The sequence below is a fragment of the Copidosoma floridanum genome, unplaced genomic scaffold (assembly GCF_036245765.1).
Source record: "Copidosoma floridanum isolate Cflo_tuat_1 unplaced genomic scaffold, Cflo_Japanese_pri ptg000004l, whole genome shotgun sequence".
Classification (NCBI taxonomy): Eukaryota; Metazoa; Arthropoda; class Insecta; order Hymenoptera; family Encyrtidae; genus Copidosoma; species Copidosoma floridanum.
In genome coordinates this window covers 20,816,837-21,097,019 of record NW_028321881.1, presented here as the reverse complement: position 1 = coordinate 21,097,019, position 280,183 = coordinate 20,816,837, and the positions used below count along the sequence as shown (strand labels likewise).

The 280,183-nt window shown below is 33.4% G+C and overlaps 2 protein-coding genes across 4 annotated transcripts; one reads left to right on the top strand and one right to left on the bottom strand.

Moving 5' to 3' along the window:
* Positions 1-48,106: 48,106 nt before the first annotated feature.
* Mcm6 (minichromosome maintenance 6) lies at positions 48,107-147,058 on the top strand. 3 transcript variants are annotated; one of them, XM_014349256.2, is made up of 10 exons: positions 48,108-48,441; positions 49,035-49,178; positions 49,352-49,616; positions 49,805-49,911; positions 49,985-50,183; positions 50,259-50,795; positions 50,866-51,171; positions 93,469-93,799; positions 129,661-129,792; positions 146,188-147,058. In XM_014349256.2, the coding sequence occupies exons 1-10, from the start codon at positions 48,347-48,349 to the stop codon at positions 146,421-146,423; spliced, it is 2,352 nt and encodes a 783-aa protein (XP_014204742.2). In that variant the 5' UTR covers positions 48,108-48,346; the 3' UTR covers positions 146,424-147,058. The 3 variants fall into 3 exon arrangements, with proteins under 3 accessions (XP_089454099.1, XP_014204742.2, XP_014204741.2); XM_014349255.2 differs by having other exon boundaries at positions 49,709-49,911; XM_089597973.1 differs by lacking the exon at positions 129,661-129,792 and having other exon boundaries at positions 48,107-48,441; positions 49,709-49,911.
* Positions 147,059-169,121: 22,063 nt separating this feature from the next.
* On the bottom strand, positions 169,122-260,027 carry LOC106645715 (myosin alkali light chain 1). Its single transcript, XM_089597681.1, has 6 exons — positions 259,959-260,027; positions 259,804-259,831; positions 199,569-199,877; positions 188,702-188,788; positions 169,662-169,715; positions 169,122-169,532 (listed from the first exon to the last, which is right to left on the bottom strand). The coding sequence occupies exons 1-5, from the start codon at positions 259,959-259,961 to the stop codon at positions 169,690-169,692; spliced, it is 453 nt and encodes a 150-aa protein (XP_089453807.1). The 5' UTR covers positions 259,962-260,027; the 3' UTR covers positions 169,122-169,532; positions 169,662-169,689.
* Positions 260,028-280,183: the final 20,156 nt, after the last annotated feature.

The following is a 280,183-nucleotide window of genomic DNA, read 5'->3' as shown; positions in this document are numbered from 1 at the left end:
CTGTAAGGCTCTGTTTGTTATTAAGTCTGTTAAGGTCACGTGATTATTTATCATAAGTGCGAGTGAAACGGTGACATCATACTGTCTCCCTCGCACTTATCGTAAATGATCACGTGATCTTAACAGACTACAAACGAAGCCTATGCAAACACAGCCCCAGTAACAAATTTACAAGTACTTAATTTTAAAAAATATTTATTAAATGGGTTTGCTCTAGATTGCATAGTCATCGAAAAATGTGTGTGTGTGTGTGTGTGTGTGTGTGTGTGTGTGTGTGTGTGTATTGACCCAAAAGCTGAATAACTCATAACTAATAATTAATAGATTAATTCTTACTAAAGTTTCTTATTCTGATAAAAATTTTGTAGAACCCGCTGTACGGAGGAAGCGACATGTACCGAACAACAGGAACGGAGCACTGGACCAAAAGTCACTAGACAAAAGTTACTAGATTCTCTCACTCAATTAAATTCATTATTTACAAACTTTGTGACATTTAATTACAATTATTCATATACCTCCGTAATCCGCAAATGAGGAGAAATCGAATCGTACAGGTAGAATTGGATTTAAACTCAATTTAGCACTTAAAACAAAGTTTTTTATACTTCAGCGCCGCGCCCATTTTTGACTTTTTATTTTGCAAATATCTCGCAAACTATTGATCCGCAAATAAAAATTTAAGTAGAGGATAAATCCGCAAGTGAGGAGGAATCCTTAAAGCCCTGAATGGGTGCAAAATATTAATTTTTAATATTTACGGGCACCAACTTCACAAGTCTAAGCAACCTCCTCACCATTGGCAAGGTGAAAGAGAGACAGATTTACACGTTCGATGTTATGACTTTTTCTACGTGTGCTTCGGCGCCGTGCATAAGAACAAGCAGTCTATATTTTTTGGCAGTGACTAGGTGCACACACGTCCACGGTACACGGATACTTACACGATAACAGGTTGAGCATCAGTGCTGGTTGTTGTACCGTCGACGGTCCACGGTCCCCGGTCCACGGTCGTGTGGTTGTTTTTGTTTGTTATACCGTGTGCCGTCGATCGTCGACCGTCGACCGTCGACGGTATAACCAGCATCGATGCTTGACACATTACCGTGGACCGTCAGAGATGAGTAGAGAGATTGCTAACGCCAATGCTACGGCGTGAGACAACTTTTTTCCACTGATCGGGGCGACCCGCCGTGGCCAGCCGTCGAACCAAGGCGCACATTTTTCGAGAGTGCGAGACTCGTATCGAAGAGCGTGCGCCTACAAGAAGAGAAGTGGATTCGCGTGGAAATGAGCATATAGGCGCACATTTTGGCGACACGTAGAAGGGGTATACCGAATGTGTGCCTACGAGGAGAGGAGTGGAAATGTTGACTATCGCTATATATCTGAGCGCACAGCCAAAGCAAGTGACGACATGAGTTTTTCTCTTTTGACTGCAACCGAGTATGTGCTATATATATTTAACTGACCCTTGCTCTCTCGTCTCTCGCTCTTGCTTGAATGTTATCTATCAATCTTACATTCGATTAAATCGTGAAACTAAATGCTCATAATTATATGCACAGAATTTGATATCAAAACATTTTTTTTTTCCGTACGTTAATACTTAATTTGAAATCTAGTATTATTTTGAAAAAGTGATCAGCTTAATTTTTTTAAAGATAACAGTTCAGCTATAACCACTGGTTAATTGTTTTTTCCTCATCACAATTGTTATGAACTGTAGGACAAGCCCCGGAGGTTATCGATGAACATATGTGACTTTAAGATCTTCTACCCTCGAAGTCTCGATAGCTAAGGTAGTAAGGGCTTATGCCACTATTGTTCTCGTTTTGCTATCTGAGGATCGATTCCAACTGTCGGCAAATTTTTTTTTTTTAACGTGATTCATCATTCTAGTTTGTTTTCTTTTTATTTATGTTTTATTGAAATTTATAAATAATATTAACAAACCCTTTTTTCCCTATACATCGAAATACATTTTTTTAATACTAATTATATTAAATAATTTTATAAGCTGATACTTATCGTTAGCATGGCCATTTCGGAATTTTATATAAATTCTTATAAATTATCGAAAATTATGTTCAACGTTAAACTTTTACTTTTTTTAAATTCATAATGTAAGTGACAAGTGGTTGTAACTACCAGGTAAAAATTTTAAGTAACGTAACAGTTAACTTGATATATAAGATCTGTTTTTCATTACTGTTCAGATTTTTGTTGCATAATTTATAAGGGTATTAAGTTTTGATATTTACATACGCTAATTAAAAGTTTGGTCTAGAACCAACATTATGTAATTGACATTGAAATTACATATTTAATCAACACAATAAGTATAGCTGCTATACCTAAAATTTTTGTACAACAAAAGACGGAAAATAAATGTTTAGGGAGTTTTATGTAAGTTTTCTTGTGCCTTCGAAGATTATGATTATTGTATAGATAGATAAAAATATCAATCAGAACAGCTTCATCATTTCTTAGAAAAAAAAAATTAAAATTAATGAAAATTATGTATAAGGATTTTTTGTCTCTTACTTTGGATGTTAATAATTTCTCGGAGTTTTAAATGTAAGAATTATACTCATATCCTTAGAAATTATTTTATTATTATGAAATTCCGAAATGGCCATGCTAACGATAAGTATCAGCTTATAAAATTATTTAATATAATTAGTATTAAAAAAATGTATTTCGATGTATAGGGAAAAAAGGGTTTGTTAATATTATTTATAAATTTCAATAAAACATAAATAAAAAGAAAACAAACTAGAATGATGAATCACGTTAAAAAAAAAAAATTTGCCGACAGTTGGAATCGATCCTCAGATAGCAAAACGAGAACAATAGTGGCATAAGCCCTTACTACCTTAGCTATCGAGACTTCGAGGGTAGAAGATCTTAAAGTCACATATGTTCATCGATAACCTCCGGGGCTTGTCCTACAGTTCATAACAATTGTGATGAGGAAAAAACAATTAACCAGTGGTTATAGCTGAACTGTTATCTTTAAAAAAATTAAGCTGATCACTTTTTCAAAATAATACTAGATTTCAAATTAAGTATTAACGTACGGAAAAAAAAAATGTTTTGATATCAAATTCTGTGCATATAATTATGAGCATTTAGTTTCACGATTTAATCGAATGTAAGATTGATAGATAACATTCAAGCAAGAGCGAGAGACGAGAGAGCAAGGGTCAGTTAAATATATATAGCACATACTCGGTTGCAGTCAAAAGAGAAAAACTCATGTCGTCACTTGCTTTGGCTGTGCGCTCAGATATATAGCGATAGTCAACATTTCCACTCCTCTCCTCGTAGGCACACATTCGGTATACCCCTTCTACGTGTCGCCAAAATGTGCGCCTATATGCTCATTTCCACGCGAATCCACTTCTCTTCTTGTAGGCGCACGCTCTTCGATACGAGTCTCGCACTCTCGAAAAATGTGCGCCTTGGTTCGACGGCTGGCCGCGGCGGGTCGCCCCGATCAGTGGAAAAAAGTTGTCTCACGCCGTAGCATTGGCGTTAGCAATCTCTCTACTCATCTCTGGGACCGTGCACAGTGTACCGTGTGCCGTGAACGGTACACTAATTTTTCCGTTTTTTTACGTGAACAGTTGACCGTGGGCCGTGCACAGTGTATCGTGTACGGGCCACGGCTTTATATTATTAATGAATCTTTACAATTACGACTATTATTATAACGTCACCGTCGAGTCTGTCGACTGTCCACGGGGGGCATGGACCATGGTTTAAAAAGTAAATGCGTTTTTTTACACGTGTGTATAACGCGGTCGCGAACACTGAACGGGAACGTAATACAAAAATACATAAGTACGTAAGGCATACAAAAAACACATATATATCAAAGCACGCCTATCCCACGTTCCCCACAAAACGCCCCTAAATGTAACGCGCTGAAAGCAGGAAATTACGAAATTAAAATTTCATTAGACCTCCGATACAAACGACATAAATAAGTTTGCTAGTAGATCTTTAAAGTAAGTATGAGTCATATTTAATTGTCTCATATATTTTATAAATTATTTATTTCAATAAATGTTACAAAGGAAATACATGAATACATGAATTATCAACACGTAAATAATACAGCACTTTATGAATTTGTACGCTGTTTTATAATATTTTAAGAACTCAAACCTTTTTTTACTAATTTAAACAAATTTATTTAATATTATCAATGAAATTACTTTCAAATTATAAATATAAAGCATTAAAGTTTTCTATTATTAGTAACACAGTAATAGCTTCTTATTACTAGTAATACAGTTTCTTATTACAATACAGATTTTTGTTATTAACATTGTTTAATATAATTAATAACGCTTTATAATAACGACTATTATATTGTCACCGTTGACTGTGTTCATAATTTTTTGTAAATTTTTCTCATAAGCTATAAATGTTATTTTTATCGGTGATAATCTTATTTTAAAAATAATATATTTTTTATGTCACAGTTGTATCTGAGTATATATTAATCTTTTTTATAAAATTCAAATTTAATTAGTCACTTTCAGGAGAAAAAGTAAGTATGTGTAATTATTGTATTATTATTATTATAAAATGCACTGATACAAAATAATAATGGCAAGTAAATAGAAGAAAATTGATTTGTTTTTTTTTTTTTTTTCTTTTAAGTAGGTTCAATTTTTACAATTCAACTACTTTTTTTTACTATTGGCATCGTTTTAAAAAATTCTGAAGGTCTGCCTTTAATTTTATTCATTTTTGGTGTTCTTATATCTTTCAATTGCATTTCTGTGGTCACTTGTAATTTTTCTAAATTTTTTTGTACTTCAGCAATACATTTCACTGTTAGTGCTTACAGGAGTTACTTCTACGTTTATATTTTCTTATCCATAAGTCGCAGAGCTTTTGTAAAACCTCGACTTTTTTGGTAAACTCGTCACCACAGCTGGTACTAACAACAGTAGCTGATTCATTCAGTATAGGCGTTAAATGCCGTCGCTTACTTGGAACTGTCTGAATTTTCTGTGGAGCCTTTTTTTTAGATATTATTAAAACGTTGTCTTTGCTATTTGATGTTGGATGAAGCGAGGTAGAATTTGCATGTTTGAAAATTCTATGATTTTTAGTAACGTATTTCTTTGTCCATCTGGAATCACACAAGGTGTCGTCATACAATGGATATGAAAAATATTTTCTAACTCCCAAAATATGATGACACGGTAGATTATAGTGCAAGTAAAATAAACATTGGCATGTATAAGGAGTTATAACCAACTGTGCGTTATTCGACATTAATTTGCAGGTTTCCGATTCTTGATTCATTGATGAAAATGTCAACGAGTTGCATCTGTCTAAATTTTCTCGAACTTTATTAAATGCAAGATCAACCAAAAAAATCGTTATACAAATTTAATGATAAATCATTATTAATTTCTTTTTTGAATGGCCTAGATGTGAAACATTTTGACATTTTATAGTCATTTTCTAAGCTATGTAACTCATTCTAATGAAAAAACTTTTTTTTTAATTCTAAGAGGCTGTTATTTTTTTTATTACGTCTTTCAGTTTTTGATTGATTGATTCTAATCTGTTATTTGTTAAATTACCAAAAATTTTTTGTGACATTCCAAACTCGGTCCGTTGAATTCTTATATCATGCCAATTCTGATTAAAATAATCCACTATACAGCGAGGAGCTGATTCACTTAACTCGTCATAAATGGTCATTTATTGTTCTTCTGTTGTACTGAAAGAGTTTTTCATTTCTTGTGTGAAAAACAGTAATCCCTCCAGTAAGCCTTCTTTTTCAAAAAATTCTACTGTTGCTTCTAAAAAAAAAAATTTTATTCAAATTTTAATAAACAAAACATGAAATAAAATAAATATAAAACCATAGCTTACTTCGATCATTTATCAGATACTCTACAGCTTCCCTTAAATCATCTCCGTTTGACGTCGTTGATAGAGATTTTAAATTGCTGAGGTCCTTTAACGTGCAAAATATTTTATCTTCCTTTAAATTGCTTTGGATCATTTTTTAATTTCCACACACCTCCAACATCTGTGCAATCTCTTTTTTTATCTCTTGTGTCACTTTCAGCCTGTTTTCCGGAAGCAAATGATAAACATCCTAAAAGTATATTAAATGATTAAATAACAATACAAAATAAAATTTTTTAAGTATTTGTAAGCTTTGAAAACTGTATATTGGTATGTGGATGATTGTTATGTTGCAAATTGCATTTTTTCATTTCCATTTTTTTTGTATCTTTCGACAATCCAAACTGTATAAATGCTTGGCATCCTAATCTACGTGTACTATGCAGAAAAAAATTAATATATATTATATAATACAGTTATCACACGGGAAGAGGGGACTACACAACTTTTACTGGACTCGAGTCACTAGACTCATGAGAAAAGGTGCGAAGACGAGAGCAGTGAAACAGTGATAGTCGAGTTGTTTTTAAGAAAGCAGATTAATTAATTAAAACTCAAAACTGGAAAAGCTAGCAAGGGACTCGAACGAAGGGGAGAGGGCAACATTCAAGTGTCAGCAATATCCGAATGCTGACTTTGACAAGCAACAACATACACTACCAGAGCGTCCAAGTGCTGCTCCACCCGTTCCCTATAGTCTCGCGCTTGCACTTCTCTTGGAATCCGAACTTAGCGTGGCCAATAAACACATTGTAACGAGCGCTGGACCGCCGGGCGCCGTTAAGCGTTAGAGTCGCGGGAACAATTCTCGAGGCTGGAGAGAGCGAGAGCCTGTTCGATAATCAGTATGTAATTGCGTCAAAGTTAGAGCGCTTGTAGAGGGAGACAATTGACAGGTAGCTTTTCGAGCTGCGGAGACAAGATGGATTAAGATAATTTACGACACGAACGAGTGCACTCGTGTCTCTTCGCGCCGTCTGCGTCGCGTAGTGCCATGCGTCTACGGCTGGAGCAGCCTATGTCCCCCAGGACGTTCCACCTGCGAACGAGCTCCCGGAGTAGCTGGCTGGAGACCTCGTCGATCCTCCATGAAGGCTGTTGTGAGCCCAGGATTCCAGGCCCCATGTGGCACGAGCATCTCTGCGTGCGAGCGAAGCTCTCTCCGTCTCTTTGATTAATTACATCGAACATAGTTTATTATTCAATCCTTTTCCGTTGATTTTGTGTTAATTTGAGTCGTCTCGTTGCCATTGACCGATCGATTTGTTGTTTTCCTCGTGGAAGGCGTTCCCCGGGTCGGCTTGCGTTAGCACCGGCCGCGCGACCGCCGGACCTCACCGTGGCGACAACGTCGCTAACGCGTGCATACACACACACACTCTATCGTTTGTATTTACCATTTCTATTTCATTGGAATAAACGCTTTATTAGGTTTGTATCTCGATCGCGTTCGTTTTTTGCTGATCTCTTTCCTCCAGCTCTTCCGGCTGATCGAGTCACCGAGCACCAAGCCGAGGAAAAGTGAGGCCGACTAATAGCGCTTACCCACTGCCTGCGAGATCGCACCCTTACCGTCGCACAAGCTCGAAGCTGAGTTACCGATTGCTCCACCGGTCGCGTGGCGCACGAGCCAACACCACCTCTTCAATGAAAGCGGGCTTTTGAGTAACTTCGGTGGCCTCACGGTTGACCAGGCAGGACGGTTTGGTCGCGCCCCAGTCCGCCCTACAGGGATCTCGCCATCCCGTTATAACATACACGGGGCGAAAATTCCACAGAAAGAGCAGCAAAAAGGCGGGTGAGAAAATTATTTATTCAATGATACAAACCTTGTTTCACGTTCTCCATGGCCTCTACTTCTTTCGTCATCACCAAATTTGCTTTTGTACAATAATCTTCTGTACATAAGGTTAATATTTACTTCTTCTTTACTTGAAGTTTCAGGAATGAGATTGCTGGATCTGATTCGGAATACTTCTCGTTCTTGGTTTGAATATTTTTCCAAAAAAAGATTTATATCTTGGAAAGACGAAAAACTAGTAGTTCCTTTAAGGATTCGTAAAACAGACATTTTGATCTTGTTTAACACATTTATAATTCCACTTTTACTTGTTACATCGATCAATAATAAAACTACAAACTATTATTACAATCCGTGCATTCGTAAATTCAGTAATATCATGTAAGTAAGATCACTTAATACTTTACTTAAAACATTTTTCCACTTTCTTTCTATTTTGATGCGACGTGTCGAGTTGATCTGTTAGCACGAGTACGTGTGTAATAATAGGTCCGTTCAAGCGCCTTTTGGTCCGGTCTGGTTCTCTTAACAAAATATACCTATACATAAAGGACCAAATCGAGCCGGGTTCTGTTTAGTTTTCTATATATAGGTATATTTTGTTAAGAGAACCAGACCGGACCAAAAGGCGCTTGAACGGACCCATAGAGGTATAAGAATAGAGGAGAAAAGGGGGCGTGATATGCGACAGCAGAATTCGCTACGTAACGAGGCATCTGTCTTTGTCTGGCAGTTATGTTATTGGTCGAGTCATACATGAGATTGAATCAACTGTAGGATTCAGGACGAAGAAGTAGCCAATAACGTGGCTTTGGCAACAAGGACAGATGCCCCGTTACACTTAGTTATGCTGTCGCTGCCGCTAATGGGCTAGTATAGCGCTTTTCCCCTCTATTCTTATACCTCTATGAACGGACCTCATGAGAAGGGTGAGGGGAGTGCCAAGATCGGCCAATGATCGTTCTCGAGAAGCGTGAACGATCAGGAGAGAGAAAGAGGAGGCAAGCGTAGGCTAGAACAGTGGGGGAGGGTTGGGAAACGATGTGGGTCTAACCGCGCGTGCAAACAGCGTAGTAAGTCACTTCGTTCTCGAAGTTACTCGTGTTAACATCGGTGCGATCACGGACGAATAAATCTTACGAGACGCGTGAGAGTAGTCGTGATCGTGCGTGTAAAGACGCCAAAGGGCAGTGAAAGGACGATACGTGAGGTATCAGCCGCCGCTTTATCCGAGCCATGTGGTCCGCCATGCAAAAACTAGGGAGCATACCACGACGTTTAAGTAGCTAGAACCGTTGCGCGGGATTAAGACTGCAGCCAGGTGAGAGACTTCGCGAAGTTGAGGTAAGTGATGAATCGGGTCGGGTAATCCGAATGAGAGTATGTGTGTTAGTGTGTTCATGAGAAAGAGAGAAAGAGTTGTGTAGGGAAGTTGAGATCCGCAGTACGAGTTCGAAGGATATGTTTTTTTTCATTACATTGTTGATTCGCCGTGTAGTCACTTGTCAATGTATTGTGTCCTTTTTTTTCACCACAATCTGTATTTTTTTTTTTTGCTTTTTCTCCTGCATTCACAAAGTATTACCGACAATTTCAAGCAAAATAAAATTACGCGTTTGTCCACGTTAAACTGCGGTTATCAAAGAAACGCAAATAAGCAAATGTATTGACTAGACCTTGCTTTGTTTTGCTTGCACGTCAAGGGCACGATGCGGACTCAAGGGGAGTTAAGGGAACTTGAAGTCGACATTTGACTAACAAATATGGAGAAAGGCAGAGAATTTGCCTCCTACCAAGAATTTATAGATGCTATAAGAGAAATTGAGTCGTCGCTGGGGGTAAAGTACATCATTAACAGAAGTACAGGAAAAAATGTGGATCCTAATTGGCCCTACCAATGGATAAACTACTCATGCGACCGATTTGGCATTTTCAAATCGCGAGGGAAGGGGCTAAAGCCGAGTATCACCAAGAAAGTCGTTCAAATAGTAACATTCAGTTTGCGATAGTGTAAGAAAAAATATACTTTTTAAATACATACGTGCACGTTCTGTGCTAGTATATTCACACGTACATGTGTGTACAAGTGTGTGTATATCAATGATCCTCAACAGATGGAAATTAGAATGTCAGACCCGTCCATCAGTAAGGTACAATTATTTTTTTAAAGTCTCAGGGAGAAAATTAATTATTATTTTTTTACTGATTTTGAATTGGGCCTGGCCACGTTACGTAGAAGGGGAGGATGACTATGCAAAACTGCGAGCCGACTAAGAAAGTTTCGATTTGATTGCTTCGGTCAGTAATTGACATCTAATTCGTTGAATAAGCGAAATAACAATCGATCGTAGCGCGCGCCTTGTTTCGGGAGTGACACTTGAATAATACCGCAATACGCGGTCAACTACTTATGTTATGCTCATAATCTCCCTGTGAATCACCACCGCGTCATAATACATCTATCAAACGAATAAGTGACAACAGTTATAATTACACAACAATTATTCGAATTTTGGTAAACATATATCATGGATTCTAAATGTTCTAATGTAAATTTCAAGATTTTTTACTTTTACGGTATTCATTTGTAAAATTAATAAAACTTTCAATTTTTTAAAAGTATTTATTGAATAATTACTTGAAATTTTATCCATCTTCTTTCTGTTTCTTTAAGGTCAAAAAAATGTGGATGCCTAGTTTTTTTCAATGCTAGTCTTCTCAACGGCAAGCTGAGAATCACTGATGCCGAAAATAAACATAATCTTTTAATAGTAAATTTATTATTATTATATACATCAACCAAAACATAAAATATAATCTAATTCAAAATCAAACTTTTGCAGAAAACAACAGACTAGGAACAACATGACGTAGCATCAGAAGTGCACGCTAAACCTTTTGATTTGGATTTCCCACTTGCAGATGAAACGGCACTCATTCCTGATGTTGTTATCAAGGTCAGTGCATTTAAATAAATCTCGTGATGTACAGTTATAAAAAAAAAAGTCTTTTAAATGAAAAGCGTAATGACTTCTAATATTTTTGATGAAGCTTGAAATTTTATCGATAATCAAAAGAGAGCGCAAAAGAGAGTAAAAAAGATCAAATATACATTTTTGAAGGAGGGCGAAAAATTGCAAGTACTTGTGCCTCGACTAAGATGATACACATAAATGTGTAATTGTGTCAACTCGCCAATGAAGCATTGTATAGTCAGTTTTCACTCGTATTGCCATGTTGTCAATCGCGCTACAGTTTTTTTCTATCCGACAAATTCTTAGCACGTGTTAAATGAATTTCTTGTCACATTTTTCCTGCCCGTAATTTTCCCCCACATTTTTCAAATTTTCGAGTTGTGCGTCGACACAAACTCCTAATATATTTATGGCTTTTAATTCCAGACGTGAGTTTTTGTCCAATAAATCCCCGAATCAATCAGCAATAGAATAAAATTGAAAAATAAAATCGGTTCGGTAGAGATCGAAAGCGCATTCGCGAAAACCATCAGGCAAACATTATAAATACGTTGGATTGAGCTTGGGATTATTCCCTAAATTTTCTGAAATCGGTTTTTATTCATACATATTTACACACTTGCACGATTTCTCAAAAAAAAGAAAATTAATTGCAGTAAAGTATACTGCCGCGTTACAATCTATTTTTTAAATTTGTCACCCCTACCAATTCATATAAACTTTTTGCAATAAATACTCGATAACTGGCATGAAAAAGTCACAATGTCACCACTACATGCGTGCAAACTAGCATCGACTCATCTCGTTAAATTTCGCGTTAACTTTGGCTGGAACAAGCTTGTATAGCTTTCCAAAGTCTCTGTTTTATAAATTTTTTGTGATTTATTTCTAAAAGGCTGAAACAGCAACGCAGAGATGTACGTCTAATAAAATTGGTGCATGGGCTGCCAAAAAATCGAATTGATACTCCATCATCATTTCACGATGCAAATGTAGTTATAGGTTGCCCGTAAATTCATCGCTACTATAACATGCATATTACTCGATTACCCTTTACACCTTACCCTTATCTCTCATCTCCAAGGGGGTAGGAAGCCGTTACACGCGATATCTTATACGTGATTGTCAATTGGTACCTATCATTCTGTACCTACTCTCGGCTTTTCAGCTCGGTTTCAGCGATTCTTTCTACTCTCCCGCAGTAATAATTCGTCGTGAATATCGAATCCCGTCAATGTGAAGGACTATACATATTATTTTGCCCTCAAACTTTTCGTTATAAAAGATAAAGCTTGAACACTCCATGTTGTGCATGCCACTGATTTTGTATGCAAGCAATACAACATAAAAAAAATTTATATGTTCACAGGAAAGTACAACTCCTTTGGGATCAAGTACTACAGCTAAACTGTTTGAAGAGAGTGTTTCGGCTAGTTTATTTTCCAAGGATATTTCAAAACAAAACAGAGTCGCTGAAGCTGTAATAAGTGAGGAAATTGAAGACAATGGGGCTATCCTTCATAAAGATAAGCTCCACCTGGATGAGATTCTTCCCTGTTCCACTGTAAATTGATGCTCCGGCTCCTTATCAGTGAGTAAATTATGTAACTGAAATAGTACTTATAAACTATAATAAAATAATGAACATCCCGAGTAAGCTTAACTTTCAGCTTCTTTGTGAGATTATTATAGTGTCATATATATTATCGCATATTTACAGTTATAAAATTAACAGTAATTTATCTCGTAATTTATTATAGTGTGCATAATACATTTTTTCGATGAGCATTGAAATAAAAAAAAAAACTAAGCACTCCGGGAGTGCAGGCAGAAGTGAAAACTTGAACTTATGGCGCGTTAGGCACTTTTTTGGGTGAGCATTTTTAGGTGCGCTCGCGAAATGAGAAATTGTACATAAAAAATTAAGTTTATCAAAGCAATGTGGGCACTTTTTGAATGGACATGAAGTTTAGTATAATAATATAGAAACTATATTCGATGGAAGTGATTTTATTTAAATGAGTAAATATTAGTAAATAGTAAATACAAAATTTATCATTTTTTTTTAACACAATACCATAGCAGCAACACAAGTCAAATGAAATATTTAAATAAATAAATTTTCCGTTTAATATTCATTTACAAAATAAATATAAAAAAACTCTCAATCTCGTCTGTCGCGAGGGCACGAACGAATGTCCATGCAAAGACTGCGTATCAGCGTTGGTCTGAGCATTATTTCACGCTCACAGTTCATGCTTGATCGCACATAGCGCCGCTGACTGGATCCCACTGAGAACTACTTCGCGCGAGAATTCGAATTCAAAATCGTATGATTTTTTCAACTGACAGTAGGCGCGGAAATTCAAATTCGAAAGAATTCTTGGTATACTATTTATGTATGTAATTATACAACATTATCCAATATTTTTGGGCATTATTTAGCCAATACATACAGAGATTTCTTTCGAATTGAAATTTCTGCGCCTACTGTCTGCTGAAAAAATCATACGATTTTGAATTTGAATTCTCGCGCCAAGTAGTTCGCGGTGAGATCCAGGCAGTAGCGCTATGTGCGATCAAGCATGAACTGTGAGCGTGGAATAATGCTCAGACCAACAGTGCGTATAGCATGCAGCTCTCTCGCATACTTATACACTCTGAGTACACATATAGGTATGTAATCTCGTCTGTCGCGAGAACACGAACGAATTCCCATGCAAAGAGCGCGTATAGTATACATATATTATAAGAATACACGCGGAGTGTATCTGTGTAAAATCTCGTCTGTCACGAGAACGGCTGAAAATGCTCACCCACAAAAGTGCCCAACGCGCCATAAGAAGTTTTCACTTCAAAAATAGAAAATAAAATTTACCTTTAGAATATTCCACTGCTGCGATTTAAAAGTCTGAGTTAGTTCTACCAAATGAAAAGGAAGAAGAACCAGTATTGCATGAGGTAGGTGTTTTCGCACTCGTTATAATTTTTAAAAATACTTGAATCATTTATTAATCATTTTTATCAATAGATTATTGAAAAATTAACGACTGACTTTCATAAAACCTTAATATCAACTACACATCCACCAACAAATGTAATAGCTATTGGTCGTGAAACACTTGCTTTTAAAAAAAAAAAGTTAAATTCAAATGAAACGAGATCAACAGAGCATAAAATAAAAGAAGATTATGTTAAACAACAGTCTTCCCGCTTGAAACAACCTCAGAACCTCAATCCAATTGGTAGATAAAAGGGTTGTGAAAAAAACGTCATTGGCTTGAATAAAAAAAAGTACCTAAAGTATTTATACAACGCAATGATCATGACAATAAGTATTCAATGTTGCGATGGCTGAATTTATCAGAAGGTGCAGAAAAAAACGTAATAGCAGGTGAATACTTGATAAGTGTATCTGACATTAAAAATGTCAAAGAGAATATTCAACATTTTTTGGACTCCATAGTTATAATGTAGAACTTATTAAAAATTTCGTGCAAAAAGAGGCTTTGAAAAATTTTCAAAAAATTATAAACGAGCACATTAAAAAAGATAATTATATTTGTGGCTCATGTAAAAAGCGTTTATGTGGAAAATCAATCATGTGCGACAATTGTGTACTTTGGTACCATTTTTCATGTGCGGAAATTCAGCATGACATTAATAATGATTGGTTTTGTCCTAACTGCATCAAGCTTTTTTCAAATAATACTAATAACTATGAATAAAAATCTGTATTGTACTAAGAAACTGTATTACTATTAATAGGAAACTTTAAGGTTTGATGTTTATAATTTAAAAGTAATTTCATTGATAATGTTAAATAAATTTGTTTAAATTAATAAAAAAAGGTTTGAGTTCTTGAAATATTATAAAACAGCGTACAAATTCATAAAGTGCTGTATTATTTACGTGTTAATCATTCATGTATTCATGTATTTCCTTTGTAACATTTATTGAAATAAATAAATTATAAAATATGTAAGACAATTAAATATAACTCATACTTACTTTAAAGATCTACTTATTTATGTCGTTTGTATCGGAGGTCTGATGAAATTTTAATTTCGGAATTTCCTGTTTTCAGCGCGTTACATTTAAGGGCGTTTTTGTGGGGAACGTGGGATAGGCGTGCTTTGATATATATGTATTTTTTGTATGCCTTACGGACTTTTGTATTTTTGTATTACGTTCCCGTTCAGTGTTCGCGACCGCGTTATACACGCGTGTAAAAAAACGCATTTACTTTTTAAACCATGGTCCATGCCCCCCGTGGACAGTCGACAGACTCGACGGTGACATTATAATAATAGTCGTAATTGTAAAGATTCATTAATAATATAAAGCCGTGGCCCGTACACGATACACTGTGCACGGCCCACGGTCAACTGTTCACGTAAAAAAACGGAAAAATTAGTGTACCGTTCACGGCACACGGTACACTGTGCACGGTCCACGGTAATGTGTCGAGCATCGATGCTGGTTATACCGTCGACGGTCGACGATCGACGGCACACAGTACAACAAACAAAAACAACCACACGACCGTGGACCGTGGACCGTGGACCGTCGACGGTACAACAACCAGCACTGATGCTCGACTTGTCATCGTGTAAGTATCCGTGTACCGTGGACGGTACAGGTACACGAGTGTGTGCACCTAGTTACTGCCATATTTTTTATACGCCTATGGTAGTGCCCTTACGAGAACAAGAAGCGGACAGAGAGCACTATAACATAAAAAAAAATTATCTACTACTACTATTAGTAATATTGATAGACGTATAAGAATAGAGGAGAAAAGGGGGTGTGATATGCGACAGCAGAATTCGCCACGTAACGGGACATCTGTCTTTGTCTGACAGGTATGTTATTGATCGAGTCCTACATGAGATTGAATCAACTGTAGGATTCAGGACGAAGAAGTAGCCAATAACGTGGCTTTGGCAACAAGGACAGATGCCCCGTAACACTTAATTATGCTATCGCTGCCTCAGATGGGCTAGTAGTAGTATAGCGCTTTTTCCCTCTATTCTCATGTCATCCGTAGGCCGAAACAGTGATGGGATATAGTTCCGGCTCCGGCCAGACTTGGGAATTCTCTAGGACCCAACCTCTCTAATGTGGGAAACCACTAGATCAAAAAAAAAATAGTACCGAACGTGAGGCGCAAAATTCAAATAAGGTCCAATAACACAAGCCCCTATCACCTTATGACCCGGAGTGCTTACTGGATACTATTAAATAATAAATTATCAATCAATTACAAGAGCGCCAATCAAAAAGATCTTTGTCGAACTAGACAATCAATTATAATTGTGATTTGTTTACACATGTTTTCAATCAACTTTTTATCATTCAGTAGTGTTGCCAATAAGTGTTCTGGATCATCAAAAAAAAGGTGCTTTACTTATTTATTGATAACTATTTATTTACTAGATTCGCAATAAGCGCCCCAGGTTATCAGGTGATCGGCGGTTGTTGCTATTGATAATTATTTATTCAACAGAGTGGCCAGTAAGCGCCTCGAGTCATAAGGTGATAGGCGCTTGTGTTATTAATAATTATTCATTTTACAGAGTGGATAGTAAGCACCATGGGTCAATCAGGTAATAGGTGCTTGTGTTATTGGACCTTTTTTGAATTTTTCACCTCATTTTCGGTACTATTTTTTTTTTCTCCGTGATTTCCCGCGCCAGAGAGGTTGGGTCCTAGAAAATTCCCAAGTCTGGCCGGAACTTTATCCTATCAGTGGTCTGCTTGCGTCTTAAGCACGAAGCTGCAGTCGCTGTAGCTGAGACGCCACATATTTACATACACACACACACACACACACACACTTTTAATAAATCTTACCTCAACCATAAATCTTACATGTTTTTATGCTTTTTTATTCGTTTCTTAAATATACATTAATCAAAATATTAGTGAACAAATTGAACGACTAAAAGAAAAAATTCTGAGAGCGCGCGAATTTTAAGAAAAAAAATTAAGCTTATTATAGCATAATTACTACGAACGCGAGTAAAACAAATAACCAACGTTAGACCAATTTTCAAGTAAATTATGATCAATGCGATGATTAGAACAGTATTTCTGAGTTTTTAGCTAGTGATGTAACAATTAAAAAACCTTAATTTGTAAAAATTCAATCATCATTGTCTTGTATAATCTAAAAAATTAAACAATGCATGTCCCTAAAAATAGTTTAAAAGCAGCGATAATACGTGTATATGATTTATCCTTATCATTTGCTAAAATTAATTATCGTGTTGTTGTGATCTAAAAGCGTTGAATATATATACTTACCGTAACCCCTACTATAGTTACTGTAAAGTAGATATATGTTATTATACATATATACATATACCCTGGCCAAGCCCTGATCACAGCCTGCAGTCAACCTCATCACACCGGGTAATAAAATCTATATTTAAGCCTACTCAGGCCCTGGAATCAATGTAAGGACTGCCTATAAAGGCCCCGGTCTTAGCCTTTGAATCCCATTTTTGTGAGGCATCAGTACTGTTGGTTAAACTTCCAACTTTAAATACCTGAAAGATTAAATACTAGCAAGGATGCTGGGATGTGTTAAGAAAGAACAAGTTCAAATACTTTTGAAATATATTTTCTAATTATTCAAGTGAGGACAATGGTGTTTAAGATTAAGTGAACGTCGCTTCACATATGCCCGAGCAACAACACACAATAACAGATTTCAACTTTATTGACTTAAAGGCACACGCTACGCTTGTACGAACAGTTAGGTTAGACAAATGCGTGCACATTTTACAAGGGAATCAAAACCCTAACTCGCACGTTAGACAGATATACAAGCTCTTGAAGCAACACTGAAAGTTTCGTTCCGATTCCACGAAACGACAGGCAATGTACAAACAGATACTTGTACGCAGATCACTGCAAGACCACACACAATGCCACACACACACATACAGCGGTGCAAACCGCTTTGCATGTCGCGACTCGCAATTGTTTATGTAAAACACTGATGTAATTACCGAAGCTCGTAAATTAGCGCACACGCTTAGGTCGTGGCACAATTCGCCTTGCGGCTCTAAATACCTGTAACGTCGTGGATCAGCCACTCCTGGTAAAAGTGGTAAAAGCTCGTGGTCGACTGGAGAACAGCTTGTGGTCGACTAGAGAACAGCTCGTGGTCGCCTGGAGAACAGCTCGTGATCGACTAGAGAACAGCTCGTGGTTGACTAGAAAACAGCTCGTCGTCGCCTGGAGAACAGCTCCGATAATAGGTGGGGACGAGAACAGCCCGTTCGCAAGGCAAGCGTAGTTGGAGGTCAGCTCCTTGTTAGCAGTAAGCCGTGAGGTTATGCGACCACGTTAGAGAGTAGCTCCGTGAACAGCACGTCGAGGTACTCTCTCACACTGATGTACAGTGACTCACTGACTGGCCAGCGCGCGCCGTTTTCTCGGCCTCTCCCCCCGTTCTCCCGTTCTCTCCCATTTCCCTTTCCCGCTTCCCTCTCGCCCTATAAAACTCCCCTTCCTTCCCATTAGGTTACTAACCAACTCCAACAAGTACCATGTACCATGTAGAATGGAAGCATACATTTTGTGAAATATTTGTGCTTCTTTTAAGATCCATCAGACAGCGCATGTCAGTAAAAAACCGTATGCAGCAGCAAGTATGCAGTTTGGGTATCGAGAACTCCCACAGTCAAACTACAGTCAGTAACATGAAAGTTACTACTACCACTAACATACCAATCTATATAATAATAATAGAGAAGCAAATAGGCAGAGAACGAGGGGGCATTACAGGGTACGACTTCCCTTTTTTTGAGTATAACCCCGGTTAATTGGTGGTGGTAACAATCGGCTAAGAATATTATCTGTACCGAGGAAACTCTAAGATTAGGAACCAACACACAAACAATAATTGTGTTTATATGTCGGAGGGCGGGTTCGTTGCCCTGTGTAAAAGAGCGAAATTGCTCAGATTGCCGATTATATACAATACTTAAAAAATAATTATTATTAAGTTTCAAAATTTATCTGTTGAATAATCAAATAATTCTTGCACCATATACAGCAATTGTTTATTGATTACTACTTTATTGAATTCTCCTGAATATTCCCTTAATTTATAACAGAGCTCCAATCACCAAACAACCCCAAGCGCTGAATGGTCGCTTTAATTATTTGTGAAAAAATGAAAACAATAACATAAGTGCCAATAACCACACAACCCAAGGCGCCTACTAGTCACTTACTATATTTAAAACTGAAGAAAATAATACATAAACGTAACTCACCACACACAACCCTGAGCGCCTACTGGTTGCTTACTTAATTAAAAAAAAAAAAAAATAATAACGTAAGCGCCAATCACCACAAAAACTAAGACTTTTACTGCCACTTACTAAATTAAGAAGTATACCAGGTAATAACATGAACGCCAATCACAACACAAGCTGGACTGCTTACTGGTCGCCTACTAAATTTGGAAATAAAGAAGATAACAACATAACTGCCCTTCACCACACAACCCTGGGCACCTACTGGTTGCTTACTGAATTAAGAAACAAATTAAAGAATAACATAAATCAACTATGCCAAAGTCACAAGAAGTCGAAATAGAAGGAAAACTTCAAATGCATCTTATGAATAAAATTTTAGGCATGAAGAAAATGACAAAAGAATTTATTAAGTAAGTGATCAGCTTTTCACTATAAACCTCATAGTAATCTCTTAAATATTTTAGATTTTTAAAAAGGTAAAATATGTATTTGTATTTTTGTTGCGATAAATAATGTAGAGATTAGGCTCTAGTACTTTGTTGCTCTAGTAATAAAGTTGAGAAAAGAGAAAAAAATTTTTTAATGATAAATTTTTTGTGAGCTTTGAATCTTTGCAGCTCTAAAAAATAGCCCTTTTCGTAAATTACACAGGAAAAACTGCAAATTAAGGGCCCTTATGGCCAATGATTATTTTACGGCTTAAAGAACGCACGGTACTTTTTAGCATAATTTTATATTTTTTTTTAATTTTTACAGCTTACTATGTGGTCAAAGAAACTGTATGGCTTCCGAACCAATACATTTTTAAGAAGGGTTTTTTGTGAGAAATGGCAAAATAGATGAATAATTTTTCACTGAAAACGTTTCACTTTACATCATGTCAACACACTACGGTGTTCCATTGAGTGAGTCTCGAGCGAAACCGAGACGGGGGTGCCGCTAGTTGAATGTATACAAGCATATAAGTTTATATATATATTCAGGAAAAAAATGGCGTCGCCTCTAGTCCTGGGTGCCCACGTTTTTTCTTGCTCCTGCTTCTAAGTCCATTATTGTGCTCCTGTTGCTGCTTTGCCAGTTGGGGTGTGCTGGGCTGGTGCAGTTGGTGTTTGTGCACATTAATTAACCCGAGTTTGGACTCCTGTGCTTTGATTTTTGTGCTTGTGAACGTTTTTTGACTGCCCCTTTTGGAGTTATGTTTTTTGCTGTGTAATTGTGCTCTCTGTCTCTCTCTTTTCCTGGTGTTCACCAGAAGTTGTTCTCCCGGCCTCCGGGAAGCACGTAGATGAAAGCAACAATGAAAGAGGTTAGCGTACCCTGTTGAATAGTTCCGATAAAACACGATAAAAAAAAATTATATCAGGATAGATGTGTACGTGTCTTTGCACCAAAACCTGATATATTGATCAGTGTTTTCGTATGAATATCCCAGGATAATTTTATATTAACTTTATAGGATCATACATGTTTTAAACAGTATATTGTAAAATATATAAATTTTTTCCCATTCAAACATACGACTTACAATTGTTTATAGGTTTTTTTTAGGAAGAGTAGAGAGCTGACACAAAATTGTATCATGTCGTACAAAATTAAGGTGGCTCCAGTGGCCTCAATGTTAAAATTATAAATAACCGAACCGAGGTTAATAAAATTGAATTATATTCTTTAAATTCCCATCTTTCTATTCGTATAAAAAAAAATTAAGGTTGACGATGAAAATTGTAAGAAATCATGCTTACAAAATCGTAGTTTTAAGACGGGTTAGATAGGAAATGCAAGCTAACGCGATATAAAACCTACTGCTGCACTTATATAAATAACTCGTAAGGTGTAAAAAATATACTATCTTGTATATATTATTACGCAGTTTTCGATGACATGAGAAAAGTGTCTTGTTATCGAACAAAATCTTTAAATAATCGGAGACTAAGTACACAGTTGCGAGTGCAAGTCTGCATTCTGTAGAGTACATATATATAGGTATAACTACTCTTAAACTGAGTAGCGTACCGTAACAGTTCATCAATTAGGGCACCATAAAACTTTTTTGTTTTTTTATATTAACTCACTAAAGTAACAGATAAAATGTAGAATATGGCTAACAACAGTCTCTACGATAATTTTATACCATATTGTAAAGAAAATAACGAAGGTGTATATCACAATTGTAGTTGTTCAGTAGGTAAACTATGGCGGTTCTGGCACCCCCCCAGCTCCCCCCCTGAGGTAGTGGTGGGGGGAGAGGCTCTAGCTATAGCTGTGGGTGGAGAAGAGGCGGTGGAGGAGAGGCGGTGGTGGGGGGAGAGGCTGATCGGGCGGTAGAGGAGAGGCGGTGGTGGGGGCTAATTGGGCGGTGGGAGGAGGGGCACGGGCGGTAGGGGCGGTGGGTGGTGCGGACTACTCGGATGGTAACGTCAGGGGAAGGGGGCCTCTTCCGAATGCTGTGATGTCGGATGATATTGACAGCTCCCTTCCTTTCCGACCGCGAATCAAGCTCCGACGTCATCAGGATGGGTTCGAAAGGTGTAGGTGTGACAAGCCCAACGTACAGCGCGAGAGGAAGATGATCAAGCATGAACGTGTATCAGTGGATGTAGCGGATCGCGTATCCCGTTTAGCTGCGACCAACGTTGGCTTACTCGACGCAGTACCTTGCCAAGGAATTCAGCCAGCTTATGAATTTAAGTTTAAGATTTTTAGGATAGTATGTAAATGGGTTTCAATAATAACAAAACTTTAATTTTAATACACATATATTTTGGTAGCTTCAAAAAAAAAATACACAAGAATTTCATGGTTATTGATTTTTTTTTTTCAATATATCATATCCATCTTTATTTGGATAAGAGCGAATATTTTCGGAATAATAATTTCCCTTCACTTTTGGTTGAGATGCCTCAACGTGCTTTTCTAAAAGAGGTTTTCGGCTATTTTTATCTTCCTCCTCCTCCTTCTTACTGAAGCTCTCATATTTTGGTTTGCTAAAGATCGGACCCATGTTGTTGATGTTGCCTGATCTATCGTCACAGGATAACTGAAGCAATACGCAAATTCTCATCAGCTTATAAGACGGCGCTAATTTCTTTGTACTACCACACGGCAAGATGTACTTTAATTTTTTGATCTTAAATTTTATGCTTACTTTACTCTTTTTTTTTTTTGCCTACACACAGTCATCGTTTTTGACACCAACATTAGTATCAGTTTCAGAGTCACTATCAGTATCAGTATCAATATCATTAGCATTAATTCCATCAACAGTATCCCAACTGGGAAGCGTTTTAGAAAATTTCTTCTTATAACTATTAAGCGCGTCTAAAAAACATTCTGTGTCTGGTTCAATGCTACTTTCCACCAAAGAGCAAAGCCACAATTTTATTTGATGAGCTTTACTAAGTGCGCAATATTGCTTTCTACGTAGACTTTTTTGTACATCATGAGTACCACACATTAACGCCTTTGTTGAATATCCCATATTAAGAATGTGACGCGATGGCGCCATATACTGCTGAATGTTAATCACAGTACACCCTATGGTGGAATCCAAATAAGTGGCTGTATTATCTTTATAAACGTAAATTCGATGTGCATTTTTTGCTACAATGTACGAATGTTGCTGTAACTTTCTAATGAAACAATCACCCTCAAACTAGCCAAGTCCATGCACTCGCTTCGACTGACTGAAAGTCGTTGTTTTGGTGCACATCCATAGGTAAGGTGGAAAAATTGCACGGGGGCCGCACAATCCAATGACTGATCGCTGGTCTCATAAGCGACACCACAGCCACTTCTTTTGGTAAAAACTGTCGAGAAGCGTCCAGAAAACCTTTAATCTCAATAACATAATCCTCGTAAAAATCCATTTTTATTTTGCAGCTCAAAAGCGTCGTACTAACTGCGATATAAACGCGTATCCGTTGCGTTTGATGCTGCGTGATGAACTAAGCAGCACTCTGCACCGAAATTAGTTTATATACACGTTAGTGTAGGCACTGCGCAAGTGTGTGTTTTATCAGAATGAATCATCGGTTCTTAATATTTTAATCTTAAACTAGTTTTGAGGGAAAGGCTACATAAATAATAACAACAATATAATTCAATACATTTATTTATGACATAATTTCAAAAAAAATACAGTTTCATTGAGTTTTTTATTATACATCTTCTTCAGAATCAGTAACATCTTCCCATTCCATATGAAAGTAGAATTTTTTCATTCGTTTGACATTGTGGGTGGCACACATAGATCTATACGCACCAATATGGTGAGGACATGCAGTAGCTAATGTTGGGAGTTCAAACTCTGGATAATCAACCATATCATTAACTTGACAATTAAACCTTTCGAGCCACCTTTTCTTCACTACTCCAATCACAAAAATCTTCTTAGCATCTTTGAGATTCTCCCGAAGAACATTACCAATTTCTGTGTAGTCGATAACGCCTAATTGCCAATCTAATCCATGATAGGATAGCTCAAGCCATAAATTTTCACGTTTGTATTTATCATTTAGTTTGCGCCAAGGAAATGGCGGCTTGAAGAGAAATACTTGAGGCTCATCATCTCCATGGAGTGGAAGAATCGCCAACTCTTTAAGCACATAATCGTTGCCAGGCTTCTTAAAGCCCTGCATGTCCACCATGTACTCCATCATGATAAAGACTGACTTCACTGATAGTATTTTTTTTTTTAATTTTATATACGTGCTTAAACAAGTTTTCTCACGTCACCACTAATGGGATTGTACTCTACGATGCGATCGTGTAGAATGAGACAGTAAGCAGATACGTTTTCCGGGAAATTCTCTCGTGCTTCAAACTCCAAGCGCTCGTCCACTGGCGCGCTTTTCAAAGCTTCATTCTGCTTAGAGCAGTCAATTACAATAAGAGGCATGTGTGTGATAAAATCTTTTTTATTCAGCATAGGTTCTGGTTCTTTCCTGTAATAGGCGGCTTGAAAATTCTTATACATATCATATAATGTTGAAAACTGATTTTTATTAATATCAAGATTAAGATTTCTATAAGGATAGTACTGTGAGTTTAAGAAAAGCTTTACATTGCTGATATTACAGTGATCAAAGAGACTGGCATTAAAAGCAGGATCATTTTTTCGCTTATTCTGAAAGCCCAAAATAACAAAACGAGGCTTTTCCAACTGATTGGAAGTTTTGACAGTCCACACATGTCTAGAAGTTTTTGGCAAAAGAGGATACTCATACAACTCCCAATTGCGGAAACTCATAGAAATAGTCTTGTCTTTTGCAATAACATCAAGCAAACGAATTTTTCGTCTGTCTGATGCAGTTATGTAAGGCACAAGCCACTCAATCTGAGTCAATTTAAGCTTATACTTTTCGAAAATTTGATTTTCAGGTACTTGTATAACGGCACTAACATCATCTCTTGATCTTGTGAGAATTAATTCATGTTTTGCATTAACCACAACTTTGCGATAGTCTTCAGCGAAACCAAATATCATACTCAAAGGTATTGACACTTCGAAATAAGAATGATCATTGATAATAGATTTTTTCTCTTCAATGTCTATCCAACCAGCATTTTCAAGCATTAAACTCTGACTGGGAGAGAAAGATATCCATCCTTTCATTAAAGTTGTCAATCCAACATTCTTACACCTATCAATTTCAATACCATTTAGTTCATATCGTATTTCTTCAAACAGATGGCAGATGGCGTTATTAACTAGTTTTGTTTTCTCAAGAGATTGATCATCTCCAGTTGTTATACGTCCAGAAATACGTAGGGAACTTTGAGAGAGTAAAAGACATAAATCTTGATGTTGAATTAAGATGCGAATTTCATCACTGCTATTAAATGCTGATGCAATGTGGGGTCGATGTGCATGAATTTCGTAGTGTGCAACCGACTCATCAAACACGACACCTGACTGAATCCCAAGAATCTCTTCCATCACAACTTTTTCTCGTTCGCAGGCAGCAAAAAAAAGCACAAGTTATTTGCCACCAAGAGCTCTTACTTTTAGGCCTAGGTTTTTTAAGAACTGGACGTTGTGACGTGTTAACGCTTTGAGCGTTCGTCGACGACTGATCCGTCTCATCCATTTTGGTTTATTCTTATAGCTTCGTCCAATTTTGTTGTCTCGTGGATGACTATTCGTCCTCACCCTCGTTAATTTTTTTTCATAGCCTCGTCCAACTTTACTATTGTTGTACACTATGCCCATTTCAGTTGAGTTGTTTCAAGTGTAGTCTTGTATTTATAACTTCTCCACGAAAATTAATTAAGTTACCTTCCTGATCAACAATGCGTACTTGAAGATGATCTATAATTTTAACAGCAACGGGTAAATAAATGATTTGCGATGGAACTTCGACAATCTTGTATCCCGGTGGTACAGCAGGGGAAAAACTCGTGGATGGTATGAACTTTTTCTCCGTTTATATAGGCTCCACTAGTGATATTACACTCAACTCTCAATGTGTTAACCTTGAGAATAGCAACAGGTAAATCTGAGATGTGAGTACTGGTATCTCTAAGAATTCGTTCAGTAAAGCCTAAAAGACGGCCTATAGAATCTTTTGGCCTGAAATCAATAGTATGACTACGCGTTATCACACTGCGAAGAGTATTATTATTTGGTTTGATGCTAATAGCTATATCGTCGGGTTGTAACACGTCGATCAGAAATGACTCAATATCTTGAATTTCGTAGCTGCCAGTTGGAAAAACAACCACTTGATCGCCTACGTAAAATTTATTATTACCTTCGTCGATATTTGGAATTGAATTGAAAGTTAGGAGTTCTACTAGACCAATAACGTAGTTATGTGCTGGTGACAACTCCATAGGTGGAAAATATTGTGCTTCAAGAATAGACGATATTCCTGATAAACTTAATGTCAATGATTCTTCCATGACGGTTTGTCAATAACTAATGTTACTTGCGTATTGGGATACATTTATATTGGCTGATAATTAAGTTTTTTACAAAGAAAGCATAAACAAAGATGGCCGCAGTTGTATGTACCAAAATCTTGGAACCTTTCATAATTATATTTGACACATCTAACACCAAGATATAGCAGTAGATCAATCGGTGGCTGTAGGTCACCAAAACTGTCGAAATACGTCACGTTATTGCCTCGCTTTCTATAGGCAACCCAGTGAGTACCAGGACCATCCTTATCATCGAGATTGACTATTGCTGATTCGGAAAAACGTGGGCCATCGGCTGGCAAAGCATTTCTCATGAAAACTCCACGGAAATGCGGTATTTTCAAAATTTTTGCATACTTGATGAGGTCATAGTCTGTGAGAGCTCGGTAAGGCAGTTTTACGTAGAAATTTTTTTTTTTTTTTCCATCTTTTAAGCCTTTTCCAAGCCTTAAATGTAGACCTAAGCCGTTCTTATATGGTTTTAAAAACAGCCCCTTTCCAAGTAAGAGTGCTTCCATTTCTTTATTATGCCTCTCACTCTCCTCTAGCTGTTTTCGAGCAACTTTAGCATCATTAATAGCCTTGACAACTCCAGTTACACCATTAGAGATAGTGCCTATAGCACTTAGGCCAGCAAATGCAGGAATAAGGTATGGTAGGAATCCTCCAGTTTTCTGCGGGATAGGCAATACTCGAGGTATTACAATATTTTTCCTACCACCAGCTTTTTTCACAGCATCCTGAGCTCCCTTTAACGCCGAACTTATAGCTTTTCGAGCACTACGATTAGGAATCATGGACTTTGAAGCACTTCGAATCAAGCTTTTCAAAGTAGTTTTCTTCGGCTTCATTTTGTTCTTACTCACTTTACTAGAATTCGTACTAGGGAATGCTCCCATGCCGAGTTTGGATTTCAATTTCATGGCACTGATAATAGTAAAAGCAGCAGCTTTTTCCCCTAAACTAGCGTCTGTGGCTTTGAATCTTTGCCACGCCTTTTCAGCGAGAATTTTGTCAGCGGTGTTTCTTGCTGTAATATTTTTTCGATCCTGCGAATAGGCTATATCGTGTTGCTTGCACGCCTGATCCAATGGATTGATACCCGGATCTCCGCGAGCTAATCTCTTGGTTAGTTTAGTGCCCGGTCCACAATATTGATATCCTGGTACGTGCAGCTCTATGGGCAGTTTATTGATAAGTGTGTTTATAATTCCACAGCCTTTGCGATGATGAATGATCATTACTTTCCAAGTGCTTAACGATGAATGAGCTTGAAAATATATGTAGAGCACTATTTATAGTTTCATATTTCAGCATGCAGTAACCACGAGCTCCGAGGAACAGAATATTTAACTTCCTGTCATAAATTTCAACAAACTGATAAGCAAGATTAGGAAATTCGATGACAGATGAGTTTCAAAATATATAGGCAAACCATTTACAGTATCATGTTTCAGTCTCAGTTGAGTCAGCATACAGTAAACATGAGCTTCATAGATCAGAATATAAAACTTCCTGTCGTGAATTTCGACGGAATCGTTAAGCAAGATAAGAAAATCCAACGCCATGGTGATTTGCTACCCGATACGATAAGAGCTGTTCTTTGTGGTCTGTTAAACTGTGGAAAAACAAACAGCTTGCTGGCTTTAATTACTCACCCCAACGGATTGAGATTTGAGAATGTTTATCTATACTCAAAGTCGCTGAATCAGCCAAAGTATAAGTTTCTAGAACAACTGTTGGAGCCCATAGATGGTGTAAAGTATTTTTCATATAGCGATCATGAATCAGTCATATCTCCTGATAAGGCACTACCCAACTCCATAATGATATTTGACGACATTGCCTGTGAAAAACAAGAAAATGTGAAAGCCTTTTTCTGCATGGGACGTTACAAAAGCGTTGACTGCTTCTATCTATGCCAATCCTATGCTCAAGTTCCAAAGCACTTAGTCAGAGATAATTTAAACCTTTTGGTCATATTTCGACAAGATGACATGAATTTGAAGCACATCTATAATGATCATGTTAATACTGATATGACGTACAATGAATTCAAAAAATTATGTGTAAACTGTTGGAGAGTTGGAAAACATGGATTTGTCGTAATAGACAAGGAAAGAGATGTTGATAATGGTAGATATAGGAGAGGATTTGATTCTTTTGCTATAAATATTACTCATGCTTATTAAGTGCGTATTAGTTTCTTGTTAACCATCAAGCGATCAACATGGACACTTTTCGTGAGGAAAAAGACGTTCTTCGGCAAGTTGAAAAAGCTAGAGAAGCTGTTCGACGTAAGCATCGATTGTTAAAGTCAGGAAGAGAAAATTTTGAAAAACAGATTGGAGAGACTTTCAAGCCTATTACTGATCCACTTCTTAAAATTATCGATGACACAAAGAAAGTCAAAAACGTGCCACTTAGCTCTGAATCTTTACTTAAAAAACGCTTCAAGCCTTTTAAGTCAAAAATTAATAATACCGACGCATCAATGTTCCAATCAGCTAATAGTAACAGTGATGATGAAGAAGATACTTTTTCGTCGAATGATACTATCAAAGACTATGATACCGTTGTTGAAAAAAGTGACGATGATGATTCAGCGCATGACATCGATAAAAATGAACCTATGAATCCATACTTACAAATACTTGATAGAAAAGAGTCAGAACTGGATCGAATTTATGGGATAAGAAAGGAAAAAAACGGACAGCATATACTTGGTGATTCGCCTATATATTTCAAAAATAATCAAATTCAAATAAAGGATCTAAGATATCCAATGACTGATGGATTAATGGAGTTACTTATAAAAAAGCATCCTGATAAAAAGCACATGACACCAGATAATTTAGTTAAATACAAACAAATCTTGGAAACGTCAAGTGCGCATAAAAGAAAATTTGACAAAAATGAGACGATTCGTCCATACAATAGTAATAAATTCAATCATGTTATTGCCCCATTATTTAATCTCACTCAAATTAAGAAGAAAGGCGGGTCCATACCTTCATTTAAAATTGCTAGGCTGAACATGCAAATGGACTACGTTTACTGGGACGATCCTAACGAGCTGGTCAATCGGCTAAGATTACTAGTGGCAGAAAAATCAGCCGGTAATCCTAGTCACACTAATGAAATGAATTCAATCATTGAGGAGCTTCGTGAAGCTAATATCATATATTGAGAATCGTTATCAATTCTACTTCAGTGTAAAAATGAGCATCGACGTGTTCGGACGTGGATCAGTTAAGTCGAAAGGTGGTAGTCGAGGTCCTCGAGGAATTGGATATAATCTCACCACAGATGGTCAATTTGACTTGGAAAATAAAAGGTTGTGTAATGTTGCACCAGCTATTCAACCTCACGATGCTGTAAATCTCACTACTTTACAGAAAGAAAAAAGTTTCATTTTGGATGAACAAGAGAAAATAAATCTACTATTGAGCAATTTAAGTGATGTATTCTCAGAAACAATACTAAATTTGCAGAGTGAAATAAATACACTGAAGGAGATTGTAGCACATATATCTAGTATAACTCCAGAAGACAGTTAAGAGAGATGGAAGCAGTAGTGGAAGAGCTTCATAAACCTGCGAGACGCAACTACCTTCGCCGAAAGTTTGATATTCGAGGCTTGGATGAAACATGGCAAGCTGATCTTGTGGAGATGATACCTTATGCTCATGGAAATAAAGGTTATAGGTATTTGCTTACAGTTATAGATGTATTCTCCAAGTATGCATGGGCTGTGCCCGTAAAGAATAAAACCGGTAAAGATGTGACTGCAGCTATGAAGTCGATATTAACAAAGGGAAGAGTTCCAACTAATTTGCAAACAGATCATGGCAAAGAGTTTTACAATGTGAATTTCCAAAGTCTCATGCAAAAGAACAAAATTAACTTGTACTTGACTTATAGTAACCTTAAAGCATCTATATGTGAGCGATTCAATCGTACATTAAAGCATGATATGTGGAAAAATTTCAGCTTGCGTGGCAGATATAAGTGGATTGACATCTTACCTAAGTTACTGACGGCCTATAATAATCGGAAACATCGGACAATAGCTATGAAACCAAAGGATGTGTCAGCTGCTGCTGAAAATGAAATTTTGAAAAAAATTTCATCAAGAACAATCGGGATGAGAAAACTACCGAAATTTAAAGTGGGAGACAAAGTGCGAATAAGTAATGCTAAGCAAGTATTTGAAAAAGGATACACACCTAACTGGTCGACTGAGGTATTCACTATAACACGAGTAGCTCTAACCAATCCACCAACTTACCATTTGAAAGATTACCAAAATCAGCCAATTTCTGGAGGCTTCTACGAGCAGGAACTGCAGAAAACCAAGTATCCTGATACTTATCTTGTTGAAAAAATTCTTCGTCGACGAGGAAATCAAATATTCGTCAAGTGGTTGGGCTTTGACAATACCCATAACAGTTGGATTGATAATAACAAAGAATAAAAGTGATATGTACTTTAAAAATTATTAAAATTCAGAAGTTGTAAAAAAATTTGTATAAAACTTGTTGTGGTCTTTTAATGTTATCAATTATGTGTGCAAATGAAATTTTTTCACAATACATGGTAACAGAGATGAGTAGAGAGATTGCTAACGCCAATGCTACGGCGTGAGACAACTTTTTTCCACTGATCGGGGCGACCCGCCGCGGCCAGCCGTCGAACCAAGGCGCACATTTTTCGAGAGTGCGAGACTCGTATCGAAGAGCGTGCGCCTACAAGAAGAGAAGTGGATTCGCGTGGAAATGAGCATATAGGCGCACATTTTGGCGACACGTAGAAGGGGTATACCGAATGTGTGCCTACGAGGAGAGGAGTGGAAATGTTGACTATAGCTATATATCTGAACGCACAGCCAAAGCAAGCGACGACACTAGTTTTTCTCTTTTGACTGCAACCGAGTATATGCTATATATATTTAACTGACTCTTGCTCTCTCGCTCTTGCTTGAATGTTATCTATCAATCTTACATTCGATTAATCGTGAAACTAAATGCTCATAATTATATGCACAGAATTTGATATCAAAACATTTTTTTTTTCCGTACGTTAATACTTAATTCGAAATCTAGTATTATTTTGAAAAAATGTTCAGCTAATTTTTTTAAGGATGACAGTTCAGCTATAATCACTGGTTAATTATTTTTTCTCATCACAATTGTTATGAACTGTAGGACAAGCCCCGAAGGTTATCGATGAACATATGTGACTTTAAGATCTCCTACCCTCGAAGTCTCGATAGCTAAGGTAGTAAGGGCTTATGCCACTACTATTCTCGTTTTGCTATCTGAGGATCGATTCCAACTGTCTGCAAATTTTTTTTTTTAACGTGATTCATCATTCTAGTTTATTTTCTTTTTATTTATGTTTTATTTATGTTTTATAAATAATATTAACAAACCCTTTTTTCCCTATACATCGAAATACATTTTTTTAATACAAATTATGTTAAATAATTTCATAAGCTGATACTTATCGTTAGCATGGCCATTTCAGAATTTCATATAAATTCTTATAAATTATCGAAAATTATGTTCAAGGTTAAACTTTTACTTTTTTGAAATTCATAATGTAAGTGACAAGTGTTTGTAACTACCAGGTAAAAATTTTAAGTAACGTAACAGTTAACTTGATATATAAGATCTGTTTTTCATTACTGTTCAGATTTTTGTTGCATAATTTTCAAAGGTATTAGGTTTTGATATTCACATACGCTAATTAAAAGTTTGGTCTAGAACCAACATTATGTAATTGACATTGAAATTACATATTTAATCAACACAATAAGTATAGCTGCTATACCTAAAATTTTTTTACAACAAAAGACGGAAAATAAATGTTTAGGGAGTTTTATGTAAGTTTTCTTGTGCCTTCGAAGATTATGATTATTGTATAGATAGATAAAAATATCAATCAGAACAGCTTAATCATTTCTTGGAAAAAAAAAATTAAAATTAATGAAAATTATGTATAAGGATTTTTTGTCTCTTACTTTGGATGTAAATAATTTCTTGGAGTTTTAAATGTAAGAATTATACTCATATTCTAAGAATTTATTTTATTATTGTGAAATTCCGAAATGGCCATGCTAACGATAAGTATCAGCTTATGAAATTATTTAATATAATTAGTATTAAAAAAATGTATTTCGATGTATAGGAAAAAAAGGGTTTGTTAATATTATTTATAAAACATAAATAAAACATAAATAAAAAGAAAATAAACTAGAATGATGAATCACGTTAAAAAAAAAAATTTGCAGACAGTTGGAATCGATCCTCAGATAGCAAAACGAGAATAGTAGTGGCATAAGCCCTTACTACCTTAGCTATCGAGACTTCGAGGGTAGGAGATCTTAAAGTCACATATGTTCATCGATAACCTTCGGGGCTTGTCCTACAGTTCATAACAATTGTGATGAGAAAAAATAATTAACCAGTGATTATAGCTGAACTGTCATCCTTAAAAAAATTAGCTGAACATTTTTTCAAAATAATACTAGATTTCGAATTAAGTATTAACGTACGGAAAAAAAAAATGTTTTGATATCAAATTCTGTGCATATAATTATGAGCATTTAGTTTCACGATTAATCGAATGTAAGATTGATAGATAACATTCAAGCAAGAGCGAGAGAGCAAGAGTCAGTTAAATATATATAGCATATACTCGGTTGCAGTCAAAAGAGAAAAACTAGTGTCGTCGCTTGCTTTGGCTGTGCGTTCAGATATATAGCTATAGTCAACATTTCCACTCCTCTCCTCGTAGGCACACATTCGGTATACCCCTTCTACGTGTCGCCAAAATGTGCGCCTATATGCTCATTTCCACGCGAATCCACTTCTCTTCTTGTAGGCGCACGCTCTTCGATACGAGTCTCGCACTCTCGAAAAATGTGCGCCTTGGTTCGACGGCTGGCCGCGGCGGGTCGCCCCGATCAGTGGAAAAAAGTTGTCTCACGCCGTAGCATTGGCGTTAGCAATCTCTCTACTCATCTCTGATGGTAATGTTATATCTTACATAAGATTCATTGAGATAAATAAAAACTCTAAACATGTAATAGATTGTATCATTTATTTTTTCTCACGTTAAACTAGTTTCACAAAAATAACTTTCTTTTTCTTGTATTTGTATAATTAAACATTTATTGGTTAAAAAATTCAACACTATCACCATTGTAGCAAACTGACAGCTTCTTTCTATCAATAGATTCCAACAAACTATTAAATGATAGTTCGTTACTCACAAGATACTCAGATACTTGATTAGGTAAAAATATTTGAAAGTGATCGTCTAGTTCAGCGATAGCTTTCGTGCCGAATTTAGTGTTAGCTTTTCTCAGCTTCGACACTACATGACTTTGCCCCTTGACCATTTCGTTGATCTTCTTTGTTGGAAGGAATCTTCCACAGGCCAGCTGATTAAGTGCTGCTAAATCAGCCATCTGAAACATAAGAAAATTATATGAGTTTTATAGATAGTAAAAAAAAAATATATGAATAAGAAAACACGTTACAAACCTTTATTTCTGAGCTTTGCTGTTCCAAACAGATCTGCTTATCTCTGTAGAAATTTTTCAACTCCAAACCTGTTCTTTTGAGAGCTTGTTGTTGTCCTGAGCTGCTTGCGTTGGATGATGAAGCGGTCAATACTTTTATCTGCTCACTACAGCTTTGACTGAGCTCTGCTGGTTGATGCTGCCGATGATATAGGGACTCTCCCACTACTGAAGAAATCTCCCCCTCTACATTGGCTGCTTTTTCATTGGCTGCTGGTCTGCTATGGTTTTCTACACACTCTCCAGTTCTTTGTTCTTCTATTATTTTAATCCTATAATGGCCCCAAGGCAGCGTATCTGTAGTGTTTGATAAAATATATCGTTTATCATCTCGGGAACTAAGAGCAATTTTATTTTGCCTCTCAGTGTATAGCTTATGATGACGTGATCTTATATTAATTTGCTCTCGAATAATGTTTATAATTTGGTCACGTAGGCACTCAGTATAGTCGTTGAAATCGATAGTTGCTTTTACGACGTTACTCTTAACACCCTTTGCTTTTTTAATCACATTTTCATTTTCAAGAAGAATACTATACATCTTACTTCTGAGCCCAACAAATTTCAATATAATATTTCCATTGCACTCATCTTTCATGAGCCCAACAATTTTTTTATTTTTTAACGGCATCGTAAATTTATTATTTTCTGGATAATCTGATGTGTCAAATTCATTAATATCCAATTTCATCATTTTATAAATATCATGGTTTGTTACCTCATATATCAGACTGTCTGTATCAGTGTATAAGAGTTTACAATCATTTTTGAGTTTGGAGAGCATATAATCGTAGTGAAAACGATACACAAGTGTCTTCGATAAATCTAAGACACTAAGCCCAATGTATATTGGCTTTTTCATCATCACTTCTGCACGTTGTAGCTGTATGGCTACAAAATTCTCATCAAAAATATTACAGCTGTGAAAATTTGGCTTTGCAATGTACGATGCCGCACCATAGCGTCCATCCTAATGGTTGAGAAGTTTGACATCGATACGCTTTCTCTCATTTTCCATCGTTTTTCTAAAAATAGCATTATTGAATAGTTTCAAAAGCATTTTTTCAAACTCATTCTTAGCCTTTTTTCTCTCAATGCTATTGAGATCAATATATTCTTTAAGCCATGCACTTTGCCAGAATTTTAAGGCTCGATATATTTTTGTCAGTCGTAATCCATGATTTGTGGCTTGCTTGAGGGCTTCATAATGAAGTACGTATTTATGCTTGTTACTTAATGTTGTCATTAATTTAGGCTGCTTCGAACCTGGTGCTGAAATGTGTTCGGAACAAAATGGCAAATCTTTATGAGAATCGTGGAGCTCCTCTGGATACTCCAAATCCACTTCTAAAATATATCCGTAAGCACTTTCATTTCCAATATTATAAAATTCATGAGGCTGTTGCTCAACATTTTCGACCCACTGAAATCCACCATAAGGAAGTTTTTTAGTCATTGCCCAACCATACAAATTATTTACGTCAAAATATGCTATATATCTTTCAGTTTCATCTTTTTTATAATTTTCCATATAGTGATTATTAGCTTCTGCATATCTGTTACAGCACTGGCTTATTCCACCTCGTATGCCTTTTTCAATGAACATAAACATATCTATATCAGTAATGAGTTCTAGTGAAATCTGAAAAAAATTCTCAATTGATAACTAAAGCACAATTGACATTATATTCTTATACATAATACTTACTTTCGTTTTTTTCAACATGGTATCCCAAGTGAAGCCTGGAGTAGTGAAATAGTGAGCAGGATCTAATTTATAAACCTTGAGGCAATTATTTCTAAAGTTTTCAAATACTTCTGTTAACAGAAGTACATCAGTTTTGAGGTAAAGATCTGAATACTGTCCAAGAGTTATAATATCAAAAGTTTTCCATACTGTTTCAGCATGTATATAATCTTCACTACTTATATGTGCATTATATAATTTACTATAAAAATCATCTTTAGATGGGAGCCCGATTTCTTCAAGTTTTTCGAATGATGCTACATAATCGTATGGAAATACACCCTTCCTCTTCAGCATATTGATTTGCTCGAAAGAGTATTTATCATCTTGACTGAAAACCTTTTCTAGAGTATCATACTGCTCTAAGTAAGATCCCAACTTATCAAGCGACGACGGCAAAAATCTATACGAGTCAATGAAGCCTAAGTTTATGCTTGTCCCTTTAACGTACTTCGTAAAAGAAATGTATTTTTCTTTAGTTTGAGCGATAACTTGCACTCTTCCAGGAAAGCAAGTTACAAGTTCTTGTATAAATAAGTGGGCATCATAATTGCTGAGGTTATGAAAAACTATTGGTACTGCTCGCGAGTCCTGATACTTGAGATTACATACATTGTGAGCTGGGCCTCGATATCTGAGTAAAAAAAAGCGAATTTTAGTTTAAAGGGAAAAATTTTCTCAATTACAAACTCATCAATATAATACTTACTCTCCAGTAAAATGGCAATGATTGTAAACTTTTTCATCATTTTTAATAGACTTCTGACATATGTGACATATGAAAAAATCAAAGTCCTCTTCTTCAGTTAATGATCTCATTGGCACTGGATTGTCGTACATTCTATGTAAATCTAAGGCAAGATCTTGCATTTCTTTCACAAACCAGGTAGCTGGATTCTCACTGCTTTCAGTTTTTTTTTTGTAGAAAATGTATCGTGATTTCGCGTTATCAAAACTGCACTTTACATAATATCCAACACTTAATGCTTCATGGTGTTGTATTGCTCGCTCACTATTATGCACAGGTTTTAATAAACATTCAAAGTCTGCGTATACTATAAATGGTACACGATTTTTATTTATGTGATTTTCAAATTTTAAAATTTTATTATCATACCTCGGCAAGCTTATTTTACACTTATTCACTTTAACGCACTCCACCGTATGTGTTTTTAACATTTCATCAGTTGTAAAGTAATGAAGACAGCGGTCGCAAATATATATTTTATGTTGATGTTTTGTTAAAGAACTTCTAACCAACCTAGATAAGTCTTTAATATATACGTAGTGGTATTTTATATCATTATCAGCACTATTATCACCATCTTGGATTCCTTCTAAATATTCTTCTCTATCTTCTTCTACCTCATCTTCATCCATTGCCTCAGCATTAACGAAATCATCACGTTCTCCGTCAATATTTTTTTGTTTCTTTGATTTTCCCTCACTATACGTGTCAATATAATAATTTTGTATAAGCAGCAAATTAATATGTTTATCCTTTTTTTCTGCTGTCAAGTGAAGGGGTAAAGTTTTATAACTATTTTTACTTTTCTCCAAAAAATACACGTTAATAGACACATTATTCTGTTTTTCAAATTTTGTAACTTGCTTAGGCTGCACTGGAAAGGTGATCCCCTCGAAACTATAACTGTTTTCGTATTGAGTATAATTTGACACTCGTTGTGCATTTTTATTCACTGGATGTAAAGACAAAATGGCCCATTTGAAGCATTGCTGATCTGCGTTCTGTACATTCACGCAAGCTTTTTTTTTCTCGATAGTAGTAGGGAGTTCTATGTAAGAACTACCAGTCATTGCATTGTACTTATTTACATTTACTACTAAATTTAAAATTGAGCGTAAAGTCCATCCAGAATCACGCTCCTGAAACTCTTCTATATCTGTAGAAATAGGCTTCTGGACATTCGTTTTAAACCATTCATGTAGGTCTGTCGTATCAAAAATGGAATCAGATTTAGTATTAAAATATTTAACTTCGACAGTCTCTGTATCATTTTTTACTGTCAAAAACTCTGCTGCTAATACTGTATTAATTTTTAAAGCATTTTAATCGTCGAGAATTTCTTGCACTTTTAAAATGAATATTTTTTCCGCAGACTTAAGAAATTTTATTATATCTAAATGCCTACTATTTGTTATAACAGCCGTTCTTATGCGATTTTTAAAAGCACTATTAAGATCTTTCCATGTCACAAAATTATAATCATCTTGATTGTCTAATTTTTCATCGAGCCCTGACCCTTGCACTTCTAGAATTTTATAAAATGCTGCTAAAAACGTTGATAAAAGACACTCAATATTCAACAACTTATTTTCCACTGGCGATGACAATTTTACAGACAGCTTATAGTCGGAAATACTTTTAAGCACTATTTCACTATTATCAATAAAATCTCGTATCTCGGTCATATTATCACTATGCGGCAAGCGTTGATATTCTATTCGCGCTATTTCACAGAAAATCCCGTAACGCTCCACGGCGTTGGCGTTAGCAAAATTCTCGCGGAGTTGCTCCATTATACTTACAGCTCGCGTTAACGTACTCAAATGAATGACAAGCAGCTTGAACTTTTCTTTTATACTGATTTACCTCTGCGAAAGCGATACGAGTGATAACTAGCGGTGACTAGCAGTTGTATATAAAGAGATGACACATCGATAGAGGGGTTAGTTAACTAATAATCTTCACAACGTTAAGATGACGAAGTACGTGGTTGATGTTCAAGGCTTTAAAACCATGCACAACGAATTTATTTTTAAAGAGGTCGCTATTATACCTCTACAAGAAAATGCTACACCGTCAGTTTTTGTCTTTAAGCCCCCATATTCTTGGGCACAGCTCTTACCTAAGAACAAATGTGAAAATCGATGGTTGGAGTTTAATTACCACGGTCTTCGTTGGAGCTCAGGAAAAGTTCCCTACGAGGATCTAGCTACAACCTTTCGAGCCATTATTAAAGAAGATGATGTTATTTACGTAAAAGGTCTTGAAAAAATCGAATGGTTGCGCCGTGTGCTATTTAATAGGTACATTACTCATAGTATGATTATACGCTTTACTAAATATTTGCATAATATAATTATTTTTATAGGTACATTTATGATATTAAGAAATGTCCAGCTTTAAAAAAAATTAGTATAGATGATATCGAATGCATGAATCACCAATTTAATTCAGCTCATTGTGCTGTGAAGAATGCTACAGCTTAAAAAAAATGGATTTTAAAAGAGCAGCAACGACAAAACGATATTTTTTAATCAATGTACACCTGATACACAATACTTATGCAATAAATTAGTTCTTCATGAATCTATGTCGATTTTTTTCATTCACGCCTCCTTATTACTGCGCCGATTAAAATTACTTTATCGTATTAACTGACTCTATTCGTTGGCGAGGTACTGCGGTGAAGAGGAGTAAGCCAAGCAATGTTGGGATACGCTTTCGGTTATGAAATGGTATACATGTTCTCTGGCAACACGCATCACTCGATACGCCCGCTCTTGAGAAAAAAATATGATGCTGGTACATTATACGCCTAAATAAGAAGCGAAGAGTTATCGGCCACGGCTTACCCATACGTGTATCCTAGCATGACTCGTTGCACCCGCTCTTGCTAAGAAAAAAATATTACACTGGAACATTATACGCCTATAAATAAGAAGCGAGAAGTCATCGGCCACGGCTAACACATCCGTATAGATAAGAAATAATAGCTCCGTTTACTTGGCAGGGTACTGCGTTGAGTAAGCCAACGTTGGTCGCAGCTGAACGGGATACGCGATCCGCTACATCCACTGATACACGTTCATGCTTGATCATCTTCCTCTCGCGCTGTACGTTGGGCTTGTCACACCTACACCTTTCGGACCCATCCTGATGACATCGGAGCTTGATTCGCGGTCGGAAAGGAAGGGAGCTGTCAATATCATCCGACATCACAGCATTCGGAAGAGGCCCCCTTCCCCTGACGTTACCATCCGAGTAGTCCGCACCACCCACCGCCCCTACCGCCCGTGCCCCTCCTCCCACCGCCCGATTAGCCCCCACCACCGCCTCTCCTCTACCGCCCGATCAGCCTCTCCCCCCACCACCGCCTCTCCTCCACCGCCTCTTCTCCACCCACAGCTATAGCTAGAGCCTCTCCCCCCACCACTACCTCAGGGGGGGAGCTGGGGGGGTGCCAGAACCGCCATAGTTTACCTACTTTGTTCGTTTAATATTTTCACAATATTTTGGCAAGCTCAGCTCCGTAGGCCTTAAGACAAGAAGTTTCATGTTGACATTTTCAGTCAAATCCGCATTGAATACCAAACCAGTAGAAATTAGACGAGAATCAAATAATAACATCACATGACACCATTTAAAGACTAAAATTATAAGAATGTATGTGTGTATTTGCACCTGACATATTTTATAAGACCTTATATACCGAGAAAACATCAAAATACTAAGAAAAAATTAATATACACGAAGTTAAACGTTTAAGATCCTTCATAGTTTATGCATAGTTATTTGCTTGTAAGACATGATACAAATGTATAAAGAATTTCCTTATACAAACTTATTAGAAGTGTATCAAAAAAAACCTATGTCATAAAGTTTGCGTCATTAAATAGGGATATTTAATTCTGGACGGGTAATACAAACAAGTCGAAAAATAAACAAGTTGTAAATAAAAATCAAAGTTCGCCGTACGCAACCATCAGAAAATAACCTATATAAAATAATATGTACAACTATTTTGTAAATCACTATATGTACTTGTTATCCACATATAGGTATATTTTGTTCCGGATCACGGTAAATATTTTTACATCATATACACCGATACATTGGGAAGACCAAAAATTTACTGATAAAATATTATACCTCGCAATTTTATGTCCGGTATACTAAAAGAAATTTATATCAGGTTTTATCATGTTGTACCAGAACCATTTAACAGGGCACCTCATGTAGCATCAAAACGAAGTTTACTGTCCTTGATATTAAAAGTAAATACCTTTCCTTCTTGTCTAACTCTCCTAACAATTCGGTTAAATTAATATGGGTTTCTTCTCATACGGGTATCACTGGTAATGAGTACGTTTACTCCCTTGCCAAATCTGCCTCCTTTCTGCCTGAACCTGTAATCCCTCGTTTTTTTTTTTTACTGATTTGTTCCCACTTTTCAAATCCTTCTGCTACAACCTGTCATACATCAAAAATGTTAGCGAGCAGGGCTCAGCAGGGTCGCATGAAAGGCAAAAATTATTTCGAATACTTCCACTCACCTCGGAAAAAATTTTGGTATAATAACAAGAAACTCCCGCGTTACGTTATTGTTACTGTAAATAGAATGCGTTTCAATCATCACAGCTTAGCTGAAAGTCTTTATCGTAAGAATGTTATAAGAGACCCTCTATGTAAATGCGGTGCTGAAGAAGAAAGTCTGAATCACGTTTTATGGAATTGTGATCTTTACTTATTCTGCGCAAAGACTGAATATGATAAAGAAATTGAATAAACTTAAAGTTTGCCTTCCACTTAACATTGAGTGCCTTATCGCCAAATAAAATATAGAGGCTTGCCTCATTGTTATAAATTTCCTTAAGTCTTGCAATTTACAGGTGTAAGGCTATTACTTATAAAGTTAATACAATAAAATAAAAAAAAATAAAAAATGTTCCTGTTCATATGAACCCCGTCACTATACTTAAAGTCTAAACTATTTATTTTCTATAAGCTTTTTGTCACAATGTTATGACAGTATACTTGTTTAATTATTTATGCTAGCATTAATGGTTGCAAACTATTTTTATGTCTTGTTGTTATCATTAAGTACATCAGTTTATTAAAATGTTCAGTATTTCATATTTATATCGCATATGTATTTACTTATGTATTTTTGTATTCTTTCTTCTATGTATTTTACTGTGTATGTTACTAGTTACTAAGAGTCGTAAATTCTATGTACTATACGCTTCTTACATGAAGTTAGCGTTCATACCTCAGCAAGGTCAGAACCTTTAAACAAAAAAAAATACATTTATCCATGTGTTGTGCGCGCGCGCATATCATACTATATTTGTATACTTATATACAGACGTATCTGTATTATACTGATCTGTAGACGAAAGTGGGCGATTACTGGGCGAGAGTCATGCCAAGTCAGGCCAAGCTGCTGCGTCCAAGTCAGCGCCGTATTACAAACCCACTGGAGGCCAAATCAGGTGCCAAGCTGCGGTCATGGTGGGTGGCGTAGTAGCCTAGCTTTTAGTTTCACCCACTTTCAATTTCTACTTGGGCTATTTCCTATTTAAATCCTGGCCACTATTAAATAATAAATTATCAATCAGTTACGAGAACGCAGATTAAAAAGATCTTTGTCATACTAGACAATCAATAAAAATTTTAAATTGTTTCATACGATATCAATTAACTTTTTATAATTTAATAGTGTGGCCAATAAGTGTCCTGGATGATTAAAAAATGGGTGCTTTACTTATTTATTGATAAATATGTACATACTAGATTCGCAATAGGCGCTCTAGGTTATACAGGTGATAGGCGTTTGTGTTATTAATAATTATTTATTTAACAGAGTAGCTAGTACGTACCCCAGGTCATCAAGTGAAAGGTGTTATTAATAATTATCTATTTGATAAAGTGGCCAGTAAGCGCGCCGGGTCATTGGGTGATACGTGCTTGTGTTATTGGTTATTGGATCTTATTGGAATTTCGCGTCTCACGTTCGATACTATTATTTTATTGATCTAGAGTTTTCCCACATCACAGAGGTTGGGTCCTAGAGAATTCCCAAGTCTGGCCGAAACTATATCCCAACACTGAGCAGACCATCGTCTCAACCCGATCGGAAAGTTAGCAGGGCTCCCACGCTAGTTAGCTGGGGCCTATGTGAGTTGCTTAGGTGGTTTACTAAGCTAGGAATGTAATGGGGCTCTGGGTGGGCGCTAATTGGGGACAAGAAAGTTATTGATATACCTAGCTTCTCCTTGTACGCATCGAAAGATTTGAGAGCAGGGGCCGTACCATATAACTTTTTTTTGCTTCACCGGCCTATGTTATAACATAGGCCAGTATACAGAAAAATAGTTATATGGTACGGACCCAGAGAGGTATATATATATATATATATATATATATATATATATATATATATATATATATCTTCTGGGACAGCTGTATAACTGTGTATATTGTAGATTAAATCCCACCAAAGAAAGACGGAATTCCATGTGTGATTACTTCTGTAATACCTTCAGGAAAGCCATGTGGCATTACATATAGTTTTACGTATGGCATTACATAAGGGGTTTTAGCTTGGTAATGCCATATGTAATTCCATTTGAAAAAACACATAGAATTACAAATTGGAAGAAGGAAAAAAATTTTGTCATCTAGAAATAACTACAGAATACTTTAATGCGTCATTTACTGTGAACAATTAATGTTACCATCAGGATAACTCCAAAACAAGGGGATTCAAGTTGTATTTCAGGAATAAAATAAAAAAATTGAAAAATTAAATTTTTTTATACAGAAGTAAAATCAGCTGAACCCCCTTGTTTTGGAGTTATTATCCGGATGGTAATACAAATTGATATCTGCAAATAACTTATTATGGTATTTTGCAGTTATTTGTAGATGATAGAAATTTTTTCTTTTTCCAAGTAGTAATTCCATGTGGAATTACATATGGCATCACCAAGCTAAAACCCTTTATGTAATGCTATATGTAAAATTATGTGTAATGCCATATGGCTTTCCTGAAAGTATTACGGAAGTAATTCTACATAGAATTCCGACATTTTGTCGTATACAGGGCGTTCTCATTTTAAGCCTGGAAAACTATATCACGAGATAAAGCTCATCAAAAGCTCTCGAAAAGCTCTTTACAAAATTTGGATTCGATTGATAATTAACGAGATATTGTTGATTTAATAATCGATCAATTCCTCCAATCACAGAGCAGTTAGCCTCAGGAGGCGGGGCCTAAGCATTGTGGAGGGGCGACTACGCATAAACTCTTTAACGGGGAAGGTAGTAATAGGTATGCCAGGAGACAAGGTTACCGACTGCAGAGATTTGATCAGTTACCGTACCAGCGCAAAATTCCAATAGCAAGGCCAGAGTATCTAAACCGGAGATCTGATTTTTAAGGAATGATTACGCACGTACTAGCTTATACAGTGCATATTTTTTTCTCAGTAAATTTCACAGAATAAATATTCAATGCAAATTTTTTTTAACATGCATCGCCTGATAAAAAAAACCATAATAAGAAAGGGTATCATGCGTGAGGCTCGAATACTCAGTAAAACTCTTGATCTTTTAACGTTGAACTACTTGGAAATAAAATTTTAATTTTTTAAATACTGTAAAAGAAGTTCATTTCACGCATTTACTTGGTCAAATTTTTTTATTTCAGCAAACTTTTTAGTCTGATTTACAAAAATAAAAAAATAAAAAACAATAAATAAAATCACAATGAAACGCGTCAAGTGCATTTATGCGGCACCCCTCTTTAACATGTAATATTTTACTAAAAAAGGATCAGCATTTGATCCATACAAAGCTCTATCAATCCAAAAATTAAAAGTATTTTAAAAAAGCAAGAAAATCTCACGCGTTGAGCGCGATGGCTCAGCGCGGATAATTATGCTTGTTTTTCAATCAGCATTTCGATAGGTCTTGAACCTCTTGGTCACTGTAGTACCACATGATGAATGAATGGAAAAAAAATTAAAAATACCGTGCATCGAACTTGTTTATTCATTGCAAAGCTCTTACGTTGATCGCATTATTATCTAAGATGACAACGTAATTATTCTAAATCCCTCCAACGTCCACAACATTAAAAGTTAAAGTAGGTGGTAAGGTTAAGCATGGTAAGCGTGTTAGATAGGCAGTAGAAGCCTTAGTTTTATTTTTATTTACCTTTTTTTTATCTATGAAGCAACATTCACTAAATTTTGGTACTGCTTTAAGATAAAAATAAAATTTTTAGAAAAGAGACGCGCATCTCATGCATTTATTTGGTCTAATTTATTTATCTCCTGAAACGTTATAGTTTTATTAAATTCAATAAATAAAAATTAACCAATAAAAACAAGATCAATCGCGTCAAGTGCATTTATGCGGCACCCCTCTTTAACGTGTAACATTTTACTGAAAAAGGATCAGCATTTGATCCATACAAAGCTCTATCAATCCAAAAATTAAAAGTATTTTAAAAAAGCAAGAAAATCTCACGCGTTGAGCGCGATGGCTCAGCGCGGATGAATATGCTTGTTTTTTAATCAGCGTTTCGATAGGTCTTAAACCTCTAGGTACCTGTTATTTTTTTAAGATTTTTTTTCCGTCACACTTTCTCCAGGCTTCGGACTGCAAGTATATTGTTGTATCTTTCTGGCGTGTTTAAAAAAAAATTAATCCCATTGCTGGTCCTACAAGACTCTTCGACTGCCTTATTTTTTTTCTACCCTTAAAGCTGCAACAGGTCGTAAAAAATCATTTTAATGGTCTGCAAAAAAGTTACAATAACATTATTAATTTTCTTATACCTTAACAACAGCTGTTCGATGTGTCCTTTATTGTCTTCGACAACCAAATTAGCTCTTCGAACAATATTGTTTACGGATCATTGGGCCATTCCTCTCTCTCGCACCTCATCGAATGCCTGGACTATTCTCTGTCTGCAATCCTTAGCATCTACAGGTTCAGTTTTGTACACTGATTTCTTGTTTTAGCCCCACAGAAAATAGTCCAGCGGGTTCTGGTCGGGGGAACGGGCTGGCCACGCTATTGGACCTCATCGACCTATCCACCTCTCTGGGAAGGTGTCGTTCAGGTACCTCGTGACATTACGTGTAAAATGGGCGGGGGCTCCATCATGCTGGTAGATGAGTCGCAGTCGTGTTGCAAGTGGGACGTCCTCCAAAAGCCTAGGCAACTGATTTTGTAAAAAATCGAGACACGCTGCACCGTTTAGCCGAGGAGGAAAATACGGGACCAATCTACAAATCGAGTGAATCGGTGAGTCGATATAAAAAAGTAAATTAATCCCAATCAGATTTTTTTACTTCTAAAAAAAATGAAGAAGTAAAACGGTTTTAACGGTTTTTTTATTTGTTAGTATAACAATACCAAAAAATCATGAAAAATTACCTCAAAATATTTCAAGTTGCAATTAAAAAAACATCAATCCGCAGAATTAAAATTTCTTTTGCACTTTACAAACAAATTTTTGACGGAAAACACTGCAAAAAAAAATTCAAGTACCTACGACGATATTTTCTATGGTTCCAACCCAAACATTTATGCTCCATCGATACTGAAAACTCGTCGCCCTCGTAAGGTGAGGATTTTCATGAGCCCAGAAATGATAATTATGTTGATTAAGTGAATGTACACTTATCAGTCCACAAAATCGTAGTAATAAAATGAGCATCAGCACGTGCTTGGGCCAAAAAACCGCTACAAAAATTTACACGGCTCTGGCGATCACGAAGCAGCAACTCTTGCACCCTTCGATAGTGGTACGGGTGCTTCCCGGTATCCGCTATTACAGCGTGGACTCTGCTAGGGGTAACATTCAGCTGGCGTCTGACAGCACGAACTGATGTTCGAGGGTCATTTTCGAACATGTCCTCAATCAACTCATCCATTTCTGGCACTAAAACCTCACGTGGGCGACCAGCATCCCCGCGAAATAGTAAAACGTTGCCGGTTTCTATAAAACGACGGTGACAAGCACCAATCGTTTCTGGATTCGGATGACGACGAAGAGGCCAACGAGCACGTTATTGGCGAGCAGCTTCTTCAAGATTTCCTCCGGCAAAATAAAAAAAATGAACCATCTGCGTGTAGTCCTCGATTGCGTAGTTTTGCACAGCACGATTCATCACGACACTCACAAACGAACACAACAGACCAAGGCAACCTTTTCGCGCGGAATGATAAATAAGAGGATGATCGTTTTTCCACGAAAAACAATGTTCTAATAAGCCTAGCGGATTCTTAAGAAAGTTATTTTTTGTAAGCAAGTCAGTCTGACCTGCACGAACATGAACGCCCGCTTAAAGGATAATTCGAATGCAGGCACTTCGTGTACCAAATAAAAAAAATTGACATCCGACGGATTCGACCATGAGATATAGAATTCCAGAGTTTTCGTCTTACCAATGTAGCTAAACCATGGTCTTTATTCAATTCCACAAAATACAATCATAACTAACTTCTTAATAACAAATTTGAAATAATAATTTATTTAAAACCTCCTCTTCCTTAGATAATAAAAAATCTTTTTTTTTCAAAGTAAAAAAAAAAAAAATTAAGGTTTTTGCTTATCTAACACGCTTACCATGCTGAACCTTACCGCCTACTTTATTTTTTAATGCTAAGGATGTTGGAGGAATTTAGAATAAGTACGTTGTCATCTCAGATAATAATGCGATCAACGTAAGAGCTTTGCGATGAATGAACAAGCTCGATGCACGGTATTTTTAATTTTTTTTCCATTCATTCGTCATGTGGTACTACAGTGACCAAGAGATTCAAGACCTATCGAAACGATGATTGAAAAACAAGCATAATCATCCGCGCTGAGCCATCGCGCTCAACGCGTGAGATTGTCTTGCTTTTTTAAAATACTTTTAATTTTTGGATTGATAGAACTTTGTATGGATTAAATGCTGATCCTTTTCCAGCAAAATCTTACACGTTAGAGAGGTTTGCCGCATAAACGCACTTGACGCGTTTAATCGTAATTTTATTTTTTATTTTTTATTTTTTTATTTTCGTAAATCAGACTAAAAAGTTTGACGAAATAAAAAAATTTGACCAAGTAAATGTGTGAAATGAGCTTCTCTTACAGTATTTGAAAAATTAAAATTTCATTTCCAAGTAGTTTAACGTTAAAAGATCAAGAGTTTTACTGAGTATTCGAGCCTTACGCATGAGACCCTTTCACATTATGGTTTTTTTTATCAGGCGATGCATGTTCAAGAAAATTTGAATTTAATATTTATTCTGTGAAATTTACTGAGAAAAAAATATGCACTGTATAAGCTAGGACGTGCGTAATCATTCCTTAAAAATCAGATCTCCGGTTAAGATACTCTGGCCTTGCTATTGGAATTTTGCGCTGGTACGGTAACTGATCAAATCTCTGCAGTCGGTAACCTTGTCTCCTGGCATACCTATTACCACCTTCCCCGTTAAAGAGTTTATGCTTAGTCGCCCCTCCACAATGCTTAGGCCCCGCCTCCTGAGGCTAACTGCTCTGTGATTGGAGGAATTGATCGATTATTAAATCAACAATATCTCGTTAATTATCCCTCGAATCCAAATTTCGTAAAGAGTTTTTCGAGAGCTTTTGATGAGCTTTATCTCGTGATATAGTTTTCCGGGCTCAAAATCAGAACTCCCTGTATATTAGTAAAGCAGTAATTACTCATATTAAGTATTAAATACGAAGATTTACTCAAGTTTCATTATTGTAATAAATTACCACGAGTGACAAAGAATAGCGTTTATTGTTGTTAAATTTAAAAAGAGTTTGTGAGTAAATAAAATTTTGAAGCGTGGAATAATCAATGAAGTGGGAGTTATAGGGCATAGTTCTCAAAAAATGGCTGTAAAATATTTAAAAAAAAATTGTAATGAGGTAATCGAAAGAGTATGGCCAGGCCCTGATGTACTACATACATAGGTGAACACGTTCGATGTTGTGTCTCCTTCTACTTGAGCTTCAGCGTCGTACCTACATAAGAACGAGCAGTACATTAATTCAACCAACGTTATTCTTGTGCATTGTGCTGTGCCTGTGCACATGCTTGTTTTTTTACTGCGTAGGCCTTTAATCTTTAGCGTGTTGCATCAGGGCAGAGATTAGTAGTAGCAGGGGGAGTTAAGGGTGAAGGGTGGAATAAATAGTATCGATATCTTCAGGATTCTAAACAAGGGAGTGATTGGGTTATACATATTTTTTTATCTTATCGCGCACTGGATTTCTTAGGAACCGTTTTATATACTTTCAAGCAATAAGCATGGATTACCTGGCTGACGTACCGTCTCAGCAAAAGCGTCTTCGGGATGAGGTTGGCGTTCATTGTCAAAAGCTGTTTATGGATTTTCTTGAAGAGTAAGTTTCTAAATCACAAAATTGTTTAAACACCTCAATTTGTTCATGATAAGGTGGCTCCCGTGTAGCATGTATGCTTGTCTAATCTGAATTGTATCGTGCCTGTAATTTGAGGTTATAGCAGTTGGCTGGTGGCAACCCAATTTAAAGCTCTGTGCAGTATTTCTGTTTTCACTCATGGCATTATTTAATTATTTATAAGATCATGTGCAATCACAATATTTTTTTATAGCATCTTAAAACATCACATTTCATCGAAGATAGAAACTATTAACATGAAGGTTTTTTAACTAGTATGAATAGTTTTATGTACGCTTGACAGTAGGTTATATTATTTGCTAGGTCTGAATTCTTTGTTGATCTGTACTGAAAATATAATTATGTATTAAGGAGCTATCACCATTTTCTTGAGTAAATGACCTTATTCTTGTTTGTTAGCAGTAAAAAGTTTGATTGTATGTAGAATATAATTTGCTTCAGCTTGTTTGGATTTTCAAAATCTTATCATGGAGGCTATATGAGTCACCAGGCTATGTGATGTTATTTGGTTTTACCCTGTATATTTGTCCCCTCCTAATGATTTTTTTGTTCAGATTTAAGGAAGATGGTGAAATCAAACATCTTGAAGCACTCAAAGATCTGGGTTGTCCAGAGCGCAGTACACTTGAAGTATCGTTTGAGGATGTCGAGAAATACAATCAAACCTTGTCCACTACCATTATTGAGGAGTATTATAGGTATACTATTCTTATAACTCTTGACTCAGATTTGCATTTGTAAATGTTACATGTACCAGTGCTTAGTACATATGAACTCACTCCTGTCTTGTTATCGTGAAGTCTTCTGATGCATTATTGATTTTTATAATTGAATACTTACATTATTGTATTTAAATAACATTTTTTTTTAGAGTTTACCCTTACCTCTGTCAAGCTGTATCCAATTTGGCTAAGGATCGAGGTGGTTTGATGAAAGAAAAGATATGCTATGTTAGTTTAGTGGATGTGCCAACTAGACATAAGCTTAGAGAGCTAACCACATCCAAAATTGGGACTTTGGTTCGTATTTCAGGACAAGTAGTACGAACGCACCCTTTTCATCCCGAATTGGTACTTGGCTCGTTTTTGTGTATGGACTGTAATATTGTCATAAAAAATGTTGAACAACAGTTCAAGGTATTCTCTGCACTAGTTGACTGTTTTTCTTGTTTTTATTTAGTATTTTTGATTTTACCACGTTAATAGTGAATGACCCGTTCGTTTTTCAGTTTACGAATCCTACAATTTGTTCTAATCCTGCATGCAGTAATAGAAGAAGATTTCTTTTAAATACTGATAAATCTGAATTTGTTGATTTTCAAAAGATTCGAATCCAAGAGCCACAAGAAGAGTTACCTCGTGGGAGTATACCCAGATCTCTTGAAATCATTTTAAGAGCTGAAAATGTTGAGACTGTACAGGCTGGTGACAGGTTCGTAAGAAATTTGAATAACGTTAATACAAGTTTGTTATTATTTATTCAAGCTTATGCTCAATAATTTTAGATACGATTTTACTGGAACTTTGATTGTTGTACCTGATGTTGGGGCTTTAGCTATGCCCGGTGTCAAAGCAGAACTTGGCTCTAGACATAAAAAAGGTGAACAGACTGAAGGTATAAGGGGTCTCAAATCTCTTGGTGTTCGAGATCTTAATTACAAAATGGCTTTCCTTTGCTGCAGTGTTGCACCCACGAGTTTGCGCGTAAGATTAATCATGTGTACATGCATTTAAGGCCTTACGTAATTGAAAATATTTATTGCTACTACATTTTTTTAGTTCGGTGGAATGAGCTTAGATATTGGTCTTGATGAATTATCTCCAGAGTTGATGAAGAAGCAGATGACTAATGAAGAATGGAACAAAATTTACTTGATGAGCAAAGATAAGAACCTCTATCAAAACTTAGTATCAAGTCTGTTTCCTTCGATTCATGGCAATGAGGAAGTAAAAAAGGGAGTGGTGCTTATGCTTTTTGGTGGAGTATCAAAGACCACAACCGAGGGTACAGCATTGCGTGGTGATATAAATGTCTGTATTGTTGGCGATCCAAGCACGGCAAAATCTCAATTGCTTAAGCAAGTTGCAGAAATATCTCCTAGAGCTGTTTACACTTCTGGAAAAGCCTCGAGCTCTGCTGGATTGACCGCAGCTGTTGTTAGGGACGAGGAATCAGGAGATTTTGTCATTGAAGCTGGAGCTCTCATGTTAGCTGATAATGGAATTTGCTGCATTGACGAATTTGATAAAATGGATCTCAAAGATCAAGTTGCTGTCCATGAAGCCATGGAGCAGCAAACTATTTCGATAGCAAAAGTAATTTTTGTCTTTCTTTATCGTATTAAAAGTGTAAAAAATGGTTTATAGAACTTATGTATTTTTTTAGGCTGGTGTAAGAGCAACACTAAATGCGCGTACTTCTATTCTCGCAGCTGCGAATCCCATTGGTGGACGCTATGATAGAGCTAGATCTTTACAACAAAATGTCATGCTGACGGCACCAATAATGTCGAGATTTGATTTGTTCTTTATTTTAATTGATGAATGCAATGAAATTATTGATAATGCAATTGCTAAGAAAATTGTTGATCTTCACTGCAATAATACAATTACCATTGAAACGGTTTACTCTCGAGCTGAAATATTACGATACATAAACTTTGCCAAACATTTCAAGCCAATTGTCAATGCAGTAAGTGTTAATTTCAGTATTTATTTATTTTAATTTTGATCGTTAGTTTTCATCGCAAAAATGATTAAGAACCATGTCTTGAAAATCTAGTCAAGAGTGGTGTTGGCTCAGTGCATAAAATATATATTATATATAATACTGGAAACAACTGTTAGTAACTTAAATATTGTGTACGGTACTTTAAAAAGCAAGAATCTGATTTTGTGAATGCTTCAGATTTTTGATGAGGTTTGGGAGTATTATTCACTATACCATCAAAGCGCATACGCAAAGAAAGTAAATTACTATGAAATTTTGTAAATTATTCTCGAAAATTGAACCAGCGATATTCTTCACTCTAGCCAAGTACCCTATACATACATTGTTACGAGCGATCCCGATCATTGGAGACCTCTTTCTCAATGTTATAGCATGGTTTATAACATATTTTTAATTTAAATATTTATTTATTTTATTTGGTTCGATCTTACAATATATCAATTAATTAATCATTTATTTATTTAAATAGTTTTTGTTTCGTATAATTAAATAATTTTTACCAAAACAAACATACAAATATTCGTAAATATCAGCTTTTCTGTATATTAATGAATAGTTATTTAATTTTTGAAATACCTAAAACATTCATACATTTTTTTCCTTTTTTTTCAGAAAAAAAAAAATTTCAAGCAGTTTTACATTTTTTTTTCTTATCAACGGTTATGTGTACAAGAACCTGTTACAACGTTCATTGATTTTTATTTTATTTTTATTCTATCGATTTATTTATTCGTGATTTTTTGCCTTAAAGAATTTCGTCACAAATAGTGGGGTAAAAGTACAGAGAGGTGAGAAGTGCAGCAAATATGCAGCAATGCTGGCTGTTATGTTGCTCACATGGACATACCTATGTATACACTTTTATGCATACGTGATTAATTCTTTCTTATTTTATTAAAAAACAACTTGTTGGTCTTTATAAAAATTTAATAGGTTTATCTCATAGTTATGTATAGTACAAAAATTGGGAAATTTATTCAGTTCATTTCCGTATAAGTACAGTTAGTAAATTTTCTATATGGTTACATGTTAAACAAATCCGTAATTTTTTGTGGGTATTTTTTTATAATACAACGAATATACATTAAACATTCCAATAATATGGCAAAAAATCTATGTGTGATGAACGTCCTGAAGTGACATTCACTGGCGTGTTGTACTACCCTATTGATGATAAGGTGTTACCACATGTTTTTTCTTACCCTTTTAGCTGTGTATATATTTTGGGTATTAAAACGCGATCCGAAATAAGTGTGTGACCGGATGTGACAGATGCGTTTTATGCCAAGTGTTTGGAACTAGCTGGGGAGCTATCCTGTTGCGAGAGTGAGACGGAGATAACGTATGGCCCCGCACTGTTCGCTTCTTCGAGTTAGTGGGGCGCGGACCAAAAGGAAAGACCGTTTGATAGACAATGGCTAAGCGACGGTAGCGTGCAAGAGAGACAGAGAGAAAAAGAAAACGCTCGAAGTATGCGCTGTCTAGCACGTGGTCGATTCTCGGAAGAGAAGAAAATGCCGCGTCGGGCTGATGCAGTGTTTTGTCGCGAGTGTGTATGGATGGCACTCGCGAGGCAGCGACGGATAAAGAGTAAAAATGTCTACGCACTCACACTGGCACCAATGTCACTGAAGGCTATTGCTGAGCCTCTTTCAACGCGCGCACTAGCTTACCTCGCGGCGTCTCCTTGTTCAAGAATATCATGTCGGGGTCACCGAATAGGAACTAGCTGGGGAGCTATCCTTAGTTGAGGAGGCCGGAGGAGTTTGCAGGGCGAAAAATGATGACTCGCCTGTGTAATTACAAGAATAGGAACCTTTATTAGTCTCAATGTACAAGCAACTATTGTGTTGCTGACTAGGAGCGCGTGTGTCTCGTGTAGAGGATTGTGCGTTACTAGCGAGACCACGCTAGTACGCCACACTTAGGTGGCTGAGAGAATCGTAGTAGTCGGAGTGAGCGGTGGTGGCAGCACTGCACGGTGGTGCTGCTGCGAAGACTTGACGTGGGACTAGCTGTTGTTTGCGTCGATTTCGTTTGTTCCCCGTGTCTTTGGACGGTGGGGCCACAAGTGTATGGGAGAGAACCGAGCATCGTCTGCTGTCAGCTGGTCTTTTCACACGGAGCGAGACGACTTTACAAAATTGCTTCTAGAATTCGTTAAACTGGAAATCATGATCTAAAACTTGGCCCAGCCCTTCTTAAGACTTCAAACTATAATGCTGTGCTAAAAAAAGTTTGTTTTTCGAAAATTCATAACACACTTGCGTAACCTTGTCTTCAATGGATTAGCGTAGCACAATACTAACCTAAAACGTGATTTTTAAAGGGATTTTAATCATTTTAATGTTGAAGTCTGTAAAAACTATTATAACATGGGTTAAAACTTCGCATGATTACTCTTTGAATAGTTTTTATCAGTCCTGTAAGTTTTGGTTACGTGTATCATTTGTATCATAATTTTTTATGCTAATTCGGCAGTCGCTCATGAGAGCGCTGTTTTTTATCATGTTATTTCTCAATATTTGATATTATAACACATGCTGGAAAAATATGAGTGAATTTTGAACAATCTTAATATTAGTATTCTCAATTTTCATGAGATTTTGTTATTATTTTACATAAATAAGCAAGGTCTTTAACTAGCAAAAAAATGCTACGTATTTCACGCTTTACAAATTGCTATAGTCAATGAGGATAATCAAAGTGTTTTTTATGTAAATATTTTTCAAAAAGATTAAAGTTTTATCCGTCTATTAAATAAATCATTTAATTTCTTTAATCTATAGCTGTTCTCTTTAAATTTTGAAAGGTTCTGAAAATTCTATGGAAAATTATTCTGTAAACTGTTCCTATATAGGTATATACAATTACTACATATATATGTAGACAAAATAGGATGTCTATGTATGGCCAAAATCGTCCCTTGGAACATCACACCATTATCTGACGCAACGCATTTGCCACAAGAAGACTAATGTGTGCTAGATAGGGTGCTTACGTAGAATATTCCGATTGGAGTTTTTCGATATTTTACTGGCTCATATGTTATCTTGAAAATTTGTACTTCGCCTGTTTTACTTTCGAGTTTCTTTTCTAATTTCAATTTTAAATTTTCGCGCCGTTTGGTGAAGCCGAGAGAAAGAAAGAGAAAAAGAGTGCGCGCGCGCCTGCTACCAGTGTACTATCAGTGTAGGGGAGACCGGGGAATGACAAGCTTACAAGGTAACTCTAGAACCTCAGTTTCTCCCGAATGATAAAACATTTTCAATTCAAACCTTGTGAATAACGATTCCTAATGTGATTACTTTTTCCTTATCCAAGTAAAACACTAAACAATGCAGCGTAAGTATAATGAAAAAAATGTAAAATTTTATCTAATAGAGTGCCTGCTCTCGCATTTTTAATCGCACACACTCGGTACAAACGAACCTGTTTTAAACTATCTTATGATGTCTATTTTGTAGATTAAACCTTGAGCTTCAACATGCTTTTTTTTAATTTGCTCTTGGAGGCATGGAAAAAAAGTTTTTTGAAAAATAATAACGTGTTCGATATGGGGAATGACCGGCACCTTAGGGCGGGGTGCTACTAGCACGGGAGTTCTCTATATTATCGATGATCTTCGACCGTAAACAGATTTCCTAACCTTATCCAGACATGTAAACATTGTGATATACAGTGATACACCGTGATACACAAGGTGATTTAGTTTTTAAGATGTTAATTGTTTAAGCCAATTTTACAAATGGTGCGCCACAAAAAAAAAGTAACCGAGGGAACTGGGATGAGAACTAAATGTCAATCAAAAATCAAAACTATAACTCCAAAGTTACAACTTCAATGTAATTTAAAATATTTGTAACATGTACACATGCTCTCGTCATTTTTTTATTTCAATTTTATGTGTACTCAATAAAAAAAACTTCTTTTTCAAAATTTATTTTACGAGTTACGCTAACAAATCATCGTGATTTATGAGGCTAGTGGTACCCCACCCCCTGCTAGAAGTACCTCATTATGGGGCACCACTAGCAGTTTTCAGAGGTTTGGTTTGTGCCGTTCTTAAAATAAAAGTTTTATTATTTTTATATAATTTGCTTGTATTGTGATAACTATATTCTCTTTTCTTTACAAATCGATTTTTTTGGTTAATCTTACTTTAAAGTTAAAGCTGTTAAAGTTAAATTAGCTGTTGAAGAAAAGGTGTCCGTCATTTCCCGGTCTCTCCTATATACTACTCTTGTTGTCGAGAGAGCATGCGGCACGGGGGGGAGGGGTGAATAGAAACGAAGGGTGCAAGAAAAAGTGTGACGCTTTCCCCTATTTTTGTCAAGTGAGGGCCCTACCTAAGAAGCTTTGCTCGAAAAAAAAAAAAAAAAAAAAAAAAAAAAAATCAATTTTTACCGATTTAATAACGATTTCTTTGACGAGATTGGACAACAGACGTAAGAAATTATATAACATTTTTATTCATAAATATTCAGGATTCGCTGTTGCACAGTTCAAAGGCTAATATTTTTTTACAAATTTGAAAAAAAAAATTTTACTGTAGGACCTTCTAGACCTAAAAAATTTTTTTTCTTCAAAAAATTCGTGACAGTGTATTTAACATTGTCAAGTTTACCGTGCGGTAGCCGAGCCCGCCGACAGGCATACAGCAGCGGCGTGGGAGAGAGACCAGTGCTCGAGTTTGGCTCTGCTGCTGAACTGAACTTTCACGCTTGAAATTGGATAAAATATTTATGCAAAAAAATCCGGTATATGCGAAGGATCTTCAATTCATATTAAATTAAAAGTACTTGAATGTTATACTCACTATAACTCAAGATTAACTTACAAAACAAAGTGGCTTTCGACATCCACAAAAATTGAGCCAATACATTTACTTTCCGTAATATCTGACTCATCAATATTGTTATCAATTTTGTTGTCTGACATATTTAAAATACGCTAAAAATCACTGTACATGTGATGCTATTGTCGTGTTTGACGGCTATCCTGATGACAGTAATTTATTAACATAAACCGCAGAGAGATTCAGAATTTTTATCCCTACTCCAAAACAATGGTATTAATGTTATAGGCCAGGTATCAATTTATATAATACAATCGATATTTATGCAACTGCCTCATTTAAATTGATATAAAAAATAAATTGCATATTCATGAAAATCTCGTCAAGCTACCCCAAATTCATTCCAAAAGGATTTTCATAGGTTGTACGAAAGGTAAGATACATTAGGTTTTACGAGCACGTTCGATTTGAAGTGTGAAAGTTCAATTATTCAAATACAACTATTAAACTTAAACCGCACCAAATTTTAGAAATCAACAACGTTAAATACGCTGTCATTAATTTTTTGAAAAAAAAAAAAAAATTTTCTCGGCTCCAGAAGGTCCTAGAGTATACATTTTTTTCAAATTCGTAAAAAAATATCAGCTTTTGAACTGTGCAAAAGCGAATCATCAACATTCTTAATTTAAAAAATTATATGATTTCTTACGTTTGTAGTAAACCAATATGGTCACAGTAATCGTTATAAAATCGGTAAACATTAATTTTATTTTCTTAACTTCAACAGGATAATAAATTTAAATAGTTTTTTTGAATTTTTAAGTCAGGTTTGATCAAAATTAGACGGTACCAAAAACTTTGACGCATTATGCAATTAAGCCCTTTCAAAAATTTTGATCGTTAATCATACAAAAAAGTTCAAAATTGATTGTTCTGAAATTTGGTATACTTACTTGTTTTAGTGATAGCAGTATATTCTGAATATTTCAAGTTCGTAGATACTTATATGTTCGAGATAGTCAATGTGGAAAAAAAAACTTTTTGAACTTTGAACGCAATTTATTAATGAACGAAAAAACGTTGTGACTTTCAACCATTTTGTCGGTTATTATATGGAGAACAAAGAATCTATGAGGCATATATGGCCAAAGACGCACTGGAGAGGAGATATTCTGCAAAAAGTAAAAAAGTCATTTATTTTTTAGGAATTGTTAAATTACAAAATGATGCCCCACCAACTCAAACTGTGGATAACTAAGTTCGTAATCAGCGAATTTTTTTACGATGTATTAAAAAATAAAAATTTGTCATAACGAAAAAATGAGGTCATCTTGCTTTCTTAACTGAGCTATATGTCCGTACTAGCATCGATATAAAGTACATGTGGGAACGTGTGCTGCTTATGACACACACAATAAAATCAATGGGTTTCCTGTAGACCACAGTGATTACCACAGATAACTAGTCGATTTAAAATTATGTGTACGTATCAATTTTAAACCCTTATAAATCAAGATATATGTTTCTTGAAATATTTACATGAGTGTAAATTTTAATTTGAAACTTGATAGGCGTGTATACCTACAAGTAATCTACCATCTCACCTAATCGACTAAAACGTTGTATACAATTACTTTTGAATATAGTAATTTTTTTGTAGTGAACAGCAACGCAGTGGAATTAGGAATTTTACCATATCACATAGTAAATTTTACTTTAGAATATGGTACAATTTAAAATGATTACAATAAAATTTACTATATTGTACAGTAAACATTATACTATAACGCTGTTAACCGTGCTAGACATAGTAATTTTTATTATGCTGTGCAATAGTTTTTGGAGTGCTGCTACATGATAAAAATTATTTAAAATATAATAAAAATTACTATAAACGTAATAATTTGCGTCATCAGGTGAATGTCTCAGCTTTCCTAAAAAATATAGTAATTTTTAGTACAGTTATAATAATTTTTTTAACACCACTGTTCTTAGTGAACGAGGTATGATGAAATAGTAAGGCGAATTTTTATATTTTGTCGACTGCTTACGTTTGATTGTAAATTTTTTATTATATAGTGTAGTGGTACACTTAAAGTGATAATATCTTTACATTTTCAACTCCATAGTGTGTTTGTTTGTAAAGAAAAAAAACAATTAAAAGTTGTGATGTGCTCAGCTATTTTCTTATGTCAAAAAAAATTGACCAAAGAGTTTTATGTAATAAATGAAAGTCAAGTGTCCTAAATTTCTTGAAATGTCATCAATGGCATACGATAAATTTACGCTGAGCAAGAAAAATATGTATGAGTGATATGAGCTGTTTAAGAAGGCCGAAAGGGTGTTGATGATGAACCTTGCCCTGGATGCCTCAGTAGCTAGCACGTCAATAACAAATGAAAACATTACAGAAGTAAAGAAAACATGTTGGAGAAGTAGCTAATGATCTCGGTATCCCTGATAATTTATGTCAAGCAATTTTACAGGATATTTTGGGTATAAGACGCGTGTCGGTGAAAAGTGTTGAATCACTATCTAGATTATTGCTCGTTCATAAATTTTTGGCAAAAAAACGCTGTGATGATACCATAGCCTTCATGTTCGCCAGATATGGAGGGGATGAAAACTAAATCGCTGAGAGTCTCAAGGACATACCATAAAGTGCTTTAAGGATTGGTAAACGTGTTGGCACAAGTGTATTATATCTAATGTGGGTTACTTCGAAGATGAAAATAAATATTGTTGAATAAATAAATATACTTTGACAACACTAAGAATTCACCTTGCTTTTTGATTACACCTCTTATATTTGTGCCTAAGTTGCAAACGATGTTTTTCTCTGCGAGGGCATGCAATTGCTCTTGGGAACACTTTGCGCCCATGGTAAGAAAAAGTACACAAGGAGTCCCTCGGGCCTTGTGCTTGTCTTCGCGACATGCGCCACCAGGTATGAAAACTACCATTCCCTACCTCGGGCGTTTTTGAAAGGCTTGTGTGCTCTCGGTAGGAAAAAAAAGGATTCGCCACATAAGCGCCATCGCACTGTGACTACTTACGTCTCTTAGGACCAGCTTTGCAGGTTCCTTGGGCCGCAAAATAGCCCTAGAGACGAAGGCACTTATTCGACAAAAACTGCTATTTTTACCATGCGCTATCAGTGCAACTATTGTTCTACGCCCTCGAGCCACACTTTATGCCCTTGTAATCACTTTAGGCGCACGAGCCAAAAATTTTTTGCGCCCTCCAGACTCAAAGTACTTTTCTGCCCTAAGGTTCAAAGTGATTACAAACGCACAAAATTTGGCCTGAGGGCGCAAAGCGGTAGTTGCACTTTGTGCAAGATAAGAAATGTACTAAATTGAGACCCTGAAGGCTCAAAGTATTTTTCCACTCTAGAACGCATAGTGTGCTCAAGGGCACAAATGGTACATTACATCACTAGAGCACAAAGTACAAACATGTACGCCCAAAGGGCGCACTTGTCCGAGTCGCGTATAATATTTTTCTTACCGAGGGCGCAAAAGGCAATTTTGCGTCCGTGGGCACACTTTCTACCCAGTAAATCGCTTTGGACCCTAGGGCACTAAAGTACCATGGGCCTGGAGGGCGCAAAAAACTTTTCTGCCTGCGGGTCCAAAGTGATTACAAGAGCGCAAAGTGTGACCCGAGAGCGCAAAGCAGCAGTTGCACTTCATGCCCATGGTAAGAAAAGTGCACTTTTTATCCTTGGTAAGAGAAAAAAAATACGTGACTCGTGTACAAATGTATAACAACCATGCCTTTCAAGTGCTCGAGTTTGTACTTTACTCCTAGTGATGTAAAATTTTATTTCCTACCTTGACCGGTTTTAAAGGTTGGGTGTGTCCTTCGTAAGACAAACAGCGTTTGGCACACAACTACCTTACATCTAGGGATACCTTGCGGTCAAAATAGCCCCGGAGGTGATGACACTTTTGTGACGAAAACTATCATTATACACGACAGGGCATAAAACGTTGGTTTATTTGATCAGGATCGAGGGTGTTTTACTACCTAAAGAAACATTGGAAAAGAATCCCCTTTAAAAGTTTCGTCCGAAAATCCCTCAAGCAGGAATGTAGATCCCTAATCCTTCGAGCCCATCAAAATTAAAGAGTATAAAGGATAGTGTAGCTTAAGTGTCCAAAAGTCACTGTGGCTGCGCTATTTTTGGAACTTGCTGTGAAAGTTTTATAGATTTTTCGAGGAAAAAAGTTGGAAACGCATGGATTAATAAGTCCAGACTAGAAAATTGGAGATAAATTTCAAAGGTGGGCTTATTTTTAAAGTTAAAGTTAAAGTTAAACGATAGCTACAAGAAATCTTCATTATGCACGTATCATCGATCGTGATTATCACTTTTTCATGCGTCAGACTGAAACATCGGCCCCTATTTATATGCACACAGAATCAGTATTGGCTCATGTTATACAAAAAAAATAATCTGCAGTAAAATTCCCTACCCTGTCCAGTATCATCAGACATCTTATCCAACTTAAGTTAACATGATCAATCATAGGTCATATTATACCTCGGTGGTAAAAAGAATGGACCAATCTAAAAAAATAAGTGGATGTTACTTGTGCCACCAACTTAACAAAATATTAATAATAAATTTTTCGCCTAAAAAGCACTAAAAAATTTGCTGTCAGTCTATCAAAAATCAAATTTCATGTCGCAATTCCAAATGTTACCTTCATTTTGGACAAAAACTACTGCTATTACATAAGAAATCAAGTTTCTTACGATCACATCTCCGATCATTCCAGCCCAAACGTTGATGTTCCAGCGATATTGAGTTGTCGCTCCTGTCAAATGAGGGTTTATCATCAGCCCAATAGTGGTGGTTATGCTGGTTGAGCATTTCATTTTTCGTGAACGTACACTCGTCTGACTACAGAATGGTGTACACGAAATAGGGATTAGCGCGCATTTGTGTTAACAAACCATCACAAAAGTTCATTCGTGGCTGTCGATCACGAAACAACAACTCCTGGACGCGACGGTAGTGATATGAGTGTTTACCAGTTTCTTGGATCACCGTTTGGACGCGGCCAACAGAATCGCCAATTTGTCGCGCAACCGCACAAATCGAGGTGGTCGGATCATCCTTAAACAGATCTTCAATCTGCTACTTCATGTTGGGAACCAAAACATCGCGCGGGCGTCCTGCATCCGCTCTTTCACACTGTATTGCATGCGAGCTCAAACTCGATTCATTGTGTACGCCACGTTATAAAGTCTGAGACCGTGACTAGATCTAACTACTTGCAAGGAAGAAAACATTCTCCCATGTGATTTTGACGTATTTTGAATACAAAGTTAAATACAGCCAAGACAAGTTCTGGCTTCAGAACTGCCGGAAAAAAGTAGTATTTTCTAATGTCGCAACCACTCGTGGAATTGACCACAAGCATTGAAAGGAAGCTAACAGGAAGGATTGTACTGAATAACCTCGGTATCAAAAAATTAGTTGCTACCAATTGAGCTACATTGAGTTATAACATACTTGAAAATTATTTCTCTACATACTTATGCTAATTCAGTAAACACCAATAGAAATAGCATAAATTGATTTATAAATCTATCAAGAATAGATGTAATCGTCAACCGCACGTCACATACCTGACTCCCTAGCATCAGCAAAATATTCGGTGGAAAAAAAATAAAGGTACTGTCAGCTTAGATAATATTTTCATTTTTTTTGTTTCTTTTAATCAAAGTTTAAGCAATAAAAACTGCTCCACTCGCAATTCTAGAAAAATTAAAATCGAAGCTGCTAAAAAAAAGTCAAGAGCGTATGGAATCACGATGTTTTTTGTATATTTAAAAAAGAATTAAATTTTTAAAGCAAATGTTAATTCACCACGTATTTGTTCCTTTGTAACGGTTAACTATGACTTAGTTTATCAGCTTCGTGTGCGCGTACTTGAATCACATCAAAAATGTCATGTTGATATTTTGTAACGAAATACGAATGTAGTGATCGCGCGCTTGGTCGCATAAAAATCAAAGATTATAAGAAAAAAAGGCAAGAGTGCATCGAATCTCAATGTTTTCAGAAAATAAAAAAAAAATTGAATCCCTCAAGCCAATACAATTTCACCACGTATTTTTTATTTTTCAACTGTAAATTATCACTTAGTAGCCCTGCTGCATACGTGCGTACATACTTACTTCGAAAAGCAGCAAAACATGCATCAAAGGAATGAAAACAAGTGTTCGCTTTAACTTCTAAATATTGTAAACTTGGTAGAATAAAGAAGGGGAACGTTTATTTATTATACTTGCTTGATGAAAAGTAAGATATTTTTTTACATTAAAAATAAAAATTAAATGTTTCGGTTGGACGCCGTTCCGCCGCGTAGACAACTTTTTTGCCACAAGTTAACTGCATTCTGTAGTCCAGCTTTTATTTAAGAAACTTGAAAGTCTTCGATCATGCTCGTTATTACGTGTGACCCATGTCGTAGTAGCGAAAAAAGCAGCAAACAAGTAAATAAAATGCCAGTTCAACCATTTGATTAGACATTAGATTTTGTGTAATTGGAATGGATTTTACGTAAAAAAAATAAAAAAAATAATTAAAAAACATTTCCCATGGTGGAACTTGGTGCCCGAACTTTGTGCCTAAGGGACCAAAAGTTTACGACCTGCCTACTGCGCTATCACGAGCTTATTATGGTTCAGATTTCACATATATTTAGAAGAAGCCCTTAAAGCTCAAGCTAACTGATACTAATCTTTTATTCGAAATAGGTTTAAGTTTACGAAGTAGAGTTTTGCATTTGTGGGACTTAAAGACTCACGCTAAACAAATGCGCTTCACTCGTGCAATCGTCCGGTGCTCACGTATTTGTATTTTACTTTTCCAGTAAAAAGAGCTTATCTTGCCATAATCATAAATTAATTTAAAACATGTTGGTATAAGTAAGGGAGACCGGGGTAATCGTGGCCACCTGGGTAAACAGGCCACTGGATATATTCAACCATTTAATTTAGATAAAAATGTAATATATTTTTTTTTTTATTGAAATATATCTCTACTTACATGCCGTCAATGAAATAAAACCAGAGAATGACTTTTTGTTAAATTTTTAAATAATTAAATTTGATGGTTAAAAAATTTGGAGGAACAGCTACATTATTAAACTTGCCTGAACCGAAAAATACATCAAATCGATTCAAAATTAACACAAATTGAAAGTTTGAACTTCAATCTACAATCTGTTTTTTTTTTATTTTACCAAATATTATTTAGAAATATAATTATAAATAATTTAAAATAGTCCTATTTTAGCGTGTGGTGGCCATCTCTCCGGAGTACAGTGGCCATCGAGTTTGTTGTTTACGTCAATACTGAGTCAGTCTGCTAATCTGCGGATCCTAACCTAAACTTTTTAATCGTACTTATAGCCAAAACAAAACAAACAGTGTCAGGTGAAAGTTATGTAGTACTTAAGTAATTAGTCATATTTTAAGTCAATTCGGTATTAAAGGTGCAATAAAAATAAGTCATGGTGCGTAAGTATAAGAGAAAAACTGTGGATAAAGGCTGGAATGAATTTCAATTGCAATTACCGAAAAATATATATTTCTCTTTATTCTATGTGTATACTGACAGAAAAATATTTATGTTGATATACATATTTATTTATCGATCGGTTATGTAAGCAATTATCAATTTGCATAAATTTTCAATTTTTAGATGTAAGTTTAGTAGCAACATTTAAAATAACCTTTTAAATCGATGGCCACTGTACCCCGGGGTATGGCCACCTCTACCCCGGCCCTGGGTAAAATGGCCAGTTTGAGACGCATTCACTTTTTCATATTTAAACTACATTTATTATAAATAAATAACTCAACAAATTGGATACTATTTCTACACATCCGGCCCCTTTTAGTTGCGTTTTTTAAATTATTCTACAATTAAGTAGTTGTTCATAATAACGTGATAAAGTTAGGGTGGCCAGAGTGCGTTGAATCCAAATAGTCATGTTGTTTTTACAAAAAAAAAAAAAAAAAGTAATTCTGCTTTTGGACGCTAATTGATCACGCGTCGGGTACATACCTACCTAAAGCAGCAGCGAAACACTGTGAAAACAACGAATCAAATATTTGTTCCAGCCCTAACTTATCACAAATTAACAGTAATAAATAAGAAAAAAAGATAATTTTGCTGTCATTACTGAAAAAAATACCTGAAAAGTACGCAAAATTCAACATGAAAAAGCGCATCGAATCAAAACTTTTTTTAAACTCAAAAAAGAATTAATTCCTTTAAACGAAGGCTGTTTTACGAAATGTTTTTTACTTTGCTACTGTTAACTGTCACTTAGCAGCCCCTCTGCATGCTCACGTACATATCTACTTCGAGTAGGAGCGAAACATGCATCGAAGGGATCGAAGCAAGTATCCCCTTTAACTTTTAAATATTGTCATTTTGTAAGAATAAAAAAGGGGTAAGTTTATTTATTATACTTGCATGGAAAGTAAGAAAGCAGGCAAAATGCATTGGAAGAAAACAGATCAAGCACGTTGATTCTCAATGTTTTTTTGTTGACAATTACGCGGGTGGGCAGAGTTTTGGGTGGGGCACACGCGAAGTAAATGTAAAACAAGGATATAAGAAATAACTTTGTTATTATTGAAATATATCTTCAAAGGTACCGAACAGTACAAGGAGCCGTAGACTTCAACAACGAGAGCGCGTCTATACAAATCGAGTGGTCGAATTAGAATAAGGCAGCGCTGAGCAAAAAAAGGCGCTGCAATTGTAGTATAGAGTTATACATATATATATATATATATATATATATATATATATATATATATATATATATATATATATATAGACGCGATATAATGCATGTGCGAGAAAGCCAGAACCACTAATACTCTAACACTCCCTCCCTTACGAGTACATGCCAACTTACTACAAAAGCACAGCCTTTATTAGTGAAATATTACATTCTATCAACAAACACATCCCGGGTAAACTTTTCCTTAATGATTTGTCGTGAGATGTGTTATTTTTTAAGATAATTCTAATCAGTCGAATATACGCTTCGAATACAATCACAATCGAATGTACTTGGATCACAGCAATTAAACATTACACAAAAATTTTATCAAAGTGACTTCAAAGTCAAATTAAAGTTTCTATTCATTGAAAACTAATAAAATTTAAAAACTAATGAATCTTTCAAAATTAAAAAACTAAATATCAAATCTTAGAAACATGAAATGTTGAATATTGGCTGTCGTCCGCATATCCACTGCTTTTGGCAGGATGAAAGGACCCTTGTATGCCTTGTTGACTAATCCCTTGTCTTCTTAAGGCTTCGAGCCTGCACAGACTAAAAATATGTAAATGTCATGTTGTACATATAAATAAAACAAATAGGAAATTATTTTTTGAATAAACTCAACAATAGATTTGTCAGGTTACGATGGACTTCGAATGATAACGGTTTCGTGAAAATATTAGCAATCTAAGCTTTAGAACTAATCCAAGCTATTTCCACAAGTGATCTAGTGAGACATTCCTTTACATAGTGCTCACGGACTTCAGTCATATATCTAAGCTTGCTGCTCCCTCCGGTTTTTGCGGCGACGATAGCTGCACTATTATCGCACCATAATTTTATCGGAGCCAGCAAATAGTTAAGTATTATTCGAATCAAATTGTTCAGTGCTACCAACTCTTGGCAGGCCTCACTCACTGAGACATATTTTACCTGACAGGTTGATAATGATACATAACTTTGTTTGTGTTTTCCAAGCAATCGAATCACCGAATAATCGAATTACATAGCCACTAGTTGTTAGAGAGCCTTGAAAATTTGCAAAACTAGCATCTGCATATGCTTCTAATTTGTTCCCTTTAGCTCGATAAGTAAATCCAAGATTCTTTATCCCTATTGAGTACCGAAAAACTCTTCCGACCATTTTATAATCTTGCTCAGTAGGGTTCAGCTGGTGTCTGCTTAAAACGTTGACTGCATAATTAATATCAGGACGAGTGGTGTTAGCCAAATAGAGCAAACTGCTGACAGCTTCTCTATACGGTACGTTGAGTTTTGTTTTCGAATTTTACAGCTCTTTTGATGTCACAGTTTCTTCTCTGTTTTTCAATTCTCGAATCAGCACTTGGTTTGTCACCGTAGAGGATCTTTGAGGATTAAGTTTAAAAAAAATCCAAATCTGGATAACATTTTATCCGTGTAATCTGGTTGTGACAAAGTCAAGATTTTGTCTTAGCGACTTCTATGGATGGAGATTCCTAGGAAGCTTTTGGCTTGACCTAGGTCAGTTATTTCGAATTCCTTTTGCAGTTGATATTTGATTTTATTTGAGTTTCGAATGTCATTTTCTGTGATAATCATGTCATCCACATACAATAGTAAGATAACGAATTTTTCTTTCTCTCGCTAAGTGAACAGACACAATTCAGTGGCGTGAGTGGTTAACCCAATTTTGACTGCTGCTTGTGTAAAACGCTCATTCCAGCGTTTTTGACTTATTTTCAGTCCATACAGTGAACGTTGTAGTTTGCACACTTTCGTTTTTCGATTGTTACTTGAATTTTTCATGCTTTCAGAGATTTCAATGAATATATCCTATTCAATTTTACCGTTCAAGAACGCAGTCTTGACATCCAATTAACAGGTTTCCAAGTCGAATTTGTTGGGTACGTACTGCTCTCACTAGGGCAAGTCTCGAAACCGGAGTGTAAGTGTTTTGCAGATCATATTGGTTTGTGTCTTTAAAACCTCGAATCACCAATCGAGCTTTGTACTTGACTTTACCGCCTTGGTCAGTTTTCTTCTTTATAATCCATTTAGAGTCGAGGATGTTCGGTCTTTTACTAGATTCCAATCTTACGGGACGATCCACTATTTTTCAAACTTGATTTTTCTTCATGGAATTCAACTCATTTTCAACAGCTTGTTTCTATAAATTTCTGTCATCAGAAACCATCGCTTCTATGTAAGTGGAAGGATCTTTATTGATCTTAGCCAGTAATACATGAAATAGTTCATTTGACAGAGGTATATTTAAATCAGACTTATTGTTGTTTATTACAATACTCGAATCTATTTTTGCCAATAAAGTCCTAGAGACTTTATCATTAGAGTTTAAAAAGTTCTCGTCTCCTTTGCCAGAGCCAAAATGAACTATCTTTCTGTTGTCACTGTTGGTTAGTACATCCGTAAAGCTGAGGTCATTCACATGGTTATTAGTCAAATTTGTAATTTTGCGAGGTCTTCCTCGCTTTCTTTTCACAATTTGAGTATCATTGTTTTCGTAATCAGAATTCAAATTTTCTTCTTCATCTTCGAATGTTTTGAAGAAATTTTCTTTATCCACAGCTTTAGTCAGATTTTCCCAATTCAAAATACTATTTTTCTTGTACAAGTTACCGTATACCAGCTTTTCATTAAAACAAACATATCTGCTTTCATAGTATTTTCCTTTTTCAGATTTCAACATTATATATCCAGTTCTGGTGTATCTAATCAAGAACACTCTTCTCCCAATGTACCCGAACTTGGGGCCAGTTTTTCTTTGAACAAGCATGTAGGCCGCACAACCAAACTATCGAATTCTATTTGTATCAAAACTATATTTTTTTTCGAATTTTTGCAATAGAGCCTGCATGTCATTTGACTTATGCGGTGTCCGGTTATATGTGTAGACAGCTGCTGCTAGAGCGACATCCCATATGTTTTCCGGAAGACCTGAGTTGTATAGAAGGTATCTCATCTTGACTTGGATGGTTTGGTTGAACCTTTATGCTTTACCGTTGTGTTTTGGTGTATCTGGGCACGCAAATTGTAGTTCTGCATTCAGTCTGTCCAGCACTTCATGAGTGTAACCGCCCGTAAATTCAGTACTCGATCCGATCTCAAATAGCACACTTTGGCGTCAAATCCTAGAATATTTCTAGTTGATTTTACAAATGATTCAAAAGAATTTCTGGCTCCACTTTTTGCTGGGGTATGTCATCGCAAGTCTTGAATAATTATCAACGAACACAGATATAAACCTTTATCTCTTCAGATGAGATGGCGGGTTGATAACACCCATGGTGTCAACATGGATAATCTGGAGAGGTTTTGAGGTTCTAGTTCGAATATTCTTGAAAGGCAGCTTGGTAGCCTTAGATATTTTACAAATTTTACAGTCCAAGATCGAATCTTTAAAGATAGCGTCATTTAGAGACTTGTTACTAGGAAAATGCTTTTGCAGGGCCTTTAGATAATCTACAGACACGTGACCAAAACGAACGATCCACATTATGGCCTTGTTATTTTTGAAGAACCAGTTGTTATTTCTTTTACCAGAGGAGTCGTCGATTACTGTACTTTCAGTTTCAGTTTCAACGGGATTACAAATTTTCCTCTCACAAATTGTTTGTTTAAAGTTTCATATTCTCGAGTCAGATAAATTTTCCTCTAAAAAATTTTCACTTAACTTGTTATTATTCGAATCCTGATTTATTTCTATTATCGATGATTCATTTACGCAAGGAGCGAAAGTTTCACCGGACAACAGATCCACTTCTATATGCTCATGGTTGGTGATTTTAGTTTGATTTATGTTAAATTTAACAGCAGTCCTTCGTGTCAAGTATCTGTGTTATTCATATTTCGAATTTCCGTTAATATAAGCCATGAGTTAATTCTTAGAAATATTTTTATTCAAGAGATTTACTTCCTCGAACCAATAAGGTTTGTAGTAAATGCCCGAGATAATTGACTCTCTGGACTTTTTGTCAAATATGTAATGTTGATTGTCGAAGTATATATATTAACCTTGATCAACAAACTTTTGAAGCGACAGCAGATTTTCACCCAGTTGTTCAGAGCAAATTACGTAATTCTTGATTTCTTTTAGTTTGTTTAATATTTCTACCGGATCTTTTATGCTAACCATTTTCGAATGATAATTTTTATCAATTTTGTGTATTCGAGTATCGTAGACATGAAATTTTTTTTTTTCGATCACCCCTTCATTTAATCCTACCACAGTCTAGAAATTTTGGTCTATCACATGCAGAATATCCATAGAACGAAGTTCAGAAGCAAAATTATCATAAAAGGAATCGAATTTTGTACTGACAGAGAGTTTGTAATTTCTCTTTATTGTATGTTTTCCAATCATGCCACATCAAGGACGAGCAGCCTCAGAACTTATCGAGGTGTTGTTTCGAATTTCAGATTGAATAAAACTTTGAATATGATCATCAGTCAAAGATTTGTTAAGCAAAGATGAATTTACCTGGCTTTTATTATTTCCGGCTCCATCAGCCATTGAGGGGTCACCGTTGGCTCGGAGTTAAGCAGACGACGACGGAGTCGCCGAAAGTCGAGTCGTATTGTCAGAGTTCCTGGCGTTTCTTTCTGCTCTCTTGCGATCCTGCTTGGCTTCCTTCATTTTATCAAGCAACAGCAGGTTTGTTTGTCGTGACATCAGAAGAGCTTCGTTTAATTTTTTCATAAAAATTAAGTCATCATAAATAAAAGATAAATAAAAATAATTATTACATTTAACTAACGGAGCAGTATCGATCGAGCAGGCTCGGTCGCAACCTGTTTACCTGTTTTTTTAAAGTTATTAAAGAAAAATGTAATATGAAGTCTGTGCTGACGATTCACGATTATTCATTTATTTATATTTAACTTAATGTAATAATTGTTAGCAGAGTGTCGAAACCAACTTGTAAGTTTTTCTATATTTATTGTAAAATCAAATAAAAATAATTAAGTAACTCAAGGCCTATGTCTTAAAGCCATTTATTCATCAGCACTTGAGTGAAAATAATAAAATTATTGAGCTCACTCAGTCAGGGCTCACTTACCACTGCATTATTAATTAATGTCGAAAATAAATACCAACATTTAAGGCAATTAGTGCTGATAAATAATTAACGGGCTTTGTAATTATAAATTAAAATCAAATAATAACATTTTTAACTTGGAGAGTAAAAAGGCTCGCTCGCAACCTCTTTTATTTTTCTGAAGCAACTGAAGAAAAACATAATAGGGATCAATTTATTGTTCAAGAGTAAATAGTAAAATGAATGACCTTACTGATCGCCTAGGCTTGCTTGCAGCTTATTAAAAAAGAACTCAAATAAATCAAATTTCTTATGAAAACAATAAAGTTTGCGAATGTCGATGTTAAATGGCCTTTCATTTACTTAGTTGTAACTAAAGGAAGAGCAATAAAATTAATAACGTTACTAAGTGCTTGGTTACATTTTTGTCAGTAATTATTTAACATACCAAAACAACAGAACGCTACTGATGATCGATACTTATTTGCCATTCATTAATAGCTTATAAAATAGAGAAAAAATAATTAAGTCATCTACCGCTGATGTTATGCAGTTATACTTCCCCAATTCCTTATCATCAGTTTATTAAATGAAAATAATAGTTATAAAAGTTATTTACCGCTCGCTAAATATCTGGTTTTTTATACTCAGTAAAAAAATTATTTTTTCAAATTAAGATTGTTAGCAATGAGTCTCAATCTCGTGCTTGTTAACGATTTATGATGTAATAAAAACTACTCAAATACTCAACATTGATGCTGGATTATTTACATATTAATAATTTATAAATTAGTTACAAAATACCACAAATGCGCCTGTTCACCGTGCTATCAAAAGTTTAGGAAGTAATAATGAATAACATTTCATTTGTGACAGGAAAATTTGTAATCCCGTTGAAACTGAAACTGAAAGTACAGTAATCGACGACTCCTCTGGTAAAAGAAATAACAACTGGTTCTTCAAAAATAACAAGGCCATAATGTGGATCGTTCGTTTTGGTCACGTGTCTGTAGATTATCTAAAGGCCCTGCAAAAGCATTTTCCTAGTAACAAGTCTCTAAATGACGCTATCTTTAAAGATTCGATCTTGGACTGTAAAATTTGTAAAATATCTAAGGCTACCAAGCTGCCTTTCAAGAATATTCGAACTAGAACCTCAAAACCTCTCCAGATTATCCATGTTGACACCATGGGTGTTATCAACCCGCCATCTCATCTGAAGAGATAAAGGTTTATATCTGTGTTCGTTGATAATTATTCAAGACTTGCGATGACATACCCCAGCAAAAAGTGGAGCCAGAAATTCTTTTGAATCATTTGTAAAATCAACTAGAAATATTCTAGGATTTGACGCCAAAGTGTGCTATTTGAGATCGGATCGAGTACTGAATTTACGGGCGGTTACACTCATGAAGTGCTGGACAGACTGAATGCAGAACTACAATTTGCGTGCCCAGATACACCAAAACACAACGGTAAAGCATAAAGGTTCAACCAAACCATCCAAGTCAAGATGAGATACCTTCTATACAACTCAGGTCTTCCGGAAAACATATGGGATGTCGCTCTAGCAGCAGCTGTCTACACATATAACCGGACACCGCATAAGTCAAATGACATGCAGGCTCTATTGCAAAAATTCGAAAAAAAATATAGTTTTGATACAAATAGAATTCGATAGTTTGGTTGTGCGGCCTACATGCTTGTTCAAAGAAAAACTGGCCCCAAGTTCGGGTACATTGGGAGAAGAGTGTTCTTGATTAGATACACCAGAACTGGATATATAATGTTGAAATCTGAAAAAGGAAAATACTATGAAAGCAGATATGTTTGTTTTAATGAAAAGCTGGTATACGGTAACTTGTACAAGAAAAATAGTATTTTGAATTGGGAAAATCTGACTAAAGCTGTGGATAAAGAAAATTTCTTCAAAACATTCGAAGATGAAGAAGAAAATTTGAATTCTGATTACGAAAACAATGATACTCAAATTGTGAAAAGAAAGCTAGGAAGACCTCGCAAAATTACAAATTTGACTAATAACCATGTGAATGACTTCAGCTTTACGGATGTACTAACCAACAGTGACAACAGAAAGATAGTTCATTTTGGCTCTGGCAAAGGAGACGAGAACTTTTTAAACTCTAATGATAAAGTCTCTAGGACTTTATTGGCAAAAATAGATTCGAGTTTTGTAATAAACAACAATAAGTCTGATTTAAATATACCTCTGTCAAATGAACTATTTCATGTATTACTGGCTAAGATCAATAAAGATCCTTCCACTTACAGAGAAGCGGTGGTTTCTGATGACAGAAATTTATAGAAACAAGCTGTTGAAAATGAGTTGAATTCCATGAAGAAAAATCAAGTTTGAAAAATAGTGGATCGTCCCGTAAGATTGGAATCTAGTAAAAGACCGAACATCCTCGACTCTAAATGGATTATAAAGAAGAAAACTGACCAAGGCGGTAAAGTCAAGTACAAAGCTCGACTGGTGATTCGAGATTTTAAAGACACAAACCAATATGATCTGCAAAACACTAACACTCCGGTTTCGAGACTTGCCCTAGTGGGAGCAGTACGTACCCAACAAATTCGACTTGGAAACCTGTTAATTGGATGTCAAGACTGCGTTCTTGAACGGTAAAATTGAATAGGATATATTCATTAAAATCTCTGAAAGCATGGAAAATTCAAGTAACAATCGAAAAACGAAAGTGTGCAAACTACAACGTTCACTGTATGGACTGAAAATAAGTCCAAAACGCTGGAATGAGCGTTTTACACAAGCAGCAGTCAAAATTGGGTTCACCACCCACGCTGCTTCCACCCACGCTGCTTCCATCAGAGTGCGTTTGTGCTGTTCCAAACTTGTACGTATAAAGGCTCATTCTAGTCTTCACAGTTTATAATTTGTATTAGCATTTTTCCTACCATATAATTACATAGAAATTGTATAAGAAATCAAAACTTTTACATCGAATATTTGATAAAGAAGACGTTTTTTTTTTAACTGAAAATTCATACCCATCATTTTTAAGAAATATTTACATATCCACATTATCAAATAAGTTTATGTTCACATCAAGTGTGATTGTTAGTAAAAAAAATTTATGTGAAAAAAAATTTTTTCTATTTATTTTACATATGATTTAAATCTATATACATATAAAATTTACGTATATAAGTGTATTCGATACGTATAATTTACACCCATGTCATGTCAAATATATGTTTTCACGTATAAAATTCACGTGTGTACGTATATCTTTTACGTATAATTTGTACCAAAAAACTACGTGTAATTTCACGTATAATTATACGTATATTTTCAGTAGGGACTATTTTTCACGGTAGTTGACAATTGGTGAGATTAGAGTAACGTAAAAAGAGGGACGCCATAGGAGGCCTATTACGAGAATAACTATACATCGTAACACACTGTATAGTGCAGTGGTAAAGGTACATGCCAGGTTAAGCAGCAGACAACGCACGAACCGCAGTTATTCTGACTCATAGATCGTGAAAGTCACGTGAAACATCCCATGTCATATACTTAATATTTATTACTCTAAAGCACAGAGTTTCACTTTTGAATTATAAAAAGCAAAACTCAGCGATCTTGAACCATTGAGCAGTACACCCGCTTCTGCATTCGCGTGACATATAACTTACTTCTTTTGAAATAAGCTACCGTCTCAAAGCTCTAAGTGTGCGTGCAGCCTCAAATAATCTTATAAAACGCTCCTTTTACAAAATCAATTCGCACAAATACACCAAATAATGTGATTAATCATCAATTTCAACATTCTCTACTGCGATGGACACAAGAAATATCTTAGACAATTTCGACAGCAACTTGTACTTGATGTAAAATCCGAGAGATCAGCAGTTTTAGCCATTTATTACTGTGAAATTATTGCACCACTACTGTGCTCGTGTCAGTCAAGGGTAATTAGGTTAAGCTCTGATTGGTCGTTCGGATCCCCAACTTGACGCGTCCTTAAACGTGAGAGTACAAAAACTCCTCGCACATAACAATATTCACCTTTTCTCTTTCATCAAGTGCTCCAAAGTAACTATAGAGGTTGGAGAGTGAGTTCGTTTGCATCTTTTAAGCGAATGTAAGACTTAGTTCGGTGATTAAGCTACGTGTTAAAAGCGTGCATTTTAAGCAAATGTAAGACTTAGTTCAGTGACTAAGCTGTGTGAGAAAAGCTCGAGCAAACCAAGCCACTGTAAGCTCGCCTCAAAAGTGAATCAAGGAGGAACAAAAAAGAAAGGACCGTTGACTTGGGTTCCGACTTGGGTTTGTAGGATTAGGAACATTGTTGCGATCAACCTTGTAAGATCTTGCGACTGCGTGCGCGCAAGCAGCGGCTAACCAACGATTATAGAAGTAAGTTAAGTTAAGGAAACTATAAATTGTATAACATTGTAAATGCGAATCTGAAACTTAATTATTTATACCATTTCTAAAATTAACTATTTCTGGCTTTTCTAAATTTATTAAATCATTAGATAAGACATAACTTGGTTGTTGATTAAATTAATTTTCTTAAATTAAAAACATCCCAATTATTAAATTATATGAAACAATTCAAGATCTTATAATTCTAATTGATCGATACATTATTCTTACCCTAATGAATAAATTGAATATCGAAGAAAAATAAAATAGACACTGTATGACAAAGGTCTTTACAAGGACGTGAGATAGAAAGACGAATAAAATATGCTATTACCGTATGACATAAGACATAAACTCTAGCAGTAAGTCAACGCCAGCTCAGCGTACACCACTCCATACATATCGCTCGGCGAAACCTAACACCACAACGCCGAGTCGACGATTTCAAAGAAAAGTATACGGTGGGTAAAAGCAATTAAGGCCTTTGGGCCGATGGCTGGTTCCTGACAAACAAAAATTAAATTTGTTTGTTTGTAGAACGAATCTATGAGCTCTGCCCTTCACTTATAGAAGTTTGGACGTAACACACGCTAGTAAATAACATAAAATCAGACACTTAAACATATCAGTAATTGACGTGCTGGTACGGTCATCGAGAAAAATGATAAATGCATCTACTTAGCCTTGCATTTTTTTTCAGTCACCACGGTAACACTGTCTAAGTTACAGTTTTCTCTTTTTCATGTACATGTGATTGTGTCTGCCAAAAGTTATCAGGCCTCTCTGGTACCATAATAATTAAAAAGTAAATCTTATTCTAGAGGTGCATTAATTAATATTTATATGTCTATAATACCAAGAGAACCTCTGTATTGATAATACAAATTACTCTTGGTTTTGGCATTAATACGAAAATACTCAAAATAAGAAAATTAAAACTTAAAATTTTTCCATTAATTAACTACAAAAAAAAATTTTCTACGACAATAAAGATCTCCCTTGTCCTTCTCAGGTCCCCTTACATTATAAGTAGCCCCCTTCCACCATCCTCTGGCCCCCTTCGATACAATTTATAAGAGTTGGTAAAATCAAACTATTGATCATAATTTGTGACTTATGATAAAAATACCAAACAATATACAGTAAAATTATCATTCAAGTGATCACTATTTATTTACATGATACATTTGTGTTAATTCTAGAAATTTAAATTGGTGTTACATTTCCCATACTATATTTTTAATGGTTGATTTATTTTTAAAATCATTTGTAAGCAATTTATAAAGTTGATAGTTAGGAAATAAGGGTCTTTTATAATGAAATCCTACTTTATTAATGCTTTGGCCTTGTGATTAATTTATCATCATGGAAAGAGCTAGAAACAAAGGAAAATTTTTTCTGTACAATGTAAACGTTAAAAATGATTTATTACCTGTACTTAATGTAATCCTCGGTATGAAAACTTCATCGCCTGATTTTTCTTCAGTTACAATTTTTGGTTCAATGTTGTCTTTAAATAATTTAGTTATGCAAACCATGAGTTGGTAAGGTGATGTAAGCCAAAGTTTATTTATTGCAGAGTCTTAGTGAACACAGCACCGAACTGAGTTAAGTAAGGGAGGAATTTTTCTTTGAACTAAATCACATGGATCAAAGTCTTTATGAGGTATGTATATTTTATTATTTTAGTACAGGTGGACTACAGCACTTATTTTCACAAAGTTGTAGATTGCGATAAATCCCAAATTTATTGTGAATTAGGGGCTTGCGTCCAATACAATATTTTTTTCTTATTTTATTAAACGATTTAAAATTTTTCTTTGTACGTATTTATTTTGATGATAAAAAATAAAAGATTAAATAAATAATTCAATCAATGAAAGATTTAAGTTTAAACTAATTTGATACAGTTACATAATTGTAACAGATTACCTAATGCATAGAGGTGGTGTACTTCGTACCAGATGTTTATGCTTTCACCGTAGTTCGAGCCAAAAATTTTCAGTTTTGTCTATATTATATAGGTATACATTACGTGGTATGTACAAACCTGACAAGAAATGACCGTTAGACAGCCGTAGCTCAACATCAGGCTCTGGTCAGTATTGTAATGAGATTATCAAAAGGGCATGGCTAGGCCCTGATGTTGAAATACATTTAAAGGTATACTATACAACCTTAAACCTTTGAGACGTGACACATACATGCACATACACACGTATATGTACACACACACACACACATCCGTTTAATTTTCTGTTTGTTTATGCTTGTTAATTCATTCTTTTTAAATACATTAAACGAAATATCAGTCAGAAAATTGAATGACTAAATGGAAAAATTCTGAGAACGCACAAATTTTGAGAAAGAAAATAACAAACCTGATATAGGACTACTACGAATACATTTAGTGAAACAAAAACCAAGATTAAACTGATTTTTAAGTGGTACGCTTTTATGTACATTATTGTGTACTTAAATTCAAAAATTTATGCCTATATTAGCATGTGTGCGATCGCTACCTTTAAATTTTGTATAATCTAAACTGTAATACATACATTTGATTTTATTAGTTAAACTTATTATCTTATTTCTTAAGCCTAAGATAATTTATTCTAAATTACTAAAATAACTTCGTTAAGGTCATTATTTACCATATGATCATAAATTTATTTACAAATGCCATCAATTTTCTATTCTTCAGGAATATCTAATCATTTTAGTAGCCAATAACTCAACAACCATTTTGTTGAATATAGTAAAAGTAAATTCAGTAAAATATTTTGGAAATTTTTTTGTACAAACACTTCGATAGCTGGTAAGTCAAGGACTATATAGAAATATTGTTGCTAATATCTGTAGTAGTGAATAATTTATTGTTAGGATATAAAGTTACAATAATGTGAGAATGGGCAAGACCTTTTTTCGAAATTCAATTGTGTAAAGGTACGAAATAACATCATCAAAAATATTTTTCTAGCTTATATTATTTCATATGCCTTTTTGTTTTGTATCAAATAATTTTCTATTTTGGATTACAGAAAAAAAATAATGAATAAATTAGGTTTTTCGAATTTCCGCAATCTTTTCATTGCATCTTGCTAATGTTTTTGCACATACCATGGACCCATAATGTATATTGAAAGTACAATAATAATGTGTTATTATTTTTAAAATTGTTTTAATTATTCGATGCACTACGTATAATATGATGTATTAGACCTCAATAACATATAATCATTAATATTATTTAATTATAACAAAAAATGTTAATACTATTGCTTTTCATCATTATATACGCATGTAAAAGAATTTTTTACGTTAATTTTATAACATTAAGTATGGAACTAAAAATTTTAGCATTTTTTCACTCACGAGATTTGCACTAAATGATAAAAAAGAGAAAAGATTGTTACAACTTCGAATAACATACCTAAAATCATCTCCGTTTAGCAATAGTTGCTTTAATTTATTATCATATAGACTTAAAGCAGGTAAATTTATTATTCCACGTTTACAGCAACAAAATATTTATCTTTAACTTTGGCTTAATTTTGTGGAACAAAAATTACATTCAACATTCATTTTACTAAAATAGTTTGGTTTTATTAGTTGTTATTTTTTTGTTTATATTTATATTTGTGTCTGTTTAATTTGTTGTCACTTTTTTCCTAAACTTTTTTTTATACTTACAATAATTTTTATTTATAATTTTCTTTGACTTTCTCATAAGTTTGACATTATTATAATGTAATAAGTCATAATTACCAAAAAAAATTTGTTAAATTTACATTACTTGAATCATTTCTAATACTATGAGTAAAATTAAAATTCTTATGTTCAATTGTTACAAAAATATCATAAATTTTATCAAAACTCTATAATTCAACTTCTGTTAATAAAATTTCATTTCTAAATAGTTGTTCCTTACACTATCCCGAATTGGAAGAATCATTAGTATAGAATTTATTCAAGATCCATGCATGGCGTATCAGATCCAAGATGGATCAAGTATACGAATCAACTTATAGATACTTCAACAATATTATCAAATCTTTTACAATAAATATAATACTTCGTATAGTATATAGTAATACAAAATATTTATATGCTATATACGCTACATTTGAGAGTATGAAATCACATGACTTATAATTAAAGACTAAAAATAAATTGATTCTATTAAATCACACAACTCCTATTGTAAGATAGGGTGGTGGGGGGTTATCACGCCAAGCGCGCAGGGGGGCGAAGCCCTACTAATGTATATGAGGATGTGCGTTATTCATGGAATACTATTTAATTATCTGCCATATAAAATCTCATCATTACCACACAAAATGAAATTCTGGCGGCACTAAATTTTTGAATTTAAGTACACAATAATGTACATAAAAGCGTACCACTTAAAAATCAGTTTAATCTTGGTTTTTGTTTCACTAAATGTATTCGTAGTAGTCCTATATCAGGTTTGTTATTTTCTTTCTCAAAATTTGTGCGTTCTCAGAATTTTTCCATTTAGTCATTCAATTTTCTGACTGATATTTCGTTTAATGTATTTAAAAAGAATGAATTAACAAGCATAAACAAACAGAAAATTAAACGGATGTGTGTGTGTGTGTGTACATATACGTGTGTATGTGCATGTATGTGTCACGTCTCAAAGGTTTAAGGTTGTATAGTATACCTTTAAATGTATTTCAACATCAGGGCCTAGCCATGCCCTTTTGATAATCTCATTACAATACTGACCAGAGCCTGATGTTGAGCTACGGCTGTCTAACGGTCATTTCTTGTCAGGTTTGTACATACCACGTAATGTATACCTATATAATATAGACAAAACTGAAAATTTTTGGCTCGAACTACGGTGAAAGCATAAACATCTGGTACGAAGTACACCACCTCTATGCATTAGGTAATCTGTTACAATTATGTAACTGTATCAAATTAGTTTAAACTTAAATCTTTCATTGATTGAATTATTTATTTAATCTTTTATTTTTTATCATCAAAATAAATACGTACAAAGAAAAATTTTAAATCGTTTAATAAAATAAGAAAAAAATATTGTATTGGACGCAAGCCCCTAATTCACAATAAATTTGGGATTTATCGCAATCTACAACTTTGTGAAAATAAGTGCTGTAGTCCACCTGTACTAAAATAATAAAATATACATACCTCATAAAGACTTTGATCCATGTGATTTAGTTCAAAGAAAAATTCCTCCCTTACTTAACTCAGTTCGGTGCTGTGTTCACTAAGACTCTGCAATAAATAAACTTTGGCTTACATCACCTTACCAACTCATGGTTTGCATAACTAAATTATTTAAAGACAACATTGAACCAAAAATTGTAACTGAAGAAAAATCAGGCGATGAAGTTTTCATACCGAGGATTACATTAAGTACAGGTAATAAATCATTTTTAACGTTTACATTGTACAGAAAAAATTTTCCTTTGTTTCTAGCTCTTTCCATGATGATAAATTAATCACAGGGCCAAAGCATTAATAAAGTAGGATTTCATTATAAAAGACCCTTATTTCCTAACTATCAACTTTATAAATTGCTTACAAATGATTTTAAAAATAAATCAACCATTAAAAATATAGTATGGGAAATGTAACACCAATTTAAATTTCTAGAATTAACACAAATGTATCATGTAAATAAATAGTGATCACTTGAATGATAATTTTACTGTATATTGTTTGGTATTTTTATCATAAGTCACAAATTATGATCAATAGTTTGATTTTACCAACTCTTATAAATTGTATCGAAGGGGGCCAGAGGATGGTGGAAGGGGGCTACTTATAATGTAAGGGGACCTGAGAAGGACAAGGGAGATCTTTATTGTCGTAGAAAATTTTTTTTTGTAGTTAATTAATGGAAAAATTTTAAGTTTTAATTTTCTTATTTTGAGTATTTTCGTATTAATGCCAAAACCAAGAGTAATTTGTATTATCAATACAGAGGTTCTCTTGGTATTATAGACATATAAATATTAATTAATGCACCTCTAGAATAAGATTTACTTTTTAATTATTATGGTACCAGAGAGGCCTGATAACTTTTGGCAGACACAATCACATGTACATGAAAAAGAGAAAACTGTAACTTAGACAGTGTTACCGTGGTGACTGAAAAAAAATGCAAGGCTAAGTAGATGCATTTATCATTTTTCTCGATGACCGTACCAGCACGTCAATTACTGATATGTTTAAGTGTCTGATTTTATGTTATTTACTAGCGTGTGTTACGTCCAAACTTCTATAAGTGAAGGGCAGAGCTCATAGATTCGTTCTACAAACAAACAAATTTAATTTTTGTTTGTCAGGAACCAGCCATCGGCCCAAAGGCCTTAATTGCTTTTACCCACCGTATACTTTTCTTTGAAATCGTCGACTCGGCGTTGTGGTGTTAGGTTTCGCCGAGCGATATGTATGGAGTGGTGTACGCTGAGCTGGCGTTGACTTACTGCTAGAGTTTATGTCTTATGTCATACGGTAATAGCATATTTTATTCGTCTTTCTATCTCACGTCCTTGTAAAGACCTTTGTCATACAGTGTCTATTTTATTTTTCTTCGATATTCAATTTATTCATTAGGGTAAGAATAATGTATCGATCAATTAGAATTATAAGATCTTGAATTGTTTCATATAATTTAATAATTGGGATGTTTTTAATTTAAGAAAATTAATTTAATCAACAACCAAGTTATGTCTTATCTAATGATTTAATAAATTTAGAAAAGCCAGAAATAGTTAATTTTAGAAATGGTATAAATAATTAAGTTTCAGATTCGCATTTACAATGTTATACAATTTATAGTTTCCTTAACTTAACTTACTTCTATAATCGTTGGTTAGCCGCTGCTTGCGCGCACGCAGTCGCAAGATCTTACAAGGTTGATCGCAACAATGTTCCTAATCCTACAAACCCAAGTCGGAACCCAAGTCAACGGTCCTTTCTTTTTTGTTCCTCCTTGATTCACTTTTGAGGCGAGCTTACAGTGGCTTGGTTTGCTCGAGCTTTTCTCACACAGCTTAGTCACTGAACTAAGTCTTACATTTGCTTAAAATGCACGCTTTTAACACGTAGCTTAATCACCGAACTAAGTCTTACATTCGCTTAAAAGATGCAAACGAACTCACTCTCCAACCTCTATAGTTACTTTGGAGCACTTGATGAAAGAGAAAAGGTGAATATTGTTATGTGCGAGGAGTTTTTGTACTCTCACGTTTAAGGACGCGTCAAGTTGGGGATCCGAACGACCAATCAGAGCTTAACCTAATTACCCTTGACTGACACGAGCACAGTAGTGGTGCAATAATTTCACAGTAATAAATGGCTAAAACTGCTGATCTCTCGGATTTTACATCAAGTACAAGTTGCTGTCGAAATTGTCTAAGATATTTCTTGTGTCCATCGCAGTAGAGAATGTTGAAATTGATGATTAATCACATTATTTGGTGTATTTGTGCGAATTGATTTTGTAAAAGGAGCGTTTTATAAGATTATTTGAGGCTGCACGCACACTTAGAGCTTTGAGACGGTAGCTTATTTCAAAAGAAGTAAGTTATATGTCACGCGAATGCAGAAGCGGGTGTACTGCTCAATGGTTCAAGATCGCTGAGTTTTGCTTTTTATAATTCAAAAGTGAAACTCTGTGCTTTAGAGTAATAAATATTAAGTATATGACATGGGATGTTTCACGTGACTTTCACGATCTATGAGTCAGAATAACTGCGGTTCGTGCGTTGTCTGCTGCTTAACCTGGCATGTACCTTTACCACTGCACTATACAGTGTGTTACGATGTATAGTTATTCTCGTAATAGGCCTCCTATGGCGTCCCTCTTTTTACGTTACTCTAATCTCACCAATTGTCAACTACCGTGAAAAATAGTCCCTACTGAAAATATACGTATAATTATACGTGAAATTACACGTAGTTTTTTGGTACAAATTATACGTAAAAGATATACGTACACACGTGAATTTTATACGTGAAAACATATATTTGACATGACATGGGTGTAAATTATACGTATCGAATACACTTATATACGTAAATTTTATATGTATATAGATTTAAATCATATGTAAAATAAATAGAAAAAATTTTTTTTCACATAAATTTTTTTTACTAACAATCACACTTGATGTGAACATAAACTTATTTGATAATGTGGATATGTAAATATTTCTTAAAAATGATGGGTATGAATTTTCAGTTAAAAAAAAAACGTCTTCTTTATCAAATATTCGATGTAAAAGTTTTGATTTCTTATACAATTTCTATGTAATTATATGGTAGGAAAAATGCTAATACAAATTATAAACTGTGAAGACTAGAATGAGCCTTTATACGTACAAGTTTGGAACAGCACAAACGCACTCTGATGGAAGCAGCGTGGGTGGAAGCAGCGTGGGTGGTGAACCCAATTTTGACTGCTGCTTGTGTAAAACGCTCATTCCAGCGTTTTGGACTTATTTTCAGTCCATACAGTGAACGTTGTAGTTTGCACACTTTCGTTTTTCGATTGTTACTTGAATTTTCCATGCTTTCAGAGATTTTAATGAATATATCCTATTCATTTATTTTAATTAAGTTAAGTGACTAGTAAGCGCTCTGGTTTGTGTGGGGATTAGCGCTCGTGTTATTTAATTTATTTTAATTAAATAAAGTGACCAGTAAGCGCTCTGGGTTGTGTGGGGATTGGCGCTTGTAGTAATTAATTTATTTTAATTAAGTTAAGTGACTAGTAAGTGCTTAGTAAAAATGATGGGTATGAATTTTCAGTTAAAAAAAAAAATATATTTTTTATTTATTAAACGTCTTCTTTACCAAACATTCTATGTAAAAGTTTTGATTTCTTATACAATTTCTATGTAATTATATGGTACGAAAAATGCTAATACAAATTATAAACTGTGAAGACTAGAATGAGCCTTTATACGTACAAGTTTGGAACAGCACAAACGCACTCTGATGGAAGCAGCGTGGGTGGAAGCAGCGTGGGTGGTGAACCTAATTTTGACTGCTGCTTGTGTAAAACGCTCATTTCAGCGTTTGGGACCTATTTTCAGTCCATACAGCGGACGTTGTAGTTTGCACACTTTTGTTTTTCGATTGTTACTTGAATTTTCCATGCTTTCAGAGATTTTAATGAATATATCCTATTTATTTATTTTAATTAAGTTAAGTGACTAGTAAGCGCTCTGGGTTGGTTGGGGATTAGCGCTTGTAGTAATTAATTTATTTTAATTAAGTTAAGTGACTAGTAAGTGCTTAGTAAAAATGATGGGTATGAATTTTTAGTTAAAAAAAAAAAATATTTTTTATTTATTAAACGTCTTCTTTACCAAATATTCGATGTAAAAGTTTTGATTTCTTATACAATTTCTATGTAATTATATGGTACGAAAAATGCTAATACAAATTATAAACTGTGAAGACTAGAATGAGCCTTTATACGTACAAGTTTGGAACAGCACAAACGCACTTTGATAGGAGCATCTCTGAGACGAGATGAACACACACCTTTTGAATACTATCAATATCAACAGCTGTTAATACTTGCGATACGCTGATTATTTGCTTCGAAGGATCATCAGTTTGATCCACTTTTTATGGATAACAAAGTGCGTACTCTTATGATTCATTCGTATCTACGAGAAATCATGTAAGTTTACCATAATCTTCATCTACTGTTAAACTGTAAGAATTATCTGATCGCAGTCTATTATTTTTCCATGAAGTATGTAAGTACCCTTGCTTAACTATTTTTCCTTAAAACTTTGTTCTTTGAAGTGTAACGAAGAATATTTAATGCTTCAAGTTAACACTGTACGAAAGGAGTTAAATGAAACATACAGTTTGTAAGAAGATTGTATTGAGATCAATAACGAATGGATGGAAGAACTGTAACAGTCAGATTCGCAAAATTGCAAAAAAAATGATCACCATCAGTCTATAAAATTGGTTAGAATAAGTTTACCAAGGAATGTTTTAAAAAGGCTTGACTTCAGCGAGACAAGTAATGCAAATCAAAGTACAATACGTTCTGTAATAAAAACAGGTTCAGCTACAAGTAATGGTTGTATTGTTTTATATACATACATATTGAATTTACCATGCATTGAATTATTGCATATTATTGCGTATTGTAATGTATAAAGCTACGTATTGATCTGTTGTATGTACCGTATTTAGTAGTTTTTTTTTTTTTTTTTTTTTTTAATTAAGTTTTTTCTTCTAGGTCATGTGAATGATATCCAAGACGTACGAAATTGTGTAGGAAAACTAAATGAGTGTCCTACTGTTATAACATATAGAGTGTATACACTCTCAACTCCTCAACGAAAAATAGTTGCAAAGACAAGTACGTAATTTAATCACATTTTTTATATACATACTTTTATTATATTGAAAAATTAATTCTGTACTGGCCTATTTTTGTAGGCAAAATCAGATTGATGGAAATAAAGAACTCATCAGCGCTACAGTCATCTTCCTTAAAATTACAGTCTATTAAATTTCATTGAAAAGATATACCAGCAAAAGAAATGAAGACTAAAAAATGTAAGTTTACTAAAGTACATGCTACTGATTATAATTTGAATGACTCTGATAAAGAGGAACGATGTAATGGACTAACAAATGATGGCAATGATCTCACCCCATATGATTCGAGAGACAGGAATGGAAAGAAAGTAAGGTTATTTAAAAAAAGTTAATGTATCATCATGTTAAAATTATTACGTTTTTAATTTGACAGATAAAAATGTTCCACGTATGCTATGGATATTCTATGAACTTCAGTGAATGGGTGGATCTACTTAAGCAGTCTACTGTGGCAAGAATGGCGAGATGGAGAACGGGATTTGGTGATTAGTGCAATGGAGGTGGATAAAGCTTGTGCGAGAAAAAACAAAAATACCCTAAAGAAAGCCATAACACTTAAGAGTTAGTAAAATAAGTGAAATTTCAGATTTTACATTTATAAAAATTAAAACGATTTTATAATCTGTAAATAAGATTTAGAAAGCTACTGGCGTTATGCGAAGGAAAAACGTTTAATTAAACAAAAGGATCTGTGAAAAGCAGAAAACGATCTTATGCTAGAAAAAGTACAAGCTATAAATGCATGGACTTCACACTTAAGCGGTAGCATTAATAAAATATAGAACAAAATAAAGACAGCACCAGGTAACATTAATAATTTATGTGACGTTTTTGTTGTTGAATAATGTATAAAGATTTATTTTTTCATTATGAATTCTTAACACGTCAGAAGAGACAATGCCAATCCGATGATGAATCTACAGAACAAAGTCAAAGTAACAAAAAATTTACAGCATCTGGACAAAAGGACACATCGTCAGATGAATCGAATTAAACTGCGTACTTCGTGCACATGCATATACACACTTATACTGCTAAATTATTTAAATAATTTGAAACAGTTTATAATGATTAAGATTACTTCAAATTAGATTGTTAATGTATACTAATGCAGTTCATAAACATACTAATGCAGTTTATAAAAATAGCAAGTTCGATTTTGAAACTCCAGGATAACAATAACAATGTTAATCTTGTCAAGACTTTGAAAGTATAGAAATTCGTAGACAAAATACGAACAAACTGAGAGAAAAGTCTCGCTTTACGCAGGCTCGTTTACGTGCCGCTTTCTCCCTAGTTTCCTACGCTTATTCAATCTTTTTTTTTTAACTGAAAAATCAGCTGCATTGTTGTCAACGGACTTTGTGTAACATAAAATTTAGAGGGTTAAGTTACTCTTTGTAATACATCATTATCGAGCATTACCTATAATCTTACATATTGACTTCTCTCTATTTTTAGTGTCTTTTGTCACGCGCATTTTTTTTTTTTACTTTACAGATTTCCATAGATTTGTTAAGAAACAAAAAAAAAACTATTATCCTTATAAGCATAAAGTTTCTATGTATGAAGTAAATACAGTATGTAATGTTTTTAAGGAATAAAAATTTTCCTTAAAAATAGAAGTAAGTTTGTTTCCAACAATATATTTATTCTTTGCAATTGGAACATATAATTTAAACTAAAGAAAATTTTTTTTTTTTTAATTTATTTGATACGTAGATTTAACACCCATGTACATATACATTATATGAACACACGTATAAAATATACGTATATACGTACATACGTATACTTTTACGTATAAATTTTACCAAACAATATATGTGTATTTTTATGTGTAAGTGTACATATATTTATATATATATATATATATATATCCATATATTTTCAGTTGGGAAAGTTATACCGTGCTGTCGTCTTACTTCACAATGCTGCTACGAACACCCTCTGTCTCAATACTCCTGGTGATCACAAGCCCACGTGCCTTGGCGCTCACTCACCTGTCGTGATCTATAACAGCTGCAGCAGAACAGCTCGCATAATATCTTCCGTAAAGACCCCTAGACTACAGACCTCTTCGTTGCTGTGTGTTTTATCGGTTTCACTTTTCTGCATCGCTGTTAGGCTCTTATATCGTGCTCTCGGACCAGTGGCTTGGCTAGTTTTAGCTGGATATTCTGAGTGTCGTGAAGTATCTTGACAGGTGCGGTGGAACGGATTGATGTTCAACGCATTAGTTGGTTACTTTGTATCATTCGGGCGCGCGAACTGGGCACGTGCATCCCTCATGATAACGTGAGCACATATACACCCACATGCTCCATACTCGTCTACTCAAGATTCTATGCTTTATTGTCATTATAATAATAATCTCTTTTATCGTTTGTCTCTTTATATCATCATGTTCCTATATCTTCTTCTCCTCTTTTTTTGTCTCATATAACTATACCTATTTTGAGGACTGGTGATAGCGCACAATTACTAATCCCAGCATTCCTTCTGCTTCTTCTCTATAACATTCAGCAAGCACATACTCATCTCTTGAGAAAACATTAAAAATAAATACGTAACTGAAAAAATTCTTTAAATCACTTTTGAAATTTCAGAAATTCGTCAAGTATGGGTGAAATACATATTATGGAATACCTTCGTGTATTTCGATGGCTGTAAAAGTGACTGTGATATTTTCCACCAAATTTTCGTACCATTTCTTAAATTTCCGTATATTTCCCGTATTTTTCTCAGCTCGATACAATTCCCGTATATTTCCTGGATTTTCCGTATCGATCGACACCCTACGCATGCCCCTGTCATGGTTCTCAAATAAAAAAAATCGTGCGCCTGGTTCGGCCTTTTGTAATAAGTCGCCTAAACCAGTGGAAAATAGCTGGCACACTTCGTAGCATTGCAGTCAACAATCTCTTGACTCATCTCTGGTAATGGTAGTAAGTACGAATTAACTTGAAAAATGTACGATTTTTTAATGAATACAAATTAAAAATAATTAATTACGGGTAGTCAAAAGATAATTAAAGTTATCTACATTAACAAATACCCTATTAACTTTTTAGCTATTTAACTTACATAATCAAATAAATAGCTATTTTATTAGAAAAGTAGTATTGCTGCTTAGTTTTATCATTTTGAATAGTTGAGCAAACCTGCATTCGGTGACGTAATTTGGGGGTTATGGAGAAAAGTGAAAAAAGAGATAGTTAACACATAACCTTATCTTTTATTTTTCTTACCGTGTGTTGTAAGTTTGATGCTTAATCATAAAATTTAGTGGTTTGAAGTAAAACAGAGGAATAAATCATGTCTTCGATGGATATAGTGTCAACGTAATCTGGTCGATAAGATAGGAAACTTATTCGTGATAAGAAAGTTATTTATGAATTGCTCTTGATAAAATAACTGTAGACCTGAACTTCATTGACCAGCAAAACCTTAGTGTTAAAGAACAAAACACTAATACAAAAATTATCAACAATACAAGTAACTTTTACATCGCTTCTAGGGGTTTCATAAGTGATAAATAGTAATGATTGATTGTTAAGATCATTACACTATTTAATCACTGTCATGTAAAATATTTGAACTTCGTTAATCTATAAAAAACTAAACGATCAAAACTAGTCGAATAAATTGTCATTTTTATAATTGTCATATTGAAGTATTTTCAATATACAGTACTAACTGTACTGAGATTCCAAAAGGTCACGTGACTCTCGAGGTATATATAGTCACTTGGGGGAAAAATAGTACAGGCTTTATAAGTGCAATTCTATTTTTATTTTTTTTACACGTTCAACGATTGTAATACGATAAAAGCCTTTCAATAACATATTTTTGAGGATATGACAATACCTTAGCTATTTTTTTCCAACTCAATTAGTTTTTTACAGTTGAAACTTTCCTTTCGAAGTGCAAAAACGCACATTTAACCTTACCAAAATCCCGCTTGTTTTCCTATATATAGTTAGAAACAGGAGAACGTTCGAATCCCGTCAAAAATCGTCGAGATTTTTTCTTGGTCTTTTTCGATGAGATAAGTACCCAGGATGCTTAAAAACCATTTATCCGATTTTTAAAACAAATAATCGATTTTTCTAGTGACGCCTGAACCTCTGGGGGCTTTCTTTTTGAAGAAAAGCCAACATCTGGCCAGCTCATCGGGTAAAGTCACTGTCGGTTATAAGGAGATTGATACAGCGAATTAGATGGTTTATTGGAAAAGATTCTTCCATTACACTTGATAATAGCTGGGGTGTGCTTGAGACAATAGCTGCGCCCCGTAAAAAGTACCCAGAAAGTATGGATGACCGAGTCGTCTGAGGAAAACTTTGCAAGGGACCCACACGAAAGACTCGTTCATCGTGCTGTTAGGGCAAAAAATTAAAAGTAAAAAGATCTCTGATATAGCAAAAGCCAAAAAGAGCCCTAGAAATAAAATATCATACTATATCATACCATAGTTCACCATAATTTCAAACTATTTCCACAAATTTTTTCGTAATGAATTCAGTGGGACTACGCGCTTTGTGCAACAGTTTGACATAGCACCACCTACAGGGGAAAAAGTGGCAATGCTTACTCATAAGACCACATTATAGCCTTGTACGAACCACGTCCTTTAATCCATTTTTTTGTACACTAGGTTTCTTCGACTAACGAGATAAATTTTGTTTAATGTTAAGTATTAGTTTTTACTTGAAAATTGACCTTTGTTAGCTTTTGATTTCACAACTTTCAAAGCTGACGATTCCTTACAAATGATACTATTCATTTTCTCTCTATAAAGGCTTTACAAATTCTTGTAAAAGTATAAGTTAAACACAATAAACTCACTTAACGTTTTATTTTTGTTAAGCGATAAGTTTTTCAGGTAAATATATCTTTATAGTTGTATGGAAGAAAGTGAATCGCAGCTCCCCCTGCTCCCCTCCACTCCTTCCCGCTTCCCATCAGCTCCTCAGCCTCCCTTCAATTTACATAGTTATTTGTTTATTTTTACGTGATTAGCTCTAATTAGATTTGAGCAAGTTTCCTCCTACCTCCCCCGCTCGATCCCCACACTCTCCTCTAAAGCTCTCCCTCCACCCCTCTTCTTGATCCATCTCCACCGTCTCAAAATTTTAAACTTGTTGAGAAGTGAACAGAATTTGAACATGGGGGGAGGGGTGTCATTCTAAACATGATTTTTTTTGTTTTTTGAGGTAAAGGGAATTTTTTTGTGCTTCGATAATTAATTCATGGTTCTAGCTTATTTCAAAAATCGTGGCGTAAAATTGTTTAAGTAGTACAGTTAATTATATAATATCCAAATACTGTGGCATTAAATACAACGAATTCTTATTTGTCGAAAGTAACTCTTGCTGACACCACCTCCATTACAACATTTATATGTTGAATCTACAAAAAGATCAAGTCTAATAGAATCAAAAATACTTAAATATATTTATCATAGTAAAAAGTTGATGAAAATCTTACGGTATAAGTATATCTTCAATACACAAAAAATTTGCATTTGATTTAAACCTTTTAAGACAACGATCTATTCAATTAAGGATTTGGTTTATTAAAAAAGAGAAGTCAATAATCTGACAAAATTTTTTTCAAGATCTATTCACTTCCTATTATTAATACTGTTTAATGACTTAAAAAGTGTATTGTTGGTAAACTATCGTTAATATATCATCTATTAATTTTTTTTCCCTCATTTCTTCAGAACTTACCATGTTAATTCAAAAGCATTTTGAGCAATAGATAGGGCGAAATCAGCAAACGACCGGAAAAATTAATTTGCCCGCAATTTTTTTGCACCATCTTGTTTAAAATGTACTACTGTATGCAAAAGTAAAGTTTGACAGGCGGAAATGTAGTCAGAAATTATATAAACAAATTTTTTTTAAACAAATTGTGAAAATAAATTTTTTCGAGAAACAATGTTTACTACACGCTGAGACACGAAACGTATATATAGGTGTACACTAACATGTGAGTACGCTCTAAAACGCCCTGAGCGTTTATTGTAAAAAACAATATTTCCACCCAACTTTTCAACATTTTCTTTTTTGGAGATTGTAGAGGAAGGTTGATAGTTAACGTTCGTGTGTTATAATATATGAAAATAAGTTTATTTAGCACTTTCGTGGAGTTCTGAAAATCGGAAAAAACGCATTTTTCAAAACTTTGGGAATTTTATTACTCAAAAACTGTGGGGTTAAGATACATACATTATTGATTATTTGTTCGAAATGGGCCAAAGAATAAGAAACTATTTTTTGTTTCTCGAAAAAACTTATTTTTATAATTTGTTTTAAAAAAATTTGTTGAAACAATTTCTGACCACATTTTCGCCTGGCAAACTTTACTTCCCCATACAGTAGCACATTTTAAACAAGACGGTGCAAAAAAATTGCGGGTGAATGAATTTTTCCGGTCGATTGCTGATTTCGCCTCGTCTACGAGGACCAACGGCAACGTGCCCAATGATAAACTATGATTCATGCACATGCACGTTGGCCTATGCTGACCGGAAATAGGAAAATAATATTATTCCATACACAAATAGCTAAAAACATTTTCAGAAAAAAACAACAAATGCAAAAGTTTAATTGGGGACAACTGCACTGAAATATAATGCTAGAATAACTTAGAGTTAACGAAAATAATATTTTATGCTAGAATTATGACACATTCGCTTCGTGCAGTAATTTGAAACAACGCCACCTACAGGGGAAAAGTTGTCGATGCTAACTAACAAGAATACACAGCATCTTATGGAAAATGATCTGTTACAAGCGTTTGCTTTAACAGTAACGAATATTTAACAACTGATGTAATTTTTTTTAGGTGCTGAGTATACTTTCTGGCCAAAGAATACCTATTGAATAGTGCCTTAACAAAAAAAATTTTTTTTCTCCTTTCACGGTTGTATTTTGTTAGTAAATATTGCGATTTTTCTCGAATATCAATTTATTTCGTGACGTACTTGAAATCAGCACCAAAAAAAGTAATATTCATTATGCCTACTCATACATTAAATTCATGCCATACTAGAAATTTATATTATTTTTATAAAATTAAAAAAAAAAGTATTATTAGCTATGAACATGCTACTTGGGATTAAAAAAAATTATTTTAGTTGTTAAATAATTATTATTGACTAGTTGAAACACAAAACAACCCATACATGCTTATCCTGTAGCAAGCAATTCTTAGGAAACATGTAGAAGTATTAAATACGGTTAACCTAGCAGACTTTCATTAACTTTCAAGGAATTCTCCGATTTTTACCGTTCATGTTCGCAGACACATAATTTACGGAGTAACTACTTTTTACAGCACTAATGATTTTATAAACCAACTGCAATAGCCTACTTTGTGATACAATTAAATTTTGTTACTCTTTCAATTGTAAAGGAAAACAGGAAGATCTTGGCTCTTTCCCCTTTTCTTGACTCAGATATATTGTGAGAAAGTCCGCATACCTGCCTCCAACACAGGTAATGGAACTTATTATTCCCCTAGGCACGTGTGCTGATTTCCCCTCCAACGAATATCAGCAAAAAACATGTCCAAAATTCTACCTCAAATTCTGAATTATTTTTGCATCATTATAATCAGTCAAAACCACCCATAAACCCAATTATGTTCACTCGCGACAGGTGCAGTACTATTTATCTTCATCATTCAGCATCGGACACCTCGCGCTGGTTCACCACGTGTACTCAATTTTTGACTCAGAAAAATGAAAGTAAGTTGTTAAAAATTATTTAGTTGCTTAAACCTTTCTTTTTGTTCTTTCGTTCTGACAATCGTTGCAGTATCGATACTCTCTGAACCACGGGAATAAATAAATCAGTTGTTCATACATAAGATCTAAGACAATTATCTTAACAAGTGACGGTATTGGTAGCTTCTGGATCGCGAAACGGGACACCTTCTATACACCGCTCCGGGTAGTACTGACAACCCCCAAGCGCGTCGCGAAGAAGTGTATTGCGATACAACACAACAGCTGCTTCAAGATATTACAACTTGATTCCTTTTGATTGAAAGCTTTTGTCCCTTATTTTCGGGTGTTTTACCACGTATTCTCAACTGTTCTCTATCCCTGCGTCCCACCTACACTTTCATTGTAAGTTCCGAGTTATCAAGCGCAAGCTTAGACTTGAGTAATTCGTTGTGCTGATGTTACAGAGATTATAAATATTTATTCAAAATTCACAGAAAAATTCAATATAAAAAATATTTTCAATGCGATAAATGTAACAGTGTCATCGTCGTCGTCGTCATCGTCATCACCATCTTCATTATCATTATTAATATCGTCATTATACAAGTTATTATCTTCATTATTATGATTTATATTGTTACTATACACGTTTTTGTTAATTAGCATACAAGGAAGATTTGGTACTTTGTATATTTCACTCATAAAAAATAATGTTTTTACAAATTAGACATAAAAAAGTTTTCATGAAACTTTAAAATCCTAAAAATTTTAAACAATTAACAGTCTGACAAGTATCAATTAAGTCCCTATGTTACGAGACTTATGTTATGTCATGACACAATGACTGATATCGATGTAGCTTATGACAAGTTATAAATGCTGAATGGCCCATATTGTATTATTTGAGGTTACATTTCTCTTCATTAACTGAGTCCATTCGATGTTTATGTTGGCATAATCATTCCAAGATATGTAGTATAAGTTGTATGTACTTTTTGATTTCTTCTTTCCAGACTGCTGGGAAATTATTAATTACAACTTATACTGATTTACGGCAAAGAGAAAGCCAAAATGGTAAAAAATCAACTTGGCGGGTGACTGTAAGACAACTGGAAAGCTTGGTTCGCTTATCAGAAGCACTAGCAAAAATCGAGTGTCAGGATGAAGTAATGGAAAAGCATGTAAAGGAGGCACGCCGTTTGTTAAGCAAAAGTATTGTTCGCGTAGAACGACCAGACATTGATCTTGAGGAGAACACTCATAACCATGGAGAAAGTAGTGGGTTCCCGCAAATAATAGATGATTCAAGCAAGCTAGATAGTGACATTCGTATTACAGATTCTGGTGAGTGCTACTTTACGATAATCGAGTACTTGTTATTTAATAACTTTTCTTTTCTCTAACTAAGTTCGTACTTAAAAAATATGATAATTTTGATGTCAAAATTATTACTTAAAAACATATCTTACTACAAATAAAAATATAAAGGGTTGTATTCAATGAATAGACAATATAAAGTATTTTTCTGACGAATATTTTAAAGAATCTTTAGCTTATATAAAAAATTATGTGGTAATCAACGACTGATCTCAAAAATTCAAAATGAGTTATTGGCCATCTCGTCAATCACTAGATTATGATTATGTGTACAACTAACTAATCATAGCCGATTAGCCTAGTCTTTTTGACTGTGGGCGTCATAGAAATTGTTAAATAATTATGATTAGTATTAATTATTTAACTTCATCATCCAGTAAAAACTGGATACTTGTAGACTGGGGTCTCACACTTCCTGATAGACCGTGGGACTAGCAGTACGTCCAGCTATTTGGTTATTTACTTGTTAAAAAAAATTAAAAAGAGTAAGACTGTGTGCGTAAAGAGGTATCAGGGATATAAAATTGGTTAACCATATTTTTCTTTCCTTCTTTTATTGTAGAGATTTATTTACCTTATTAATCCTTGTTTTCTTTTTATACCATCATTTAATTACTAATTTATAAGGTGCAATTTTTTTACTATTTAAAAGTATTCAACTTTCATTTTTTTGACCTTTATTTAGCCTTTATTACATTCTTTATCTTACTTACTTATCATCAGACTGGATCTTGCTGACTCGATAAGTTTGGGCTTCGTTGCTTACTTCGGTTGTCATTTAACACTTCCGAGAGTTACAAAGTACACAGTCAGCTTTATTCGTGGGCGACTTTCGATAATAATGACTCTGTAAAGTTTAAAAATTTTATCATTAGAAAAGAAAAAAAACACACTTACAAAAAAAATAATTAATGTTTTTATAAAAGTCATCTCCTAACAGCAATTATCTCAATTTATTTATCAATACTGTATATTAGCTAGTGTACTATTAATTTTGTTAAAGAAAAAGTCTGTTAGTTATACTATTTGTAAATATCTAAAAGTTTATTTTTATAAGTTGTATTTTTTTGTGTTAGTAATGACATTAATTAAATTGTGTCTTTAAAGTTATGTACTAATAATAGTAAACTATATCGAAAGTAAAAGAAGGAGCTGTATACCATAAAGTCTATAAAGAAGAGGAGCTCTATTAAATTACGAGAATTAAACGTCTAATTGTTAATTTCTTGTTTAAACTCCTAACTACTAATATTTTGTAATCGCTTTGAACTACTGTTGTTTGCAGCGTATATAAAAAATAATAATTAAGTTCCACCGCATCGTCTGTTATTAGCAAATCAGTCGTAAAAATACTATTTTTTTCAGGTTTTACTAAATATTAAGAAATTTGTAGGTTGTATTCTAAAAAGTTAAACGTAAAAGTTGTAGCCTGCTCAATTATCTACAATTTAAAATTGTATTAATAAATTGTTGTATTAAATAAGATATTAAATAAAAGTTGTTACAATTCCATAAGATGCTCCAAATTCTTCAAAATGTAGTTATGTCTTTCAATATTTATTGGAAGTTAAAATTAATCGGATTTTCACGACTTATTTTTTAGTCACAAACCACGTGGTCAGACTTCATTGTTACTTTTTGAATATGACATGTAAATCGCCATTTAAAAGCAGTTTCAGAAACAAATCAGGAGTTAAGTTATTAGGGGGTCGATTTTGACAGTTGTACTAGTCTATTATGCAGGGTACTAAACAAAAAGAAGGAGATAGCTAAGTGGATTGTTAAGTATAAAAAAAAAATTTCTTTTTATCATCAAATGGTAGCTTTATTGAAGCACTCTGGTAGTCTATCGTAGACCAGGCTCAATCAGTGACGAACCGGAAAAAATTATTCTTTGTTGTGCTTTCTTTTTCAGAATGTAGTACTCTACCAAAAATTCAGTTTGCCACTCAAAAATGTGGTCATTTATTGTTTAAACGATTTTTTCATAAAAAATTGCGTCGAAGTTGTTTTTTTTATCTGAAAAAAATATTTTCAGAATTTTTGGCACATTTAGAACAAAAAACTAAAAGAGATGTTGAAACCTCAGCTTCACAGTTTTCAAATAAAAAGTTTCCAAACTTTCGGAAAATGCAGTTTTCCGATTTTCAGAGCTCCACAAAAGTGCTAAACAAACACATTTTCATATGTTGTAACACACAAACATTGATAATCAACCTCACTCTATAATCTCCAACAAAGAAAATTTCAAAAAATTTGGTAGCAAGATCTTTTTTGCAATAAACAAATAATAATATGAGTAAACAAGCTCAAATTTTTGCAAAAATACTCTAGCTTTTGACTTAAGTTCAGTTGGGTTTACTAGATAGTGTCAAAGTAAAATCGGAGCCACCTGCTATCAAAGCAAGTGAGTCTGGTTATAATATCCCTGAGCAAATGGTCGATTTTGTTATTCTTTCACCAACAGTACATCATCAATAGAGATATTAGTCGTGCTTCTAGATCCTCCAGCAAGCTAACAGTAAAGGTATAAAAGAGAAATGAACTTGAGCAAACAGGACATTAGGCAAGCGTCACAAACCAATCTCCTTACTTCGGATTACCAAAACGACTGAGCACTGTGAAAAAAAGGTGCTTTGGATGCCAACGTCTCTGACGTAACACCAAGAGACATTGAAAAAAAGCCGTACAACTAGCTCCAACTTTTCAGAGAGTTGTTATTTTTTTTCTTGATCAGTCTAGTGCCACACTATTGGGCCAGAGAAGACCACCTTGAGGTATCTAAGCAGTCATGTTTGCCGAAAGAGCTTAGCTCACCGGTCCTTTTTAGATCCATCGAATGTGTACTACTTTGTCAACAAATATGTAACATTTTATCATAGTTGACAAAAAACAGCCCAGAGGGCTCATAAAATTTTGAATAATGCTTATGGTCGCAAAAGGGCAAACTGGAAGTAAAATTTCAAATGCTTTAAATTCATACAATTTGAGGCATCAAGAAACTGATGCAGAACATTTGTCGATATTGAAACAGCAGTGTCAAAATCGACGAATAAAGAAGTCATGAAGTGAGTAGCCCTTTTAATTTATCATAACGTAAGGAAGTACAAATCTATGGCTCTTTAGGGTCAACAACTATTTTATGGCGTAATGAACGCACGGTAATTTTCAGCCCCATTACATTTTTTCAAACTTCCTTACAGCTGATTATTTGACTACAACTGCATGGGTTCCAAACCAAAATTTTTTTAATTAGAATTACGTATCAACACATTATCATTCCACTCAGTGAATCTCTGAGAAAGCCGAGACGGGGGGGCTGCTAGCTGCGCGCGCTGAACCGCTCTGAAAGTTTGTTGCAAAATACAATCTTGCTACTCAATTTTTCGATATTTTCTTTTGTAGAGATTGTAGAGGAAGGTCAATAGTTAATGTTAATTTGGTGTGTCTCGTAAAAATTTTTGATGTGACACTTCTTATGGTGGGCAGTAAACAGTCGCGTGAGAAGAAATATGCAACAAATGGTCTGGTCTGCTCCTCCGTTGCTGTTCACCCCACCACTCCTCCATGGGCACTCCTCTCTACGTATACACGCGGTGGAACTTATATATCTACATATATGTATATATGGTAAATATAAGTATATTGTCGTTTATATGTAGTTTTTTTGTATTAAAGTATACTAACCGTATATATAGCCATATATAATTGAGCAATATGTATAGCATACATTGTACTTATAAAGCGTATGTACAAGAATAAAAGTGAACATGTATTAAATAGATATAAATGTTGAAAAAAAATTCAAACTTTACAGATCCCGAGAATCGAAACCCTATCCTTCGGATTGGTACTTGCGGATTTTATCGATCGTGCTAGGCAGATCTGATCTCTATTCTTATTACTTACGGATACGAACCGAAAAACTTCTGAAGTGAAAAATTGATCGATAATTGGGCGTTTTTTATATTATACGTAATTTAGCCCGCTGATTGCAAGTAAAATAGTTATAATTATTTTTAAGTGGTTAAAAAACGTTAGAATCGTATTTGAAAGTTCAGTTTGCTTATATCTTTTAATGGTTTGAGATACAGAAAAAATAAAAATACCAGCGTGTAGGACGAAAAATTTTCTATCAATAAGCACTTTTACTTTCATTTCGACAAGAGCAAAATGTTGAGAAAAAAAATGAAAAAGTTATTTTAGCAGTACCTGTAAAAGTGAGTGAGATAGAAAGAGCCATTGATCCTCTGCTGTCGCGCTGGCTCTCTCGATCGCACTCATGCAGGTAGGCCTTTTTTATTGCTTTTCTTAATATTTTGTGCTTGTGAAAAATGATGAATTAATATCAGAATTAGTATTAATTTTTCATCATTTTTACAAAATTTCTTCTTGGTACATAAAATTATTTTAAAATATAAAAATTTGACCAAAATTCAAAATTGTCCCAGTATCTTCCGATTGTGTTCACTCAAACTCCATGTTAACCCGCCTTTAGTAAAGAGATAAGAAAGCTCGTGCACGTGCGCAACTATGCACAGTTATCCAAAAAGAGATAGAGACACAGAGGAAGTAATGCATACGAACGTACTGTTAAACATAAGTATGTACCTATGTGTAGGTAGGTAGTACAGATACTCTTTGCCGTGTATTGTTCTTTTTCCACTCTTTTCATTTGACCACACTGCATGGATTCTAAACAAAATTTTTTTTTGTTCATATTTTTTTTCATTCTAAAAATAGTCAAAAATAAGTGCAAAATTTTGAAGTATCGATAAATTGAAAATATTTTACATGACTGGTTAACATACTAAGGTGCTTCACTCAGTAAATACTGGGTGAGGCTGAGGTGGGGCCGCTAGTTGTTAATAAATCTATCGGATAATTGCCGTGCCACATTCAATTCATTACTTATGTTTTACTAGTCATTGCAGGAATATCGCTAATCACTAAGCAATACAAGTCAGTAACTGAATTTATACATAATGTATGAAAACTTTCAGTTTTTTTGCTTATAAAAAGAGCTTATATATTTTGCCTTATAAAATAAATTTTTTTTTTAAGATAAATGTTAATTATTGCATTATAAAATATTTAAAAAATCTTATTCACCATAATTGAATTTTTTTACAGCTGTGTGTTTAGTGCCCAACGTTAGAGGTCAAAGGGTTATTCCGTTTACCCCTATGTGTCAAATTGAATACACATGTGCCATACAGCTGTTAATACACTTGAAATCATGTGAGAGGATTTTTGCACAAAAAGTTTTTTTTTTAATTCTCTGACTTTTTAAAAACACTCACATCTTTCCTGCTAAAGGTTTCAGAAAATTTCTTTATTTACAAGTTTTTTGTTGTAATCTTCTTTCAGAAAGTGGTTCGGGATGATCATTTAGAGAGAAGAAGAAGAGAAGGGTGGGAGAGGGGGTCCCACGTAGTTTGGTCTCTGTTACCGAACACTGCTTATACCTAATCTGACTATTATATAAAGAAACAGCGTTGGTTTGTATGTTCGCGAAAATTTCACTAAACGAATCGATCTCAAATTTCGACAGAAGTTCAATTTCAACTTTTAATGTGTCATAGGCTATTAAAATTAACGATAACTTTAATAGAAATGTTTTTATGCTACTTATAAAAACTAACTAAAAAAAAGTTCTGAAAAAGAGTTTTAACTTTTGACCGATAGAAGTTGAGCTGTTATTGTTTTCAATGTTTCTTTAAATTAACTGAGCCGCTCCCGTAATCGATTTTATGGAGTTACTTTAATAAGTAAAAGTTTGTAGTAGGCTTCAGTAACGTGTGATACGCACATCAGTACATGTCGATGTTGAGTGATAACACATCTCATGAAATTTTATATCTCATAAAATTTAGATCGTTTCTGAGCGTATATGGTGTGGAAAAAACCTTTAATCTTACTAATATATAACGCAAAAAGTCGCTAAAACCGTTGTAATCGGTAACCGCGAAAACTACTCAATTGATCTGGCTGAAATTTTGTATACTGATTCTTGACACTGGCTAGATGGTTTTAGTAAAGTTTTCATCTTGAAAGAATTAACAACAAAAGCTATAAATAAGCTCAAAGTCTTGCAAAAATACGCTATCTTTTTGTTTTAATTCGATAGTGCCCACTAGGTCTGTAAAAGTAAAATTGAAGCTACCTGCAATAGAAGTAAGATGGTAATGGCAAATAAATTTCATGGATTCCGAACATGAATATTTTTTAACAAGACGTTTTTTGTTCTCAAAAATATCAAGAATAGATGTTAAATTTTTAACTGAAAACGTTTTACATTACATGTCAACACACCACAGTGTTCCATTCAGTGAGTGTCAGTAGAAGCCGAGATGGGGAGCAGCTTGTAAACTTAATATTTTGCTTACTTTTAACGTTAGCATTGTTTAAAATGCATTATGAAATTATTTTAACTTGTACTAACTAAACCCTAGAACAACAATTTATTCGTACGCAAGTGCTTTTTCTGTATTTTTGTATTTTCTAGAAATCTTTGTCTATGAAAACGATAAAATTAAGGTCACATCTCATCAGAGCCTATGTCAATCATACAGTTGTCATTAGTATAATTCTTTTAAAAGTGAACTATTAAATATTTTAAAAATTCATGCAAGTTGAATACATTTTATATTATCAAGAGAAATCCGAATCATCGTGATCTCTGTATTTTATTATTGTTCTTGAATCTCCTTAGGAAATATATACCCGCAGGAATTGGAAGTAAGACCGTCAAACTTGATATGTAAAAAATTGCTAACATTAAAACCCTGATTTGTTCGATCTAAAAATTAGTTTTTGGAAATTGAACAAGTGCAAACGTTTTGTTTATTTTTTAGATTATATACCGCAAAAAAGGACGTCGAATTAAAAAAAATGCGATTGCTTTAAAAAAAAGTAGTGCTATGATATTTTTAAGCTGAGGTGTAGAGAATTAATGGTTCTCTTGCTTAAAGTGATGTATAGAATTCTTTCACTGTAAATTACTTCATTTTTTATAATTGTTAAGTGGATATAATGAGCAGCTTGCTGTTTTAGTACTTGGATCAATTATAAAATTTTCAAAAACTGAAAAAAAACGAATTAGTACAAAAGTTATTAAAAATTGAGTAGCAAAATCAAATATTATTGGTCAAGTGTGCTTATTATTTAAATTATTACTTACTTGCAGTTCAATCTTTATTAAATGCACGCTTTTTTAAAATTGAAAAATGTAAATTAGAAAATAAGTTTTAGCAAAATTAGTCAAACGATGTAGGGAATAGCTGTAGGCGTTCACTGCATCTAGTATTCTATTAAGTTTAAAGAATGGAAGAAGACCTGTAACTTATCTGACCTGACAAAATCCCTCCACTTACCCCTAATTCATAAATAAACTGTTTTTAAAACAACTAAATTCTTCATTCATTGTTTCAAAATAGTTATTGTAATATAATTGCTCAATAATAAACAATGATTAGAACATTTTTTTATTTGTTTTCTTTCTTGCAACAGTTGATTATATCAATTTTATATTGTAAAAAACATTGCTACATGAAGCCAACGCATGATAAATCAACCTCAAAAATCACGATATAAAACTACTAATGTGCTTGATTAGCTATCACCTTTATAGAACAAATACAAAACTTAACCATAGAAATAAATACGCAGTATTAGTTTGCTACAGTTAAAAAGTTTTATAAAAATATGCAATAATAATAACTTACTTTTTGTAACACCAAAACATACTTTTAGTGCAAGCACCAAAATAAGATTATAAGCACTAATACTTTCTTCTCCTTTCTAAACTGATTGTATTCATTTAGGTGTATTCTAATAATCTAAGTTAAAAACTCGACATTTCATATACACGTACAGAGTGCATTAAATGAAAAAATAATCTTTGTAAAGATGCATTTAGCAAATGGCTTGCTTTCTCTGCACTTCTGGCTATACAGGCAGATTCCCAAAGCTGGTGAAATAATTTATTTAAGTTCTTTTTATCATTCACTGAAATTTAAAAGAGTTATAACAATATAAATTAGCTGTGATATTACATTTTTAATGAAACTTTTTTAACTTATTAAGAGCAAGAATTAATTTATAACAATTTATCAATAGTGTACAATCAAAAGTAAGAAACATTTTTTTTAATATTGGAGATCATAATATTCAAAAAATTAAATGAAAGCCTAGTTAGCATTCTAACTTCTTTTGATCCATATTTTCCAATTTAAAAAAACTAAAACAAACATTGGATACAGTTTTTCAATTGGTTGGTGTGGTGATACTGTCTCATAGACCATTTCAGTAAAGAATCCAAGTGATAGGCAGTTTTTCTGCAAGAAATTCCCCCATCCCTTCACGAGGAGCATTGCGTGGTAAAAAAGCACATGTAAAAGCACACAGAGGTACTTGCTCGCAAGAGTCGTACTGGTCGGGAATTGAACCACGGTCTCTGACCGCGGCCTAGCGTGCAGACCCGCAACCTAGCCGACTGAACCACCGCGCAATATTTGGGCACTCTCAATCTCTTCAAGCGCTAAATTAAAAAACTTATTTTAATATCATTTATAAATACTATACTCTAAAAAAGCTAATCACTTGATTATTTTACAATCCAGTTCTTCAAGTTAAAAAAATCGAAAGAAATTGATTGATATTGAACAGTAGTAGCATTTGCAGCAAAACTTTTAAAGTAAAATGTTCATCTTTTTTTGTAACTGTTAAATCATGTAAGATAAGTCAAAAATAATAATGATAATAATAATAATAATAATAATAATAATAATAATAACAACAATAATCATGATAATGGTAATAATAATAATAATAATAATAATAATAATAATAATAATAATAACAATAATGAAAATAATAATAACAATAATGAAAATAATAATAATGACAATGATAATAAGAATAAAAATGATTATAATGATAATAATGATAATAATGATAATAATGACAATGAAAATGATAATGATAATAATGGAAATAATGATAATAATGATAATAATGATAATAATGATAATAATGACAATAATGATAATAATGATAATGATGACAACATACTACATGAGCGAGCAGTACAGGAACTATAAGCTGCCTATGTGGCTCAGCAACGCAACAAATATGTTGGCCATTTCAGTTCCTAGACCAGACAAAATCCGCCAAGATGCAAGCGGATCGAAAAGACGTTTCGTCTGGTTAAAAAGTGGAGGCATTACGTATGTAAGCTGCTACTTTTCACCAAACACTAGTATCGAGGAATACAGGAGAAGAATAAATTACCTCGAAGATACCGTCAGGGATGGCATGGAAGGCGACCTTATAGTTCCTGGAGACTTCAATGCAAGAGCAGTGGAATGGGGAATGCCTGCAACAAATTGCACGCAAAACAGGATGGAATGTTAAGAAGCTGGACACAGAACGACCAGGGGAAAAAGTTGAGAATGGCATCGCTGCTATTCAAAGTGATGAATGAAACCTGAACACAGTAGAAGGAGTACAGAAGTTTACCGAGGCAACCATGCGACTCCTAATAACCGTATTCGAGGCTTCCATGCTCAGAAAAAAAAGATGGAACGGCAAACGTGTCAAACACAGACGCCTCTATCAAAGGGCCAGAAACAGACCAAAGGCCGGACAAAAGCACTCCAAGTACCAGCTTACAAGAAAGATATGCGAGCTGTTATTAAGAACAGCAAAAAGCAGTGCTGGCAGACTCTTTGCCGGGAAGTAAATAACGACCTTGGGGCAGAGCGTACCAGATAGTGATAGGGAAACTGGGAAGACTGGCACCAACTGCAAACAAAGACGTGGATACCATGAGGCATATTGTGGATACGCTATTCCCGACGCATTCAGAACTCGAGGATCAAGCAGACTTGAAGCTTACAAAAAATGTACCTTTATTTACCCAAAAGGAACTGGAGCTAGCAGCCAGATTACTTAAAAACGGAAAAACTTCTGGACCAGATGGTATACTGGCAGAAGTCATTAGGGCAGTGGTGGCAAAACATCCACAGCTGCTCTTGAACCTACACAACGCATGTTTGCGGAAGGGGTTGTTCTAGATTCCCTGGAAAAACGCATGGCTGGTACTGATCGATAAAGGCAAGGGGGAGCCTAACTCCCTGTCATCACTCAGGCCGTTATGCATGTTGGGCTCGTCTGGAAAGTTATACGAAAAGCTGCTTAAGGCCCGTCTTCTACAGGCCATACAAAACGCGGTAGACTTATCCGACAGGCAGTACGGATTTACTAAAGAAAGGTCTACTATAGGAGCAGTAGAAGAAGTAGTAAAAGCAGTTCAGAGCACTAGAGACTTGTGCCATGGAGCAGGACCTCTCGTTCTTCTGGTGACCTTGGATGTAAAGAAAGCTTTCAACTCAGCAAAATGAAAAGACATGCTTCATGCTCTAAAACACACATTTAGAACACCAGACTATCTCTTGAAAGTATTGAGAGATTATCTCAAGGACTGCTCCTTGACCTATACGACAACAGAAGGTGAAACAAAGATGAAAATAACTACAGGGGAATTCCAGAGATCCATACTTGGACCGGATCTCTGGAACGTGTCATACGACGGACTGCTCCGCCAGGAAATGCCAGAGGAGACGTTCTTAGTGGGATACGCGGACGATGCTACTGTAGTGATCGTTAAACGCATGATGAAACTTGTCCAGATACGACTTAACTAGGTTATGTGGAGAGTAGATCCAGGGATGGAGATCCACGGGCTCAAAGTTGCAGAAGGGAAGACGGAGATGGCACTATTGACGAGGAAAGAGATAGATACCATCATTCCCCTCAATGGACTGTGTGAAAACACAGGGAAGTAGAATACTATCTGATCCAATCCCTCTCAAATCACGGGTATTTTTGCTCATACCGAAACAAGATTCGAAAAACATATACGGCTGCGTGCAAGTACTGTGACTACGACAAAGATGGCGCAGAACATTCGTTCTTTGACTGCACCAAGTAGCAAGCCGAACGAAACGTGTTGCAAGAAAGGATCAGAATTTGGAATCCCGACAACGTCATAGAGAAAAGGCTACTCAACGAAGAAAAATAGACTGCAGTAGCCCAATACGTACATACAGTTCTCCGGGCCAAAAAGGAGGACGGTTTTCTAGACGACTGAGTGGAGGTGTTGGGCACTCTGTGGTGCGCGCGTGGATCCGGTGCCATCGTAGGGGCGTTGGGTAGTGTTTTTGCTGCGGCGCTCGAGGTGTTCGGGGGGGGGGAGCGGTGGCGGGGCTTCGGGGGTGGGGCCGCCGGGGCGTGCCCGCAGGGCGATCGGTGTGCGGGATGGAGACCTGCGTGGGTGCTTAATTGCGTGCAGACTCCCCTAAACCGCTTCGCTCTATCACCTTGCTGCCGATGAGCAGCTGCGGCTTGGTGGCCCATGCTCTTGGCTGCTTCACTCCCGCTGCCCTACTTTTTTGTTTTTTGTTTTTTTTTTTTTTCTGGGGCTGGGCTTCTGAGGTGTGGCTGCGGGGCGGTTGGTGTTCCGTATGGGGGCTTGCGTGGGTGCTTGAATGCGGGCAGGCTTCTGTGGACCGCTTCGCTATATCACCTTCCTGCCGATGAGCGGCTGTACCTTGGTGGCCTAGATTTTCGCCGCGCGGGCTCTGCGGTGGGTGCGCTCCTTGAGCCTCTGTCGCGGTTGGCCGGGTCTGGACTCGTGCTAGAGTGTGTGCTCATTATTTTGCTCTTTTTCTCTAACGAAACAGAGAAGGGAAACTCGGATGTATGACGAAAACTAGAAAATAGCTTAGACGATGTATAAGTTACAAGACACGTTGGTAACGAAACACCCCTCTAAAAGGGTGATCTAGTAATAAATTTAGATAATAATGTTAAAAGAAAATATTCAAAAAGGGTATAATTACCAAAGTTTTGTGAAACGTGATGACAGTCAAGTACGTACTTCTAAAGTTTGAACTGCGAATGGTACATTAACGAGACCAGCGAGAAAACTTGTCAAGTATGCTTAAGTACACAATAAAGTTTTGTACGAGCAGAAGAAATGTAAAGAATGTAAGAATGAAAGAGAAAAAGAGAGTAGCTCGATTTTATAGTACTATGTGTTATCGATTGTTTGTACAAACCGCGCCCGTGAATCGTTAAGTTGATGTTTTGAAAAGTCGCGTGCACGGCTTTCGTTTGAAATGTCTGGGGCCGCATTTTCCTGTTTAAAAATAAAAATAGCACCAGGGCAAGGGAGGTAATGGCTCTTTCATGGATGGGAGGCTATAGCAGCAATTGTTTTATACAGCAGATCACATGGTAACCAGGCAAATTAACAAAGTGACTATGTTGTCAAGGAGAAGCAGCTCCCTCTTCACTTCTATCTGAAGACTCGAACCTCTCACACGTTTTCTCTTCCCTCGTTTTTCCGTTTATTTTGAAAAATAAACAGAATACCAGTTTACATGCTCTTATTTAAGAACTAAGTTTTTTAAAATAATAATAATAATAACAATAATAATAATAATAAAAATAATAATGATAATAATAATAACAATAATAATAACAATAGTACCAGCAGCAGCAGCATATGTGTATACATATTGTGTCGTTCGCAGTACATGTAAGCTTCACTTAGTTTATTGTTTTTGTTAACATTTTCTATCATATCTATCTTCATTATCTTCAGTCTCGAATCAGTCAATGATACAGCGTCCTGATCTTTAAAGTTCCTTAACTACTGTTGGAAATTCATCTGCTCCTGTTTACATGTATCAAATGGAAACAAGGTTTATGCTAGCAACACTACCATCAAGACTAAAGTTAATAAACTGAATGAAGGCATAAAAAATTTAGAGACTTTACCATCTTGTGTGTTAGGTGAAGGGTGGAGGCCTTGAAGCAATCTTCTCCTGCTGCTGAGAGTTTGAAAGATGTTCAAGACAGATTGGCCATAGTTGATAGCCGCTCTTTTCTTTCCAATGAGATAACTTTGGATAGCTTTGAAACGGGGATGGAAAACAAACTCAACATGTCTTCAAATATCATTCTGTATAATGTCCCTGAACCTCCAACTAGTTTTTGTCAAGGTACAGAGTGTGAGGTCACTGCTAAGAAGAAACTATTAAATATTGGAATTACTGATATTAACCAGATGGTTCGTCTGTAAAAATTTTTCTCTGCAGCCAAATCAAGCCCTTTTCTGGTCTCTCTCTCTCTTTAACAGGAAAGGTGTGATGCATTTGATCTCTCAACGCTCTAAATTATCTTGGAATGTCAGTGTTGCCTCTGATCAAACTAATGCACAACGAGCTCATCTTTCACAATTGGTGGATGAGGTAAAGAGGGAAAGTTCAACCAATCCAGGTATTAAGAAAAGAATCAAATACATTTAAGACACTGTGACTAATATTAATTGATAATCAACAGTCCTTTCATTTAGACGCAAATCCTAAAATAGTAGTAAGAGTGACAATATATTCGTATTCTATCAAAATGTCAGATCTCTATACAAGAAGCTCTCTTTAATAGAATCAATTTTACTTCCACCAACTACAACTCAAGGCATAATCTCCACTAAAATTTGGCTAAAACTACATACTTTTGACTCCGAGCTGCATCTACCCTACTGCAATAGCTATAGACAGGACAGGCATGTAGTTTAAGAAATTTATAGATGTGGTGGCGGTGTCTTGGTGGCAATAGACAAATACTATCTAATAGAACTTTGTTAGAAATGAACATTCAGTGCTTGGTTGTACATATGTGGGGGAATGCGTTGGACCTTATTTTAATAGTGGTCTACATTGCTTCGAGCTCTGCTCTAGCAGCCTACACTGAATTTTACAACTATGTTGAGTCACTCACGAACTTATATCTCTCCTGCAAATTTTTTATACGTAGTAACCTCAATCTAGCCAAATGTTCTTGAACTAATTATCTGCTTCTTCTGCATCTTACAGGCTACGTTCTACCGAACCCACTTCGAGCCGCTTCCAAAATTCTTAACGCCTGTAACACTCTGGACCTTCAAAAAATTTATAGTCCTATTTCTGGTCATGATTACACGTTGGATCTCCTGCTTGTACCTGGAAGTCACTAAAACAATGTTCCACGGTGCCAGCATCACAACTATTCCACGAGAGATCTATTGAGAATTGTATTCAGTTATTTTATAACATTTTATACGGCCTCATCTGCAATTTCGTTCCTATTTGTCGTGTCACACATTTCAGGTCGCCCGTATGGCTTAAGCAAGAACTGCTTGACTTGATCCATCATAAAAGACGTGCTTATTAGGTTTAGAAGTGCTTACCAATGTATTGATAGATTTTATTACATTTAAGAGACTGAAAGTTAAATGTCTAAGGCTTTCTCGAACATTACATAAAGAATTCATAGTGAAATCGTAATTCGGCCTAAGATATAATATACAGAAACTTTAGAAGTTCTCCGAGGCTTGCTTTCAACACAATCAATTTTCAGATGCACTACGTCTTAACACTCACTTAACACTCTTAAATCTCTGGCTGAAAACCTCCTCCCAAGTGCTTTAAAACCGGCATATATATTTTCTATCTACAAATCTAGAAACCTACAACTGATTAACAACTACAGATCTATCGTTTTTCCGAGTCTATACCAAAACTGCTTGATCACTTTGTACACACAAGCCTTTCTGCTTTTCTTTCACTATTTATCTCACAACAGTACGGGTTTACTGAGGGTGGTTTAACCATCAGAAACTTATCAACGCTTAGCCATTTTGTATTATCTGCATTCGAGTCAGGTGCGCAGATTGATATTATTTTCCTGGGTATGGTTTAAGTTTTTGATAGTGCTTCCTATGGCATACTTCTTCCTCGGGCTAACTCTTTTGGTGTTGGCAATACTTTATAAAGATGGCTGGCTTCGTTTCTTACAGGGAGAACTTTAAAAGTTGGCCTTCTTGGCGCTTTGTCGGATGAGTTTGTAGTCACCACTAGGATACTACAGGGCTCGTAATCCGCTATTATTTACATTTTTCATGAACAGCCTTTCTTTAGGCTCAATTTACGCAAACGACGTACAAATTTTTAAACGTATTTCTCTACATTCAGATTATCTACTTCTACAGTCTAATCTTTTAAATGCGGCCTTGTGGTGTTCCAAAAGCTGATTTTCGATTTATGAAGATAAGTACAAGGTTTTATCTGTTAATAAATGCCAAATTGCATCACACTATCATTAATCAATTAACGACAACGAATTCAAACGCGTTGATTCACTAACTGATCTGGGTATAACTCTCGACTCCTCAAGAACCTTTAAAGGCCACATCAGTAAAATCATTTCCAAATACTATAAGCTTGTGTGCTTTATAAAAAGAACCATGCATGATTTCTTATTAGTAGAGTCCATTATACACTTGTTTAAATCCTAAATACTTTCACAATAACTTATGCATCGATTATCTGGTCCCCATACGCTCATCAAATATTTTTCTCAACTTGACAATATACTTCACCGCACTCTTAAACTTGCCTTTTATAAAACAGAGTCTTCCATAGTACATGCTTACCACAATAATTCTCCTTATCTATCGAATTACTTACTCCTTACCAGTAAAAATTCACATATTTATCACGAAGCACTATTTATTTTTTGACTTACTTATAACTTCATCAAATGTCCTAATCTGCTTGCACTCTTCTCCGTTAAAAATACTTAACATGTCCACAGAATACCTGATACATGACAGAACAAACTTATACTACAAACTACCTTTTCCACTTTATACCTCGCCTCAGATGTTTATTCAATGCCACCATCCAAAATTTGCCTGAAATAGATAGCATACGTGTGTTCAAGAACAATCTCCGTCAAATCTTACTCTTAAAGCAATAGCCAGTTTCATCTTACCCTACCACTCACCCATTTTTTTATTTTTCTTGCTAATGTTGAGTTCATAGTATTAAATTAATTATTTCTTAGCCTACATCTTTTAACTAGTCAACTAGCTTACGCATTCAACAAAAACTACACTATTAATTAACAGTCACCTGATCTCTTTCTTTTCATGCTACTTCTGTTACAATTTATTTACATGCTTTAATACATTTTTTTACGTTATTTTAATACATATAAACATTTATATTTATATTTTACATCTTAATTTGTCTATAATTAATTTAAGCCTACACCCTTGTAAACATTGTTGTGCGGGCTGCGCTCGTTAACACTTTTTTGTTATTTAATTTATAGGTGAGCCTGTTAATTCTATAAATCAAAAATGAAACAAACAGATAAAACTAATAAAAATAGTAGTTATATCGATGATAATAATAGTAATACTACAACTAGTAGTAAAGTAGTAGAACTGATGAGTTATGGTGAGTAAACTCTTGAAATCAATAAATCAAGTTATATAGTACTTGATTCATTGAACTTCAGTTCTAAAATAGCCTTAAAAACTTGACATTTGTATAACAAAAAATCACGTTCGCAATAACTGGTGCACACGTGACCTCTTTCACTATTATGGTATTATTACGGGTACCCCGTTGATGTAGCATTGAAATTGACCACAATAATACGAGCACAATAGTTCACACAAGCCAGCAATAATACCAGCATTGGCAACTGAACTTTAAAACCTCTTTTTAAATCGATATTCATGAGTTTATACATTTATAAAAGTGCAATTTAGTAGTTTTTGAGTCCAACATTAATAAAAAAAAAAAAAAAAATCACAATGATTTAACGAACTGAATTTCTTAGACAAACGTTTAAAGCTAACCACTAAAAAAAACCGCAACAATATCCCGTTTACCTCTAAGTGAACTAAAAAATTAAAAAATTTAGCCGGACTAATAATTTATTCAAATTTTAAATGTATTCTATACACAAATTCACCCTTATTTATTATGTGCTTAAATTCGAAATTTATTGCACGAAGAGTATTTTCTACAGCTAATCGTTTCTACTTTAAATTCATATGAAAACTACATTTTTTGTTCTAAATCTTTGTTTGTAATTCATTTGTCATAGAAAATTTCTTTCCAAACTAAATTTTCTATTTCCAAATCGTTATCACATTCAATTAGTATAAACTTTTTTTTCGGATCTTGATATTGCTACATATAATTTTTTATGTGAAGATAAAGGTTTTTTCAAGTATTGTTAAGGGGGCTCCAGTGAGCACTGGTACCAACCCGAAAACTATTCGGTTAGTTGGTATCACTTCTGTGAGTATATATCTATATATACGTGTATATATAAGCGAGCACCATCATCTATATGTATGATGTGTCCGTACCTATGGTAAACAAACAGCAGCTTCTGTCACATACAGAGCGTTTTATTTAGAATTAGTTTTTTTGTGTTATAAAAAATAAAAGAAGTCACACATCGCTGTAAGAGTCATCAAGACTTTCAGGATGCTGAAATGATTTTGCAACAGCAAAAAAGAAATAAAAAAGTAATTGGTGATAACAAACAAAAATTAATTGTATTAAAATGTATTATTAATGATAAGATAATTTATAAAATGGCCAAAGAATCAATATCAATAGAAGTATTAGTAGATGCATATAAAAAAGATCCTACAAATGGCATCACCTCATTATTATCTATGAGTGTAAATAATAAAGTAAGAGTTATTTCAAATAAAAAAATTATTGACGCAATTTTTGATAAAATAAAAAGTAATTGCAGTTAAAATTTTTCAATGTTCTATTTTACTTAAAAAAAACAAGTGTAAGTAATCCATAGGAGAACACGATTAAAAAAGAGTTACAAATGACATGAAACTTATGTAAGTACATGCAGTGTAATTCTGAAATATTCAAAAGCGCGCGCCTTACAAACAACAAGATGGCATCCCGTCATGACCCTGCTAATTCAATGACTTGATCAATACTTTACAAAATATCTCAAATATTTCCAGGCTTACCTATATTTTTCAAGGTACCATCTGAAAGCTGAAATGTTTTTCTATAAAACAGTTACAGTCCTGATATGTAACTCCTCAATTATTGTTAGAAAATACCGATGTTTTCACGTTGCTCTATATGAGGCTATGTATAATGTACGAACTTTGAGAGCAAATATCTCAAAATTTTCCAGGGTTATAGGGGTAAATAAGGACACCGTTGGAATCAGCGTGTTTTTATCTATCAATTAAGCTACCTGTGACCTCCTAACTCCTCCCGCTGGAGCCCCCTTAAGTAAAGCTCCAAATATTGATAAAAAAATCATACGAAGAAATATTTTTAATGTAAACTTTGTCAAGTCGTAATGAAAAACCATAAATAATTTGTTCGTCATTTGACTCTTTAAACCCATTTGAATGGACTTGAAAAAAATCAAAACTCATTAGAAAAAAAATTGACTAAGAATGTGGTAAATGCTTCTCTAGAAATTATGTTTCAAAGAGGCACATTAGTAGGATACATTAAAAAAGTAAGTGTCCTTAGAAAATTTAATATTCATGAATGAAATATTATCTTTCATAAAAAATAATATTAAAATTTACATTTGAACTAGATCAACAACAATCATCTGCTGGTATATGTATTGCATAAAAATAAAAAATGTAACAAGTGTCTGCTAAATTTGTTTTACTCACTTAATAAATTTTATAATAATAAGATACAGATACAACTTTCACTTGTATTCACAATGATTTTCTTCTGTAATTCTTGGAAAAAAATAATAATTTTGTAATAATTGCATTTTTAACAAATATTTTTTTACCTCCCTAATGCACAATAACTGCCAGACTGATGGAAAAAATTTATTAAAAATTTTTCTGATTTTGATTTGCTACTTACTATTTAACAAATATAGGAAAATATTTCGAAATTTCAGGCCATATTCAATAGTTTTCTACAATTCTGATGGAGGATTTGTAATCAGCGACATCCAGAATCCCAAGTGAAATGTTGAAATATCATTAACTGAAGTGTTTCACACCTTGAAGAGGTTATGTTTACCATATTGAGTCCGCCATTTGGAAAATCGCGATTCTGAAACCAGATTCGTAATCATCGACCTCGAAAACCGTGAAAATAATAGGTGAATTAAGTTTGATGTGAAATATGGGATGTTTTATGCAAAGAGGTGGTGAATTAGGGGTAAAGGGGCTGAAATGTAGGAGATCCGAAATTAAATTCGCAATCAGCGACCTCAAAAACCCCTAAGTAGGAAATTTTATATCGATTACTTGATTTTTCGACTTTTGGCCAGCTTTTTTGGATTTGGTCCCACTGTGCGGTGGTGGCTTGCCGCGCCGCTGCATCCACGGAAAATAGCTGGTTACTGACATCAATTTTTTGCATGCTTCTGGAATATCAAACGGAACGAAGTTTTGGTAGGTTGTAGAGTAACTCTCTACGAGTACAATGCTGTTTGAAAAATGTCAATATGTTGAAAAACCAGCCACGTCCAACTTTTTTGTAGAGGCACCATTTTTTTCATTTTGCAGCAGTTGGCAAAAAGTTTACAACCGATCGTCTTAAAATTTAGTGTGGATGTTAAAGGACACAAAATATACCTTGTATACAGTTTTCAAGTCTTATTATTTAAAGTAACGTGAGTTAGAGATTTAAAAAAAAAAAAAACGGACCTACGTAGCACTTTATTGCAAATTGCGAAAAAACGGCTCGACTGATTTTATTCCACTAGACCTCATTGTTTTCGTGTTGAAATCGCTCATCTTTTTTACCGATTTGACTTTTTTGTCCGACTCTCCAGTTTTTTTCTAGACACAAAAAACCATTTTTGGCCACTATCACCATTTTTTGGGCCGTTAGCTGACACGATTTGGAGTCTAAAACTATTTAGGATTGTTCTGAAACCGTTTAACAACACCCAAATTTTTTTGGTGTTAATAATATACAATAAAGAATAGTGAGTGAGTGCTTAGGTACCCAAGTATGAAGTTAAACCTTCTGTGACAGACAATATATGAATGGACCTTCTATGAAATGATATTTTTAATAAAATCTATTGCTATGAGGATATTTGGCGATTTGGCGTAGTATCAATGAATGTTTCAATACTAAATGAATAAATAATTATAACAATGTAATATTTAGATAAGAAAAGTTCAAAGTACACCCATATTACGACGTGCCGCTAGTCTGCCCAGTACAAGGCCGTGCATTTTCTTCGAATTTTCCGATCATTTCAAAATAACTTCCTAACGCCTACACCAATCAAATATTTAGTGTCTTGCTCACATTTGTCACATTCGCTGACAGCTGATATACTTAATCTTAGTTGCGTATGTAATACCCACAGTATTTATCTAAAAGACTAAGAAAAAACATTCTGTAGTACCGCTTTATCTCGAATAGGGTAGTGCTGCATGTCAATGTAGTAGCTTAAGTCAAAAAATCACTGAATGAAATAAATAATTCATCAACGGATGTAATTTGTAATCAAAATCAATTAAATTAAGAAATAGTAAATAAATAAATATTGTATTACTAATTAGAGACGAACCACAGTTAAAGAAGATGTAAGAGGTTCTCCTATATCAAGATAGGTCGTGGTAGAGTGGGTAAAATACTTGGCTCGCTTGCGAAATTCTCGAGGGAAGTGTTTTTTTGTTAAAGAAAATTAGTTGCAGGATGAAAAATTGAAATTTAGTAAGAATCGAAATTTACTTTTTCTAAAAATGTGTTTTAGTGCCAAGTAAAGCGCAGCCGTGAAAAGCAGCTGCTAGCATGTACATAAATACACACTTAAAAGTTGATAAGAAAAATGAAAAAATGATCAGTTCTTAAAAAAATTCATTTTATTAGATTTCTGAAACTTATGTTAATTATCGCCATTATCACCATGATTAGTCATTGCTATCATCATCATCATCATGACAGTTATTAATACAGCATTTGTGAATCTCATCGGTATATACGGAAAGTTCTTAGTATGCTAATCATATTTCTTTCATTCTTAAAAGGAAATAATTCCGTTCTATTGCTAATAACTATTTTTAAAATAGTTGATAAAGTCTAGATTTAGATATAACTAATAAAACTTATTCTTCACAATTATGCGTAACAATTTATTATTACTAATACTCATTATTAGTTACTATTTTTTTGTTGGTGAGATTGATTGTTGCAAGAAGTATCCCAAAAGATAATTATTTTTTTATTTTTTTATATAATATTTCATATAATACAATAAAAATAATTTGCACCCTTAGTAGCTATCGCTTGAGTAGTTATAAGCTTTGTTAATATATGTAATTTACTTTTTTTTAAACTTATCCATGTTAATTGTATAGCTGCTGATAAATTATTGTATAAAAATACGTTTTGGAGGAGCGACTGCTGTTACATTAAGTTAAAATAAAAGACGTACATAATTATAGCGACATTTGACATACATATACATACATCTTCCTATAATATATAGTTGTAAGGGCGGGGCTTTTCACTTTCCCACAGCCCTCCGCCCCACACACACAACCTCCTTGTAAAATAAGGGAGAACTTGATTACTGTAAATAACATTTTAGTCGAATAACAAAATATTAGTTGAAGACCCACTGAGCCCCCCCCCCCGGCCCCCTGCACAATTTTCAAAGCCCCTTCATACCCCTCCGTAGCCCCCCCCCATGGCCCTCACAAAAAAAAGAAAAATTCCGGTCATTTTACCGTTATTTTGACCCATTAAAAATCTCCCTTATTTTTTGTAAGCCCCCCACGACCCCCCGCACATTTTTAAGTGCCCCCCGCCCCTCTACCACCCCTACGCGATCAAGCACCCCTTGCAATATAAAGGATAATTCTACAGATTTGTATCAGCTCAGTCTATAGTATATCGAGAAGCTATTGTATACACAAACTGTACATAAGCTGAAACTAACGGTAGCCAGCTATAGCAAGTGGCAGCTCCTACAACTTACGATAAACAAGCTCTCAGCTATATATAGTTAGCTGTTTTTTCTACACTGCCCAAAAGGCAAATTAATCAATTTAATACTTAGCAACAACGAGTACAAAAAATACCAAATACAGTTATTTCTTTATATAAACATTGATAAGTATAAAATCTAAAGCGTGTTGACTTTTTTTTTGTAGTATTTCTTTCTTACACTGAGTTTTGAATTAATACGTATAATCGTATGACATGATATGATTCCAAAATATTTATTGAAACTCAAGTAGTGAAAAAATGATAGAAACTATGGTAGTCATCGCCAGTAGCCTTATAGAACCACAAAGAGACAGAGCGCCCCGATGTTTGATTTAAAGGAAAAGAAATAACTATTAATAAATATAGTAATTAAATAATAATTTATTTATACTTTTATGCATTCGCTTGCAATTTTTTTTTTCAAGCCCGTCCCTCTTAAACCTACTACTTTTTATGTAACATGTTGAAAAAAAACTATATAATACGTGAAAGTTATTATTTAATACATGACTTTAATTCTCAAATTTTCATAAGATAAGATTTTTAGTACAGAATCTGAAATTTAATTTTTTTAAATTATTGTTTTGTAATACGTATACGAATTCATCACAAAAATTATTTACTTAATATTAATCATTAAAATTAATACTTAAATGATTTCTAATAAAATTGTAACATAAAAATGTCGTTTTAATTTATGTAATATCTTCCAATTCGTTAATTTTTTTTTCTTTCCATAAAGTGTACTTTCTCTAAATCGAAAATTTCTTTCCAAACAACATTTTCTTTTTCCGAATTATTTTTAAGTTCAATTTGTACAAATATTCCTTCTTTAGTTCTGCATCTTAATAATGAAATGTATAATTGTTCATAAGAAAATACAGGCTTTTTTGGTATATACCGACTTTATCGCAACTCTTCCCTTGAGAGTTGTTAATTGTCATAACGAATGTGAAGACTAAAGAAAATTGCTTGCTGTAAAGTATTAAAGGTAACGACGAGGTACTACATTACCTGTATTTAAAGTTATTGTTTTCAGTATAAATACTCTGTTTCCAAGTTTTTCTTCTGTAATAATTTCTGTTTCAATATTATACTTGATAATTTTCTAATATTTATTTGTGTGCCGTTGTACGAACTGTGTGCTAAAAAAAAAATTTTTATTTACATAACTATTGCTCCAACTTTCAAATTTAGTTCATGTGGCGGCAAATCTTCACAAATATGGTTTAATATTTTAATAGGAAAATTTATGTAAATGTTATCATCCGATTTACTGACGCCTTTGTACGTGGCATGATTCATGCTAAAATAAGTTATCACATTTCTTTTTATTAGACTTAAAATTTTGTTATCCAAAAAAATAGTGTATTCATTATGAAAAGTGGGAATAACACTATTTAATAAAGATTGTATATTCTTACTTAATATTTGAACAGACATCATTAACCTATCATTTTTCAGAAATAATCATTAATTTTAGTTTTTCCTGTCAAATATCTAAAAGCAATTTCGAAAAATTTTCATGAACCTAATGAATGTTTGTATTTAATTTCAAAACATAAATAGAACTTCAAAGAAATAATGACTTAATAGTTTCTAATGTAACCAAACTTGTATTACCATTTTTATAGCAGGAAGTGTTTGACGAAAATCTCCTTCTACAATTGTTAACTTATTTTTAAAATGTATGTGTGTATTGCACATATCACGCAAGGTTTTATCTACTTTCTCTAAAGCTTTTTTCGAAATCATAGAAGCCTCATCCTAAATCATCAAATTGATTTCACGTAATTTTTTTTCAGATTTAATTAAAAAACATGCAGGCTCAATATTATTTAAATCCAAAGGTAAGCGAAAAGTTTTATAACTGGTCATACCTTTTGGTAGTTGTACTGACGCAATGCCAGTCGATGCCGTTGACAATTTTTTTTTCTTTGTGATATGAAGTAATAAATTTAAGTTTTATATGAAAAGGTTTTTCTTTATCCTCCAGGACCATCTATAGAAAAAATCTTTTCAACGTTTTGACATACAGTTTAGAATATATTTTTTTGTTTATTGTTAAGCTGGGCATACATCAAATTGAACGTATGTTTACAGAATGCAACTCCTTTTGTGTCATTATTGTTTTGTAGGTCAATTTTAAATGGTACAGATGAATTAAATATCTTACACGATTTAACTTCAAGTTCAAAAATTTCGTTTATGTGCAGAAGAGCATAATTTTTTTTATTTTTAATGAAATCTTCGCAAACAAAGTATTTGTTCCTATTGAAAGTTTTATCACGTTGTATATTCTCTGATATTAAAAACCATGCAAAAAATTTTTTTAATTGATAAGGAACCATGCAACTACTAGCTTCTTATAAAATATTGTCGATCGGAGAATTATACCCGATTGAACCCATGGCAATCGCAGTATCTTTGAATGTTTTATTCTATATCTTCATACGTCTTAAAATCTTCTAATGAAGTTGCTCAATTTTTTTTTATTTAATATTAATTTAAAAAAGTGTAGCTTATGATCTTTTGATGATATTGTATTTAATCTACCTATTGCAGTATTTTTTTGTTACCCAAATTTTTAGTTGATTGTTAAAAATATAGTTTTCTAAGGTATTAAGATTCTTCAAAGATTTTGCAAAGTTATTAATTTTAACTCAAACCAAGCTGCTAGATGCGTTTGCCATTTCTTTATCATCTTTCTAAATTTGTTTTCTTCGAAAATTAATTTTTTTCATTCTCAAGGTGAACAGCAAGATTTATAACCTTGTGACTCCTACCACAAATTGAATATTCTTGTAATCTTCATGCTGCATCCATGGGACTGTAATATCTATCATCAACATAATTTTTAACTTTATCTAGAATTTTATTATCAGAATTACTTAATCTTAAATTTAATAAAAGCTCTATCACTGCGATTATGAAAGTAGTCGTATATGTACTTTATGCTTTGAATAGATATTTAATATTTAACGTTTATTTGGCATCTGTATTTCATTAACAAAATTTTACTACATGGTACCACCATTGTCAACTGTAATATTGTGACTGCCCCACACGAAACAACGATATACTAGAATAAGGTACACACAGCCACACATACACACACTCACACACACACGATCTCTTAAAAACGACATCCAAACAAATTACCTTCTAGACTTCTTATCTAATGAATAAATAATTCCAATCAGCGTCATCGATTGTACTTAAAAAATAGACATAAATTTATATATATACATAAATTAATATTATACACGAACCCCCACAGTCTCCCTACGAAAAAAAGTTGTTTATAAATGGCCCCCCCACAAAATAAGGTTAAATTTGTTCGTATTTACGTAATTTTGACGTAGCGGAAAAATTTGGTAATCCCACATTTAGTCCCCCCATGCCCCCCAACATCATTATAACGTGCCATGCATCGTTATCAGTTTATTTTTCCAGGCCGCCCATACGACAAATAGACACACTTTACACTTAAAAAATGTCAATGCAGCAAATTCTATCAGTTATTAGTTAAACGTATAAGTAATCTTAACTTATTAAATTGAATTCATATATGTAGAATATATACAAATATATTCACATTTATGAACTGTAAAACTTAACAGTTTATATTTAAGAAGTGTAAAGTATAGGCAACGTTATACTTTTTTTTCGTTTGTATTATTTTATTACTATGTAATTTTCAATGATCGAAACATATATTTTTATGACATAATAAAAATAAATGCATCATCTATAAACTTACGAAATAATAATAATAATTCAAACTGTGGAAGTTCGCCGAACAACTTTGTGATTTCTACCACAAATTAGAAATTCTTGCAATCTCCATGCAGCCTCCATTCGACTTAAATCTACCATCCACACATTTTTAAATTTTATCCAAGAATTTTCGTCAGAACTGCTTATTTTTTTGTAACTCAATAAAAGCTTGATCGCTGCCTTTATAAATTTCGTCATAAATATATTGTATGCTCTATATTTATGCACAATATTCGACATTTATATGACATTTATATTTCAACAAATATTTGTTAAATGGTGTAACCATTGAATTATCAACTCGAATTTTATTTTTTTTCTTGGATTTATAAATATGATTTTCACAAATATTATTTATTCTTTTATACTCTGGATCATTCTTTTTAAAATTTGTGAATTCACAAAATAGTTTTGGAAATTTTTTTGTATATTTATGATTAACATTATCTAAACACGGATTTGGCTTACGGTAAGGAGCATAGAGCATATGCTTAATGATTCATTTAGCAAGCTTTTGGTTATTCGAATCAATCTCATCTAAAATAATATTATATCTTTATCTTAAGGTGTTACTATTTTATTATCAGGATACAATATTATAAGGATTTGTGCATGCGGTAGTCCACGTTTCATAATCAATCAACCCCAAAGAAAACCACTAGGGGTTTTGTTAGGGTCTAAGCATTCTTATTTAAAAACGGGGGGTTGGCGCATGAAGCGTGCAGGGAGGGTGAAGTCCCACTAGTATCTATGTATTTTAGCCCACATAAATAAATGGCTCTAGGATGCCACAGTCGTACACGAAAAGAAGACTGGCACGGCCGTTCACCCTACAGAGATATTCTTTCACCCAAACACACTGCTAACAGCACACCTACTAATTAAGCGCACGTCCTGCCGCTTCAGGGCTCTCAGTGAACCCTGGCACCAGAGCGAGCTGACTGCCAAGTCACTGTGGCAGGTATGTAGTATGTATATATATCTTCCTATATTACATAGTCGTAAGAGTTAGAGCAAGGTTTTGCTCCCCTCCGCTCCCCCCACTCCCCCCACTCCCCTTCAGCTCCCCCCCAAATAAGGTAGTTATTCTTTCATTTTCTTGCACTTTTCGAGTAATCCTACTTTTTTGCTAGCATCGAACTTTTATCAATCGAACATATATTATTTTTTAAATAAAAAATAATAAACAAAGGCCAAAATTGAAAAATTTTATGGTTTCTTGAACAATAGTCATTTGGCTTTCGTTTTTTACTACTCAGAGAATTTGACGGAAGTTTCTACCTAAAATTATTATCTTATTTCCAAAAGGTTTATTACTACTAGATAAATCTTTTAAAGTCCTATCCACGATTTCTAACGATTTTTTCGGTATCATAGAAGCTTCATCCGAAATAATTACTTCTACATTACGTAATTTTTGTTTATCCGGCTCAAACTAGAAGAACGCACTTCCTATAGAAAGTCTGAAAGTTCTGTGAGTAGTCATTTCCTTTGGGAGCAGAATAGGAGCAATACCTGTCCAAGCCATTGTAAGAATTATTTTTAATTGATATGAAATAATAAATTAATGTTTTGTATAGAAAAGTTTTTCCAGATCCACCAGGACCATCGATGAAAGAAATTTTTTTTTCAAATTTTATTATTTCTTGAAAAATTCGACGTTGATCATGACTGAGTTGTAAAAAAATTCCATGGAATTTATGTTTACAAAATATTCTTTCATCATTGTCAGTATCGATATTTTTTTTATCGTTTCTGTTGGTTCTGGTAAATTGAAATCTTTACAAGACATATTTTCAGAATTAATAATTTCGTTTAAATGTGAAAGAGCTTTAGTTTGATCTTACAATCTTCAATGAAAAATTTTTTGTATTTGTTCAAAATAATATTACCAAAAAAAATTTCAGACATAATAAACCATGCGAAAAATTTTTGTAGTTGAAAAGGCAGCATAACGTTACACACTTCTTCAAAAATTATATCGTTTTGAAAATCGTGTTCTACTAATCCCATAGAAATAGCTGTTACTAGTCAGGGAAAATAAAAAGTGATTGTTAAAAATTCATGTAATTAATTATGATCAGTATCCATTTTTTACATCTATAAATTTTAAGTAACAATTAATATAATTTGGGTTTTTTTCCATACTTCGTAAATCTAATTTGCAATTACGGGGGTTGGTGTGCAAATCGCGCAGGGGGCATATATTGTTAAAAGAGCTTAGAAGTATCTATTGACACATACATGATAGACAGCTCATTTAAAAAAGGGAGCCACTAGAAGAAATAATAAAGCTCACCAATAAAAAGTCAAGGGCACATCTCTCTGTCTATATACCACTTTGATTTGAAATTAGCAGCTTGTTCTTTATATTTCCTTAAAAGCAGATCAGTAATCATTCCCCAGCTTAGAAAATTTATTCCCGAGTATTTTCGAAAAATGCCATAGTCTTCCGAATTCTGTAAAATATACTTCAACATATTATTTTCATACTAACAATTAATTTTATCATTTTTTAAGGCTTTAAAAAATATTAATACAAACCTTATTTTAAAAAAATTACATTTATAACACAATAAAAGGGGGGGTTGGGGCGCGGAGTGCGCAGAGGAGTGGAGCCCCACTAGTATATATATATCCCTATATTATATAGTTGTATTGACAAAAAAGAGTCTCAGCCTACAACGCCACCCCCCCCCCGCTCCCCCTCAGCTTCCCCTTGATTTACGTAGTTATTTGCTTGCTTTTACGTCATTTTTGATCAAATTGTATTTGAGTAAGCTCCCCCCCCCCGCTTCCCCTCCACTCCCCCCTCTACCTCCCCCAAAAAATACATATTTATAGAAGGTTTTACCATCATAATTGTTAAAAAATATACGTAATTTAGTACCCAAGTCATACCTCTTTTTTAGGGTTTTTTTAAGGCACTGATCATAGCTCTCCCTCTGTCTATTTGCTCCCCCTTACTCCTTATATGTCTTTGAAGTACCATTATTTGTTTAACTTGATTGAACTTTAACATTTCAAATTTCTTTCTGGTCCATGTTTACTTTATCCAAATATAAAATTCTTGATTACCTAAGGGCTTTATTAACAATGAGACAGAATTCAGGAGGAGGTATAATTAAATAGACAAACACAATTAAGCTTTTGAAACAATAATTCATTCTGTTAGTTTAATTTTGTGACATTTAATGTGTCGTTTTAACCCATCTGTTCTTTTAAAACCCTTTCCACATTTTTCACATATTTGTTTTTTATGGTTTTTATTAATTAACATACGTCTGTTTAAATGTGACAATCTTCAAAGGTACATATTTTTGAATTACTGAAAAATTTCTTGCTAAACAATATTTTTAATTTTTGATTTATTCTCGGATTTAATTTAAAAAAAATTTTTTTTTGGATTCTTACATCTTAATAAAGCAACGTATAATTGGCCGTAAGAGAATAAAGGTTTTTTAATATACAATTCTAAGGAATCAAAACTTTGTTACTGTGATTTGTTAATAAACATAGAATATGCTAATACAAAAGGAAACTGTTTTCTACAGAAGACAAAAGTAATAATGATGAGGTGCCAGTATTCAATTTTTTTCTAGGAATATAAACTTTGCTCCCTTTTTTTCTCCCGTTATTATTTCTGCTTCTATATTATACTTAAATAATTTTGTTTTTTTAATTTTGTGCCTCTACAGAGACCGTCTGATATACTTAAAGTTCTTATGAACACTACTGTAGCATTTATTTTTAATTTTAATATATTGCTGTTGTGATGACGAAACTTATCTTGTCGTAAAAAATTGTGCAGTGCAATTATATAAGTAAATAAAGAAACAGTGTAGTGCAGGAATTCCGTGCATTTTTGTGTAAGTTTTGTGGATAGACACAATAAGTGCTTCTCTTTTCTTGTGTTTTCATACGTGAACAACGGTTTTTGATTTTATTCTTTTTGAAGCTTACAGATGTACTCATTGATAATACTTTCATCGGATACGTCCTACGGTACTTCAGCAAGAAATATGATTTAATCCAACCATTATATTTTGATTGTGCCAGCTTGTATAATAAGTAAATGAATTCCTTTTTTGACCGATACAACTAAAATTACCTGCGTCCACTGTTAATTAGTAAGTAAATTGCAAAAACAACCGCAAAATCAGTTTTTTGGTATATTGATGTAATTACTTGGATCGATTTTGTCAACAAAAATTTTTTTACAATTCATCAAAGTGATTTATTATTTCCAATAAACAGTATGAACATCTTATGTTTATTTTGGTAAATTGTGAAACAGTAAATAGTGTCATAATTTTTCATGTTAAGCAAAGTTTATTCAAAAATTTTACACTATCTTTGACCGAAAGGTTTTTTATTAATGTAGAGAAAAGAGTTGACGCAATATTATTTATTTATTTAGTTGAGTCAGATATACTTGACATTTTACAAAATGACGATGGTGCAAAAAAATTTTTGTCAGACTATAACTCAGAGAAGAATGCATTATTTCCTCATCTATATGATGAGTAAAACAGCAATATGCCAACTATGTCGGATGCCCGTGAAGATCCTTGAGCAGAAGGTTGTTTTATTTTGATATTTTGATAAAGTTCGTTTAGAGTTTTAAAATTAAAAAAAAACTAATTGGTAATAAAAGACGTTTATGATAAAAATCAACCTCTTTTGTATTTTTTACCGATTGAATTGGCTTTTTCAATATTTATTGAAGTTTTTGAGCATTACGATATCGTTTTTAAGTAGCTCAAACTTGATGGTAAAAGATACCATTTCTATACCTTCTTTAGTTATGATTAACTGTATTAAAAATTTCTACGATACAAATATAAATATGTTGCAAGTGCATGTAATAGAAGAGTTAACCAGCATCTACTAAAATGTTTTTATAAATTGTAATTTACTGTCTAATTTGCTTTTGAAAAAAAATTCAAAAACTAATTATTTAGCTTACTATTTAATTTTTTTTCCATTAATAATTTCAAAATTCTGGATTTTAATTTCTATTCCAAGTATCAAAATTGATAAACTTTGTATGCAATGCCTTCGCTCTTATGCGACATTTTGACTTGATGATGTAGCTTTTTACGATGGCAACAGTATTTATCGTCTGTTAAATAGTAGGTTGAGTAGAAAAATCGTATTAAGCAAGTGTAAAGAGAAGAAGACATTAGATTACAACAGATTAAAGGACATCATTATCCTAGATAGATTTAAAGATAATATTTTCACGTAAGTTGCTTGATGGTTTTTTGGACAGTTCTTGATTGATTACAAATTAACGTAAGAGTGACAATTTTAATTACAATTTTATCCTGTATGACTTTAATTAAAATGGAAATTCTTCGAATAATGATACATGCACATTTAGGTTTCATTATTTAATTTACGTAACCATTTATGCAAAATAATGAAACGTTTTCAGAATAGATCTTACGGAATTCATCAAGGTCTCAAAAGAAGTAGTGAGTCTGTTTCCAACTGAAACATCAGGAGCTTTTTATACTTCCTCTTATCGAAATAAACACAAATAGCAAGTTTCCGCTGCTAGTGTATTCAGACGCATCACAAGCATCTGAGGGGTGAACTTCGTCTGGCTGACATTATCGTTACTCCTGAGGAGAAATCAGGAAAACGCTCGTCGACAACTAAATCAGATGGATGTTAGTAACACTATTACATTATCATTATTACATATCATCTACTTTTACATCTATATTGTAAAAGACTTGTAACGGGGTCTTCCTCTACTTGTATATGCGTACATATACCTATGTATATATATATTTTTTAGGCCTTTCGAAAAATCCTAATCTGAACGATCCCAAGGCATATTTTCCATTATCTTTCATAGTTGATGAATGGACAGAGACATTTACGTTGAGACGAGATTTTTTGTTGATCGGTAAAGGTTAAGATTGTATAGTATCTTTAAAACTGTACCTTGAAACGTATTCATGCATTCAACCACCTTTGGGAGTCTCGCTGGTAAGCTACAACTTTTATAATTAATATATGCTTATCTTTTATACAATAATTTATCTTTTGATCGCAGCTTCAGAATAATTATTCACAATTATTGGAAGACAAAAAAAGTGGTGTACTATCATCCTCAAGTTAAGAAGATCTTGAATCAAATTTAGTGAAACTTGGCTAACTATTGCGAAAAAGATGCTTTTTCACTGCAAAACTTCGGAGATCAAAGAAGTAAAAGATTATTTATAAAGAGCATAGAATTTTGATCAAAGAAAATATATAAGCTTTAATTTTTTGACTCTAGACTTATTAGTCAGCTGTATTTTAATTATACAACTAAAAAAAAAAATTTGTTGGCTTAGTCAAAAATAAAAACAGTTTTAAAGCAATAATAGTTCATTACGTCGCTGGAGCATAAAATAAAAGTAGCACGCCGGAAGGGCGTAGTTGAAATCCCCATGGGCACAAAACGCAGTGTTAGGATTGCTTCTACTACCTCTATGTCTGACTATTCTGAAGTATCTTAAAGTTGCTAACGTTAAATCGGAACAAATTTCAAAAGATTTCATTTCGATAAATTTTATGTTACACGTTAAGGTAAATAAGATTTTTGACTTTGACAAAACATATAAGATTTTTCATTGATTTCTTTTGAAAATGTGTAAAACGCTCTAAACAATATTGGTTAGTCCTCGAAGCCCAAACTGCGCAAAAAAATAAGTGTCCAGAAAAAATAAAATTTGATTTTATTAAGTTAAGATTTTTAAAAATATAAAGTGAAAATTCTTTGTAAGACCTTGACACCATTGATGATGAAATTCAAAGTGTTGTCAATTTTTTGTCAAAGTTTGATTTACCGCATTGTACATACATCATTCTTGGGGGAATGGTAAACAACATCAAGGAAGTATACGTCGTCATAAACAATCAGAAGTACTGCTTTACTGATCCGTTAAACGTGGTTAACGCTTGTTGTGAGTGCATTGTTGCTTTGGACATATGTCTTTACGTTTGTGATTATGTATGGTGCATCATTCAAACTCTCATTTATAGCATTGAACCATTCAAATTGTTCCAATAGTCGAAAAGTTTGTCGCTGCAATCTGAAAGTTGTGACAAAATAGTTTTACGAACCTTTTTTCTGTTACAAACTATCATTATAAGGTTGCGTTTTTTTTATAATTATAATGACTATTGATCTCCATTTGAAAGACTATTTAATAGTGTAATATACATCTCATATGTTGAATTGTAACGAGAACGAACAAGAAGAGTGGTTATAAAATTGTAATATTGTTCATTTATTTTTTAATATTTTGAAAAATGGATAATGAAAGTATATTTAATTGTATTCTTGTTTTTACACTGATGCTTTATGCAGATACAAGTTTACCGCGTAAAATAGTTTAAATAATAGTAAACTTCATTTTAAACTTTATCAATAATATATTTTTACCAAAGCTATTATATACTGTTTTTCAAATATTAAAAAAATATGAAGTATCTAAGAATGCTCTGAAAGAAGTATGCCGTTGCTTCATAGAACATGATTCTATTTTTAATCAATTTTATACGGAAGAAAAAAAAATTTCGATTTATGAGGAAAGGGGGCTTGTAGATTACGAAAAATTAAAAATTGGGGATGTCTATGAAAAAATTAAAAGGCAATAAATTTAGGATAGTTCTAGAACCACGTTATGGTATACATGTGCCCCTTCGTTAAACACTCAAAATATTTTGAGAACTAAACAATAATCTTGACGAAATAATCGAATTCATGAAAATTTTAAAACAAGTAAAGAATATTGCACCCAACATTATTCAAACTAAAAATTGGTCGCATTACTTTTCAGCTTGTACAGATAATCTTGTTTTATCTTTAATGCTGTTTTATGATAAACTAGAAACCCGAAACGCATTAGGCAGCTGATCTGGAATCAAAAAATTTGGAGCAACATATACTTCTATAGCGTGTCTTCCGTGTTCTTTAAAATCAAAATTAAGTCGTCTTTTATTTACGTTTCTTGTACGTTCAGTTGACTTTAAGAAATTGGGGAATGGTCGTATCTTTAATCCGATAATTAACGAATTGAATTTCTTACAAAGTGAAGGCATTAGTGTTAGGCATCAAAATAAATCAGTAAAAATTAAGTTTAAGCTAGTCTTGATTATGGGCGAAAATATCGGCCTTAATTTGATTTTTGGATTTGTGGAATCATTTAAGCAACTCACTTTTGCCGATTTTGTAAGTTAAATAACACGGAAACGCAGATGTGCACAATAGAGAATCCGGAAAAAATACGAACGAAAAAGAATTATGAAGAGGATTTGAATGCCCGTAATACAACCTTGACTGGAATTAAAAGTCAGTATTCATTTAACACTATTAATGATTTTCACATCATGCAGAACGTCAGTGTAATTACGTTTGCAATTTAAAATCTACTAAAAGTGTTTGGATGAAGTACCATCATCTAATAATTAATCAGCCCTGTTTATCAGTAGAAATAAATGAAAAACACTACATGTGTGCACATTATACTTTATGATTATAATAGCTGTAATAATAATGTATGACATGTAATGTACTTTTTTTTATTATGTCATTAAAGAATTGGTTCTAACGCGCATTGTTTTTTACTTAAGTTTGCCAAAAAATCCACTCATGCTATTTAATATGATGTGCATGTATATATATACGTTTGCTCCCGCTTGCCTCTTCAAGGCTCGCAGCGAGCCCTGAGTTTCGGCGAGAAACTGTACCATACTATAAGGTGCACTGTATACTCTCTTGCAGGAAAGTGGCCGTGCTAGTCTTTTTTAGCTGCCACTAACTTGCCATTAATGGACCAGACAAGCAGGCAATCGCAAGCCATAACTGGCCAGTCACTGGCAGCCACTAATGAACCTTTTACTTCTTACTGGCTCCCAGAAACTTTTTCTGATCAAGATATTTTCTCAAGGTCACAATTCTAAAATCCTTGGTTGACTCTATAGCGCAGAACGCTCGTATAAAAGTAAAACTTCAAAACCTATTGACATAACAATCATTTGTATAACTTATGCGAAAATTCATTTTAAAATGTGAAATATTATGACTCCAGAAGTTAGTGATTAATCTCTAATTAGTACACGTGTATCAATTTCGTAACAATAGTTTATTCTATAAAAACATGACTGATGACTTTGAAGATTTAAAAAAGACACATAAGTATATATTTACTTACAGATACTGCAAATGTGCCGTGTTAAGTACACACCGTTTGCTCAAAAGTGCCATCGCTTCTGGGGCTATTTCGCTGCCCGAGGATCCTGCGAAGCAGGTTCAAGGGACCATGAAGTAACCCCGGATGGATTGCACTTGTGTGCTGAACACCGGTTTTCCTACCGAGGGCACACCCAACCCTTAAATAGTAATTTACTAGACGCAAAGTGGGCCCACTGGCGCGAATTTACCCTTGCGTCCTTGGCAAAAAAATTAATATACGTGATTCGGATACAAACATACAACGGCACCCTTCGAGCGCTTATGTTTGCACTTGGTCTCCTAGTGACGTAATGTACCATTTTTATAAAAAACTGATTAATCAAATCATCAATAACAATCATATTATTGTTTATAAGTAGAAAGTCGTTCTGCTAGATTTATTAATAATATAGAAAAATACAAATTACATACTTATCGCACACTGACGTATTTCGTAATAAAAAACATAAACATTATGTAGGGTCATGAGAGGGTTGTAGAAATAAGGTAAGGTCTATAAGAAATTGTAAGTAAATTTAGTAGGAATTTTTTGGGTTAAGACAATAGAAAAATAAAAGCAATTTTCCTTTAATTTGTAGGAGGTGTTTCATTTATTGCCAACCCACCCACATAACAATATAATATAAGTAGATAAAAACATATCTATACTTAGTATATATACTAAATCTTACTTTTAGTCAAAAAGTATTTTCTGTTTCTTAATAGTATTCGTTAATTTAAATTTTCGTTGAGATGTAGGTAATATATTTTTAACAACTCACACTTTTATATATATATATATATATATATATGTACATATATGATAGTGAAAAATTAAAATTGACCTGTAACGTTCTTATGTGAATGTAAATATAAATAAAAAACGTAAAATGTGTTTAAATTTTTGGTTTTAGCAAAACTGAACAATCCTGATAATCATTTACTGTCAAAAAAAAAGCTGACTATGTCCTATGAAGAATACAAAAACTTAACCAACTTAATGGTACATTACATAAGAAGTGAAGAAAGTCGCATCGAAATAGAAGGTAAGTTTATTTGTAAAAAGTTTATTTTTACGAATTTTTCTGAAAAAAATTTTCTATCAAAAAAAAAAATTTTCGTAACCAGGTTGGTTTCTGACATAACTTATATCATAAATTCTACATGATTAAGAAAAATCTAGATCTTGATCTCGTCTTTTTTTTAAATCCATGACTAGTTGTACAATTAGATTTAACGAATAACATTAGAGACAAAGTCTAGTAGCGTGGAAGCTCTAATAAGTAAATTTAAGAAAGAGACAAAACCTTGGCAACCGTGCTACTATTGCAGATTCATACTCGAATTTTTAAATAGTCAAAAATAAGTATTTCTTCCGGTATGCCTGATGTATATTAGTTTAATTCAGTCTCTATACTCCAACAAAGTTATATAAATATGGCGCACACATGTAACCAATAAAAATAAGTTAAGGCTAAAACACAAACTAAATATATCTTAGAGGGAGCAGTGAACATAAAAAAAGATCCAATACCAGGGATGTAAAAGAGACGTGTAAAAATTGTGTCAAACTAACAATAATAATAATAGTCAATATAGAATTTTTAAAAGTGTTCTAAATATAATAACGTACAAAGAAGAACTATGATTTAATTTTTATTTAATCTTTGAAATTAGGAAATTCTTGTAAAAATTGTTAAGTTTTTGTGTATCTCATTGTCTATTAATGTTATTATTCATGAGTTTTATAAGAATCATTTCGGAAAATTTGCGCTTGTATTTATTTGGTTCTTGACCAACAATCACTACTTTCTCAAAATCGAAACCCTGCGGACACTGTACGGAATGGTTATACAAAGCCGACCTTTTGTCCCTGTTTTTAATGTGACGATCGTGCTCACGCAAATGTAGAAGTGTCTCTTACTTTAGTCAATGTAACATAATCTGCACCTGCATGAAATCTTTTAGACAATACCACTCGTATCTAACTTATTTATTGAGTCCTTTCCCAGCCTAATAATGTAAGTCAATTTCCCAGAGCCTGTGTAAACAATACGAATATTGTATTTGGATAAGACCCTGTGAAAACTCGTCTCCATCAACCGGAAGTAGGGAACAACAAAGAACACATAACTGTTCAGAACTGACGAATTTAATGAACGATAATCAACATTAGTATCGCATTCCTGAAGATTTAAAGTGCAAAATTCCTGGAAACCTTTTTTCCGTCTGTTAAGAAAACTAATTCTAGCTTTTATATATCTGTTAATAAAGAATGGAGGATAAACATTATTGGCAAGAATCTTATAAGCTGAAGGATCTGCAAGTTTAAAAGCTTTGTCAATCAAAAAATAAATAAAAGCAATCTTCTGGCATTTTGGGTTATACAAAAAAAAGTTAAATAATCTACCTACGACTAAGAAATTTTCATATAAACCTATTGTGCTAACAGAATTAGGAAAACGTGTAATATAAATATATAAAAAGGGAATTAAATTATTAACTTTATATTTAACTGTAAATTGTATAAAGGGGTTAAATTATTAAAAAGATTTAGAACATTATTTATTTGATCAGTTTTTACACCAATAGACAATCATCAACATATCTCAAGTACAGTCAGATGGAATCCCGGTATCCGTTCAAGAATGAACTGTCCAAAGATTCTAAAATGACTTCCGCTAACCAGGGAGATCAACAACCCCCCATGGGAATTTCACAGCATTGCCTGTAAACGTTGCCATTAAAAGAGAATTAGTTAGAGTTAATGAGAAAGTCAACTCTATCTAAAAACTTTGTTCTGTCAGTACCCAAGAGGCCGATAAAATTGTTAATTTTACGGGAAATACAGCTTTTAATTAGGAAAAAAGAAAAGTTAGTGTATACAATGGAAAAAAGGCTCCCCTATACTATTGGTGACACTGCGTGACTACTTTAGGTGCGCGGCAGGACTACACTAGACGCGCCGCGCGCCCACAACGTCTGGCGTGCTGGCTTCCGACAATGTTGATTAGCGGTAGCTCTATATAGTGGTATGCCTACGCGTCAAATTATTCGTGCTACAGTCGGCCTCACAGTCTGATCTGAGAATGCAGTATAGATGAGTATATCAATAAGGATTGTACCTATACATAAATTATTGAGTCACAACTTGTGTCCTATTTTTATTAAATAAAGTGGATGAGTTTTAATAATCAAACCGTAGTAAAAATCTGCAGTTGGTGCATTCGTAAATGCTAGGTATACCTATTTGTGCATGCAGCATCGTGACTAAAACTTCCAGAGCCATTCTTTGCTACTTAAGTATTTGATTAAAATAGTAACAGCTAGCAGCAATTGATGTCTGCGTCAGCTATCAGAAAATATTATACTATACACAGTTAGTAGATCCAATTTCATGATAAATGCATTTTTTTAAAGTATAATCATCGGGAAATACAGTCATTCTTGGTATGTTAGCATGGAAAATTTATTTATTGTCACTCCACATTATTTGTAAATCGTCAGTTTTAGCTCAAAACGTACATAAAAAATAATTAGATTTTTATTTACCCTCTCCACTGTTTATAGTTTACCAACATTAATTATTGAATTTTGCTGAAGCACTTATATAATACCACATTTTAAAAACATTTTTGAAACGAATATTTTACGACTATTGTGTAATTAGAATGAAAATGATGAACTACAAATTTTTTATAACTTACGGAAAAAATTTATAATTTATTTTGAGTTATAACTTGTTTAACGAGTAATGTGTGTCTTGTATGAGATGTATAAATTTCTGTTGCCATTAATTTATAGCTTAAAGTCAAAATTATGATTTAGTGTGTCAGTAATTTATAACTTTAATTAAAAATTGTGAATTCGTTCATCATTTGAAACCAATGTTAATTAATTATTTTGCAGTAAGTTTATTGATGACTAAATATTTGTTGTTTCAAACTTTTAGACTAGACAGGCTCATCCACTTTATTTAACAAAGTACAAAATCTGTTATTTAATAATTTACGTATATATTCTCACTGATATACTCATGAATACAGTATTATACAAACATACCACTATCTAAGGCTACCGCCAATCAACATTGTCGGAAGCCAGCACGCCAGGCGTTGTGGGCGCACGGCGCGCCCAGTGTAGTCCTGCCGCGCACCTAGAGTAGTTACGTGGGGTCACCAATAGTATAGGGGAGCTGCTGAGCTACTTTCGGTGGTGCTGCCTGCCCACTTTTATCTAGTCTAGAGATACTATATCGAAGGAAACAAAAGAATAAGTATACGGAATTATTAATTTTTCAATTTTCTCCCTAACTTCATAAGAATTATAAACAGAATATTTCAATTGGCTTAAGAATTTTGCGAAAAGGGCCGAAAACTATTTATCAAGTTTATAAATGGGGGAACCTATTGATGGTACACTTCATCTGGCTTGAAAATCATCTTTATGTGTCTTGATAATGCCACAATCTCTGGACAAATGACTACCATTTAAGTTTGAAATATCAGGTACAGGAATCAGCTCAGAGAGGATTCCTTTACTATCAGTAACATTAAATGTAATGTAATAGAAATCATTAGGCAGAATAGCATTGACTTCACACAAGTAATCTTCTTGATATAAAAATTTTTTCAAAAATTTCTTATTTCAAATTAAGGTAGTCTATCGCCCATTACTTTTTAACTTCGGTTACCTCGAAAAAAATGTATGTTATAGAATGGATTTTTTTTCAGAATAAATTATAAAAAAATGTTTCTACCACATTGGTTTTTGAGGTAATAAAGTTGCAAGTTTAAAATTTTAACACAAGTTACAATGGGACTCTTCGAATAAGGCAAAAAGAGCTACGTAAGTAACTAAGAAAATTCTGAGACATATACCGTTGAAAAATTTACAATTCCTACTATTTTTTACAATTTTAAAACTGTTGGGTCACCAGTGTAAATACAAATTAGTTGGAATTCTTAATAAATCGATTAGTTATCAGCACTATATTAAATGGTTGTTTAATAGCATTATTAAGTTGCTCATACCGTTTTTACGATGAACGTAGTTGTTAACGAATACTCCATAGGAAATTATTATTTTTTACACGAACAATTAGGTTCTTGTCACTATCCAGCTAATAGACCGCGTTCCTAAAAAAAAAAAAAAAAAAAAAGAAAAATAGCTTTTTGATTAGGAAAATGAGAATGCCACTTAATTTGATTGTTCCAAGTAATTAATTAATCCCACATTTGGTGACATAGTTACGGGCTTGGAAAAAAAAAAAAAGTTATTGACGATTACAATAATCTTTTTTTTTTTTTCGCTTTTCTCTCAGTGTGTCATTAGTTATTAGTCAGAGATGCAATCAAGAAATTTTATGATTATATTATCAGTAAAACAGCAACTTGTAAAAAATCATGTAACACAAGCACACGCGTCCACACGCGCTCATGCACACCTTCCTATATTATATATTAATTTAAGAAGGTCATTTCACGCAAGCCCCTGTCACATCCTCCTCAGCCACCTCTAAATAAGATAAAATTCTATTGATTTTTACCTTATTTTTATTGGGTTAACTTTTTGTTAAGATCCCTTCACCCCCCCTTAGACCCTTGCTCAATTTTGAAGAGCCGCCCCCCCCTCTCAGTGACCCTTTTAATGAGGTGAAATTCTATCGGTTTTTTACCGTATTCTTATGAGGTTAAATTTTCGTTTAGCCCCTCTATGCCCTTTATCCTCTACTCTTCTTCAACCACCTCCCACTGTTATACAACCCTCTTACCGAATAACCCCGTGAGCTTCCCTCACTATTTTAAATAATTTCCAGCAGCCGCCCTTCAAGTTCATCTCTAAATTAAGTGAAATTACCTGGGTTATCATGTCATTTTTAATTTAACTACTTTTTGTACCCCGCTCATACAACATAACAATTGAGGAGCTGGAAACGAAAAGGGCGCATAAGTTGAGAAACACGTAAAAGTATTGTCCAAGGAGTAAATTTTTCAAACTCACCATATCGATTTTTAAAAAATACTAGCTTGTATAGAATGAAAATCCACACCTTTTTTACATTTACAACTTTTTGAATCAAGTCGTACTTTTTGAGATAAGAAATAAAAACCGCATTTCTTGAAAACTCAAATTCAATCACTTTTAAAAACATAAATTGCTGTTTCTCAGTCAATTATGATCGAAATCGTTTGAAATTTAGTACGGGTACGTGGAATGCCTCAGCGCTGGCGATGAATTAATCAGATTTAGTTGAATTTTTTATAATTAATTAATATTTAATTAGAAGTAGGTAGTGCACGGATTACGAAGGTTGTCAACTTCAATGAAATAAATCGTGCGGGAAAGTTTCAGCTTGACAAAACTTTCAGCGACAAAGTTGTTCCTCAATATTCGAAGAAGTTTTCCTAAAAGTTTCAAATCGATTTATCAAAAAAAAGCCGAGATAGAGAACTTTGTATAAATAGAACTTGCACAGCTGACAATAACTGAGCCACGGCGGTCGCCCAGCTCAACAACACCATCAGGTTAGGCCGTCTGCTGCATGCCGGTGACAGCTTATTGCCTACCATCCGTGCACGTTGTTACAAAAAGTTCTCTATCTCGGCTGTTTTTTGATAAATCGATTTGAAACTTTTAGGAAAACTTCTTCGAATATTGAGGAACAACTTTGTCGCTGAAAGTTTTGTCAAGCTGAAACTTTCCCGCACAATTTATTTCATTGAAGTTGACAACCTTCGTAATCCGTGCACAACCTACTTCTAATTAAATATTAATTAATTATAAAAAATTCAACTAAATCTGATTAATTCATCGCCAGCGCTGAGGCATTCCACGTACCCGTACTAAATTTCAAACGATTTCGATCATAATTGACTGAGAAACAGCAATTTATGTTTTTAAAAGTGATTGAATTTGAGTTTTCAAGAAATGCGGTTTTTATTTCTTATCTCAAAAAGTACGACTTGATTCAAAAACTTGTAAATGTAAAAAAGGTGTGGATTTTCATTCTATACAAGCTAGTATTTTTTAAAAATCGATATGGTGAGTTTGAAAAATTTACTCCTTGGACAATACTTTTACGTGTTTCTCAACTTATGCGCCCTTTTCGTTTCCAGCTCCTCAATTGTTCCAATTTTCTAATGAAGTTCATACGGAGATAAGCTTTCACAAGTATTTTTTAGAAATTCATTGTAAATTTAGATAAATATAAGTATTAAACTTATCATCACCTTTATAAGTAGCATGATCTATGCTGTAATATGGTTTCATTACTTCTTTTATATGATAAATAATTATATTATTAAAAAGTAAGCATATTTGTAATGAGAAGTAAGTACGATATTACTTATTGAAAAGTTGATATTTTTACCATAAATATCAGAACCAACATCAGTTGTTTTCCATCTATTTGACATTTGCAATGGTTTAAGTTTTTCTTCTCCAATATCTAATAGTAATTTAAAAAAGGTTTCGGAACTTTTTAGAGTTTTGTTATGTTTAAGACGGCGCACTGTACTCCATAACGATAAACAAAGAGGTTGCTTAGTACGAAATCAGATATCTCAAGATAAAAAAATGCTAGAAGAATGAATTTTTTTTTTAAATTGTAGGTTATCTTATTGCCAATCTAAAAAAACTGTGGATGAGTTTAAATAATGATAACCTAACCTAAAAATAAATAATTTTCTGCCATTTTTTTCTTTATTCAATGAGACTGCTTGTTTTTAATTACTTCTTTGATAAAAAATACGTACATAAGAGAAAATAGTATCGTTTTTATATATTATTACACCGAAAAACGTGTTGTATGTTAACACATAATCTTAAATTGTTCTAAAACGATAGAAACACAGGTTATTTAACATGAAATCAAATATCCCAAGATAAAAAAATGCTAGAAAAATGAATATTTTAAAAAATTGTAGGTAATTGAATTGCCAATGCAGGACACAACTTACCGTTGATACTTGATTTAATTTTTTTTCAAATAAAAGCTAGTTGCTTGGCCGTCGGCATTTGCACTCGATTTTTTTTTTTTTTTTTTTTTTTTTTTTCTTCTACCACTGGCCTGGCCAGCAACATTCGGATGAAATTGCACGAAATAGTGGATTTTGGGTGGAAAATTATGGGTGAGGCGTCAAAATTAACTTTGAATATAAATATTACTTACTTTTATTTTTGTCTATAAAGTGTGTATCATATTTTCTCTCAAGGCAAGATCTGGGTGGTCGGATATAATTTAAGTCGAAACGAAAGGACCGGATTCTTCAGGTCACGTATATGCACTGACTGGGTTCTCCAGGTCGTGTGTTCTAGTCTGGCTACTGCTCTAGGTATATACTTAAGCTGGCCTGACCATTGTATCATTTCGTGGCAGAAAGAGGGAAAAATTTTCTATATATTTTCCGTCCCCCTTAACATGTATTGTTTTCGTTTCAGAGTAATGCTTACTTGCTAAAGAATATCGTATGGCAACGATACTTGTCCCAGTATTTGTTCGTCAAAAATAGGTTGCATTACAGCTCACGCCATATTTCGGCTTGGCGGCCCTTGATATTGTCACTGCTGAGGAAAGATGATAATAGAAGTGTAGCATGCCGCTATTAAATCTCATTGCACGAACGTTGGCCAACGTATAAACTAAACATCCTGGATTGAGCGTCGGCTTATTTAGTTACGTCACCATGTTTACAAATAGCTTAGGCAGAGAAGAAAAAGATAGAAAATAATTATTGAATTCCATCTGCTACACACACACAGGCGCAGGCACGCACGAGATACAATTCTGATTTAATATACCTTTCTTTTATTCATGGTATTGAGAACCTTGCATTATTAATGCATGCATATGTGTGTGTCGTCCGATTTAATAGTCCAGTGGTCCCAGTCCTATACCTGTTATTTAATATCTAACTACTCCACGTATCAGGGACATACGTGGCATTAAGTTATGAGCCAACAAAGCACCTGACATCCTGACTTTACAACAGTAAAATTAGGTAAGGTTTGCAGGTTGTTTGACCTGTATAGTATACGAGGAGGGCTGCCAAGGGTTCTCCTGCTTAATAAGCCCGATCAAAATTAAGTAAGGCAGGACATAAGTACACGTATTGTTCACGGCATTATTTTCCTCCACGAATCTCGTAAGACAGCGTAATGCTTAAGATATTCACCTAGTGCAAGATGCGATCTCTCTAGTTATCCATTTGATTGAGCGTGAAGAGCCGTTGTTCTTACCTTTTTAACTTTTGAGCGTATTGCAACTATTTTCATAAAATTGCTTTAAAAATTTCTCTCTTGATCTGTCAAAATGACCTTGGGCGCTCCAAAAATGTAGATAAAACTTCGTATGAACGCGTTGGCAATCGTGGGGGATGTTGCGTCTTTTAACGGTACTGCAATGCAAAATTTCGACAGCTGATCTTGCATCATTAAAATGTACTCATTTCCTTCATAGTTTTAGGTAGGCGTCCAAAAATACTGAGTGCAAACTCCTTAAATACGGTATCGGACATGTCTTTTATTGGCATTAGCTGCTTAGTTTGTAGTCTTATTAATTTTTTTTATTGGCATTCTAGGAATTGTTAAATACGTAGTTGTACATCATCCTTTAGTCCTTCCCAATAGTACTCTTGGCATCTGTGGCTTGACGTATTAGAGACACTTCTGTGTCCTCCGTTAGGTGATTTATAAAGCTTGTAAAAAGTTTTATCTCTATCTTTATCTTCTACATATTATTAAGAGAATTTTAACACACTATGATCTTGATAATATTATCATAATATTATTATCATTTTAAGCAAACCATACATTTCTGCCCAACCTAAATTACGTATGTTTACATTTTGAGATACCCTTCTGGTCATTAAGTTTCTCTCTGTCAAAAAAAATCGTAGTTTTCCGAAAAAATCTTGCATCTTTTTTTTTTTTTTTTTTTTTAATCATAATTTGCGATGATTGTTTTTCATCTGTTTTACAAAGAGCTAATTGTTGATTAATAACTTCTTCTTTATATCGATTGCTGTTTTACATGTTTCAGCTTCGCTTTTTCTTAATTTTTTCTTTTAGATTTTTTGTTTCGTATCATGTGGTAATTCTGGTGTAACCTAAGCCAAGCCCGTTGTAAGGCGATTTTGCTGCTTGGTAGCGTATGTTTTTTTAAACCGACTTAGGTTTAGCTTCTTAAATACCTTCGCTTTTTTCTAAAATTTTTTTTTCGAGATTTTGCACAGCTTTTTCTCGTCTTTTCATACATTTACCTGTTATGTTACCATCAGACTACGTGATAATGCATCTGAAGGCAGATTGACTCTACCTGGGCGGTCAATTATTTCGTAATCGTATTCGGATTATTTGAATCGCCAATTCTGCACTCGTGTATTAAGGTCTCCTGTTTAAAGCCATACAAGTAGTTAGTGATCCGTGACTATGGTAAACTTTTGACAGTACATAAATGGGCAAGAAGTTTGCACAGAGTGTAAAATTCTAGTATCTTTCCCAAACGTGTTACATATAAGCTCGGATCCTCTTAATGCGCAAGAAGTATACGCGATGGGTAAGTCGTTTCCGATTTTTTTTCGTAACAGAATACCACCTATAGTCGTTTTTGATTTTTTCTTGTGACAAAAATCCCCTTCATGCCTAAGGCATCTGTTGTTATGATAAATGGCTGATTTATGTCATAGAATTGTAAAAGTGGTGCCTGCCTAAAATTGTAAAAAAAAAAAAAAGTGTAACACTTTCTTTAGGTCCTGAAAGGCCTTTTCTCAATCATTTATTCAATGGAAATTTTAATTACGCGGGAGTAATTTATTTGAAAGTTTAGCCTTTTTGGTAAAATCTTCGATTAGACGCCAGTATTATCCATTAAATCCTACGAATTGCATTAGGTTTTTTATGTTGTAAGGACGAGGGTACAACCTTACTAATTCAACTATTTTCGGGTTAGGACTTAGCTTTATTTTAGTTGTTATATGCCCTAAATCATTTACCTCTACTTACATCAGCTGGCATCTACTAGGCTCTAGTTTTCAACTTGCTTTTTTTAATTATTCCATTACAAGATCGAATAATTGCTCTTGTTCATTAAGAGTTTTTGCGTAAATGACAATATCATCCATATACACAAAAGTTCCTTTGCCTATTAATTCGACGAGAGTTCGTGACATAGCCGACTGATACTGGGCAGTGGCATTTCTTAAGCTAAAAAACATTCTAATAAATTCGAAATGTTCATTTAGGATAAGAAACGCTGTTTTATGTATGTCATTTGGGTGTTCTACGAATTAATAAAAGCCTAATTTGCAATTTATGACTGTATTATATTTAGAGTTTTCTACTTGAACTGTAATATATCAGTCATGTTTAGGAGTGGAGAGCTTATCACTATTGTTTTTTATTTAAAGGCCTAAAATCGAAAACTACACGCCATTAGGCTTTTTATCGAAATCTTTTTCCGAAATGATCCAAAGAGTTTTATAACAGACGGATTGCAATCGCTGTATTTGAGTCCATTGTCACCATTTTCGAATAGCTCCTGTACTTAGTGCTCGACCTTATCCTTCAGCGCATATAGAATCTATTATTGCTTAGAAGTTACAGCAGGGTCGTCGATTGCTAAAATGCGATGTATAGCTAGATGAGTGACCGTGAACTTGTCTCCTTTAAAATAAAATCTTTCGATGTGTGCCTCAAGCAATTTATAGACTTGTTCTCTTTCTAGTTCGCTCAGATTACTTTGGCCCAATATTTTTATAAGCTTAGCTGTACTTGGCTAAAAGATAAAGTGTAAAGGTTTGCTGTTACCTTTTTGTATGAATAAAACATTCACAGGTTTGCTTTGTATATCAAATTTATAAAAAGTTTAATCTGTTGAGTTAATATACGTTTCTCTTTCACCAAGGCTAGACAATTTGTTGATTACAGCTCCGTTACTGGAAAGATCTTAAGTATTATCGTCCTTAGCTCTAAAAGTGATTGATTCGCCCGTATCAATCTCATCACTTTCTGACTACGTCAAAATGCTATATCCAAGCTCAGACTTTTGTTGGTATTTTAATTCTACTTGTGTACTTCTTACTGAAAAAAATTTTTTTTCCTTATTCATCACCATTATTTTATTTTTAAAATTTGGTCTAGATATAAATTTTGTAAAGAAATCTAAGATGAGAATCCCTTCGAATAGCAGTTAAGAGTCATTATTGGTTACTTAAAAGTCAAATTCATACCTATAGGTTTGAAGAGTACAAATTCTGGAAAAAAGTTAGGTGGACTGTCTGCTCAACCTTAGAATGTATAGCGCCTCCAGTGGTTCGTGTTTCTGCTCACCCAAGTTGAGTGAACTGCTCGACCAAAGCGGGCAAGCAGCAGCACCAAAAGTGTACTCAACCAAACTCTTCTCTATTGATGCTGCTGTTCGCCCGCTTTGGGTGAGCATTTCACCCAACTTAAGTGAGCAGTTCACTTACCATGGGTGAGCGAGAGCACCACCCACTGAGGGCGCTGTAAACAGTAAAGTTAAGCAGACGTTCTAACCAACTTTTTTCCAGTGTAGTAGATTAATAGCAGTCGAGCCGAATTTCATTGTGAATTTGTCCGATTCCCATTATAATTTTAGTGTTACATTATGTCAATTTTGCAACCAGATAAAAATAGTCGTTTTCTTATTTTGCTGATTTCTGATCCAGTGTCTATTAGTAATTGTTTTTTAGGTTTATAAATGTTAAACTATAAAAATTCTCCGCGAATCTCATTGATTTGCAAGTGACACGTAGAGGTTGGGTTACATCCAAAATTTTGTTTGAAACTGATAACTCGTCCTAGCAACTTCAAGAGTATGTGCTAAAAAATCAGTTCACATATCGTATCTTGTAATTATTTTATTTCCAAAATTCTGTCATGTGGTATTATGAATGACTTATCAACTACATAAAACAAAATACTATTCCTAAATTTTTTAAAATAGTTTCTTCAATTTATGAAATAGTTTCATTTATTATTTCATGAAATTCTACTGCGTCATTATTGTCAATATCAACTCTGTCAGAGAACTTCTAACTTTGATTAGGTTCTCATGAAGTCCACAATTTATCATGAGGCTTACCAGATTTAGACCAAAATGAAAATTCACATATTATTTCAGCAAGATAGCAGTTGTTGCTGTTATGCCCTTGCATAACTTATGCCCTCTGTTATGTTGCTATATTGCAAACATTGAAAAATAACGGCGTTCTAGCATTACACAATTGTCATACTGTTTAAGTGTTTTGATTACTAGTTCTAAAAGAATCTCTTGTCGTATGGCTTATCTTTCCGCGTATTTGGCAATTTAATTATTTAATTTTACATTGTTTTTCAGTGTGATTATTACGTTGACAAATTCTGCATTTTTTTGGTGTCTTGATTTATGGTGCTACATTTCTTTGCCATTTGACTTTTCTTTTTACACAGTTGGAAGATGACTAAGTACACGATCGTCTCCAATATGTTTGCCAAAATGGCATAAATTACAACGAAGAGTATATCTTTTTTTTTTTTCTATACGCGGTTCCTGTTTTTCCTTGATTGCGTTAAGCTCGTTGTACTTTAAGTATTTTCTCTAATTAAATAGCTCTTGTTAGTACGTCATTAATTACTTCGTTTGCAATAGTGCTTAGCTTGGTCTTGATTTTTGGTTTAAGTCTGTTTCTAAATCACTCTACTGTACTTTGGTAAAGAGCTGCAGTGAATCTGCTCCATCCTTTAACCTCTTAGCCCCTAAAATTCGCTTTTGTATATATCTCTGATTCTGTTTGCATATGTTATCACAGACTTATTATCTCTTTAGATTTCATTGCCCATTTCTCCTTGCAGTTGGTGTATGGTTTTATGCTGAAGCGTGAATAGTATTCACGTTATTTTTGAGGGCGTCGATATTTTCAAAGACTACATCATGTATAGCCGAATGTGCTTCTCCAACTAGCTTGCTTCTCAAAAGCTTGGTCAAATTGGCTTTGTCTGCAGCAGTTACTATTCCCTCAGCTTCGTCGCAGCCTTCAAAAAATACACTCATTGGTATATTTTCTCCATCTAATTCGAGTACCACCTTTAAGGCGTCTTTTAATACAACAGTTTGAGTTGCCGTATTTTTTAATAAGGGATTTGCAGGTCTAGGTACAGAAGGCTCAACTGGTAAGGGTCATACTCTTCCTTCTTTAACTTCCATAGCAGTATTACCAAGAGTGTCTTCGTTCTCTTCTCTAGCAGTACAGTGAAATATGTTAGCTTTACGAATCATTTCGTCTAATTTACTATTATCAATACCTATCGATTGGACGATTGAACTTCGATCAATAAGTAAATCTGAATTAAATAACATTTCGCTATCGCTGGTATTTAAATTTAAGTAACAAAGCTGATATTATGTGAATTTATCGACTTCGCCTTGAAACATTTTACTTTGCAATGCTTGTTACCGTGTAATACGTTTACCGCTCGTTACTATACACGGTAATGAGAGTGCGGATTATTAAGTGTAACGGATTATACTTTAAGCCTTAACTTTTTTTCCCAAGATGTTTTCAACTTCTCCATACGAATGTCGACTACCTTTAAGGAGGGAGTTTGATCGACAGTAAACATATGACAGTCTCTAAGTAGTTTGGCGTACTCTTGTAATAGATTATTTTTTAAAAAGTAAAAGGGATTTTTATACAAGGTTTCTGATTTACTCGCTACAAAGTCTGAAACGCCTTAAATGGAAACATAATAGCCAGAATCTAGATCAAATCAAAGAGAACTATTATTGTTTCATAGTAATGCAGTGATTTTTAAATTATATTTAATGTTTATAGACAAATCATAGAAAGTGACAAGGATAATGCTGATCGCGTCAATTTCGTAATATTTTTTATTGCGCTCTTTGTGTGGAATAGTTTTAAAAATTTTAGATCTACATCAATTGTTTCGGTAAAAATTTACTCTTATTTTTTACCCTATGATGTTAAATGCCTACGCTACATTAATGGCTGCTGGATGGTGCAAATTGAAAGCAGCCTTCTTAGATACTGTAAGACTGTTATTTACCCGTTACATAATTTAGACGTTTAAGTGTTATTTATTTCAGATGTAGTTGTTCAAATAAATTACTCAGTTCATCAAAGTTGCTATCCTTCTTGTCACTTAAATCTTTTGCTAATATCTAGTGTAAGAATTCGATATATTTTTGCAGAGCTTATGCTTGATCGCACAGTGAGGCGACAGTAGCCTAGTGGTCTTTGTCAAAGATGTCTAAAATATCTTATTTTTCTTCGAATTCAACAAGTTTGTCAGCGTGTATAAGAATTAACGCTGAATTTTCGCAAGTTTTTCGCTCTACCTTCTTAATTTCGATTTCCAATCAGATGATATAGTCAATTTCGAGCTCAACTATGTGACAAAAAAATTGGTAGAAGATAAGTATGAATTTTTTGTTTTGTGTGTAAAATAGCCGATTAACTTCGACAAGAGCTTTTGTTGTTTTCTCGCTCAGATTTCTTTTTGAAGGTTCTTTACCTATCATCTGGGCCTTGACGGTACTTGACCTTGAAATCGTAGTTTGGAACCTGTTGTATGATGTTTACTACTGTGACTCTAACATTATTAATCCCTGTGGAGCCTCTAAAAATTATTTTTGGAGAAAAAACGGTTACTACAAAGGAAAGTAACGTCAAACAGGACAAAAATTCTACTGCCGCCTTCATGTGCCATCAAGTATAGGCTCTGCAAAATTATATCAAAACGTTACACTGGTTATTAGCAAAAGGTTTAAGTGACAAAAAGGATAGCAACTTTGATGAACTGAATAATTTATTCGCACAGCTACATTTGAAATAAATAACACTCATTAGTCTAAATTATATAACGGGTAAATACCAGTCTCACAATTTTTGAGAAGGCTGCTTTCAATTTGCACTATCCAGCAGCTAACAAATTTCTTGAAGGCTGCGACGAAGCTAAAGAAAAAGTAACTGCCGCAGACAAAGCTAATCTGACCAAGCTTTTGAGAAGCTTTTTGAGAGATTATTTTAGAACTAGAAATCAAAACACTCAAGTAGTATGCCAATTGTGTAATGCTAGAACGCCGTTATTTTGCAATGTTTGCAATACGCAAGGGCAAAACAGCGACAACTGCTATCTTGCTGTAATAATTTGTCAATAGAATGACAAACCAGGCCACGTAGCTAAGAACTGTACGCAACTTTTAATACAAACTAAAAACTCGCTGCATTGTCAACTGTGCAATAAAAATGGCGATACTGCTGCTACCTACAAAGTATGCGCCCATTGCAAAAACACAGGCCACATAATACAAGAATGTACGTAGAAACAATATAATAAGCGTAAAAACAAGAAAATCAGGGAAACGATTTAACCCCTCAGATTATGAGCGAAACTTTAAGGGCGCCAAACAACCCAACGTGCTTAGTAGACCTGAAGTGCTTACTTGCCGAATTAATACCCTTGGTGTAATATGTAAAAATAAATACATACCTTACGTCGCGTTGGTAAGCCTCATGATAGATTCTGGACTTTGTGAGAACCTAACCAAAGTTAGAAGTTCCCTGATGGGGTTGACATAAACAGTAATGACGCATAAAATTTTATGAAATAATGAATGAAACTATTTTATAAATTAAAAAAACTATTTTAAAATTATTTCAGAAGAATATTTCGTTTTACATAGTTAATGAGTCATTCGTAATACCGCATGACAGAATTTTGAAAATAAAATAATTACAAGATACGAAGTGTGGACTGAACTTTTTAGCACATGCTCTTGAAACTGCTAGGACTAGTTATCGGTTTCAAACGAAATTTTGTATGTAACTTAACCCCTACGCATCACTTGAATATCAATGAGATTCATTCATTTTGAGAAAAAAAATTGTTTTACATTTACGTAACAGTTGGTAATGCCTTTTAACGTTACAACCGATTATAATACTTTAAGACTCAATCTTTTCAGAATCGTACAAACTTTAAAAAAGTTATTTGGTTTTCCTCAATCATGTAATAAAGCTATTTGCTGAAAAAGACGAAAAATTTCTTTTATAATAGCTTATGTTCTAATGTTGATGATTTTTACCTCAGTCGGAAGTAAAGAGTATGCATAAAAACTCATTAAAATTCTGAATTTTTGATATTTTAAAGTATAATTTGTTGCATTGTAGAAAAAGTTTTTACTATATTAAAGATCCAAGAACTATATTGCAAAAACAATCGTAAAAAATATACAACCCTAGAAGTGGATATCCCTATGTTATTAATAAAATATAAATTATCATTGAACATAATTGTTGATATTCTAAAAGGTAAACTCAACGTTGTTGAGAAAATAATTTAACTTTTTTCGATTTTTCATATTTATTCTCCTATTTATTTGTAATTTATCAGAGTGATAAGAATTATTGCTTTTTCAGATGAAGCTAAAGATGGTGTGAAGAAGTCTGAAGTTGTTGCCTGGTATCTCGATAAAATTCAAGACGAGATCGATTCTGAAGAAGAACTATTAGAACGAAAATCTTTAATAGAGAAAATCATCTTAAGACTTGTATATCATGATGAAATTCTTATAGAATTAAGAGATGGAAAAATAAAGGAAAATGAAGATCAGGATCCAGTATTAATTGTTCATCCAAATTATGTTGTGGAGTAAATTCTTTATTTTTATGATTTATAACTGAAAAAGTAAAATTTGGACTATGACTTTAGACTTAAGTAGTGATTCATACAATCATTATTTATTCTGAAATGCTTTAGCTCAATAAAGGCAGAAACAATTTATACTTTAAATATAACTTTTTTTTAATGTTTAGAGGCTTACCCATACATAAACTTATTCATAGGATTTTTAAAATGTGTTACATCAATAAATAAATTAAGGACAACGAATGGTTGTGTACTCCAGTGTTGACTAAGACACCAACTATGTAAATCAGAGCCGTTTTAAATCATTTATTGCTTCAAAGAAATCTTACTTATAAAAAAAAACTCAAGAATATATAAAAATGACTAAGACATTGTTTACCAAAACAAAAGTTGTAAGAGGAATATAACCGTTGTCTGTTTTAAAGTATTTTATTGTACATCATTTTAAGATTAATAAGTCAATTCAACTTTTAAAAAAACTAAATTTCAAAACAAATCTTAGTTATTAGTATCCTTGTAGCGATGTACCCTTACTCAATGGTTTATGTGTGACTTGCGAGTAAAGGGTGTGATTGTCAAATAAATTTTTTTCTAGAATTCGTAGTGTACTATGAAAATTGAACTTATAGAAAGAATAAAAAAAATTCGTGATTTTATAATATTGCGTTTGATTTTATAAACATTAGCAGATAACGAATTAATATGAAGATGATAATGATTCCCTACGATAAAATCATTTAAGTCTAGAAAAAATGTCAAAGTTTTAACGAAAAAACCATGTATTTTCTTTTAATTAATTTACTTAAAATACTTGTCTCATTCAGAAATACTAAATAATTTACTAATATTCTGTATACGGGTAATTCTTTTACAGATCGGACAGATTAAGAAAAAAGTTTAGTGACACACTTTTGATTTGGCTGAAATTTTTTTTACGGATCCCATATCGAAAAAAAAATGCACCTGTTCATAGATTTTTTTCCTCAATATTTTTTGAAGTATAAGGTGTTGAAAATTCAACATTTTGATGGTTTTTGGCTGGGAAACCTATTCAAAAAAATTCATAACTCTTTTGTTCGAGCTACAAACTTTTATTTTAATTTTAAATACTTAAATAATGATTAATGACAAATACACAGTGTTATAAGCAATTAAAACGTTGAAATCGATTTTACCCCTTGCCCCACCCTCGTAGTGAGTTTAAAATATTACCATCATATTCTACGTCAAATTTCCTATATCAAACGTTTTTTTAATACATGGAAAAATTGTTTTTACTATTAAAGGTAAATTAATTACTTTAGCGATATACGTTGTATCGGCGTGCGGGTTCCTTTGCACGCCATGCACATTCTCTAACCCCATATCTTAGCAATATTGATATTTGGTTTATACTTCTTATTTATTCAATAAATTAGTAATACTTGTCAACACATAAGATTGTATGAATAATTTAAAAAAAAATATTTTAGTGAATACAAAACATATTTGTTATAATTTATTATGATATTTTATTTAAAGATTATTGCAACTGTTTTATTGTCATCTGATAATAATTTCTTGGCTTTAATGTCTGAGGAGGGATCGGAATCGTACTATGTAACTATAAAGCAACTTTGATCGTTATAGCTTTTTGAGAACATGCTGATTACTTTTTCTCCTTCATGCTGATCATTTGTTGAACGACGAGATATTATATTAGGAAAATCTTCTGTTACCCAAGCAAATAATTCTTTCGAAGTACGAATAGGGTTATTTACCCTGTAAAGACTTGCTCTAGCAGTAAGTTGTTTCAAAGTCCCACCTATTCCATCACATGATCCCGTTCCATGAGACGTGGGAAAAATGCCTTTCAGTTGCTATTTAAAAATTTTCTAAATGATATGTGATGTTTATAAAAATTGTTTTATTCTTATTTGGCACGCTAAAATTACAAATAACAATGCATCTGTTTCTCATTAAATTTTTTTTTTTTTTTTTTTTAAATTGGCTTTCTTTTTTAACTAAAAAAAATTTAGTAATAGTTTTCCAAGTTATTACTTGAAGGTTGTAAAAACTCATCGTCAGCAGATATTAGGATTTGGCGTAAAGTTCTTTTTGTCATCACCCATCGTTTGTAACTTGAATTTTCGATTAATTTTGTTCATAATTTTGTTCCAATTGCTCAAATGCTCAATAACATTTTGTACACCAGGGTACTTTTTATATTATTCCATAAAACAATCAGTGGATTGCATATCACACATCATGCCAGTCAAACAATCACGATAATTCGTGATTAAGCGTCGAAAACCAGCTGTTATTAACTTTAAATTCGCTCCATCGATTAACAGTTTCACATTTTCGTGTATCAGAGAGACACAAACCGAGTGTGTGCTACTAGCTCCTGCTAATATATTACAGTGTTTTGGGTATAAGCTTGCAAACTTAAAAAAATGACATTTTATTGTTGAATAATTGTTTTTGAATACATAATACAATTCTTTTAAATTATTAAAAATTAGGAGTGCATCACAATTTCTACTCGTTCACTTTTATGGAGATGTAATCATGTATTCCTGGCATTAATTGGGTGCATTTATCAGACTGATCAACTATAGTATTAATATACTGTGTTTCCAAAGATCAATCGACTTGTATCACTAGATTAGCTTTAATAGTAAATTTTCTCTGATAGTAAAAATAGCTTCTCCATTATTTAAAAAGACGTTTTTTATAGGAGATTTAATGTAAAATATGATGGTAGCATCTAAAATATGCTATGAGGATGGGGCAAAAGTTAAAAACCAATTTTAAAATATATATATATATATATATATATATATATTTTTTTTACGAAACATAAATAAATGAAGACGAAATGATAAATTGAATAAAAAAAAAATAACAAAATATCTACCATGATGTGGATTTGAACCCTTAAGTGCAAAACAATCTACGAAGTGGCACAAGCCTTAACCATCTTAGCTATCCGAAGAACGGAAGATATCCCTTTCGAAGTCACATATGTTCATGGATATTCTCCGAAGCTTGCCCTACAGTTTACAGCAGTTAGGATGTGTGAAATTAATAAATTAGTGGTTAAAGCTGTACTGAAAACCTTAAAAAATAGTTGAAGCTATATATTTTTTGAGAACATAAATGAATTTGACAATGTTAAGAGTACGGGAGAGTTAAAAAATAATGTATTGAAATCAAAATTCTGCGTATATAATTAATGAGCGTTTAGTTCCACGATTTAATTAAATAAGAGATTTATAGATAACATTGAAGCCAGAGCGAGAGCAAGTCAGTTAAATATATACATAGCATGTACTTGGTTGCAGAGTCAAAAGACTCTCAAAAGAGAAAAACTCGTGTCGTCGCTCGTCGCTTTCTTTGGCTGTGCGCTCAAATATATACAGCTATATAGCCGAAATTTCCACTCCTCTCCTCGTAGGCGCACATTTAATATACCCTTTCCACGCGTCTCCAAAATGTGCGCCTATATAGACATTTCCACGCGAATCCACTCTTCTCATACCCCTACCGTGCTTTTCAAATAAAAAAAAAAATGTGCGCCTGGTTCAGCCGCTTGGCCGCGGCGGGGCGCTCGAACCACTGGAAAAAAGTGGGCACACTCCGTAGCATGGCAGTCAGCAATCTCTCTACTAATCTCTGCTTTAACACGTTAGCTAAAAAGACATCTAACACGTTAAAACATTTTGTTTCGAAAAAGTTTAGGATTTAATATAAAAAGCCTTTTGGAACCTTATTTATATATTCTTGTTTTGTTCTATACATCATGGAAGAAATTTTAAGCATCTAGTCTTCTGTCACCTCTGATGAATTTATAGCGAACAATGAGATTTATGCTTATCAGCCATACGTATCCCCAAGTTTCATTAACAGCGATGAAATCCGTATTTCGGGATGAAGAAGGATATACCGCTCGTTCTTATGTATGACCCTGAAACAAGAGTAGAAAGAGACACATCATTGAGCGTGGGTATCTGTCTCTCTCACAAATTGCCAACGGTGGGGAGGTCGCATCAGCCGGGTTTAGTTTACTGAACCCGCTAACGTTGGTAATGTGCAAGAGAGACAGATATTTACGTTCGATTTTGTATCTCTTTCTACTCGTACTTCAGTGCTGTACGTAAGAATGAGTGGTCTATGCTTCTTATATGTCTATGCATTTCACAGCTCGTTACATATTTATGTGTTAATTAGTAAAAGCAGATGAAAATACAACTACAAATACTGAATGGGCGAATAATGCCACCTGCCACTTATTTAAAAAAACGCTGTGTATATTCGCACCAAATTCGCACGTTAATATCCACGTATATGCATGCGCCTCGCTCGCTTCGCTCACTCGGAAAAAAAATAAACTTGGACCCTATAAGTACCGGACAGTAGAATTGCCGACCGCGCATGCGTATCCACTATATCCACGTATTTACGTGGATTTGGTGCGAATAGACACAGCGTTAAAAAAAATTGACAGCGTTGGCAGTGATGGTGAGAAGTTTGATGCCTGTTGCAAACTTCAGTGCGCATCTGAGTAATATTCATAGTGTTGTTAGTTTATGCCTCGATCTTTGGTGGCGCTAAAATCGGAATCTCCACCGAGATGTGCACTAAAGTTTGCGTTTGGCATCAAACTTTAGACCATCGCGACCAACGCTAGAATTAGGTATGAGATGAATACTACTAAGATAGATAAGTGTAAAAATTTGGATCTGGTAACCTTTATGAAACCTTGGTTAACACTCAGTCCTGATTTAGACGTATTGAGTCAGAATGCAGATTAGAATGGTACTCACAATAGCGAAGCATATCTGGACGGTCAAGAAGTCTAATTAGTTGCAGAGGCCATGTTACGTTAGTGGGCTTTCTAACAAACTAAAAGAATCAGCGAGCTACTAATGGTAGCAAGTTTGATTACTGTAACATGAAAAATGTGAGACTTTATTTGAATTCACAATATTATTCATACGCTGATCTTAATTTTAATTGATGAACAATCAGTATGCAATGTTGTATATGTATACTTATTTTTGAAATTCATATCATGGTATAAAGATCCTAAACCTTTGTTATACAGATATAACTTTATGATCGTTGCGCCCTTAGTTGTGATTGGTTGCTCCAAGCAAAATGAGTCATTGAAAAATGCTCTAGTAGATGCGCACTTAGAATTTTAATCTGACACTAATTTTGCCACTAATACATTAGTCTATTGATTAATTATACACAATCGTATTGTTCAGTACAGTCCAGTGAGCAGAGACGTTAAGAAACTAATGCAAAGTAGTGGTGGGTAAAGCAGTAAAGGCTGATCCATAGCTCTCTTAACATCATTTGTCTTTCTACCATCATAGAGAAAGGTCAGCAGAGCAAAGAAGGAGATGTTAAACGACGACAAAAAGAGTGGGTGAAATTTAAAAAGAGACACGTAGAGAGATGGGTGGTAAAAAATTTACGAAAAACCAGAAGATGGAAAGTATGAATTATTAAAAAAATTAACTTTTCATAAGACAATTATTGACATGTTACATAAACCAACCATTAGAAAATTCACCAGTGACGTGAAGTATTAGAAACTTTCTTCTAAGGATGATGAGAAGAAATCTTGACTTAAGAATTGAACAAAAAAGTTGTCAACTAATAAATCGTAATTTCCTCAACATAGAAGTTATAAAAAAATTGTAATTAATGGATTGCATAGTTGATGTGGGGTCGGGGATGGTGCTTCCACCACTTCCTTTATAAAAAGCAACAAGTCAGTTTTGACCATAAGCATATAGAAAGTTTTTACTACTTAATACATCAACTTAACTTAAAACTGATACTTTGTCTTTTTTCATGCATGTACTTACTTAATTCGTTCATAAATAAAACCATAATCTATTCGAATGCTACAATCAAGACTCTGATCATTGCTGAGCTCCTGATAAAATTTTTGGACAGTTACTATTACCATTATGATATTGTGGTAAGGGGTAACACTATAACAGTTGATGCATAACTCTGGTAACTTTTTTCATCTATCAATCATCATGGGACAAGATAAGAGCACAGAGAAAAAAGAATATGATAAAAAATACAAAGAGTGCAAAGTTCATTGACAAGTGTGTGAAGTAGACTTAACATAAGAAAAATGTATTAGAAAAAGTAATATAAAATAGTGACTTATTAGGGAGGAGAACAGCTAGTAAAAATATGATAGTGAGAAGGAGTTATCTGAAGCTTACTAGCAATTGTGATTAATGGATTACATAGTTGGTATGCAAGGCTTCAAACAGCCTGTTGACGATTTACTTCTTAAGAAATTAGCTATGCTATCACTCCAATTATATCTGATAGCACTGTAGGTGGCCTATGTGACTATCACGCTGGACACCAGAGTTCAAATCCGATTGAGGGCAAAAATAATATTATTATTTTAAAATTTATCTTACGAAAATAACAACAATTCCAAACAACATTTTTTAAAATGCTCGCTCATTTAAATCTGAGGGAATTAATTTTAAAAATACAGTTTGATGTAAAACGTTAAAATGGCCTGGATTAAGGTAGGAGTTGCTAGGAGCTGTACTGAAAGGAAATGGCCCTGTGTCTGCTATCAGTGGCTTTGAAGCTAGGGAGAGAGGAGGTGGTCCCGTATCCCCATCGCTCCAATGGCAGGGATGGTTTCGAAGCGACGCCAGGGGAAGGGGTGGCTTCGTACCTGCATAACTGGAGCCCCCTGTATGCATCAAAATCATGATTATATTTTAACAGGTGAGATGCATAATTTGATTTTTGTAAGCTGACAAAAGCCTTATAATGTTATTTTAAATGTTTAAAAAAAGGCCTGCCAGTTTGTCCTATGTGTACTTTGTCGCACAATCGACGTTGCAAGCTATAAAGGCCTAACTTTTCAGGCTTTAGTGTTTTATTTTCATTATTTTTTACTAATTTTTTAAAGTTTTTTTGTGTTTTAAATGAAATATTTAATCTAAACAAATTTCAGCTTTTTTGTCAAAACATAAGATATTTTTCAAAAAAATGTACAAACGTAAGCAATTTTTTTTATCTTTATTAACTATTGGATAAAAATATTAGTTTTCAAACTTAAAAAACTTTTTAAATTATTTTCTCATACTTGAAATTGCCTATTGAATCCTATCCTATTGAAAATTCAATATGTTTGTATGATTTATTAATAAAATTGAAAAATAACTAGAGTTGGCTCTGTGATCCTTTACAAATACAAAACACGTTATCTACATATACATAACAACACGTAAGATTTACACTTAACGGACTTGACTTAATTTTATTTTTCAAATAGTTTATTATAATATTGGCTAGTAAAGGGCCCCAAAAATCCACTTGTATTTTTCATTTCTGATTAACTCTCATAAAAAAAACTTTTAGAATGTAATTATTTATCACTGAGTTTTTAAGGACATATTGATACCTTATATCATGTAAACTATTATTATTATTATTATTATTATTATTATTATTATTATTATTATTATTATTACTATCATTATTCCATGAATAAATCTTCTTTCAAACTATTTTATCAGAAAAGTTGAAGAAATTATAAGAATTGTTTACAAAATTTAAAAAACTCCAACTATAAAAGGGATAAGCCATCATCGAACATACTTAGTCTCGTGTTCAAATAACTTTGAATTTATCACGGCTCAGTGGTTCGATTGGTAAAGATTGAGGGTTCAACTCCCCATGGATGGTTTTTTTCTTTTATTTTCTTTATAAGTTCACAAGTTTGCTGATAAATTATCATTAATTAGAAAAAAAATTGCCTTGTAAAATATTAATAAAAACTGTAATTCGGATTTCTATGTTTATCATTTTATGGTGCGAAAATTGTCAAGTAAGCACCGGGGTAGGCCGGTAAACATATGTACACTTGTTTTTGCGGAGAATCAGAGTATCGACAGCACCGCAAAACAATACTTGCTTTTGGGTGTAAAAATCGTGGGGTCGTGGGGTTGATAATTTTTATAGGAAAATGTGCACTTTTACCGCTTCTAATTTGTTGTAAAAAGTATAAACGTACGATTCTCTGCAGACATACATTATACATTTATTTATTTATACATTTAAATGTCACATGAAATGTAAACCAATTTTCCCTCAATGAAAGGTTGGTATGAATGTTGAAATCTTGTTTTACAAGAATACGAGCTTGTTGCACGCTGCACTCTACAATGTGATAGTTAAAATAATGAAATTTTTTTTAATGTTCGTTCTAAAGAAATAATTTTTAATTTAGTTATGATAAAAAATTACTTCATTAGCATAGTTGTCTGGTTGATAAATATATACACGTATAATGCATTTGAATAATGTTCAAATAACCAACTTTTAAATTAAGGGATTATGAATTTCAAAAACATTAGCCAAAAAAAGTTCCTACATAAGAAAACCGTGTAATAAAAAACAAAATTTTCAACAACAAAAAAAGTATGTACTACTGCTGCGATACAAACACTCCAGTGTGATTAAATTACATGACTTAATATTACTACCAGCTTACCAGCTTAAATAATTTATGTAGTCCTTTTTTCAAACTACTGATTACAAAAATAACAAAGGTTTTTTTATTACTTATATTTTTTTTTTCTACTGGGTTACCACGACAGCCTACTGGCCTAGTCGTGGGAGCCACCCACTCACCACCTATGTGTGGGGGTGTATTGCCACACCCATTTCCAAACCTTTTTCCTCATATCCTACCTTAATCCCTCGGCACAGTGTGAGTATCTCCGGTGGAACACACCTTGCCAGTTAAGCTGGCACTTTCTACACCAATGGTGCATCGGGTCCACTCGCCACTGTTAAGTCTTTCCCCGGAGAAGACTCCATTATTTCAGGACGTTCACTTCTTGCCGGTTAAGCCGGCGCTCTCTACCGCAGTATCGGATCCAGGCTCATTAGCATCCCCGGAGAAGCCCCGTGTTTCAGGGACCACTCCTCGCCGGTAAGGCCGGTGATCCCTGCCCTATAACCCAATAGCCCTAACACTGTTTCGCATTCACCCAGGCCCGAAAACCTGTGGGGCAAGGAAAAACCCTGGAATTACTCTGAGGGAAAATTCCACGGAAAAACCCGCCCTGAAACAGTCGGGGTTATACAGGAACTTTTCCCGATGAAAACAGTTTTTGAAAAAATCTGCATTCACCGGAAATCGAACCCACGACCCCTAGAACTGCGTTGTATCAGTAACAAGCACGCTTACCACTGAGCTAACGCCGCCCTTTTTATTACTTACATTAAATAATGTGTATACTAGAATGATAATACATTATAATCTATCAATTTTGACTAAGAATTATGTTAAAAAATAATATGCACATACACGTAGCAGTCCAGTATGCAGGTAGTAACAGTAGAAATATGTTTGGTTTTTATTTTACTTACCATCACATCAATAAAGTTTAAAAATCATTAATCGTAAATACATTTATCAAGCGTAATTATTTCATTTTTTCAAACTTTTTTTTAGAACAACGATAATAAAAATAATCATGATGATTCGTCAGCTAGGTAAGAAAACGTTTCGTCGCAAAACTGAACTTTGAAAATATCCCATCTCAAATACAAATTTGAAAATTGTCTCATCTCGACAGCGTCTAATCTTGAATAATAACGATGAACGCACCCATACATAATATTAAATTGTCTTGAAATAAAACAATTAGAAAAAAAAAATCTTAAAATGTAAATAAACTAAAGAATGTTAAAAAATAATAATTTTAAACAACAACTTTTTATTTTTTCTTTTCAAACTTTATAACAATTTGCACTTCTTCACCGTCATATATAAGTATTTAAATGATACTTTTTATACACTTTTAAAAATATAAAATTAAGTTCTTTCACAAATATAAAAAAATCTATTCTTGAACAAGAGTATATTTTTTGCTAGAGTTTTAAGTACTCGCAATTAAATATTGAAAAACTGAAAAATAAAAACAATTACTCTGAAACTTTAGAAAACAACGCCAAATTCAATAAAACAATCTAGTCAACGAATAAATAATCAGAAAAATTAATTGAATGATCAATGTTAAACAAAATTTTTTTTACTACCTTCAGTCAATTAAATGGGTTAGATGCATGTTTTAGAATTGTGTGTTATACATAATAATATTAATGTAATTATAAAAACATCGCATTCAATCTAAAACTATTGTCAAATAAACATGTTAGGTTCTATAATCATTGTATATTAGTTGTGACAATTTCTTATTTACTTGGTTTGAATTTTATATCTTGAACTGTCTTTCATAAGAATATTTCTACATTAAAACCATTCTTTACTTTTGTACGATAATAAAATTAATTCTTGGGTAAGCACGCATTGGTGGTAAGAATCCAGCAGACTGTTTTTTTAGTTTAATATAAATTAGACAACCCATGTCATATACTTAATATCTATTATTTCGACACATACAGTTGCATTTTTACCGTCGCAAAACTATGTGTACAACCTCAACCAATTTTATAAAACGCTCATCTTACAAAATCAATTCGTACGAGTACACCAAAGAATGTGATTAATTAACAGTTTCAACATTCTTCACTGCGTATGAACACAAGAAATATCATACACAATTTCGACAGCAACTTGTACTTAAGGGGGCTCCTTCACGAAAGTCCCCAAACAGAGATATATTATTTCTTGTAAATAAAAGTCTACTGAATTTAATGGTGGTCTAAATTATATTTCGAATGGGTCAAAATTTTGAGAAATCCGAGCTCAAAGTTGTAACTATTAGCACGTGTTCCTATGGGGCAGCGTGAAAAACAATTTGTTTTTGTTTATAATAAACCTAAATTAAATGTCCCAGCAGACTGAATACGTTTTGTAGATGAAGTCTTCCTCTGTAATATGCTGTATTAAAAATTGTGGATAAAGGACCATTTTAGCGAGATATTTGTGATGAAAATGAATAAATAGTGTCCGGGAGGTCAGGAGGTCACGTGGGTAGCAGACGTACTTGTTCACCTAATCGCGCGAGTTTTCAAAAAGTTGAGATTCGTATAGCTTGAAGTTTGTATGTACCTAGCATTATTTTTATCGAATAAGGAGTATGGAATTAAATAAATATAAACTTTTTGTAAATTTTAACGCTTCTAAATATTTTTATGTATTATTTTAACAATCCTGGAAAATATATATTTGCAATGGCTACCTGGTATAACCTCTTGAGTGCCTTTTTTTCTCATATTTTGTTACATACTTTTTTTTCATGAACTTGCCTTTCCTCCATCCTCTTGAGACTCTATGTGCGTGGTATTTTTTTTTTTTTAGATGGATTAGAAGGACCGTCATCCATTGTTTCTCAATTAAATGATGTTAATGACATGCAGATACTAAACACTATAGAGGTAGAGTAATAGCAGAAAGGCATGCAAACACGACATAATTTTATTATTTATACCACATACCTATATTTTACATCGCTATACTACACCAACACAGCTGGTGTACCACTGTACCCTCGTATGCACTAGACTGGTCAAAACAATAATTAATTTTTCGTACAAAGTTAAACTACACACATAAATATCATTTTTCCCACTTCATACGTTTTTAAAAATATAATAATTTTCAAACACATTTGTTTATTGAAAAACAAAACTTTATTTTTTGTTTGTCTTTGACCTCAGCAGTAGTCGTAGGAGCCCCCTTAATGTAAGATCCGAGAGATCATCAGTTTTAACCATTAATTACTGTAAAATTATTGCACCACGACTGTGCTCGTGTCAGTTGAGGGTAATTAGGTTAAGCTTTAATTTGTTGTTCGGATCTCCAACTTGAAATGTCCTTCTTAAACGTAAGAGTATAAAAACTTCTTGCACATAACAATTTTTGTCTTTTCTCTTTCATCGAGTGCTCCAAAGTAACTATAGAGGTTGGAGAGTGAGTTCTGTTGTGTCTTTTAAGCAAATGTAAGACTTAGTTCGGTTACTAAACTGTGTGAGAAAAGCTCGAGCAAACCAGACCACTGTAGACTCGCCGAAAAAGTGAATCAAGGAGGAACAAGAAAAAAAGGACCGCCGACTTGTACAAATCCCTCCCGCTGCTGCTTACATACATGTGTATAAACATGACTTTTGTACAGGTTAAATGTGCTTTTCTCACTTTCAAATTAAGGTTTTAAGCTTCATGTAACGATTGGGTTAGGAAAAAAATTAGTTACAATACTATTAGTCCCTCAAAAACGTGTTATTTGCCAGATTTTATAGGATTATAATCGTTTCAAGCGTAAAAAAATAAAAACAGGTTTTTCCCCGTAAGGCCTATGTTAATTTTCCCCGACTCGGCTATATATATCGCGAAAGTCACGTGACGTGTTGGGATCCCAATAGTTTATATAGGCACGAACCGACTTGACACAATGGCAAAGGCGGATAGCAGAAGGCACTGAAGAGGTGAAAAGATAATGTGCACACGCATATGCGTCTGACCGTCAAAAAAAAAATACAACTACAATACAACACTTGGCCACTACATATACACAGATGCAAATATTTGGCATAAATCTCATATATAGATAGATAATCAGTGTGCATTTAAGAGCACGGACCTCGTAGAAGCGCCCTGCTCAGTGGACGTAAAGAAATCCAGCGGCTGCACATTTGTCGCTTTACGTCTTACTATGCGGACGTAAACAACAAACTTTACCATCGGGGATGACGAAAAAGCAAATAAAGCCTTTAGGCCGACGGCTGATTTCTGACAAACAAAAATTAAATTTATTTGTTTGTAGAACGAATCTACGAGTTCCGCCCTTCACTTATAGAAGTTCAAACGTAACAATTTGGCATCCCTTGGAAAATTAAGGCTTTTGTTTTACTTAGAGTACGCTTTAACCAAATCAAAATTTTTTATTTTTTATTTTTTTTTTTTTCTTACCACTTTATTTCGTTCTCCTTTTTCTTTCTCTAAATTTCCTTATTGTCTTCCTCCATCTATTTTCAAAAATTTTTTCATAATAGATCAGACACTTGAGGATAAAAGCAAAGTAGTAGATGCAGCTACAAAGGTACAGTTACTCGAACAATACCATAGGGCGAGGAAAGCCGACAAATCACTTGAATTCTTTGAGTTATCATGTAACGTAGCCCTAAATAATTCGGCTTTACGTATCAATCAAGCTGCCTTACACATACCCATATGTAGTGGTCAAAATACACCACTCAGAGATTTCTTGCAAGATGTGACTACTTGCTTACTTCTGTATTCACTAAACGCATTAATAGGACCAATAAAAATAAATAAATGAACTATCTAAAATAACAAACACGATACAGAAAAAATAGTTATTTTAGTAGTGCCAAGCATAATTTCTAATCAAGTTAACTCAATTCTAGTCACATTATCTAGTTTTTTTTATTCAAGTATTGTCGAGGGAGTTTAATTTTTTCTTTAAAAAAAACGCATGGCAATACTTACTGCAAGGTGGTGTGGAAACAGTGTCATATTATCCGCTGTATACGTATGTAAATAAATGATAAAAACAAATTTTTTTAACTTAAAAAGCCAGTTGATTTAGAAGTAAAAAAATCATTATAAACTTCCTGTACCAAAACACTGATTCATGTTTATCATAACATTATTAAATAACAAATCAAATTTACAAATCGCTCAGAGATTTCATTTTTTAATTTAATAAAGCAAGTGGCTAATACTAAGTAACCTTGATAGCTTGAAGATTTTCTTTAATTATTAATTAAAGCAAGCACCGAATTTTAATCACCTGAGAGTGCTCAAAAATTTCAGATATTAATTAAATACAGAGATCGTCTAATTTCCAGTGACCAAGAGCGCTTGAGGGTCTTATTCACTATCCTACATGATGGGAGCACCTCATCCTTAATAATTAAACTTATAGCGATGCGCTGAAAATGAGAATAAATATTAATCTTTAAAAATATAAGATCTTTAGACTGTACTATAAAAAGAAAAAACTATTTTAATGAAATAAATAATGTTAATAAGGAAACATGAACCTAGAGATATTACCATAATGCAAAAGCCATGAATTGTATTTCCACACTTTCGGATGTTTTCTTCGTATTACTTCTCGCAAGTGACACATAACATCAAGATAATACTTGTTATTGGTCGTTAAAAACTCCTGATGCATAACGCCACGGTAATCGAAGAAAACAGTGAGCAAAACTTTGACATTTAATCGAACTTGGCATGCTTTTTGAAAAAAACTTCTTTAGGCACATCTTGTATAGAGAGCTTACCCGTTAAATAAGCTAGCGAGCCAACGCTGGCGTGTATATATCTGTAGATATTATCTCCGTACCAGCCACCACTGACTGCAGAGCAAAAGATCTGCTTGTCCGTCTCCCTTTTTCTCTCTCGCATGCGCACAATGGTTCGTCAAGCCGCAGTTACTATATATTTATTTTTATTCATCATCACCTTGGGCTCAGACATGGCATTCTTTTACACAAAAATAGTATTAATTAGCTATTGGTGCAAACCTGAGTTATGATCAGATGTTCATACGTATAGACAAGTATGAATACCAAGACCAACTTAATCACACCTATGATCACGTTGACGAAGCGTAAAAGACACAGTTAATCGATCCTCGAATATCAATAGCACAGGTAAAACTATGTATATATATATATACATATATTTGTATAATATAGCCTCTCTCTATACCTACTGCTGCATGGTGGAAATCGTAACGTGGCTGTAATAAAGGCTACGCTGTTCCTTTGTTGGCGTCAATGCCAGTGTGTAGAAACACGTAAGGTTAGGTACGAGCAGTACTTGACGCATTGGCAGTGACAGTCAACGTGAAATAGCTGATCACTGTCCAAGAACATCTTTCCGTTTGGTGTACGTAAGTAAACGTGCATAAAGTATTATATGCGTATGATTTAACGATCCAATAACCTTTGAAAACAAAAAAAAACGCTGTATCACTAAAAGGGAAGAAAAATTGGCTCAAAACAACAATTTTGATGGGTTCTTTAGGGAAACTACATGATTAAGGCACACAAATAGAGAGAGGTTGGAGTTAATTTTCTCGTTTTTTGACTGTATCTTGAAAAGAACTATTAAATAAAATAAATGTATTTCGTATGGCGTGTTCGATAAATTAATGTGGACCTTTTTCAAAGTCTTGGAGAAATTTTTATTACAATATAACTTCTCAAAATTAGACAAACACTGGTATCTTGAAAGGTAAGCCAGATAGGCCATAAATAATTTCACAAAGAGAAAATGAGTATTAAGGTGTAAAAATATGTGATACACGGATTCGCATAAATGATCGTTATAATTCTAAAAATAATAAAAGTGGTATCTTAAAAGAAAAGTTACATCCTACCTTTCCTACCTATAAATTGATTGATTTCATGTTCTCTACCAGGTGGTATAAGAATAATTTTCACATGACCAAAACCTACATTTTTGTTATCAATTTTGATATTAGTAGAAATAAAGCACGGGTGAATTTCAAAATTAAAATATAAATATTTATATAACGAATTAAATAAAAAATTACAACTTCACAACGAAAAATAGCTGTGTCTATTATTTTCCTCAATCTCAATCAGATAGAGTGGATTTCTTTACTTTTAAAGTAGCCAAAATTTAAAAAAAATTTAACTCGTCTGATACAAAGATTCCAAATAATAAATAATTGATTGTACACATATTTGATGTCATGTAAAATGCACGAAAAGAACAGTACCCACATGTAGGATGCGAAAGTAAAGTAAGTCTCAGATCTTATGCGAAGCTTAGGGTGACAATCAACGTGAGATCTCAGGCTTTTTTACTTAATTCTGTAGGGTGGATACTATTTTTTACCAATGCTGCACCGATGGACGAAATTTTTGTAATGAGATAAAAGTACCTTATTTCGGTATAGTGTGGTAAGATTTTTTGTTTCGTTCTATATTACATGACTAACAATTCGTACATGTATTTATACATATACTATAGCAAATATGGAAGTAATCAAAGTGCGCGAATTGCGTATAACACAAGTAGTATATTAAAGTATACATTGTATTTTCGCGCGCGTGCTCGAATACGTAATAGTACTAAAAATTTAACTTTTTTAATAACTCATTCTTGAAGACCAATTGAAATTAGGTATACTATAATTTTCTCAGTTTCTGTTACACCGAGTTGAATAACATACGAGTTGGAAGTTTTGCTTCTGCTGGGGGTGACGAGACCTACACCTGTGATTTGGTCTTGGCTCACCTAGGCTTTTCTGTTGGGACGATTGAGGTTTTAATATTGATATCATAACCATGTACTCATAATTTGTTACCAGTTATGACCCTTGTCAACAAATCAGGATCATCATTGATGTCTCTCAATATCTCATGAGCGATACTCATGCGATGGTTCATTTGGTCATAAGTAAGCAGTTTCTGAAAAATCTTCACTGACACTTGTCTTACACCCAAAACGTTCGAGAAAATTTCATGGCACTATCTAACCGATTGTTTTTCCACATGGAATCACATATAGAATTACCAATTCAAAACTCTATATGTAATGCCAAAGATGAAATCATATGTCATGTCACATGGCTCTCCCAACGTTCTTATAGAAGTAATCACACATAGAATTTCGTCTTACGTCTTTTTTCAAGTGGGATTTCACTCAATTTGATGTTTTTGTCGTGAGTACCATTTACAGTATTCACAAAAGATGTTTATCAGGGTGGTTAAATCAATAAGTTATGTTTTAATTTTATATATGAATTAATAATTAAAAATATCCATAAGCTTATGCATGAATAGGAGCTCATTTTATGCATGAATTTGGATATAGCTTTGTACAAAAGTTCTTGTATAAGTTTTTGCATAATTATATTAATTATATTCATAAAATTATGTTTAAAAATACATATAAATTTCTCGTTCGGGATGGATATAGTAATACATGGCATATGTTTCATGTTGTGGCTTTAGTAATGGTTTACGTATACGTGTAGATGGACTAGATCACACAGAAATGTCTTAATGTATTTGTCACTTGTTTAACATTATCTGTCCTCACTTTAAAATTAATAGAGATACTGTTTAAAGATAACACTTCTGACATGTATGAGTATGAATATGTCGTAATAAAAGTTATAACTACAAATTACAAGGTAGCCTTTAAAATGGTTTCTTATGTAACTATAATGTAACCATTTTAAAGACTGTCTTATAATTGTTGGCCATAACTTGTAGTTGAAGAATTAGAATGCCAACCAAGTAATTGAGTAAATCATAAAGAAGTAGAAAGCTTAATATTATAAATTGTGTGGATTCTGTTTCGTGAAAACCATCACTGTTTTAATAAAATTTCAGATACATTTATTTGTCTATAATTTGTCGCTTATGACATTTTAAAATTAAAATAATTTAGACAGTTTTGGTGTACTTTCTGCACTCTGCTATAATATTGTCTATTGATACATATTATAATGAGTAGTTTCTTAAATTCACAAGTAGTAAATACTGATCATTGAACTTCTTCCGCAGTAGTACGTCTATTTTAATTGTGCTCAAAAATACTATATCAGCAATTAACCTACATATTATAGCGTCATTGCCACTTTTATCAGTTGTGTTGGTATTAATCTTGTTGTTGTGTATTTGTATTTAGGAATTGAATAAGGTGTACACTGAGGATGTGACTTAATAATACATTTATTCAATGCTCCTAACTATATATGTGCACTGGTTTGCAGTTACACGCGGACTGCTCACTACTCGCTCGCTTTACATTCTCGCACTTGCTACCCGTTCACACTTCTATGCCCTACGTTCATAAACCTGCACAGACATAATCTTCGCGTTCGCTTATGTGCGTGTAAGCATCGACTCTCACCTAACACTTTTCCCGACGTAGAATGCCTACCTTCGTATCAGATAGTGTTTAATGTGTAATGTAATCCTTTAAAAGTGTTTGAATTTGCCGTTTTCTTACCGAATTTACGTGAATTGATCTTGCTGTATGAAATTCTTCGTTAGTCGCATCATTATTTTGTTGCGGCATATCTTTTTTTAGTCTTTTTCTCTGTCCTCTGGCTCGTCTAACAGATGGACTAATGTCTTTTCCTGACTCTGTAGAGACATTACTGTCTATAAACAAGGTTGACTCTGAAGATCTTGAAGTGTTAGGATTATTCGTTATTGCTTTTGGTTCTTTACGCGTCATTGCCATCTTTTCCTCCGGAACAAAAATTATGGAAAAATTTCTTTCTCTTGTACATTTCTAATACGTTGCAATTGATTTATGTGTCTCAACTAGACTCTCACGTCATGTAATTTAATTTCATAATGTAATTTACCTGTTCGATGCACTATTTTATCAGAAATCCATTTTTCTTTTTCTCCATACTTTCTTGCCGCCACGCTATCTCATACTTAAATTCCTCCATATTTTTTATTGTCATTAAATTCCGCTGCTTTTGTAATTTCACTTGGTTTAATTAAACCTAATCTACGTCTTATTTTTCTACCGAACATTAATTCTGTTGGCGGAGCCCCTGTAATTGCATTTGACGACATTGTGCTGGAATCAATTGCATATCTAATTTAAGATTTTCTTTAGGCTGTAATTTTCCTAGTGCTAATTTTATCGTTTGCACGTATCTTCTGGCTTGACCGTTCGTTGCTGGGTGAAATCGAGCTATTATTTTATGTACAATACCATTGGTCTTAAGAAATTCTTGGAACGTTGTGGAAGTGAAAGTCATACCATTATCAGATACTAAAATCTTTGGAATTCCAAATCGTCCAAAAATTTATGTACAAACAGTAATCGTCGATTCACTTAACATATCGTTTACGACATACACTTCTGGCCACTTCGAAAACGCATCTACTAAAATGAAAAAATATTTTCCAAGAAATGGTCCGGCAAAATCTATATGGACACGATCAAAAAGTGGTTTTGCTGCTTCCCAAACATGTATATCTGTTTTGACCGGATAATTTTTGTATTTTTGTCATTGTAAGCAGTCTTTTGCAATTTTTTCTATATTGTTACTTATATTTGGCCACCAGCAATGCCCTCGAGCTAGACCTTTTATTTTTACTCATCCAAAATGACCGTTATGTAATTCTTGTAAAATCGTATTCTAGTATGGTATTTGCATCAACCGATAAAGTCTCAAAAGTATTTATATAGAATAAATTGATGGTGTCGATGTTTTCTTCTGTAGTAATTACACGTAGTCTAGATAGTCCGTCTGTATTGCTATTATTCTCCAATTTTTGGTACTCAATAGTGTATTTAAAACCATGTAGAAATATTGCGTAATGTTGCATTCTCATTTCACTGTAACGTGGCAATTCTTTGTTTTTTGCAAAAATTGTTTAAGTGGCCTGTAATCCGTAATTAATGTAAATTTCTTCCCATAAAGGTATTGATAAAATTTTTTTATAACACGAACAATAGCATACGCTTCTTTATCTATCTGACTATATTTTCTCTGTGTTGTATTTAACGTTTGTGAAATGTATTGTATTGGCCTTTCGGTCCCATCAAGAAAACGATGGGATAATACTGACCCGACACCGTATGGGCTCGCATCCGTTGCCAGTACGAGAGGTAAGTTTGGGTCATAATACGTTAAATGTTGTTTACTAGTAAAAGCTTTCTTTGCTCTAAGAAATGCCTTTTTCTGGCGGTTTGACCACGTAAATTTATTTTGTGTACGTTAAAGTTCATACAAAGGTTCTAAAATTAAACTTACGTTTTTTATGAATCTACCGTAACAATTAACAAATCCAACAAAACCTTGTAATTCTAAAATATTTGTTGGTCTTTTAATTATTTTTATCGATTCTCATTTTTGTGTATCTTTGTGAAGTCTGTTTTTATCTATTACGTAATCGCAGTAGTGTATTCTTGAAGCAAAAAATTCACATTTTTCTCGACTTATTTTTATATTATATCCATCCAGTACTTTAAAAACTTCTTCTACCCTTAACATAAGCTCTGTAAAATCTTTAGTTGCTTTTTGAATATCGTCTAGGAAAACTTCAACGCCTTTAATACCACGAAGTATGCTTTCCATTTTCTCTTGCCAAATAGCTGGTGCTGGGGCTACACCGTACAATAACCGATTACATTTAAATAGTCCCCAATGTGTAATAATCATTAATAAGTTAGCACTCTTATCATCGACTTGTAATTGTAAATAAGCTAATTTAAAATCTAATTTTGCAAACGCAGTACAACTCGCCATTTCTGAGAAAAGTTCTTCTACTGTACGTAACGAAAATTTATTTATTTTTAACTATGAATTTATTGTAATGCTATAATTTCCACAAATTCTTACTTGGTTATTTTTCTTAAGCACAGGTACAATAGGAGTTGCGAAATCTGAAGTGTCATCTTTTTCTAAAACTCTTTCTTTAATGAGTAAGTCTAATTCTTTATCTGCTAAAGGAATCAATTTAAACGGTAAAGCCTTGGGCTTAAGAAAAACAGGTTTAACGTCTTCTTTAGTATCAATGACGCTTGAATTTCGTGTATTGTGCTTATATTTTCGTTTGGAATGTTTTTGTATTTATTTAATAATTTCATGGTTAACGTATTCTTTTGCGTTTCTGAAATATCTACTTGTAAAATTGAATCAAATAAGACATTTGTTCCGTTTTCTCTGATAATTTTTTTTATCCATTCGTGCCCCATCCATGGCAATCGTTCGATATTTGTAATGTATAATTTTCCTATACTATAAAAATTTTCGCACTTGAAATTTACTGTAATGTACCCTATAACATTTTTTTTTCGTTTACAGTACGTAATCAGCTGTAGATCTGTTCGTAGCACCAGTGTTCCTGGAAAAAGTTGTTTTGCCTGCTCTCTTTCCAAGAGCGTTTTCTGTTTCGACGCTTAGGACCTCAATGCAATCTGTATCCACTGCTGTCTCTTCTTCTTCCATTGCATGTGGCGAATTTTTTTTCTTCAAGCATACATTCGCTAAACGTTATTGTTTACTACAGAAATTGCACTTCATAGTCCCTGGTAACTTATACACTTATACGTATTGGCTTTATGATCGGCGCCACACCGATAACATTTCAAATTCTTCGAATTTGAATCACTACTTGTAGTATTATTGTTGCGAGTGTTAACTTGCTTGCCCTTTCAGTCATGACTTTGACTTGACTTTAGTTGTGATGCACGTTGCTTGTAATTGCGTGTACTTGTGTTGTTGTAGTTAACTTTTACCGTATTTTAATGTAATGTATTTGCTTCTTTCTTGGAAAGTTTCATTGCTAATTCTACTTGTAAAGCCTTTGTAAGGGTGACTTCTTTGGTTTCTAAAAGCCGGCCTTGAATCCGGTGATTTAAAATACTGTAAACAAACTGGTTTCGTAATGCGGTTTCTTGAAAACTTCCGAAATTGCATGTAAGACTCATCTCTGTAAGAGTATTTGCGTAGTTTTGAGTATCTTCTCCTGGAAACAGTCTTCTGCTTGTAAATTTGAAATTTTCTGCGATCTTGAGTACTGCTGGAGTGTTTAACTCCTTTAATTTTTCCTTCAGAGTGTCGTATGATTTTTCGTAATAATTTCCCGCTCCAATATTGTTGCACAAATTATTGAATGTGGTTTCGCCTATGTAATCTAGTAAGTGCGGAACATTTTCTTCTGGTGTTAGATTCATGATTGAGAAAACTCCTTCCAGTCTCTGTAGCCATCTACACCATTCTGAAGTTCCTGGGACGAAAGGCTCCACGTGTAATGATGGAGACTGCATGTACGTAATAGCAGTTGTAGTCGTATTTGTAGGTATTGTAAATTGCCCCGTTGTAGTCATTTAAGCTCACAAGACGAGAATTTTTAAGTTTAATTACACTGACTGAAATTAACAAGTCGTGCTACCCAAAGGCGCACGGCATGCTACAAAAGTTCACTGCACTATGTCAGCACTTCATGCTGCCACGATACTTTACTCGAGATCTTGTGCACTTCAAAAAATCCCATCCTCGTTGCCATTTGTTGTGTACTTATGTTTAGGGATTAAATAAGGAATACACTGAGGATGTTACTTAATATTCCATTTATTCAGTGCTCCTTACTACATGTGTGCACTGGTTCGCAGTTACACGCGGACTGCTCGCTGCTTGCTCGCTTTACATGCTTGCACTTGTAACCCGTTCACACTTCTATGCTCTACGTATAGTGGAGGCCGTTTTATTTGTTGAGCGGGAAGTATAAAACTTACCAATGAAAGAGGTTATATGACCGAATCAGCCAATGGGAATTAAATGTTTGAACTTCCCGCTCAACGAATTAAACGGCCTCCACTGTACGTAGACCCGCACACACATACTCTTCGCGTTCGCTCATGTGTGTGTAAGCATCAACTCTCACCTAACACTCGTTTTCTAAAAGTGAGTTATTTGATTTTTAGCTATAATGTTATTTATAATTATAAATTTCTATCAATGTTTCTAAAGTATTCCGTTATTTCAGGGGGAGTAGTAAAACAATCTTTGGAGACTTCATTAAGCCAATAAATGATAAATCTAGAACTTAAATCTTATCTGACGTTGTTAGTTGATTAATTAATGAGCTTTGCGAAAAACTAAATAGAAGGTTGTCTTTCTCTTTATCAGAAATGCTTTAAATAGGAGGGGTATTAAGTATGAATACATATTTTTAGAGTAAAAGACGTAACTTTTGAAATCTGCAATTTCATTTTTTATTAACTTCAAAGTACTCTAAACAATATCTCACTTACAATAAAACCACTTTAAATTTCATACTTACTACTTTTTTTTCGACATGCTATAGTTTAGAGTAGTTTATAGAAGGATTTGTTTAAATAAATTTTATTTAGCAACCAGTTACAAAATTAATGTGCAACTAATGACCAGTGAAAATTCCTCGACTAACAGGCATCTTTTTCCGTACTTCAAAAGTTTTTTGTCGTAGAAAAAATTACTTTGCTATTGATTATGTTAATTTCTTTATGCCTAAAAAGTATCAGCTGGGTTTCAGGAACATGTAAGCTTCTGCTAGAGTTTGTTCCAATTCAATTCTGATTTTTTTATGAATATTTTAACTCGAATAGCACTTGCATTTGGAACTGTAAATAAAAAGAAACTATTATTTTATTATAAATAATGAGAATACCATATTTTACTTTAATTTAGTTTAAGCGAGCAGCAAAATTCTACGTAAATTTTAAGGTTCAAGAATAAAAGTAGTAACTTACGATTGTATATGTGACAACAGTACTGACTCTAGGACATCAACTTTTTCACGAAAGCTGTAACATTAAAATAAAATAAATATTCTATGATTTATTTCAACTGTAGCTTATCATTATCAATTGTAAGTATTAAAAATTTATTATGATGAAGAAAAATTTTTCAATAGCTCAAAATAAATTTTTTCAAGTATATAAAAAATTTGGTTATTCTTTTAAAATAAAACAAGAATAAATAAACTAGCTTAAGAAAACTCTTTCACACCCTTTCAACACTAAAAGTCAGTGAAGGTGTTAACCAAGATCCTCCATACACACTTACAGCAACTCAAGGAGGTTTGATAGTTGTAATATTTATTTAATGGCAGAGGGTGCATAGGACCCCCCTTCGCCACAATGCAAGGAGCTTTGCTACATATCATCGACAATGGTTGACAGCTCTAATTTAGTTTTTGATTCATTCTATGTGTTCTAAAAATTAACGTACATTTGTGGGTCTTCTCAGCCATATAGTTATTAAGATGTTAAAAAATAAAAAATAAACTAGTTAGCACGGGCTGTTATGGGAAAATTTGTATGACTTAAAAATAACATACTTTAATAAAGGTTAAAGAAATCGAAAAAAAATACATTCCGATACTTTAAACTACGGATTCGTATAAACCTTTGATTTTTATCTGTATCCATACTAATTAGAGAGAAAATCAGGATTTATTAAAATAAAAATAAAAACTTTAGTAAGGTTTATACGATTTATGAATTTATGCCATAGGAATAAATTGTATTACGTTCTGTTGGTAATACCGTGAGCTTCCCACACTCCTGACCCAACTTCACCACCGCACTGGAAGATTGTATTGACCCTCTTAATGGCTGCGTATACACGCTACGAAAATTCACGCGAAGGAACTCTGGTGTTAGAGCTGTGTTATATACCCTTTTATTAATTTAGCTTTGAATCTTGAATTATTTAATAAACTAAATCAAACGATTTGAAGCTTTCAAAACACTATAATATTATATAAGAATAGCAGTCAAAGAAAGTATTACTAAATCCTACTTTATGTTGTTATGACATAAGCTTTAAGAAATTTCAACAGAATTAAGTTGGAAAATATTAATTTATGTAATTGATCCAAAACAAAAATAATCTTCAAATATTAATGGTAATATATAAAACAGTTCAAAGAAAAACAATAGTAAGGAAGATTATTGTGAACCACATTGATAATAACTATTTAATGCTAGTAGTGTATATGAAAAGGTAACAAAAAACGTTTACAAAAGACACAAAGATTGAAAATAGCGTGACTTATATGTCAGTGGGAAAGAGAAGCTTTATGAAGCTTATCAAAATATACATAATTATGAGTTGGAGGTGACAGAAATTTATGGCCAGTTTGATAACCCAATAAGAGAATATAAGCAACATGCTTCTCCAAAGTAACTTTTCAGACACATATAAAGAAACTGTCTACTTTATTGTAAGCTGATGGTAACAGGAATAAAACTACACAGTACTTTATTTCAAAAGTATGACAAAAGAAAAAATGTGTCAATAGAAATGAAAATCTTTTTATTACATCTGAAAGTTCAGAGGAAAAACCAATCCAAGAATCAAGAAAGATAAGGAAATAATGTCACCAGTGTGGTAAATAAAAATACTTAGAATACTTATATCATGTAACAAAAGAAAAGAAAAACTGTTTTATTTGCCATGAGATGCATGATAAAATGATACCTATATCTATTATAACAGATTCTGATAATCCTTTTTATAGTCAGTTATATATATATATCCCTATATTATATAGTTATTTATGTGCGGCACTCTACATATCCCCCCCACAGCCCCCCACATACCCTCCACAGCCCTCCCACAAATAAGCTGAAATTCGACGTTTTCATCAATAATTTGACATTTTCTAACTTTTTCTTTAGACCCCCCACAGCCCCCAACACAATTTTGCCTGTCCCTCCACAGACCCCCCACACCATTTTTCATACATCATGTCATGTATACTTATTAAATGATAAAACATCAATAAGTGACTTTCAATTATTACCCTAAATGTTGCTGATTTATCTAGAAAAATCATCAAGTAAAGTCTATAAATTATGTAAAAATCTCTTTCCAAACAATATTTTCTATTTCTGTATTTTTTTGACTTTCTACTTAAATGAATAAATTATTTTTATCTTAGCATTTTTATAAAGCCACATATCATTGACAATGAGAAGATAAGAGTCTTTTTAAACACAAACCTACATTATCGAAAATTTGACCTTGGAATTTGTTTATTGTCATAGCAAATGCCACAACGATTGGAAATTGTTTACGATACAAAATAAACGGTAATGTTAAGGAGTAATCTGTGTCTGACGTTATTCTTGGAATGAAGACCCTATTTCCAATTTTGTCTCCAGTTATTATTTCTCCTTCTATTTTATACTGTAATAATTTTGTGATTCGTAAACGTGTTCCATTACAGAGTCCATCTGATATACTTAAATTTCTCAGTAACATCACTATTGTACCAGCTTTTAGATTTAGTTCATAAGGTGGTAATCCTTCACAAATATTGTTCAACATTTGCTCCGGAAAATTCAATTAAATTTTATCGTCTGATTTATCAACCCCTTTATAAGTTGCGTTATCTATACTATAGTAAGTTTTAATTTCTTCATTTATTTTTATAGAATTTTATTATTCAAATGAGAGGTGTTCTCGTTATACGATGTAAGTATAAAACTATTCATCAAACAATTGTAGATATTAGAAAATATTTGAGAACATTCATCACTTGAGATCCAATTTTCAGAAATGTTAAAAGTTTTTATTTCCCTTTCCCAATTTTTAATAATAATTTTAAAATTCCTTTATTGTTAGAACAAGTATTGATTTCTAATTTTAAAATTTAGAATGAGTTCCATAAGAATGAAGATTTAATAGTTTGTTCAAGTATAATTTTTCTATTACCTTTTTTTATCACTGGGAGAATCTGACGAAAATCACCTCCTAAAATAATTCACATACTTCCAAAATATTTTTCACTATTACATAAATCTCTTAACGTTCTGTCTACTATTTCCAATGCTCTTTTTTGAATCATTAAGGCCTTATCCCAAATAATTAAATCAACTTCCCTTAATTTTTTTTTATCTGACTCGAATTCTAAAAATGCACTCTCTATATTATTAAGATCTAAAGAAAGTCCAAAAGTTTAATGACTGGTCATCCCCTTTGGAAGCAAAATTGATGCTATGCTAGTCTATGCCATTGACATAATTTTTTTATTTTGAGAAATAAAAAAAAAATTAACGTTTTATATTAATAAGTTTTTCCTGACCCTCGAGAACCATTTATAAAAAAGATGTTATTTTTTTGTTCGGAAATATGAAATATATTTTTCTGGTCATTATTCAAACTTTTATACATCAAGTTAAACGTTTCTTTGCTGAAACGTATTTCATCATCTATATCTTCTTTTTTACTCTCCATTTTTTTTGGTGAAGGTAAATTAAAGCATCCACGTTATTTATCTTCTGATTCTAAAATTTGGTTAATATGTAAAAGAGCTAAACTATCTTTATTATTAAGCAAACCCTTCTTAAAAAATTCTTTGTATTTATTCCATATTTTATCACCTTGAACGTTTGTGAAATTAAAAACCAAGCAATAAATTGTCCTAATTGATATGGAAACATAACAGCAGTTGCTTCTTCAAAAATATCATCGATTTTTTCATCATGGTCTATTAAACCCATTGCAATTGTAGTATCTTTAAAAGTTTCATAAGTTATTCCTTCATATGTTCTAATGTCTTTGAACAATGTCGAACCAGTTACTTTATTTAATAAAAGTTTTAAAAAAAATCTTTCATGATCTTTTGGAGATACAATGTTTAATCGACTAATTGCAATATTTTTTATTATATTTTTCCTTTAAGATTACTTTTTAGTGTAAGATTACTATTTAAATTTCCATATGTTTGAATATCGTTGTTCGAGAAATTAACTATATAGTAAACATGTAATAAATTTGAGAAGCTTTTAATTTTAATACTTGTACTATAAGTCTCATTTTTTGACATTATGTTAATATATTTATCACTACTTTTCACATTTTGATAATAATCGTTTCCTACTATAAATTTATAATAATTTTGCCATTTATTTACAACATTATTGATTACTAAAGAACGAGCTCTCAATTGAAAATCTTCGTCACTACACAGAAAATCAGAAAAAGTTCTGAATAAACAATTTCCGTCCCCTTTTACGCTAACTTTTATATTGTTCATTTTAAAAAATTTTAAAAATACTTAGTTTAATTTTAAATTAAATTTTAATAGTACAAAGTACAAACGATTGTTCCAATTCACAGTGTGAAACACTGTGAAGAAATTATTTTCATATTTGTCATCGAATCTGAAAATGAAAAATTCTTTCTAACCACTTACATTAATTAATAAAATATAGAATGCATAATAGTCACAAAAATAATATAAAGTATATGTTATATAAAATTTAAATAATTTATATGTGATTGAAGTGATTACGACTTTTCGTTGTTTAGAATTTAATCATTAAAAAAATAATGTATACCTTTTTTCTCTAAACATCACGGAGAGTTCTAAAAAAAACTCTTAACGCACCACAATAGTACCTTCTGGGTGGTGTGGAAATTTACTGATAAATATATAACTAATGTTTAACGATGTAGATCAAAAACTCTTCTTCCTCACGAAATTCTGGGCACCAACCTCTTCCCACTGGCAGATAAAATTTAAAGACTCTCCTTTTAAAATAGATTAGTAAGGGGTTGGCGCGCGGAGTGGGTAGGGGGGTGAAGCCATATTAGTATATGTATGATGACTTAACTTTTGGAGAAAAAGTTTGTAAAAATAGCTTGTTCTTATAAATTCTTTTTTTTAAGGATAATATTTTTATTTATATCCGTTTTATTTGTTGACACAATTTTTTCCAAACTATTATTTTTTTATCTTATTTTACTATTTGGGACACTACAGTTTTTTTTGTTTTTTATAAGAAATTGTTATATGAACATTATCTTTCAACTTTTTTTTAAAATTAAAATAACTTTTGTTCATACTTTTCTTTAGTTTTTCCTCAATTCTAACATTCTTATGTTACTATCAGTCATAACTTCTGCTATCAATATTACCAGAAAAAAGCGTTAAATTGATATTACTTAAATTACTTTCAATACCATCATTGAAATCAAAATTTTTGTATTTAATTGTCACAAAAACATCATAAATGTCAACAAAATTTCTTTATCGAATGTCTGTTACCAAACGTACATTGCTTTTCATGAAAATATTTATATGCAATATACGTTACTTTTTAAAGTATAAAATGTCATGCCTTATAATTTAAGACTAAAAATAAAGTAGTTATGATAAATCTTACAACTTTTATTTTGAGATAGAATTAAATTGAATTGAATTTATTATTAAGATAAAAAGCTCAAGGCCTTATATTGCGTATTATACAAAGTATTGGGGGATTGGTGTGCAATGCACGCAGGTGGCTGAAGCCCCACTGGGGTATGTGTGTATGGGCGAAATTAAATCATTGGAGTGTAAAATTTATTGTGTGCCATACGTTGGGATTCCGAGCAGAGGATATAGTAATGGATTCAAAAGGAGATGAACAGGGAATGGTTGAAACAACACTTAAACTTTTTTTACAAGTAAATTACAAATACTTTATAATGAAGCACTTAAATTTTACGTTACAACAGGTAATTACTCTCAATATTTACTCAACTCATTAGATTTTAATTATGTTGAGTATTGTAAATGATGTAAATACATAACTACGCACGGTAGTAACTCAAGACTATTAGGTTGTATGAGCGAGTGAAGTGGACTGACTTTAGCAACAGCGAGCTGCAAGAGCTTCACATCTATAGAGTATAGTGTGCTACTAAAGTGTATGGAGTACATGCGAGTGTGCTCACGATGAATGCAGTCAACTCGTGTCAATATAAGCCCTGAGATTAAAATTTAATTAGTCACTGTTAATTTTCAACAAACTCCTCAGATTAATTAAATAGAGGTTATTGTAGTGATGTGAAACAGTCACTATAAATTAAAAAAAATAAAAAACTCCGTTCTTCTTGGATTCATCTACTATAGTTTTAACGCAAGTAGATAAAACAAAATAAAGATATTGAATCTACTGTTTAGTTAAACGTGAACTGCATGTTCATTTACACCAATATTTATTAGTAATGCACAAAAAAAATTTTCTCTGAAACATCTTTTTCAAAAGGTTTGATGGGCCTGAGTTATAAGCTTTCAACGGTTTAGGGGTGGTATGTTTACTTATGCACTGGAACGAGATACGGAGGTCTTTATATCAAATAATGAGCAGAAGTCAAAGGACTTAAATCATCAGGGTCGTCGTAAAGATGAACTAATGGCCTAAAACTTAAGCAGGCTTCTATCCGACATAAAACAGTAGAAAATTCAAAGAATGTCAATATTTACTCACCTTTAACACGTTTCAAGTGAAAGTTTGTCGATTCTACCGTCACTTTCCACAACCCCTCAAAATGAAGGGTTGCAGGGGTTCAAGTGCCAACGAGTACCAAAATCTTTTATATCATGAAAGAAGGAAGACTAACTATCTCTGTCACGCCATGTTTTCCTTAGCTTATAGCTTGACCCAGCAAAGGTAGTACCTTGATCACTGTATACATCAGTGAATTGATCACGTCTGGAAAAAATCGTGTGAAAGACAGCAATAAAAGCTTCAGTGGAGGAATCTTTAATTAACTTTAAATAAATTATCCTGGTGACCAGACAAATAAAAACTGTCATATAACCTTCCAGAGTACCCTTTCCACGATGTTTGGTCATAAGTATCGGAAAGGGTCCCGTGTGGTCCACACCAGCTTTTTGAAAGGGTAGACAAGAGACATCGCATGAGCTAGGTAAATCGCTCACGAGTTGAGACTCAGTATTAGACATGTATTTTTTGCAAGGTAGAAAACGTGAAGTTACGGCACTAACAACTTGACGTCTGCGTAAGATCCAAAACTCATTGCGGATTGTGACTAGCGTCAATTAGACGCCCTCATGAAGCGTAAGCCTGTGATAATATTCAATTAGAAGAAAAGTCAAGTAATTTCTGTTAGACAAAATTATATGACGCTTAATGTCTAAGACTAGTAGTGCCCAACTAATACGAACACCAACTCTAATAATAAAATTTTGAAGAAATGGCCTTAGACTATGTAAACTAAAAGAGTGAGGAAGTGATAAGCTTTAACATGGTAGTAGGTCTTGGATTTCACTTAACGCTTGAGAATTGGTTGGTAAATAAGTCTGTTGATTCTGGTAAATATTAACAAACCAATAACATTTGTTAATTTCTGGTATAGTTCGATACAGAGTAGTAAGCGTCCATAAAAGACAGAGAGGCTTTTGAAGTAGATCACAGACAGACTTCAACTAAAAGAGTGTTTAACGATTCAGACTCTACCATTTTTTGCTTGACTAAGTTGAAGCATCGATACGAAAAGTAGAGGCCCAAAACTGGAATTCGCAACAGACGTTACCTTTAGCTGCGCTTCAAACGATCAAATGTTGATTATTTTTCAAAAATTGTTTTGTCTGTTTTATTTTTATTTTTTGTAACTTTTTTTTCTGTATATGATTCTTATTACGTATAGAAGACGACACTGTTGTACTAACAGTTTTTCTAATAGATTCTCTCGAATTTCCAGTTATTTATGAATTTTGTAAGTCAAATTCTAAATCTTTTGAAAGCTCAAAAATTCCTTTTACAAGAATCATTAATATAACAAAATTTATATTTGAAAATACGTTGTACACCTCCGACAATAAAATTTACCATCAGACATTTTGCACACCCATGGAGTCACCGGTCTGTCTTCTTTTTGCGAATTTTGTGCTCAACGATTCGGTTAATTTTTGTTGGGGAGTCTTACAAAACAAATACGGTATAGAGCCGCTTTTCTTTTTTACGTGTGTGGATGATTTTATAGCTAGTATATGAAAAGACACTATTAAAATTGTTCTTCATACCTTTAATAATTATGTTAAATATTTACTATTGACTAATAAAATAAAAACCAATTGCTGGATTGCATTTCTAGAATTCATATTATTTAAACAAAGTAATAGGTTAAAAATACTTTGGTTCCATAAAGAAACATGTGGAAACAGACTTTTAAATTTTACGTCAGCCAATACAATACAAGAGAAGATGAATATTATATACAACTTAGTAGACAGGGCTATAAAATTGTCAGAGCGTTTGTTCCATAGTAATTGTATTAAGACTATAAGACAGATGTTGCACGGAAACAAATATCCCACGCATTTCATCAATCAATACATAAAGAAAAGAATATTAATACTAAAGAATCTTTAAACCGTACATTTGAAACATGCCAAAATAACAATATTATAAGTTTGCTATATTTCCCTAACATTTTAGACGAAACCAACCAATATTTAAAACAATTCCAAAAAAGTACTATTCCCGAAATAACGAAAAAATTAAATTACATTGTACAATTAGGAAAGGTAACAAAAAAAATTTAGAAAGCACCAACATGGTGTATCGAATTTCATGCAACAACTGTCCGGCAAAATATACAGGTGAAACAAAAAAAGCATTTGAAGAGAGGAGAAGAGAACATAAAAATAACTGTAAAACCGATTCTGTGGTATCTGTATATCAAATCCCAAACAATCATACTTTCAAATAGGGTGACATTAGAATATTAAATAATAAGCCAAATTGTAAACAAACAATTTCTAAAATGGACCGTATAGTGATGACAATAATATAACTAAAAAAGAGGACTTATACACATTGAGTTACACTTATAAAAGTTTTTTCTATAATATACATTACTGACCACATCTATTAACTTCGATACATTGACCGCATCATGTAACTGTGTAAATATGTGTGCTGTGCTATAAATTGACAACTTCGTATAAAGTGGATGCTTTTGACTGTTTCACTTGTGTGCGAACGAATGTTGTTACGTTCAATAATTTCCTTCAGTGTCTGTAATCAATTTGATCTAAGAGCTTGCTTTTATGTCTATAATTTGTTGGCTTTTGTATTGATTTACTGTTAAATCTTACTAATAAATGAAGCAAAGTCACTAAAACCTTTGTAATCGCTCGCAAAAACTACTGAACCGATTTTGCTGAAATTTTGCACACTGATTCTTAATAATTCCGAGATGGTTTTTGCCTAGTTGTTTTCTTGAACAAGTTAATAACAATAGCTATAAATAAGCTAAAAGTTTTGCTAAAATAAGCCAGCTTTGCAGTTTAGTTCAGTAAGATCCACTAAGTTGCGTTGAGGTAAAATTGAAGTCACCCGCTATCAAAGATAGTGAAAAGTGGTTATAAGATATCCCATCGAATTGTCGATTATCGTAGTCGTTCATTGGCAATACACCAAGAACAGAGCTGTTAGCCGTGCAGCTGGGCATCCCGGCTACCGATGACACTCTTCTTTTATGGGCAAGCGAAATAAATCGGTTGTACCCCGGATCGCTAAGATAACCGAGTGTATTGGAAATGCGGAGACACGCAGCACAATCAGCCACAGCAACAGTGGGGATGAAAGACTAGCAAAAACGTGGCACGCAGGCAGATGATGGCTGTAAGATAAAGAGGCAGCAGCAGCAGTGATATACAGGACTATAATGGCTAGTACTACAGTCTTTCGTCGTGTCACGATACCCAATCAAAAAATAGCAAACGGCTACGAACTCGTGCGAGACGCAACGGCTTGCTAGCCAGCTCCAACGCCTCTTTACTACACCACCATACAGTTGTATAAATAGTAGAAAGAAAAAGCGCAGCCAATGGCTCAAAACAGCTGTGCTTGATAAGTATAGTTATACCTATGTAAACATGGACAGCACACCAGCATACTGTCTGATTCTGCCTGTTAGGTTCTTATAAATAAGCTGTTTTTTCAAATTACATAACTTTTATCAATTTAATGTTATTTCATTCAAAAAATACAAAATTTATTAATGCTCATTTGTTTTTTTATATTTATAAAAATTTATCACACGTACGTTTACCGTCTTGTTTTACAAAAAAAAAAAAATTTGTAATCTTAAATAACTTCAGAATAGTCTAATCTACCATAGTTTCAAGTAGTTTCGTTATTATTTGCATCAACAGGGCAATGTCTTTAATAACGTTGCCTAGTAAATTTGTTTTTTTGTAGGCAAACAACATTACAGATACCTTGAATAAAATAGGTGTACACAGCAGAATACTAACCTCATAAGTGATTTTTAAAAGGATTTTATACATATTGATGCTAAAATCTGTAAAAAGTATTGTAACATGGATTAAAACTTTGCACGATGACTCCTTCAATAGTTTGATATCAGTCATAATAAATGATTTAATTTGTTTAATCAATAGCTGTTTTCTTTAAATTTCGAAAAGTTCTGAAAATTCTATGGAAAATTTTTCTGTTAAGTGTACCTCTATAGGTATATACAATTACTATGTATACATATGTAGACAATCTAGGATTAGTGAGCTTCAAAGAAGTGAGCAGCAGAACCACCGCCATTTGTTGAAAAATCTACACAAGGTGTGTATATCTATACATATACTTTGCACCAAACAACGAATGGAATCCTGTATTAACCTTATGGGTCGTGACAGCCAATCAGCTATTGCCCCACATTTTGCTGCTCACTCCCTTGAAGCTCACTAACTAGAATGTCTAGATAGGGCCGAGCTCTTTTCCCATAATATCACGCCACCATCTAACGCAACGGATTGGCCACACGAGTACCAATGTATGCTAGCTAGAGTGCTTACGTAGAAAATTTCTGATCGGGGTTTTTCGATATTTTGCTGTTACATATGTTATCTTGAAAATTTGTACCTCAATTTTTTATTTTTGAGTTTCTTATCTAATTTTACTTTTAAATTTTCGCGCCATTTGGTGATGCTGAGAAAAAGAAAGAGAGGGAGAGCGCGCGCATGCCTGATACCGTATATTATATATTTATTACTTTCACTGTTGAGAGAGCATGCGTTGGTGGGGGGACGAACAGGAATGAAGGGGGCGAAAAAAAGTGTGACGCTTTCCCCTATCTCCGGTAAGTAAGGGCCCTACATAAGAAGCTTCGTCTTAAAAAAATAAAGGTTTAATAAAAGCCTTCGACACACAAATAAGATTGATAGATAGTATTATAGCAGGAGTCAGTTGAATATCATATACTTAGTTACAGTTAAAGTTTATAGAGAGAAAGGCTTGTGTCATCGCTTACTTTGGCTGTGTGATCAGCGATGTAGTTATAATTGACATTTCTACTCCCCTCTTCATAAGAGCACATTCGGTATACTCCTTCCACGTGTCTTTAAGTATGCGCCTGTATGCTTGTTTCTATGCAAATTCACTTCTTTTTTTGTAGGCACGCACTCTTCGATACGATAGACACCAATTTATTTTTTTCCTCACTACAATTGCTATGAACTCTAGGACAAGCTCGAAAGGTTAACAATAAACATATATGACTTAAAAATCTATCCTATCCGAAGTGACGATAGCTAAGGCAGTTAAGTCGTACGCTGGTTATGAATCGCTTTGAAATTTTGAGATGGATTGAGTCGGCAGATTTAAAAAAAAAATTCTTTTTTTTTAATGCAACCAATCATTCTGTTTAAGTTTTTTTTATGGTTCATTAAAATACGTATACTACGTTAGAAATACTTTACTCTGATGCGTTAAAATAAATATATTTTGAATACTAATTCTTCTGTAAATTTATAATAATAATAATAATATGATTTCTAAGGATATGAATGTCACATTCATACTTTTTTAAACTGCCAATAAATTATAAACATCTATCGGAAGGGAAAAAAAAATGAATGAAGGTACAAGAAAACGTACCTTTATTACAATAACATCAAACATGGGTGTTACCAGTAAAGTAGCACATTCATCCAATTACACATGAATATTTGTCTGCGTGCACATATTATATTTTTTGGCTTGTATTTACATTCCTGACTCATACCTTGTGGTTACATCTACTTGTAACTTACAGTATGGATTTAAAAAAAGGTAATGTTTTAAGCTCATACATAGTTTTTATTAATTTACAAAGGTTTTTTTTCTATTTTTAAGAAATAACTAAGTTATGTGTTTATTTAACTATACAATAATCATAATCTTTGGATTTTCAAATACATACTCGAGTTATCCATAAAAATCGTTTAAAATGCGTATTGATTAAAAATACCGCTCTTAATGAATCAGCTTAAAACTCTCTAAACATTGATTTTCCATATTTTGTCTTTCAAATTTATTAGATATAGCAGTTATACTTATTATATTGATTGGAAGTACTCTTTTAATTTTAATTACAAAATGTTGATTGTAGAATGAATAAAAGTAAGCTTTTATCGATTACTTACCTTATTTAAAAAAAAAAAATTTTATTGCTCTGCATCACCCTTATAAGTTATAAAGTTTTTTTTTTTTTTTTTATGAAAAAATTAATAAGATACTTTCAAAAATCCTTATGCCTTAGAAACTTGCCAAATGATCTTAAAAAACGATCTCCAGTTTAACTTGGGTCGGCTCGGATCGGCTTGGCTCTCTGTCTCTTTCTCAAAGCGCTTACTGCCGCCCCTCTCTCGTTTGTAAAGTGTAATAACCTTACATATAGCTATATAGAAGAGTATATAATAATGAAATATCATATATATATATATATATATATATATATATATGTATACATAACATATATAGTTACATATATACATATGACGTATGTGTGTGCTATATACATGTAGCACATACATGCGTCTACATATGTATTCTATGTAATATATATGTGTAAATAAAATTTTCAAATTTTATTGACTCTGAGAATCGAGCCCACATCCTTTGGATTCGTATTCAGGGATCTTACTGATTGCGCTACGCAGCACGCCGATCTGAATTCTGTTCTTGTCACATATGGATACCAACCGAGAAACTTCTGCATTAGAAAATTGATCGATAATTGGGCATTTTTTATATTATATATAATTCAGTCTGCTGATTTCAAAAAAAATAGTTATAATTATTTTTAAGTGGTCTATTTATGAGAAAATTGTGTAAAATTGAATTTTGAAGTTTGTTTTGCTTATATCTTTTAACGGTTTGATGTACAGAAAAAATAAAAATACCAGCATGTAGGGCGAAAAAGTTTCTATCAATAAGCAATTCTAATTTTATTTCGACAAGCGCAAAATAATGAGAAAAAAATGAAAAAGGCATTTTGGCCGTACTCCTATAACAGTAAGTGAGATAGAGAGAGCCATTGATCGTCTACTGTCGTACTCACCGCTTTCTCTCTCTCTTTCTCTCTCTATTGTACTCATACAGGTAGGCCTTTTTCATTGCTTTTTTTTAATATTTTGAGCTTGTAGAAAATGATGAACTTATATTAGACTAGTATCATTTTTTTATCATTTTTTGAAAATTTCGTCTTTGTGAACAGGATTATTTTAAACTATCAATACTTGACCAGAATGCAAAGTTTTCCCAGGGTCTTTTCATTGTGTTTATTTAAACTCCATCTTAACCCGTCTTTAGTAAAGAGCCAATAAAATTCGCGCACGTGCGCAAGTAAGCACAGTCAAAAGATATCTGAAAAGAGACAGAGTGACAAAGACTGTAATACACCACGAACGTTTGTTAAACTAATGTATGAACCTATGTGTAGGTAGATAGCAGTATACATACTCTTATATATTTTCTTCGCCGCGTATTATTGTTCTTTCTCGTTCTCGTTGTATATATGTAAAAAAAAAAAAAAAAGAAACATGATTTACTTTTTCCTAATCTGTAATATTCACTGATAAAAATACATATTCATAAATAAACTGTCTTTTTAATATAAAAATATAAAATGAAGATTATTTAGAGTAAAAAAAAAAATACTTTTTCTACCTCGCACGTTTTTAGAGAGACGATAGTGTGCGCTTGGTAGAAAAAATAGGATTCGTGACATAAGCGGCATTGCTCCGTGGCTGCTTTACGTCCCTCAGGCCCTGTTTCGCAGATCCCTCAGGCCACAAAATAGCCCTAGAGACGATGGCACTTATCTGACGAAAACTACTATTTTCATCACAGACAATCAAATACTACCGACTTCAATAACATATTCTTTAATGTTTTACATCTGTCAGGGGTCCTGAAACCCACACCTGTTTTTTTTATTTTCATATAAAAACTGAAAAATTCAGAAGTGCTCATTAGGCAGAAAAAAAAAAAAGTATGGTCGCAGAGCCACAGTCCAAGAGTTGATGATTAATTTTTTTAATACTAGTTAAAAAATATTTTGCTGTTACAGATAAATTAAAAAGAAAAATTTTCATCAGTTTTAATTCAATGGCTAGAGGCAAACCAAAACTTGTAGGATCTTGATGTAACCCCACCTTCACTGTGGTCCAGAGACAGCGTGTCAGAAAGGCTGCCATGTTTAGGACTGTTTATACAAAAAGTATATCTATGCAGATGGCTTCTTCACTTGTAAATTTTAGAAATACCTCAGACATGCAGTTCTAATTCAATGATTGGTTAACTAAACTTGGGCACGCGTCTTCTCTTCATATGGTGGAATTAGTTAGACGAAACTCTCACATTTGCTACACTGTCTTCCAGACCACTGGATAATATTTAAGAGCCATCAGTGTCAATGCCGAATTAAAAAATATTGTGTGGCTGGCAAAAAAGTATAATACTACTCTTATTTTGAGTAAATAAAATAATACATTATTAAAGTACTAGTGGCCCTCCGTCTTGGCTTCGCCCAAGACTCACTGAATTTAATATCGAAGTGTGTTGATATCTAATGGAAAACCTTTTCAGTTAAAAATTTTACATCTATTCTTGTTATTTCTTGGTATAAAAAACTTATTATTAAAAACACTTTTGTTCGGAATGCATGCAGTTTATTTGGTCAAATAATAAGCTGTAAAAAATAAAAAAAAAGGTAACGGTGCTAAACAGTAGTGTGCGTTCCTTATCCATGAAATAAAATAATTAATGATTCTGAATGGCCGTTTATTGGCACTTTCTCTGGTTACAATATATAAAAAAGGCTTTCTTGAGGTTTAGTGCATAAGCACACGATCAGTAAGAGCTAATTTAGAAGTGACAATAAAAACTCCAAAGTCAGGTGTTAGTTTGAGCAACGTTTCGTTGGTCTTAACGCCAACCTCATCAGGCTCAGTCTATATCGTTAAGACGATCGTTACAGACTCTGTCGTTAACGATCGTCTTAACAATATAGACTGAGCCTGATGAGGTTGGCGTTAAGACCAACGAAACGTTGCTCAAACTAACACCTGACTTTGGAGTTTTTATTGTCACTTCTAAATTAGCTCTTACTGATCGTGTGCTTATGCACTAAACCTCAAGAAATCATGGAAACAATTGGGAGCAGAACGGCACGTTCAACAAACACCGTAATGAAATAAAAAAGGCTATTGTCAAAACTGCAAGAGTTTAAAACTGACAAAAAACATGTAATTAAAAAATTGTTTTTCAAATTTTACAACTTTATGACCAGAGAAACAAAGTCCTGAAGCTTCCTGTTTCCATTTTTTATTGCTGCAATAAATACAAATGCTTATTGTTTTACCCATTTAAAAATCTAAAAAATTTAAGTAATTACTGTCAGAGTTATAGTGAAAAGCTAATCTTCTACTTAGCTGATTCTTTATTCTTAGGTGATTCCTGGTTGAATGCTTAAAGTCGAGAGGGTAATACAGGGTTGTCGGTAGTCGGGGTTGCAGCCTTGCAAGTAACAACTCCGCTCGTGACGTCTGCCAGTGTATGACTAAGTTGGTTTAAAAGTGGCTGGCTTTATGTAGCCTTTAAGTAAACGAATCGTTGTAGGAAATGATTGTAAAATATATTTGTTTGCAAGGTAGTCTAATGTTAGATAGCTCTAAAAAAATTTATGAGATTAATGGTTAACAAGGAAACTTAAATACTTATAATAGCCCTAAAAAAAGCCAGTGGTAATGCTTTCAGTCATTCAATATTATTATTCTCGATGATGAAGAGCCAGCTCCGGGTAGCTTGACTCTTACTTTGCGTACGGAGATCATGCTGTAGGAAGGTACGCCACCAGCAGAAGAATATCTCGTGTTCAGGTCGTTTCTAGGATAAACAGCCGTTTACCATTGGTTGGGAAAGTGGACCTGGAGAATGCCTTCTGAGTGAGTATGCCATAGAGACAAACTACTTAAGAGGAGGCTGAGGAAATTTTCAGCTGATAAGGCTGTCCGAACTCCTCAGGACTGTTTTCCCTGGTTTGCTGTTGAAGCAGAATCTGCTCTGGCAGCACCAGGTCAGTTGAAAGACTGACCATGAAACCCCAAATTGTTAGAACAGATTATGCTCTGGCTTGATGTCTCCTGGTATTACGCTGGAGGCGTAAGCGTTCAGAATGCCTCTTTTTGTGGCACTCATTTACCTTGGTGGTTCGGGATGGAATTAGATGTAAGTTGCTCGTCCATCGGAGGAGAGTGTTGTCGGTATCCCAGATGCTCAGCTGTGCGACAATCCTATTTTCGATGCGCTGTCAGTGAACGATTATGATGATTGACAATTTTCTCGAGGATGTTGTAACCAGACCCACTTATTTCTATTGCAGATAGCTTCGATTTTATTTATATGCCCTCTGGTGGATCCTACTAAGATAACGTGAAAAGCTACCGTATTTTTTAAAAACTCTGAGCTTATTTATTGCTATTGTTATTAATTTTTTTGGGATAAGAACTATACAGAAACCATCTAGAAAGTGTCATGAATCAGTATGCAAATTTTTAGCAGGAACAGTTGAAATAATTTTGGCAGCTAGCGATTGCAACGGTTTTTGTGACTTTGCTTTATATATCAGTAAGATTTGTGAATTTTTCAGTTTTGTAGTTTGTTTTCGCCTCCCCCCCCCCCGTAAGAGTGCCTGGGATAGTAGCACTGTTTGCACCTCTCTAGAGTCAGTCTTGGTTTTTAAAAAAGCTGTTATTTTTTTTGTATTTATGTGTACCATCGCTGTCATTAGATTCATTCAAAGAATTTTTGCTGTTTTTCTTGATTGTTTGTTTTTTAACGTAATTTTTGATTGCTTGTAGCAAATTCAGAATCTTACTTTTAAAGAAAACTATGACTAGATAAGGATTAGCTATCAGCTGTTTAGATCTATTCAATATAGCTCTTATTTCGAAAACGTACATGTTATGTCTTGTTAAAAATGTTTTAAAACGGAAGGCATCTTTCTAAGCAAATATATTTGAATATACTTAATTTGAAAGTTTGTATATCCAGAATTTTTTTGTACTTCAAAAAAGTAATTCAATTTTGTAAAAGTACAATACAAATGCGTACCTAGAACTACTCAGAATAATAAATTATGGAAGTGAAACTTCTTTAGGCGTGCCTTATATAGGAAGTTACCCTGTGACAAGAGCGATCGAGCGAGTGTTGCATGGTGAAAATCGCAACGTGGCTACTATTAGGTAAATAATATCTTACCCAAAACATCGTTTGATCTTTTGAAAGTCTTCAAAAAAACTTAGTAAAAATAGTTTTCCTTTGATATTTTTCCTTTCACATGTATATATGTACGTAAATAAACGCGCATAAGGTATTAAATATATATTATACGACAACCCAACCTCTGAAAACAAGAAAAAATGCTGTACATCGAAGGAAAAGTAAAAATAACAATATTTACGGGTGTCCTAAGGGGGAACTACATGATCAAGGCGCACAAATTTCGACTGTATCTTGAAAAGAACAAGTCAAAAAAAATTTATTTACCATGTCATGTTTGGAAAATTAATATGGACGTTTACAAAATCTTGGAGAAATTTTTTTACAGTATAACCTTTCGAAATTCGACAAACAGTCGTATCTTGAAAGGGAAGCCAAACAGGCCAAAAATAATGTCACTAGTAGACAATAAGTATTGAAGTGTAAAAATATACGTTGTACGGATATAAAAAATGGTAATATTTCTAAAAATAATAAGTGATATCTCGAAGGCAAAGCTACATCCTACTTTTCCTACCTTTAAACAGATTTATTTTCTATTCTCTATCATGTGATACAAACATAATTATCACGTGACTAAAACCTACATTCTTGATATTTATTTACAAATCAGTAGAAATTAGTTCAGCACGGATAAATTTTAACATTAAACTTTAAATAATTATAAAAAAACGAATTAAATGAAAAGTCATGTCTTCACAATAGAAAATAGCTGTGCTTATTTTTTTTCTCAATCTCAGTCAGATAGAGTTAATCATTATATAATTATGGTAGCAAAAATTTGAAAAAAATTTTTATTTGTCGGACACAAAGATTTCAACAAGAATTGATTGGACATACATGATGACATATCAAATGCAAGAATAGCAATATTAAATAAAAGGAATTTTTGTCCTGCACAACGGTACAAAAGTACCTTCTTTTGCCGCAGTATTGTAAAATTTTTCGTTTCATTTAGCATTAAATTTGACCAACAATAATTCGTACCCATGTATCAATACATATTTCATAGCAAATATCGAAGTTCTTACAATGAGCAAATCATATGTAACATAAGTACAGTTAACTAAACTATATGTATTCTATGCATGCACGTGCTCGGATACGTAATAATAATAAAATTTTCACTTTTTTAATATCAGATTCTTAAAGACCTATTAAAATTAAGTGTACTCCAATTTTCTCTTTTTTTTTATACTGAGCTTAACAACATTCGAGTGTTACTTGCTCTCCCAAAGGGGGTGATTGTTGTATGTTTGTGCATGAGGTGAGAACGAAATTTTTAGCATTGAGGGCGGAAAGTTCCAGAATGCTTCCTTCCGTCCGCAGGTGGAAAGTAATTAGTGGGCGGAAAGTGAGACCTAGGGTGCAAAGCAGTGTACTCGAGGGACGAAAAAATTATTGGTTTTAATACTTACGAGTATAAGGAATAAAGCCATCGTCATCTTCCTTATCCATGCAGTCTCTGAGAATCATTTCACATTCCTGATCCGTCAAACGTTCTCCTACAAGAAACATGTAAATTTATATTTATCTATGTTTTTTGATGTTGCAAAAAATGAGCAAATCTGATATTTTTATCATTATAACATTTTTTTTGTTAAATCCATTTAATTTAACAAGAATATAATTTATTAAATAAGAAGGGACAAAATTTGCAACATGGAAGTATATGGATTAAATGTCTTTGTAGATCATAAAATGAAACTTTTTTAAGTTGTTTGCTTCAAAGTCTTATAAAAAATAAGAATGGCAAATTTAGTAGATTAGCTTAAAATAATGAAGATTTTAATTGCGGGCTAATTCACTAGTGTAATATGCGTTATATAATGTGTTTTTAACATTACGATTTTACATCCCTTTCGTAAGAGTCAGAGATTTTTGTACCTGATAAGGGCCGGGACGTTGTCCAAACGGCCGAAACGTCGTTTTGTTTTTTAATAAATTCAAAATATGACAGTACCACCATTGGACGTTGTTTTTAATTATTTACCAACTGTCATTGGACGTTTTATTTGAATTTATCTTATAACAAAATTGCACTTAAAGAGTTTTCTATCTGATTGTTACTATTTTATTTAAATGAAGTATGTAATGGTATAATATACAATTTAAAATATTTATAAAGATAAGTTTCTGAAAATCAAATAACTGATTAAATTTTAGTTCCCTTTGTATCCAAAATTTCCTTCTAAACAATATTGTCTGCTGCTAAATTATAAACGTATAAGAGGCTATAGTTGAATAAGAAGATGAAAATTGTCCCCACCCAAAATTTTTTATCAATTTAGCCATTTGAAAAAACGTGCTTCAAAACACCTTCAGCTAAATTTTTAGCCTACTAGATAGTGCTAAGGTGCTCCTATCGTAAAATAACTGTTTTTTCAAAAAAAGCTTTTCCTGGTCTACAGTTTTCTACGAAAAATTAAAAAAAGTTTATGGTATTGAGTATTTTCGTGATAAATTAGCCTAATTTTTTTCAGATTTTTCGGATTGAAACTGGAACCAGGCAAATCATATTAATTTTTCGATGCGATTTTAGGTTATGTAGATTGCATTTGGCTAACTTCTAACTAAAATTTGTTTTTTTCCCCGTAATTTCAAACGGCAGTATCAATTTTACATTTTTTAGACCAAAACATACTTAAAAATCGAAAAAACTAGTTTAATAACTGTAATATAACCTCAAAATTTGATTGTTTGGGACGGGCCATAACACCAAAAAAGACTCTTGCATTCTTTTCTCAAAGTTTATAAAAGTTTTTGAACGATTATTACTTCGCTGCAGCATCAAAACACCATTTCCTGCCTCTTAAAGTTAGCTGACGTAAATCTTGTGTAAGACTTGTGCAGCAGTTAAGCGATAGAGATAAAGAATCATTAATTCTATGTCTGGATCTAAGTGTGGATCCTGATTTAATAGACTCAGTTAAAACAGATATACGGACACTTGTATCCAATAAATACGTACAAATTCTATATGTATACATTAAATCTAGAGGCACTAAAAACTGCCTTGTGGCTCACTTCTCCCAAATGCAGTCTTTAGCCTCACTAGACTCAATATCTGCTCAATATTGCTACGCGTATTTGTGACAGAGCAGATTGGAACAGGGGTCGTATTATGTAACAGACAGCTACTTCAGATCTTCAGAACCAATCAAAGAGCTCATTGAGGCCCAGGCTAGTAGACAAGCCAGGCAGGTGAGCTGCCTCAAGGTTACTAGGGATCTGCGATACTTGCAAAAGTATCGGTATTTATAAATAATCGATACTTTAAAAAGTATCAATATCAAAGTTTCGGTTTTTTTCTTAAATGTATTGAATAGTATCGACGTATCGTATGTACATTGTGACCTGGCACCCTGTAACAATATATGTATATATATATATATGTATATATACCACAAGTCGTAACTATTTGATATAAATATATGGCTGCGTTTTTTTGGTGTTTGGTAGGTCAGTCAGTTTGTTGATTGCTCGAGTAAGTATTGTCTACCACATATATATGTATAGATTTACTATATATATATATATATATATATATATATATATATATATATATACTGCTCGAGCAATCAGACCGAATGACCGACCGGCCGAACGTCAACGAAAACGCATCCCTTATGTACATACATAAGGTGAAAAAAAAAGTTATTGTTAAAATTCTAATATCGTTTTATTTATAAATGTACTTAATCGTATTTATTAACAACCAAACTATTATTCATCAGTAAAAAATGATACAAAAATTTTCTACGCCAACTTTGATACGTCAATGGTACTTTAAAAAAAAGTATCAGTATCGATTATTTTGATACTTTAAAGTATCCCGAACAGAAATCTAGGGAGGCTACCTCCTTAGTTAGTGAGGGCCTTCGTAGACTACCTACATAGGACCTATTGAGGCAGCGTGAGGGAGCAAATGGTAGGGCCTACGGTAGGCATCCTCTTTAATCTAACTATATTTCATACGTATACATGTCATGTTTTGATTTTGTATATATGTTCGGATAGTGACAGAAAGCAATGAAGTGTAGTTAAAACGTACTGTGCTAATGACAGAAGAAAATAAGTGTGAGCCTTGTTATGTAAAAATTTTAGACATAATTATTTATGCTGGTAGACTTAAGATTAGAAGTATTTTAAGATGTATGTAGAGTGTATTACATACAACGCGCAAAAATAATAGTATTTACGGAAAACTTAAGGTTCTAATGGAAAAAAATTGACTTTTATGTAATGTATGGCAAATTTACAGCAATTATTTATGTATTTACTGCGTATCAGCTGCAATATAAGCATCTCTTTTACGGTACAATGATACAATGCAGTATTCATTGACAACGTAATTCTGTCTCTTTCGCTTTCCTATGACTACTTGTCTCAACTTTGGTTAGGTATTTCCTTGTAGAGGCTGCCTACGTAGGGCCTACTGTTTGCCCCCTCATGCTGCCTCCATTGGCCCTCAATAATTAAGTGCGCCACCATACGATTTCTTCTCGGAATCGTAAAAAGTATCAATAACCAGTGAAAAGTATCAGGAAGGTATCGATGTATCGAATAGTATTGCAAATTCGTAAAAGGTACAAAATACGATCCCAGAGCGGAATAGTACGCGTGTTCTCGGAAGCAGGTCGGAGTGCACGAAGCAGATCTGTGGGGGTCGCAAAAAAAGTTTTTATTTGTTCGTTTATCGGCTGAACGAACAGTTTGCAAATTGTGATGTATAAGTGCCTCTTGATGTGTCTTATATATTACAATTCGTTAGTCGTTCGTTTTGGTACTGAATAAACGAATTGTAGAATTACTTTTTTAGGACACCTCTTTGATTCATCACCTTGGCCATATAAATGTACATAACTGTTTTTTTTTATACTAAAGTGAATTTTCCCCGGTAGCATGGTAGCAGTATGTAACATGTATAAGCCCTGAAGAAACTGTACTTGTGCTGTGATGTGTTTGAAATCAGTTATCATATAATCGTATTTTTTATTTTTAATACATAGATATAAAGATATTAAGCTCTAGCCAACTGATTTTTGCACAACTAGATACTTGATTTTGAGTAAAGAGCTAGCTAAGGCACTTGTGTTTATTTTGTATGTAGTAGGTTTTTTTAAAATAACAAATAATAGCATTACCTCTTTTTCGTCACATTCAAACACAGGAATACATTAGTTATTTTATACCATCATACACATTGCGTCTTTAAATAACCAGTGATCGAAAGTAATACAAAATAAGTTTTCAAATTAATTTATTTGTATGAATGTGGTTCTCTTTAAAAGCAAATTTTGTGAATTTATTATGTGAAAGCCGTATAAAATTATTCTTTGCTTCAACAATTTGAACTTGTAGAGTCTTCAAAACACTTTCTCATCAGAGTTATAAGAAATTTTTATCTCAAGCATCCTCCTGTTGTGATTTAATCTTCAAAAGAAGTGAGAAATAAGTTACATAATACTTCTGATAATATTAATTAGGGCAACTATCTTGAAAATGTACAGTGCGAATAATACTTAACTACGCTTTTACCTTTTTCTTTTAAAAATACTGTTTTCTTGAAAATAATATTTATAAATTCTTTGTGTACCATGTCAATATTATTGTCTCAATATATAGCTGATTTCGGGTACTTATCGACTAGGACAAGCCGTCTGTTATCTAGTAAAAATGTTGGATGATAACGACGATGTAAGTTTGAAATATATCATAACAAAATCTTATACCATTAAAGTATCAGTAAGATCCGGGCACATCAAAAGTAAGACGCACAGTTGGCTCATGCTCTTACATCGCAGCAGTTATTAATTATTTTAGTCATGCTAGGTACCAATAAAAAATTATAAGACCCACTCAAGTTCTTTCTATACTTTTTCTTAGTATAGAAGTTCATCTAACTGTAGATGAAGAGATTGATGAAAATTCAAATCGGGAATGTTATTCAATGTTACACCATTAATCATTCTAGATTATTTAAATCATCTATGATACAAATATGGTTGTATTATTACTTTTATCTCAAACCAAATATATTTCTTATGTTTCTATGTCCTTTAGTTCAATTTATATTAGAAATATATACAATTCCTTCCTCTAATCACAAAATAGCACCTTCACCGCTTGATTTTGTTCATCAGTTGAGTGAATAAAGTGGATAGTTGCTTTCTTATATAGAGAGTGTCGAAGGTGCATTCCAGAAACCCATCTACTCAATTGAATATCAAAGTAAGTTACGTCAGCTAACTTTAAAAGACGGGAAAAGAGTGTTTTGTGAGCGGAAAATCGTTTATGTTAAGTCTACGAGCCGCAATAGCACTCCAGAGCTTGAAATAACACTTTCATACCCCTCAATGGTTAATTTACTTTTTTTTCTAGCTTTTGTGCATCAGAACTTTACGAAACTTTTTCTCCAGTAATGTTGGGATAAAACATGAGATATGTGTCTCGCCGTTTGATTTTTTTCGCGAGATACATAAATAAATATTTTCACTTTTAACACTAGTAGCGAAGAAGTACACTATTTTAGGTAGTTAAAAATAAATTTATTGACTGTTAAAACATAGCTCTATTAATTAAAAAAAAAATTTGCTATATTTGGTGCCGCCAAACAAAAGTTATAAGGATTTTCTTTTCAACTATGAATTTTAGACAACAATCTACGCTACTTTATTTTTAGCGATTTTCATCGCTTGATTTTAAATAGCTATGTATACATTTCTAACGGAGGCACTAAATACAAAAAAATTTGTTTTATATCGACAGGATTGAATTTTAACTCTTACTTCATGTAAGTTAACTATACAAGCAGCTTAGCTACATGCTGTATGCATTTAACTTTTTTTGTGTTACTATCATTATAAGACGATTTAATATTTATCATTTATCACTTGTATTTATATCACACAGTATACTTACAAATACAAATAAAAACGTTACATAACTATTAGATGATATTACCCATGAAAGTATCACCTAATTTGCGGAGGGTGAGTTTATAACCTATTAAATCTAGTTACGTTATAACCACGCAGAAATAGAACTTCCCATTTCCAATTTTATATTAGAAAATTTATTATGATTTTGTAATTAAATGTTTATTTACTTTTGATATACATTATTAATTGTATATTTCACATACATCCTTATTTCAAGAACCCGTCTGTTTATTATCTTTTTCCTCAATGTATACGTGATATAAAATCGTTATTGATGTATATTAATTTTATAAACAACTAGCGCTCTCGTCTCGGCATCGCCTGGAACTCGCTGAATGGAAAACCGTAGTACGTTGACATTTCAAGTAAAACTTTTCAGTTAAAAATTTTACATATATTTCTGACACTTCTCAGAAAAAAACCATCTTATAAGAAACACTTTTGTTCAGAATTCATACAATTTATTTGTTCAACTGATAAGCTCTAAGAATAAAGAAAAATATAATAACGCTAAAAAGTACCGTGCGTTCCAAATGCCATAAAATAATTTTTGGCCCTAAAGGCCCGTTAATTTGCACTTTCTCATGTTATAATAAATAAGAGGAGCTATTTATCAAAACTGTACAGATTTAAAACTGACAAAAAACATATGATTAAGAAATTGTTTTTCAAACCTTGCAAATTTGTTACCAGAGCCACAGAGTTCTGGAGCTTACTCTTTCTATTTTTTTATTGCTACAATGTGTAAAAATACAAATTATTCTATATATTTAAAAATCTGAAAGATTTAAGTGATAACTGTCAGGGTTATGATGAAAAGCAGGTCTCTTACGTAATAAATTCTGTAATTGTAGATTCTGACGCTACTATTTCAATCACGATAACGGTTCTGCGTCAGTTTTTGAAGCCTAAAATTAGGTTCTTAGCTAGTAGCTATATCTTCTTTGGTCTGCTCTTGTAGCACCAGACTACAACGTTTGAAGCGTTAAATCTTGTTGCAAAGTTTTTTTCCAACGTTTGCTGGTATTATGCTGAAGACGTTAGTGTCTAAAGCACCTTTTTTTTGCAGAGCTCAGTCGTTTAGGTGATCTCAGGTGCAGAGATTGGTTTGTAGTTCTTGCCTGTTGGAGACTATCCTGTTTGCTTCAGTTTATTTTTCGATTATAGCTTCACTGCTAGGTTCGCCCAGCGCCAACCTTGGAGAGGATTGGTGATTCCTGGTCGAATGCTTAGAGTTAAAAGCGTGATGTAGGGTTGACGGTGGCTGGGGTTTCCAGCCTCGTGACCAACAACTGCGCCCATGACATCTGCTAGTGAACGACTGACTGGGTTTAGTAGTGGCTGATTTTATATAATCTTTTAGTGAATGAATCGTTGTTGAGAATATTTTTTGGCAAAGAAGTTTAACGTTAGATGACCTTAAATAGAACTGATGAGATTAATGGTAAATTAGGTAATGTATACTTGTAATGGCCCTAAAAAGGGCCAGTAGTGATACTTCTAATTATTCCTTATTATTACTCTCGATAAAAGAGAGCAGCTTACGGATAGCTTGACTCTCACCCTTGAAGTCTCTGTGTACGGAGACCGTGTTGGAGGAAGGTACGCCGCTGATCAAAGAATATCTCGTGTTCAGGTTGTTCCCCGGGTAACCATCTGTTCACCATTAGTTGGGAAAGTGGGCCTGGAGAATACGTTCTCTGTAAGTATACTGTTGGGACAAACCACTGAGGAAAAGACTGATGAAATTTTCAGTTGATGAGGCTGGCTGTACTCCTTGAGGTTGCTTTCTTTGGCTTGCTGTTGTAACAAAATCTGCTTTTGAAGCATCAGATAGGTTGGAAGAACAACCACAAAACCCCTTTTTATTAGAGCAGACTTTGCTCTAGCTAGACGTCTCCTAGTATTACGCCAGTTATGTTGGCGTCTAGAATGTCTTTTATTTGTGGCACTCGTTACTCTTGGTGGTTTAGAACGGAATTTGACGTAAGTCACTTGTCTAGTGGAGAATAGTGTTGTCGATAGCCGGGACATCCAGCTGCACAACTCACAACTCCTTTCTTGATGCACTGCCATGAACGACTATAGTATTCGGCATTTGGCTCGGGGATATTATAACCAGACCCCCTTAATTTAATTACAGGTAGCTTTGATTTTACTTCGATGCCACCTAGCAGATTCTACTGTACTGATGTGAAAAGCTTGCTTATTTTTGCAAAACTTTGAGTTCATTTATTGTTTTTGTTATTCATTTTTTTAAGATAAAAACTATACTTAAACTATCTAGGAAGTGTCCAGAATTAGTATGCAAAATTTCAGCAAAGTCGGTTGAGTAGTTTTCGTGGTTAGCGATTACAACAATTTTTGCGACTTTGCTTGATATATAAGTAAGATATCTCAAAATTTTATTTTACAGCTGTAATTTAAAACTTTGATAATTATAAAATTAACAAAGTGTTTCAAAAGTAATGCAGCAATAAATTTTTCATAACATACATCAATTTATATCTCATTTTTAGAAATTTTAGAAGTTTCTATTTTGGCTTTTCTAATTTTTTAATCGATGTTAAAAGCCCATTATCAAATATAGACTTCTTGTTTAAAAAATTTTACTGATGCCTCATCTAAAATCATTCAATCAACTCTTCTCATTTTTTTTTATCGGACTCGAATTCCAAAAAGGCACACTCTACATTTACTTTTTAGTCTTACATCAACGCTTTTAAAAAGTTTGTGTACTCTTTTTTGTGTGTCATGTTACATTTTTAGTCATGAACTCATTTTCCTTTTTTTACTGGTTTCTCATTATTCAATAGCTTAGACATAGATATTTTGGCATAACATAGTATTTCTAGTCATATAGTAGAGTAAATCGGGAGAAACTATATCGTTGATACTAAATAGTGGGAGTTGTCATTGGGTTATTAAAGAACCCAATCCAGGAAGAGATCCACCTGCAACCCGAAATAACTCATAAATTTGCCTGTGTGAGTGTAGTGAAAGTGTAATGCCTGTATCTAAGAAGAATATTATAACTACCGCTTACTTCTATGTACGATGGGGTGATGTGCCGTTGGTTTAAAGCCCCCTCACCCGACCTGGCTGCAAGCAATACGGTCTTCGACAACGTTACACATACCGTAGAGGGGGGGGGGTAGTGGTAGTAGTAGGTGTGGTAGTAGTAGAAGTAGTTTTTCTTTCTTTTGTGGAGGGAGGGGAAATACCTCAATGCACTCCTCAGGGACAGCGATAGTGTGGGACTTGGTGGTTTTTTAAATAATACCCACTAAACCCCCCTCCCCCATGCTGCGTGGCTTTAGTTCCACCGCGGAACCACCTTAGCATTACTTCAGGGTGGAGCCACTTAGGAGGTTGTCGTATCTTACAGCATTAGCAAGTAAGCAAGCTAGAGGTGCCAATTCTTTAGAGTCCTAAAAAGGGCGCAGGGTCCCTGAAGAATGGCACTTATGTCAAGCTCTTCTTTGTAGGCTACAGTATTTGCAAGCGCCACTAGATTTTTTATGCTTTTCTTAGCTGATAAGTAAGCATACCTAGTGCAGCACGGGTCCGCATTAATTTCACTACCTACTTTGTGCTTCATGTCTCCTATCTTACGAAAGGAACACCGTACTGGACTGCTGCAGTTTTTCTTGCGATGATTTGAGCTTCCGCATTGAAATCACAGCTTTGACATATCTTTATCTTTGCAGTCGTGGGATATATGTCCATACCCTAGACAACAGAGGCACCTTGTAACGGTAAGTATTTTTCTTACACGGCAGAAAACGAACATAATTCTGATTCTGTCCTCTTATTCTACTTGTTTGGCAGCAGCTTCATTAAGAGTTTATAACGCCGTTCTTTATTCTCTACCGTTTGCCTTAAGAAGTTGAACCTTCAGTTATTGATTTTGATATCCAATGATCTTTTCAACGAATTTCTCAACTTCACGTTCTTCTACAATACTGTATAAATCTTGGATCTAGAGCGTCACTTTTTGTAGTGTAATTAGCACCGATCCTTCGCCAACTACCAACTCTTCCACGTTTTGAGTTGAGTTATTGTTTTCAAACTTTTTTGTGAGACAATATTTTATAATGATAACATCTTTAATTTGCTTAATTAAAGGAGATATTCTGGAGTATCTTTTAATGTAATATAGCATTAGTAAAATACGTGTATCATGGTTTAATCATTGATATTTGTTTTGTAGTTGTTTCTATTTTACTAGAAAAAAGGTTTGATCACTTCATTGTAACTATGTCCATTAATCTCATTAGTCTTTCCTAATAAGAATTAGCTAAAAAACGTTACATTGAACTGAGCAAATATGTAGATAAAAATTGTATAATTTGAGTTCACAATTGATGAACATCATAAATTGGTAAAATGATTTAAGAAGCCTGTGAAAGTCTGTGTTAACTTAAAATGTGGTGCCGTTAACAATGTATCGTTGAAGATTAAAAACAACAATCAATACTGACATGATTTCTTTTCTCATTTTTATTGGAAATATACGTTTGCATTAACCTTTTACTCAGAACCATGTGAAAAATATGGGTAATCATTATGGAAGTGAAAAGTTTAAAATTTATTAACACAAGTTCTAAAAAATTATTTGGAAGAACAACAAAAATCATTATATTGTTGTGGTTGAATCTAAACGTGTCAAACTGTAATGATTTAAATTTCATATTTTCTTTCCCATTTTATTGGCTCTGCAACTTTGTTGGTATCACGAAGTTGAAATAACTAAAAAGTCAAAAACTAATATTTTTCGTTGTATCTAAAAAAATTACTATGTTAAAGTATTGTTGTGTACAATTGTCAACTGTATTACAGTACAGAAAATCCATAGCATGTTTAAAAAGCTCGTTAAAATTTTAAATGAGTATTGCAACAGTTTACTTTGATGAATGAATCATTTTAAATTTTTCGTACAACCACTATTATTACCAAGTATAATAAAAGTGAACTAAGATTAAGATTGTTTGTATTTTAAAATAAATTTCTCATTTGTCATTTTGATAACTTGAGTTACTAATTGATTTGTTGTGGCATTCACTATTCCGTTTTGTACAGTAATAAGTATCTAATAAGCATAATTTATTGTTATATTAAGAAGCCATTTGAAGCGTGAACGTGTCATAGTTTGAAAAAAGTTGGGAAGTTTTTAAAACCTGTTATAGTCATTGAAAAAAAAAAATAATATGATGTATTTCATGTTCTTTGAGTATTTAAATAGGAAAAAAAATTAGACTATTGATCCAATGGCACTGCTTAAGCGTACGTATTTTGAGATTTTTCTCGTAAGAAACGTTGTAAGTAGAAAAACTCTTACCTAAAGATAATAAGGTGTGAGATAATTCTGCCGCAAGCATGGTTCCATTTTCTTGCTTGTCGTATAACTTTAGGCATTCGATGAAATCTTCATAACAGCCTTGCTCTTTATCTTTTTTCACTTGACTGTAAATAGGTAAAAATTCTTCTAGAGTTAACGCTTTCTCTCCTTTTTTCTTTGTACCTCCAAGCTTTTCTATTGTTGCGTTGGTTGGGTTAGTATGTAAAGCTCGAAGAACATTTCCTAGATCCACAGCATCAATAACTCCAGAACCAACCTCATCATAGATAGAGAAAGCAAATTCGGCTTCTAAAGTATAAAACATTAAACTCTATAAATTTTTTAGAAATCAGATCATTTACAGTTATAAATGCGTTTTTTACTTAGAAGACTGCATCTACTATTGCTACATTTAATAACTGAAAAATGGTTGGTTATATTTGTAAGATACATTGAACCGTTAAGTACAATAACAATCAATACTTTGGAATTTAATCCAATTTAAAGCTTTTTTATGGTAGGAGTTTTCAGCAAAACGGTATTTTTTTCGGTATCAAGTCACGTGGAAGTAAGACGAAGTAAGTTTGATGTAGTAAAATACGTTTGAGAGTAAGTAATAATTGCTAGTAACTATAGACTTTTCTTACAAAAGTAAGAAAGCTTGTATTACTACTTAATTTTTTATCAGTTCTTTGACTACTAAGATAAACAAATTAAATTCTAATTTATGCATTTAATTTCAATGCGGATTATTGCAACCTACGCATTTTAACATTGTCTCTTAAGATTCTGAATAAGGCAGTTCTATTGTCACCATAAAAATGATAATCAAAATAATCGAAAAGTCAAGTCTTATCGTCTTCTTAATTACAACTTACAAACAATAAAAATGGGTCACTATAATCTTGAGTATATGTACGTTAAAGTTAATGTAGACGGATGGATTTTTTTGACTATATAATTTTTTTTAACCTTTTTTATACTGTTTAGTAAACAGTGTGCTAAAAATTTTTGCCATGTATTCAGTAGCAAATGATTTATTTTTTGAATATTGTATTGAAGTAAGGCAATGATCACATGGTGATATGGATATTTATAGTACTTCAGTATTTAAGTAACCTTACAATTCAAAAACAATCCTTTTTTATTGTATGCTTTAATAAATTAACTAAAAAGTAGAAAACAACTTTTTTGTTTATAATAGAGCTTTACAGAAAAATTTAAAGTTCTCAGGCAAAAGTATATTCACACTGTCTGTTTTTAGGGTTCGATTTAATTCAAAATTGAGGCCAGATGAATTTTATTAGGTCAGGGGCTCACTAGTACCCCAAGAACTCTATAGTTTAAGTTACATAATCTAGTAACAATAAATATGGTACCTTAACGTTATAACCTTCAAATATCATAGTTTTATAGCTCCTACCATCATAGCTGTATAATACCACAACTCTTTTCATATTGTAATGAAATAATTTTCGATGGGCAATATGTATTATTTGTAGTTGCCACGCAGGCTACGGATATCCTAATCGTGTAAATGTAAGGTAGTTCTTTCATAAAATAATTATGATCAGAATAACATGAAACTTTAAGGAATCATTTATTAAGTCTCAATACACTACCCCTCAAAATTTTAGTGAAAGCTGAAGAATATAAACGTAAGAAAATGATAAACGAAAAGTAAATTCTAAACATGTGCTCTTATGACAACTAAATATTTCTTTACTAAAAGTTGTAGCCTAGTTTTATTAACTTACTGATCATAGTTTGGTAAAAAACTGACACAATAAAGCATATGTAGTACTAAACATACTGTCATCTTGAAATACATATATTCACGGACTTTATCAAAAGATATTAAAATAAACACAGGCAAACATTTTCGTATCCTATGTTGACAACATAGGCAAGTATAATCAGCTGATATTTTTAGGTTAAACGCAAATTTTACATAATCATTCCTACAAACTTTTACATCGGATGACATGATGTAAATTTTTTAATTAGTACTTAATTATAAATATTACCCTATAATCCTATATCAAAGGGAATGAGCTATTTGGGTCTAATTTATATTATTATGAGTTGATAAATGAGTTAAAAACATCTTAAGCCCATTCAACTACACCATTGAACCCACAACACTATGTTCCCATAACTCCATATCTCCTTAACTGTTTATCAAAGAGAAATAGTTCATTAAATAATCTGTAGTAGACAAAAGTTTTGGGAAATTTTGAACCAGTAAAATCAATTCTTGAAGCCATTTAACACCATTCCCAAGAAAAATGTCACGTACTTGCATCTGCATTCAGAATATCTTCTTGCGGTGACACTGGAAAACACTGTTATTTAGTTTCTAGCTGAGGCCGTAGATCACGACTTTTATGTCATCATTGCAGGCGTACACAAGTGTCGTACAGTTCAAAGCAATCTTGGGCTCTCTGTATTGATATTTAGTGAGGGTGAGACCTCCGGTAGCATTATCCAGCAGCAGTTTCACATTAGTTAGTGATTTGGCTAACGTAGAATCTAATGCTCCACAAATACAACCCAAAAATATTATACAATTTTATAATTATTATGTAAATCATAACCATTTCTATACATTTTTTGAAAATTTAAACATTTATCTCTGCATAATCTAATTAATAAGTGTTCGTATGATTTTAATTATGAAATTTTGAATTTGAGGAACAAAAAGGCTGTTATTTAAATTGCACCTATAATTTGGAAATATGTCGAGATTGAAGTCTTCATAACGTTTGATAAAAATGAATTACCAATGAAATAAATTATATAAATGAGTGTGTAGACTTCTAAAAAAACGATGAAATAGAAAAAATCTTAATATTAATATTTGATTTTTTTGTTGTAGCCCAGTTACATCACGTATCGGGATCATATTCAATTCTTGCTGAATGAGTTCATGAAAGAAGATACCTGAGATGTTTGTTCGAGGGCTAATGAGATAAGTAGAGGGACCGTTAACAAAGCAATGCTGTAGAAATACAATCTACAAAAGGTAATTTTCTGCGATATGTTCAGCAACGAGAAAATCCAAAAATTTATTTAATACAAGCTGTATGGAGATATGTATATCCTCTATTATGTCATGCTTACTGCCTTTCAGGTGGATAAGAAATGCACAAGGAGGTTTTACAGAAATGTAGTAAGATACATTGTTTGAGGGAACACTAAAAGATCACATAAATGGGATCGTTCAAAACAGATCAGAAATCATGTAGAAAACGCTGAATTAGGTCATTGAACTCTGAACACTCTTTGATAGACAAAAAAGTACTGTCAAGGACGGCTAAGTGACCGTGAAGCATAGTGATGAAGTAGTATTAGCATTATATAAACTAATATACCAAATAACTAACTTCAGAATAGTCTTTGTGAGTAATACTTCTTTATTAATAGTTGGTCTATATTTTCTTTCTTATTTAGACATATGTTTATCCACATGTTAATTAATTTAATTGGCTGTCTGTGCTTGAGATTCTTGCGTGATATTAATAGGTCTGAAGAGGTTTCAAAAATAAGAGGCAAAATATAGACTAACTATGATTATAAAAGTATTGCTTGTAAAGACTGCTGTAAAATTAGCTATTCGGAATTCCTTTTACAAAATTTATCCTCAAAAAATTGAGCAAGTGGAGTAGATGCGAGAATATTGTCAAGCATTACATGTACTATAGGAACAACTAGGATAAGTTAACACTGGAAAAAGTTTCTTCCAAAATATACTGGAATAATCATTGAAAATAACTAAATGCTTACTTGTAGATTATTACTATATTTTCAAAAGGATCTTATGTTACCAACTAAATTTTTTTCTATTTTGGATAAGTTATCCTTATGAAACCCACGCCATGAAGATAAACACTATGTTTTAAATAGGGGACAGTGGGGCGACATCGGCACCCTCAATAAATATGATTATAGCCGTAAATGTATCTGGATTGAATTGTTTTTCTCTCAGTAAATGAATCAACTAATTAAAAATTTCTTACAAGTTTTGTAATTGACTAAAAAAAATCGAGATACAGAACATTAAAAACTGCTGGGCATGCTCTTCTATGAAGTAGGCTCTGACACCTAGTAGGGTGGGCCTGGTCCATAAAAGATGCAAGCACTTGACGCGGCATTCGTGGCAGCTCGGAATATGCTAATATATTAACACTAACAAAATAAACAATAGCCTAATCCTTTAAAACGAATTAGTTAAATAACTTTTCGCTCATTGTTAACAAAAATTTTATAATGTTATAATAAAAACAATTGATACAATAAAAATTTATTTTTATGTTATTAACAATTGAAAGTATAACAATCTGCTTGATGTAATAAAATTTTTAATACACTAGTTCTCTTCTAAATTTTCAAATTAAAATTATCTTTATTTAACGGCACTTTTAATACTTATAATCACATTTATTTACTTATCAATCTTCTTGTTCTTTGGTTGCTAAGCAGTTGTTAACCCAGTTGCTAGATCTCTTTGACTAAAAGTTTTGGTTTTTCTTTTACCAGGATTTTTTTCATTCTTAACTTTTTCTTTTTTACGTTTCTAGTTTTGTTTGACATTAGATTTTCCTTGTATTGACTATCTGTTATTACAACTGCCTTACAATTCTCTTTTAGTATTCTTATACTACTGGCGTAGAAGAATTTAAACTGTGTAAAATACTAAAATTGAGTAAATACAAAATTGAAGTATACAAATTAAAGAAGCATAATATTCATGACATGTTTATTAGTGCCTGTTCAGCGTCTGCTAATGTAATTCTGACATGTTTATCGGTCACATAAATTGTGTTAACCTGTATTAATGAATAATAATATTGGGAACAGCTTTGGGAGTTATTGCGATGTTTTTTAAGGAGGCTCCCTGATCTCAATTTTATTGTTATAACACTCCGTGCCGTAAATAAAATTTTTTTTCACGAGAAATGAAATGATCAAATAATGTTTTTTACAAAAACGTTCTTACTGACCCTCCTGGGCTATCAGCAAAACAATTTTATCTTTTTAATAATCCCATATAAATTTAAACATAATGATTTGATCTCTATTAAATTTATCATTCATTGAATTGAACATTTGAGTACGAAAAATAGTTTTCATTCTGGTACCATTTTTTTTATGTCAGTTTTTGTTGGTGTGGGTACATAGAAATTTTTCATAATTTGTCTTCTAATTGTAAAATTTTATGAATATGTAAAAGTGCACGATTTTTGCATTTATTTAATTTTACAAGGCAAACTAAAAGAATGAAGTATATAGGTGATGTTCCCAATTGAGGATTGGCGTGAAGGGGGGCAAAGCCTCACTAGTATATATATAGCGTCGTGGGAGATAGTGCTGGGGTCAGCCGAGAGACTTGCGTATATCTGTGTGCACTTCATCATATACATAGGTCTGGCGTGATTGAGAGCTCTACAAAGACTGTAGTCGTTGGTAAGCGGTTACACCACTTGACTAGTAAAGGAGTGGAGATGATCTCCTACATTTGTTCTCTCAAGAGTACCATCATCTTCAGTTGTTATACCTTAACTCTTGATGTGTTAACCTTGAGAACAGCAACAGATAAATCTAAGTTGTGAGTACTAGTATATTTAAGAATTTGTTGAGTAAAGCCTGAAATACGGCCTTAAAATAAGTAAGTAAATAAGGTTTTTAAATATTTTTGTTAGCAGAAGTACATCAGTTTTGAGGTAAAGATCTCAGTACTTTCTAAGAGTTTTAATATCAAAAGTTTTCCACACTGTTTGAGCATTTGTATAATCTTAAATATATAAAGTTATTCAATAAATAAGTGGGCATCATAATTGCTGAGATCATGGAAAACTATTGGTACTTCTCAAGAGTTTTGATACTTGACATTACATCTTTTGTGAGCTGGACCTTGATACTTAAATACAAACGAATTTTCGTTTGAAGAGAAAAATTTTGTCGAATAATAAATACGTGTAATACTTACTTTTCAGTAAAATGGCAATGATTGTAAACTTTTTCATCGTTTTTCATACACTTCTAACATGTATAACATATATCAGCATCGAAAAAATCTTTTTTTTGAGTTAATTATCTCACTGGCACTGGATTTTTGTGCATGATCTGTAAATCTAAGGCAAGATCTTGCATTTTTTTTAAAGACCAGATAGCTGGATTTTCACTGTTTTCAGTTTCTTGTCTGTAGCAAACGTATCGCGATTTCGCATTATCAAAACTGCACTTTATATAATATCCAACACTTGATAGTCTATGATTTTATATTTTTCACTCGCTATTATAAACAGGTTTATATAAACACTTAAATTCTGCATATACTATGGATAGTACACGATTTTTGTTAATGTAATTAAAAAACTTTAAAATTTTATCATCGTACCTCTGACAGCTTATTTTACACTTATTGACTTGAACGCACTTCACTGTATGCGTTTTTGAATTTTAATTACTACGAAAGTAATGAAGACAGCATCCTTAAAAATATATTTGCTATTTTTATGCATTGTTAAAGAACTTCTTACCTTTCTAGATTAGTCTTTCATTCATATGAAGTGGTATTTTATATAATTATTAATACTTTTATCACCATCTTGGATTTCTTCTAAATATTAATTTCTAGCTTTTTCAAACTAATCTGAATCTGTTTGTCCATATTCTTCTTAATCTTTTTCTTTATCTTTTTTTACCGTATCTTTATCCACTGCTTAGCATTAAAAAAATCAGCATGTTTTTAGTTACTATTTTTTTTGCTTTGATTTCCCTTTCTCTATATGTATCGATATAATAATTCTGTAAAAGCAAAAAATCGATGTATTAATCCTTATTATCTGCTGTTGAATAAAGACGTTAAGTCTTATAACTGTTTTTTACTTTTCTTAAAAAAGTGTACGCTATTAGACACATCGTTCTGTTTTTCAAATTTTTTAAATTGTTTAGACACTTACTGTGCATTTTTATTTTAGATATTTCTTCCAAACCATTAATGTAGGTCTATCATATGGAATATGGAATCTCACTTAGTATTAAAATATTTCACTGCTACAGTCTCTGTATTATTTTTTACCATCAAAAACTTTGTTGCTTATACTGTATTTATTTTTAAAGCATTCTGCTCGTCGATTATTTTTTGCACTATTTAAATAAATATTTACTTCTCAGACTTAAGGAATTTGACAGTATCTAAATGCCTACTATTTACTATAGTAGCCGTTCTTATGCGATTTTTAAAAGCCCTATCAAGATCATTCCATGTCACAGACTCATCATCATCTTGAGTTTCTAATGTCTTATCAAGTTCAGACCTTCGCACTTATAGCATTTTAAAAAATGCTACCAAAAACATTAAGAAAGGACACTTAGTATTTAAAAAAACCTAATTGGCAAAGTACAGCATCAAAAACGAGTAAGCAAGCGCAGAATAATTGAATAGAAGTCGTGATCTGTTTTTGGTAATAAAATGGTATACATGTTTTTTCTGATATCTTGCATCACTTAATGAGCCCGCTCTTAAGAAGAAAAAAATATCACGCTAGTATATTATACGCCTAAATAAGGAGCAAAAAGTCATTGGCCAAGTCTAATGCATCCACGTGGATATAAAATAAAAGCTCTATTACTTAGCAAGGTCTTGCGTAGAGTAAGCCAGTGTTGGTCAGTTAAAGAAGACATGTAATCCGCTTTTTGTAATAAAATAGCATATGTTTTCTCTCTGAAATCTCGTTATGTCCGCTCTCGAAAAAAAAAACAAAAAAAACACGCCAAGATGCCTCAATTATGAGCACAAGATAACAAATTGGCTGATAAGAAATTCTCGTTAATGCTTAATCATCTTCCCCTCACTGTACACTGAAGTTGTCAGTTGCCTGAACCTCTCAAGCCATCCTGATGAAAGAGCTGATGATCTGCAGTTTGAAAGGAAGGGAGTTGTCTTTGGGTACCATCCTAGTCATAGCTACCATAATCTGGAGCACAAGACCCCCTGACGTTACCACCCGAGTTTTCCTCACCACCCATCACCCCAGCCTCTCCACCCACCACACAAGCTCCCCTATCACTGGGTGGCTAGATTTTCTTTACCACCACCTTCTCCTCCACTCAGCGCCCAATAATGCTATAGTTCTAGTCTTTTCCCTACCACCCACTGACTTTCCCTCACCCATCACCCGATCGGTCTTCCCCCCACCACCACCCTAGGGCGAGCTGGAAGGAGGTTCTAGAATCACCATAGTTTAACTGCTGTTTTGCTAATTGTATCATTAAATAACCTTTCTAATGCTTATTTAACTTAGATATGAAGGACTAATCTATAATAAAAAAATAGAGCCTAGAAAGTTACTTCATGAGTACATAATAAAGTTATCACATATCGTTTAATTTATGATATATACTGTTTGGCAGTATGCTTACTTTAACTCGTAAGATTAACTTCCTCTTAGGCCTTATAATACAAGAACAATTGTTTGTGTTTATATTAATCACATTTATTTGCAGAAACAGTATTCTGTTAAAAAACAATAGTAGTAGTATAACTAATCTGTTGGAAAAAATAAAGTTTTTCCAATAGTTGTTGTATGTGAAACTACAACAATATCAGAAACTTAACGTTTTAAAATCAATACCAAATATTTGCAAGTCAGAAGTTACGTATCTTATAAAACGGTTTCCAGTTTTTCTTGTGTAATATTAAGAACTAATACAAAAACTTGTTGTCCAAAAAATAATAACCGACATCGTAATTTTGCATGCTGAAGGTGTTAACGGTTTGCGATTTATTTAATAATGTATTTGATATTATGATAAGTATTAATATAGAAGATTAGTTATGATTTTGCTTTAAAAGACAACGTGATAGTACAAAAAGAAAAATCGGATGATAGAAGAGAAAAACATTGTTTATTTTAATTTTATTTTTTGTAACATTGCAGTTACAAGTTTGTTATTGGTCATGACTAATCAAAATTTAAAGTACACATCATTTATTTGAGCATGTCGAACTTGCTTATTATTACACGTATGTGAAAATGTATAGTATGTGGGTGTACAATGACTTTTCAGATAAATACTATTTTCTTATGTTTAGTTAAAATAAGTGAAGTAATAAAACACTATAAATAGCTTACCAGGCGCGGTAGTAAAGTATTCATAAATTTATATACTTAGACATATAGGCATATGATACTAAATTTTATTAATAATAAGCTTAACTTTGATGAGAACTATCTTCTCAAACACTCATTGCGGATGCACGGAATACAGAGTTATGATACTATATTATTTGTATTTGAAATATTTAATTTTTATAAATACTTAAATTTTTTGCATAGTTTATTCTGTCTCAAACTGAAGAGTTTCACATTTCGGAATTCATTTAAAAAATACCTTATGAAAGACTTTAATGTGGATGAGAAAAAGAAAACTTCAAAAATATTTTGAAAATTAAATGACAGGTCTTGTAAAGATTTTGGTTTACCAGAAACAACATGTAACAGTTTTTAAATAAATTCTGAAATCAACAAGAAAACAATAAAACTTCATAAAAAAGAGTTTAATTCAATGTTTCTGACATTAAATAAAAATCAAAAAGAACTATTTGAAAGATTAATGACAAACAAAAAAACAACATACAACACTGATGGACAAGGAGATTCTGGAAAAACATATTTGTACTAGACAATAATTTACCATTTCACGTGACTAAAAAAAAGTTTTATCCATGGCTTGGACAGGTATAGCTTTAATATTATTAACAAGAGGAATGACGAGTCATAGAACGTTTAGATTGCCTTTAGATTTTAGTAGTATCAAATTTCCTTTCTAAATAAAAAACCTGATGAAATAAAATTATGTGAAGGAGTTGTAATAATTTGAGATGAAGCATCTGTTATTCTCAGAAAAGTTTGTACATTTGTTGAAATATATATTTGTTGAAATGGTAAAATTTTTACAAAATTTATGTGACAGTAAATTATCATTCGATGAAAAGATAATAATTTTTAGTGGTAATTTAAGACACATTCTTCTTGTTATTGAAAAAAGTTACAAGACAGCAATAATTTCAGAAAATATTAAATTTTAAGATTTTTGAACTTATTGCACAGTATTAGGATTGAAAATAAATGTACGGACTATAAATTATAATTTTATGGCTATTTTGGAGAAAAAATGTATTTTCTAATTTTTTTTTCTTAAAAACAAGATGTAATTCTTTCGATTATCTAACTCATTAAAAAATTTATGGCATGATAAGTATTTTTCATACAATCAAAACATATTGTAATATATAATGATAATTTTTATTATAAAATTAGTTTGTATTTTATGAAAGTATTAACATTCAGCATAGAACTTGAAGGACTGATTTTTTCAATTATATTTTAACTAGTGGCTTTGCCCAAAACTCACTAAATGGAACGCCGAGGTTTGTTGACATGTAATATGGAACGTTTTCAGTTAAAAATTTTACATCTATTCCTGGCACTTCTCAGAACACAAATCATCTTATTCAAAACATATTTGTTCGGAATCCATTTATTAAGTCAAATAATAAGCTAAAAAGATAGAACAAAATGTAACTATGCTGAAAAATACCGTGCTTTCCTTATGCCATAAAATAATCGTTGACCCTACAGGGCCGTTGATTTGAAGTTTCTCCCGTATAATCTATGATAAGGACTATTTTTTGTAGCTGAAAAAATGTAAAACTCACAAAAAATATATAATTGAAAAATTTTTTTTTATTATGAACAACTTTATAACCAGAGCAACAACGCCCTGAAGCTTAATCTCAACATGTTAAAAAAATTCATTTTTTAATGCCACAGAAATAGAAAATACACATTTTTCTACCTACTTAAAAACCTGAAAGATTTAAATGATAACTGTCAAGGTTATAATGGAAAGTTGATCTTTTCCTATATAAATTCTTTATTTGTCGATTTTGATGCTGCTGCTTCAATCTCGATGAATGTTCTGCGTCAGTTTCTTGGTGCCGAAAATTGTATAAATTAGATAACAATAACAATAACTATAAAAATGTATTTGTTAGCAAGGTAATTTAACGTTAGATGGTCCTAGCACTAATGAGATAGCTAATGAGGGAACGTAAATACTTATAATAGACCTTAAAAGGTCAGTAGTGAAACTTCTGGCTATTTCTTCTTATTATTCTTGATGATAAAGAGCTGGCTATAGGTAGCTTGACTGTTAACCTTGGAGTCTGTGTGTACGGAGACCATGATGGAGGAAAGTACGCCGCTGACCAAAGAATATCTCGTCTTCGGGTCTTCCCCAGAAAACCAACCGCTCATCGATAGTCGGGAAAGCCCGGAGAATACCTTTTGTGTGTGTATGCCGTTGGGACGATCACTTACAAGAAGGCTGTTGTGACTGACTGAACTCTTCAGGATTGTTTTCTTAGACTTGCTGTTGAAGCAAAATCAGCTTTGGTATCCCGAGGACGGTTAAAAAAATGGCCATAAAACCTCATAATGCTAGAGCAGATTGTGCTCTGGCTAGACACGTCTCCTGGGGGTTCACTGGAGACGTTAGCATTTAGAACACTTTTTTGTTGGTGGCACTCGTCAATCTTGGTGGCTCAGGATGGAGTTCGACGTAAGTCGCTTGTCCATTAGAGAGCAGCGTTGTCAGTAGCCGGGATACCCACCTGCACGACTCTCAGCTCTATGCTACATGCACTGCTAATGATCGACCGTGGTAATTGGTACTTTGCTCATGCACACAATAACCAGACTTACTAAATTATATTGCAGGTAGTCTCAACTTTACTTTTACACCACCTAGTAGATCCTACTGAACTGAAGTGATAAGCTAGCCTATTGTTACTTAACTTTGAGCTTATTTGTTGCTATTGTAATTAGTTTTTTCCAGATTAAAACTATACTTAAATTATCTAGGAAGTGTCAAGAATCAGTATGCAAATCTTTAGCAAGAACGGTCAAGTAGTTATCGCAGTTACTTTTCTTCTCTAAACATAGCAAAGAGTTTCAAAAAAAATTTTCAAGGTGCCGTCGTAGTGGTGCCCCTAGGTGGTGTGGAAATTTACCTCTAAATACATAACTGATGCATAACGATGTAGATCAAATATATAAAAAACTTCAATTCCTACTAAGACTCTACTTTCCCAACTCATAGATTAAATCTAAAGACTCTTTTAAGTTTACGTAGTAAGGGTTGGCGTGCGGAGTGTGTAAGGGGGATGAAGCCTACTTGTATACATATATACCTTTATTATATAGTTGTTTGTATGAAGCATTATACCCGAACCCCTAAAAACTCAACTCAGCCCCTAATGAATCGCTTACACACTCCCCCCACAGACCCTTGTGCAACCCTAATCACCCCTCCAAAAAAAGAAAAATTCTGTCGTTTTCTTCTTTATTTCTTCTCAGGTTACTTTTTGTTTAGACCTCCTACTACTCATACAACTCCTACAGCCCTGAAGTGCCTTCCACATACCTCTACTACACCACGTTCAACTTTTCTTAACCCCTAGTGTCTCTTCCCACATCTTACCACACCATTTTTGTGAAATTTTACCGATACGCTACTAATTTTTCAACCCTGACCTAAACTTATACTTATATTTGTATGCATATTATCTTTTTAACAAACTATGATAAGACATAAACTTAAAAAATAAACTAATAAATACATGTATAAATGTTAGTTAATATCATATGCTAGAAACACATGTATTAATCACATTGTACATATTTATATTTATTACATTTTCATTTATACACAAGTATAAAGTTTTTTGTGCACTAAGCTTTTTTTTGATGATATTGCTGATAGACTATAAATATAAGTAACTTAAATTCTAGAAAAACTGTAACCTTTAAAATATTATATTAAAACTTTAACAAAGATTAAAAAAAAAAATCCGATAGCTAAAAAATGAAAAATTTACTATGTTTTCATATTATGGACACAGACTGTCTTACAGATCAGATTACAAGAACTTTAGTCCATCATTATCAAGAAGAATAATGACCCAACAATTTTTTATACATTATTATATTGTTTTTAAATACATTTACTTCAAACATTTGAGTTATAATCGGAAATTTTTTAAAAATAAATTTCATTAATGGTGATAAGATGCAAATGCTAGTAGAGCATTTAATATTCTAGAAAATTGTAAAAGGAAGAGAAAAAATTATAAATTTCTTCGTCATACCATCTAAATACATCGGAAGGCCAAAATATATGCAGAAACACTATCAGGTTCAATGGGTCTAATGAAAAAATGTGGAAAAATTGTGATAGACCAGAATTTTTGAAAATGTAAAATATTATCATGAACGAAAAAAAATCAAATAATTTTTTATTTAAATTTCCAAAAATATACCACCTAATGGTATTGCAAATATTACAGTTAGCTTAATTCATTGTAAATTACTATCGATTTTAGATGATATTAGGAATTATATTTTTGGTAAAGTATTGTCATACGTTTATACAATAATTTACGGGAATGTGGTCACACGTCTTAATAACTCTACATCCTATTGAGAAAATACTATCCTTAAAGAAATTAATACACTTATTTCTGTGGAAATTTCTTCAGGTCATGTGGAACTTACAAAATTAGTCATTAAACACATGCTTAACGGTTCTCACAGAGAACACAGTCCTCGTTTGGTTTATTCTAATCAGAGGTTTACAAAAAATGTCAAAAACCTTCTATAAACGTACTATATTTCAAACTACATTCCGAACAAACGGTTACCTGCGATTTAAAAGAACAAATAACACACCTAGAAAGGATATTTACAAAATTTGGACAAAAGATAAAATTTTAGTAGATAATAGAATGATTTTTTCTAATAAAAAATTTTTATTGATAAAATATAAATGTTATATTAACGTTAAAAGTTGTGCATCAATCAAAAGCATAAAATATACAAGCGGCTTTGCCCGAGATTCACTGAATGTAACGCAGCAGTGTGTTGACAATTAATGTAAAACGTTTAGTTGAAAATTTTTTATCCATTCCTGACACTTCTCAGAACAAAAATCTTTTTACTGAAAACATTTTTGTTACAAATCTATGCAGTTTATTTGGTCAAATAATAAGCTGTAAAAAGTAAAAAAAATTTAGCTACATATAGTCTTTTAGTCGACGAATTGATGCCAGAAATGATAGTAAAAATGTATTTGTTGGCAAGGTAGTCTAACGTTAGATGACCCTAAATAAAACCAATGAGATTGATGGTTAATTAGGGAAAGTAAATACTTATGGTGACCTTGAAAAAGGCCAGTGATGATACTTCCAGCCATTTCTTATTATTATTCTTCATAGTGGAGAGCCAGCTGTGGGTAGTTTGAGTCTTACCCTCGAAGTCTCTGTGTACGGAGACTGTTCTAAAGAAAGGTACACCGCTGACCAAATAATATCTCGTCTTCAGTTCGTTCCCTGGATAACCAACCACTTATCGTTAGCCGGAAAAGTGGGCCTGGAGAATACGTTATGTGTGGGTGAGCGTTTGAAACAATTACTTAGAAGGAGGCTGTTGTGGCTACCTGGATACTCTTGAGGATTGTTTTCCCAGGCTTGCTGTTGAAGCAAAATCTGCTCTATTAGTCCCAGGATGTTTGGAAGAATGGCTATGAAACTCCAAAATGCTAGAGCAGATTGTGCTCTGGCTAGACAGGTCTCCTGGGATTTTACCAGAGACGTTGTTATTTCGAACACCATTTTATTGGTGGTACTCTTTAATCTTGATGGTTTGAGATGGAGTTTGACGTCAGTCACTTGTCCATTAGAGAATAGTGTTATCGTTAACCGGGATATCCAGCTGCACTACTCCCAGCTCTTTGCTTCATGCGATGCTGATGATTGACTCTTGTACTCGGCACTTGGCTCGGGGATATAGTAACCAGACTTACTTAATTACATTGCAGGTAGCCTCAACTTTACGTGCACACTACCTAGCGGATTCTACTGAACTAAAGTGAAAAGCTTACCTATTTTTTCAAAACTTTGAGCTTATTTATCACTAACGTTATTAATTTTTTCAAGATAAAAGTTGTACTTAAACTATCTAGGAAGTGAGAAGAATAAGTATGCAAAATTTTAGTAAGATCGGTTAAGCAGTTTAGTGGTTAGTGGTTACAAAAGTTTTTGTGACTTTGCTATATCGTAATTAGATTTATAAATACATTTATAGAGGTGGTAACAAAGCGTAGAATAAGATTAAAAAATTTAAAGATGAATGAAGAAAGAAATTCAAGTTAATAAGTCGTTATATTAATGCTAGATGCGTGGGTCTAAGGGAAGCATCTTGTGGACTACAATAATCTTCAATGTATGCTGGAAGTCATATAGTTATAAATTCAGCTGTCTACCTTGGAAACAAATAAAAATATATGTTTGATTAAAATAATTTTACAAATTGTATACAACTATCAAACACAACTAACAGCTTAGATGTATAAAAACACACTTGGTTATTTTGCAAAATCGATAAAGTATGTAAACAATAGAGAAAATTACATTTTCAATTATAAGTTAAATATTTGTGAAAAAGAAAATTTAATGAAAATATTGCAATAGATTGATTGAACTAAATTTCTCTAAAGAATTATAAGTGGTTCTTAAAAACTCATTTTGAACAGAATAAATGGTGCAGCATCTTTCAAAGACACTAAAATATGAGAAGAAATTAAATATTCGACGTTTAAAGATACTGCTACCACAATAGGTTTAATCGATCGTTATTCTTAAATCGAAGAAACTTTTAAAAAAACAAATACTATTTGGTTTCCTAATTAAATAAGACAAATTTTTGAGTGGTTTTCAACTCCGGAAAATATTCAGTCTCGATCACACCCCAGCTATTATCAAGTTTAATTGAAAGATATTTTCCGAACAACCATCTAACTCGCTTTACCGACCTTTTTATAACCAACAGTGACTTCACCCGATGAGCTGGCCAGGTGTTGGCTTTCTTTCAAAAAGAAAGCCCCGGGAGGTCCAGACATCACCAGAAAAATTTACTATTAGTTATAAAAATCTGATGAGTAGTTTTTTGCCGTTCTGGGCACTCATCCCATCGGAAAAGACCGAGAAAAAATCTCGATAATTTTTTACAGGATTCGAACCCACGAACCCTCGAGTAACTCCGACTAGGAGGTTGGCACGCTCTACACAAAACCATCATAACTCTCACACTTGTTTTTAAATAAACTTTATAAAGTTATTATTTAATTTATCAAGATTAGGAAAATTCATTTAAGGCTTCGACTGGCGTGGTCTTAGTATTAATTCCAAAAAGTATAACAATTGATTTTTTCGTCTTCCATTAGACTGAAACAATATAGAAACTGTATTTTTAGAATCCAAAAACAATAACAAAAAACCTTGAGAAAATGATTTGATCATTTAGGCTCGAGCTTTTTTAGTTATTGAAACAAAGCATTTTAAATGGTTTACAGAAATTTAAAAGATAAATGAAATACAGAAATATATTTCAGAAATAAAAAAATTATTGTAAGAGGGAATTTTCGTCAAATTCATTTATTAAAAAAAATAGTTATAAATGTATCATTACTGAAGAAAATCTTAAATTATTATTTTAATGGATATTTGAAATTCTAAAATTACAAATTAGTATTTGTTTATATAAAGTTGCATCATCATTTAGTCGGATTCCGCCGTTACTTTTCGCTGTGTTACGCTCTATTTGCACGATGAACTTTTTTTCCAGTGGAAACGGAAAGCGTGGCTCATTAAAATAGTGATGGGGGGACTCTTTTTTTTTCTGCTGTGACGTTCCACTGTCTATTTCCGTCCCACGTAACCGTGGCTTCATAATGAAAAATAAATATCAACTAATGTATGTTCTAAAATTTTTAGTGGTTAACATAGTTTTTAAGTTTATAATGTTATTCTTACATCACATAATGGGTGTACTAGTTTCTTAAATGAAAGAATTCTTTTAAAATCATCTGGAAAAATTGAAACTTGTTACAGCAAAGTAACGCAACGTATAAAGGGATTGATACGTGAAACAATAATATTTAAATCGATTTTCCAATGGACATGTTGAATAGTGTCTATGAAGGTTTATCTTTTTATGAACTCAGTTTAAAAATAAGTAAAATAGTAATTGGAAAATAATTCTAATGATTGTTGGTAAGTTAGAAATTTCAATATGAGTCTAAGAAGTTTACAAGCAACATTGAAACATTTATTATCATATCAATTGACAAATATGTAGATGGTGGCACTTTTGTATAAGCACTCTTAAAACCACGTATGCCTTTTTGATAGAAAATTTACTAAAGATTCATAATCAAAAATCTACATTTTCTAATTAAAAAAAATTTTTTGAAAAATAAATTAGAATGAGGAAAATATCCTCCTTGGGTGCAGATCGAACACAACCTCCTGTTTACCAGACAGTTTCTCTACCACTTAAGAAATTTTCTTAAAATAGGAAATATGTGAATTTTGATTCTGAATCTTTAATATATTTTTTTTGAAAAGGGCATGGTATTAAAAGTGCTGATGTAAAAGCGCTGCCATCTACATACAAGCCGATTGATACGATGATAAATGTACCAACATTGTTTGTATACCTCTTAGAGTCATATTAAAATTCATACAATAGTGATGCTTATTAGAAATTTAAGTACATCAGACGGTTTATGTAATGGTACTTGATTAGGAATTACTAAATTATTAAAATACAACGTAGAAGAAGCAATAATGACTGGAGAAAAAATTGAGCATAAAGTTTTAATCTCAAGAATAACTTTCAATACTAGGAACACCTCTTCACTAGCTTTTATTTTATATCGTAAGCAATTGTCTATAGTTGCAATATTGGTAATGACAATCAATAACTATTAAGGTCAAAGTTCATACTGTTAGTTTATATTTGAGAAAGCCAGTATTGTCATACGGCTAGTTATACGTAGCTTCATTAAGTTTAAAAAATTAAACTAATACATTAATTAAAGTTGAAATATATAGTTTGTTGATCATTAATATTGTTTAGAACTAAATTTAAAAAAATAAATGTACTTTAACTAAAAATTCTAATATACTTATTTAGACATGACTTTCCACATTTATTTAGAAGTTTTTCCATTAACTATTATTCTATTATTTATTAATGATACATGATATGAATTTTTCTTACGCTACAATAAATTTTTTTGTTAAAAAAAAGTTCCTCTTAAACCATTATATTATATCTGTAAGGACTTAAATTTGTTGAAAAAAGTTTAAACGTACCAATCTTATCATGGTATTCTATTGTTTGGAGATTTACAGTATTAAAATTAAAATAGTTAGAAACTAACTTTAGTTGTACAATCTATTTTTCATACATAATTGATTTATAATACTTATACGTCCAAGGATCGTGTAACATAAGAAATATTTATTTTTGAGATTTTGAAAGAACTATTTTACTATGTAGAAAAAATAGTTAATCAAATGAATAATCTAATTATTAATATGATATATAATTAAACCGTAATAATTAATAAACAGTAAATGAATATCAAAATTATCGATAAGTTACTAATCACATTAAACAAAAATATGGGAAAGTTAAAGGGTACACACAACTTTTAAGTCATGTGCTAAGGTTAGTGGACAGCTAGACTATTGGTTTTAAACCTGTTTGTACTAGGTTTCATAATTTTTTGGTTTCTTGAAGAGAGAGTTTTGTATCCGTAAGAAAAAATGTTTTCCTAAAAATATGTAAGAAATGTTTTAAATAGTGTCAGAAAAAAAAAACACCATTTTTAGAAAAAGTTTCTGTGCGTGTGTGTATATGAGCGTGTGTGTATATGTGCGTGTGCGTGTGCCTATGTATGTGTGTGTAATAAGTCATATCTTAAGATCCAAACTACCAATTTTAAAGATCGAGGGCTTAAAATTAAATGTATTGTTTCATTCAATAAATATTATTATACGTAGAAAATAAAATAACAAATATTGCATGCCTTTTATGATTTATTAAGGAAACAGAAAATAACAAATAAGAAGAAAAATGCTTAATATTACTTATTTTTTCAAAAATAAGTTAGTTTAATTCATTGTAAGTTTTGAAGCAAAGCATCAAATTATTTAAAATTTTGTTATTTTGTTTTGCAAAGTTAACTGTTAATATATTGTTTTGAAATATAAGTATAACTCTTGGTGTGTCCCTTATTGTTACTGGAGAAAAATGATAATAATTTAAGGTGGTGTAACTTTATTTTTGAAAAAAATATAAAAATGCAAAATAATGTACGCTTGTAGATTACCACATTTTGTAAAAAACTCATAAAAAACATTGTTCAATACTAAATTGTTATTACGATAAGTAAATAAATAGATTAACAAAGAGAACAATAAAATTACTAATTTATATTCAAATTAAGAGATCAAATAAACAGTTTTCTTTTTAAAGCAAATAAAAGTGTTGGAAATAGAAAATGCAAACTTTTTTTCTTTAACGACTTCGTATAGCTCTCAAAGAAATTTATGAATAACGACAAGAATAAGTTTATTTGTTTCTATACTTTTCATCAAGACTTCAATAAATCAAAAGAAGATATTACAAAATTTGGTTGTAATCATATTAAAAAATGAGCGTATAAAATAAAGTGTTGATTTTATGAAAAATCATGAGCACAACTTCCAGATTATTAAACAACTATGGTGAAAAATAGAATGAAATAGTGAACGTTGTGGGTTCTTAAAAATTTTTCAAATTTCTTAAGCGATTGTTACCAAATGAAAAAAAAATTAGTTCTTAAATAGTTAACTTACCATTAAAAAAAATATATTATGTTGAAGGAATGTAAAAAACATTAGAATCTCTAACATTTTTTCAAAATTAAAAACAGAATAATACTGTTTGAAGAAGCTTTTTGATAATTAATTGGCAGTGGTTATTCTAACGAACTGACTTATTTAATTGCTAACGTCTATTGCTGGAGACATTTTATAAATAAATACTAGACCGCCGCATCTTATTTAATAATGCATGATTGCTCAAAAAGGTATATATTGCATTTATATGGGTGATTTTGCCGTAAGTAGCTCTAAATATCCTACAGAATCGATTTAAAAAAAGTTGGTTGAAAATTTTTATTCATAGTAGTTGTACCTCAAATACCATCTGTAGTAAATATCTGAAGCAAGTCTACTACAAAGTTTTTAGGTCAAAAGATATACGGTATTTTCAATGAGTCAATTTGAGTAAATTTTCGAAAAAAATATGTCTGCTTCTTATGCATGTTACTAAGCTGTTTGTATAGTTAAAGTGTTCTAACCCAAATAAAATAAAAGCTAGGATTAAAATCCATTGATTGAAAAAATTCGTGAATTAAAAAAAAATTACTATTATGTTTGATTGGTGGCACCAAATTCAATAAATTTTGTTGTAATCGATAAAATTTTGGTTCGGTGGTTATTTTAGCTTATTTTTGACCACCTAGAATAGTGTACTCCTTCGCTGCTAGAGTTGAAAGTGGAATCGATATTCATCGATATATCTTGCGAAAAAAGGCCAATTAGACTAAATGCTGAGACACATGTCTCATATTTTATCCCAACAATACTAGAAATGATGGGTACGGAAGTGACATTACGAGCTTTGGAGTACTGTTGCGGCTCGTAGACTTAACAGTTTTCCGCGTACAAGACATTAAGTACTTGATAAAAACTCTTGCTTATGAATTAAAAATCATGGTCCCAGAAATTTCAGAGCAAACATAAGTCCTGGTCCTAACTGATTTGTTCTATGGAAACGACATCGCCTTCCTTGTAATTTCTTGCTGGAATACGTCGTTTGTTATAATTTTTTTCATTTTCGTGTTGAATTTTTTCTATCTGTAATTTTTCTTCTATTCAGGCTCTATCTTAATCCTGTTTAAACTGTTCCCGAAGCTCTTCTTTGATCATTTCTCTAAAACGAGTATCTCCACTAGTTTTCATTTTTTAACGAACAGCAATTCAAATGGACTTCATCCGATGACCCGTGATAAGTACTATTAATCACCTGCTTCACTTTTCTAGCATGTTTATACCATTTCTTTGAATCCTCCTTTGCCAACTTGACAATCAATACGGATATTATTTCATTGACTCGTTCTACTTGCCAATTTCCTCTTGGTATGCCAGTATTGATAAATAGATGCTGTACATGTTCATCGTTGCAATACTTCTTGAACTCATTTGATGTAAATGCTGTCCCTCGGTCGGTTACAATTCGTTTCGGATTTCCGAAGATTTCTTGTATGACTCGCATTTTGCTCAAAACTTCTGTAGTATTTGTGCTCTTAACATGAAAAATCCATACAAATTTTGTGAACGTATCAACTGTAACAAATAAGTGTTTGTTTTGTATCGTTTCACCGTTGACTTCAATGTTCCTACGTGGTCCATATGGAACGTGTGCAATGGTAAATCTTCTTTTGGAATAGGATTGACATATCCTTCTTCCATACCTTGTTTTTAGGCACCTAAAATACAAGTAATGCAATTAATAATACAATAATCGATCTTCGAATAGAGCTTATCGATCCAGTATTCCTTCGATATTTTTTCTATTATCTTGTATTTCGCAATGTGCGTATCTTTGTGTATTTTATGGATTATTCCAAATTGCAATCCTTGGGGAACAATTAATTTATTCTGTCTTTCTTCACCTTTGTATAATAATCCATTTTCATTAGAACAATCCTCATAACTTTCTCGTTCAAGAATTCTCGCAATTGCTCGGCATCGATCGTCTTGATGCTGGGCTCACTTGATCCTTTTGACTAATCCATCCTTGATAACGTTGATACTAGTCATCTGACTGAGAGTATTTACGTGTCTTATGTGAGTTTCAGATCCGTGCTCTGTAGTAAACTCGAACTCGGCTAAAAGCATTACCCATCTGGCTATCTTCCGGGCAAGCTCTTCTTTCTTCAGCGTTTTCTGGAATGCAGCACAATCAATAAAAATCTTAAAAGGCTTATGTAATAAATAAACTCTACATTTTTTTAAAACTTTCATCACAGCCAACATCTTGAGCTCGTAACTGTGATATTTTTCTATAGTTGAAGTCATCCTGCGATTAAAGAAATACACTGGGTGAAACTTTCCATCTCCTTCGTGTCACTGCAATAAAACAGCTCCAAATTTATCTTTTGATGCATCTGTAAGCAGTTCTATTTCTCTATCTTTTTAGTACAGTTGCAGCACAGGCTTTGTTATCATAAAATTATGTAGAGTTGTGAAGGCACGCTACTGATCTGGACCGAAACAAAAAAACTGCGTCCTTCTTTAGGAGATCACTCAGAGGCTTTGCAATTTTCGCACAATCATGAATAAACTAACAGAAGTACTTAGAGAAACTCAGAAATCCTTGCAATTGCTTACTGGTTTTGGGCTTGGTGTAGTTGACCAGCACTTCAGTTTTTCTTGGCAAAGGTTTAATCGCTCCATCTTCGCTAATGTGACATAAGAACTCTATACTTCTCAGCTGCTGACATTTTCCCAAGATTATTCGTAAACTGTACTCCGAGGCAATAAATAACATGTCTTCGAGGAACTATAAGGCATCTTCTTTATTTTGAGCTAAAATTACAAAATCATCATAATAAATAATTATTTCTTTACTTCTGATATGCTTCTCATAAGTCATCGTTACAAAACGTTGAAATACGGTTGGTGAAATGCATAAGCCTTTTCACTTGCAGAATTCATACTGTCCAGTGAGAATCATGAATGCGAAATATTTTCTGCCCCTTTTCTCTACATTTAAGTGAAAAAACTCATTCTTCATATCAATAGTGCAGAATATTCTTACTCCTGCCATACAATCAAGCACATTTTTGATAAGAGAGATGGTAAAATGCTCTCTGACAACGACCTTATTCAGAACAGCAAAATCAACACAAATACGAATCGAACCATCTTTCTTGCGTACAGGAATAATTAGGGCCGCAAATACCATTGTACTGCGTCTCGCAATACCTGCTTTAATCCATGCGTCAACTATCGTTTTGACTTTGCATAGATCCGCTGCAGACAGCCTTCTCGGGTTGCGACAAATCGGCGTTTTATGTTTTAGCCTTACTCGCATCTGAACGGAAGCTTTTTTAAGGAACAGCGGCTTATAGATGGACACTAACTTCCTCACTTCCTCTGCATGCACTTCTTTTAAACTATTGTACAGCTCTGAATACTTTTCTTGCTCCATTTTGATCATGTTGATGTACTCGCCGGTCGGAATTACGTAAGTGTTATCACGTAGCAAAAGTATATCAGCATCCACTCTAAGCTCATTACCAACAATAAGCCTATCCGAAATACAATAAACTGGCATGACTCTATAATTCAAAGGATAACAAACACCATTAGTTCACGTCAGAGCGTCCGTTGTATCGATAGAGTTAAACTTCTTGCCACTAGCACCCGCAAACGCTTCCAATATTCCAATCAGTTTCAGAGTTTTTAACTCTTCAAAAAGATCTTGCCTTAAAAAATTATACTTTAAGCCACTATCTATCAACTCGTTAACATCATAACCTTCAACTTTCATCTTCTTTATGCAAACATATACCTTGCTTGGAATCTAATTAATTATTGGATTATCCTTTCCACCAATTTTCTTCATCTTCACTCGATTTTTATCGGCTTTATTTACATTAGGACAATTCGATGTGATGTGGCTAAACTGCATGCATTTAAAACACTTCTTTGACGTGTGTGTACAGTCTTTACTTTTATGTCCACTTTCATCATGACTAAAACAATCACGAGTAGACTTTGGGCTATCTTTTTTCGTTGGTGCTTGCTTCGGCTTAGTAGTCTGCGCATGACACGTTGTTTATTTTTTTGCGTTTTTGTACACCGCAACAGTTCTTTCAGCTTAGCTATCGTCTTTGCATTCTATAATATAACCTTGTTCGATGCATCATCAGGAATACCATCGACTATGTATTCGGCTATTATGCCCTTGCTCAGCTGTGCGCGCAGTCCGATAGTCACCATGCTTTGAACATATCCAAACATAGTCTCATTAGGTGCCTTGTTCTTTTTCGCGAGCATATCATGTATATTACGTCTGTTACTTGTCACAACAAAATCTTCTCGAAGGCTACTTCTTAAATCGTTCCTCGTTACTATGCTACTCTTACGTTCTAATTAAATTTAGGCAGCACCATCTAGGCACTTTTTCGTGTCAACCAAAGTCTTAACTGGGGACCACACGTAAATAACGGCAAGCTGATTCATTTCCTAAGACCACGAATTGATGCGATATGCAGCATTTTCATTGGAATATCACGACAACGTCCCCTCTACGTCTCTCAAGCTAATTTTTGAGTGACCATGATTCAGACCAGAAAGCAGATTTTTTTGAGAGGCTAACGTTAACTCCCTCTTTATTATATCAATCTCTCTCTTAAGTAGCTCATTTTCTCTCTGTATCATAGCTACATCCGATGAACTCGTAGCATTCCGAGCCTCAGTCAACTGTCTTTGCATTCGCTCAAGTTCAAGCTTCAATTTCTGCATTGTAGCTTCATGCTCCGTTTCCAACAATCTCGGAGTTTTATCATTGGACATTTTCATTTTGCTTGAACGACTTCTCTCCTTCTGTTAATGAATGACACTCGTCTTCTTTTTTGCCTCTCTAGGCGATTGAAATCGTATTGCTTGAGTGCGAAAGCCACTCTGCTCCCGATGAGCACTGCTTTGCTCCTCCATCTCACTCAATTCGTCCAACCAACGCATCTTTATATCGGCACTGTATCATCTATTGCTAACTATACACAGTGCAATAGCAATATCTACTCGCAGTGTCTTCGGTACTCTCACGGTGTTTTCTGCGAACTTCTTTTCTGTGCCTTCTTGTTGGAAACAAGCTATTGCCAATTCGTATCTGGTGCTCTTAAAATCGGCCAGCGTCAATTCAACTAACCACTTTTGAGAACCGTCTGTTCTCGACCAGCAGCTAACGGCTAATTTTTTCAAAATGTCTTTTTAAAAAACAGCACTTTTTTAGCGTGCCGTCTTCGCAGAGCCTCTGGTTACATTTTGCGTCTACTCATCCTTCTACCGGCGGACGTTCGAGGACTTGACTTTTCCTGTTTAAACGGCTCAATCCAAACGTTTTTTTAACGTTGAAAGAAAGGTTTGTTACATCTATAGCTCTCGAGTTGTACACTCTACAACTAAACGCATTACAAACTATCACTTTAACCAAATACCTCAGCTACTCTTACAAATCAACCGCAAACTCTAAACTTGATACATCACTAACAAATCCGCACCCCAGACGAGTCCCCCAAGATTCATGTGAATTGTAGGAATTTTATAAGGTCAAGACGGATGATATAAATATAAAAGTAACTTTAATGCTTAGCCATGTTACATTTCAGGATAGTCACAAGTGGAGAGCTCTTGTCTCGACTAACGCCACAAGCGAACTAACTACTTTCACGCCACATGTTGCACCCAATACTAACTCTCATTCCTAAATAGATACTCTTGCCTGTTCCATCATATTATGGAAGGGAAACTTCTTATGTTGATTCGTGAGCAACCGTGTGAGGGAAAATTCGTTACGAAAAAACGTAGCCACCCACCCTGTGGTCCAAGCCTTCTCCTCAATTTTCTGTCTTACATACTCTCTTCCAGTCCGTCTCTTTCGCATGTACAGTGGAGGCCGTTTAATTTGTTGAGCGGGAGATATAAAATTGACCAATGAAAGAGGTTATGTGATCGAATGAGCCAATGGGAATTAAATGTTTGAATTTTCCGCTCAACGAATTAAATGGCCTCCACTGTACGCCACGCACTCCCTTCCCTCACGCTGCTACTATACCTACATATACATGTACGTATATTACAGGTATGTAGTATGTATGTTTTTATGCTATGACTAAACCAATGCGCTTGCTCAAGCTGAGGTATACGTATGGAGAAAAGATAAAGAAAGAGAAAAACAGCTGTACATACCTATACTAGAGGCAAAGTATACGTATGTATATTATATACATATATACGTATTTCATGTCCCGGCCATGACAAACATGTTCATACACTTACATGTATATGAAAAAACGTGCATAAATTATTTAATACGTATAATACAACAATCTAACCTTTGAAAACAAGAAAAAACCGCTGCATCTTAAAAGGGAAGAAAAATTGGCCAAAAATAACCATTTGTACGAGTCTCCTAAAGGGGGACTATATAATTGAGGTGCACAAATATAGAGGAATTAGACTATGCACGAACACAATCTTAATTCTTTACTTTTTCGACTGTATTTTGAAAAGAACGAGGAAAAAAAATTTTTTTTTTCATGCCGTGTTAGAAAAGTTAATATGCACATGTACAAAATCTTCGTAAAATTTTTGTCACAACATAACCTCTCAAAATTCTCAAAACAGTCGTATCTTGAAAACGAAGCTAAATAGACCCGAAATAACAATTTTTACGAGTTTTCTGAAGGAGAACTACATGATCAACGCACACAAATAGAAAGGAATTGTACTGTGTAATAATATAACGTTAATTTCCTTGTTTTTCGACTGCATCGTCAAAAGTACAAGTCAAAACAAATTTTTTTGTTCAGTATGGCATGTTTAAAACATTAATCCAGATGTTAACAAAATCTTCGGAGAATTTTTGTTACAACATAACCTCCGAAAGTTAAAAAAAACACGTTACTGAGGTATTTAGGCAGTCACGTTTGCTAGAAACTTCAGTCAACAAAGGTTTCAGCTCACCAGTCTTTTGTAGGACCATTGGACGTCGAACTTTCTTGCCAAAAAATGTATGGCAACTTAACTAAGTTAACAAAAAATAGCCTGTAGGGCTTACAAAGGTTTTAACCGTCCCGGTAGTCGCAAAAGGGTGAACTGAAAGGAAAATCTTAAATACTTTAAATGTATACAGTTTTAGCCGTCAGGAAACTGATGCAGAACATTTATCGAGATTAAAACAGCAGCATCAAAATCGAAAAGTGAAAAATCTATTACGTGAGAGATCAGCTTTTCACTATAACCCTTCATCATTACTTAAATCCGTCATTACCTAAATCTTCCAGATTTTCAAATAGGTAGAATAATGTGTATTTGTATTCATTTTGGCAATAAAAAATGGAGATATTAAGCTCCAGGACTTTGTTGCTGGAGTAACTAAGTTGTAAGATTAGAAAAAACAATTGTTGAGTCATGTGTTTTTTGTCAGTTTTAAATCGTTACAGTTTTAACAAATAGCTTTTCTATTTATTATAACATGAGAAAATAGAAATGAACGGCCCTTTAGGGCCAAAAATTATTGTTCTGAGAAGTGTCAGGAACAGATGTAAAACTTTCAACTAAAAACGTTTTTCATTACTCGTTAACACAGTTCGGTGTTCCATATAGTGCTACTTGGGCAAACGTGATGGGGGAAGGGACACTAGTAGGAGATAAGGGGTATTGAACGACAAAGATACAGATTGTTTTATGACCTAAATACATTTCTATATGCAATTTTATCAATTAAAAAAGGCAACATACTAGAAGTGTTAAGAATAACCAGAACAAAGTAAAATAATAGAGAGAAAGAATCGTATATGAATTACAAACATATACACACATACACAGAGAGAGAGAGAGATGAGACCTTAAGATGTTCAAATTGATAGAATGAATAACTACCTTCTGATTTGCTGATTAGATTATCAATGCGGGAGTAAGAGTTAATCATTAATCAAAAATTACATTAATTTGCTTCGTGCAACACTTTGAAACAGCGCCACCAACGGAAAAAATTGTTCATACTTACTCTCTAAAGAACATATATTTTTTATGCAAAAATTTTTTTTTCATCATGAAGCAGTAAAAAAATTTCTGTTGGTTCGAAACTTGTTCACAATATTCAAAAAATCAACCTAGTTGTAAGAGATCCGTTAATGCTACAAAAAAAAATATATGAGGCGTCATGGCCCATAAGAGGCAACGTTATTCTTATGAGTAAGTATCGACGTTTTTACCTATTCAGGCGGTGCTGTTTCAGATTGCTGCACGGAGCGAATAGCCATTTGAACAAAGTATTTCCTAAATATGATAAACATTTTTAAGAATTATTATTAAATAACAAGCATTACTTTATAAAAACAACATTATTAAAAGATTTTAAAATACACAGCAATAATTAGTATAAAGCGTTTAACAGATACTCTATTTGTTATGGGTTTAATTAGAGGTAATACTGAAATCGATAAAACTTTTAATTAACCAGCATTGTAACGCTTCCTTTACAATAAGGAGAATTTTTTGCGTTGCTGTTTTATTTTAAAAAAAATTTATGGTGATGATTTATGAAATCATTTCAAAATTATTTTTGAGAAGACTTTGCTTATAGGAAAAGTCGTGCTTTTCTATACGTAAGAATTTTTAAATCTTAAAATAAATCATGCTTATCGTTCAAATGATCCATCTCCTCCAAAAATTTACGTAAACTTAAATGATAACACCAATTACTTTGCATTATGTAAACACACGATCAATTTGATGTATCTTCATTAAATATTGATTAGGAAAACTAACATTTTTGATTGAGTCGATTGAGTGAAATACGGGGGGCCACCAGGGCATTAAATGCACGCAGTTTGTAAATATCTTTAAATATCTGAAAAATTAAGCATTTAATGGTGATGCTTTAGCATGAAACATATAGTGAATTGAATTATTAGCGAGTGCTTTTTTATCCCATGTCAGTCAGTGCTGGCTGATATATATATATATAGCAACACTGAGAGAAAAACACCGAGCAGACGCCACAGTAAGGCCGATTGCCAAAAAGCCGGCCAAAACTCGAAAAATAAAAGTTTCTAGATAGGGTTTTTTAAGCATGCAGGTGGCTAAAAGGGCCCTAAAAGAATATAAAATCGTTCAGAAAAACGTTCTATACCCCAAGTATTTTCTTAACCCTCAGTTCGAGTTAAGCATTGTTATAAACGCAATGTAATGTTGTAGATGTACGTAAAAAAGTGTAAACGTGTTAAAGTGCTGGCAGCAAAGGAATCCTAAGAAAACCAAATGGAATCTACGCCTAAAAGTTAGTGAAATGTGTAAAAAAATTCGTAAACATTAGTTTGGTGACAGATAATTTTATGAATACAGGTACTTTTTTTCAAAAAAATTTGGGGTTTCAAATAAAATAATAATTAAACGCTGTTGGATGCTGTCTTCAAACTTTTTAGAGGTTACTTGGAAATGTATAAGCTATCAATTGAAATAATTTAGCTGCAATTATCTGCTACTTGAGTTGTAATGGATTTTTTCTGTAATAAACTAGAGCACGTGACAACTAAGTTACAATACATTATCTGAATTACAAGAAATAGGATCGCTAAGCATAAGCTCAGAACACACACATTTAATACACGAATAAGATTGAGAAAGAGGGGGAAGGGGCATACACAGTAAATAGGGATCTACCTATGCAGGAAGGTAACTTTCTGTACATTATTGATGGACTTGGGTGTATGCAATGTTCGTGCGGGTAATTTGAAACCTCAAATTTAATAGGTTTTCTCAGTTAGATTTCTGTAAGAGTATACAAATGTAATGTACAAAATACTAATCATGTAGTAAGATTTTTTCTATTTTTCTTTGGAAGTGTTAATTTGGAAAAAGGTGAGAACAAAAATCCAAAAAATATTCGTTTGCAACTAGAGAATATTGAAAAGGATTGCAAAGTAGGTCATCCAAAACGGAGTTTTTCAGAATCATCAGAACTAACAAAGCGTAGAAAACCCGAATATCTATGAGCTACTGTTTCGACTGATGAACTCTTATACTTCACAAGAAGTTAATTACGATCAAAAGGTAAAACAGATTTTGCAACAGTAGTGCGAGATATCGGAAGGGACCTGGGACGTGGGGCGCTTACTGGCCACTTTAATAGATAATATTGCATGCGATTATCATCAGATAAACCGGATCGCTAACTGGCCACTCTAATAAATAATTAGACTGTTTAATAATAACACAAGTGCCTATCACCTGACAACCCGGGGCGCTTACTGGCTACTCTAATAAGTAATAAAATGATGAATAATAACGCAAGCCCTTATCACCCAATGACCGGGGCCGCTTCCCAGCCACTCTAATGTATACTATTGCAAGAGACTATCACCCGATAATCCAGGGTGCTTACTGGCCACTCTAATAAATAATTAAATCTTAAATAATAACGCAAGCGCCTATCACCCCATGATCTGGTGCGCTCGACACTGGCCACTCTCATAAGTAATAAATTGTTAAATAGTAACGCAAGTGACTATCATTCGATGACCCGGGTCGCTTACTGGCCACTCTAAGTAATAATTAAAATGAGTAAAAACAGTACAAATGCCAATCACCTGACAACCCGGAGTGCTTATTGGCTACTCTAATAGGTAATAAAGATGGAAGTCCAACTAAAGCTAAAAAATACAGAAAATCATTGGAGGATACAAATTCAATACGAAATTGTACCATTCACGAACGACGAGGCCTTGTCACTTTTTATTGGAATTGGGCTATCTCAAGGCAAATATCAGCTGTTGCGTAATGCACATCTACAAAAAAAATCAAAAATACTGACATCTTACAAAAATATTCAAAAACCAAAATTACAATGCTATCTGGCTGTAGGTCTTTGTTTTAGTAAATATGAAGCATCAGTTACATTGCAGCCATTATTGGATCATACAACTGATCGTATTATTTTGGATCAAATGAAAGTTGTTCAATGTTTATCTAAAAAAATACAAGAAAATTTAACCTTGATCGTTACGTCCCTACCTTACATCCCCTATGTAATGGTAGTTCTGGACACACTGAATACAAGCACAAGGCAGATCATGAAATCGAAGTGAGTGACGAAAATTTTTTTTCGTTTCCCTCGTTTCCCTACAGCTTTTATACAGAAACTCTGAGACAAAGAAAACAACAGTAGTTTGGATAAATTCTAGGCCATCTTCGCCAAGATTTTGTCGCCCGATCACAACTCGACGCGCAAAAGAGTAACTGGTGTTGACTAAAAAAACAGTCGATGATGCAGAGGAGCAGATAAAGAATTTAACGCCATTTAAAACTACTGTTAATGGACAACTCTTGAGTATAAACTATGATCTTACTTTATCGATGATGGATACAAAAGTGTGCAATTCATTAACTGACACAATGTTTGCAGTGCGTTATTATCTATGCAACTGTACTTCAAAGACGTTTAATAATATAGATGAAATGCTAAAAAAGAAGGTAACTACAGAGAACTTAAAATTTGGCTTATCATCTTTACATTGCTAGCTTGGAGGTTTCAAATTTTCATTGCTCTTATCTTATAAATTACAAATTAAAAAATGTCAAGCACGAAGTGTAGAGGAAAAAGAGTTGGTTGTGAAAAGGAAACAAAGCAATAAAAGGTAAAGAAGGTGAGTTTTTGTACATTTAACATGAAATTTGTAATCAGCGACCCCGAAAACCCGTAAAGTTCGGTTTTGGAGCGATTTACTCAAATTTTAAAAATTACTCAGGATTTTCATACTTTCAACGGCTATAATATGGAAGCGCCTGCTTTGATTTACATGTGATAAAAAGGTACCTACTTATGATTGAATTTCCTACATTTTTTACGTGTCATGTCTTATCGTAAAATGCTTAAATTTCAAGATATTCAAAGATATCTATGAACTATGTGGATTTGATGCCACTGGCATCCCCCGTGGTACAAGCACTGGTCACGAGCTGAGAGCACCACTTGCTATTCTTACAGCGATTATTCCAGTCATGAAGACAAAAGCATGTTTAAGAACGTTTATTACAGTTAGCTAGGGGAAATTTTGGTGATGAATAATATAACGAATATCGGTTCAAAGTTTTAACAGTATCCATTAGTAAAACCAATGTATGATGAAAGTCTTAAAAATATTTCATTGTTACGGTAGTAAACTTCTGAAACTCGCTATCAGCTGATTATGATTTTAAATGTGTATAAGGCTTAAACTTTTCAGTGCACTATCAATTCACATATTTAAATAATGATTTTACATACAATTATATATGAGTAACATTGCTACTGAATTTTGTTAATCCTGTAGATGAAAAATTTTTTTGTGTCTTGAAAAATGTAAGTGTTTGTGTTTTCATACGGATCTACTAACCCTCAGCGCAAACACTTTTAATTAAAATGAAATTTCTTTTGCTGTGTATAGGTATAATTTATTACTGAGCTTAAGTAAGTACATTACGTACGTTATCCAGAACCTAATTGTCGATGCTGAGATTGCTGAGATTGATGTTTGCTGAGGTTGTAGGCAAACTGAAAGATGCCGTAATGAGGGGCAAAATCTGAGTGCAGTCAGCGTAGGGAAATATCAGAAATTTCCGCAATAAATTTTCTCTCTTACAGTAGCTAGGAGCCCTATGCAAGAAGTTTTACTTCAAAATTAATGTGAAAGGAGAAGCTATTTAAACGTCAAAAATTTTTATTAAATTATATTCAATAAATGTATTAAAAGAGGTTATTTATCTGAAATATATTGTATTTATATACGTAAGTAGATCTTGCAAATTTACTAACCATCAGCTGTTATTAAGTAAACTTAAAAATTGTTAGGTACGGAAAATAACACTAAAACGTTTTGAAAGCCATCTTTAATATCGGCATACGAGAATTTGAAGTGTCTAGTTACTACAATTTTCTAATAAAATATGAAAAACAATTTTTAAAAGTATTTTAAAACCTTAAGAATTAATTGATGTACTCAAATATTAATTTCAAGTAATAAAGTTGATATGAATACCATTACTAAATCTGCATGTTAACAATCAGTAGTCCTTGAAAAAAGTCTGATCATCTTAATTTATAGATGAACCACAAGGGCAAGTTTTTCAAACACTCTTATAATATCGTACAACGGTAATCCTGTGATAATTTGTCATTACGTAAATTTTTACTGTAGATGTTCATGAATTTTTACTGTAGTTTACAGTAATTTTTATCGTAACTGTAAAATTTATCCAAAACTCACTATAATTTTTACTGTACGGCAACGGTAAAATTTCCCCTAAAAGCCCATATAGCTATAGGCTGCAGGGTAACGTGGGCTGTAGGAAAGGGCTGACCAGATGTCTACTGTAGTGGGCTATAAAACCTGTATGAGAAAACGAGATAGACGTAACATTTGTACTACGGAAATCAACGTATAGATGAAAGTACGGGTATCTTTTATGGATGGCTATAAGCGAAGGAGTACTGCATCATGTGCCCAACAATTCGTTAAGTACCAATGTTTGAATTATTCTTTATTAGAACGTCGAGTAAATACAAGATTGGCAGATCAGCCGTAACAGATATTTTATAGTAGGCAGATCGACGTGGAGGTCTGGTTTGAGAGTCCCCAGCGAAGCAAGAGGTCGAGGCGTGCACACACGTTGGCTCCACTAGATCAAGCTGTACGCTCGCGCCGGCAGAGACCAAGCGAGCAGCAGCTCCCTCTTCTTTGAGCAGAAAGAGGGGAAGGGGAGGGCATGGGCGCGCAAGACAAATCTTGCACAACCCGCCCGCCTCGTTCCGTGAACGATCTTAGTCTCCGCCCGCCGTACCTGGGTCAAATTCGGCCACAGGGTCTTTAGAGGTGGCGTCGCCGACACTTGGCGATCGGACAGGCAGTAGAGAGAGCTTGCTGATGGGACGGGTGGATTCACTAGTGGCGGTCTGGATGGTGGCGGCGCGAACGAGCCCGTCGGGTCCGGGATGAACCGAGATGATGCGACCGAGCGGCCACGTGCCGCTAGACTGGAGGAGCGTGGTGTCCACCACGGTGACGACGTCATCAACCTGGAGATTACGACGTGGGACCTTCCACTTGGGTCGTTGTTGGAGCGTGTCCGAGTACTCGCGGCTCCAGCGGCTCCAGAACTGGTCTCGGATTCCCCGGACCAGCTTCCAGTGAATTAGGCGATCGAGCTTCTCGGGCGGGGTGCTGGCCTCAAGCACATAATTCAGCGGGCCACCGACGAGGAAGTGTCCAGGGGGTAAGGATGTCCAGATCATCTAAGCCTCCGGTGAATGGAGTGAGAGGGCGGCTATTGAGGACCGCCTCGATGCTGGCCAAAACGGTGGAAAACTCCTCGTAGGTGAGGTTGCGCAGTCCAAGGGCACGACAGAGATGATGTTTTATTGCTTTGACACCGGCCTCCCATAGTCCGCCGAAGTGGGGCGCCCGTGGAGAAATGAAGTGCCACGTGACGCCTTGTTTAGCCAGTGAGCCAGCAACACGCTTCCACTTTATTTCGGCATCCTGGAGAGCCTCGCGCATTTCACGGTCTGCGGCGCGGAAGCAGGTGGCGTTATCATTCCAGATATCTAAGGGCCGACCGCGCCTGGCGCAGAATCTTGTGAGCGCTCTAATGAATGACTCAGTGGAGAGATCACCAACGGGCTCAAGCTGTGACGCCTTGGTGGTCATGCAGACGAAGATCGCGACGTAGCCCTTGCTTGTGCGGATGCTTCGGCCCTTAACAGATAAAATGTTGAATGGGCCAGCGTAGTCAACTCCAGTGCGAGAGAAAGCTCGAGCAGGAGTAACCCGTGCGGCCGGTAGAGGTGCCATGTGTTGAGTGGCAGGCCGCGCCTGCAGTCAGTTGCAGACCACGCATCCCTGGAGAATGCTTTTGATTCGCCGCCGCCCGCCAACAATCCAGGCCTTGCGAGCCACATAGGCGCTGGTGACTCTGACTCCTCCGTGAAGAGCACGAGCATGAGCCCACTGGATAATGTGCCGAGCGAGGCTGCATCGGCTGTCGAGGATTGGCGTATGCTGCTCGTCGAAAGTGAGCGCAGAATGTTGGAAACGACCGCCAACTCTAAGGACGTCATCGGAGAAGATCGGGTCTAGAGACAGCAGTGGATTTTTCGCAGGGACACGGCCGCCCTTTTGCAAGCTCGCAATCTCTAGGGCGAAGAATTGTCGCTGGCTAAGGCGGACGCAGGCGAGGTAGGCATCGCGCAGCTCAATCGTCGTCAGTAGGGCGAAAGGCGAGGGAGCGGGATCTCGACGTAGCCGACGACGGATCCAGCGACGCCGTCGAGAGTCCGATGATGGCTGGTTGTAACGGTCCGGAGGGGGTGCGGAGTCCCATTTGGGGCAAGCAGTGCGCAGTCAGCCGCAACGTCCAGGTTGAGTTCCGGGTTTGGAGCTGCAAACTTGCAATCGTTGGAGAGCGCATAAAGACAGCGCCTCTGACGCCAGAGATGCTCGTGACGGCTGGCTCGGGACTGGCACCAAGCTTTCGAGCAAGTGCAGTGGACGTGATTGAAATCTCCGAACAAGCGTCGACGAGTGCTCTTGCTGTGACTGTCCGCCCCCCGGGGCCCATGAGCTAAACCTTGAGCGTGGGCCAGACGGCTAGTCACAACGATGAAGCAGCTGCCGCGTCGATCCCGTCCTTTGAGTCCGAGGTGAAGAGGCACTGCTTTGCCTCAGCTGGTGCTGGGTCGGGCGTGGCCCTGCGCTTGCGACCGCCATCATGGATGAGGCTGTGATGCCGCGCCTTGCAATATTGGCATACACCTTGGGAAGGGCAGACAGTTGCCATGTGACCCGGCTTCAGGCAGTTAAAGCACAGCTTGTGCTAAGTGACGAAATTCCTTCGCCCAAGCGCGTCCAGTTCCAGGAAACGGCTGCAGTGACCTACGTAGTGCGGCGCGTGGCAAGCAGGGCAGTCATCGTTGACTGCGTGGGTGGCTAAAGATCAGTGGTTGCGGCTGAGTGGCGTCGGCGCGGGAGGGCGACTGCTGGTCTAGCGTACAGGATCGTTCGTCGATCGGGGAGGGCGCGAGGCTTCCATTGAAGTCAGTGAGCGGCCGCGCCTCCGCAGAAAGCTGGACAAAGTGGCGAAGGAGGCCGCTTTCCCTTGTGCAGAGCTGGCTGCCTCCAACTTCTCGAGCTCGTCTTCCCAGGCTCTCCGAGTCAAGGGGTCCATGGCGGTCGAGGCAAAAGAGACCATCCACACATCCCAATGTTCCACCGGCTGATTGAGCGCTCGCAGTTGATCACGGTGCTTTTCTAAGGCATCGAGCAAGCCCTGCAGACCAGCAGCGGACTCCTCGCGCAGAGGCTTGAGTGTTTGGAGTGCCATGACGTGGTCCTGCACAAGGAGGCCGCGATGCTCGAACTACGAGACAAGAAGACTCCAGGCCGTGGAATAATTGGAGCCAACGAGCTGCAAGGTGTCCAGAACTGCTTTTGCCTCACCCTGCACGTTTGCCTTTAGGTAGTAAAGCCTGTCGACGTCGGTGAGCCGAGCATCCTGGTGAATGAGCGTCTGGAACAGGTCGCGGAAAGACTGCCAATCCTCGCGACGGCCAGAAAAGAGCGGAATATTGATGCTCGGCAGGCGAGGATCCGAGTGCCGTCCAGGGAGCGGTCCGGGAAGTGGTAACTGGCCACCACCTCCTGGCATGGTCGGGAACAGCCGACTCCTAGCGTCATACAGGCACGCCTTAGCGTCGAGGTAGTATCCCTCTGCGGACCTGTACAGGGCTATCAAGGAGGCAACTTTGTCCACAGGTGCGCCCTGAATCAGATCCTTATGATTGGCTTGGAAGTCATTCCAATAATCAGCGAGTAGCTCAAACCTGGCGTCGACGAGACCCATGCTCCATACTTCGACGCTCTTGGCGGATTGAGTGAATTCCGCGAGAACCTCTAGCAGGGCTTGCTGCGTTTCCAGCAACGAGGGCCAGCCTTCGTTATCCCTATAAATTAGTCACGCGCTGAGCTCGACGCTTGTCTCTCAAACGGCGCCTTGTTACTTGTGGTGCAATCGTGCGTGCCAAATGAGTCTACGTAGAATATTGAGAAAAAGGGGGTGAGGAATCGCGAATGAATCTATCAACCCGACCAGCCGCGGGATGACGTTAACTAGTAAATCCCGCGGTTTAAACATGAAGCAGCCTGCAATCTGCAACCTAAAACCTCTCGACAGCCTCACTGACTGAGTAATCGCGGTCGCACGCAAGGTCCACGACGCGGACTGCACGGCAGTCGCGGTGGGGCGTCTCTCGCCTGTCACATCTTTTTAAGGCTATCATAACCTCAAATCGCTCTACCACGTGGCGCGGCTCTGCACGATTGCATCACTTGCAACAGAGGCCCAATGTCTCGATACGTTCTCGGACGTAGAGAATGTATTTTCGCATGATCGCATCTCACATCGTCCTACTTACATTGCTTCGCGTAGTACCGTAGTCCTGGCTGTCTTGGGCTCGATGAGGTCCCAGTCACGCTATCCGGCTCGAAGGACCAATGTTTGAATTATTCTTTATTAGAACGTCGAGTAAATACAAGATTGGCAGATCAGCCGTAACAGATATTTTATAGTAGGCAGATCGACGTGGAGGTCTGGTTTGAGAGTCCCCAGCGAAGCAAGAGGTCGAGGCGTGCACACACGTTGGCTCCACTAGATCAAGCTGTACGCTCGCGCCGGCAGAGACCAAGCGAGCAGCAGCTCCCTCTTCTTTGAGCAGAAAGAGGGGAAGGGGAGGGCATGGGCGCGCAAGACAAATCTTGCACAACCAATTCTATTAATGCAAAAATCAATAAAATTAAAAAAAAAAGTTTGACACATGCTCACATTGTAGTAGCGCTTCATCCAAACAAATTGCATACTCCTGAAAACGTAGATCAGTACATTTCTGCTGAAATACCAACGCATGACGAAATTTTGAAAAAACTTGCGATTAAACATATGTTTCATGGTCCTTGTTTTAAAAAAAATTCCGATAATTGTAAAAAAAGCTGTCCAAAATTATTTAATGATAATACTCTATTTGCGGTTAGTGGTTATCTACATTACAAAAGACGAAATAATAGTTCAGATAAAATTTTGTACAAAATTATAAATTGCCATACCAAAATTCCAGTTGACAGTTTCACTGAATGAAAAATTTTCTTCATTTTTGTAAGGTATAGGAGAAAGTAAAATTGATTCGTTTACAATATCATATGAACGAAAAAACAAAGACATCTGCAGTAAAATTATTGATAAACAAAATATTTTTTTCATAAATCGAGTTACTTCAACATCTCATTACGAATACACTCTTATTAAACAACAAAATACTAAGCAGTGTGGAAGGAACAGCCATGTTATACTACAGTATTAATTATGCAACAGTAAAATGAACAGATGAATCTGATGAAAATACTAAATCAAATGAGATGTTTTAAATGCAATTTATGAAGTCCTAGAAAAACTAAGAAATTTAAGTATAATAGACGGATTATTTAATGGAACTCGTTTACGCAAACAAAATTATTTAAGTATAATATTAAAGCTAAAATCATTACAGGTGAAAACAAAGGACAAACAGTATTTATTTCTAGAATAATTTTTAATGCCGGGGATTATTGTTTTTTTACGTTTATTTTACATCGAAAACAATTTCCATTGATTGTGGCTTTTTCTATGTTAATAAATAAATCACAGGGCCAAAGTTTCAATTGTGTAGGATTATATTGTAAAGAACCTTTATTTTCCCATGGCCAATAATATGTAGCTTTATCCTGATGCACAAATCTAAAAAATATTTTCACTCAAAATGATTCTGAAGATACATTGAAAATAAAAATGTTGTCTAGAAAGAAATTTTTAAAATCTAAGAATATATTCGTGATATACTCCAATGTCGTAATAATATCTCCGCATCAAACATTAATGGATTTAAAAAAGTATTACTGACATAAAAATATGTATTATAGCTTTAAAATGTTTAAAACTATTTTATTTTCAAAAATCGAGATTTTAAACGTAATTATTCCATGTTGAGATTTAAAGATTACTCTTTAGTAACCAAACATATAAAAATTCATACAAAAGAAAGTTATATATGCCACCATTGCGTTTAACAGACGAAATGGTTATCAACAAAAATATTTGTTGACAATGTGGGAGAGGATTTTTAAGAAATGATGCTTTACAAAGAAATTTGAAATCACACAAAATTAAATAAGTAATCAATTTGATAAATGCATTAAACTGTTTTGAAATATCAACATACATGTATCATTAAAAAATCTTGTTTACTTATAGACTGTTTCATTTTCAGATAACATGGTCCTAATTTCAAAGTCATTTTGAAATAAAAGAAAATTTATAACGTGTTACAAAAAGTTTTGTTATTCATACGTGTAATGTATTAAAGGTTAAAGAGGTGGAGAAGGGATTTGACAAGGGAAAAAGGGTGAGGCAGCGTGGAAAAGGGATGGGGCAGCTTGGGGAAAGGATGGGGCAGCGTAGCGAAGGATAGGGCAGCGTGGGGAAGTTTCTAACTGTCAGATTAAGGTTAAAAATAAAAGAAAAATAACATAAATCGTGGGGCAGCGTGAGGAAGAGTGGGGCAGCGGGGGAAAGAGTGCGGCAGCGGGGGAAAGGGTGGGGCAGGGTGGGAAAGCAAATCTTAGAAAACAGTGAGAATAACTATATATAATAGGAAGATATATACAGGTCGTTTTACGAAAATCGGCATATTTCAAGGACTAGAATAGACAAACGCTTAAAACGGATTTCTATTTGTATGATAAAATTTTCCGTATAGTCCATGACCACAATAAATAAGAATTTTTGTAGGCCCTGCTGGATCTGTACGAGAAAAATTTTTACGATGACTTTCGTATTATGTTTAAAAAGAAAAGGGTATTATTAAATCTTATTATAATCGAAGTAACGGGTCTGTTAATGAAAATATGACTTTGTTCTTACATTTATATCGAGTACTTACTGTTAATATTCGTACAAGTTACTAATCCTACACTATCCAAGTCGATAATCCAACATTAAGTAAAGATACAATGCGTTTTGAATCGTTATGGGCTAGATTTACAGGTTCTTAGCAAAAAAAGGAGCATTACGGGCCTTTTACAAAAATCGCTTTAATATTGTGACGCAATAAATGGAAACTAAACTTTGCTCTTGCACTCATATCATATAAAAAACAGCTGTTTGTTAATCCATCAACTTCTGAGTCGATAATCTAACAGTTCAAAAATATACCCGACGTTCTTTAGCGTTACGGGGTTTTGCAAAACGAGCGTTAAGAGCCTTACGCAAGCGTCGAAAATTTAAGATTGTAATGCACCCAATTCAAATTAAACGTTGCTCTGCACTTGCATCATATTAGAACGGCTATACTTTAACCAACCACTTTCAAAGTCGATGATCCAACTCCTTCAAAAGTAACATGATATTCTATAGCGTTAGGGACTCTGAGTTTTTATTTTGGGAGACACAATTTACGAATTTGCGAGCCTGTAGCACTGACTTACCAGGATGGAAAAAACAAAAAAAATTTCTGCAACGTCCTCAACCTCCATTTTATACAATACGTCTTAATTGGAACGCCTTAATTTAATTGTGTACATTTGTGAGCACAATTTTCGTTGAAATTTTAATTTATCAGATTTCGGTTCCGCAACTTTAACAACATCCAAGTCTTGCATACAGTTATTTAAGTTGTCTACAATGCGTAAAAATGTTAATTGCATTAATAAATTTGGAATTCCCTGCCACAGAAAAATTAAAAAATCCGTATTTTGATTGCGGGCTTGTCAAAACTGTAAATTTACGAGTGAGGCATTAGCCCATAACGTTAATTAAGTCTCTTTTTTTCATCTGAATAAAAGCGATACTTTTTTTATTTAAATTCTCTTGAGCTTTTAGAAGTAAACATCCCTTAAATATTTTAAAATTTTTTTGATTAATATCTCCTTTTACAACGTTGTAATCGACCGTTGCATGAAATATACCATTTTCGGTAGAGTAATCCATATACATTACATGTTCAGTTGATGAAAAAAGTTAATATCTTAAATTGTAATTGTTTACTAAGCAACGGAGTCATAGATTGACTTTATCTAACTGTGTCCAAAGCATTCCGATTCTACAACTCCGCTTAACCTAGCATTCAAACCTAAACACACTTATTGCATTTCTTTTTAGGATTTATTTAATCTCATGTTTACCGAATCACGTTAAATAATAGTTTTTAAAGTTTAAAACGTAACTGCACTTAAGAGATAATATCCAACGAGGAAAGCGACAATGGGTATAGAAAAGAAAAACAAGCACCCTCGATTTTAATACGAAATAGAAAATGGTGCTTGGGCACTGGATAAAATTTAGCAAGGTTAGCCTGTAGTCAGTACGTCAAGAAAGTGTAAAATACTGGACTCAATAATGAGAGTAAAGCTATGTATCCAATTTGCAGGCAAACAGCCGGGTTCTTCTGTTTAGATGCACCAAACGCATAATTGGTAATAACTAGGTCACCATTATTAGAAGTCTCGTAACTAAATCGGTCGTAGTGATAAAATTGTTCTTGCAGTGTCTTGTGTTAGTTACAATTTCAAAATAACTGATGTCTCTTTTTTTTTTTTTTTTTTTTTTTTACACAATACAGACTTTCCATGTTTTCAATCGACGGCTCCTACGAAAAATCGTACTCCAGAGGTTCCTACGAAGAAACGTACTCCCCGAGCCTTTCAACGAAGAATAGTATACGTCGGTATATTCCAGCGAAGTATCGTACGCGCAGATATATTCCGACGAAGAATCGTACGCGCAAATATTTTCCGACGAAGAATCGTACGCGCAGATATTTTCCGACGAAGAATCGTACACGCAGACATATTCCGACGAAGAATCGTACGCGCAGATATATTCCGACGAAGAATCGTACGCGCAGATATATTCCGACGAAGAGTCGTACGTGCAGATATATTCCGACGAAGAATCGTACAGGCCACTTCTTTCCGACGAAGAATCGTACGTGCACCAATATACTGACGAATAATCGTACAGGCCGCTACAATAACATTTACATAAAAAATACAATGAGAATAACTATGGTACCATTATCGTTATTAAGTCACATATTACCCAATTATATCACCCAATAACACAAGCGCCAATCCCCACACAACTAAGTGCACTTACTGGTCCCTTTATTTATTTAACATAAATTAAATAACACAAGTGCTAGTCCCCCCACAACCCGGGAAATTTACTGGTCCATTCACTTATTTAAAACACATTAAATAACACAAGCGCCAATCCCCACACAACCCGGAGAGCTTACTGGTCCCTTTTTTTATTTAAAATAAGTATAATAATAAGACAAGGGCCAATCCCTACACAACCCGGAGCATTCACTGGTCCATTCATTTATTCAAAATAAATTAAATAACACAAGCTCCAATCCCCACACATCCTGGAACGTTAACTGGCCACTTTGATTATTAATTAAATAAATTAAATAACACAAGTGCCAATCCCCATACAACTCAGTGCGCTTACTAGTCCCTTTATTTATTTAAAATAAATTAAACAACACTAGCGCCAATCCCCACACAACTAAGTGCGCTTACTGGTTCCTTTATTTATTTAACATAAATTAAATAACACAAGCGCCAATCCCCACACAACCAGGAGCGCTTACTGGTCCCCTCGCTGGTCCCTCTATTTATTTAAAATAAATATAATGATAAAACAAGTGCCAATCCCCACACAACCAGGAGCGCTTACTGGTCCATTCATTTATTTAAAATAAATTAAATAACACAAGCGCCAATCCCCACACAACCCAGAGTGCTTCCTGGTCACTGTAATAATCGATAAAATTTATTAAGTAACAACGCGAGTACTTATCACCTGACTATCCAGAATTGTTATTCAATGCTTTTTAATAATAATTAATGCTACTAGTAAGCGCCCTGGCTTATGTAGTGATTATCGCTTGCCTTATTACTTTATTGATTGTAAAATAAGTATGCGACACGTAAGCGCTCTGGGTTGTGTGGTGATTGGCGCTTGTGTAATTTAATTTATTTTAAATGAATTAATGGACCAGTTAATGCTCCGGGTTGTGTGGGGATTGGCGCTTGTCTTATTATTATATTTATTTTAAATAAAAAAAGGGACTAGTGAGCGCTCCGGATTGTGTGGGGATTGGCACTTTTGTTATTTAATTTAATTAATTAATAAACGAAGTGTCCAGTAAACGGTCCGGGTTGTGTGGGAATTGGCGCTTGTGTTATTTAATTTATTTTAAATAAATACAGGGACCAGTAAGCGCATTTAATTGGGTGGGGATTGGCGCTAGTGTTGTTTAATTTATTTTAAATCAATAAAGGGACTAGTAAGCGCTCTGGGTTGTGTGGGGATTGGCGCTTCTGTTATTTAATTCATGTTAAATAAATAAAGGGACCAGTAAGCGCACTGAGTTGTGTTTGGATTGGCGCTTGTGTTATTGAATTTATTTAAATAATGAACAAAGTGGCCAGTTAACGGTCCAGGATGTGTGGGGATTGAAGCTTGTATTATTTAATTTATTTTGAATAAATGAATGAACCAGTGAATGCTCCGGGTTGTGTGGAGATTGGCGCTTGTCTTATCATTATATTTATTTTAAATAAAAAAAGGGACCAGTAAGCGCTCTGGGTTGTGTGGGAATTGGCGCTTGTGTTATTTGATTTATTTTAAATAAATAAAGGGACTGTTAAGCGCACTTGTTGTGATGGCATTGGCGTTTGTGTTATTTAATTTGTTTTAAATAAATGAATGGACCAGTAAACGGTCCGGATTGTGTGGGGATTGGCGCTTGTGTTATTTAATTGGTTTTAAATAAATGAATGGACCAGTAAATACCCCGGGTTGTGTGGGGATTGGCACTTGTGTTATTTAATTAATGTTAAATAAATAAAGGGACCAGTAAGCGCACTGAGTTGTGTGGGGATTGGCACTTGTGTTATTTAATTCATTTTAAATAAATAAAGGGACCAGTTAGCGCACTTAGTTGTGTGGGGATTGGCACTTGTGTTATTGGGTGATATAATTGGGTAATATGTGACTAAATAACGATAATGGCACCATAGTTATTCTTATTGTATTTTTTATGTAAATGTTATTGTAGCGGCCTGTACGATTATTCGTTAGTATATTGGTGCACGTACGATTCTTTGTCGGAAAGGAGTGGCCTGTACGATTCTTCGTCGGAATATATCTGCAAGTACGATTCTTCGTCAGAGTATATCTGCGCGTACGATTCTTCGTCGGAATATATCTGCGTGTATGATTCTTCGTCGGAAAGAAGTGGCCTGTACAATTCTTCGTCGGAAGTCGGAAAGATGCGGACTGTACGATTATTCGTCAGTATATAGGTGCGCGTACGATTCTTCGTCGAAAAGAAGTGGCCTGTACGATTCTTCGCTGGAATATATCTGTGCGTACGATTCTTCGTTGGATATTTTGTGGAGTACGATTCTTCGTAGGAGCCGTCGTAATCATACTTTTTTTGACAAACTAAGTACATACTGTCCGTAAAAATCACAAGCAACAGTCTTTTTTACTCTTACTTTTTGTACTTTTTTATGGACATTAAAATAAAGCTCATAGTCAGGTTCTTCATTCTATACTCGGTCCAGTGTTAAGTTACATAAATTCATTGCTCATACCAGTAAAAGGTGTTATTTCTTTTTTTTTACTGAATGGCTGTACTCTGCAGTTCAAATTCTTAGACTTATTTACAAGAAAGATTTAGAAATGAAGTTAACATATTATTTTATTGGTTCTATATGCATAAATTAGCCAATATAATGATCTCGTGCTTCTCTTTTATAGTTAACAGCCGTATAATTAGTATACATAATGAAAATTAGCTTGGATCTAAATTGGGTTTTTTTGACATAGTCACATCAATAACATGATGAAAAACAATAAATCTTTGCTATAATATTTATTAAAATTTTTGATGAACTTCCATAAAATCTTGAAATTTAAAGCAATGTACAATGAAAAAAAAAAAAAAAAAAAAAAAAAAAAGAAACAGTTTTGGAAGACTAGTGCAAAAAATTATAAAATAGAATAAGTAAGACCATTTGTTAAACTATCGTCTTTGTATCTTTGCATCTCTGATTTAAAATAATAATCCCTTTCTGTCTTTTATTAGACTTTTTTTTCAGTTTTTCTTAGTCCTCAGTTAGTTTTTTAGTTTCAAGTACACCACTCCAGTGAAGAGGCATTTCTATGGAAATTTTATGCTGGATTGTGTTACTAGTTTTAAATTTTTTATTGTTGAGCAATTTTTAGTTTCATGTAAAAAAATAATAAATATCGTAAAGTCGTATACTATTATTATATTATGTGTATTTTAAGGGAACTAAATAAACAAATTATTAAATAATTGAGATAGTACCCTTTTAAACACGTGGCTAAATTTATGCAAAAAAGCAGTTTTACATAATATAATTTACAAGGCACGACTGATATGAGAAAGTATTTTACTGTTATAACCACACTACGTTGAAAGTAAGTAAATTTTATTGTAGGAGAAGCAAGTCTCAGAGCACAATGATTATCGCCCTGAGCTTCGTCCCGAAGATATTCGTTTCTGTTCTAAACAAGCTATTATTTTATCATTTTTTGTGATTTATGGCGTTAATTTCAACTTACACACAAAAGTTTTTAATCCAAAAAATCATACATATGAAAGATCTCAGAGTTTTACATTAACTTTATGACCTAAAATATAAAGCGAGTAGGTAAGATAGAAAAGAACGATAACTTAGCGATTTTTCGGCAATTTTTTGCGGCTTAGAGCGCCAATTTGACGTTATAAGTAAGTATGTTAAATAAAAAAAATCATCTCTTGACGAGGTCTACAACTCTTACGTTCAATTTTTCATTTAAAATACAAAAAAAAAGTTAAGATAGAGGAAAACGACGTTTTAATAATTTTACGAGCACTTTCTGCCAATTGGCTCATGGAAAGTGTGGGTTGTATCTAACTTCAAAATGTTTTAGGCGAAGAAGTTGCACTTTAATGGGTTCTACAACTTTCATATTTAATTTGATAATCCCAAACGTAAAAGTTAGATAAGGATGAACCATATTTTTGAAATTTTTCAGCACTTTTTTTTCACTGAAAGTAGCATCTGAAAGTGACTGCCTTTTTTTCTGTAACAAGAAACCTTGCCGATTTTAAATCGTCACTTTAAAAATTAAATACAAAGCTCTCTGTCAAATTTCCGCCCAATTCAACAAAAACTGCATGAGTTAGTCAAAAAACTTGATTATGCCCATACATACATACTGTCTCGGACGTGGCTTGGCTCAGTCAAGTCAGCGCCCGTGTGTTGGCACACCGGCGTACAACTGACGACAAAATAGTGCATCTAAGAGTGCAATTAATATAGCCGCTTCTGGGGAAGGCAGTGGATAAGCAATCAGCGTACAGTTTCGCAAATCCTTAGTCGATCATGTTCGAGCCCAGCTCCGCCTTTTCGGTGGAGGTACTTACTACAATATTTCGGACACTATAATCCATTTATTTTTATAGATCAGAATTACCTGCTCCCCATCTACACGAAAATCTCTGAAGCTTGTTTCGTAACAATTAATACACCCTTGCGCGAAGATCCAGGATCGCAATTTTTCTTTTACTAAATTTTTTTTTACACAAAAACAAATAGGTTTCAAAGTAATTTACGTTTTTTGCTCTGGCAAAAATGCAGTGCACTCCTAAGTATCAGTCTTGCCTAATGAAATGCTTTAATAAACATCATCAAACAGCTACCGCAAGACTTTTTCTATTTAAAAAGATTGTTGAAATGTTTAGAAGATAACAAGTAGTCAATATAATTATCCAACAGCTTAAGATGTATTGTAAAATACAATGTCGTTTGATCTTATGTATACACATAAGTTGAACATCTTTTTTTATTCTATATATTTATCATCATATAAATATATGGATTTTTCATGCACAGTGAATATACTATAATGTATATACACGTATTTATAAAATAGTTTTCCACGTTCAGTGAGGATTTTACTTTCACCACTCACCTTGTATGGATTTGGGTGCACCGTAAAACAACGTGTTATTTCACCAATACATTAGCCTTTGAAGGAGCCAGCAAATATAAGCAAGCTACTATGAAGGGTCATTATAAATGCCTAGACCAGTAGAATTAGACGTTGGGACGTTCGCTCTGACCAAGAAGTACCAACTCTTTTTTTTTTTATCTCTTCGTAATGTTGTTTTAAATAACATATGTCATTTGAAACAAAAACAGCTGAAAGTTTCATTATTTATGAGCAATGAAGTATCTGAAATCGGACTTTTTTTCGGCATTTATTAAATACGCAAAAAAATATGGGTTGCACAAAAAAATGTTCTACATGAAAGTTGTAGCCTACTTAATTATCTACAACTGGAGAAAAAGGATATACTACGACCAATAATTAAGTTGCAGATTTAAGAAAAACCACTAAAATCTTAAAAATCTTTGTTATTAAATAACTATTGTTACAAGTTAGTTAGGATGTCCAAACTTTACAGAAATGTTGCTGAAGACACGTAGAAACAGTATTCCAAAAATTAAATCGATCAGCCCAATAGTTTGTGAGCAATTCACTTTGCAATTAAAAAAAGTCGAAAAGTTCGGTTGTTTATAAAAATTTTCTGGGGGATCTTCAATTAGCGTCCTCAATTTCACACGCTCAGATGATCGTTGAATTTAATATTAAAAGAAAAATTACGATTTTTAAATAATCAGTGGCTATTTTTCCATACATACGGTTTTAGGTTTAATTAATAAGTAAATAAATTTTTTAATTTTCAAAACTGAGTAGTGATTGTTTGGTATTGCTAGAATTTTTTTGTAAATTAAAAAAAAAGTTTTCTACGACCAATAAAAAGGGAGTTTCGGTTTATTTTTTTTAAAACCGCTGTGGCTTTGCTAATTGACATTCAAACTAGAAATTTTAGCGTAATGAAGTAGAAACGTTTTACTTAATGATGATTATACTTGAAATACCGTACGACCTCCTTTTTTGATGTTGCAATGAAGTTAAGTACAGCATTATTCCGTACCATGCCCATTGGCGGTGCGGGGGGGGGGGGCTGGAGCCAGCCTGTCGATGGTGGCTCGGCTATACTTGCCAGAGCTGCCGAGAGTACTTTTTGTGCACATTTCTTTAAATTGGAGACAGCGGAAAACCTTGCAGTATCTCGGCTTCTACTGCACCAAGACAATTTTTTTTTTAATGTGGGGTAGCTCTTTAAAATATCAACAATGGCAGTTAGTACATTCTTATCGGAGCACCCTTATAATTTTTATTTTGCCCGTATATTTTGTCGTATAAACTTATACTTTTTTATGGGAAAATAATAAATTGTGTATATGTATGAATTTCGATTGCCCTTATCTTCACTTAAATTTTCAGACATACTTTCTGTTTATGTAACATCTGTTTTGTAAGCTGTTTCTCTACTCTTACACAACTGTCCTCGACAAGATAAACATATATCAGAACATTTTAGACTATACTTTCTGCAGCTACAAACCGAAGAACGAAATCCTTTTTGACACCTACAAAATATAAATTCCAGCAAATTTTTTGGAAACATTGGTTCGACATTACAAAGTGGATGTAATCCTCTATCAGTAAGCTTTTATCCCCACTTTTAAGCCTACATTGTATACCCAACCACTGTTGTACCTGATGATAAACTCTGAAGCCATGTTGAAAAACAATTACATCTGTTGGTTGGTTTTTCTAATTTAAAACTTTTTTCGGTTGTTAATTTCTGAAACAGGTAATATTTCAGATAGTGTAATGTTGGTTTATGCTGCAAGCCATACAATTTGAATACTATTGTTTTAGTATTATCTGCTACAATAGTTAAGGATGTGGAATTTTCGTAAAAATGTAATACAAGGTTTTGTAATGCAAAATAACTTTAAGAAGTTGTTACTTTTTGTTGTTACCAACTGTGAAAAATGTCTAGTTCGGAAACATCGCACCAACAGTAGGTAGAACTCAAACTACACACGATACACTAACGCACAATTTGCTATGTATATGTTGTAAACAGTTTAAGATAAATAGACATTTTGAAAAAATAATATAAATATAATTTGTAATTTTCCCATAAAAAAAGTACAAGTATATATTTATACGACCAAATATACGGGCAAAATGAAAATTATAAGGGTGCTCCGAAAAGTAGGTACTTACCGCCATTGTTAATATTTCAAAGAGCTACCTCTCATTAAAAAAAAGTGTCTCCGATTTAAAGATATGTGCACAAAAAGTACTCTCGGCAGCTCTGGCAAGTAGCCGAGCCACCATCAACAGGCTGGCTCCCCCCCCCCCAACCGTTAATGGGCATGGTACGGAATAATGCTGTACTTTATTGCAACAACAAAAGAAGAGGTCGTACGGTTTCGTTTGAACCACATAGTCTCATTTTCTTGAAAAAGAAACTATGTGGTTTAGTGTTATGAGTCTTAAGTATATTGAATATTGAAAAAAAGGCATGTGTAGAGGATATAGTGTGCTTGTATTGAAAGTGCCGCCATCTATGCATATGCACCTCTTGATACAATGATTTAGATGTGTTAACATTCGCTTGTATACTATTGGTCGTATTAATTTTTAAATAATATAAAATTGTAAGGAAGTAAAATATTTGTAAGAGTGCCAGAGCTGAAACGAAATTATAAACGGGATCAAAAGGCAGAAGTAGGAATATTAGTAGGGTATGAAAGTGTTGGTTATAGAATACTTATTAATAATAAAATTATAATTGCTAGACATGTTGATATTGTAGAGGAGGATGTTAAATTGTAATGGTGAAGAAAATGAAAATTTTTACAGTAAAGAAAATGATAATAATGATAGTAGCGATAATAATTTGGTTTTTGATGAAAACATTAAAACTGTAAAGACTAATGAAACTACAAATAAAAATAATAGTATAGTAAGAAGGTCTAGTAGAACGCGTAAAGAAAGGTATAAACCAGAAAATTGTGCAACATGTATTTACGTAAATTATTTTAGTGCAAAGATTCCACAAAATTACAATGAAGCAATAAATAATGAAGAGTGTGTAAATTAGAAAGAAGATATGGATAAGGAAATAAATTGCATTATTAAAAATAAAACTTATGAATTAGTAGATAAACCAGAAAATAAGAAGATTGTTGATTTAAAATGGGTGTATACCGAGAAATCAGACAATAGATATAAAGCTAGATTAGTTGTACGAGGTTTTGAACAAAAAGAAAATTGATGACATATATTTACCTGTAGCAAAAACACAAACTCTAAAAATTTTATTGGCTTATTGTTTACAAAATAATTTAATTATTAATCGAATGGATGTGAAATCAGCTTTTTTGAATGGAAATGTAAAATCTGAAGTGTATGTTAAACAACCAAAAGGTTATAATGATGAAACAGGCAGAATATGCTGGTTAAAAAAAGCACTATATGGTTTGAGAGAGCCCTAAACCGTGGTATGAGTGTTTGGATACATATTTAAAAAGTTTGGATTTTTAAAGAAACGAGAATGATTATTGCTTGTATTATAAACATGATGGATATGATTCAATTTATGTAATTATCTTTATGGGTGATTTATTACTATGCAGTAAAAGCCAAATCAAACTTAACGAAACTAAAAGGGTATTAACAAATAAATTTAAGATGAAAGACATTGGTTGTGTCAATACATATCTTGGTATAAACATTGATTACGGTCGTAAAAGTGGTATAATGATATTAGGTCAGGAAAGATGTATAAAAGTATCATGTAATAAACGCAAAATTATATGAAACTCTAATGGAGCAAAACTTAAAATGTGAGCCCGCATGGTCAGCATCTGAATTTACAAACTACAGAAATTTGATAGGAGCAGTTCTATGTATAAGCTCAAGAACAAGACCAGATATCAGTTATAGCATAAACTATTTAAGTAGATTTGAAAACAGTTCAAATCAAACTCATTACAAATATGCAATAAGAATTTTAAAATATTTGTATTTAACAAAAGATATTAAGTTAATGTGTGAAAGAAATTTCAAAGTAGAAATCTTGACTTTTTCTGTGGATGCAGACTGGGCAGGTGATGTATTTGATAGAAAATTAACTACTGGTTATGTTATAAAGCTGTTTAATAATGTAATATATTGGAAATCTAAGAAACAAGAAAGCGTAACAAAATCTTTGATAGCAGCTGAGTATGTGGCCTTTTGTCTGAAAGTGTAAGTGAAATCTTGTGGATAAGAGAAATATTAAAAGACTTCTTTATTTTTTTTAATGAACCAATAAATGTTTTTGAACGTAACTCTGGTGCGATTAGTATTGCTAAATTTGGAAATTCTACGAAAAACTCGAAATATATCAAAACACATTCTTACTTTGCAAAAGAGAATCGTTCAAAGGATACAATTGTTATAGTTAAAGTAAACTCAGAAGATAATGAAGCAGACATTTTTACTAAGGCATTAGGAAAAATTAAATTTGTTAAGTTTAGAAAGGATTTAAGATTGATTTGAAATAAAAACATGATTAATTTAAATTTCTAACACGATAAAATTTTAAATTTAAGGAGGCGTATTAGGGTGCCTGTACATGGGCGTCTTAATGTCTTAAGACTGTAAGCCAAACCTATGGCGGGTGATTCAATTCAAAGTGACGTTAACTGAATATTGATGTAGTTTGTTTTAAACAAGATAATAGGCATCCTGTTCATAACAAAACTATGTTACGTGATTGCATTATAATATTGGAAAGATATTTAGCCACCAAAACTAAAAAAAATTTTGTTAACGCTGAGTCGTTAAAAAGAGAGGTTATGTTGAAAAAATTATTGTATTAACATGAATTGTAGAAACTTTTCATTTGATGCCTTAAAAAACGTTCTAACGTTATAATGTAATCAGGTTACATAGTTTTATGATGAATAAAGTGTCTATTTTCTTCTTTAAAACAAGTTATATCGGTATTCAGTTAACATCAGTTTGAATGAATCACCCGCCATAGGTGTGGCTTACAGTCTTAAGACATTAAGACGCCCATGTACAGGCACCCTTAGAATATAAGTAAATTTGAAATTACGCGCGCGGCACTGGGATGCTAAGGCATTGAGCATGCGTAGAAGCTCTCGAGTTCTGTGATTGGTACATGTTTGATGACGATACGTATATTCATAGTGTATAGACAACCGTTGCTGACGAAAGATGCCTGATGTAATACATGGAGTATTAATATTTATAAATTCAAGTCTGTTATAAAAGATGTTGTGAAGTATTTATTTTCCCAGGCTCATTTTATTTTTAACAGATTTCACTAAATGAGGAGCTGGAAACGAAAAGGGCGCATAAGTTGAGAAACACGTAAAAGTATTGTCCAAGGAGTAAATTTTTCAAACTCACCATATCGATTTTTAAAAAATACTAGCTTGTATAGAATGAAAATTCACACCTTTTTTACATTTACAACTTTTTGAATCAAGTCGTACTTTTTGAGATAAGAAATAAAAACCGCATTTCTTGAAAACTCAAATTCAATCACTTTTAAAAACATAAATTGCTGTTTCTCAGTCAATTATGATCGAAATCGTTCGAAATTTAGTACGGGTACGTGGAATGCCTCAGCGCTGGCGATGAATTAATCAGATTTAGTTGAATTTTTTATAATTAATTATTATTTAATTAGAAGTAGGTAGTGCACGGATTACGAAGGTTGTCAACTTCAATGAAATAAATTGTGCGGGAAAGTTTCAGCTTGACAAAACTTTCAGCGACAAAGTTGTTCCTCAATATTCGAAGAAGTTTTCCTAAAAGTTTCAAATCGATTTATCAAAAAACAGCCGAGATAGAGAAATTTTTGTAACAACGTGCACGGATGGTAGGCAATAAGCTGTCACCGGCATGCAGCAGACGGCCTAACCTATGATGGTGTTGTTGAGCTGGGCGACCGCCGTGGCTCAGTTATTGTCAGCTGTGCACGTTCTATTTATACAAAGTTCTCTATCTCGGCTAGTAACACAGAAATATAGAGCCGTTATATGCACAAGTCGTCAGAATAGTTGCAAAATAAATGTAAAAAAATGCGATATAATGGTAACTGCTTCCTCTGACGAAACGCTACCTGCCTCATGGAGTACTAGACCAACTACATATGACTTGCAGTTGAAAACAATAAATAGCCTGACTTAGTTTTCTATACTTAACAATATATATATATATATATATATATATATATATATATATATATATATATATATATATATATATATACATTCTACGTTCTTTATTCTTATCAAATGGACCGATTTACAATCAAAGCTCTGTACACCCTGTACCTACGTCTTAAGTCTTTTTTAATTTAAAAGTGGTAAACTAGTGCACCAATAACACCAATAAATGTTTCGCTATGAGGCTCTTTTACAGTCAAGCTTAAATCAGATGGCGCCAGGGTACGTCGCGGCTGTCATGGCCGTCTCACTCACACAACATTACTTTTCAGTATTGTATGTATACAGGAAATTAAAGTGTAGTGGTAAAGCGCAATATTTAAAATTTTGAAATGAATAAGGAAGACAAGAAAGAATATTATGGGAGCTTAAAAGTTTCAGAATTGAAGAAGCTTTTAAAAGGGAAAGGAGCAAGAGTCAGTGGAAGAAAAGTAGAACTCGTGGACAGGTAAATGTACATTTTAGGTTATATTTACAAGGCTATTTATGTATTTGTTTACTAATGATTGGTCTCCCAATTGCTTCGAGCCACTTTTTTTTATCACACTATCAGAAGGAAATTTACATTTCACTTTCTTATCGCAGGATATTACACTGCACTTCATTTTTCCTACTATCTTTAAACGTAAATGCAAACAACAGCAATCATTTACAAAGGTTATGTCTTCTGCTTTGCTCATCACACAGATAGGCTCACGGACACAATACACAACTGTAAATTTGACGTTGTGTAAGTGCGACGGCCATGACAGCCGCGACGTGCCCTGGCGCCATCTGATTCAAGCTTGACTGTAAAAGAGCCTCATAGAAATAATGTGCAATTTTTAGCCATGAATAAAAAATAATAAAAGCTACAACTACCTATAATGTAGCTGCTACTTTGTGTAAAAAATATCTATAAATTACAGGTATCTTTACCGTTGGAAATCAAAAGAAATATTATAACATAAATCTGGGTTGCTAAAGTATTATTGGCAAAAGAAAAAAATTTTTATCAAAAAAGTAAGTTATACTTATTTTTTACCAATGCTTATAACGATGTTATAGATAATTATAGCTGTCATTATTTATTATTGTAGCTATTATTAAACCTGCTCTTTGAGGCCAAAAATTTTTTACTGAGGTTCCCGTTACTACTTAATATGTGATACATGTTGAAAAATACCTAATAAAGACTGTGTACACTAATTAAAAACTTTGTGTAAGACGATTTAGTTAGCAAGCGTAGAATACGCTGGGTAACCAGCGCTGACAATGCCAGCTGTTGGAAGTCAATTTGAAATGCGGTGTTGCACAAGCGAGTACGCTTATGCATAGCCACGCTAAATAGACCGTTTTATTTTTAAGTTTGGTAATAAATTAGGTATTTCGGTAATAAAGTAAAGAATGTATTTTTTATACAAAAGTAGAAGCTTAGGTAGGGGGACTACAGATTTTAAGGAGAAAAATCTAGTTTTAACTATTTGAATGTACTATTGTTTCGTACACTGTTTCCGCTATTCCTCGTGAAAAAAAGTGCCAAAGAGAAAAGTCTGTCGTTTGCATCACAAATAATTCTGCTGTTGTTACAGCTTTAAAATATCGATGGATGCAATGTTTTACAACAAAACAAAAAGATCAGATAAAAGATCGTTACTGTTGTGTGTTGTTGGTTATACAAATTTAAAAACAAGAATTTCTCTTTTCAAACAGGTTTTTTAATTTACAGCCTTTCTAATATTGCTGTAATTGTTGATCTGATGGCCTATTCTAAATCATTGGCTCTCTAGTTTTTGAATGACTACTTTCTAAATTTACCCTAATGCATATTGCTGCTAAATGTTTTTACAGACTCAATCCTGCTTTACAATTGCATAAAGAATTTTTTTTAGTCCGGTCTTCATGTAGCTAGCAAAGTATGATAATGTAAAATTAAATGCTTATTGAAACAACTATTAAGACATACTTTATACGTTTATGAGAAAAATTGTACAAACAATTTTTTATTTTTTTGACAAAAAAAATTTATGTAAACAAAATATTTATATAACCTAGTTTTGTATACCTCTATTTAAACGTTACAATCATTAGTATTCGACTTTTCGCTTGCAGCTCCAGGGGTTTCTTTTCAAATCCGTCCTTTCAAACAACGAGTCTGATCGTCTCAAATTTTCTCTAAAGTGTTACTAACATACGAAAACTGTCAGCAAGTTTACGATCTTTGGAGAGGCTTTCTTCGCGAAAAACGTTGGTTTCTACTTTTTGAATACCTGATTTTAAAATAACAACCATATTTTTATCTCTAAAATTTATATTTTATTTTTAATTTACAAATAAAAAACGTTATTTTCTATTGGCTTTGCTATGACACATACGTTTCGACGACACCGCTATTCAAATGAAAAATCCAGGAGATGGCGTTACTAGTTCGCGCCAAAGATAATTACCTAGCGTATAGAGAAAAATCGTCTCAATTAGGATCAATACGAAGCAGACAAATTGTAAAGACAATGGCTCTATGGGGGAGGTATACTCATAGATCTGTTCATGAAAATTGAAACTGGAGAAACTGTAATTCGAGGATGTTAATTAATTGTTTATAATCTCAATTGTTAAATTATTTAATAATCAAAGTAAATTTTTATTTGAATGTTGGCTTGTCATGGACAATTAAATGTTTAAAAACTATGTACTAACTTAAATTAAGAGATATTTTTTGTGATTTAAACGTTTTAGCTTTACAATAAATGAGTAATTTGAGTGAATAGAAGTGTGATTGCCAAGGCTTTCTCTATTTTTAATCTTATCAGTAACATACTTATAAAACTTGATCTAGTTACTGCTAAAATTTTGTTTTCTACTTAAGGACGTTCGGTAGAGATAGAACCCTGTGATGAATCTTTTTGAAATTTTAACCAGACGTTCTTATTGTTGTTACAATGAAGCTGTTAAAATTTCGAGAGGTTTGTCTGTTTCGTTTCCAAGATATTGAATTTCAAAGTTCAGTCATTTTAACACGATCGCTTATGGGGAAACTTATAAAAACTCAGTTTTTAAAAAATTGGCTTGATGAATGTCTCCAATTTTTTTATACTTCACAGATAATGTTATTAAGTATATGTACACAAAGTTTCGCGACGATCGTCTAATTAGTTTATAAATAAAAAAATTAAATAATAGTTCGACAAAAACGCAAGGGCAACGTCGCAAGAAGCGGGAGATTCAAAATATTCCAGGACGTAAATCAGTAAATATTTGAATATTATGGTAGATATTTATGTATTTCTGTATAAAACATAAGCTTATATATGAGTGTGAGTGTATTTACATAGGTTTCACCCGTACCCATAACAAAACAATGTATTAAAATAACACATACTTATTTTTCTTAACAAAATTTTTAATTTTTAATTTTTATAAAATACAATTTTTTACACAAGATAACAAAATCACATGCTTGTAGTAATCGCAGAGACTAGAGTCTGTCCTAATTATTTAACATATCACTTTCAATGAGACTTTTCAAGTCACATAAAAATTCAAGAATTTTATGTACGAGTACATTAGCTTTTTTTTTGATAAAAGGATTTTGTTCATTTAATAAAAACGATCTTAAACTAGCGTCACCTTCCATAAATTTATTAACAATTACGTTAAAATCTACTCTACGAATGAGAGCTGCGAATATAATTGTATGTACCTACATCTGTCACAAGTCTTTTTAATTATTTACTGATTTTCATTACATTGTTATAACGAATAAAAATCAATTACTTACATTTTTAGCACGAATGCGTTCCAAATATACACATACGCTGCCGTAACTGACGCAGCAGACGAGCAGACAGTGCAGACACTGCAGTGTGCACAACACCTGATGTGTGTATATATGTGTGTACATGAACACTCACACATTGGTGACCCATGCGGCGATGCCAAGTCTTCACTCATCGCTACTTCCCCCTTGCCCCGAAAGTGGTTCCCCCCCCCCGCTATCTCTACCGATCGTCCTTAAAAACCTTTATTTATGGTTTACATAAAGATAAATCTAATATTGAAATTAACATTGTTAATATTAAAACCGTAAAATTGATCATCGATGCTTGGATATGCTTTAAAACTGTTCGTATTAACAATAACATAAATTTCTCAGCTCTTATTTTCCTGTACATTCATAGAATCTTACCATGTCACTGTTTTTGAAAGATTGCTTGGGTAGTGTAAAAGCTCCATGTTGCTTTCACATATTTACTCTATAGGTATACTGATGTATACATTTTTATACGTAGTAGTTAAGCTTAACTCTCGTATGGTATTGAACTTTAGTAGCTAAAAAACGAGGTGTAAATGTTCATTATCGTTTAATTAAATCGTCAAATTCTTAAATTCTATAGAATTTGTTGACTTTTGTTTATAATATGAGAAAGTATATATTTTTTCCCAAACAAAATACTGTAAATGATTTTTTTCAAGTCTTGTTTACAAAATCTATAAATATTTCATAGACAGTTTGTAAACATTAAAAATTTTTTCAGCTTTTTTCATTGAATGATTTTCCGATTTACGAAGCATGAAAACTAAAAACTGCAACACAAGGTCTTACGACAAGCTTTATTTTTCTGTACTTATTTGCAAGAAAAAACACTTACAACAGAAAACTACAATAACGAAAGAATGCTTATCCAATTCTGAGCAGACTAGTATTCTGTAGAATATTATCATAAACTAATAATATCAAGTATGAATCAAAATTTGAATAGATGATTTATCCACATACGCTGAATGTACGTAAAAAATGGCATCTTTTGCTGTTTAAATATGTCAAGCCTATACGACAGAATCCATTTTTATAAAATTTATTACATAAAGTTTTCTACTTAATATTTTTATTAAAAATTTTGCCAACGCATGTATAAGTTATACAAAAAAATATTAAAAATTAAGTAAACCAGAATTATTGACATTTTTCACAAATTTTTATCCTCTTAAGTTTCCAACTTTAGATTTTAAAACTTTACTAATAAATTTCTGTGCAAAAATGACTTGCAAGAAGATTGCACTATTATAAACAGTTTATACATAGCTTGTTTCACAGATAAAAATTTTGACCAGTCAAAAAAAAAAATTTTTATTTTAGCTTTGATGAGCTAGTACTCACTTAATGTAGCAATTCAATAAATTATTAAAGTTTTTATGGAAAAGAAACAGTATTTGCAATAGTGTGTCAAAGTAAAAAAAATAAAAAGCATTAAACAACATTCATGAAGTAAAATCCTTTTTTGACTGGAAATCAACAGAAAGTAGTAGATATACGTATTTATTGTATATTCCTTCGCAAGTGACATCATTTTGTTCATAGAGTTGTACCATAGCACAATTTCGTGATATAAATTTAAATATGAGAATTTTTAAGGAAATCTAAGAATACATTTATCGTGGTACCGCTCCTCTTTTAGGCATGCCTCCTACACGCTCTCTTAGTCTTAAAATATCTTAGTGGCAATCGCATACATTTTTGTGTAAGGTTTTCCAAGAAAATACTATATTTGGGAACCATAAAAATAAGCTTTTACTATTAATAAATTGTTTATATTTTATTTTTCTAAATTTATTTATTGTCAAATCATGTTCAACTTTTTCCAACAAGCTTTTTGCTGACTAATGGCTAAAATATAACTTATTAACATTGAAAGTATTTTTCTTGATAGAAAAGTCAAAATATGTTTAGCTATACTATGTTTTAGTCTTCTTTTTATTACAAACGCAAGTATAAATAAAAGAAGTCATTGAGCAAAGTTCTTATTCGAGATTTCAGTAATTAGCCGAAATAAGTTAGTAGATACAAGATCTTAACGACTAAAAAGACAAATCGTAAGATTAATTAGAACTATGGAATAATTGAGGTCATATTAATGTTTTCTGTTGCATAGAATTTTTAAATAAAAATTTAATGAAGACTTAAGTAAAGATATTAAAAGGTGGTTTGCATCATCTTTATTTTTCTTCTAATGGAAACAATGAATCTTTAATTTGAGAGAAGATGGGACCAAAAAAACTTATTTTTAGCATCTTTTAGGCTCATTAATACAAAAGAATTAATGTACTGGGTCACATTTATTTTATTAGTTTCCATGTCTCGCAGACAAATATATTTCTAACAGTAAAATATTACTTTCATTTTCTCACATATCTTATTTTGTTGCATAAGGTGCTAATAGTAAGAAATTAATAGAAAATGTTTATGAAGAACTTGAAGAATAGAACATTACTTGAAAAACGGAACTCATTTTTAACGATAATAAATATTTAAATTATCTAATTGCTTTTCCTTGGTAACCTTGCAGCTCTGTAAAATTATTTTCAGTATTTTTCAAAATAAAATTATTGGTCAATCAGTGAATCAGAAAAATTCGTAAACATATTTTACATGTCACATATTGCAAACGTACATCGTGCATTAAATGGAAATTTCTATTCAAAAAATACGAAAAAACTTTTTAATACCTAATATATAATATATTACACTGACAAATTAATTTTATTGTTCCTTAATAAATGGGAGATCAGAAAAAAAAATAAAATTGAAATGCCGAAAAAAAAAACTAATTATGTATTTAGTTTCACTGAAAACTGATAAAGGTGATTAAAACTACTACGAAACATTGGTCCACTATATAAAGTAAAAGTTTGAAGGAACTATAATGACATTTCTCATCTTCCACTAAATTTTTCAATATTCATATTAAGGTCAGTAAACTGTGACTGGTATACTAATTTTAAAATTACATGTTATACTTTTTGTCTATGTATACATTATTCATTTAGCTTGTAATGAAATCAAAGCTACAAAATGAGGGCATTATGGAAATGCAGGTACAAGATGATTATTTAATAGATCTTACGTTATTTTGTTATTTATATAAGCTATTACTGTTTGGAATTTTTTTCGAACATTCAACTTATTTTCATTGTACATAAAGCTCCAGTTTGTATTGAAAAATGTTTTACTTTTTTGTTGTCTAACATTATAGCAATAGATACTTTATGAATAGCAATAATCAAACTAAAATTAAATAAATGAGTATAAGAAGACAAAAAATGTACTTACTCTCAAGATCTTTAGAAGACAAGTCAGCCTGAAAAAAATGATTTATCGGATTATTTAGTTATAATCAAGTAATAGTACATCACATTTATGATTGATCAATGTTATCCTGTAATATGTACATCTTATACATTGTAACAAACATTTTAAGGACATACCATTGTTATACTTTTTTGTCTCTAGATGTTCCCGAAACTATACTAAATTCAAAACTGCGAGTTAGACGCGAGTCGCATATTCATTTTATAGTAACGATGACGCAATGAACGAGGCACTGTCTGAAATATTTAAGAGTCATGACCGGGACAGAGTTATAGTCGGTCGGAAATGGAATTTGTTTTTGTTATTAGAATTATTATTTCGTGATGATTTTTTTTATGACTTTCAATCTTAGATTATTTATATTTTAATTAATCCTTTAACCGTACAACTTCTACTAAAAGATTTAAGTCCATCAGATTTTTCTACAAGATAAAAATAATTCTTAAGTTTGAAAACATTAAATTTTATACATTGTTTTTAAGATTTTTTATTTATTTCAGATTTTTTTAAATTTTAATTTGAATAAGTAAAAGATGGTAAATAATTATAAGTATCCGAGGTTCTTGTAATGTACACTAGTTAATACAGTAATTTGATAAAGAGTTTTGCATAAAATATGTGTACATCAATGTACGCATTTAATAATATTATCACAAAGTTCTATGGAATTCAATACTTTTTGAAATGAGTTGCAACTATATTAAGAGTCAATAATTATTTCAGAATGTCAACATAATTTACGAAAATATTTACCTCTTGTTGAAATAGCATCATTGTACTACACATTTGCTTACAAAGTAAAAATATAAGTTTCACACGCTACGATTATTTATGAAAAATTGTGTATATGTTCTTTTAATAATTCATTCAAAATTTTTTCTAATACTACTAAAGTTAAGTTCCGATTCTCCAATAAATATATTTTCACAATATTGCACACCTAGGTAGCAAAAGTAAATGCATCTTAAATCTTATGTTTTTATTTAGACTTAAAATTTCAACTGAACGTGCCAAACATGTGAACTATGGTTTTCTGCGTGCTTGATCTCGTAATATGTATCCTATTTTGTGTAAGTTTAGATTAAGTGCTATGAGCTTTTTGTAAATGAAGTAGACATAAATATAGAACTAACTATTGTAAGAATGATTGGGCGAATAATTTAATAAAGAAGATCATTTGATAACTTCAAAGGTGTACGAAAAACTATGAGGTTTAACCAATTTTTTAAAACTAAGTTTAATAGAGACTAAAATGGGAAAGAAATTTTTTTAAATATTAAGGAACTCCGAGACAAAGGTATGTATATTAAAAAATCCCTAAATGTTTAGAAGAAAAAAAAAACTAGCTTGTAGAAAAAAAATCATATTGTTCTTATTAAAAAATGTTTGATCTGGTATTTATTTTTCAGGATAATAAGACCGTAATTGAACCTTATTGTTACAATTTTAATATCAGTACAAAAAGCTTATAAATTATTAGTAATTTATAACACTATAATTATCAAACAATTAATAACAAATTGATACTGCACAGACTAAGAAACTTATAAGCCTTAACAAAAGAAGATATGTGAGGACATTATAGTTCGACAAATTTTTCTTAATCAAAGTTGTTTTTTAGAACTTGAAAAAGTTATTCTACAAATTTATTGGACTGATCAGAAGGGTATGTACAAAAGTAATTGAAGTGGCTAAAGATGAAACTAATACTCTGGGCGTTTTTGCAGAGGTTTTGGCGAGATAAAACAGAGTTTTTTTGTTAAATTCGGTCTGAAAAGACATCCCCAACAATACTTATGGAGTGCGCAAAAATATGACTGGCTTAAGTATAATACTCTCACTGAAAATCGTCCAGTTTGAATGTTTTTATAAAAAATTAACTGAAAAATTAAAAAAAATATTTTAATTGAAGCTCTGTCACAGTAAAAATTATACTATTATGCATATTGGTTGAAGGTAATTCAGACATAATTGAAGTTGCCTGCCTTATCTATAAGGTCAATTTAATTTTATAGCTTTAAACCACTTTTTTTTCATGACTAGCTATTTTATCGAAAAAAGAAGAATATGTGCATGTTCTTGATATTTCAAAGCATAAATCAAGCTTAAACTTGGTGAGATTGATAGAGAATTCAAGGTGATAAATGACAAATTAGATTTCAGATTAATGAGGTGTGATATGATTTTTCTATTTTCTTCTCTAATTTAACGTTAATCTCTTCGAAATTAGACTTTGCATATTCTTTCTCGATTTACTTATGTGCTGAACTTTTTTTTGTTTTTTTTTTTTTTTTGTTTTTTTTTTCCAAATGTTATATAGCATCATCTAAGGAAAATTAACGTGGAAGAAAAACAGTAAACGCAGAATTCTTACTTCCTAAAGAATAAGTAGAGAATTAATTTAACAAAATTCATTGTATTATGAACAAGAAAAATGAAAAATTAGATTACACGTTATTAGTCTTGCATCTAATTTTTTACTTTTTGCCTTGAATTCTCAATCCATCTTGTTGAGCTTGGGCTTGATTTCTTATTTGAAATATCAATTTCTGTGCTTCTATTTGTTATATAATAGGTGATTATTATATGTATAGGATTATAAAGCTGTTATATTTACTTGAACATATCGATAACATTAAATAACTCTGTTACAACTGTTTTCTTGAGTTTGAAGCCTAAACTTTAATTGGTTGTATTTTTTAAGAAATAAATATTTTAAACTTATCAGTACTCAAATAAAACTTTATTTTTTTAAACACATCAGGAGTATCTTTAACTATATTGAGATACCTAATGTGGAAAAAATTCTAATTGAAAGTGTGGTGTCTTTCAAGAGTTAGAAAAATCGTGAAACTTAAACATGTGTACATATGTTTTGTCATTCCAGGCATACTACCAAAACTCTTACTGATTTAAATACACTGAAAGAAGGATTGACGGTGATGGATAGCTTGACAGTGGGCGTCCCAGATGCTGAACGTTCGAACTGTGGAAGTTTAAAGTTTTTCGAAGGCTCTCAGTCTTCCTTCAAATACGTTTGATTTACGTATTTACAATGCATATTATGCATACAAATATCCAAATTGTGTGTGTGTGTGTGCGTGTGCGTGTGTGTATGTATACATATAAAGGTAAAATAAAAAGTATACTTTTACACACGACATACGTATATACACTGCAGCACACGCATCTATTCGCTGTGTACAGTAATCAAAAACAGCACCACTTGCACGGCAAGAAAGAGGCGATGCTGGATAACATGATTACATAGCCTGTTATGGGCAGTAAACTTTGTTAATGGTTTTTTGTAATTTTAAACGCATTATGGTACTTAAAGTGTGAATTTTAAGTTTTAAGAGTTGGTATCAAACAAAAAACAATTTTTTGTTACATTATTTATTATTTTTAACTATAAAATAATAGTTGTAATCTATTCAAAACAAATTCTTGACACTGAAAATCAATACTTTAAGTATCAAAAATGTATTGAAACTACAAAAAATAATTAACAAAGTTTGCAGCCCAACGGGCGACGTAATCGTGTTATCCAGCATTGCATCCTTCTTGCCGTGCAGGTGGCGCTCTTTGAGATTACTGCGCTTAGCGAATATACTCAACTATGTTCGAAGGAAAAACAGAGAGTGTTCGAAAAATCTTGAACTTCTACAGTTCAAACGTTCGGCATCTGGGACGCCCACCGATGAGCTAGAGCGCTTCGAGCTTCGGAGTATCGTAGTCAGTGCTGCTTCGAAGTCAGATACTTCCCAGTTAGAGTTGTAGGACTTCTGTATTCAATGAAATGCAGTTCGAATATTGTTGAACATGAATGTTTAAAAAATTTTGAAGAATATTGGTTCAAATCTTTTTTCAGTATACTTACGGGTAAAGCTTTACCTTTAGTGGGATCGAATTATCTGAACTGTCGGTAATTTTTCAAGAAATTCAGACTAACTCGAAAAAAATTTATTATAGAGAGTTTAATAAAATCAATCGATTGTTATAAAATCGAAAAAAAAAAATTTTCCTTTAATGCCTAAAAAAAATGTCAAAAATAGTAAAACATGGTTGTTAGTGTCTGGAAAAAACGGTAAGCCATATATATATACTAGTGGGGCTCCGTCCCCCTGCGCGTAACGCGTGCCAACCCCCCCTTTTATTGTGTCATAAGTGTAATTTTTTCAAAATAAGGTTTGTATTAATATTTTTTAAAGCTTAAAAAAATGATAAAATTAATTGTTAGTATGAAAATAATATGGTGAAGTATATTTTACAGAATTCGGAAGACTATGGCATTTTTCGAAAACACTCGGGAATGAATTTTCGACGTTGGGGAATAATTACTGGTCTGCTTTTAAGGAAATATGAAGAACAAGCTGCTAATTTCAAATAAAAGTGGTAAAGTTAATATAAACAGAAAGATGTGCCCCTTGACTTTTTGTTGGTGAGCTTCATTATTTCTTCTAGTGGCTCTCTTTTTTAAATGAGCTGTCTATCCTGTACGTGTCAATAGATATTTCTAAGCTCTTATAAATATATATGCCCCCTGCGCACTCTGCGCACCAACCCCCGTAATTGCAAATTGGATTTACGAAGTATGGAAAAAAATCCGAATTATATTAATTGTTACTTAAAGTTTATGTTTGTAAAAATTAGTTTATTTGTTTCTATGGGATTAGTAGAACACGATTTTCAAAACGATATAATTTTTGAAGAAGCATGTAACGTTATGCTGCCTTTTCAACTACGAAAATTTTGCGCATGGTTTATTATGTCTGAAAATTTTTTTGGTAATATTATTTGGAACAAATACCAAAAATTTTTCATTGAAGATTGTAAAAATCATCAAAATCAAGATCTTTTACATCCAAACGAAATTTTTAATTCTAAAAATATGTCATATAAAGATTTCAGTTTACCAGAACCAACAGAAACGATAAAAAAAAATATCAATACTGACAATGATGAAAAAATATTTTGTAAACATAAATTTCATGAAAGGTTTTCACAACTCAGTCATGATCAACGTCGAATTTTTCAAGAAATAATAAAATTTGAAAAAAAAATTTTTTTCATCGATGGTCCTGGTGGATCTGGAAAAACTTTTCTATACAAAACATTAGTTTATTATTACATATCAATTAAAAAAAATTCTTACAATGGCTTGGACAGGTATTGCTTCTATTCTGCTCCCAAAGGGAATGACCACTTTGAGAACTTTCAGACTTCCTTTAGACTTAAGCACTATAGAAAGTGCATTCTTCCAGTTTGAGCCAGATAAACAAAAATTACGTTATGTAGAAGTAATTATTTGGGATGAAGCTTTTATGATGCCAAAAAAAGCGTTAGAAATCGTTGATGGGACTTTAAAAGATTTATCTAGTAGTAATAAACCTTTTGGAAACAAAATAATAACTTTAGGTGGAGACTTTCGTCAAATTCTCCCAATAGTTAAAAACGGAAGCAAAATTACTATTGTTCAAGAAACCATAAAATTTTCCAATTTTTGGCCTTTATTTAATATTTTTCATTTAAAAAATAATATACCTTCAATTGACGAAAAATTTTCTTCATTGCTACTGGATATAGGAGAAGGCAAAATTAAAACTTTTATAATTCCTCAGACATGGAAAACAAATGATGTATGTTCTAAAATTTTTAATAATGATGAAGATTCTTTCATAAGTAAAGCTATATTAACATGTTACAATGAATACACTCATTTTTTGAACAAAAAAATTTGAAATATTATGGTAGGAACATTAGTAACGTACTATAGTATTGATAAAGCAACTCACAAAGGAGTAGATAAATGAGACGATAATATTTATTTTAATTTTCCTACATAATATTTAAATAGTATTAAAGAAGGTCTTCCTCCACATGAATTGAATTCGAAAATTAACGCTTTTTTTGTATGTTGATACGAAACTTAAACATATCTGAAGGAATTTGCAATGGTACAAGATTACGAATTACAAAATTATGTGAATACAACATCGAAGCTGAAATAATCACAGGTGAAAAAAAAGGAAATAAAGTCTTTATTCCAAGAATAACACTACAAACAAACAATTCTTCTTCGCTACCATTTATATTGTACAAAAAACAATTTCCATTGACCTTAGCTTTTTTTATGATTATCAATAAATCTCAAGGTCGAAGTTTTGATGCCTTAGGAGTATACCTTAGAAAACCATTATTTTCTCATGGGCAATTATATGTTGCATTGTCTAGATGTAGAAACCCAAAAAAAATTTTTATCCAAATTGAATCAGAAAACAAATTTGAAATTAAAAATATTGTTTGGAATGAAATTTTAGAGTAACAAAAAAACTATTCTATAGTTCATTACTATTTTTATACTTTCTTGCAAATTTTATCTTTCATCAAAAAAGCAAATTTTAATACCGTCTAATACCCAGATTTATGTAATCATAAGCAATCCGTTTTTTGTAATATGTTTTCAGATACACCATCATGAATGCAAAATTTTATCAGTGTGACAGATGTAACTTAAAATTTTCAAATTAAGAATGTCGATCATCGGACGAAAAAATTCACAAAAAAAATTTTTTCTATTTGTATTGTGTAGCATTATAATATTAGACAAGAAAAACTATTTGCGTCACACAAAGGAATGCCAAAACATTGAAAAAAATTTTAAGTGTATTAAATGCGAAAAAAGTTTCAAAAGAAATTATCACTTACAGAGACATTTAAAAAGTCATGAAAAAAACGTTAAAAAAATATTTGTTAAAATTGTGGAAAAGGTTATGTAAGAGCAGAGCACCCAAAAAGACATTTGAGAGTATGTAATAAAAATGAACATCGTAAGTAAGATAATTGTAACAAAATTTTTTGTTATGGTCAAATAAAATTATGTGTGAAAATTAGACCGCTTGTAACAGTTCATTTATAAGGCTTTACGAATATATTTACATTATGTATGGGGAAGCTGGGAGGGAGTCGGGAGGGTAGCTGGGGGGGGGTCGGGGGAGCTAGCAAAAAAGTAGGATTACTTAAAAAATGCAAGAAAATGAAAGAATAACTACCTTATTTGGGGGGGAGCTGAGGGGGAGCTTGGGGGAGCGGTGGGTGGAGGGGAGCGGGGGGAGCAAAACCTCGCTCTAACTCTTACGACTATATAATATAGGAAGATATATATATTAGGTTGTAGTGAGTACTTTTCAAATGCCTAGTGTTGATGTGAGGTATCATAGATTAATATTCGTTTATTATTTTCATATCTTGTATTCGTTCAAAAGTGATTCCTGGGTTAATATTTGATTAATGAAATTTGGATATTATCTGAGCAGTTGTAATGATCACAATTGTAAATATAATATAACTGAACAACATTTCTGATGTCTGAAAACGAAGTAAAGATATTCTAAGTGAGAAGAGGGAAATTATTTTTCTTTTTTTCGTATTACATAGTTAAACAAGTATAGCTGCAGTTTAAGATTTTTCAGATCTCGTAAGTAATTGTCAACTCGTTCGGCGTCTTGATACTACTCTCTGAGAGTAGCATAGTATGCGGGTGGGCACATGTAGCGACCTACTGGGGCTTTAAGTCCTTTTATGAAATAAGTTATTGCTAGTTTTTCTGCGCTCCAGGGGAGTTTGTGTTATTTCTGGGTTATCGCGTTGTGTTATTATACGAGCTGTTGTATATAATTGTAGTACACGATAATTTCCATGAGAGTAATTTGTTGTCGGTTCATTTCTATGTTGTTTTGTCGAAATTATTGCATCATTGATATAAATTAATTGGTTAAAAATATCTTACTTTTGTCTTAGAGTTAAAGATTTATTTATTTTTTGTTCCACGTTAAAAAATACTTTTTAAGTGCTGTTTCTGCGTTCGTAGTATGAGCAGCTAAAGATAAAATCCGGGGTTCATCTATTATAAGGTATTTTCACTTGTGACGTCATTCCAAGATGGCGCGATCACTGGGTTTTTTTTTCAAATTTGCACCAAATGTGCAAAACCAGCTGTGAAATTCACGAGGATGTCCCAACTAATGATAATGCGTTTAAAAACTTCAGGTTTTAATAAGCTATCGAATGAACACTAAACTTTTTACATCTTCACTTGGTAAGCAATACAAAAAAATGAATGAAATTATCGCGGGCATAAAGTTGATTAGAAAAACATTTTATTTTTTGTGCTTACCATGATCCAGTTATAACGAATTTGAAATATAGTCAATAGCGATTCCCGATGCATTAGAGGAAATTTTTCGTTTGTTTGCCAAAAGTGTAGTTTTAATGAAAATCAGTACAGAAAAAAAAGTACTGCAATCAGGCGGATTGTACCCGTCTAGTATACATATATATGGTTGCAAGCCTCCTCGCCTCCGCGATCATAACAAAGTCCCATAACCTCTGACGAGCTGTCAAAATTGAAGCAGTGTGTGGCAAAAACATGAATATAAGTTGTTGTGTAAGTGGTTGTCACGATAAATCTGCGAAATGTTGTTGTCTTTTCAATTTTGACAGCTCGTCAGAGGTTATGAGACTTTGTTATTATCGCGGAGGCGAGGAGGCTTGCAACCATATATATGTATACTAGACGGGTACAATCCGCCTGATTGCAGTACTTTTTTTTCTGTACTGATTTTCATTAAAACTACACTTTTGGCAAACAAACGAAAAATTTCCTCTAATGCATCGGGAATCGCTATTGACTATATTTCAAATTCGTTATAACTGGATCATGGTAAGCACAAAAAATAAAATGTTTTTCTAATCAACTTTATGCCCGCGATAATTTCATTCATTTTTTTGTATTGCTTACCAAGTGAAGATGTAAAAAGTTTAGTGTTCATTCGATAGCTTATTAAAACCTGAAGTTTTTAAACGCATTATCATTAGTTGGGACATCCTCGTGAATTTCACAGCTGGTTTTGCACATTTGGTGCAAATTTGAAAAAAAAACCCAGTGATCGCGCCATCTTGGAATGACGTCACAAGTGAAAATACCTTATAGGGTATAAGTCTATAGTTTATGTATAGTATATAAGTATATAAGTCAATATACATATTGTTTTCGTGAGTTGCTTCACTGGTATTTGCTGGTAACTTGGTGGGTTTGCTGCAGTGGCATTTCCTCCGTTGCCTGAATTTTCGCTGTTAGTTGACAATCAGGCCAGATGCAGTAGCAGATTTGCAAGTGAGTTCTAGATTCCTCCGAAAATGTGAATTGAGCATCCGTAAATGCTGTGTGGAGCGTGTCCGTGAATAAATGTGTCTAGAATGGATTAAATGTTCCTAAAAATTATTATTATTGTAATAAAAGTGACGCTTGCTGAACCGAAACAAATGAATTTTTGCTACATTTTGTTCCAAGCGTTTTCAGCGAGTGTTTGTAAAGTGTTTTGATCAAAGATATGTAACAGTGAAAATTGCTGTGCGAGTTTTGTTTTTTCTGTTATACTTGTAGCTACTTGATTCAATATTGCTCCGCGTTTAGAAGGTAGGACAAAAAAGGTTTTTAATTTTTCTATGTCATTATATGAATAAATACCGCTTTTTACTAAATTGAGGGGACTGGAGTATTTCCAAGCTTGATTAGTGTCAAGCTTTAGTAATTGCGGATCATCTTGAGTTGTAACTTGTGGTTACATTTTGTACCATCGTGATCTAGAAAATTCAATATTACGAGGAGAACTGTATCGCATCCTGTTTTAGAGCTGTATTCTTTAAGTACATGAGTGCATGGCTCAGAAGTACGGTTTTTCATTACAGAAAACTGGGAGTTCCTGGTAACATGCATCAGTTTCTCTTATGTATACTTCTATTTGTAAACACTCAATAATGTGCGCTACTTCCCTGGCTCAAAAACTGACAAAACCTTGACCAGCTATAAGTTGATTACTTTTCTTTCTAATTCGCATTATTTTAACAGTATGTCTGTGTATAATTCTTTTATATGTTTCCTAAAGTGTTTTTCTATAAAGATAAATTTTGTACTTACTTATGTAAACATATCTATGTTGTCAATATTAACGTTTTTTTCTGCTGGAAAATTTTACTTCGTGAGGTCAGACAATACAAATATTTTTGGATGCTTTGTTTTAGAAAGCAAGAAGCAGCAAGTGTCTACGGTACCCATGTGTTTAAATGCATACGACACATGGTCTGATTCAAAGACGTACAATAATTTGAACTCATTCTTTCTTTCGAGTACTCTGTTTACGTATCATGTTAGAAGATTTGTGTAGCGTTATGGTCGCATAAATTGTTTGGGATTACATTCCAAAATGCGCATCTGAAAAATCTGTCAATACAGTGATCGTCTACAAAAGTACATGATGTTTCAGATTCGAGACGAACAATAATAACATAAGAATGTTATTATTGTTTAAATCGATGGTGTTGTAACACTCTTCTAAAGTAAAAGTTGCTTACCTCTGTACGAGTACATTTTCATATTCAACGTATGCGTCATAAAATGTTGTATTGATCTCTCAAGTTTAATTGTGCAATGTATAACACGTGTGGATGCGTAATCGTTTAATTGAATGAGCGAGATGTGTTCTCTGATTGAGCTTATGACTAGTTCCGGAATATCACATTTTCCTATATTGACTAGAGCTAGCCAATTGCTGTGGCTTGGCTGAAGATTTTGGCAAAGATGATCAAGCAAACAATTGTTTTCGTCTGCAAATTGAGAAATTTTTAATTGGTTTTCTGCAATTTATATCATTATTTTATGCGTTAGCGTAATCTTCTGCAGCATATTGAACAAAAATACAACGATGATACACACAAGCGTTGATTAAGCAAAGCAAGCAAAAATGTTTTACTTATCTGTAGGTGGTACATTTGTGTGTATTTATTCATTAACTTTTTTTTCTTACTTATTTATTGGGGTGTTATGAGAAATATATATATGTAACGTAAGCATCTGATATGTCCTATTTTACTGTTTTTTTCGTTGATCTTAATTTTTGCATTTCCTTTTTCCCATGTATAGAGCACTAAGTAAGGTCCTGAATACTGATCGTTAAATTCATGTTTTTGCTTTATTTTAAGCTGTTATCAATTTTTCTTGAGTCATCTCATACAGGGTATTTAGTTGAGTGACTAGACCTGTCATGCGTTGTGCGTGTATAGGTAATAAATCATCCTCTTCGAGGGGCTCGATACTAGGTAGCCGTGCCCTTTTTCCAAAAACTAACTTGAAAGGTATGTGTTGTGTGCTTTTGTCTTTATAAGTATTGAAATTAAATTTTGCTACTTCTACCCATTCATCCCACTGTTGTTCTCTTGTAATAAATATTGTAAGGTATTCAGCAAGAGTATGATGTGATCATTCAAGAAAGCCTTTGATTGGGGATGAAAGGCTGTTGTTTTAAATTATTATATCTTGAATCGACTAGCTACACTCTTAATTAATTTACTAAGGAAGTTAGTGCCTTGGTCCGTCAGTATAGCTGCTGAAGCTTTATAAGTACAAATGAGTTTTTAACAAATGCGTCTGTAATTAATATGGCAGTTTGATCTTTCAGTAGTTATGCTATAGCGTATTTATAAAGCAAACTTTGCATTGTTAGAATATACCCATTATTTTGTTGTATTGCTGGTAATAACGGACTCATTACGTCTAAAGCGAGTTGTGCAAAAAGTTTAGTAGGAGTGTCAGTGATAATTAATTTTCATTTATTTTTTACACGCACTAAGGTTTTTAGTTGGCATTCAAGGCATTTTTTTATGTATGATTAGATATCTTCTTTCTGATGTTCCTTAAAGTATTTGTGCTTTCGTTTATTATAAGTTTAATTAGCTCCTTTGTGTTCTCCTATAGTAGAGTTATGCATATCTTGAATAATATTACATCTTTCTTGTGGAGGTAGATGTTGTATTATTCCCAGACAAATTGTTATTTTCCTTTGTGTAATGTATTTTTGTAACATCTGCAATAGCTTTTAGAACTTGATATTTTCTAATTTGGTGGTTCTAGCGATGCAGACTGTCGATATTTTTTTTTCTATCAATATTTCGTTAAAATTAAGTGACTTCTTTAGTGCTGTTGTTATGTTTATTATGCTCCTTCTTTCTTGACCTCTTATGGGTAAAACTATGTCAAAATTTGGTGTTATGCTTGATTAATTTAGGTGTACTGACGATTAATTTTTCCAAGTAGGGTCATTTGTTTGTTGTGCGGAGATCTTGACCTCTTAAGGGTAAAACTATGTCAAAATTGGTGTTATGCTTGATTAATTTAGGTGTACCGACGATTAATTTTTCCAAGTAGGGTCATTTGTTTGTTGTGCGGAGATCTTGTGCTCCGTCATCTAATGGTTGGCCAAGATTGTCGGTAAAGTAAACGTAATTGTCTTTTCTCGTTTGATCTTTTCTCTAGAAAAAATTATTTTATTTTTTTGCATGCTTTGGGTGGGTGGGCTAATCTGTGTATTATTGTTTTCGTGCTCTCCCAGAATGGATGCTTGACGTAATGGTGGGGTATAAAAAAAATTTTTTTCGTCATTATGAAAGTCTCGTTGTTGATTTTTCTTGATGGGTGGTTAGCAATTTTCCTTCGGTTCGCCTTTCTCTTACAGAGAAGATCACCTGCCCTTGAACGGTGTTCTCGAACAAAGATGAGTTAGGAGCATGGTCTTTATTTTTATTTTTTTTGGTTCTCGTTTATTGGAAGCTTAGGTTGATTGTAGCGGGAGATGATGTTTTTACTTGCCCTTTGGTGTGTTGTTATGCCGAATTGTTAGGTTTATTATAATATTGTATTTGACAGCTGTTGCGGCTCTTCGTCTGTACAGGTAAGTAAAAGTATGTGAACGTCGATTAGATTTCTAGATAACGCGTCTGAGCTAACGTTGTGGAAGTATATATATTTATAGATAGTGACTTATACGGACTTCACATGCTTCTAACATATATATCAATGACATGGTAGAATTATTTGGACATCTGCATAAGTCACTATTTATAGACATATATATATATACATATTCATCTTCCGTTTAGTATCTATATTAACTGGGCCATATGTATGTTATATATAACATATTTTTCTTTTCTTACTTTAATACAAAAATTCTTTCTAATTAAAGTAAAAATTACTGTGTCATGATAGCAAATTTTAATATAATTTGGTATTACTATGTAGCATAGTTATTATTATAATAAGAGGAATATGTCTTAACTTCCCTATAAAATATAGAAATATTTATTATAGTTGTAACACTTTTTCTAACACCACTTTTCTCAGGGTATGGATATACTGCCTAGAATTACAAAAATTTGGTATATTTAAAATCAATGTTTCTTATCGAACTTCTGTTTTCATTGTTACTTTAAATTAAATCCTCGCCCAACGTTAGATGCTGTCTTTACGATCAACGGCTAACTTACAAAACTACAAAGACTTTGTTATCTCTATCGATAGTGATTTAAGGGTTAAAAATCAATCAACGATAATTTGTATACGATTAAAATCAGCTTAATACGCACAATGGGTTTTAACATATGGTAAAGTTGGGCGATTGTAGATAATAATTTAAACTGGCTACTTGTACAAATGGCTTCAAATTGATGAAATTTATTGCTTTTGCTAGATTCATGTTTTACAATGCACTTTGTGACTTACACGTTTTTTTGATAGCATACTGTGACACCCCATGTCATATACTTAATATTCATTGTTTCGAAATACACAGCTCCGTTAAAAACTTATAAAAAGCGAATGCTCAGCGATTGTTAAACATTGAGCTGTATAGCTGCTTCTGCAATCTCGTGACATGTAACTTACTTCCTTTGAAAAGAGCTACCGTCGCAAAACTCCAACTACGCGTGCAATCTTTAAATAATCTTATATAGCGCTCATCTTACAAAATCAATTTGCACTAAATGTCCACAAGAATGAAAACAATAAACAGTTTCAACATTTATTACTGAGAATGATCCACAGCGAATGTCGTGCACAGCTCCAACATCAACTGTACCAAATGCAAAATTCGAGAGATCAGCGATTTTTACCATTGTTCGCGGTATAGTTGTTGCACCACGTTTATGCTTGTGTAAATTGAGAGTAATTGGGTTAAGCTCTGATTGGTCGTTCGGATCACCAACTTGACGTGTCTTCTTTAAATGCAGGAGTATAAAAACTCCTTGCACATACCAATAATTGCCTTTTCTCTTTCATCAAGTGCTCCAAAGTAACTATAAAGGTTGGAGAGTGAGTTCTGTTGCGTCTTTTAAGCGGATGTAAGACTTAGTTCAGTGATTAAGCTACGTGTTAAAAGAGTGCATTTTAAGCGGATGTAAGACTTAGTTCGGTAATTGAGCTACGTGTTAAAATCGTGCATTTCAAGAAAATGTAAGACATAACTTGGTTGTTGATATACTTCTTTTCTTAATTAAAATACTCCAATTATTAAATTATATTAAGTATTCTAAGAATCAAAATTTCAATTGAAAGAAATATAAATTTTACTTTGATGAATAAGTTATATACCAAGGAAAAGTTAAATACATAACGGATGACACAGACCTTACAAGGACGTAAGATAAAGAGACGAATAAAATACGTTACGACCATATAACATCAGACAAATTCAAACAGTAGGTGAACGCCAGCTTGGCGAACGATATACCAACACTTCTCTACAAATACCATTCGTTGAAACCTAACACCACAACGCCGAGTCAACGATTGAAAAGAAATGCATACTAAGTAAGAGCAAATAAGGCCTTTGGGCCGACGGCTGGTTGCTGACAAACAAAAATTAAATTTATTTGCTTGTAGAACGAATCTACGAGTTCCGCCCTTCACTTAGAAGTTCAGACGTAACACTACAACCTGTTATTTTTTTCAATCAGGTTAATTGTATGTCATGTACTAAAAGATATTATTGCTAGAAGATCAAACAGTTAATGTAATGTATTTAATTAATTTAACAGTTAATATTATTTAATTGTCCTTACATTGTGTATAGACCAGTAAAGGAACCAGCCAGATTACAAAATCTCCAGCAGGCTGAATTTTTGATATATTATGTTTTCGTGTTCACTGATCACGGGAAAAATACTTAAAAATTCGAAATCGGCCCTGATCATTGTAAAATTGCCGTTTTTTTGCAAATTTTATACAAAAACGCAAATATATCGAAAATGCAAATGCGTAGCAAAAAACGGATTACACCATTCGAAAGAGCACGAAAAAAATGCATCAGAAAGTACTTTCATCTAGATTTTGACAAGCGAAAAATCTGGAGAAAAATAGTCGGGAAGATAATGATGCAAAAAAAAGGCCAACAGTGAGAGGGGGGGGAGGCCCGCTATAGCTGGTACCTCTACAAACGTGTATATGCAAACGAACAGCAGACGGAGATGGAGTCTTGACTGTCCAAACATAGATATACACACATATATAGCATACTGCAATGGCTTTTCGAACAGAAATGAAAGTCGGTTGCCTCTCTAGTTCATGAGGCCCTACTTAGGCAGCCTACTGAGGGCACAAGTAGGCGCGTCAGGGGGCGTGCGTGAGGTACTTATTAGGTAGCCTACATAACCTACCTTTATCTTACTTCTCGAATAGTATATACAGTTGTATCAGCTACAGTTGCAGTGTAAACTGTAGCGTCATTTTATACACAGGTATACAAGTTACAAGTGTCTTTCATTAAATCCTATACAAATGATTAATGAGTATTCTTATACATATGAGACTGACAAAATCCATCGACATTAAATTTGTTGTCAACTAAACAAAGTTTCTCAAAGTATTGAATTAGAAATAATAATGGTTGCTTCAAAAAATTTTAGTAAGAACTATTTAAAAACCGTACTCAGATCATGAAGTTTAACATTCAACAGCTTGTACACCGTCATTTAGATGTCCACCGTCAAATCAAGTTCATCTGTCATTTAATTGAATCAATATGTTTTTGTTTGAAAGAAAAGTAAACTGCAGTGTGAGCATTTAGTTTGTATTAATTTCTTAGTAATTAATTTAATAGTTCCTCAGAATTAACTCACGAATCGCATGTTCATATTGTAAACTTGATATCAATTTTGAATGAGAGATATTTTTAAGGTGATGTTTCTATCTTTACTTGTATAAAATTTCTACTTATCTTAGGGTTATATTTTTGTAACTACACGTGATCAACAATGCTGTGATGAAAAATTTTCATAAAGAAATTAAATATGATTCGTTTGAAATGAAGCATGACTTTTGATCAATTATAGTACAATGTGTTTCTCATATGTAGATATCTATATTTATCGATTGTAAGGTGGTTATGTTACGTAAATGGAAGCAGCCTACTTAGGGCCTACCAAACGCCACCTGACGCTGCCAACGTAGGACCTCAGTTGGCAAGAGAGGCAGCCTAAGTAGGTCCTACTGATCGCCTACTTACAATTTTCGTTCGGGTTCCTCGACCGCCTTTCTTTTATCACTATATATAAATATATTTATCTCAAGCAGACGGTGGAATGGTGGGGGTACCAGCTGTAGCGGGCCTCCTCTCCTCTCGCCGTCGGCCATTTTTTTAAATCATCATCTTCCTGACTGTTTTTCTCAAGATTTTTCGCTTGTCAAAATCTAGATGAAAGCGCTTTGTGATGCATTTTTTCGCGCTCTTTCGAACGGTGTAATCCGTTTTTTGCTAAGCATTTGAGTTCTCGAGATATTCGCGTTTTTCTAAAAAATTTGCAAAAAAACGGAAATTTCACAATGATCAGGGCCGGTTTCGAATTTTTAAGTATTTTTCCCGTTATCAGTGAACTCGAAAACATAATGTATCTAAAATTCAGCCTGCCAGAAATTTTGTAACTTAGCTGGTTCCTTTACTGGTCTAGTAACAAGAAATCAGCTTTATAATATAAAACATTACATTAACTTTAAATTTTTTTTAATAATCCTTATACTATCATTTTCTATGCATATTAATTTTCCCAAGATGCATCAGTTATAATCTGTATTAGAAAACTGTAAGTACCTGTTTATTAGATAATATAGATTTCACTATAAGGTATCCAAGGCCGATTTTGATAGTTTATCAGAACCATCATCGTGTACGTACGCCTAGAACCATTGAAATCACTTTTTGGGCGAATTCGACCCTTATGCAAACTTTTTTTATTACTCTTGCAAAAATCTTAACCTTCGTCCCGCTTCAGCTGTCATACTTTAGATTGGCGATTGTTCAACTAAGCTTCAGTTTCTTTTTGCTTTTTATACATCGTATCTTGTGGTTGACAAGCAAGCAACTGCTAATGTCGTGTTTAAAACTAGTTTTTGATATGAATTTCCTTTTTTTTTTTTAAATAAACAGGGCTTGTTTATCCTCATCGCAGAAACCAGCAACTTGTACGTATAGTTTTTTCATGGCATACACCCAATATATCTCAATACTGAGTTATACCATTTGTTACCAATCCAATTAAAAATTTTATTGCTGTTAAATTTTAATTCTTATATAATGTACCATTTAATTGACAACGTATTATGTAAGTTAAATTAGTCTTTTTATGACATAGTACTACAATGACTTCTCTCGTTTTATTTTTTAGTTGAAATGTCATACTTTCACTTTTTACGAATAACTTTACTTAATATTTAATTTTTAGAAACTCCTTTAATAAACGGTTAAAATCGGCTTATATAAACTTATAGATTTTTCTATAATGTGAGCATGTCTGGTAATAACAAATTATTTTAACTGTACGCATGTATTTATACTATCTAGAATCGTAAAAACTAGGTATTTTTTAATTAAACTCTCTTGTTGAGTGGACTTGAAAATCTACAAAATACTTTATTATGTAAAAAAATGTAATTGATGTTACTCAGCCGAGTGTAACCAAATGAATGAATTCTACTGCTAAATGTGGTTTATGATATATAAATTTTAGTTTGACATACATACATGCATGCGTTTATACCCCCTCTTCATTCCTCTCGTATTTGCCAAACTTGGGATATTAAAGGAGTTGCTAGCGCCAATACCGCTTACTTCTACAAAATCGTTCGTTTAGTTAACTTCTGGTTTCAAGTTAGCCATGGCTACTGTTCAATATTTTAAAGATGTGACACATTGTGTATGGCAATCATATCAACAAGTTATCAATAGTGATACTGATACATCTCAGATTCAAAGATTGATAGACACCAGCCTTACAATTGCTAAGGATTTTCATATTTTCAGTCAAAGAAGTAATTTAATTACATCAGAAAAACGAAAATTTCAATCTGTTGAGGTTTTATTAAAAACTGTTATACAACTACTATATGATCATTTAGAAGTAGTAGAAGCGAAACAAATATTTATGAATAAACCGGAACTTTTGGTTACAGATAGTGAGCAAGAAGTGGCAACAGCAGTCGAGATATTTGATAAAAGAGCCTGAAGTTTTTGTACGAGAAAGTAATAAAAATATTGTAACATCAGTTGAGACATATAAAACTAAGACCACTACATGTAATAATAATAATAAGGGTGTTGTACCAGCAGCAGCTTCTAATTGCGTTTCAGACAAAGGTGAAGAAGAAGCAAAAATATCAATACCTACGGTATGTGTTCAAGGTGATAGTATTGTACCTGCAATACAAGCTTCTCACGATAAAAATGACGCATCTGTAAGTTTGAATGAGTAGTGCATTTTAAAATCGTATCACAACTGCTTTAATTGTGAATTTAAAACACTCAGATATAAAAAGTTTCTTAAAGATGCCAAACAGCAACGTGCTCAACGAATTCAACAATCTTCAGAGGTATATGAAGCACTCAAAGTTACTACGATGTTGATAGCTGAATATGTGATAGTAAAATATAATGTCAGGGATGTAGATTTAAAATATTTTGATATGAAATCGCATACTATTTACCAGACAACTAACTTGAATGAATATTTTGAGATGAATGACCGACAGCCGATAGAGAAAAATATTAATGATTTTCAAGATGAAGAATCTGGCTGGACACTACACTCAATTTTTAATTTAGTTGTAAATATTAATAAGCTTAATCCTATACGACGCAGTTCTTTAATAGACTTGCCGAATTACATAAAAAAAAGCTTGTGTAAATGTCATAAACAGAGATGTTCAATGTTTTAAATGAGCTATTTTATCAACAATACATTCGGTGAAAAGCAATCCACAGCGCATCCATAACTATATTGAATATGAAGGTGCATTGAATTTTGATGGAATTGAGTTCCTCGTATATCCTAAAAAAATTTACAAATTTGAAAAACAAAACAATGGTTCAATTAATTTATATTTTTAAAAATAGTAGTACTAACACTGTTCTTCCAAGTCGCTTGACTGCAAATAAAAAACAAACCCATGTCAATTTTTTACTTTTTATGAGCTTTTACATGGATGTTTAAGAAGAAGAAGAAGAAGAAGAAGAGAATAATAATGAATTAGATCATAAATACCATTATGTTTAGATAAAAATTATTTATAATGTTTTTTGAATAAAAAACAGTTATCGAAACATGAGCGTGCTGCAATTGTATGTGATCATTGCCTTCACTATTTTTGGTCAAAACAAAAGTTAGAAATGCATGAAGTTGATTACAAAAATGTAAATAAGTGTAAAACTACTCTATCTGATAGAAAAAATGAGCATATACTCAAATTTAAAAATTTTACATATAAGAATAAAGTACCTTTCGTTGTATATGCAGACTTCGAATGTTTACTGCACTGAGAGATTAGTGGAACGCCTTCTGTCCTCGCACGGTCGGATAGAGTTCTAATGTAACGTACGCCTACCGACCCAGGCAGTGGGACAGCTGGCGAGCCACTTTGAACGCTAGGCGGACCACCGTAGTACAGCAGCAGTACTATCTATACAGTACGGCAGTTGTCCCGGTATCTAGTGCATGGTCTGTTCCGGTTCGTGGTACAGTATATGTCCATGACACAAGCTATTTATACTATCTATTAGATAAGTTACTTAAATCTTATAGATAATAATGTATGTATATGATACATAGCACATCAGTACTGGACATATCTATATATACTATTCACTGTATAGGTGCTACCTGTGCGTTACTCTGTCACAAAAATGATTTTTAAAGTAACGAAAATTAGAAATGTTTTATATTATTTCTAAAAACTTTTATACATATTAACCCCATAACTGCATTTTATAGAAAAAAATTATCTCTCCAAAATGTAAAATAAAAATTTTTGTTTAAATAAACTATTATAAAAAATAAGTTTTAATTTTTAATTTTTATGATATTTAGTTTATATAAAACTAGATTGTAAATTTTTATAATGTGTAAGTTACCAGTGTCATTTATAATAACGTAATAAGTGGCAAATAATAATACAGAATATGTT

Excerpts from the sequence above, each read along its gene's own strand:
- Mcm6 (XM_014349255.2), top strand. The coding sequence starts at position 48,347 with ATGGATTACCTGGCTGACGTACCGTCTCAGCAAAAGCGTCTTCGGGAT. Across the intron at positions 49,617-49,708 it reads ATGTTGAACAACAGTTCAAG|TTTACGAATCCTACAATTTG; the intron begins GTATTCTCTGCA and ends TTCGTTTTTCAG. Across the intron at positions 51,172-93,468 it reads TCAAGCCAATTGTCAATGCA|ACTGCTGGGAAATTATTAAT; the intron begins GTAAGTGTTAAT and ends TCTTCTTTCCAG.
- LOC106645715 (XM_089597681.1), bottom strand. Across the intron at positions 188,789-199,568 it reads TCACACCTTATTATCTTTAG|GAGAACGTTTGACGGATCAG; the intron begins GTAAGAGTTTTT and ends TGTTTCTTGTAG. Across the intron at positions 169,716-188,701 it reads TGGCTTTATTCCTTATACTC|CTTTCGTGAAAAAGTTGATG; the intron begins GTAAGTATTAAA and ends TTAATGTTACAG.